Below are 207,577 nucleotides of genomic sequence, written 5' to 3' on the forward strand. Positions count from 1 at the left end.
GCCATATTCTTTAATTATCCCCTGCACTTACCTAGATTTCCTATTTCTAGTATCTTCAACCTTCCTGTCTAAATTTCTTGAAGTTTCAGTTAAAGTAAAAAGCTAATTTCATCCAGGAGTGGGTGCATGCCTCAAAAAATATTTTTCCTAGAAGATGTTGATTAGTAATAGCAATAATTTTTCTTTGCAGAACAAGCTCCAGACACAGATGACTCAGTCTGGAGGCCATTAATGAGGTAAAGAAGAAGCTGCTTAAAATAGTTGTTGAGCATCATGGAAAAATATAAAGAGCCCTTCTGGATTATACCAAAAGGCTTTTTAAATGATGCTCCTGTTTCTCAAACTATCTAACCAGGTGTCCTCAAAAGGTTAATATTTATGATGTGTGAGCAATAAGCATTAGCAACCAGACTAGTTGCTTTGAGGTCCTTGAGACCCATAGTCCAGAGACACTTTCTCTGGCAAAAAGTTAGCTGATGCCTCACACTGTCTATATATCATTTGAAATTTTAAAGAAATGAACCTGTTGGATGTGACTGCAGGATCCTCTTGTTTCTAACAGAACCATTGGCAACTTCTTTGCTGCCAGTTGCATATAATGATGTTGTGCACCATGTCACTTACTGTTTCCTGGCCATAGACAGCATAACATTTGTGATTTTCACGTTAGGCAATCAGATCTTCAATTGGTTTGCATGGCATGGAGACCACTGTTTAAGAATGATGAGAAATGCTGTTTTGCTGAATATATGCTTTCTCCAGGAGAAGAAGGTATTGTCCAGCTGTTATTCAAGAACAAATTCATAATAGTGATAGAAGCCAGGTGGGAAGAGTTTTACTCTGGAATATATATTTATTTATTACTTAAATTGATACTTTAAGGGTGTGCAAACCTTAAATCCTGTAATCCCCTGAAAATGCAAAGTGAACCTGCTGGAAAAGTTGAGCCTAGCAAATCTAAAGGCCTCAGATACTATGAAAGATTGCATGGCTTGCCCATTCTAATTTATACTAAATATCCCCTCCCCACAATATATCTCTAGACCTTCTGAATAAATAAAGATAACTAACTAACTAATCACTACTTTGTTTGAGAATATGTCTGCTTTCCCTGAAAAACACCAAGTTAAAAATTGGATGTTAACTGTTTCCATGTGCCTTAATAGTTGTACTTTCCAAATCCCTGATTCTTTTTTTTTTTACTTTTGTATTAGAGGATTCTGGAAGTTGAAATCCACATGTCTTAAAGATGCCCAGGCTGAAAGCATTGCTCTATATATGATAATACATAGATGTGCTAGTATATATTAGTGCTAATAGAATAGGGTGGAATTTCTATATTTTACAAAATACATCCAATTAATGTTACATTGGCAAGCTTGCTTATAGAGGTTGTTTTTAAGTATACTTTTTCCTCTGAATAATAGACTGTACAGCTATGTGTAGTTGCCATGGTACAAATATGACACAAATAGAAAGGGGGGAAGTTAAATATTTCAAGGTTTTAAGGTTAAGTATAACGGGATCCAATTGTTCAAGACTAAATATCATGGGAGTCTACAGCTTCTGCTGCCTATCCTACTTCCCTTGACTCACAGCAAGGGTGGGGGGAGTGAACATGTCCTCCATATGTCTTGAAGAAGGAATAAGCTGCAGAGATGGGTGACATTAGCATGTGTGAAAGGAAGTGAGGGGGAGGAGGGTAGATGAAATAACAGAAGTACTCTGAAAATACAGTTCAGGCGACAGGTTTATGATGAACTGTAGAAATTCTATTCTAATAAATTCTAGACCAGATGAAAATGGCAAAATAGTGAACTTCATTTTGTGTTTGAGGAATTCAGAAGATCAGTAATTGCATGCAGGTTTTGAAAAGGTCCAAGCACATGAGATGGTAATACAGTATATGAAGAATTTTAATCTTCAAAAGCTTTAGTGACAAAGAGAATAACATGGGATTGTTAGTATCATAGTACAGTGGTTGCTATCCAGTGGGCCTGGGACCACTGGTGGTCCGTGGGAAAATTTTGGTGGTCCGCAAAGAAATGTTCCCCCAAGCACTCCCCCCCCAAAGCAATTAATCCAGGCTGCACAGGAACAGAAGGCTGCACCACCCACATGGCCCACCCACCTGCTGGCCCCTACCCTTCAGCCGAGCACAAATCTTACCTTGAGTAGAGCCATGCAAGCTCGAACTGGAAAGTAAACCAATGGTGGAGAGGGATATCTGCCCTGGGATGGCTTGCTGACATTGGTGGGAAAGTCCAGTACCATATTCCAGAGCTGCAATAGTCACAGGACTGGCCCTTTGGTCATCCCAGAGCAGCTACTCCAGTCCATGGCAGGCCGGTGCACCCGGATGGAGCAGCAGCTGCTGCGGGATGACCAAAGGGCCAGCCCTGTGACTACTGCAGCTCTGGAATATGGGACCGACTTTCCCACCAATGTTAGCAAGCCACTGTCAGTCAAAATTCATATTAGTGGTCCACGAGATTTTAAATTATGAATTTGGTAGTCCCTGAGGTCCAAAAGGTTGGCGACCCCTGTCATAGTAGATGAAATTTTATGGGACTAATATGAAACCTAGCCTCAAAATTAAGTACTTAACAGAATAATAGAGTTGGAAGGGACCTTGGAGGGCTTCTAGTCCAACCCACTGTTCAAGCAGGAAACCTATACCATTTCAGATAAATGGTTTTCCCATCTCTTCTTAAAAACCTTCTGTGTTGGACCACCCAGTTTCTGGAGGCAAGTCATTCCACTGATTAATTGTTATAACTATCAGGAAATTTCTTTTTAGTTAGTTCCCTTAGAATCCCTTAGTTAGTTCCCTTAGTTCCCATTCTGCATTCAGGTGCAGAGGTGACAATACCTAAGGAGTGGCAGCCCCTTAGCTATGAAACACTGTTAACGTGTCACCTCTAATCCTTCTCTTCATTAAATTAGACATGCTCAATTCCTACAATCATTATCATAATGATTGTAATGTTATTATTATAACATTATTATGTTATCATGTCACCTGTAATCCTTCTCTTCATTAAACTAGACATGCTCAATTCCTACAATCATTTTTCCTATGTTTTAATCTCCAATTCCTTAATCGTCATTGTTGCTCTTCTCTGCACTCTTTCTAGAGTGTCAGCAAAACTGGATACCATATCCCAAGTTTTGTCTTTCCAAGGCATTATGCTATGGCATTAACACTTCATGTAATCTTAATTCTATCCCTTTGTTAATGCAACTTAGAAATGGATTGACTTTTTGGCAACTGCACCAAAAAATGCCGGCTCATATTTAAGTGTCCACTAGGACTCCAAGATCCCTCTCGCAGTTTCCACTATTGAGACCTATTCTATACCTGTGCATTGGTTTTTCCTTGCCTAAATGTAGAATCTTACTTTTCTCACCATTGAATATCCGTTTTTTAGAAAGGGTCCAGTATTCAATTCTGTCAGGATCCTTCTGTATCTTGATCCTGGAGTGTTGGCTATTCCTTCATGTCATCTGATGAGTTTCCTTTTTATCCCCTTGTCTTGGAAATCAAATTACTTGTAATCAGCTCAGATGCTGAGAAGATGGGGTAATTTATAATAAAAATTTCAAAGACTGCTTTTACCCATAAAAATTCATGGATACAGTCATCATGCGCAACTGGACCTGACCTCATATTTATGTCATTGATAGTGATACTTGGGCTTGGAACTAAATAAGGATTGACAAAAAAAACTGTAATGGAATATTAAAGATGATGGAGAGGTTGAGAAATTGAAAAATCATCCCAGAAAAAGGCAGTGGTAAATCTATATTGCTGCCAGAAAAACTGCATGTATACATCATCATCAGGAATCATTCCATTTTAAATGGTTTTTTTTTCTAATAGCAGATATGAAAGAACTTTAATCAAAACTATGATAAAGTACCATAATGGCCACAAATAAAGTTGCCTCACTTTCTTTGAATTGTTTTATAAAATAATGGGGTTTTTAGTGGTGCATTACACACCATTCCACATTTGGTTGTTGTTTCATAGTGATCATTTTCATTTTCATTTTGAGATGTGTGTTCAGCAGATCGATGAGGAATGAATGACTTGATGGCAGAATCATGAAAGCTACTGAAGCTATGGGCTGTGATTGTTTTTTGCAGACTTTATTTGTGTCACTATATTATTTGTTTTAATCAGTATCTTTCATTTAAATAAATACTTGCTAATTTTCCCAAATTACTTGATTGAATGGAATAATTACATTTAGTAAAGGAAGATGTTGGAAGTCTGAAAAAGGGGATCAGACAATGGGGAGAATATATTGAATCTTTATTCCCACATCTTGGGAGAAGTTTCTTTCCAAAACTTCTAATTAGAAATGTCATTACTTTAACATTACTCCACATATGAAAAATTAAAAGAAAGAGAACAAGAAGGCAAGGATTCTTTGGGAGCTGTCTTCCACTTTTTAGAAATGGCGGTTTCTACATACCAGCAAATACATGAGGAGGAGGAGGAGGAGGAGGAGGAGGAGGAGGAGGAGGAAGAAGAAGAAGAAGAAGAAGAAGAAGAAGAAGAAGAAGAAGAAGAAGAAGAAGAAGAAGAAGAAGAAGAAGAAGAAGAAGAAGAAGAAGAAGAAGAAGCAGCAGCCATTTTTAATGGACAAAAAAGTTCAATTAAGAAAGAAAATAGGAAGAGAGGAAGGAAAAATGAGAATTTAAGATTTAATAAAACAACCAAGAAAAAGAAAAATAAGGTGAAAAAAAGGTACAATGTTAGAAAGCAACAGAAAAGAGAAATATAACAGAGAGGGGAAGTTAAAAAGGTGGAGGTCAGGAGATGGGGGGGGGCAAAAAGACCAGACTGGAGAAGAAAGGGAGGGAAAAAGGGAAAAAAGCCACAAAGGTCTGAAACAAGATGCAAAAAAGCAGATTTTTTTCAGAGATAAAGGATAGAGTATAATTAAAGAAAGATTCTGCAAGAGTACATAAGATAGTATTGTAGTATTTGCATTTGAAATAGTCCATTGGAATATAACAAAATATTAAAATGTTTAATAATGATAGATCTCAATATTCAATAAAATATTAAAGAGAATGTGTAAAAATGAATAATGTTTAGTTATAGTTTAATTCGTTATTGTCTTAATGTTATTATAAATTTACTATTTCATTTTCTTATTTTAAAATAATGTATTAAGTAGAATTAGAATTAGAATGGAAATTATATATTTAACTATGTTATAAATTTATTATTCTTTTATTTTAAAATGCAACATGTAGAATGTACTAAGCAGAATCAGAATGGAAATTATGTATTATTTTAAGTGTTAATTTAGGGGAAAGATAGAAAGGCATCACACTTTAAAAGTGATTACAGGGGAAATTTTCTGTTAAAGAGAAGAGATAAATAGATAGTGGGAAAAGAACGGACAAAAGATACAAACATAATGATTTTAAAATAAGATGAAATAAACAAAATATAATTAAGAGAGTGAAAAGAAGGGAGAAGTTATATAGAAAATATAGAATGGTAAATAAGATAAGAATGGTATATAAGGTGAGCATGAATTTGATTTAGGTCTGTAAAAAAAGATGTAACCCAGGGCTAAGCTACTTTTCAAAAGAAGTTTTATGTTCTATGTTTTGTGTTTTGGTTAGCTATGTTTGAGAATTAATAAAACCTTGGAGGAATAAAACTAAAGGGAGAAATAATGAGAAATTTGGAAAAGTTATGTACAAATGATAACTAAGGAGGTTTTATGTTTTTATGTCTTGTTTTATGTTTTTATTTTGTGTGTTTATGTTTGATTGAGAATTAATAAAACCTTGATAGAAAGAAATATAATTGAATAAAAGTGAAGGGAGAAATAATGAGAAATTTGGAAAAGATATATAAGTGCTTAAATGGAAATGTGATAATGCGGAACTATGCCTTAAAAAATAATGTTTTATTTGCCTTGTTAAAACTTATAAGTAATTTTTAGAAAGGAGGTTTTATGCCTTTTATGTCCTGTTTTGTCTGTCTTTAAAAAATCAATAAAATTTGTTTTTTTAAAAAAAACACATTACTCCACATGCCACTTTTTTGGGGTGGGGTGGGGTGGGATATTTTTTTTGAATGTCTGGATAGAAATCTGTAATTCATTCTATTTTGTGTTAATTATTGGAAAAAGTATGTATAAAAGTAAAATTCTTTCTGGGAAGAAGATGGTTCACAGACTGCTTCATGAGGAATCTAGCATATAACTTGACTTTCAGAAAGAAATTTCTTATAATGTAAGAAAAATAGATTGATAAATATATGTTGAATATGAACATGTTCTGGCAGCAAAATTGGCATTGAAGATCAGTAAATTCACTCTATAGAACAACCACAATGTTGATAAAGGATTGGTCAGTCAATGTAACAGAGTAGGTAATGCATCATTGCTATTCTGCTATACACGAACATATAGTATTTGGCCAATGATCCCTATTTGATGGCCTCTAATGTATGAGATTATAATTCCTGCAATTTCCAAACAAGATAATCAAAACATCCTTTCTTAAAGCCTTCTTGAGTTAATCAGTGTTACAGCTACAATTGTTAAATGCATATTTTACTTAAAAACTAACTGGGATTTCTTTTGCGTGTGCAATTTGTATGTGGAATGAAGTAAAGGATAGCTTATCTGCTTACTTATTTGGAGATCTAAGGTTTGTAAAAAGCAAGACAAAGCAACCACCTTATAACCTAAGTGAAAGATGGCCCTGGGCATGTAGTTATGTATACTGATTTTCCCCATAGAGCATTCGATCTCTGATTGTGGACAAGAGATGCCTGTGTCACCGCCACCGCCACCGCCACCTCCTCCTCCTCCTCCTCCTCTCCCACCCTCTTTCTCTGGAGGACCACCACCTCCCCCTCCTCCACCACCACCTCTTCCATCCCCTTCTGGAGGTCCTCCATCGTTAACTTCCCCTACTTCTTTTTCATCGTCATCTGGAGATTATCCTCCACCACCACCACCACTACCTTCATTTCCTCTGGTAAGTTTTTTTTCCTCCTGGTTTGATTAGACTTTAAAGAATGCTACTCCTATTTTCCCTCTATAGGTGGCAGCACCTAACTAGGTTTAGCTGATCTTGGGGGGGAGGGGGGGGAGGCCAGTTAGTATCAGATCTGATTTAGTATTTAGATGGAGGACACTGTGAAATCAGAGGTTCTAAGATCCAAAGTTGAAAAAAACTTCTTTGGACATTAATAGGAGTTGAGCTTGCTTTCTGGAAAATTTTAATGGTAATACTACTGTACATTTAAACATACTTTAAAACTGCATAAAGGAAACTAATACTAGTTACAAAATCTAAAATGCTGGAGCTTTCTCAATAGCTGCATTTTAAATGCATTTTTTTAAAAAGAAAAATAGAAATAGTTTATTCTTGAAAATGGATACATGTATTCATTAAGTAAATATTTATATTTTCTTTTTTTAGTTAAAGTATCATGCAATTCTTTTTATTTGCTTAGTTGATTTTAGTTGCTTGGATTTTACTTTTATAATATTTTGTTTATACAGTTTTGTTTATTATGATTGCTGCATTCTGTAATATAGTTTATAGTTCACCTTCTGATCTTAAATGTGTTATATTCATCAGGTATACTATTAATCCAGTATACTTTCATCTCATTCCTTTTCTAAATACAAAAATTATTGTGATACTCCAAAACCAGACAAACTCTGTCACTTAAGAAAACCTCCATATATTTACACTTGATGCATACAATCTGGTCTTTCTAATACAGGTATAAGAATAAAAATGTTTTTTTGTTTTGTTTTTCACTTTTCACAAATTACAGAAATACTTTTTGTTAATCTATTTAGGTTCACTAGCTTTAGAAATAGTTTATCTTTAAAAAAAAACTTTTTCGCTTGGATGGATTTCAGGTCAATAAATGGATAGATATCAATTAAGCTCTGAGATTAAGCAATCAGGTGATGCTTACCAAGCCAGAGGCAGGAATCTGGTCTACAGTGGACAGAATTTAAATATTAAGGCAGAAATCAAAGGAAAGAAAGCCAAAAAGAGCAAAGCAAGGATTCAAGTTAGCATTGCAAAGTCATGTGCAGATAATTTTAAATCATCCTCTATTTGGACTGGAGCTGGACTTTAAATATACCTAAACATTTTAAAAAGTCATTAGAAAGGAGGTCAAGGTATGGAAAAATTGCCCTTGGACCAAAGACTGAATGGATATTTGGGTTATCTTATCTGATCAAAATCTTCCTCGGTTCCTTAGATTAATTGATTGACTTCTGTGGCTACCTACTTTTCTTTACCTTATGCTTGGAGATCATCAAACATAATCTCTGGGGACCCACTTGGAAATATCCCAGACTTTTTACAATACATATTAATGCAAGAATTTTTTAGATAGGATTTTCTACACATCCGAAACGTAACAGGACTGAATTAAAAGGACTAACTCAGTATGTTAATTAACTAAAAAGCTATTCAGATCAAACAGTCAGCGTGAGCTTAAATGGACTTCAGGGGATGGTAGAGGACAGGAAGGCCTGGAGAAATGTCCATGGGATCGTGATGGGTCAGACATGACTTCGCAGCTAACAACAACACTCAGATCAATGTTTGCACTCCATTAATTTGTGACAATGACAGACATGTTTCCATGTCTTATTCATTTACAGAATCTATGGACTTCATCAAATGTATTCACAAAGAATATCTTTCTCTTTCATATTTTATTACCTTTCAAAAATAAGAATGTAAAAAGCCATATGCAGCCAAATCTACAGTTCATTTTCTGAATAATTGTACAGATCATAAAGATTCAGATGAAAAATCCAGGGAGAAAAATTGTGTGTGTGTGTTTGTGTGTGTGCACATGTGTGCACATATGATTTAAAAAATACCCCTCTGGAAATGAATTGTTTGGCATAGTCATATATTGCTCTGTGATTTTCAGAGGTGTCTAGAGTTAACTTTGCATTTTGTCAGGTCAAATTAGACAGTAGGCAAAAATGCGAAAGTAGGAACTGCGTAGGTGAAGAACAGACACAAGTTCAACTATTGACATAGTTGGTCTGCCTACACTATTCAGTACAATACATGACCTTTAAAAAAACTAAATTGAATTAGTTCACAGGGCTGCATCTACAAAGCCTCAAGTAGATCAACTGTTATTATCCTTCTCTGACATTCCATCAAAATGGATGATAAGCATAATTTCCTCATGATACTTTGTTTTTTATACACATTTTCATGATAATCTTATTTCCATATATTTACACAATGTAATCTTTTAAAAATTTAAAGAAATTTACTTCACTAATATAAATTATAAAAAAGGACCAAAAAATTCATTTCTGCTCCATCCAAAGGTGACATCATATCACTAGGTGGCCTTCTCTAGCCATGCAGAAGTTTGCAAGGCCGAACTATTATTCAGTTCCATAAGTACTGCCTAATTTTCCCTAGTATCTATACAGAATTTTTGGTGAGGGATAAATGTAGTGGCAATTATTTGATCTCGGTAAATCTAGATATTAAGAACAGGACTGTGGAGAAGTGTATGGATTGAATCTGGCTGCATCTCATACCTCTAGAACATACATGAATTGACAACAAAAATATGCAAACTAAATCAAGCCAAGCTAACATCTGTTAACTCTGGTTTGGACACTTTATTTGCCATTTCAATGAGATTTTATATTTCTCCACTTAGGCATATTGGGAAGATTTTTTTGAGTTTGATAAAGAAAAAAGATTTACTGAGTCCTTTCTCCTGACAATCTAGCCTGTTAAATGCATGAGTAATTCCATCCTTTTTAAAAAGAAAAACTGTACTTGTTATTTAACGCGAATTCCTTATATAAGAAATAATAGAATATCCCCTAATGGCTGCCAAAGAAAATGACTACCAACTGTTTATGTTCTGATTTCATAAAGGAAGGTCATGGGGATTAATTTTATTCTTATTTGCAGAGGCATATGTGGGTTTTAATAAAAGAAGTAACCTTTTCTTTCTTGTTCCTTTTGATCTCTAGGGGGGAAATCAAGAAAGTGGGGTTTTTTTGATAGGTGTTTATTTTTAACTTTTTATATTCCACTTCTCTCCAAGAAGGACCTAAAAATGAAGAATGTACTCTATCAACATATTTTAAAACATTAGCCTCTAATACTTTGTTCATAAAAGTCTGTTAAAGTGGGATTAATAAGTAACAATAATATACAGTAATCACAAGGGCTTAAAAAAGACCTCCAAGGATTCCAACAATGTATGTTAGGGAGTTAAAATTTTTACCCATTACCAAGCAAACAAACATCAGGACTTGGTAAGTCACTGTTATGCTTGGAGTATGTTGGAATAAGTAAAAGGTGATCTGTTAATGTGTCCATCTCCCAATCTTTTTTTAGATCGTAATGGTTAACATCACAATCGTGTGTATCATCTACAGCAGTTTTGCTTTATTCCAGTCTGTTGATGTTATAATGGTTTTATTCTGTCTTATATTGTTGTAAGAGTCTATGAATCAATTATGATTTAGCAGGATATAGATATATAATCAAAGTTGGGGGAAAGCACAAGGTTCAAGGACACAAATGACTGACCAGATTTGGCCAAACATTGAACAAGCTAATCTACCTGGAGATGTGGCATTCACTCTTGTTACCTGAAACTAGCAATGGGTGAAAGCATGTTAGGATAATATCTAAGCAGGAAATTCTTGGCAGTGAGAATTATTAAGCAATGGAATATTTTTGCCTCCCAGTATTGTGAGTGTTCCATTGCTGAAATTTTCAGGAAAAAAATGGGCAGCCATTTGTCCAAGATGGTATGAGGACTCTTGCTTTGGACAAGGGGGTTAGACTAGAACAGGGGTCTCCAACCTTGGCAACTTTAAGCCTGGAGGACTTCAACTCCCAGAATTCCCCAGCTAGCCAATTCTGGGAGTTGAAGTCCTCCAGGCTTAAAGTTGCCAAGGTTGGAAACCCCTGGACTGCCAAGGTCCCTTCTAGTCCTATGAACCTATGTTTGGTCATCAGAACTGTCTGGTATAAGAAAATCAGGAGGGGAAATAATATAAATAGAAATACAGTAAATATATTTCAATGATGTGTGTTTGTGTGTGTGTGTACTAATTCTGATTTAAAAATAAAATGATACATTAAGATTTTTTTCTACTCCTATTTTCCCCCTTGTCGCATTCCAACAAATGGTATTCTTATGAGGAGAAAAAATAACTACTGTGTAGTACATCCATATGACACAACTTGTGGGCATATGAATGAAAAACAAACCCCACAGCTGTTGGTTCTAAATTTAAACCAAGAGTTTGCCCAGGAGTGGCCCTAGTCTAATAGCAGAGTTACAGCAAAACTACCAGGAAAGCTGCTGGAATCAGAATTTAAAGGGATGATTTGAAAATAAGGACCTTTTAAAGTTATGTTTCTTCAGTTCTTCACAGTAAGTATTGCTTGATGTTCTCCAAAAGAAAAGGCTATACATTTCACTGTAATGTGTGCTGTAACAGCATTTGAACATAGAACATTCAGCTTTTGAAAACAGTATATATCTATGTGTGTGAAACAGAAATGTATCAAGGAATTTGAAGGTGAGTTATGTAGGTTAATTTATCAGACAGCATTTCAAAATGACCCTCTTTTTGGCAACAAATGTAGTCATAAGAATAGAAGCTATTAATAAGATTTTACATCATCCCCCAGGAAATCTTCTGGTGCCAATATTACCCCACCTGAATGTGCCATCTAGAAGAGCTAACACTATATTTCTGGTAGAGAGAAGGAAAATTTGTGGCTAACCATTTAAAATACTTACAGTGTTTATATACTAAATAGGGTCTGTGTGTTTTATGCATGAACAGGCAAAAATAATATGTGACCTTTTCATTATGTTTCAGATTTTTAGTCAACTATAATTTAAAGTTAGGTATATATAAAAATAGGATGGCATTCAGAGATTATGTTAAAGAGGGAATAGCACAGATACAGTATGATAGTAGCATGACAATCTGAATTTTGATTTAATTTTGCATATATTGTATTATGTTTGTGAGTTGCAGAAAAAAGGAATCTGATGATTAGCTACAGCCTGTGGACTCTAAATTGTTCTCCCTATTATACTCTAACATAAAAGGCACTACTAACCTTATTACCCTTTAAATATGCTTTTGCCCTCTCTCTTGTGATTATCATAGCATGCAAAAGTTGAAAACCAAATTATTTCTTGAATGTTCTCAAACATTTCTGCTTTTATTAGGTATGTTTTTAGGCAGAATAACTGCAAATTGGAAATGTCACAGAACAACCAAAATGAAAGTCCTAGCAAAAGCTAATTGACTGTTGATGAACAATTAAAAATAATTACACTGAAAGGCAAATATGATGTATGACTGTTCAAAAATAAATTCAGTATTTAATGTGAAACTCTTCCAAAATCTTACTTGCCCATTTAGGACAGCATTCACCAGTAATTCTCTATTCTAGTAATGTATGGTGCTGCTTAATTTCTAAAACAAGGATTAAAACAGATAACAGGTAATCAAAGTTGGAAGGGACCTTATAGGTCATGTAGTCCAACCCCCTGCTCAAGCAGGAGACCCCTACCCTACAATTTCTGACAAATGGCAGTCCAATCTCTCTTGAAGGTCTCAAGTGATGATGCTTCCACAACTTCCGAGGGCAAGCTGTTCCATTGGTTGATTGTTCTCTAGCAGATTTAATCTCTAGCAGATTTCCTTCCTTTCCATTGTGCAAGAAGTAAGTTATTGAACCGTGAGAGATAAGAGCTTTACATATGTTTACAGGAGCATGTCTTGCTTATTTCAGAACTGAAACAACTTGAAAACCTTTCCTCACTTGCATCTAATTATCATGTGAACATGGCCTGACAACCTCTTTATTCTTCCATATCCCCAGGATTTGCCTGTATCATGTTCTCAGCTTGCATCTTTGGCCATTTTAGTTTTAGAGAGTAGCATTTTCTTCTTAACTTTCAAACCAGGTATCTGACATGCTTTGCTGACTCAGTACAGTTAGACTATCTTAAGGGGTGGAGGTAGCCCAATGCTGATTGAATATTTCAGGTTTCTACAGACACATTCCATCCTGAGTTCCATTCCCCTCTGCTGCCATTTTATTTTCCTTTCATCTGGGTAAAAGGAATTGGGCACAGTTACTGACTGAGTACAAGTTTGGTGCTTTTTGAACCGTCAAAATAAATCCATTGAACTTGTGTCTATTGGACCAGCAAAGTTACTTGTTAATGCAGGAGATTCACTTCCATATACTTAATCATTTATTTCAGTCTATTGATTGGTGGGTTGTGGCGGGTGGGTGAATGGGTGGGCTTCCCATGTCTTTCAAGACCTTGTTCACCTGCTTCATCTGTCTGATGGGAGTACTTTCCTGATTTGGCAAAGAAAGTGTACAATGTGAGAGGGGGAGAGTTACTTGTTACTACTTATCACTTCCTAAAGCCCATCCCTTCCATTCTCCTCCCCTTATTACTATCTTGACTGATAGATGGTATCCTATTACACAGTGATGTCCAAAAAGTAGGGGGGGGGGAGCCAAACATTTTCACCAGGAATTTTTCTTAACACACATTGTTCACATGAAATCAGAAAATCCACCATTACATGCAGTCCTTTCTAACTGATTGCTTGTTGTAGAGAAAGGAAACCGTTTTGAGACACAGATCAAAAGTGGGAAGTAGCACTTGAGCTTTTTTTTCTTTATTGGAAAGGTTGTAAGTTTAACTTTTCATTTTAAATGGGGAAAACCATATTTTATTTGTCTCTTACACATGTTTTAACTGTCACTAGATTTCTGTCTGGGTATAATAATTCTGCTAAGATAAAACTAAAATAAAATTCCTTGTGTAAATGTTCCTTATATGAGTAGATGTGCCCATCACTTTAATATCAAAGCAAACACCCAATACATTTTTTCATGTAATACAAAATGGTCATAGCAGAATTAAGGGAAAAACTTCATCTAGGTTAACTTTCAAATGGATTCTGGTGATGTATAAAGTTTCTATATAGGCAGATCTGCCAGTCTCACTCCAAGTCAAAGGTGCTTCCAGGTCAGATTATTATATTTTGTTATTTTTATATTTTATTATGAGACAACCTTATTTTGAATGGCATTACATTTCATTAAAAATTTAAAGTATAATCCAATTTTTCTCAACTTGGTGCTCTGCAGATTTAATTAGGATTGTAATTACATTACTCTAGAAGCTGCAATTCCAACACATTTGCCCTACCATTGAATACTTGATTCCCCCTTCCTTGTTTCTAATTTACAATCCAAAGATGTCTTTTGGAGATTGTCCATAAAATGCAAATTGACTTTAAGTTATATGATATCAAGTCCACCAATTATCTTGATTGCTTTGGAAACAACAGACTTCATTATTTGGGGATGACGTCCAAGCCCAAAAGTTTAACTGTTGTACGATTTTTGTGTAGTAATCAGAGCTTACAGCTAGAAACCAAAAGACCGTGAGTTGTATCAGCATGAAATCAGTTGGGTGACTTTCAGCCATTTCTTCTCTCAGTTCTTAGAAAGAAGGCAATGGCAAATCCCTTTTTAAAAAAACTGCCATACCCAATCACAAGAAATAAAAAATGATTAGATGGTATAACAATTATTTTATTTGAATGCTGCCGAAGGGAGATCTTTAAAATGTAAGTTTGATTATATCTGAATAGAATTCCCTAGTAAAGTGCTTCAGTGTGGGATAAAGGAAACAAATGCAAGTTATCCCTTTGCCTGATCCTAATCATGTTTTGTGGATGTATTTCAGTTGCTTTGACTCCAAACTGATATGATGATGTATTTTCAACTATCTTCTCCATTGAATAAAAAAAATAAAAAAACAATTGAGATTCTCAAGAAAAAATAAATTGTTAATTTTGGCTTTACTAGTATGTTCATCAGTACAATTGTCTGTGATTATAAGCTGAAATGGAAAAAGTGCTTTTAAATGAAAATAATTCATACTGCATTTGCAATTTGTAATATCTTCAGTTAAAAGAACTTGTGATCAGCATGTTCCAGTTGTCAATCACTTACCAGAAAGCAATGTTTTTAATGAAAGAACCTGTAAAAATTCAAGTAGACCAAGGACCATGATAGTGATGGAAGCACTATATTATCTTGAAGAAATGCCTAGTAAATTTGGCTAACAGAATTGTAATTCAAAATAGTAGATACCAACATCTCTTAAGTGTTAAAAGATTGGCACTGGTGACCAATTAGGGAAATCCAATATGGTGTAGGGTTTAAGGAGGAGAACTATAACCAGGAAACTTCAGCTTGCAATCTATCCTTAGTCAGAGGAGCTCCGACTCTCTCAGCTTTGTTATGAGAAAAAGCTGGAGGAGAGAATAGTATACTCTGAATTCCTGGAGGCAAACATAAAGTACATCTAACAAATACAATTTCTGGCCCATGTTTTAAGATGCTGGTGTTGACTATCAAACTTCAAATGGAGAGTATGCAGTGTGGTGATCATCAAGCAACCAAATGTTGCTAGATACTTCTCCCTGTCATTGTCCCCCCTGATGTCTGGAATTTTAACCTGTTGTTCTGACAGACAAACACAGAACCACCCAAAGTGAAAAGGGAGGAATCCAAAAGTCGAAGTGCTTTATTACATGAGATCCAAAGAGGGACTCGACTGAGAAGAGTAACCCAAACCAATGATCGCAGTGCTCCACAGTTGGACAGTAAGTTTTCTGTTGATGGACGTGCTCCAATGGCCACTCAGTAATTTTTGCATTAAAAGCCCTTTTTTGGCAGAAACCTTTTTATTTGATTGCGAAATTGTTTTAATGACTCACTTTCATTTTTCTGATGAAAGTTTCTTATATTGGCCTGATTATTTGAAAATGAATCTTATCAAACTAATATTTTTCTTCAATATGCTGAACTTTTTACCATATTAATTAGAGGAATAATTTTCAAGTCTTCCAATTATCCCATATACAGTATTTTATATTTTAGATTCATGCTGTATTTTGGATTCATTCTTAAATCCATTCTTAATTCCTCCTCCTCCTTTCTTTTTTCAGCCATTCTGAAGACTTGTCAGTTATTCATTCATACCTTTCACAAGGGAAATAAACTGACAGTTTTCTATGTTAAAAAAAATCAAATGTTTCCCAGTTAATTTAATACCTTCCAGACAAAATAAGTAAGGAAAATTGCAGTAAGATAAAAACTTTAAAATTAACAAGGTAAAGAGGAAGCAGTGGAATAAAGAAGCAAAAAAGTAAAATATTTTAATCCCAGCATGTAATGTATTGATTGACCTAAGTGGTAACATCTAAGTTCCTCTTTTAAATAATAATATATATGCACAGTTATATTATCAAGATTGCAGTGAATATTTCTGTCTTAATATATGCAGCAGAAAATACTGCTTTTTGTTATATTAATAATTGTAAGACATAGAGATTTCACATCAGAACTAAGCCATAATACAGTTTGCTCAGTTATATATTTAGCATTTAGTTATATATTAAAAACATTTTTTTCTGGCTTAGTGTATTATGTGAATCCAGCCACAACATATGCTAATCATGCTTACTAGCTGAATCATGCCAGTTATAATTTGTTTAACCATCACTGTGTTGTATGTACACAGCAATTAGCCTCTGCTCATTTTATGCCAAAAGAAAAAGAGCAGAAAAACCAAAAGCTGAAATAATACCCCTCCTCCTTCTCCTCCTCCTTCACAGCTGATAGAAGAAAGCCCAGCAAAGATGGAGGAAGCCCTGGAAATTGCAGCAGTGAAATACCTCAGGCATTAGGGAACCTTTTTGCAGAAGGATTCCCTGTTCTGAGACCAGTAGGCCAAAGAGACTTAGCAGGTAAAGAATCCAGTTTGCAATGGAGTCTCAACGGAAAAAAAAATCAGAATATTTCTTTGTGATGTAAGTTAGGACATGCTAATTTGTACTTTTGTATATAAAATTAATATTCAAAAAAGACTGGAAGATTTGGAGTGCAAATAAGAGCTGATCTTGTAGTATGTTAGCTATACTTATAGAAAGTTTTCTTGGAATCTGTCAATTGCATAAAATGCAAAATCACTTTGCTATTTATTGTCTGAGTACAAATTGGTTATTGCATAGTATTTATGTTTGCATTAACAAAAAACATGCATATTCTTCCCATTATTTGCAATATTTGTTCTCATATTTTGTTATATTAGGATTCTTTTGGCCATCATTTTTGCCTTGCACAATAAATTAACTCAAAAACCTCAAGGCCTTTAAACAATGTGCTGTTTCATAATCTAGTCAGTATAATCAAGCCAATTAATAATCATGCTAGCTATCATGCCAGTATAATCAAGCCAGCTGCTATGATTCATGCTAGCTATTATTTCTGAATGTTTTTCTAGTATAGCCAAGGATAATGCAACTTAAAGTAATAAAAGTGACCAAGACCTTCTCTTGGTCTTATAAACATTGTTTGTCAGCAAGACAGGGAAATCAGAGTTAAACTATCAAATCAAGCAAGTGAGAGAAAAAACAGATTTCAGGCACAGTAGATTGTTAAGCTACAATGCTGTGTGGAAAGACAGCGGTTCCTGAATCCATCAGAGTGTAGCTGTTGCCTGGAGACATTCCTCTCACCTCTGTAATTGAGATGTGCAGGAACAATTCCTTCTTTCTACAGAACTATTTTAGTTTGGTTTTTTGGCTGGCAACAGAATGTAGCAAAATTTAGATCCTTCTGATTCCTGGAATAATGGAACTGCAGGATCTGTAATCTCTGAAAATGAATTGGCAGGATTGCAATAGCTAATTGATAGTAGGACAACCAATTAAGAAGTTGAGTTATTTTTTTTAAATCCTCTTGTTTTCTTCATTTGAATCTAATAATCTGGATGAATTATATAGATTTAGTTACAATGAGAATAATTTAGACTATTCAAAGGATGAATTGTTGAATGCAGTTTTCAAAATGAAGAGTGATTTATTTATTCTTGCTTCCTTTTCTCAGTGAATAGGACTGGAAAGCCACCTATTGCCAAAACAGCCCCAGTCCCACTGAACAATAATGGGAAGTCCGGTGGCAACTTTCAGATCTTCCCAAGTGGCCCTACTCAAGCAGATGAGTCAGAAGCATCTCAGATCCATGCTATCCCAGCTCACCCCAGCATCCCTGCTCCTCCTCCTCCTAGTTCAGTACCATCTCCTCCACCTCCTCCACCACCATTACCACCTCCCTCTGGCAAGCCATCACTTTACTTTCCTCCTCCGCCCCCTGTACCACCTCCTCATTCTGAATATCCTAATAAGTTCTCTTCCCCAGACATGGCTGCTGCTGATGCTGCATCCTCTCAGATTAGAACTTCTAAAAGCCACACCTCCCCATTGTACATACCACCTGCACCACCATTACCCTTGTCTCCATCATCTCCCTATGGGATTCCAGGCAAAAGTAATGAATGTTCCAGCCCAAGTTCCTCCCAGCTGGACCTAAAACATAATTCTCCCCCCATACCGCCACCACCACCACCACCACCACCACCTCTCCCAGGACCTATGTCTACTTTTTCTTCACCCCGAACCTCAATGTTTTCACCACAATCACCAACCTATAACAGTGCCTCAAACAGCAGCAGCAATTCTGCTCCCCTAATGCCTCCCAAGAGCCAGTTGCAAAAGCTCCCCATTCAATCAGTGTCTCTTCCCCCTACTCCTCCAAGCACACAGCAAGCTCCTGCAATGCAGAAAAGGAGAAGAGGTGGAGGTAACTACTTTCAGTGGCATGCCTATTGGATTACGTCCTGTGGAATATAACTTGCATTGGGTATGGATGTCCTTTCTATAAACACTTAAAGCTGAAGCTGATTGGAATCCTTAGTGTTGTACATTGTGCAACACAGAAATTGCTTTAGAATGTAACTACAATCTCTCTCTTGTCCTTGGAGGACTACATGCCTGCTTGGGTTGCAAGGCTGACTAAACATACAGCCTCTAACAGGGCTGTCAAACTCGTGGCCCGCAGCCCAGATGCATTATGCACTGGACATTCCCACACCTGGTTTAGCGAAGGGGGAAAAAAGTCACGATATGTCACGTGATGTCGCGGTGATGATGCAAGTTTGACACCCTTGCTCCGACAAATTGCTCAAGGTTTTCTCTGCCCATAGGCCAAAATAAGTTTCACTTAAGTAATTGTGTTTAAAAGTGCTGATACCTCACTGAATCTGATGATTTGAACAGAATAAATATGGGGAACTACAAAAAAAAGCATGCTGGACAAGATGGGAGTGCTGGCAGCAATCCCACATTGGTTAATTGTGACTAATTACACTGCTAATTCTGAGGATGAATAGAAAATATGTATGCACATTTTGCTTCAACTTTTTGGAACAAGAATGAGGGGTAAGAATGCAAATATCACTCTATTCTTTTTTGCATGTTTATTCTTCTTAGCAAAGTTGATGCCGCCACCTGTTCCTCCTGCAAGGTCTCCCACAACTGAGCTCACAAGCAAATGCCAAGTCACCCAAGTATCTCCGTGGCCACCGGCTACTCAAGACCCAGGTATTATACAGATAGCACTGTGTCATTTACTGTTGACAAGTATTGTATATACAAAAACATAGAACTTTTCTTATCACAAGGTTACAGACTTATCAATCTATGAAAGCTTTTTAAAATTAGGACCTGTTTGGGAATGGTAATGCAAACTGCTCAAGAAAGTCAGAGTATGCACTCATCCTTTGTTTAGTGACTAAAATCTGTTCCAACTACCAAGTTATTAAGCAAAATGGTCGCTAAGTGAACCCATAGTGAGACAAGGAGGGAGGGAGACAGGCAGGCAGACGTTACAAATCATTGGTTGCTGCTCCCTGATTCAGTCAAGGTTCTTCTGTACAGTTACACCAGCATTATTCTTATTCTGATATGCGTTATCAAGCACACAACCTTTAGTTATAATGCAAACATTGGTTAGAAAATGACGTTTTTAATTACCATCATATTTGTGAATGGTCATGAGCTGCTGGGGGGCATTTTGAACTTTTGAATATCAATTTGAACTTTTTTAGAGACAAATGGACATTTATATAGGAATTTTAAAGGCAGAGGCATTAGTAGTTAGCGACATACATAGGGGAAAACTCCAGGATCAACTATTATCATTATTTATAAGAAAATACTGCCAAATCATTTCAGTATTTTTCCAAAGAAAACTACTTGAATATTTTACTAAACTGATCTATCATAGGATTTAATCTTTTAAAGTGAAACAGTAAGATACAAAAGAGAAGTTGGTGAGCGAGTACTGCAGTTCTAATATCTTCAGAATTGGTGGAAGTGAATGAGGCTAAACAAGGAACTTTAAGCAAAGTGTATGGAATTTTAAAAAATATGATAAAACAGTGCAACTGAATTGAGAATATACTGGATGGATTATTTTATTGTGCTTCTGTTTTATATTCCATAATGGGTATATATGTACCGGTAGTACATACTTGTTACTTTGCTTATTATAATTCAGCATGATTTTTTAAAAAATTAAACTCTTTCCAGATGATTTTGAATCGAAATTCACTTTCCATTCCATGGAAGACTTTCCCCCGCCAGAGGAGTTCAAGCCTTTTAAGAAAATTTATCCTAGCCAAGAAGCGAGAAGTAAGTCAACATTTCTACCTCAATATGATCTGAAATGCTTTCCAAACAGGGGCTATCATTCATCTTTGCCCTCTAGTTATGAGAGTTCTAGGCTTTCTCAGTGTTATGCATGCAACAGTGCTGCCACTGAAGAGAAATATCTGTTGATTTTCAAAAACATCACAGGAGTCCCCATTGGTACCCATAATTTGTGTTATGTACATAGTGCCCATGTGCCCCTGTGGCATGTCTTTTGTCAGCGTCATCTAAAACATTAAGATTATACCATGGACCCCTTTGTCCTCTCTCATCTTGAGAACAATCTCAAAGTCATTAAAACTTGTTTTTGCTGTTTTTGACAAATTAATTGCCTTTGAATGTAGCACATCTCTAAAAAGAATGATAGTTCTCCATACCTATTATCTATAAGCCTTGCCCAGTGCTATTTATGCTTCATTGTCTCATCTACATGAGACATCAGTTGGCTGGGGAATTGAAGTCCATATAGCTTAAAGTTGCTCAGGCTGAGAAACATCATCATAAAGTGATTTGTTTACTTTGATTCAAAACTGGTTTCAGTATATGGCATGGAGTAACTAAAGGATAGAAATTTGATGCACTGAGATTATGACTTTCACAGTAAACACAGCCGATCACAAATAATCATTTACCAGAAGGAAATTATTATTAGAACAATTATATACATACATGTGGTTTTATTTTACATATGTATATGTACATAATTACTCAGCCAGTTTGATGCAATGGTTAAGTATAATTACGTAAAAGCTAGCTGGGTGACCTTGGGGCAGTCATTTTCTCTTAAGCCTAGGAACAAAGCAATAGCAAACTACTTCTGAAAAACCTTGCCAAAAAGACTTGGAGTTATCCAAGCAATCACCAGCAGACAACCTGACTAAAAAGAAAATATACATATATGTAATTGTTCTAATTAAAACTATAATTGTTTCACATATTCATTTAAAAGGAGAAAAGTTAAACAAATGTAAATGAAGCTTTTGTGTACTGAACTAATCTCAATAGGATTCTGCCATGATCCAAAGGCAAGTAAATATCATGCTAGAAGCTGGTAGCTTTTGAAGCATGCTAGCTTTCACTTCTTAAAAATAGACATAAACATTTTTAAAATAGTTCTTTAAAAAAATAAATCTTTTAAGAAATGACAGAGGAGGTAAAAAAAAAAATTGGGGATTTTGAGGGAATCATTAGTGTAAGCACAGTAGAGTCCATGGTACACTGTTGACTACCAACTACTAAGTTAGACGTTCTGAATAAGCCATGTCCTTTGTGTAGATTGCTAATTTTAGTTGGATAAGAAACACATTACAGGTGATCCTTGACATACAACCATTGATTTAGCAACTTTGTTTAAAAGTTGCAATGGCTCTGAAAAAAGTTTCTTATGACTTTTTTTAACATGACCATTGCAGCATCCACATTGTCATGTGATCAAAATTCAGGCTGTTAGCAACTGGCATATATTTATGACAGCTGCACTGTCCCAGGATCACGTGATCACTATTTGTAACTTCCCAGCCCTCTTTCAACAGGCAAAGTCAATGGGGAAAATTGGATGACCACTCTCACTAAATAATTGGAGTGATTTGCTTAAAAAGGCAGAGGCAAAACCACTTGTAAAATGGGACAAAATTCACTTAACTGCCTTGCTTAGCAATGGAAAATTGCGCTGAGTTGTTATTGTAGGTCAAAGACTACCTGTACATATTGGGAAATTGCTATCTTAAGTCCTATGTATTTCTTAATCCTCTATATAGATTAAATTGCTGATTTGAGAATTGTGTGTGCAAACTACACATATATGCCTACACATGCATCTTAGTTGAATTCAGAGGTATTATGAAGGTTTTCAACTGACCTAAGTAGTTTATACATTTGTTTTGATAGTTCTTTCAGATTTATGGCTCAAACTCTAGATTATTGGAGAAAGATATTGATAAGTGTCATAGATAGTGTCATGGAACATACCCTTTCCTTTTCCAGATAAAGCAAGCAACCCCCCTTTACGAACGCAAGCAAGATGAGGTCAACAATTGAAGGGTATTCAAAAAAATATTCAACAGTATAAAATGTAGGGCATATTTTTGTTAGTCATGTGATATGTACAGGCAAATATGGCACTTAAAAGACTGCTGGATGCAGATGGGCCAGAATGAGAGTGCATGTTCATTTATTTTAAAAAGTTGCAACATAATGTATTTTGATTTAAATTGCTTTAAAGCTGGCCTGAATTTTATTTTTAAATGCTATCGAGTATTGTAATTTACATAGCTGTTCATTCTTATATGGTATATTTTGGTAAAGTAAAATTGATTGCCTGTACTGTATGCAGTCCAGTTTCCCATGGAGTTTCTGTTGTAATTAATTCATGATTTCCAAATTTGATTTACTGATTTACATTATATCATATATAAATTCCTGGCAAGTCTTCTCTTTTGTTTTCTTGGATATATCGTAGCTTTTCAGTGGTGCAGATGTATAACATTTTCAAAAGAATGTCACATATAGACACAAATATACTCCAAGCAAGAAGAATGCAAACAAAACATTTTCCATTAACTTCTTCTAAAGCTCATCAGCCTAAGAACATAAAATGTTGTTACATGTAATCTTGAACTTGCAGGCACAATAGGGATTGGAAAAGGTGTCATTTAGCAGTATGGTTGTTAAGTGAGCCATCACGTGACTGTACCCGATTTTATAACCTTTTCTGTCACATCATTAAGCAAATTACTTGCAATTCTTAAGGAGGATATCATGTGACTATGACTTGCAACCTTCTGCTGGCTTCCCCATTGACTTTGGTGTCAGAAGCCTCTTGGGATTGTAGCAAACAATCATGACATGACCACAACTACTTGCAACCGTTGTAAATGTGACACTACGGCCAACTGCCTGAATCAGAATCACATGGCCATAATCAGTGATCATAAGTGCAAGGACTGGTGGGTTTTTTTCAGTGCCATCATAACATTCAAAGGTCGCTAAATGTTAAGTGAGGACTTGTATTAGCAATCCCTCTGTGATCCTGTGAAAGCTGGCCCATTTGATGCCTCTGTCTGTCAGAAGGATTAAAAATGCACAAAAACAGAAAAAGATCTAAAATACAAGATCTACTTTGAATATAAAAAGCAAGTTCCTATATCTCAGGCTATCTTATTTTTGAGTAGAAGGCCAAAACATGCCTGCACCACCACTTGCCTCTACAGAGCAGAGTAGAAAGATATTTTCCCGTCTCTCACTCTCCAATAAGTGGCTTCAGTGACAAAATTCTTCTGAATTAGGCGTCGACACACAGCCTACCAGTAGAAAGAATACTTGAACTGGAGCATGGAGTAAAGGAATATATCTTATTTAGGAAGCATCTGAAGTCTTCAACTAGCTGCTATACAGTTGGGCTCTAAATAACATGCTGTATATACGAGGGCTATCCACAAAATAGATTACGTTTTCGTCTGTAGCAAGAAGGGGCGGAGCTAGCGTGGCCATCTTTGGTCTGTGCGCTGCCGCTCAGTATGCATCTAGTCGTGCTAGTGGGAGGTTCGTATCATTGCCCGTTATTTCACAGCAAACGTTTGAAATGTGTGCTGCAATTGAAAATCCCGCGAGTTGTGAGGTGCGATCAGTGATAAGGTTTTTGTTGGCAAAAAACCATAAACCGATTGAAATTTTGATTGAAAAATTGAAAAACTAAGAAAAGCAATTCAGACCAAGCGTAGAGGAAAGTTAAGCTCAAAATTTTTGTTTTTGCATGACAATGCCCGACCACACACAGCAAGTCGCACTCGAGAAATCCTGAATGCTTTCAAGTGGGAGATTTTTCCTCATCCGCCCTTCAGCCCCGATCTTGCACCAAGCGACTACCACTTGTTTCCAAGGATGAAGACCTGGCTTGGAACAAAATTTTTGAGCTTAACTTTCCTCTACACTTGTTCTGAATTGCTTTTCTTAGTTTTTCAATTTTTCAATTAAAATTTCAATTGGTTTATGGTTTTTTGCCAACAAAAACCTTATCACTGATCGCACCTCACAACTCGTGGGATTTTCAATTGCAGCACACATTTCAAACGTTTGCTGTGAAATAATGGGCAACGATACGCACCTCCCACTAGCACGACTAGATGCAGACTGAGCGGCGGATGCACAGACCAAAGATGGACGCACTAGCTTCGCCCCTTCTTGCTACAGACGAAAACGTAATCTATTTTGTGGATCGCCCTCGTACTTAAATGCAACTTGAAAAGGAATGGGAAGGAAAGTTTAAGAACCAAACTAATGGGAATAAGGAAAACATAGCTTCCTATCTCACACAATTTTGCTTTCCACAAAAAGCAACAGGAAGAACAACAGTGGGGGTAGGGGAGCATTTCTGAACAGAAGAGACAATGTTTTTTTTTTTTAACTGAATTATGGCTTAGCATTCTTGCAAAGCTAGCTATCATAGACTGTTTCATTCTTGCAATATCGGCAGCCTTTGGTCATGCATATGTTGCAGTGTAATACAGTGTACAGATTTGTTTGAGGATAATTTGCTTAGAGAAGTTGTTTGAGGAGGAAAGGGAAACCCAGACTGTATTTGCATTTCTACCTTACTCTTACTGGTGGAACCATAGGACTGCAGTAGCTGTTTCAGCTAGTTTTGTATGTCTACTTTCAGCAATAGCTCTTTGGCTGCTTAATGTGAAAGCGACTAGAAACTATATGCACAAAATGTTAGAGCTAAGCAAGTCTCTCCTGGATGAGAGCTGTTGCTTTTCCTTTTGCACAACTTATTTCTGGAATAAAGAAGGGGAAGAAATGAGACTTTCCTGTAGCAAAGAAAATGAAAAGACACTATTTACTCATTCAGTCCTTATATTTAAAAATAAGACATGGAATGGTGGTGTCTAATCAATATAACTATGATGTAATATAATATGATTTAGTAACTTCCAAAAATAACTAATTTTTACATTTATTTGTTTTCACAATTTTATTTCTTACTGGAAAAAAGAAAAAAAAACACCTCTAATGCATTTCAGTGAATAATATTAAAATATTTAATACTCAGACATACTTTCAGTGCAGAAATAATTTATTAATTTGGTCAATCATAAATGTCTAATACATATATACCAAATGACAACAAACTCCTGATAGCAACTTCCTACAAGAAATACCTAAAATGTACTAATTCTGCTTTAGTCAGGTATTATACATTCCAACATATCCTCAGGAAGAGAGCATGGTCAAATCTTGTAGGATAGCTGGAACATTTGGAATTTTACAGAAAATGTCCACAAATCAATGCATTTACATTATATTTTTCCCTTTTTCAGCTGCCTTTTGATACCATTATTTTTTGAAATTTTAAGCCATAAAAAAATAGCTGTTTGCTGTGTAAACTGTCCAAATAAGAAAAATTGCTTGACTAAGGAAAGTCTGTAGATCTCCATAGTGACAAGATATATTGAAAGAACTAGAAAAAAGTCTGGCCCTTTGGAATCAATTCCTTGTACAGTGGAAAAATACTTTCCTTATCTTCCTGCATGATTTTTAAAACTATTGTTTACCTTATGAATCTGTGTGATTAATGACATTCTTGACATTTGTTTTATGAGTGTTCCAAGTTAAGAACAATATAAACAACATTTGTGATCTGATTACAACAGTTTAGTTGGAAGTTGATAGTTGGAAATGTCTATAATATTAGAATCCTGGTGTTTTGAATTATAGGATTAGCACCATAGTTTTGAGACTAGAATCACCTGTCACTGCCTGATGGCTTCACCTGCACAGTCACTTTCTTCTATACCTTTCATTAAGAAAGCAACAGTAGGAGGAATAACTTGCTGATGGCCAAGATGAACTTGGTAAGTATTTAATAATGCCCAATGTTATTTGGATGCATGGACAATAAGCAAGTTACATAAAGAGAATGGATTCAGGGTGCAAAAACCTGGAGGACACTTTCACTTTCAATTGCTTTAAGAAAGTAGCTCTAATTTTATGTAATCGGTGAACATAGGCATTTGGGGATATGGAGGAAAATATGCATCTTAACACAAAAAGTCATGTATAAGCGCACAATCGTGCCTACCGTCCCTGTCCTATTGGCCCCAATTATTCATATTCATTTCCTGTATTTATACTTATGTTTATTATCTTGTAAGCTGTTGGCAAATAAAGATAAACTGTTACTTATCTGTGTCAGACAATGAGATACAAGCACATGAGTATGGAGTTTGTTATGTCATTACCACACATGCCATTTTAACTCAATCTTGGTTGCTACAAATACAAATATGTTGAGCTTATTAACTATCTGTCAATCAAAATGTGCAAATTCAATCTTAGTCTATCTTTGTATTCATAATTATATAACAATGATAATTGTTTACTGGATTAGATCCTGTTCTATTTAAGTAGCTATAAATGACTGCTGCTATTTGACAAAGTAGTAATAGGCATTAGCTGCCTAAAGAAAAGAAGATAGATGGTATCCTCAACATTCTACCTCACTTGAAACCTTCCCAACACATTTCCAATAATATTGGGAACATTCTAAACCAAACTTTTGGAAAAAAGTTTTGAATGCAGCACAAAGAAATATGAAATAATGTGTAATAGAGAACTAGGTGGGCTATTTCTCTAAGGTTTGTGTAAATTGATTTCATTCTCATTCAAACTAGCATTAGTGAGAAGGCATTCCATTGCTGAAAGTTATCTCCTTTATAATGGAATTTCCTTTTTTTAACATTTCCATGTTTTCTATTCAAAAATATCATTTAGAAGTTATAAAATGGACCATCTTTCCTTTGAAAGTGAATCAATATTTTCAAGGGAAGTTCTCAAAAGATCCTGTTTAATTTGAAAACAACATTGAGATCTCTATGGTCTTTTCTAAAATTATTCATTTCTAAAGTTTTGTCGCCCAAATAAAACAAAATTCCCAGCATTACACTGACCAGCATGCATCTACTAACTGAACCTATCAGTGAATCTTCTCTTTTAACAACATACACAGGACAACACATAATGAAAAAGGATGTTAACTGGATACAGCTACTGAGGAAAGTTTCTCTAGAAAGACAAATACTTCCTCCCAAATTCGGCAATATGGTGAGATTATCTTTCAAGGCTTGACGAGTTCTATGTTCTTGTGCAAAGGCTAACAGTGTCTATGGGCACTGAAATGAAAAAAAAAAGCCTTAGTTTACAAATTACAAATGCCAATCTAAAATGCAGCAGAAATATATACATATAGCAAAATAACCACAATGTACTGAAGGCTGGCTTTTTATTCTTATATGTGCCAAAAATTGCTTTGAAGTAAACACAAATTCAGGAGATAGAGAAGAATGTGAACATCTACTGGTAAGTTGACTTCTTTACTTTTAGAAGAACATTTGCTGAAATACAAATATAAATGTATGGAAAAAACATGAAGAAGACTCACTTCATTTGAAGAATTTAATTTCTGTATCTACACAGTCATAAAAAAGGTCTTCTATTTCTGAAGAATCAAGAATTTCAGACCTAGAGAGAATGCCTTCCATTGCTTCCAAGCCCTGTTTTTCAAGGTTTAACATTATTCTTCTTAATGCCTGACCTTTTTCCTAAGGAATGCAAAGGCCAATAGGAAATATTGATTAAAAGGATTTAAGCTGTCATCTTGTACAAATGCTTATGAATGCACCCATGTAAAAATTCTCAGAAAACAAAAAAGGACTGAATTGTGCCATACATATAATAAAACTTAATGACAAATTATAATCCAGACTTTCCTAACTTGGTTACTTCCAGATTCTGCAACGTTCAGAATTATTGAAAAGTGTGTAACAACTTCAATTCCTAGAATTCCATGGTCAAAATTCTGAAAGTTGCTGACTAAATACACGTGGAAGATGACAGGTTAGAGAAGACTGGAGTATACAGGAAGAAATATACTTCAGTCAAAATAAAGCTGGAAGAGAGATCTTTTAGTCCAACCCCCTGCTCAACAGGAGACTCTATACCATTTCAGACAACTGGCTGTCTAGTATTTTCTTAAAAACTTCCAGTGATAAAGCACCTACAATTTCTAAAGGCAAGCTGTTCCACTGGTTGATTGTTCTCACTGTCATGGAGTTTCTCCTTAATTCCAGGTTGCTTCTCTTCTTGATTAGTTTCCATCCATTCTTTCTTGCTCCCTTGACTTTGTGGCAGCCTCTCAAATATTGGAAAACTGTTATCATATCACCCCTAGTTGTCCTTTTCTCTAGACCAGCGATCAGCAACTGGTGGTCCATGGCCCACTGGTGGTCTGTGAGAAAATTTTGGTGGTCCGCAGAGAAATGTCACCCCCAGAGCACACCGCAAAGCAATTAATCCAGGCTGTGTAGGAACACAAGACTGTGCCACCCACATAGCCTCTAGGAACCCTCCCTGCCCACTCACTTCTTACCTGGCAAACTTGCCTGCTAAGTTGCTATTTTTCCTTTTTCTGACCATCAGCTGTTCTGCTGTGCCGGGAGATTTAGATTAGCTAGAAAGCAGGAAATCGATGGATTTCTTGCTTTCTAGCTAATCTTTAAATCTTTGGCTCTGCTTTTAACTTTCCTTAGGACTGAAGCAGTGCAGACTCAGCTAGCCGATGGCAGAAAGATAGATCTCTGAATGAATCTGTGATTCTGTGAGCAACTCAATCTGCTTGCCTGCTTTGCCTGATTTTGGGTAAAAGTTGCTCTTTTTTAAATAAAAAAATCAATATGTACATACATGGTGTGTTGTGAGTAAATTTGCAAGCAAATTTTATGTGACAGACTCAGCTAGCTGATGGCAAAGATCTCTGAATGAATCTGTGATTCTGTGAGCAACTCAATCTTCCTGCCTGCTTTGCCTGATTTGGGGTAAAGTTGCTCTTTTTTTATAAAAAAAGTCAATATATAAATATGTATAATATTTACATACAAGACATGCCCAGCCAGTCACATGACCACCTAGGCACACCCACAAATTAGGCCACACCCACAGAACTGGTTGTTAAGAAATTTGAATCCCACCCCTGCCTGTGTTATGAGTTTGGTTGTCCTTGAGGTACAAATGGTTGGTGACCCCTGCTGTAGACTATCCATACCCAATTCCTGCAACCGTTCTTCATATGTTTTAATGTTCAGGCCTTTAATCATCTTGGTTGCTGTTTTCCTCACTTTTTCCAAAATCTCAACATCTTTTTTTTGTTATGTGGTAACCAAACTGGATGCAGTATTCTAGGTGTGCTCTCACCAAGGATTTATAAAGCAGTATAATATATAACATGATTTTGATTTTATGCTTCTGTTTATACAACCAAGATTTGTATTAGCTTCTTCAGCTGCTGCTGCACACCGCTGACTCATATTTAAATGATTACAAAACACTTTCCCATGAAAGAGATTAGGACAAATGGGAGCTCCCCTAGAAAAGTTCTATTTTTTCCACTTATTTCTCTCTCTATTTTTTCAGCTACAATTAAGGAGCGGGGCGGGGGGGAGATGAGGAAGCAAGCATCTTGCTTTGAAAAACTTCCAAATTCCTCCTACCATTGGAATGAATTATCCTTTAATTGATAATATTTAAAATCATAAAAGAAAAAAATTCGTGGCATCTTAGGAAGAACAATTATAATATTAATTCTTTTTTGACAATACTGCTATTCATTCATTCATCCAGTTTCTATGGCTGCGCATGTCCTATAGTGCATATGTTCACTTGAAAAAAAGTAGCTGAAGATACTATTGTAAGCATTTCAGATATAAATACAGATATAAATATTTGCTTACTGTTGGTAATTGGGACTGGGATATCTGTAAGAATATAATACCATATCACCTATGACAACTTGCAATAGCAGTTCCAGCAGCCTCAGTTGCCATAATTAAGTAATGTGCAAACTCAGCATCCTATGATCACAGGAATGCCATGTGAGATGTCCTGCCCACTTCCTCATTGGCTTTGCTTGTCAGAAGTTGGCTGTGAAAGTTGCAAATATGATTTCACGTGATTGCAGGTCACTGCAACATTGTAATAGGTGAGGCAGTGCCCAGCATTTGAATTGTGATCATGTGATCGTGGAGACACTGCAACAGCCACAACTCCAAGGACCTATTGTAAGTATCCTTGTTCAGCACTATTGTACTATCACTGAACAAGTAAATATAAATGAGTGCAGTGCTATATCGGACATGCACATTGGAAAAATGCAATTGAAGGTAATATTGTTAAGTATAAGAAAACAGCAATTATAGCAAATAATATTCAGTTTCTAACTACGTGTGGAAAGTTACTTTTCTCCCATTACACGGTATGCCTCCTGATTACAAAAACATCAACATGTATAATATAGAATTAAGCTGTACCGTAAGTATGCAAAGAAGCAATCAGAAATAAAGGGGGAACAACCTTAATATATTTTATACAAGTATAAGAGAACTGTTTTAAAGATACAAGCCTGGAGTACTGAACAATACAATAAATCAGTTTAATAATAATAATTAATATTCTAAAATCCAATTGAAAGCCTTACCTCATCACTGTCTAAGACTAATCGAGCCTGCTGGTGCACCTTGTATAGTTCATGTCTGCGATCAGGTTTCTCTTGAAACCGAGGAATTTTTTTCGCGGGATCTTCACTACCAAAAATGGGTGATTGAACTTTAGGTACTGTTTTCACACCATCCACAAAGATAAAAGGTTTAAATATGGACCTGAAAAAGGTTACATGAATGACCAACTAAGTAATTATAGCTACAGATTACATTGTCACCTAGCAGTTTATTTTCCTACAAATATAAACAACCTACCCAAAATAAATCTGAACATACCAATTGCATTAAAGAATAGGGTAAATATATGCAACACATTCAACAAACTGTATTTACTTATGCTAATAATTATACTAAAATGTAAATAATCATGTTAGGACATTTTTTAATTGCCACTGATCACTCTTTTAATTGGTTTGTGTTATCACACCATTCTGCTCAAATTAACGGCCACTTTATGCTATATAAAATATCCCTTCAAGTTATATAGGCTTTCATATTGCAATTTTCTGTATGGTGGTGTTCATATCAACTGGAATAGACACTACTGTTTCTAGGAATTGTCTGCAGCATCCTTTTGTGGCATCTGAATCCTTCTTCCCTTGAAACATCCTGTGATTAGAACTAATATCTGGAATTCACAAAGCTTTTTGTTCGAATTTCTATTACATCTAAAAATAAATTTTAATATCATGTCCAGTTAAAATAATTTTTTAAATGTCTTAAATACAAAAGGTTTGCAGGTAATGGACAAACTACAATGCTGGATATTCCTTGATTATAAAGGTTAAAGGTTTTCCTTGTCCAATCATGACTGATTCAAGGAGGTGGTGAACCATCTCTGATTCTCAGCCAAAGGAACCTGCGTTATCTGAGAGATCTTTCCATTATCATGCGGCCAGCACGAAGTATGAAATGCAGTAACCTTCCCACTGAAGCAGTTCCCATTTATCTACTTGCATGGAGCCTTGGTGGCACAGTGGTTAGAGTGCAGTACTGCAAGCTACTCCCACTGCAATTTGGCAGATCAAATCCCACCAGGCTCAAGGTTGACTCAGCCTTCCATCCTTCAGAGATGAATAAAATGAGGATCCAAATTGTTAGGGGCAATAGCTGACTCTGTAAACCACTTTGAGAGGGCTGTAAAGTACTATAAAGTGGTATGTAAGTCTAAGTGCTATTGCTCTTTGCCTGCTTTCCAACTGCTAGCTGGGCAGGAATTGGGGCAAGTTTATGGGAGTGCTTGGAACTCAAACCCAGGCTGACAACTTTTCGACTGACAAACACAGCGTCTTTAAACACTGAGCCATCACTCAGTGAATCAAATTCATCACTCTGTCGCATTATACCTTTATATACATGTTCACCTGTCTTTAGCGTACAACTTTTTCCCAAAAAGCACAATTTAATTTGCCTATTCCCTCATTTCCTTTTCCTCTGGGTCTTTTCTAAATTATGATCAATATGCGTGTGTGTGTATTTCAGGGGTGGGATTCTACCAGTTCACACGTATTCACTAGAACTGGTTGTTAACATTCTAAGCAGTTTGGAGAACTGGTTGTTAGAAGAAATTACTGGCCTAATCCTGTAAGGAAGGCAGGAAGGAAACATTCTGGTGTTGCTTACAGAAACTGCCTCTCCGTTAACCCTTATTACATTCTTGGCAGGACTAGACTCCCTGTCACAGTAACATCTCTGGAGGTTTTTTCCCCCCCTTTGCTGGTACTTTGCTTGTGTGGAGTGACCATTCAAAGTTACAATGGCACTGAAAAAAGTGACTCATGACCATTTTTCACACTTACAACTTTTGCAGCATCTCCACAGTTATGAGATGCTAGGCGAGGAGATGCATGCTTCAATGTGAGTAATATTGATTGGCCACACCCAGCCAATAACATGACCACCAAGCCATGTCCACCCAGTTACATGACCACCAAGCCATGCCCACCACCTAAGCCACGCCCACAGAACCGGTTGTTAAAAATTTGAATCCCACCCCGTTGTATTTCTGTTTCTACTCAGAAATGTGTTTTTTTATAATCAAATTCAGCAGTTCTATCATGTCAAAATGCACATGATAAAAGGATTATATATATATATATCTGCTTTATGGAAGAGCAGTGATCCAGTAGGATTTGCAAAAAAATTTCAAATACTTTATGGAGATTGTTGATGTTATCATCAACTTCGGTCAGTACAGCAGCTATAAATTTTTGCCTTGAAAATAACAAGAAAAATCCAACAGTTGTATTCACAGAAAGAAAAGATAAAAATGCAGGAAATGCTGACATGGCTAAATTAAACATAAACAATATTGATATAGCTCCAATGAAAACTTACCAATATACTGAAAAGATTATTTCAGCTAAAGCTTATTCTCTCCATTCTCTTTCATTAGTTTTATACATTCAAAAAACAATGGTAGCTTTATATATTTCTCTATAAATATGAGAATATCCAGCATTTTGTATCCAAAGCACAGGAGTAACTATTTACACCATTTATTTTACATCTAATAAGGTTAGAACTTTTTAAAGAATGAGGTCTTTTCTTCAGCTTAACATAGTAGTTGCTTCTGAATCCCAGAAGGATGCATACTTCAGTTAAGGAGGCTCCGATAGTGCCCTGCTCTGAACCATCTTTAGGCTTCGGAGCAAAAGTACAGCATAATTTAATAGATGTGTGTATATTTTCTGAAACAATCCCACAGTATCAGAAAAGTGAATTTAAAAATGAAGTTCCAATGCAGTGCAGAACGAAGAATTATGGTTAAAAAAATAATTAATTAATATGCATACATCTTAGATATATGAGCCCAACATAAATAATATCTTTTAAAAAGAAAGCAACATACATCTTAAAGTTGCCAGGATTGATTAACACTTAACTAATCTATCTTTTTTTTCATCTTTACAAAGCTGCCTTTACTCAATTAGATTTAAGGTAGCAGCTGCAAAAATAAGGCTAGTGATTTGGAAAAAAAAAATTTTACTCATCCAAGATGTAAAATTAGTAATTAATTCTTGAGACTATTAAAACAATGCTGGTACGTCTAACATACTTGGATGGATCTGGTGTGCCAGTGAAAAAATGAATGCATGGGGAAGTTGGATTCTGAGGTAAAATAGACACCATGCTTGCTGTTGTAAGAAAAGAGTCTGAATCCACAGAGATGCCCTCAGTCTTGTTACGTAATAGGCTAATCATAGTTTCCACAGTGATGTTGCCTGAAATAAAAAAAAATGGAAATTTGGAAGTTAACAGGGCATGATCATTTCAGGAAGAAAAAACTACTTCCTTCTTTGCCAGTGCATCTGGGAGGTAACAGCCTGTATGAGGCTTTTTGAGTAAAATAGGAGAAAAATGAATGTATGATGATTAAATAAGACAGATCAATGAAAGAAAAATTGCAAACATAGAATAACAGGTAATATGACCACAGAATACTTGAATACAGAATACTTTTAACTGCTATAAAAAAGATTGGAAACCATTTCTTTGTAATATTTTCTTTTTTTTCCTTTCTTGAACTTTTAAGCTGCACTTTGATTTTCTTTTCTTTTTTTATATTAGTATTAGTTTTTATCTTCCTTTTAAAAATAATTATATATATATATAATACTATATATATGTATGTATGCGTATGTGTATGTATATATTAATATGTATATGAAATTGTTTGCTTCAAAACTATCCATACACAATGCAATATGGTTATTTTCTATCTATTGCCAAAAGACAAAGGGAAAGATCCAGCAGGGTCCACAGAGGATATCAAAAATATCAAAAATAAAAATTGCAATAACTTGCAATAATATATGCAAGGAAAGAGGCAGGGTGTCAAAGAGATCTTCTTTCGTGCATATGCTTGTAAAGGAATTGCAATTTGTAAAGATTTTTCCAATCCCTTTTGTATGTGTGCCTAACCTAAGCAACCTCCCAGATTTTGTACAATCCCCCGTTGCAATCAACCTTCAATATGACATCATTTTTTTTCTGGCCCCTAATATAGTTTATAAGCCCCCAAGTAAGACCCTTAGCTTGCAAATGCTGGTGCACCAGATCTTATATAACTTACTCTTTCAAATATCACTTTGAACATTGTAGCCTAATATTAAGGGTAATGTTAAATGGAATTATTATTAAAATTCAAAAAGGGCAAGGGCAACAAAATAGATGCAAAATGGAATGTGATGTGGTTTTATCAATTCCTCTTTTTAGACAATTGGAATTCATCCTTCTCTGCAGGATGAATTTGCAACCTTCACCACCAGATGAGCACGATTCCCACCTCTGGTACTTGGAAACTCCTGCAGTGATTTTGGGAATTTTTCAGGATATATGTGTCATTGGCTGCCAAACAATATAATATATTCCTTAACATTGCAGGATATTGTGGATCTAACAAACATCAAATAGATGGTCTGTGCTTTCAAATGTGCATCTACAAATTCAAATTCAATGAATATAGATTTTTCTATCATTTTCTATTTAATCAACTGGTCAACACAATAATGATTATTTCTAAATTTTCTGAGGAATTGTTCAAGTCTCTCCTATGCAAAGGCAGTTGAAGGGTAAGCTCCTTGCATAAGATCACTACCTGGATAGGACCTTGAATTTTCTGTTCCAAGTTTCTCTTGTGCCCTTTTATGCATACATTATCTAATTTATTCTTTCTAAAAAAAATGCCACTAGTAGTAATAAATGGTCAAATTGCACTCCTGCTCTAAACTTGTACTGTTTGAATCAGACTTTGGGCAACAAAGTTACTTGCCTTCTTGCTTTTTTATGGTCTCCTTCCCCAAACAACAATTTGAACAATCATCAGCTTGGGAAAATACTTCAGCAAAATTGAACTCCTTATCTGTGCTCCACCATCCTTTACTTTCTGCATAACTTCTAAGCTCAGGGTGTTCTGCATCAATTTTTGTAGTTAAGGTTAGACAGTTGCAAATACACTTCACTCCGTCTATAGAAACAAGAATAAATCATCTAAATAAAATATGACATTAAAAAAAACTAAAGTGAGATCCATTTTGCATTCAATAAAATCCTATTAGCTAAGTGCTAATGTTATAACAGATTTAGAAGGGCTGCTCCACTGAATTTTGCAAAGCAGTGACGAACTGATTCTTTCTCACCTTTGCTGCTTTTATAATAAATGGCAAAGTTCACTCAAGTGTCTGTCACATTTAAGGAAGGTAGCAAAAATATCGGATGCACAGAGTGGCTAGACTGATTTACAAGTATGTAGATATACCAAATATATACATCCCATTCAGAAAAATAATCAACATACTTGCTTCTATAATAAAACATGCTTGACAGCTTGTAAAGATAGGAGACTGGCCTCAAACCTCCCTTGTTTGGTTAGAAAGAATGAAAGTTTAATCCTAGCTTCAAGATGGAAGAAAAGAAGCTTGTCTAGTTAAGGCTAAATGAAGTTTATTTTGCCTCACCCTTTCTGGTTAAAAAGATTTAATCTTAAGATAGAGAACAGGGAAACTAATTTATGGATGAGGGAAAGAGATGCTGCCTAGCAAGATAAGAGAAGAAAGGGAAAAGAAGATAGCCACTTAAGGGTCAGAGAAAGAACTTAGGAAGGGCCCACCCTAACTGATCAACTGGTTAAAATGGTGATGGGAAGTTTATACTGTCAGATTCTGTTAATGCAGTGTAGTGTTATAATAAAGTAGCTTTAGCTCATCTAGTTGTATTTTTTTGTCTGGTTTACCTAAGAAGGAAGCAAAAAGGGTGAATGAGAATAAGAGAGAGAGAGAAAATGAACAGAATAAGCCAGAAGAAGAACTGGTAAGAACTTCAAGAACAGTTCCTACTGCAAATGGCAAAACTGAAAAATGGAAAGCAGTAACATTGGGGGATGAGAGAAGTAAACTGCCTATGGCTGTGGTCAAAAAAATACATTAGGGTGAGGTAGGGGAAAACATTTAGGCTGGCAGGGAAACACCAGACAGTTAGGATGATAGGTGTGTGGTATATGGTGTGTGAAGAAAACAGTCATTTGCCTCATTATACACTGCTCAAAAAAATAAAGGGAACACTTAAACAACACAATGTAATTCTAAGTCAATCACACTTCTGTGAAATCAAACTGTCCACTTAGGTAGCAACATTGATTGACAATCAATTTCACATGCTGTTGTGCAAATGGAATAGACAACAGGTGGAAAGCATAGACAGTTAGCAAGACATCCCCAATAAAGGAGTGGTTCTACAGGTGGTGACCACAGACCACTTCTTAGTTCCTATGCTTTCTGGCTGATGGTTTGGTCACTTTTGAATGCTGGTGGTGCTTTCACTCTAGCGGTAGCATGAGATGGAGTTTACAACCCACACAAGTGGCTTGGGTAGTGCAGTTCATCCAGGATGGCACATCAGTGCGAGCTGTGGCAAAAAGGTTTGCTGTGTCAGTGTAGTGTCCAGAGCATGAAGGTGCTACCAGGAGACAGTCCAGTACATCAGGAGATGTGGAGGAGGCCATAAGAGGGCAACAAGCCAGCATCAGGACCGCTACCTCCGCCTTTGTGCAAGGAGGGACAGGAAGAGCACTGCTCTTGACCTCCAGCGGGCCACAAATGTGCATGTGGCCGCTCAAACGGTCAGAAACAGATTCCACAAGAGTGGTATGAGGGCCCGACATCCACAGGTGGGGGTTGTGCTTACAGCCCAACACTATGCAGGACATTTGGCATTTGCCAGAGAACACCAAGATTGGCAAATTCGCCACTGGCGCCCTGTGCTCTTCACAGATGAAAGCAGGTTCACACTGAGAACATGTGACATGCATGACAGGGTCTGGAGACGCCATGGAGAACGTTCTGCTGCCTGCAACATCCTTCAGCATGACCGGTTTGGCAGTGGGTCAGTAATGGTGTGGGGTGGCATTTCTTTAGGGGTCCACACAGCCCTCCATATGCTTGCCAGAGGTAGCCTGACTGCCATTAGATACCGAGATGTGATCCTCAGACCCCTTGTGAGACCATATGCTGGTGTGCTTGGCCCTGGGTTCCTCCTAATGCAAGACAATGCTAGACCTCATGTGGCTGGAGTGTGTCAGCAGTTCCTGCAAGACAAAGGCATTGATGCTATGGACTGGCCCACCCATTCCCCAGACCTGAATCCAATTGAACACATCTGGGACATCATGCCTCACTCCATCCACCAATGCCACGTTGCACCACAAACTGTCCAGGAGTTGGGGGATGCTTTAGTTCAGGTATGGGAGGAGATCCCTCAAGAGACCATCTGCCACCTCATCAGGAGCATGCCCAGGCATTGTAGGGAAGTCATACAGGCACGTGGGGGCCACACACATTACTGAGCCTCATTCTGACTTGTTTTAAGGACATTACATCAGAGTTGGATCAGCCTGTAGTGTTTTTTTCCACTTTAATTTTGAATGTAACTCCAAATCCAGACCTCCATGGGTTGCTAAATTTGATTTCCATGGATAATTTTTGTGTGATTTTGTTGTCAGCACATTCAACTATGTAATGAACAAAGTATTTAATAAGAATATTTCATTCATTCAGATCTATGATGTCTTATTTTTGTGTTCCCTTTATTTTTTCGAGCAGTGTATATTGGTTATCCATTATTTAAATCCAGGAGTGTCTTATGGGAAGAGGTGGTTTAAAATGACTACATGATTGAAGTGCTCTCATTTTTAAACATGCACAATGACCTGATAAAAAGGAAAATCTTTGATCATAGGATTTTCGCTTCTTAGCTTTTTCTGCATTTTGGCCATCCCTCCCCTTATTCCAGAATCCTCTGATTAAATCTCTTAATACCTATTCTGCTTAAACTACACTTTGGGGTACAATTGCCCTTGAAGTTCAGAATTCTCTATTCCAACTGGAAACAGTTCTCTATGGTCTTGAGCAGACATGACTTGCCCATTCAACAAGTTCAATTAGTACCAGAAAAAGTTGGGAAGAGTCTGTTAATTAAAAGATATCCCAGGCTGGGATATTCTAGAATACTTGTGTGATAGAGAGATTCCACTGATCACTAGAAGTAATCAGACTCGAGCCCGTTTGCATTCCTGGAGAAGTGAGCTAGTCATACTGATTACTTTTTTCCTTGAGCATCAATTTGCCAGGAGCATTGGCCAGAAGATGGCAGGCAGAATGTGAGTGAGTCTCTTCCAAGCATGTTTATATCTGGATCTATGAAATTCTGAACAGCTCATTAAAATCAATATAAATTAAATTAGTTACCATAACAAAGCTCCTAGTGGTATCAATGTTCAAAGTGTGGCAGAATCTGGATAGTCATTAACATTTTATTAAAGAAGCTCCTTTAGTATAAGGAGCTTTGGTTACTGAATATAAAGGAGGTGGAAGTCAGAGGTTTAACAGCTGGCCTGGGCTTTGGCCATTTCTGCCTGTTGTCTGGACGCTATTTCTGCCTGTTGAGCCGCTATTTCTGCCTGTTGAACTGCTACTACCACCTTCCGCTGTGTTACCTCCTGTGGCGCGTAGATCTGTGTCTGCTACAGCAGCTTCTACTTCAGCTTCTGCAGCCCGGTCAGCATAACTTGCTGCTTTGGAGGCCTTAGATGTGCCACTGCGATGGGAGAATGCTCTGGAGGGATGGTGAGACCCAGCAGCAGAGAATTGGCGTGAGACACTGGAACCTGCTTGCAATCTAGCCAGTTTGGGATGGAGGGAGGAGGCTTTCTTAGAATGGTGGGAGGAGGCTGCTTGTGATTGAAGACCTATTTTGGATGTGGCCCTCTCCTTGCTCCTTGTTCCTTTTGAAGCACATCGAGAAGCGCTGCCTGCAGGGCTTTTTTGCTTTCCTCAATGCAGTCTTTGCGTCCTTTGTGAAATTCCTCGAAGTGTTGGATGTGTGCTTGGAGTTTTGGGTCACCCAGTCTTGACTGGATGAACTTGAGTTTAGCTTCGCTGTTTCCACTGTGTGAGAAGGGCATCTAGGTCATCTAGCAATGTGCAGATTCTCTCGAGGGGGCAGCTTGTGTTTTGGGGCATCACAAATCTCCTCTAGCTCCAACCATGAGTCTGTGTAGTGGCGATATTGCCTCTCCCAATCGTCCCTCAAGTGTTCTTCCATGGGTTCAGTAAGCTTCTTATTCTTTCTGAGGTTGTAGGCTTCGTGAGGTCCAGCTGCCTCTGGGTTTAGGGAACCGGGCTCTACGTTTACATCTAGGGTGGGTGGAGTGTTCAAGTCCTCTGATACTTCGGGGACATCTATCATGGCTGAAGAAGTTGCCATGCTTCAAATTGGCAAGGGTGAATTTTGGAAAATTTAGTAGTTTTCCTTTATTTTGCTAAGGGCGCTATGCGCAGGTAGCAGAAAGCAGGAGTGTCTGCTAGATTTAGTACTTGAGCACGTAGGTGGCGCTACACAATATGGCTGCTTTTAGAGTGCGGTGCATGCTTGCAACACAAGTGGGCGCTATAGGAGGAGTTGTTGCTGAGTCTGAAGATGTGAGAGCAAAATGCAGAGTTGCCTGTTAGTGTTGCTTGCTACACAAATGGGCACAATAGGAGGCATTGTTGCTGAGTCTGAAGACGTGAGAGCAAAATGCAGGTTTCCCTGTTAGTGTTGCTTGCTGGGTCTGGAAGACACTATTGCTAAGCACAGAGTAGGCTGCAGGTAGTACTGGAACCTTGCATTAAGTTGCTTAATGTTGCCACAATAATTTAAAAAAAGGAATTTGCATTGGTTAAACACTGGTTAAATTTGGGAAACTCCCTTTAGATTTTATAAAAAATTTGTAAACAAGTTCTTATAAAAATGGGCAGACAAGTCTTTGAATTCTCTGGGAAATTTCTCCTAGACCACCAGATGGTGCTGTGGACTGCGTTGCTTAAGTCGGGGTGGGGTGGGGGGGGTGAGCCCCAAAGGAATTTATTGCTTACTCGCTGAAAGAGAAATTCATAAAACAAAAAAAAAGGGTTCATGCAGTGTTATACAGTTGAATTTTTTTTAGTAAAGATGGAGAAACTCTTAGGTTTTTTAAACAAAAAAGAAATTGCTCCTTTGTTCATATAGCTGCTTGAATTAGCTTTGTGTCTTGGGAGTGGGGGAATGAGCTTCTTTGCTTTGAAGACGGTCCTTCAACTAATGAATTATGACCCCAGTAAAATGGCCAGAATGGTTGTAAAAATAGCTGGAGAGGCTTTTCTTATTGCCTCTGAGCTGGAGCATAAAACTTAAGAAATGCTAAGCTTTTCAATTAGAATGAGCAGAGCAGATTTAGCTTTCTTTGTAAAACACAAGAAGAGATTACTTTTTGACTCTTTATCTGCATTTGAAAGGAGTTTGTAGGTAGTAACTGAGGGAAGATATGGGTACATGGGTCATACCTGGCTCCTCCCTTTGTTTTGCAAATTGGTTCTTTCTGAGTTAGGAGCTGTAACTTGAGACACAGCACTTCTCTCGCTGAAGAGAAATGGGGGGAGAATTTGTCCCTTCCTGGCCACAATGAGAGGTTTGAGGGAGAGAGAACCAAAGTACAAAAGGATAGCATGCACATTTACTCCTGGCTTCAATATTGCAGATCTCAGGGCTTCAGGATTCCCGATTTTTTAAATCCATCTTTTAACTTTTTCCAGGAATCAAGAATAATTATCTTTCTACTGTTCTGCTTATTAATGTCTGGATGGCATAAAGCAGAGAGGGTAACTCCACAAACCATCCATACAAAGTATTTTTTATTGGTTCATCAGGCATCCTATCAACTCACATTTATGACGAGGTTCTTCTTAATGTCCAATCCTTTGCATATCTGAATTGTGGTGTAGAAAGATAATAAAAGTCTCAACCCCATGATGATTGAAGCGACTGCATGGTATGGTGGATTCAGGCAAAAGTGAGAGAGCCTCCCCCAACCCAACAAGGGTCAATTTAGTGACCAATCCGGATTACAGATGTGACCACATGACATGGACTACATTTCCCAGGATGCCTTAACTACATTTACCATGATTCATTCCCTTAAGGGGACAGCTCACAATTCCTAATTAACTATTCCAAATCCCATTAACTCTAAACTGTCTGGACAGCACAGGGATAATTCAATTACTCTAGAATGTTATCAAAGAATTTTGGTCAATAAGTACAAAGCAAACAGTCCATCCACCTCCTCTGTATCCATGCTTCAAGTCTTCCAACACTGTGCATTGATATAGGATTGCCTACTGAAGGCAGCTAAAGTAATCTTTCTGAAGGCTTAGCCACTCTCTTATTTCAGTAAGTGCCACAGAATTGCCCACAGAGTGAGTATCAAAGTCACTACCCTGGAGTATGTTTTCATGAGATGAAGATCTTGAACTTCTGATAAGGGTCTGTGCAGCCCATAACTGGGCAGCCTGGTAGTACTTTGGCCTAGTAACACTATGGAAAAACTAAGCAAATTCATTTCCCATAAAATAGCCAGTAATGGTCATGTGCCACTCAAATTGCTTTACACAGACAATCAAGTAAATGTTTCTTCAGCAAAGAAAATAAGATCACTTCTGTGGCTCAACTCACACTGTCATAGCTAATTTTACTTAGTCTAATGTATATACTGTAGTGTAGTCTTGTCAAAGTCAGAGAAAGATTCTTTTCATTCTTTAAGAGTTCTAAATGATTAATTTTCAGAAATGATTTGAAGATGCTTGTACCAGTCATTTTACTCTAAAGTTCTTCCGGAACTCAGGTCCATCTTGTTTTATTTTTTGACTTTCAAATTTGAAGGTTTCTAACTTCTTTTTTGTAAACTGTCTGGAGAACTTCAGTTGGCTGGTGATACAAAAATATAAGTACATACAAGAAATAAAATCTGAATTTATACAGTGTCACATTGGAAAGGCACATTTTATAATATTTTCTTATAAATAATGGATAGGGATAAAAATTAAAAGCAGACCTGTAATTCTCTCTGCTGCCCAATATTTTCCAATAGTATCCAATACCCAAGCTTCTCTTCTGTCTACTATCAGATAAGCAGATAGGAAAGTATGGCACATATTTCCATCTTCATAGTAATTTCCACCTTGACCATATTCTTCCAGCAGCGAGACAATGACATCCAAGGCTTCTTTAGCAGTTGAACTTCTTTCAAGCCCAAGTCTGGGAAGGGAATAAAACAAGCTATCTAGTTACAGAAGCACTTAGAATTTCTCTTTAATTTACATACAGCAAAGAAGAAAATGATGTAGCTATCTGGGGCATGCATAAGCGCACCAATGTGCCTACCGTCCCTGTCCTATTGTTTCTTTTATATATATTTTTATTTTTCGTATATGTATCCATGTATTCGTAACTATGTTTTTACTTATACCTATTATCTTATAAGCAATTGACAAATAAAATAAATAAATAAATAAATAAAGTCTAAGCTGTGTTTTTCAAATTTGGCAACTTGAAGATGTCTGGACTTTAATTTCCAGAATTCCTCAGCTACCATGCTAGTTGCCAGCTTTGAAAAAGCATTGGTTTAAATAAACAATGATTCCACATGTTTTCTGGGGAATTATTGGTACTGTATAACAGCGCAAAGTCAACTGTATGACAACAATGCAACAGTTAACCTCACATCTTGAAAAGAGACGTCCTTAGCAAATGGTGGAATAAAAAAAAACGTTTTCTGTCTTTTTGCAAATATTCTTCAAGTACCATACTCTCCATGCTGATGCTGTTCAGCTATATTGGTATTGTTTCTAAGCTCTCAGAAAGCACAACCAGTGTCTGGCTCAACAGACATGGAGGGTGCTAGGTTGGGGAAATTGGCTATTTCCTGGAGCCCTAAACTGTATCAGCCGTAGATCATCTGTATGAAAAAGAGAAAAGGGAAGAAGAGGAGGATAATAATTTGCAATGGAAAATTGGCAGTCAGAGGAAAAGAGTAAATTCCTAAAATTGTTTACTTTTAAAAAAATGCATCTGGATAATTTCAAATCTATTTCAGATAGCTTTACAAATTGTTGTCTACTAGATGGACTTGGTGTTGGATAAACATTAAGAACCTGTGTTTCGTTAAAGTGCTTGAACAAATAAAATAATTTACTGAACAATTAACAGGAGAAGGAGGAAGAAATACAAGCCACTGACTTTTTAAAAATGTCGAGAACAGTCTGATTAGTAATATGGGATTATAATGAATTTGGACGAGACAATATGTTAAATATAATTACTTTTAATTTAGGACAAAATAATGGAAGGAACGAATTTCTGTGTGTGGCGGGGGGAGAGGAAGGAAAGAAGGATGGATGGATGGAAGGAAGGAAGGAAGGAAGGAAAGAAAGAAAGAAAGAAAGAATGAAAGAATATTCAGGGTCCATAAGCAGACTGGAGAATATGTAGCTTCAGCTGCTAGATTTTCCCCATGAATTAAAATATATATGTACAATTAATATACTATAATGCACTGATAGAACAGAACATTGCTAGTTCAAGGTTGAATTGTGGGTTCCACTTTGCAAAATCTGAAGAATTACATTTTGCATATAACCTGATAAGTACACTTTATGTGAATGTATTTTGTTTTTGAAACAGAGCGACCGATGCAATATTACCAAAAGCCCTCCTTCCCTGCCTGCCTGCCTGCCTGCCTCTCTCTCTCTCTCTCTCTCTCCTGTCTGTCTGTCTGTCTGTCTGTCTATTTCTGGTGTCTTAGGTGATTTTCAAAATCACCCTACCAAATGATAAATTCCTTGTTCATAAGATGACCTTCTCACCTCACAAGATCCATTCCTAGGAGAGCTTCAGTTTCAGAGGCTGCTTCTCTGGCTAGCACAGCTTCATTAGCAATGAAGACTCCATGTTCATTGGCTCCCATTTCAGCCCCCCAGAGCCAGGAAGGTCTGCTCAGTGCAACAGCATTTGTCTTAGGTACTTGGTCTATTTCAATGTATGTGCACTGTACAGAAAAAAGGAGATAATTTTTTATCTGACCTGTATTACTTTATAAGTGATTCAAGGCAGCAAATTTTCATTTTGCTTCGTCTTCCTCCTCTTTTTCCCTGCAACAGCAAGCCTATGAAGTGTGTTTCCTTGAAAGGCCCAAAGTCAGCCAGATGGTTTTTATGCCTAAACAGGACTAAATTTCCAAATTTCTCCAAATTTCCAGGCCAGTAGTTTACTAGATCAAATTGGCATTCAATTGAATCAGATTAGATTTAACTGCACAAAAACTATTATTATCCTATAGCGATATACAGAGTTTTAGATTCTGAATTAAAAAAGGAGACTTTTGAACATATATTGTGAGTTTTTAATTGTGGACTTCTAATGTAGGGTGTCACTGTGTATGACTTGGGTGGTTGTATAAATGTAAAGTGCCTATTTTCAAATTCTTACATAAAACAGGCCTTGGCTTAAGACATCACAGTTTAAAGGGTATCTGTGTATACTCCAAAGGACCTTTTGGTCTTACAGTCTGAAGCACAGTACAGATCTATTGAGTCACTGCACAACCTAAATATTTGAGATACTTTCTCAGGCAGGCTATTCAAAGTACTACCCACAGAGGTAAGAAGCAGTCATTTTATATATGGTTTATAAATATATAAATGGTTTAACATAATACTCAAACCCAAATTAAAAAGAATGTACAATGTTTTCATACAGTCAGAAAAAGACAGTTTTTTAATATTTTAAAAACAAATGTATTACAAAACGTAACACAAAATATTAGTATTAGCACCACTGATGGAAGAGTAATAAGTTGTTGAAAATGATTTGATGGAACATAATCAATCTAGATGAAGGAAATTGGTTTGTCATGGCACCCTTTTTATTATTTCTCAGTCTTCATTTTAAAATGCTTATGTTCATTTAAGATTTTGGACTAGACTATATATAATTTTTATCTTAGTAACCACTAAAGCATTCAGGTTTGCACAACATTCCTAATAAATTATAAATTATAAAATAATTTATAACCCTCAACCTACAATGTCCAAAATTGCCAGCTACAATGACTAAATTCTAGAAGTTGTTGTCTGAACATCATGTGTGAAACCAGATTAGAGAAGGCATTGTACTGTAATTTATTATCTTATTACAATTCAGCATGAACTATATAAGCAGCCTTAAAGAGTTATATATGAGAAGCTAGGTGACTTATGCCTGCAATCTTTTTTAAAGATTTCAGATGCATTCATGGCCTCAACACATCCAGAATTATAAATGTAATAATTTCTGATGTGTGGATGTATTATAATAATGAATGCATTATTATAATATTTATAATAAAATCTGGATAGCTGAGTCTATAAACTCAATGCTAAAGAACCAAACATCTTTATGAATACCCTTTTTAAAAAGGTACTAAAATTGACCATCTGGGACAAATGAATTTATCTAATCACATTCCTTAGGATCCAACAGCCATATAAATTCATGCTACTAAAATACTTATGGTGTTTTTCTGCAGATTTAAACAGAAGATTTAAATATATTACAATCTGTCTTTGGAAAATAGGAATATCGCTGTTGTGGTGAAAATATTGATCTTTGATAAAGAAGATCTGTTAACCTCTGTTAACTATATAAACATAACCAATTGTGGACAGACAATTCGAAGGAAGGAAGCAAAAGAAAAAAATATTTTAAGATGTTCTATAAGTGTTCCAACGATTTTCAAAAATATTTTGCCAGAACCTCAAATATGTTTATTTACCTCAACTTTACATCCTGGATCATAAGTAGCAGCAGCAAAATAAACTACCTCCTGAACTTCATCACGAGGACGTGCAGAATTTTTTCCAACTATTGCATGGCCATCTTTAGTAGTTGGTGGAAATGCAACAAAACAGTAACTAGGAGGTACCACATCCATCCTAAAACATAAAAGTTAGAAGTATATATTGAAAATATGAACTTGCCTTATTTCAGGATTAGAACTTATAGCTAGAACTGGTTGCAGAAATTCAGGTGCAGGATTTTTTTGTTATTTAAAATAATTTATTTTTAACAACATCATATGACCTTACACTAACCATAATTGCTTGGATGGATATGAGACTAATTACTATTTTCTAGCTTTAAAAGGAGTTAGCATTTGAAAACTGAGGGCACAATTCAGTTTTATTATTATTTTGAGTCATTATGCATGCCTTGATAATTTATTCCAAGATAAAATACTGTATCACTTTTGATGCATGTCATATGAAACAAGACAATGGCCAGAAAACAAACTCTCATTCCTTTAAAACTAATGAAGTGACAACACAAGAAATTTTTTCATTGTCCACAGCAAGATGCTCTTGTATGTATGATGTATATTAATTTCAAGGGCAATTGACTGTATACAGTAATGCTATTTTTTCCACTATGGAAAAAAATTGTTCAGCAAATGCCTTTGTCAATACTATGACAAAATGCTTAATATATCCAGTATGCTGAAATATAATTTTGATTAATATGAAAGTGTATTACTCTTGATCAACTCACTCTGAAAAGATAAACCCCCAATGGAGTTTGTATTTAAAGTTGTTTTCAAGAATGGAATGGATGGGGATTGGTGCTAAACTCAATCTGAATTAAGGACCTACTACTGCAAGAAATGAACAAAATTTGTTTTCATTTTTCCTTCTCTAAATTCTACCTGTAAATCCAAAGCTGATTTTCACAGTCTTTCAAGAAATCCAGGGATATGTAAAAGGTATGTTACATGAAACTGGGATAGCTGGCAAATCTCCAACTCCTGCTTAATTCTTGGAGTACAGCTGTTACCATAGGTTTTAAATATCTTATTAAGACTGATTTTCAAGCAGAATTTCTTTGTAGTTGAGTTTTATTTTAAGATAAGGAAGTGCCAGACTTATAAACTTTTTGCATACATTTATAGCACTAGAATTAGGCCACCACACTGTGTAATGGTTCACACTGAAACAAACAAGTAAAAGAAGATGGAGGAGTTGTCTGCCAATTAGCCTTTGTTTCAAATGGGTCAGCCATCAACTTTGGGTGCAAATACTGTCACTAGGAAACAGCCTCTAGAAAGCCTCAAGGAGTGTGGGAAAATCAGGCTGGCTTTGCAATTTCACTGAACTGAAAAAAATAGAGGTTGCTAGTTTTTTCTGACTTATTACCTTTGATTCCATGAAAAATGCTCAGGATGCTTCCATTTGTCTGTCACAGGTTGGGGAATTCAGCTTAATTGAATTGGTGGCCTGCTTTCCTTCAGTGCTGATCATGAACCTTTTTTAGCATTTCTTCAAAAGTTCAAATCTAACAGCCTATGTTTTTCAGGCAACCATTTCTAGGGGATCCCACTCCTCCCACTCCCCATTTTTTTCTTGCTTTTAAATCAACAAAAGCAGACAGGTAGGAGCATGTATTGAACAGTATAAATAAGCTCAATGAAAAAAATAAATAGCATCCTCCTCCATTATGTATTATCTTTCAGGAAAAATACCAATATAAAACTATGATAGGGATAGTGTTTCTTTGTTAAATATATTTTTAAAAGATGGCTATAGGTTTCCTGGCTTCTTTACATAGTACTCCAAAACAGGTTTCCCAATTAATTTATGAGGTACATGCAGTATGATTGTCAAATTGTCCAATCCTACTTCATCATAAGAATACCAGTCTTCTAGAATTTCTATACCCATAACTGCAGTACTCTTAGTAGTTGCACAGAAGCAATTCTGACTGGCTGAAAAAAAAACCTACATTATCTAATACCCTCCCTCTCTCACCTTTATATGCATCAATGCCACACCTTAGCTGTGAAACTCCTGATTAAAGGCCAACATCCTGCCCTCTGGTAGCTTTTTATCACCTACATATTTTCCTAAGTTATAAAGCATTAATTTACAAAGTGTAGATTTTATTAGAATATATTATCTGTCTGCTTTTATTTGATTGATTGATTGAAAGGTATTAAATGCATCTTCATGCCGACTGTGAGTACATTGGGAAAAACTGAATAGGTTTAGCAGCATGAACAGCAACATGTAAAGACAATCTTTCATTTCTATAACTCTAGACTGTGAAAGCCATTAAGGATCTCAGGATGATATCTTCATCACTAAATGTACAGCATATTCTTAACGATCATACAAGAAAGTTACCAGCTACTAGCTATCTTAAGTTATCTTAAATGATACACTAGTTATCTCTAACTGTCATAAATATGGGTCAGTTGCCAAATGTCTGAATTTAGATCACATATCTGTCAGGATGCTGCAACAGTTGTAAGTATGAACAAGAGTGATAAGTCACTTTTTTCAGTGGAATTGTAATTTTGAATGGTCACTAAATGAATTGTGGTAAGTCAAGGACTACCTGTATTGAAGCTTTATGCATTTCAGTTGACAAATTGTTCCTTTTAGCAGATGTTCAAAACTTGTTTTCCTCCATTGGACTGGAGAAGGATAGATCCTGCTGGCAATATCATTGTCTCTCCCCAGTACAGCTCCTCCCTTGCTTCCACCCATTCTTTGGTACCCTTGGGTGGATAGAGATCCCAACCAGCCATATGCAAAAGCATTTTGAAGGAATATTCCCTACATCTTTCCTGCAACACTTATTGATTTGGGATATTCCAGAGAAGTGGGGGATAGACAGGGAATTTTTACAGCTTCCCCTTGTATCCAGGTGATTGGAAGGATTCAGAGGTGGTATTCGGCAGGTTCTGACCAGTTCTGGAGAACCGGTAGCAGAAATTTTGAGTAGTTTGGAGAACTGGCAAGTACCACCTCTGACTGGCCCCACCCCCATCTATGTGCTGCCTCTCGAGTCCCAGCTGATTGGCTGGTCTTGTTTTGTTGCCCTGTACAGGAGAATGGAGCTGGAAAGCAGATTAGTGGGGTAGGGAGGGAATGGAGATTTTGCAATAACCTTCCCCTGGAGTGGAGAGGGAATGGGGATTCTGAAGTATCCTTCCCCTGCCACACCCACCAAGCCACACCATGCCCACCAAGTCCACAGAACCAATAGTAAACAATTTTGAATCCCACCACTGGAAGGATTGTCTTATTAATGAAATGAAGAAATGATGAGTGGCTTATTTTAATCAATCCTCTGATGAAACTTTTCCTTTTTTGCCTACTTTACATAAATGAAATGAGGTAGTTCCATGTTCCATACTCCAGTGCCCTTCTTTGCATTCATAGGTTATTTCCAGTGATGTCCCACTTGCTATCATCATTCCCTTAAAGCACCTATTGATTTGGAATATTTGGGACCAGGAGGGAAATTGTTAAGAGTTATGACAATTTCTCCTTCTAGCCAGGTCACAAGAGGAAAAGAGAAATAATAAAGTGCTTTTTCCCTGAATTTGACTATAGTATGCCAATTTTCTCTTCTAGTTTAAGTGACAGTAGAACATGAAATGGGTTTTCTCAACTGGCCCACTATTAAAATGTTCCTCTGAGCAAGCAGCTCCAGCACTGAACAGGGGATTTGTATCAAGGACCCCTAAAGTCCTTTTAGGATTTTATATGTTGGAGTTGTTTGATCATGCAAATTAAAACCATATTCCCTCAAAGACCTGCTCACAGAAAAGGAAGTGATTTGTTTCCAGGCATGGATGGGAAAACTAAAGAAGCAGGAAATTTCACCATTCAAAAGATGAAGTAACTGCCATCCAGACAGACCACCTTGCCAACACTGTTGGTATAGTTTTAAATTTAGAACAACAAATTCTTAACCTGGATTCATTCCAAGTATCAGCATAAGAAGTAACAGCTTGAGGCTGTCAGGCCTTTATACACATCAAATACAGTATTTCCTAAGACATAGTGTTATGTCACTCAGAAGCTGAACACAAAAGGAAATGCCCCAGTGTCATGCTCCTGTCAGAATCTGATTCAGAGGGGGCCGAGCAGCTGACAGGGAGTGGGAGTGTGGCTCCGTTGGCTGTGGAAGAAACTGGGGAAGGGCAAAGGCTGGCTGGGCAGAGCAGGGGAGAGGTAGACCAAGGGAGATGGAATTCAGAGGAAGATCCAGGCCCACCCTGTCTTCATCCTAGGGCACCCAGGGAGGAATGGAGAAGGGAGCAACATGAGTTGTGTGGCTTACAAGGGAGGAAAGGGCCCTGATTCCCTTCATTAGCTGCAGCTGGGAAGAAAGTGTTTAAAAAGGGTAGCTGGGCAAAACAAGGTTGTTGGGAGCAAATTGTGAATTATCTGGTATCGTCAAGGCTTATCTGGGCTCCTGGCATCTTCCCAATTGTGTGTGTTTTGTTGGGCTTTCAAGTATACAATTCCTTCTCCTGCCCTGTCAAGTTAATTACTGCAGCGTGGTTTGTGTGGAGTTTTATTTACAGTTTGTATGTACTTTGTTTTTGGACTGAATTTCCTCCACTGAAAGACTGTTCTTGGGAGAGTTTTTTCTCCAGCCGAAGGTAATCTGGATACTGGGGGCAAAGTTGGAGGTATTAAAGGGGCATTCCTTGCTTATTTGACTGTATTGCCTTTGTGCCAGGCCCCGGGTCATCACACCCACACTGTCCAGAAATTTTGGAACTGTATATTTGATACATTTTCAAGAGAACACTTTGTATCCTTAAAAAGCTGCAGCTGGTTGTAAAAGAATTGTTGCTGAATATAACTGAATAGTTATATATTTTTCAATGGTTTGAAAAGCACTGAACATTTGCTTTAAAGGTCTTTATCTTATGGGTATCTATTACATTTCAGTGTTCCAAAAAAACAGAAAATAGTCAAGTGATATATGTAATCATTAGGGCAACAATTCCAAAGTTATTCAGAATTAATAATCTAATAATAGTAATAATAATAATCATCCTGTAAGAAAGGCAGGAAGGAAACATTCTGGTGTTGCTTACAGAAACTGCCTCTCCGTTAATCCTTATTACATTCTGGGCAGGACTAGATTTCCTGTCTCAGGAATCACTCTGGAGTTTTTCCCTCCTCCTTTGCTGGCACTTTGCTTGTGTGGAGTGACCATTCAAAGTTACAAAGGCACTGAAAAAAGTTTTTCACACTTACAACTTATGACCACCAAGCCATGTCCACCCAGTCACATGACTACCTAAGCCATGCCCACCACCTAAGCCACACCCACAGAACCGGTTGTAAAAAAAAATTGAATCCCATCCCTGCCTAGGATGTATCAACCATCAGCATCACTAAATGATATTTTGATACATTTTTTAATGTTCCATTGACTGAGTTGCATGTTTAATGAATAAAAGAGATAATAATAATATCAAAATATTCTGTAAAAAATAAAGAGATCCTTGTCTATAATGACATAGTTTGGGATTTGTACTTCTATATTTCAAAATTTCTATGTATTATTTATGCAGTAACCTCTTCCATCCTTTACCCCATCATTTTGTATGACATTTCAAAAAAAGGCATACCCATCTTCATTCACTATTATACACAAGAATCCAGTTTAATAAGGGATAGAGAATGGAATGGGGAGGATGGGATGGGGTGGAGTAGGATGGAATGGAATAGAATAGCATAGAATAGCATAGAATAGAAATCTGAAAGTTTTGTAGACGCTTGGCCAATCTTAGCTTTCTTAGCATCACTATCAAAATATCACATCCAAGTGACTTTTTACTGATTTTTTTTTCAAAATGGGACATTGAGATGAGCAAAAATAATGCAACATATGACACTCTTTTTCCTCTCAAAATATTTATTATTTTAATAAATATTTGATTATTTATTATAATTTATTATCATCTGCAATCCAGCAGATTTAGAAGAGAATCAGGAATCAAGATTATTAATCTGTCACAATATGATTACACATTATTATTGGACATCTGTGAATGCTATTATTTGACTATTTAGAAAAGCAATATTTCTCTTTCCATACTCCCAATGCTTCATTAAGGATTTTCCATATTGGATTAGATCAACGACCCAAGCAAGGGCCAGAATCTGTACCTGCAGATCAGGAATTGATACAGGGATTATACTTGGGCTTATGTGTGCTTTGTTACTAACCTAGGACCCCACCCAAGAATGGCCAGAGATCTTGCATAGATAGAAGAAATAGGAAAACACAGTTAAAATCTTAGATCTCATGGTGATCTATGACTGTAACAATCATTTACTTGATCAAATGTTATCTATAATACAAATAAAAAGCACGGCTACAAATATATTACAAAAGAAAAAAGCTTTGCAAATATTTGCCTACAAATATCATTGGGACATCCTTCAGTCAGGGATATACAAGACTTGCACAACAGAATAAATTATTTTAAATAAACATTGATATAGATAAGCAATATTCTGGACACATAACCCAATTCAAGTACAAAAACCTTGAGGAAAAAATGCTTTTAGCGGGGCTAATCAGTTATTAAATAACATATTCAAGATTGAAATCTTTAATCTACATTTGCATTCATTATATATACCAGCAGCTAAAGCAAAGATTGCATCTTAAAATACAAAAGCTTGGCTTTGAAGAATTACTGAATTAATGTCATAATGGTAATTTAACAATTGTGTTTTCTGAGACTGTTTAGCACATTGTTTTTCAGGTCATGAGCCAGCACTTTATTGCTCATAATTTTATACTGCATCTAGCAGTTTGCAAATTGCAGCAAAGATTCTTGTTTCAATCTGTCTCTCACTATTATTACTATTATTTAAAGGCAGCCAACTGAGACAGTCCTGTAAAAATTGTCCAGATGATGTACATATCCATATCCTTCAGATTAGACACACATACACACTAAGCAGTAGTCATATTACACAAATTTAGTCTCCTTAAAGCTACATCATACTTGTAAATGAAAAAGAGAGATAGAACTCATTTAACACTATGTGTGATGAATGAACTGATTCTGGTTCCATCAGCTGTCAAAATCAGCTAGATATCTAACGTCATAATTAAATGGGCTACAGTATCTCTTATTTCAATATATCCACTGTTCCTGTGAATTATACACAATATATAATTTATTCTAGTTACAAGTAATCCCTAAAGAGCATGATGGATTGGTTTGTGGGGGGTTGGGGGGGCTATTATTCTTTTTATCAAATTAGTGCATTCTAGATGTGTAAAAACTACAATAATTAGAAGCTCAGCCAAATGGAACCAAAACTGGAGGATAATAATGGGAGTTGTCATTCCAACATATCTAGGCTGGACCAGGCTGGAAAAGGCCTGTAAAGCTTCAGTGAATCAAATGTTATATTCCTCACAGTATACTGTGGGACATAATGTGATCTGATATTTGGGTGACAGGAAAAGATTTCCATGCATAGTCATACAGATCACATTAAACCATGATTTGTTTGACCCTGGTTTAGTACCTTAAGAAAAACTGTGGGGGTTGGTCCATTAAACCATACAGCACGGTATTCAGACCCAAATCGGTGAGTTCTGACAACATGCCAAGCCAAATTAAAACTATTTAGCCCAATGCCTGAACCCAACCTAATACTTGCTCTGATCGGTGATGAGCTACAACATCACCTCAAATGGGTCAATGCACTGAAATACCCACTGTGGACCACAGACCATTGGCCAAAAGCTTTTAAAATCACTTTTTGCTGGTGACCATCCTCTTGCAAAAATAATCACCTCCTGTGGAGGCATCACTCTCCTAAAAGCTCTGAAGCTCTTTCTGATCCTCCTGATTTCTTTCTAGTAAAAACATCCATAAGGAAGAGAAGAGTGGAAAGGCAATTGTGATATCGCAGCCTTCTTGTTCTCCCCACGGATCCGGCTGCAAAAGAGAGGAGAGAAGACTTGCGAGACTCCCTGAGGCGATTTAGACTGGTGCTGACTGCACATCATCCTAAGGCGCTCCGCCGCTCGGAGCCTGAAGGGCTGAAAGACAAGCCGAGCTAAAAGCGTTCACAGGTGATGCGCAGCAGCGGACGTGCCCTTGATGCCCAGCTGGCATCGCAGAGCATCCTTCCCCCACCCCCTTTCGGCAAGGAAGGAGGCGAGACTCACCTCTCGAGCCACCTTCGAGACGCTTCCCAGTGGATCTTCCTCCGCCGGCGGCTGCTTCTCTTTTTGCGGACGCCAGGGGGAAAGAGGCTGGCTCCAGCTAACAGCCGCACAGGAGAGAGAAGGAGGGACGACGGACGTCAGCGACTGCTCCGCCACCTCATCGCTTGGCGGCGCCGCCTTTGTCGCAGCAGCTGACGCTCGTCTTCCCTGCGCTGGGTTCAGACGGCGGGGCTGCGGCGGCGAGACTAGGGCGGGCGACAGAGGGAGGAGGGGATTAAAGCTCACTCTGCCACGCAGCGGCGGAGGGGGTACCTAGGAAACATCGGGCTCGCCCAGGGTGCAGAAGCACCGCCCTTCTAAGTGACATTTCAAATCAAGTTGCTAAGTAGGAGGGAAAGGTAGAGATGGCAGCATTATTTCTCTCTCTTTCCTGGACCCTCGGAGGGAAGGTTCGGGAAAGCTGGGGTTGATGTTAGTGATTTGTCTAAAGCCCGATTTGTTTTGTTGATTTTGTTGTGTATCAGATTATTGTAGTCTGGACTGCCTGTCATATTTTTTAGTTTTTTTTTTAGTTTTGTATCCTACCAGAGCAAAATAAATAAATAATTAATATTAACAAAATAATCTGAAGAATTATAGTGATTGTGATGGGAGGGGTGAAACAAATATATTGGAAGAAGCAAATATGTTAAGTTGGAGGTTCTGGAGTGGGCTATTTCATAGTTCCATATTAGGCTTACACCGCGCTGAGGTTGAGACAGATCTGTATCCCCATCACAAAATTTAAACCCTTATTGCTATGCTGCAAGATTACCTAGCAAAAAAAAAAAAAAGGGCAGACATTAGAATGATCAGCAGGATATGGTGGAAAATACTTGATTGGTTGGTCAAATGCTGTATTATTTAGAAATATGAAATCTTTCTGTTACAGTGAATTTCATGTGCTGCTCTCTTTTCAGCTAGTTACACTCTTTTCTAAGATGTTCGTTCCATTTTTAATTACATTTTCAGACTACTCAGGCTGTTCTGTGTTTATTGAGTGAGTTTGAAGGATTTTCATATAGTGTTTTTGAGATTCCCTAAACTTAACAGATAAAAGATAATCAGAGTTGGAAGGGATCTTGTAGGTCATCTAGTCCAACCCCCCGCCCAAGCGGGAGACCCTACACCATTTCTGACAATTGGCAGTCCAATCTCTTCTTGAAAGTCTCAAGTGATGGTGCTCCCACAACTTCCCAGGGCAAGCTGTTCCATTGGTTGATTGTTTTCACTGTCAGAAAGTTTCTCCTTGTTTCCAGGTTAAATCTCTCCTTGTTCAGTTTCCATCCATTATTCCTTGTCTGGCCTACAGGCGCTTTAGAAAATAGCTTGACCCCTTCCTCCCTATGGCAGCCCCTCAGATATTGGAAGACCACTATCATGTCTCCCCTGGTCCTTCTCTTTACTAGACTAGCCAAGCCCAGTTTCTGCAACTGTTCGTTGTATGTTTTAGCCTCCAGTCCCCTAATCATCCGGGTTGCTCTTCTCTGAATTTTTTCTAGAGTCTCAACATCTTTTTTATAATGTGGTGTTATAAAACCACATCTTCAGGGCCTTCTTGAAAAATAAGCAAGGGCAGTAATACAGGTAGTCCTTGACTTACAACAGTTAGTTCAAAGTTACAACAGCACTGGAAAATAAAGTGACTTATAACCATTTTTCACATTTATGAGAGTTGCAGCATCCCCATGGTTATGTTACTTACATTCATATGCTTGACAACTGGTTCATATTTATGATGGTTGCAATGTCTCAGGATCATGCAACCCTTTTGTGACTTTCTGATAAGCAAAATCAATGGGAAAGCTAGATTCACTTAACAACTGTGTTACTAACATAACTGCAGCAGTTCACTTAACAAGTGTGGCAAGAAAAGTTGTAAAATGGAGCAAAACTCACTCAACAAATTTCTCACTTTGCACCATAAAGTTGGGCTAAATTGTGGTCATAAGTTGAGGACTACCTGTATTCCATAGAAAGAAGCTGTCAGCAAGGAGGCCCTTTTTCTTGTTCTTACCAATTGTATTTTCTTGATGGATGGAGACTGCAAAATATGGGCTTTCTAAGTAGGTTTTTAAGGTGATAACCAGCACCTTGAATTGCACCTGAAGCAAATCGGCAACCAATTCAGCTCCTACAAAAGTGCAAAATGAGAAGTGCAAATCTAGGCTTGTACAAAACTGTATTTTGAACCAACTGAAGCTTCCAGACAACTCTTCAAAGACAGTCTACGTAGACATTATAATAAATTAAATTATCTGACATAGTCAAAAGACAAAGGAAAGCCATCAGCAAGTGACTTTATTTTGTTTCAAAATGACCGGCTTATTTCAGTGTAATACTTGTTTTACAGCTGTTTTTCGCAGTACTCTTTTCAAACTTGGATACTGTCCTTTTTGTAAAAAAATTACCAGTCTACATGGACAGATTACCTATCTAGAATCTCAAATCTGTGCTCTCCAAGCAGAAATTAGGTGCCTGATCCAGCCATCTATTGAGCTGCCATGCTACCAGCCCCCACTACCACAAAGATCCTACAGGAAAAGGGCAGTATGGACAACCATGGGGTCTGGCAGGGTGAGAGCTGTGGGCCATAAATGCAAAGCTTTTGCTGTGTCCCAGCATAACAGATACACTGCCCTTGCTGACCTTAATAGGGACACTAAAGTGACAGGTCAAGGTAGTTGTGATAATGATAACTCAAGTAAGCTGGGGATCATGGTCCTAGAAGAAGAACTTACTTTGGAAAGGAGAAAGTGTGAATCAGGTATTACGCACCAGTCACACAAGAAGAGCAAGGCATCCACAAAGAGAAGCCACCTTCTGGTTGGGGACTCAGTTCTAAGGGATGTAAATTTAGGAAAGGATACTGAGGTTTTGAAAGAGGTCAGGTGTCTACCAGGTGCTACTGCCAGCAGAAGCGTATTCTTAAGATAGTCAAGAATGCCAGCAAGGACTGTGATGTTGATGCTATTATGCATCTTAGTACAAATGATCTGTCCCAGAAGGATGTACTTTTTGTTCAGAAAGACTTCTAGAGCTTGGGGTATGAACTTAGCAATATGGGCTGCAGGCTTATCTTTTCAGAGGTTCTATCAGTATACAAGGAACAAAAAGGGAAAGGGCAGCGTGTTGCAGAGTTTAATGTGTGGCTAAAGGAGTGGTGTAAAAGGGAAGGCTTTGGTTTTATTAGTCATGATGTCTGCAGCTGGTCTAATGAAAAACTGTACAAAAGAGATGGTTTGCATCCATCAAAGAAAGGGACTGAGTTACTTGGCATTAAATTCACAGATTTCCTGGAAAAACATTTAAACTGAACAGTGGGGACAGAGAATTAATGGATTCAGAACATTTCTGTCCCCAGCAACCTAAAACTAATAAGGATATCAGTGCATGCAAAATCGATGTTGTGTAGTTAAGATTATCAACCTTGATGCCAACCAAGCATTTTAATAGTGAGTGCCATACCATGTGCACTAATCAAACAGGAGGCAAGAAAGTAGGGGCAGGCAGGCACAACACAGGTTATGTAGACAGTAAACACAGTGTCAGACATAAAGATCTCAAGTGCCTATATACAAAACGCACAAAATCTGGGAAACAAACAGGGTGAACTTGAACTACGAATGCATGAAAGTAAATATGATATAGTTGGAATAACAGAAACTTGGTGGGAACATACAGGTAGGATACAAACTGTTCAAAAAACCAGACCCCATAAAAGACAAGGTGGAGTTGCACTGTATGTAAAGGACCACTATATTGCTACAGAAATGAATGAAACCAAAGATGAAAACCTCCTAGAATGCATATGGGTCAATATAAAAGAAAAAAAGAATGACATGGTCATAGGTGTATATTATAGGCCACCCAATCAAGCAGAAAATATAGGTGTCCTTTTTGCCAGCCAACTAACAAACATAAGCAGGAAGCACACAACAATATGGGAGACTTTAATTATCCTGATATCAATTGGAAAACTAATTCTGCACCAAGTGAGAAATCAAATAAGTTCCTAACCAACCTAGCTGACAACTTTGTTGTCCAAAAGGTAGAGGGTTTCATAGAGGGACAGCCATACTGGATTTAATTCTTACAAACAGAGAAGAAGTGATAGAGTTGAAACTGCAGGAATCTTGGGTGAGAGTGACCATGTCATACTAGAATTCAACATAACACAAACACAAGCAACAGAACATAATGACACCAGAGTCTTGGATTTTAAAAGAGCTGATTTCAATAAACTCAGAGAGAACTTGGGAAAGATTCCATGGATGAAAATCCTAAAGGGGAAAACAACTCAAGAATCTTGGGAAACTCTAAAAAGTACGATCATAGAAGCCCCGACCAGCACAATACCACTGAGAAAGAAAAACAAGAAATCCAAGAAGAAACCAGCATGGCTGCACAAAGATCTCTCTGGCAAATTGAAAGAAAAAAAAAAGGAAAAGTACAAATAATGGAAAAAAGGACATACAACTAAGGCAGAATATCAGCAGATAGCCAGAATCTGCAAAGACGAAGTCAGGATAGCAAAGGCTCAGAACGAACAAAGACTTGCAACAAAAGTCAAAGATAATAAAAAAGTTTCTTCCAACATATAAATAACAAGAAAAAAATCAAGGAAACAGTCGGTCTACTAAAGAAAGAAGATGGTAATGAAGTAACAGGCAACTGAGAAAAAGCAGAACCGCTTAACTCATTCTTCGCATCTGTCTACACGCAAAAAGAAACTATAGCTCAACCCAGCAAAAACATAACTGTAAAAGACAAACCAGAAATAAAAGTTAAAATAAGCAAAAAAATAGTAAGAGAACACCTATCTGATCTTGATGAAAACAAATCACCGGGGCCTGATAAATTACATCCCAGAGTTTTAAAGGAGGTGGCAGAAGTTCATCTCAGAACCACTGCACCATATCTTTCAAAAATTGTGGAGCACCAGGGAACTACCAGAGGACTGGAACAGAGCTGATGTGGTTCCTATCTTCAAAAAAGGAAAAAGAAAACAGACCCAGGAAACTATAGACTAATCAGCCTAACATCAATACCCGGGAAGATACTGGAAAAGGTAATAAAAAAAGATCTGCCAACATCTAGAAACAAGTAAAGTAATAACTAGCAGGCAGCACGGCTTTGTTAAGAACAGATCATGCCAAACCAATCTTACTTCATTCTTCAACAGTGACTAAATTAGTAGACCAGCAAAATACTGTGGACATAATATATTTAGATTTCAGCAGGGCATTTGACAAAATAGACAAAATAGACAAATGTGAAATAGATAGTACCACCACTAAATGGACTCGCAACTGGCTGGCAAACTGTACTCAATGAGTAGTCCTTAATGGGTCTAAGTCTACATGGACAGAAGTAAACAGTGGAGTGCCACAAGGTTCCGTCTTAGGCCCAGTACTCTTCAATATCTTAATTAACGACTTAGATGAGGGAATAGAAGGGGAACTTACCAAATTTGCAGATGATATTAAGCTGGCAGGAATAGCTAACAACCAAGAAGATAGGCTCAAGATCCAGATGGATCTTGACAGACTAAAACACTGGGCCATATCTAACAAAATGAAATTCAATGTAGAGAAAAGTAAAGTCCTACACTTAGGCAAGAAAAACCAAAAGCACACATATAGACTGGGTGAAACCAGACTCAATAGCAGTAACTATGAGAGGGATCTTGGAGTCTTAGTGGGCAACCAGTTAAATATGAGCCAGCAGTGTGTAGCAGCCGCCAAAAAAGCTAATGCAATCCTAAATTGTATTAACAGAGGGATACAATCTAGATCAAGGGAAGTATTAATACCACTCTATAAAGCTTTAGTAAGACCACACCTGGAGTACTGCATCCAGTTTTGTTCAGGGGACTCCAAACTGTCACGGAACAGATCAAGTTGCTAGTGTGATTATATCTGTTGCTGACATGGGGAAGAGGCTTTACTGGTGGGGTTTTACAGTATGTTATGGATTTTTAATGCTGTAAGTCACCCAGATTCAATTCCGAGAGTTAGATAGCTATGTAAATATGTTAAATAAATATATAAGTAAATAAAGTTCTTGCCCTAAGACCAAAGGCTGGTGATGAATGATAACATAATAGATATGTATTTCGGCACTTCTGCTTCTCTTTTTTTACACACTAATATTGGGTGTGTGTGTGGAATACTGGTAATTGCATAAAATTTTCAACAGCTTAAATCACAGAAACATCACATTCCTGTGTCTACTTTCAAGAAACTTACACCCAAATTAATAAGAATAATTATAGTCTACATCTTTGACTAGACAGGGAATTCAGCCTCACAAAGTCTGCCTTAAAGCACTATGATAACTATAGGATTCTGACTGGGTTCCCAGATAATGCTATGCCTTTTTTTAAATTTTTAAGCCATGACTTATTGAAGCTATGCTGGTTGAAAACACACCACAACTCTTCTGGTAGGCATACCATATTGACCACAGGAAGGTTTATAATATTAAAGAATCAACTTACTCAAGAATAAAAATAGCTTTGTATTTCCAAAACTAAGCCACAGAGGTATATTGTCTAGGTCAGGGATATCAAACTGGCAACCTACAGTGGATACGTCACATGCAGGCCACATCCACTCCAACTCCGCAAAAGGGTAAAAGGTCATGATATATCATCTGGCAACATGAGGTGGCAAGTTTGACATCCATGGTCTAAGTCATTCTCATTTAGCAACAGTTGTGTTATGACAATGATGAAAGAGTAATTTTACAGCTAAGTCTTGTATTCACAACCTTTACAGTTTTGTGAAGCAAAAGAAAGCCAAAGTAAGATCATAAGCAGTTAGGATTTCACTTAGCAACTACTTACCGTATTTATCGGCGTATAACACGCACAGGCGTATAACACGCATCTTCATTTTAAGAGGGAAATTTCAGGAAAAAAATAAGGGTAGCTCAGAACTTTTTTTTTATTAATATTATTACCACATATAAGGTAAATAATGTAAAAGGACAGTAAAAGCAACTGTTTTAACAAAAGAAACTTGGATATTTTGTTTTTACAAAAGTTTACTCAGAAATCACTATCTGGGAAACCAAGAAACTCTTCATCTTCACTGCTATCTTCAAAATCGCAATGAACACTGCTGCTTTCACTGCTACTATCTTCATAAATCAGCTCATCTTCTTCACCATCCAAAGCATTACTTATGCCACATTTCTTAAAAGATTTGATAACAATATCTTCTTTAACTGCGTCCCACGAAGTCTTTATCCACTGACAAACTTTTGAAATGCCAGGTCTTTTCATTCGCCCAGAATTCGTAATTTCATGTTGGTTTTCATCACACATGTATTTATTCCATTCTTCACGCATTAAGGCTTTGAAGGGCTTGTTAATGCAAACATCCAATGGCTGCAATTGTGATTTAAGTCCTCCTGGAATGACAGCTATTTCTGTTTTGCATATTTGAAATTCTCTCTTTGTTGGTTCTGTAAGATGAGATCTGAATGAGTCCAGTACTAACAAGGATGGCTTCTTTAACAAAGCACCTGGGCGCTTCTCCCACACATTTCTAATCCAAAGCTTCATGCCTTCTTCATCCATCCAACCTTTGGGATGAACATGCACCTGTATGCCACTTGGAATTTTCTCCTTAGGCAAAGTTTTCCTTTTAAAAATGACCAATGGTGGCAGCTTGTTTCCATCTGCAGTGACAGCAAGGACCACGGTATAATGATTTTTTTCATGCCCTGAAGTTTTAATTGTTACTGTCTTGGCACCTCTTCCTTCCACAGTTTTGTTTGAAGGAACATCGAAGGTGAGTGGTACTTCATCCATGTTGCCTATTTGACCAATTTCAAAAATTTTTCTTTTCCTTTGTTTGATAATAAACTTATGAAAATGTATTATCTTCTCTTCATAATCATCCGGCATACGCTGGGCAATCCTGGTTCTTGTTCGCATCCGAAGCTCATGCCTCTTCATGAATCTTTGGCACCATGATGCTGTTCCTTTGAAATCATGTATTTGCAACTCTTTGCTGATTTTCACTGCTTGAATAATGATCATTTTTGTTGATAAAGCAATACCAGCTTTTCTATGATTTACTACAAATTCCTTCACCTGTTCTTCTAATTTTGGCCATTTAACAATACCGCTGCGAAAATTGCATTTTGTTTTTGATAATGTCTTGAGTTTTTCTTCCATTTTTCGCCACTCTCGTATTGTGCATTCTGTTGGTGGCTCTCCAAAATGCCTTGCTGCAACCCTATTTCCGTGTTGTTTGGCATATTCCACAACCTTCAACTTGAAAGCAGCTGTATATGCTCCACGCTTTTGTTTTAAATCCATTAGGGATACCAGTAGTAGGGAAATACCGTAAATACGGTTATGAATGCAGTTTTTTTCAGCGTCAAAATGTCAGGATGAGTCACACTGCAGTGGTATACTTTTTACCTAAGTTTAAATTAAAAAAAAGAGTAAGGTACCGTAGTATCAGGGGGGTGTAAATTTGCATTCTGTACAACGCCAATCATAAGTAGTGAGGCATTTGCCAAATGTCAGTATTTCTTTGCCCCCACCCCACCTCACCTCCATCTCTTCCCTCACCTCACCTCCATCTCTTCCCCACCTCACCTCACCTCCATCTCTTCCCCCACCCCACCTCACCTCCTCAATCCCTCCCCTCCCCTCCCCAAAGAAAGGGTCTCCACTTACCATATTCATCAGCTGCCAGCGGCTGTGATAATATGCGGCGGGCGCAGCGCTGACATCACGTCACGACGCTGCGCCGCCGCTAGGCACTATTGGGAACGGGATCCCTTAAAGAGGATTCCGCTCCCTGGACATCGGCGTATAACACGCATACATCATTTGCCCCCTATTTTCAGGGGGAAAAAGTGCGTGTTATACGCCGATAAATACGGTAACTATGTTGCTAGTAAACAAGACCATCTGTAAAACTCAATCATCTTGCCAGAGCTGTTTAATTCCAATCTACAACAGAGTTACACTTACAGCAAAAGATTACAGAAGTAAAAGTCCCATTTGGGAAATCTAAACTCCTTATATAATGTAAGGAAAGAACTCAGTAATCAAAATCCATGTCAACATGATGGGCCTAGTTCCCATAAGGGAGGCCTGCTCTTTTGTTATACAAGCCTGATTGTTTGGATCTTAACTCACAGACAACAGACACTAAGCAGATTGCCTACTGTTAAAGTAATACCCTAACCCTGTGATGTCGAACCTATGGCACGCATGCCACAGGTGGCACGCAGAGCCATTTGTGCAGGCATGCGAGCCCCAGCCAAACTTACCTGCACTGCACTGCACACGAGTGCATCTCCCAGCTGATTTTCGGCTTGCTTGAGGCCTTTTTCAGCCTCCCAGAGGCTCGAGGGCAGTTTCTGCAGGCTTTGGAGGCCAAAAACCAGTCCTGTTTCATCACTTCCTGTATTTCCAGAAATATCGGAAGTGATGAAACAAGCCCATTTTTTGGCCTCCAAAGGTGCAGAGGCTTCCCTTGAGCCTCTGGGAGGCCGAAAAATGCCTCAAAAGGGCCGAAAATCAGTTGGGAGGCACGTGCATGCACAGTGCAGGTAAAGGGGTGCATGTGCAGGGGGCTTGGGAGTCCATGCGCATTGCCTTCTAGGTGCTGGTAGCGCAATTTTTGGCATAGGACTCCAAAAAGGTTAGCCTCCACTGCCCTAACCCTAACCCTATAATTCAAAAGAACTATATGTACTGTACTTAATTTATATAGAAGAGAAAAAAATCTTGCTAAGCTACAATTTTGAGATCTACTGGGTTTTAAGTAAATTTTGGGCAGAGCACTAGGACCCAAGAACCAACCTTAATCGCTTTCATTCTGTTGAATTGGGGAAAAGAAGGTGGTGGTTTCTTTAATAAAAACTACCATACAGTTTTAAGTTACTTATATGAGACACTTTCAGCAAAAAGCAATGTTTTATTTTTTTACAAAAAAAATGGCTGATAAAGCATCTTTGGTCCTGTATAAATTATACAATGAGATCTACTAGCAACATTGCAACAACTATCATTTAAAATATTAAGAGTTCTAAGAGCACAGAAATGAAATACTTGAACAACAGGTGTATTCTCAATAAATACATCAAATCAAATAACTATTTTCTGTAATATTCGTTTTTGGAAATGGTTTAATTCCATGTTCTTAAGCACATAATAAATGCTTCAATCTAAATAAAAGCCTTAAAATGTTTCAGTCCTACATTTAAACAACTGTATCATTTGGTATCAGAAGTATGTCTTGTAGAAAAATAGTTTAAAATTTATGCACACACTGATGAGTAACAGCTCCAAAACTTAAAAAAAACCCATTCATTTTGCAAACTATTGTTTTGTTCAAGTCATCTTTTTCAGTATGTTTCATAGCTCATCATGCTTATAAACAAATTCTCTTGCAGATATAAAGCCATCGTTGTCCTCATCTTCTTTATTAAATATGTCTTTAACCAAAGTATCATGGTGGCTTGCATTAACTGGAGCACCGTGTCTTTCAAATTCCATCTTCAAATACATTTTTACCTTTGAGACAAAGAAAAAAGATCAAAATTCAAAATCACAGATATGCATTTAAGAGCAGATAAGCACAGACTTCTAGAGAGAAGCAACTGTTATTGAGAGACTTTTTAGAGTACATTTTGTAGCTTCACATAAATATTATCCCTTTGTTAGCTGGCCAAAAGAGTAGGATGAGCATGATATAAAAGTAGATCCATATATATAAAATATAATCCAGGCCTATATATTTATTTATTTAAATTCTATGCTGCCCATCTTACCAGAAGGAACTCTGGGCAACTTACAGTTAAAATGTACTATAAATATTAAAACAATAAATAAGAATCAAAAATTTTAAATTCAATTAAACAAAATAAACTGGGATGGAAAGTGAGAGGGCAACATGCATACAGAAACTTTGGGGGTGGGATATTATCTATTCCACTAACCACTTCCAAACTGCCACATCCCAATTGGGACCACAAACTAGTTGGCATAACATGTCTTCAAGGACTTTTGGAAAGCAGAAACGGTGACTGCATAGCCAGTTCTTGATTCATTTAAACTGTCCCTCAAATAATATGTTGAATAACTGTGCAGCAGAATTCTGAAGGCAGGAGTAATTGTTCAATTCTAATCTAGCTCATCTTGGAATGAAAAATTTATTTATAGACACCATATTTTCATAAAACTTCAAGAGAAATGATAGCTTAGTTATCTTTTTCTATACACTGCAGAATACATTAACAAATTCACCTCTTCCTCAGATAGCTTCCAATCATCATTAAGATCCATTTCTTGAAAGGACTCATGAGATCTTGGTCCATTTCTAATTTCTAAAAGGTCAATGTGGAAGATCAGTGTGCTTTCAGGTGGGATTTTTCCTATTAAAGAAATATAAACAACAGATATATAAAATGGATATTACATTAAGCCTAATACTGAGAACGTAACACCTATTTTGTTACCTAAAGTTAACCAAAGTATTGAAAATTTACATAATGTCTAATTTAGAATGCAAATCCATGCATACTCAATTAGAAGTTAGTCTCACTGAACCTTTCAACGTATCACAATTACAGCTCTTACTGTTTAGCACACCTGAAGGCACCAGAATGGTGGACAAATCATATTATCTTATGGTAAGTACAGAAAGATATCTAGTCTTCTATAGTTTACAGTTCATCAAATGTACACATTTTCTGTTTGTAGCTCCACCCCATTTGGATTATATAAAGATAATTATTTTATGTGTTGTTTCTGCAATGTCAATTTTTCTAACATTGAGAATGGCCATACTCAGAAAAATGTATAGACATACACCAAGGTTAATATGAGGAGAAAGACTTGTAGTATTTCTGTTTGTCCTATAAAAGGTAAGTGTAAGAAAAGTAAAAGTGGGGACACAGAACTGACTTCAGTTCAAATTTATATTCTCTTCCCTACATTACTTCACACTTCTTATTTATAGCCTATGGGAATGAAGCCTAAGTTAAGGAGAAAGCCACTTTGTTGCTTGTAACATTCTATAATAGCCTGATAGTAACATACTATATAGTCTGATTCTTCTTTAGAAGTTTTAAACTGATGGTGACAAATTAAGGGGCAGAATGATTAGTAGTAGCAAGGCATGCTAAGAGATCTTGTAGCAGTTAGATATATGGGTGCACATGTTGTTGTAGTTGTTTCTGTAGTGGAGAAGCTGGAAAAATACCAGGACTGAAGGAGGAAGAGAGGAGATGGAAAGTAAAGGCCAAAGTACAGGCCACTAATGGTAGAAGCACTTGAGGCTGTGACTCTTAAGTTGGGAGAGTGGCTTCAACAGATTCCAACATCAGAACAATCTGTCTTGAAGGGTAGTGTTTTGAAAAGCTAAGATACTGAGTAAAACCCACAAACTCCCAGGGGTTCTGTGGAGAACCAAAAATTGAGGAAGACACCTACTACCCAAAGGATGAAACGAGAGTGTCTGTGTATCTGTGTAATGTTGTTTTGTTATAATGCATTGCATATGAACTAACAGTGTAGTCATACATAAGAAAATAACTCTCTTTATTTCAATGGAAATAATCAAGTTAAAAACATATCAAACTAATTTAAATTAGCCAAGAAATATCTTTGAATATATAATAGCATATATGTATGCAAAAATTAGTCCATAACCTCGATTAACCCTGATCAAATGTTTCACTGAATTCATAAGTGAATAGAAATTGATACAACTTTTTTATAATCCAAAGTTAAATGCAGTATCTCTCTATAACTCTTAATGCATAGTTTTTTTATATGGAATTATTTACAGGTTCAAAAAAAAAAAACATTAACTAGCAGAAGTAAAGGTTTGGAAGGTCTATTGGTCAGTACTTTATAGCATCTCCTTTGACAGAAATAACTGCTTCCAAAAGTCTCCCGTAGCCAATTAAGAATTTTTTTGGTCTTGCATTTGGATTCCCCACCACTGCCACCACCACTTTCTTACAGAACGCTTCTATCTCAAATGTCTGAGATTTCCCCAAGATATTCAGTATTACTCAAACTTTGGGCTATGGAGGCTATGTCAAAGTTTGTTTCTTTTTTAAAAGCATCTCATGATTGATTTGGAGATACGTTTCAAATGGTTGTTTTCCCAAAATATTTTGAATCTATAAACATAGACTAAGTAAGTATGTATTAAAAGATACAGAAAGATGCTGTGCTTTCCATGCAATTGTATTATGTAACCTGGGTAAAGAAATAAATATTGGTAGCATATATATATTATTATTATTATTATAATAAAATTATATTATAAATTATATTATTTTAATGAACCTGAAAGTATTACCTTTGCCTTCTTTTCCATAAGCTAGGGATGGAGGAATTGTTAATTTGCGTTTTTCACCTACACACATCTGTTTCAAACCTTTATCCCAGCCTTGGATAACTTCCTTTATACCAAGAGTAAACCATGTCGGTTGGCCATTATTATGCTTGTGACTGAAACAAATAAAACATTCACTTAGGACTCCCAGTGGAAAAACAAATTGTCTTGCTGGATCAGACCAAATATTTAGTATTTCAGTATCCCATTCATAAAGGCTAATGACAGGCTAATCAAATAGTCATCCTATTCTAATTCTTTCTATAATTCACATGGCAAATAGAATTATAGAATCTCATGAGTTATTTCCTAGGACAAGTTTTGAAAACTGAAGCTGAGGAATGTGAAGCCTTCCAGCTTTTACTATCTACACTCACAGCAATTCTCATTCTTGGTTGTGCTAGGTGTGGCTGCAGGAGTTGTAATCAGCAATTTCTAGGCCCATTTTAAAGCATACACATAAGAGACACTGGAGGGGAAAGGGGACAGATTTTTAGATCTTTTCTCCTCGTTTAGCAACTGAAGCTATTAATAACACAATACAAACAAAAATAAGTAGATTATGTTTGCACTAATTAAAATCTAAGGTCTTCATGATCATCATTAGCTTAAAAGTATCATCAGGAATTTTAGAACTTTGCAATATTGCAATGTCCTTGTATGATAACTTGGGAGGAGAGAATGTCACAAAAATGCTTTTAATTTAATAATTAGCATTTGTTCCATATATCAAATGAAACAATGATAGAAAAATCTTTATAAAGAATTTCATTGAAGATTTAACAAAAATGCCATCCAAATCCCCAATAAGGAATGAATTTGGATATCCTCACTGAAAACTATAACTTCTGAAATCTGGCTTTTATTCTTGAAACTACCACTCTCATTTTTCATTTATTTTCATTTTTTTTTTAAATAAATTTTATTGAATTTACAATTAAAAAAAACACAACAACATTACATATGCAACAGAGGGAGAAAAAGAAGAAAGAAAGAAGGGAAAGAGGAGGAAAAAAAAATAATGCTCGGTCTTGCGACCGAAAAAGGAGAAAAAGAAGTACAAAAGAAAGAAAAAAAACCAAGAGACGGAAGAAAAAAGAAAATACGTTAAAAACAGACAGATATCCTTTATGACAGTCTGCAAAATCCAATTCTCCTACCTTACTTTAAATATACACATCTTATCACTATTTATGCTTAAATTACCCATTATTCATTGAACAGTTTATCTCTGATATAACCAATTATACCACGCATTCCAATTATTATCAAATGCTGAAGACTCTTTATTTTTAAGAGCTATGGTTAAATTGTCCATTTCTGCACAGTCACATATTTTCTGAATGACCATTTGATCTGTAGGTAAATAGGATGATTTCCAGCACTGGGCAAATGCTAATCTGGCCGCAGTTAGGATATGAATTATTATATATTTGTCTTTTTAGGAAAATGTTTATCAGAGATCCCTAGTAGGAAGAACTCTGGTTTGTATTCGATTTGTTCTTTGGTTATTTCCTCCAGCCATTTTCTAATTTTTGCCAGTATTTCTGGGCTTCTTTACAGGTCCACCACATATGAAAGTAGGTTCCCTCTATGTTTTTACATGTCCAACATTTTGGACTAGAGTTTGGGTTCATTTTCGCTAACCTCGAAGGGGGTAAGTGCCATCTATATAACATTTTATACATATTTTCTTTGTACGCCATGATTTTGTAATCTTAATGATTCTATTCCAGATCTTTTCCCATTCTGTTAATGTAATGCTTCTTCCAATATTCCTACTCCACATTATCATGTTCCCTTTCACTATCTCTTGCTCTAATTCTACCTCCAATAAATATTTATAAAATGTGGAGATATTCTTTTTATTTGATCCTATTAAGATTTTATCTAAGTGTTGTAATTTGCTATAGATTCCAAACTCTTTGATATCTTGTTTGTATCTGCTATGGATTTGTATATATAACCACTGATCAATTTTAAATCCCTGTTCCTGTAAGTCCTGTCGAGTTCTCAATTTTCCTAAAGGGTCTAATAAATCTTTATATTTAGTCGTTTTTGTTATATCCAAATTGTTGGGATGAACCATTGCCTCCATTGTTGAAAGCCAAATCGAATTTTTAAATAATGTTTTTTACATATTTTTTTCCAATTAGTTAATAGTGAATCTCTAATAAGATGTCTATGAAAGTACGCCTGTTTAGTTTTCCCCACATCCCATAGAAATGCGTGCCATCCTCTCTGAAGGTCGTGCCCTTCCAAGACTAGAGTTCTTTTGTTCCGTAAATTGACCCAGTCTTTTAACCATAATAAGTTGGCTGCCCAATAATATAATTCCCAGTTTGGAAGCGCTAGCCCACCTCTACTTTTTGCATCTTGTAAGGCCTTAATACTGATTCTAGCTTTTTTCCTTGCCAAATAAATTTAAGAGTTACCTTATTTATATCATCAAAAAAATTTTTGGTAATTTTATTGGGATTGTCTGGAATAAGTAAAGGAGTTTTGGTAAGATATTCATTTTGATCGTGGCAATCCTGCCCAGTAGAGAAAGCTGCAACTTATTCCAAGATTCTAGATCTTTCTTAATTTGCTGTAACAGTTTATCATAATTATTCTCTTTGAGCGATTTACTATGTGGTGTTAACCATATGCCTAAATATTTGACCTTTTTGTTGCCTGTATCCCCATGGTTTTTTCTAATTCTTTCCTCTGGTTCTCTGTTAGATTTTTAGTCAGTAATTTCGTCTTATTTCTGTTAATCTTTAATCCTGCTACTGAGCCATATTGTTCTAGTTCTTTTATTAGATTATGTCCTTTTTCCATGGGATCCTCTAGGAAGAAAACCATATCGTCTGCAAACGCCTGTAATTTATATTCCTCTGCTTTGACCCTAACTCCTTGGATTTCAGAGTTTTGTCTTATCCGCGTTAACAATGATTCTAAAGCAAATATAAATAAGAGGGGTGAGAGAGGGCAACCCTGTCTAACGCCCTTTTCAATGCTTAGTGGGCCTGTTTGTTCACCATTAATTAGTATATTGGCTTGTTGGGTATTGTAAATTGTTGTGATAATATTCTCGAATTTAGTGCCCAGATTCATGTTATAGATTTTTGTATTAAAAAGTGCCAATGTAAGTTATCGAATGCTTTCTCCGCATCTAAAAACATGAGTGTAAATTGTTTCTCTGGATGAGCTTCATAATATTCTAAGACGTCAATAACGGTTCTTAAATTGTTTTTAATTTGGCGGAATGGAAGGAAACCATTTTGGTCTTCATGAATGTATAAATTTAAAACTTGTTTTACTCTATTCGCTATAATTGAGGTAAATAATTTATAATCGGCGTTTAAAAGTGAGATTGGTCTATAATTGTTGATATATCTGGCATCTACATCCTCCTTTGGAATTAACGCAATCAACGCCCCCCCTCCATGAGTCTGGCATTTTGGCAGCCAAAAGTACTTCGTTAAACACTTCCAGCATCAGAGGCCCTACTAAATCTATTGTGGCTTTATACAATTCTACTGGAATCCCATCTGGACCAGGGGATTTATTATTACATTGATTTTCCATTGCGGATTTTAACTCAGACCATGTAATATCCTTATTTAGTAATTCTTTGTCTCCTTCCCCTATTGTTTTATCATTCGTATTCTCCAGATAAGTTCTTATTTTATCCTCATTGATTTCTTTTTTATATAATCTTTGAAAATAGTTTAATATAATATCCTTTTTCTTCTCAATCTCATGTTGTGGGATGCCTTTCGTCTATTAATTGGTGTATCAATCTCTTTTCTTTTTCTTTTTAAGTTTATAAGATAGCCATCTTCCTGGTTTATTGGCGTGTTCAAAATAATTTTGTTTGGACCTTCTCAAGCTAACTTCTATTTTATCTTGTTCAATTAAATTCAACTTATGTTTGGCTAGTATTAACTGATTTTGTAGTCCTTGGATCTTAGGGGTTTTTGTAATTGTATTTCTAAGTCTTGGATTTGTTGTTGTAACACGTTTTGTCGGGCATAAATTCTCTTGTTTCTCATAGCATTATAGGAAATTGTTGTGCCTCTTATAATTGCTTTCATAGTATCCCAAATGTTCTGTTTTGAAGTTGTTTCATTATTATTATCTTTTAGAAAATAGTTTAGCTCCTCTTTCAGTTTATTAATATACTCTTCTTCGTTTACAATTTGGTTGTTTAGTGTCCATCTTTTTTTATTCGTCTCCTATCTCTCCAAATTAGCTGTATTGGGTTATGGTCAGCCCATTCATTCGGTAGGATTTTGATTTCTTTTATTTCATTAGCCAAGTCCAAATCCATCCAAGCCATATCTATTCTGGTCCAAGTCTTATGTGGGTTAGAATAGTATGTAAATTGTTTTCCTTCAAGATTCCGTTCCCTCCATAGATCTTTTAAATTTAGGTCTTTCAACATTTCCTTACATGCCGCAGAAAGTTCCCTTTTCCCCTTCTTGTTTTTCCCCATATTACTATGGTCTTTCTGGTAGTCTGCAATGGAGTTAAAATCGCCAATCAAGCAAATGTTTCTTTTTTCAAAGCCTACTATTTTTTGGTGAAGGTGTTTAAAAAATTTCCCCTGGTCATCATTTGGGGCATAGATTGCTACAAGTAAAAATGTGATGTGGTTTATCCAAACTTGTATAACCAGACTTTTTTCATTTATTTTCTAATCCATAATTTTTCTTTATAGCAGCATTTAAAAAAAAAAAGACCTAACTCAATAGCATCCTTACAGCCTTCTTATTCATTCTGTGAATTCTTTTTGTCCAGTAATATCCAAGGAAATATACTGCTGGGAATTCAGAGTGTCAGAACAAATTTCATACATTATTTCACTTAGTAACACGTAATACTTACCAGTTAGTGTTTCTGTTACCTATCTCTTACATTAATGCATTAAAAAACTGAATGTCACTAAAATATATAGACATTCGAAAAACTATAAGCATGCTACTAGCAGAGATGGCAGAGACAAGCAATATATTTGACAGAAGTTGAACCCAATTACTGGAGTCAATGTCAATAAATTGCAAATAGATGCAACAGCTTGCCACATAATTAACACATGTCAAAATGCAAATATGCTTTTTGTCAATTTCATTTGTAGTAAACACCAAATCTTCAAAATATATCATGTTCTAATAATAGAAAATTAAAAATGTAATTGATTTACAATTGATAGATTGTAAAGATGTTTAACATTTAATGTTTAAACATCTAATTCACATGCAAAAAGTCATTTCAGAATAAAGTTTTATAATGTAATTAGACAACCCATGAACCATTGGGTCATTGTTTCACAAAATATTTACATTAACAGCAAAACAGAATGACCAAGGGCAAAAAAAGCGGTGGGAATGGGAGCCACATCCAACTTCCTGCAGCTAACTGTCTTTCAGCAACTGATGATATAACCAATCTACCTAGCCTCCAGAGGACTAGGATGGGGTTAGTCTACTTGATTTCCAGAAATCAAAGGAGGGCCTGGTCTACCCATAGAGGGCTAGCATAGGACTGGTTTACAGAAACTCTGGATGACAGCACAGAAGTGTGGAAGTAATCACAAATCTCCCAAATTTTTATTCCACAGGAGTCACTGATCTCAGTTTTTGGATAACTTTTATAATGCATCCAAGGTACTTTGAGATACTTGATTAAAAATTGTTGCCCTATGATGCACCCAATTGCTGCTTCACCCAGTTAAAAGTTACAGACAGAAGAATTTAGTAGTAGATAATTTAAACTTCTAAAGAATACAATATACCTGGTAGTCCATGGAATTCTAGTGCCTCTTCCAAGGAAAAGCAGCAGATAGAAACCTGATTTGTAAGTCAAATATTATTCAAGATGAGATCATTCCTGAAGTAAATTTTAAAACAAATGACTCTGTTTCTTATACACTTCCAGAGGTCATGATCCATAAACTAAGAATGTTTGTATTATACTCATTTATATTTATAAAAATATGATGGTACAAAAAGAAAGAGGGTTCTTACTGAAGTTAACCAGAATTTTGCTGTAAGAATGGTTTGCTGTGCTTTGCTGTACTTCTGTATTTACAAATAAAAGTTAAAAGTGCTCTTATCCAAAGGAAAATCTCACCATTCAGAAGAAAAAGTGTACGTAATAATAATAGTTATGACCCAACTGAGAATAAATCCACAATATCCTAAAAGCCCAATACCCTTATAATAAGGCCACCAAATATTTCCAATCAAGATTACATCATATATTTTGATTTTTGCATCATAAGATGTGCCACTTTTTCTGGTCCAGCACTACAGTTGACTTGGTGGTAAGTTAAGGGCCATATTTCAAAATATAATGAGAAAAGCCGAAGTATTTTCTACTGTGGTAAATACTGTTCCCATTCATACATCGCAATGTGATTTGTTCAGTTAGTGTGTCTGAATTTGGAGAACAAATACTTACGTGGAATGAAAAAGTGACCCATCTTTCTCTAGATATGCATCATAGTGCACCAACATAAGGTCTCCAAACTTGGTCTTCCTTTTGCAGATGAAAGGTTTATGGAGAACTTCGATTTTGACTTCTGGTTCTGGAATGAGAGCACCAGTCACCAAAGCCACTGTCCCAAAAAGAATCCAAAAGGTACCTTCCATTCTGGTTACTTGAAGATGCGTTTTTCAGTGGCTGAAAAAGCAACTGACATGACCTTACATGCACCTGGCCATTAAAAAAAATCCAACACTGCTCAAATAGAACCTCACACTACTAAGGAATGATCTAAAGTCGCTTTATTTAAAAAAAAAACCTCTAAAATATACTTTCTTTACTTGCTAGTGTACTTAAATTGTATCTTCAGGAAATTCCACTTCATGGGACTTTAAAACATCGGCCGTTGCAATAATGGTAGAGATAGAAAAGGCTAACCCCGGAGCCCGAGCTTCCTCCTTTTGTATCTCACCGCTTTTCACTCTCATTCACCAGATCCGCAGACGTGGCAAACATGGTCTTAAAACCCGCAGAAAAAGCAGGCAAATCTCCTCCAAGCATTTGTATCTATTTAATAGCCACTTCTCCTCTTTCTTTTTCTGGTTGGCTGAACGCGAGGGCTGGATTTTTCTCCAGCCACTTCATTGGGAAGCTGACCCGTTCATCTACAAGGGTGGGGGGGGGAACCGTGAAGAAACCTCTCACATCGCTGAGTGGCGATTGGTCTCCCAAAAATTCTAGCGAGAGAACGCCGCGCATACATTTTGGAATCTCTCAACACAATACCGCCGGCTTCGGAATGCCATCATAAGCTGACGCCACGCATGGATCCGGGTTCTCATTGGTTCCCAAGAACTCATCTGGTCTCTTGGTGTTCTAGCCACGCCCTTTTTCTAATCACATGTAAACTTTGCATTCAGGAACGTATTTACGTAAATCTGCGGAGTGGATAAAGCCCGTAGCTGTAATTAAACCTGCATTTCTACTCTAGTAGCGTAAGGCTAACAAGTTGGCTGGTAGGGTGGGGAGGGGGGAAATAGGGCGGGGAAGGAGGCAGGAGGGCGGGCCGGACTTCTGCCAGCCTCAGGATGGCCTTGGCTGTCCGTGCTTCAGCTGTGGGGCTGAGAGCATAAAAGTTTCCCGGGGGAAGGCCAGGGGCAAGGTTTCCCCTGTCCCAAGCAGATCTGGATGGGGGGACCTTGTCATTATGGAGGGGGTACTATACAAATGGACCAACTATCTAAGCGGTGAGTATTACCGGTCCTACCTTGTCTTTCTTTGTTAACCCGCTTAAGTTGCGCCATCTCGCCAAATCCTGAACGTGAAGCTGGAAGCTGGTGAAGAGCGAGGTGATGACTTTGAAAACTAGGAAGAAAAGGAAACTGTTCTGGGTGCCTAATTTAGGTGCTGCTGGTTGTTGGGAGGTCCTAAGCTTTACAAAGGCCTGGGGGAGTATGAGTCTGGGCTCTGCTGCTTTTCCTTGAAGGGATCCTGGGTTGGGAGGACAGTACTGTCCTGGAAAATAACTCGCTTGCTAAAGTTTTAAATTCAGGCACAGGATGATTTGTAGGAAACTATGCAGATGCTGCCCCTAAGGGAGAAAGAATTGGACAAAAAAGGGGCACAGCACCTCATTTGATTTAAGCAAAAGGGATTATGCACCATCTGAAAAAAGTTTTTCTGCCTAGTCCATCAACTGTCTAAATGGTTGGAAGCCAATGATACATAGTGCTCGCAGTATAATGAACTACAAATGACTAACATTTACAGTTTTTTTTCTATCCTGCTTTTTAAAAAAAGACAAATTGGACATACTGGTAGTTATAAAGTATGCACATGTCTTCTCTAGGTTATTTTTTTCAAGCTGTTTTCATAAGACAAATTATGTGAGGCTAGCTTTTAATCTCCTGATCATCCTCATTGCTCATTTCTGAATAGATTTCTTTGTGATTTTCTTATAAAGTAGTCCAGGACCTACATCAATTGAGTTCAAAATTTATGTTGCTAAACAAGGCTGTTAAGTGGGTTGTGCCTCATTTTTGCTAGTTATTAATCAAAGCACTGTAGTTAAGCACATCTGACTTCCTGCTTTGACTTGCTTCATGGAAACTGACTGAAAAGATTACCAGTAGTGATCACATGACCCAGGACAGCATAATTGTCATAATTACATACCAGTTTCTAGGTGCCTGCATTTTGATCATGTGACCATAGAGATGCTGCAACAATCATAAGTGTGAAAACTGGTCATAAGTCACTTTTTCAGTGCTGCTGTAACTTTAGTCTCTAAACAAATGGTTGTAAATCAGGGACTACCTGTATTACAATCAGCCAGAATCTTGGTCTGAGGACTAAACGTCATGGCTCTCTGCTTAATCTCTCTAGTTTCATTAGAAACTTAATGCATAATGTGAATACTATTTTGAGTAGGCTATATATCCACTTGTTCTATTTGGCCCACATTTAATTTGCTTGCTAATCAGAATGCCTGTAGCAATTGCTTTCTGAAATCCAGTTAAATCCATTTATTTTGATCAAAGATTAGATTAAGAAAAATTGAATTATAAGAATAGTAAATTTAAATAATCAAATACAGAAGAACACACCGTGCATTCAGAAAGTATTTAATTTTAGAAATATCTGTAAACTTATTAAAAAGAAAAAACTGAAATATTACATCGGCATAAATATTCAGACCCTTTGCAACAATACTTGAAATGTAGCTCAGGTGCTTTTCATTTCTCTTGATAGTTGCTGACATGTTTCTGCACTTTAATTGGAGTCCACCTGTGGTAAATTAAATTTATTGCACATGATTTGGAAAGACATACAACCCCTTTATAGAAGGCCTCACAGCTGACAATTCATACTGGAGTAGAACAAAAGCCATGAAGTCAAAGAAACTGTCTGCAGAGCTCAGACACAGGAATAGGGCAAGGCACAGGTCTAGGGAAGGCTACAATAAAATTTCTGCCGTGTTGTGAAGGTTCCTAAGAGTATGGTGGCCTCCATAATTCTCAAATGGAAAAAGTTTGGCACAACCAGAACTCTGCTAAGAGCTGGTCTTCTGGTCAAACTGGGTAATCGAGGGATAGGCCATAGTAAGAGAAGTGACCAAGTGACCAAGACCAATGGTCACTCTGACAGAATTCCAGAGATACTGTGTGGAGATGGGACAGAGTTCCAGAAGGACAACCATCACTGCTACCCTCCACAGATCTGAGGGTAGCAGATCAGATAATGGCTGAGTGGCTGGACAGAAACCTCTCTTCAGTGCAAAACACATGAAAGCCCACTTGGAGTTTGCAAAAAAGCACCTGAAAGACTCTCAGATTATAAGGAACAAAAGACTCTTGTCTGATGAAATGTTTTGGGCTCAATTCTAAATGTTATGTCTGGAGGAAACCAGGTACCGTTCATCACCTGCCCAATATCATCCCAACAGTGAAGCATGGAGGCAGCAGCATCATGCTGTGGAGGTGTTTTTCGGCCATGTGGGCTGGGAGACTGGTCAGTTGAAGGAAAACTGAAGGAGCAAAGTACAGGGAGAGCCTCAATGAAAAGCTGTTCCACAGTGCTTGGGACCTCAGACTGGGCCAAAGGTTCACTTTCCAACATGACAGTAATTTCAAGGTTGTTGCAAAGAGTCTGAATACTCATGCCAATGTGCTATTTCAGTTTTTTTCTTTTTAATAAATTTACAGACATTTCTAAAATTCTGTTTTCAGTTTGTCGTTATGGGGTACAGAATATGGATTAATGAGAAAAAATAAATTTCAACAACTATAGAATCTTTTTTGCGGTATAACAAAATTGATAAAAGTGAAGGGGTCTGAATACTTCCTGAATGCACTGTAAGTAAACAGTGACACATATAAGGCTTGATCTGTTTACACAATCACAGCCGATCTGGTGTTGTCAGGAAAGCTAACTATGTTGTATTTACAGTATCCATGCAATCTACTAAGGAAGTTGCCTAATCAAAAATGAGATAATTTGCCTGATATGATTGATTTTTCCATATTATCTATGATAGAGCTTTCAGAGTGTTCATAAATTGGCCATTTTCTTTAGAATCTTCTTGCTGAGACTATTTTTAGTACCCAAGGTTTTTTTTTTAGTTTTTTTGAAGATAGAAACACTTGCCTTCTTCCAAATATTTGTCTTTTCACCAGTTCTTTAGTTTCTTAGGATTAATACATGTAATTTCCTCCCCATCCTTCAGTGGTTTATGAGCAATGGGCCTTAGAGTTTTAAATTCATTTAAAGACCTTGAGCTCAAGTCCCAACTTAAGAACTTTGGGCCAGCCAGGTAACTTTGGGCCAGTCGCTCTAAATAGGAAAAAGTTTGCCACTTTGAGATAGAAATAAAGTTTAAAAAACAAAGATGATAGATATTCCTTGAACATCACCTTAAAGTTTTAGCCCTACCCCTTAATCCAGATTTGTACAATTGGTTCAGGGAAAAAATAGTGTCTTATTGGGAGATGTTTGAGCCAACCTATAAATTAAGAAATTTTGACTTTTCTTTGCTACTAGTTAGCATTTTGACTTTCTTTATGAGCAGGTAGTATATTGTTCCTTTGTTCTTAGCATCTTTTACTAATTTCGGTTCTTTCCCAATTTTAACTTTCCCAGTACCATCCCTGGAGGGTAGGTCTACTGTTGAGCAGTCCTCTTTTACAGGTAATCCCTGGATTACGAGCGTTCCCTTAGCGAATGTTTGAAGTTGCAGGATAAGCGCCCCGTAGCGTTTACGAACGAGTCCCAAAATTATGAATTTTGCAGTAGCACAGCAGTAGTTCACTCTTATGAATGACTGTAGAGGCTCTGCAACATTTGCCCCACCTATTCCCACTCTCCTTTCAGATCTTCACAGGCACTTTGCCTGTGGATACTCCCTTACTTTGTGAAGATCTCTCTGTCACACTTTCTTTCCTTCCTTCGTTGCTTTGGGATTTTGACACATTACCATCAAGAACAGAAATTCTAACATGCTGTTGGAGAACAGAGGTCTAACATACTGTGAGATCAGTAGCACAAGATCTTGTGCTACTGATCTCATGTGATCTCAGACTCTATTCTCTGTGAATGGAGGGAAGGTTTTGGTCCTCCAAGTGTTCCCTCCATTTGCCATTTCCTTGCCAAAGTCGGCAGGAAGATTGCCCTTCTCAAAAAGCTTTTGCTGGCACCATCAGAGCTTGGGAGGAGCAGGCACATCCCTCAGAAGCTCTGTTCCTACCATCAAAGGCTTTTTGAAAAGGGCTGTCGAAGCCTAAAGGGATGCAATTTGCCATTGAGAAAGGAGCAATGACAGGAAGCCTTTTTTCATTGCCGAAGGCCTCATCAAGCAGATTGCCGGTGAGAAAGGAGGCCTGGAAAACTGCACTCAGCACTCCTTTTTTGTCTCCAGAGGCCTCATTAAACAGATTGCCAGTGAGAAAGTTAGGCCCAGAAGGCCATGCACAGCCCTCCAGGCTTCCTTTTTTGTCACCAGAGGTCTGACCAAGTGGATCTCAATCGAGAAAGGAGGCCCCAGCCTCCAGCCCCCTTTTTCATCACCTGAGACCTCATCAGGCCCTTCGCTGATGAGAAAGGAAGAAGCAGGCAAAGAAATAGGTTGGATAGGAGACAGATCTTCATAAGGTAAGTCACCTGGCACGGTAGGGTGGGATAGAAGCAATTGTGGGGAGAAGAATGAGATATCTGTGGGTTGGGGGAGTCCTTGGGTGTTCTGAAGTAGGTGGCCTGTTCCATCACTAGCCCCTTCCCATGGCCTTCCCCATCCCAAGATACCTCATGTGCATTTAACAAGCTGCACATTCAATTAGCGAATGTGTGGGTAAAAGCAGAGAGTGATCGCAGTCAAGTTACGTGATTCACTCCTATGAACCTTCATGTTACAAATGGAATAGACGAGATCCATTACATTCGTAACTCAAGGACTACCTGTATTATTTTCAGAACTTTGTGAAATTTTTATATCTTCTGCTACCCTTCAGGTTTTCACTGAAAGGAATTTCCAACTAGCTTTTTGCACAATGGAAGCCTCTTTGTTTTATTTGGCTAGATTTTTTTTTAGTCCAAGATACATACTTTGACTGCACTCAGCTTTTCACAGTGTGATCATTCTAGCTTGGTTTGTGGGCGAGGCAGGGTACACTGCCTATTTTTGTAACAGAATGATCTTACAATCTTGAACAAATACATTTTGCTTTAAAAAGATTTATTTATATTATAAGTACAGTCTAAAGTACAACGAGGATGAATAAGGAAAGTGTGATATCTTCATACAGTATAAAAAAGGAGTGTCCATTTTTTTTCCTCCTGAGTTATAAAAGAAGAATCAGGAGTGGTTTAAAAATAAACCCAAGGTAACATGAGAAGTTCATTAAATGAATAAAGTTAGGGTGAGAAATATGTTTTTTTTAAAGTTGTTATATATTTTAAGTTTATATAAACTTAAAATATATAGCAACGTTTCGGCAGAATCTCATCTGCCATCATCAGGCTTCTGTATTGTGTTCGTCAGACGTTGCTACAACTTTAAAAGCACAACTATAATGACGTGGGAAAATACCCGAACAAAGCTGATACAAAAAAACCAATGGCTCCCTAGGACACACCATCCACTGGAAGAAAACACATACCAACTGCTACTTAAACACACAATCCCATCACTACCCTGCACAGATCAACTCCATAGCCAAGACCCTCATCTCCAGAACCAAACGCCTAGCTGACAAAGACCACCTGAGAACAGAATTACACATCCTCACTAACTTATTAATTTCCAACGGAAATCCTAAGGGAGACCAAAACCAAAAACCAAGACACAGAACAGGACAACGATATCACCCTCCTCCCCTACATCAAAGGCACACAGATAAAAATCAGCAAAATTCTCCACAGACACAATATCAGGACAGTCTTCAGCACTGACCAAAAAATAGCCAATATCCTAAGAAACCCCAAGGGCAAGATCCAGCTAGAAAACCAAGGAGTTTATGAAATATCATGCAGCAATTGCCCAGTCACATACATTGGACAAACTAACAGGAGAATAAATGCACGCATCGCAGAACACAAGAATGCAGTCAGAAAAGAAGAAAATACTTCTTCCCTTTTCCAGCACCTTAAAGCCACAGGACATGAAATTTTGAGGGAACCAAATTAATCTCCAATACTGAACACTTCAACAAGAGAATAATCAGGGAAGCCATCGAAATAGAGAAACACCCCCATAACATGAATAAACGGGACGATACCTCCCACCTACCAGACATCTGGAAACTAGTCCTTATCAACAAACGTGTCCCAGCCACGAAAACCAACATGGACTCAAAACAACACACGATGCCACCAGCAATCTCCCTCACCAGACTCAAACCCAAACCCATCCCATAGACGAAAAGCAAACAACGTCCAAAAACCAGACCATGGCTGCTTCACCAGCTGCCACACACCCTGATCCCCAAACTAAGCAAACTGACACATGCCATGAACACACATAGCCAGACCTCAAACTCAGAGCCTAACCAAAACCCAGAATGTCACATCATAGCCATCCGCTCAGGATATCACATCACGGAACTCAGGAGGTTATACCACAAAACCTCAGGATGTTGCAACACAGCCAATGACCCAGATTACAGCACAAGACCCAGGATGTCAAAACAATAGAACTCAGAAGGTCATCGCACAGCCCATGATCCAGGTCGTAACAACACAGGAGGCGGATAGACACACAGCCATTACCTCAGCCACACATGTTCTTACGAAAAAGCCAGCCAATCTGCAAACATCAACTCCATCAACCAATCAAGAAATGACAACACAGCCAACCTCCCCACCAGTATATATAGGGAGATGGCAGCTCTGATCACACTTTGCTCGCATAAGCAAGAAGCCGAAAGCACCAGCCTGAAGATGGTGAGTGGGACCTTGTCAAAACGTTGCCAAGATACTCTCAATCTTACACAGGAAAAGACCCAAACACACCAAGACCTGTGTGTGTGTATGTGTATATGTACTGTATATGTATAAACTTAACTTTTCAGTAAGTCAACATAAATACTTAAGAACATAGTTATCAAGCTATCTAACAAAGATCCAAACCAATTCAATAGTTGAAGTTTGAAATAGAGATAAGATTTACATCTGAATCATGGTTTCATATTTGATCGTTTTTCTTTTCTGTGCTTGATTTTTCATTAAGTTCATTACAGTTCACTAGCTATCCTTTAAAATGGTTCTAAATTAGAAACAGAACTTAAACATTTAAGTTATTATTTCTGCAAGAGATTTCTAAAAATGTATATGCATTATTTATTCTAAAACCTATAATCCCCAATTATTGATGAACTATAGTGACCATAAGCCTTGGCCATCCTAGCTTATGGGAATGACAGTTAAGGGTTATAATTTAGTAATATTTTGAGGAACAACAGTTTAAATAAATTTAAATAGCTTTAGTAGCAATTATATGATTGTAAGGTTCTTTTCTCCAAGAGAGATAAGAACAGAACCATTTCCAAGGCAGGTTAAAGGAGCCAAATGCCAAAATCAACTTACATAACATAAATTCCTTTTCTACATGTGTCTTCACATTGTATGCATGGAGGAAAGAGTGACACTGACACTGGTCATGACTGCTTTCAATATTTTTTATTGAAGTACTGAATCTTGTGGATGCCTCTACTATGTGTGCTTCCAGTGATGGGATTCAAAATTTTTAACAACCGAGTCTGTGTTGCTTAGTTGCTATGCATGGCTTGGTGGTCATGTTATTGGCTGGGCGTGGCCAACTAAATATCACTCACATTGAGGCACGCATCTCCTCACCTGGCCTCTCATGACTGTAGGGATGCTGCAACAGTCGTAAGTGTGAAAAATGGTCATAAGTCACTTTTTCAGTGCCATTGTAACTTTGAATGGTCACTCCACACAAGCAAAGTATCAGCAAAGGAGAGGAAAAAAACTCCAGGGAAGTTCCTGAGACAGGAAGTCTAGTCCTGCCAAGAATGTAATAAGGGTTAAGGGAGAGGCAGTTTCTGTAAGCAACACCAGAATGTTTCCTTCCTGCCTTTCTTACAAGATGAGGCCAGCAATTTCTTCTAACAACCGGTTCTCCAAACTGCTTAGAATGTTAACAACTGGTTCTAGAGAATAGGTGCGAACTGGTAGAATCCCACCCCTGTGTGTGCTTGTATGTTTGTGTATGTATATGTGTATGTATATTAGACATGCATTCATTAGAAATAGTATAGTTGAGATTATTTTCTTTTGTATTCAGAATATAAACTGCATTCTTATTATGCTAGTTCTCTTCTTTTATGATTGCTTGTTATAAAGCTGTTCGATCCTGCAACATTAGCACTTGATGGAACATTTTTTCTCATGTTTTGATTTATTGTCTTAAGATTGTTCATAAAATGGTCTGAATGGTCTTTTTCATGTCAAGTGTGTGTGTATGTGTGTTTGTATTTCTAATTGATAGGATATTGAAGTAGTGTCTAGCTTCTGCTTATTAGGATATCCATCAATAGTAAAGGAACCAGCAGTCCAGATATGCACTGTGGACTAGCATGTGATAGAACAACCATGAAGGCCTTGGAAAAGATATTCAAATGCCATGATACCTACAAAGATCAGAAAGACTCAGGAGCCATAGTGTTCCCAGCGACACTCTATGGAAGTGAAATTTGGACTTTGAAGAAGAGGAATAAGGCTTTTGAAATTTAATGCTGGAGAGGGCTCTTGAGAACACTATGTTTAAGCCAAGTAAACAAACAAATGGATCATCAAACAAATCAATCCAGAATCCCAGCACAAATGACCAAGCTCAAATTATTCAATTTGAATATGTTATGTGAAGTCCTAGCTCTCTGAAGAAGGCTCTAATGATGAGGGATGGAAGGAAAGAGAAGAATAGAACAACAAGCAAAAAGTGGATAGATTCAATTACAATGGAAATGAGCACACCATTGGAAGACAAAGACTGTTGTGTCCCTGACTAACTACAGTCCCCAGTCTGTCCGCATTTCTGGCGGGAGCGCCAATCACTCCCATTGGTTGATGCCGCTTGACAGCTGCTATAAAAGGAGCTGTCAAACGGCATCAGCTGTTGTCGCCAGCTGGGCTGCCAACCCAGCCTGGGCAGCTGCGGCAACCCGTTATGCTACGAATAAAGCAATGTTAGCCTTCAGTCCCGTGTCTGCCTCGTGTGTCCACCGGCTACACAACACTGGCGACGAAGGTGGGATGCACAAATGAGAGGCAACCGGACTGAAACAGCCGAGCAAGTCACTATTAAAAAGAGCCGAAGCCGCTGAGAGCTGAAAGTCACGAGCCACAGACGACCTCTGTGTGCACGAAGTTTTTGAAAAAACCTCCCTCGCTGAGGAGGAAAAAAACGCCGCCCGCCAGGCACTGCCGCTGGCGCTACCGAGAGCACGAAGCTCAAAGCCTCCATTGCTGAGGAGAAAACGCCCCCGCCAGGCACTGCCACTGGCGCTACCGAGAGCGCGAAGTTCAAAGCCTCCTCGCTGAGGAGACGAACGCCGCCCACAGGCAGTACTGCCGCTATTCCAAAAGCCGCCGAGACGAGCCGGTCTACCCCCGAGAACCAATCTATCTGCCGAAGGCCGAGACGAGCCGGTCTACCCCCGAGAGCTGATCTATCTGCCGAAGGCCGAGACGAGCCGGTCTACCCCCAAGAGCCGATCTATCCGCCGAAGGCCGAGGACGAGCCGGTCTACCCCCGAGAGCCGATCTATCCGCCGAAGGCCGAGACGAGCCGGTCTACCCCCGAGAGCCGATCTATCCGCCGAAGGCCGAGACAAGCTGGTCTACCCTGAGAGCTGATCCATATGCTGAACACCAAGACGAGCCAGCCTACCCAGCCAAGCGGCCCGGTCTACCTGTCAAACCCCAAGAGGCTGGTCTACCCAGCAGCCGTCGACAACGATCCCCAGCAAAAGGGCCCGGTCTACCTGTCAAACCTCGAGGAGCCGATCTACCCAGCAAACAAAGCAGATTCAGCCTATCCGACAAACGCAAAAGGGCCCTGTCTACTCAGCCAACGCCTAGAGCCGGTCTACCGACAAAACGCATGGGCTCCCGACCAAACGGCCCGGTCTACTACTCCAGCCGTACAAAATACCCGAAGTGAACCAAACGGGAAAACCTACCTGGACCACCGCAAGTTCCTGCTGATCGGACTTTTGCACCCTGCAGCTGCCCGGATGATCCCGGGAAAGGACTCTACCCCAGCTGGGGATCCCCTGGGACTGGGGCCTATTTGCAGGTCTGCCCATGTCCCTAGCCAGGGGGAAGGGGTGTTGTGTCCCTTACTAACTACAGTCCCCAGTCTGGTCCGCATTTCTGGCGGGAGCGCCAATCACTCCCATTGGTTGATGCCGTTTGACAGCTGCTATAAAAGGAGCTGTCAAACGGCATCAGCTGTTGTCGCCAGCTGGGCTGCCAACCCAGCCTGGGCAGCCGCGGCAACCCGTTATGCTACGAATAAAGCAATGTTAGCCTTCAGTCCCGTGTCTGCCTCGTGTGTCCGCCGGCTACACAACAAAGACCAAGCTAGGGATGGATCATAATGGAGAAAATCTCTTTCATATGGAATAAGTCTTAATTAAGTTTTTATTAAATTTCAGTTACCTTGGAAAAATCTAGAAAAGTTTTCTCTAAAAATATACTTCGTAGAATTTTCTAGCAAAAATAACATAATTCAGGGGTTTTTTAAAAATGAATAAACTTCATTCTTTGCCATTAAAATGTTATATTTTATATACAAAATTAATATTAAATATTTTATATTTTATATTAAAATTAAATGATTTAAAAAGTCGCTGGTAAGTTTTAATTACTCTCTTTGTATGCTTGCATTTATAAATTATGCTTTCTGTTACATTAACATTTGTAACACTTAAACTTGTGATTTTGTTTTATTCAAGACCCCATAGCTGAAATACGAAGAATGCTTCATTTCTTCTTCCTTCTGTCTTTATGCCATGGTGCAAGATATGATAATAGCATCACAGAATGATCACCCAGATGGTCTCACACATAAACATGCCACCTAAACTATAAATGCAGTTCATGTAGAAAGAACAGTTCTTGTGTTGGAATTAGAGCACGATTTGTGATCACATTAGCATAATTAGCATATAATCATAACAGCATTATTTATGATAATCAGCAACCCAATGATTACATTATATTATATCTACTGAATTCCATGCATTATTTACATGATAATTTCTGCTCTCTTGAGATCTAAAGTTGCTTTTTTGCATATAGGTTAAATATCAGCTGCCTTAATACAAAGAAGAGAAATTACAATATTGGTTAATTATTTCTGTCTAGGCTCTAGTATTATCTCATTTTGTTTTCTAATTATTTCTTATGATTCCTCTTCTATGATTCCTCTTTTTCTTTTTTGCTCTCACATTCATAACATTCCCAGTAAACAACTTTTCTTGAGTAAGTAAATTCTTTCTCTTCCCACTCAACCCTCCATCAGAAGTTCACGATATCTATCTACTTCCATTGAGTAATAGAACACAGTTTATGTTTTTAATATTAGATGGAACATCAAGTCATTAATCTGGGAGTGTGTGGGGGGTGTAGGAATACTGCATGTATCTATGGTTTTAATGGATGTATATTGGTACATTGCTCCAAGCAAGAGTAAGTTAGATTGCTAGACTCTGGGTTTATTTAATTCCGAGCTATCTAGTTGAGCAGGATTTCAATTCTTAGAATTCCCTTTACTGACTAATACTGATTAATTTGAAAGACAGCTTCAATGAAACCAGTGCAAACTGAATTTTTGAGCAGATACGTACAAGGTATCTGTTTCTCACAGATGATTCTTGTATAATAGCTTTGCAGATCTGATGGTATGCAAATCCATGTGTAGAATGGACTTGGCAGGAGTTGTTATAAAGGAGATGCATTTACCTGTGGGTGTCATAGAGTATATCATAATTAACATAAAAGTAGGATAAAAGCTAATTTGGTATGGAATTTTAAGAAGAGTAAAGTTCCCTTCAGTAGTTAAGTACACAGATTCCCCTTTCATGTTAATCTTTTCTAACCTACAAACCATTTCATTTAATTTTATATTTTAAATAAAAATTAATGACAGCTAAGAAAGGGACTGGTTGATTCACAAAAATCTTGAAAAATTGCAATCTTTCTTAGCCTATAGATTGGATACCTAAGCTGCAAGAACATAAAAACAATATTGTTCTATTAATTGCTTTGTAGTCTTTTGAGCAAAATGGCCTTTGAACCAACTGCTTCTAAATCACTGTTTTTCAATTTTGGCAACTTCAAGATGCGAGGACTTCAACTCCTAGAATTCCTTAGTCAGCTTGCTTAAATGAAGTTAACTGCTGATTTGATGTATACATTATGTAGAACGTACAGTATTTGCTAGGGCAAACTCATTAACTATGGAGCAAGTTTGGGATTATTCTTTGACCTGCAATAAAATATACATTTTTCCAGTTATGATTTTAAAACACTGCTTTATTTCTTTCCAGGCTGGCAACCTCGATGGTTCCTTCTTGCAGGAGGTGTGTTATCCTATTATGACTCACGGGAAGATGCTTGGAAAGGCTGTAAGGGGAGCATTCAGATGGCAGTTTGTGAAATTCAAGGTAAAGAGACAAGATCCACAAAGTATATCTTCTTGCTTATTATATTCAATGACTTTGTTTAGAAACTCATCTGTAGCTTCACAAGCCAAGTATAGGAATCTGTGATTAAGTGCCATAGACTCATGCTTTTCCAAATATGTTCTGGGTCTTTTTCTCTTCCTCTTTGGCATTAAAAATCATAATATTTGTTTTATTTCCTGTTATATCTGAAAAAGAAGACCTTTACATTAATATCAGTTAACCAACAGGGACAGTAATTGATTAACTTAGTTTTTAAACTGAGATGAAACCCAAAATTAACTTCACTGAAGAAATTAAATTAAAAGAAAACTGTAATATCAGGTAAACAAGAATTTTTGTGACAAGGTGGAAATCATTAATATGATATGCATATTTTGATTTATTAATGCAAAATATGTTTCACAAGTCTTAAGATAGTGTGCAACACCTCACTTATTCATTCCTGGTGCATTGTGATTCGGATCTATGATTCGGATTTTTTTTCTGTTTTTCCCATCCATAAATTTGGTTGTAAAAAAGAACTGCGATTAGTAATTCCAGGAGTTTTCTTTTTTCTTTTTTTTTAAAAAAAGAAGAAAGGAAGAAAAAGGCTGCATATAATCAGACCGATTGTGTCTGGATCAAGTTAGTCAATCTACATGTTAGACTGTAGAAAATGTTGATTGAGAGTCTCATCTCCCACCTAACTCTGTTGATATTAGTTCATTCTACAGATAATACACGCATGGATTTGATGATTCCTGGAGAACAGTGTTTTTATCTCAAAGCTAAAGATACAGCTGAAAGACAAAAATGGTTGGTTGCCCTGGGAACTGCCAAGGCTTGTTTGACAGATATTCGGACATTAAAAGAAAAAGGCAAGCGATTCTCATATAGGGATCAACTTAATGTAGTATTTCTCAGCTTCCCTCAAGGGAACATTTTCTATTTATGTACATTTCCAGTCTTTGAATTACTTGCTGCACAAAAGCTTTCTTGAACAGGCTTTGTTTTATTTCTTTCAAAATTGTCTCTCTGATTTTCTATTCCTGGGAATCTTTATGATGAATAGGGATTTAAGTATGGATGTCTCCTGAACACTTGACAATCTAACAACTGTACAACAATGAATTCCTTCTTTTATAAGTCCTATCAGCTAATTAAAAGTATTATTGTAATGTATAATGTAAGAAAAAGGTGTTTTAATAAAAAATTGCATTTACTCAAGTATTACTTCTAATTTCCACCAAGTGAAAAGTTATAACCTATTAAAATCTATCATTAAAACAAGATCTAAAAAGCTATCCTTGTTTTGTTATACAAGAATATATTATACAGTATATTCTTAAAGACAACGTTTTCTAATTTGAAACTTTGCATATTATTTTAGTGTCAAAAATTAATATACTGCATTAGTTTATATCAAATTTTCATTTCATGGTTTTCTTTTATGCTGCCTTCCAGAATTTAAGGAATAATTATATGGTCACTTTTCTAAATACAATATTCTTTGGAATAATGTTTATTTGTTGAGAAGCCATTGGAGATGCCTTTGATTAAATAAAATGTTAACAAGACTGATTTTTCTAATTTAATTTAGAATTTACAGAAAATACTGAAATGTTGAAAACAAAAATGGCAGAACTTAGATTATATTGTGACCTCCTGGTTCAGCAAGTGGAAAAAATTAAAGCAATTACTACAACTTCACACGTTCAGGTAATATGTCTCAAAAAAGAACTCCCTTTTGTCAGAAGTATTAGAATTGAGATGTTTGTAAAGGACTTCAGTGACAAGTATCTTATAGAGGCAGTTTGCAAGAAGAATTGTTTTATTCTGATTATGTCATTGTAATCTTTGCTCTAGAATCAGGCCTTTCTTCTGCTCTTACTAAGTTATTTGATAGAAATTTCATTGTGGCTTCCATACAGCAATCAATATTTGGCTTTGAAATAGAATTCAGGCCTTCCGAAAGCAGATTTGATCTGGCTCTTCTGAGTCACAGTGTTCAGATCACCATGAACTCTGTCTACAGGTGAATTAGTTGATTTTCACATGCACGTAATATGGAAGTAATAAGAAATTTAAACCTGGGTATATTTTAAACAATTTGGTATTTGGTAAGTGCTTGATACATATCTCTAAAACAGGGCTGTCAAACTCGTGGGCCAGATGCATCACGCGTTGGCCACTCCAAAGCCCAGTTTAGCGAAGGGGGAAAAAGTCATGATACATCATGTGATGCCGTAGGTTTGACACCTCTGCTCTAAAGTGTATCGAAAATTGCTCCTTTTGTTACATTGCAAAGAAGTAACAAGGACACTAAGAAATCTCATCTCGTGTTTGATTAGAAATAATGCTACAGAGAAAATACTCTTGGAAGGGAGAAGCTATGTGTATTCCTCTTATTCACATAATTCATGCAAGATATCATTACACATAATTTTGATATGAGTTGTCTTGCCTTATCACTCCCTTTTAAATGGAAAGGCAAATAGGCAAAAGACATGCTGACAACTCAGACTGGCTGTATTTTTAAAGATACAGAATCTTCTGAGTTTTCCAGGAAGCCTCACTTCTACCTGGATAATAAGGTCTTGGTAAAAAAAAAAAAGTGTTTTAGCAGTCAGCAATGCAATATGAATCATTCTTGCTTTTAATGAACCTTTAGTGCTAAGTTTAGGGTACTTTTGTGTCAGGAAAGCTGGCAAATATGAGAGTTAGAATCCTTTTGGTGGAACATGAAAATGTTTAAGATCTTCCTCTTTATAAACCCTCATGAGAGATATATGTTGAAAAAAATAACTTCTTGGCTATGACAAGTTCCAATATGGAATATATTCCCTAAGAATATCTGCTTGGCATTAATTGTTGTCTGGAAGAGAAAACTTTTTTCCTCAGGCACCTTTAAAATTAAAATCAATAATGGATTTTATTATTGCTCTATTTTGAAATTTCATATCTTTCAGATCAGTTAAACTTATTTCAGTTGAACAGTTATTTCTAGATAGCATATACGTTCCCAGTTGTTAGAAACTAACACTAAAAAAAATCTACTCTAGCTTTTAAAAAAATGCAGCTTCCATTGCTGTACCTCTATTTAAGTGCAAACTATTCTGGAATTTACCAATGAAGAACAGTTAATTAATGTGCTATATAAATAAATATTTAATGCAGATATGTCATCTGAGCTGGAAAAAATGAAACCTGATATTGAACATTTGCTATTGGGATAATGATGTAATCCTTGAAAATTTTGAATTTTGCAGCATGGAATTAATATGGGAACACTATTGAACTCCAGTTGTGCCACATTCCTGAAGACTCTTGAAGAATGTATGCAGATTGCAAATGCTGCCTTTTCTTCTGAATTGCTTCAACATACTCCAGGAGAAACTTCATATTCAGTTATTCGCAAATTAAACAAGGTAAGTTTATGCAATCTCAGATACTACAAAATACTTTATGAACTGGCAACTTATGTTTGCATATGGCACAAATTAGTGACATTGCTCAGCATAACTGAACAATAAGGCAATACTTTTTGCCAATTTGCAGTCAGAATCAAAGCAAAATGCTGAGCAGGTCATTGGAGATTTCTTCCAAAACACAGATAACTTCCTCCAAATTTTTAATTTTGCACCATTATCTACTAATATGTTCTAAGACAGTAGCTTTCTGTCAAACAAAATAATCATAGAAAACAAGCACGGTAGGTCTTACCTGCCAAAAGGGTGACTTTTTATTATAATAACCATTCATTAGATATTCGTAGAATGAGCAATTCCAAGTGCATATATAATTGAACAGGCAGTTTTTTGGCTTGAGATGTGAAAGTTACTCTGGAAAAGAACAAAACAGCTTATGAACTGATTATCTTTTTGTCAAGAAAGCCTGTAAAATGTCTACTTTTTTGTAGAAAAAAATCAAATATGAGTGAGAAATTTATTAACAGACAATGAATTTTTAACATGTTACAAATATGGTTTGTTCATTAGTTTATTTAAAGGTCTGCATTTCATATCACAGTTAAAAAAACCAATTACCAAGCAGGTTTGTCAAGTACTGCTTTGGGTGTGGTCTGCAATATTTCAGAAGTTTTAAATGTGTTTCTTGCTCATTGTTGTTCATGGATTGTATATAGGTAGTCCACAACTTATAACAATTCATTTAATGACCGTTTGAAGTTACCATGGCACTGAAAAAAGTGACATGACAATTTTTTACGATTATAATCATTGCAGCATCCCCATGGTCATGTGATTTGCATTCAGATGTTTGACAACTGGTTCATATTTGTTACAGTTGCAGTGTCCCAGGGACATGTGATCACCTTTTGTGAACTTCTGACAAGCAAAGTCAATGGGAAAGCCAGGTTCACTAAACAGTAGTGTTACTAATTTAACCACCGTACTGATTCACTTAACAAACGTGGCAAAAAAGGTCATAAAATGGGGCAAAACTCACTTAACAAATTTCTCAGCAACAAATTTTGGGCTTAATTGTGGTCGTAAGTCAAGGACAACCTGTAACTGGGATGAAATGTGCAGTACAGGATTTGTTTCCTTCTGCAATATATCATGTGATTTTTGCTTTTATTTTACCAATATGCTAGTCTGCTATACTAAGATATGATGACTTCCACCTGCCCAACCGGCATGGCGAAAGGTGGCTGGGAAAAGGTGGTGACAGACCTCAGAGTCAGCTGCCAAATTTGGATCTCAAATAGTTTGAACATTTTTTCATAGATCTTTCAGCCTTTAACGCTGAAATTAAATTGATTATACTTCTAAAATGAATGTCATATCATTTTCAGATGCTAAAAATATAAGCCAAACATAGGAAACAGTATTAATATTTCAAACTGAAAAACAAAATAATTGAGATAAAAATGATACAAATAAACTTGTCTGTACTCTCAACAAAAGTGTTTTGTTGTAAGATCAACCTGGATTGTTAAATGTTGATATTCCCGGACTAATATTTTATATGAGATCCCTTTTTTCTTTTCTTCTTTATTTGTCATAGCTGAAGATTGCTATTTATGTGTAGTGTGGTATTAGCATGAATTTTAGGTTTGCTTAGCTGAGTTATTTCCCGTTTACTCATTAGACTAAATGAATTGGTGTACTCATTCATACATTATATATGTATTCATATATAATGTTTTAATTTTTCAATTTTATATTAATATTTTGATGAACTTAAGGTAGAGTATTGAACCCAGAAGAATGTTGCCAGTGCTTGAACTCATAGCAATCATTTTTTTTCCTTGCAGCTGAAACTTCCTGCCATACTTAGCCGCAGTGTAACAGAAAGGTACTATTTTTTCTTCATTCAGTTGAAGATTTTCTCAATGTCTAATATTTATGTAGTGATCCCAGCCCTCTATTAGTGTTAGCAATAACAGGGAGAAGCTATTGCAAATAATGGTGCTTTAATGAGGTGATTTTACTAAAAGTTCTCAAGGTGCCAGACAACATCTAGAAAGCCACAAGTATCTTGCAACTTCCTTTCTTTTTTTTTAATGATCAGAGATCTCTATTCCTTTTGAACTCTGTCCATACAAAATTTCTGTATTTAAAGTCCATCCAAATAATTTGTCTTACATTTCTGTATATTCTTAAGTCACTGCCATTAGATAATTTTAAATGGATACCTTTTTTATAAATAAATAAGTGCATATCAACAAACTGCAAAATCCATATAACACCATAGAACCATCTGCTTCTTTTTAAATATATATATATATATATATATATATATTGGTTTTTAAGACAAACATAGACAAACAAAACATAAAAACATCAAGCCATTTTCCATATATATATACATACAGTGTGTCGGTTGGTTTACAAATTGTTTTGTGCTTCCATTTCGTAGTCTTCAATTACATTGTATACTCATATTTTCAATCAAATATTAAATACATTAATATCATTGTTAATCATTTGACTATACTTTTATTCATTCATGTTTTACGAAATAATCCATATTTTACTTAATTTGTTTTACGACAATTCATATTATCATCTCAAATCTATCCTACAATCATTTTATAGATATAATAAGAAAAAATACATCTTTATATATTTATTATTTTCTAAGAATCTACATATTTCATTACCATGTTTTATTGTCTAACCATTGATAGAATAGATCCCAAATTTTATAAAATTGTTTATCATCTTGTTCTCTGATTTCAAATGTCAATCTACTCATTTCAGCACATTCCAATATTTTCTTTTTTTTTAAACAAGTTTTTATTGGTTTTTAAAGACAAACAAAAACAAACAAAACATAAAAACATCCAACTTTCTTTCATAAATGTACAAACAGTGTTTCGGTTGGTTTACAAATTTTTTGTGCATCCATTTCATAGTCTCAATTGCAATTACATTGCATAACTCATATTATCAATCAGAAATTGAATACCCTAGTATCACTATTAATCAGTCATTTGACTATAATTTTGTTCATTAATACTTCGCGAGATAACTATAGTTTACTTAGTTTATTTTATAACAATTCATATAATCATCCCCAAATCTATCCTAGAAACATTTTATAGCTATAATAACTAAAGAAGAAATACATCTTTATATATTCATTATTTTCTAAAATTCTAAGTATTCTATTATTATATTTTATTATCTAACCATTGATAGAAAAGGTCCCAAATTTTATAAAATTGTTTATCTTCTTGTTCTCTAATTTCAAATGTCAATCTACTCATTTCAGCACATTCCAATATTTTCTTAATGATTTCCTCCTGTAATGGTATTTTCTCATTTTTCCAGTTTTTGGCAAATACAGTCCTAGCCGCTGTTAATACATTTATAATCAGGTATTTCAATTCTTTGCTATATATTTCAGGTAAAATTCCCAATAAAAATATCTCTGGTTTCAAGTCTATATGCTTTTTTTGTCATTTTTTCCAACCACGTGTGGATTTTAGTCCAATATTTTTTAGCATCCACACAAGCCCACCACATATGGTAATATGAGCCAGGTATCTGATGACATTTCCAACATTTTTCAGATTTGTTCTTGAACATTCTTGCTATTCTTGTCGGGGGGAAATGCCACCTGTAAAACATCTTATACAAATTTTCTTTATATGCTGTTGACATTGTCATTTTATAATTTTGGGACCACAATTTTTGCCATTTCTCTAGATCAATCCCATATCCAAAATTCTTCCCCCAAGCAATCATTGTTTCTTTAACTTGTTCTTCTAATTTAATTTCTAATAAATATCCATACAATTTTTAAATCACCTTTTCATAAGTACCTGTCAAAATCTTATCTAAATCAGTCAGTTTATCATAAAAACCTTCTGTTTTAGAATCTTTATCATACCTTGAATGTATTTGCGTATATGAAAACCAATTCATCTTTATACCTTGTTCCTCTAATTTTTGCATAGATTTAAGTTCACCCTTTTCATTCAATATTTCACCATATCTAACTGTTTGTTCCTTTTTGTATATTATAGGATAAGAAAATGCTTCAATAGTCGATAGCCAGACTGGAATTTTCAAATAACATTGTCTTTTAGTCTTCTCCCAGTTTAACCACAGAGACTCCCATATATAATGTCTTCTAAAATACACCTGTGTTTTAGTTCCTTTATACCATAGAAAAGCATGCCACCCCAACAACATATCATGTCCTTCTAATGTCAACAATCTAGTATTTCTTAATGTTATCCATTCCTTAACCCACATCAGATTTGTAGCTTGGTAATACAACTCTCAATTAGGCAAACCAAATCCTCCTCTTATTCTGTCATCTTGCAAAAGTTTTAACTTTATTCTTGCTTTCTTACCTTGCCATATATATTTCAACACAATTTTATTTAAATCCTCAAAATAATCTTTTCAAGCCTAACTGGAATTGTTTGGAACAAATATAAAATTCTGGGTAATATATTCATCTTGATTGTTGATATTCTCCCTATTAATGACAGTTGTAAATTTTCTCATTTCGCCAAATGTAGCGCTATCTGCTGCTTAAGTTTGATATAATTATTCTCTTTTGGTGTACTACATCTTGCTGTCAAATGTATCTCCAAGTATTTGATCTTATTCGTGACCTGAATTTTCAATAGATCCACCAATTCTTCCTTCTGTCTTGATAGCATATTCTTTGTCAAGATCTTTGTCTTATCTTTATTTATTTTCAAACCAGACACCTTTCCATATGCCTCTATCTTTTCGATCAATTTTGATGCTGTTTCTATTGGGTCTTCTAAAATGAAAACCAGATCATCTGTGAATGCTTGCAACTTAAATTCTTTTTAATTTTCATCCCTTTTATATCCTTTTCTTCTCTAATATTTCTGTTTAGCACTTCCAAGGTTAACACAAACAACAGAGGTGATAGTGGGCACCCTTGTCTTGTTCCTTTTCTTATATCAGTAGATGCTGTCAGTTCTCCTCTATCATTACCTTTGCTGTTTGCTTATGATATATAGCTTCTATTGCTTGAACAATTTTTTTAGCAAAGCCCATCTGTTCCAGCCGTAATAACATGAATCGCCAATTCACATTATCAAATGCCTTCTGTGCATCTAGAAATATCAAAGCCATTTGTTTTTCAGGATGTGCCTCGTAGTATTCCAAAGTGTCCAAGATTACTCTCATATTATCTTTAATTTGTCTCTTTGGCAGAAATCCACTTTCATCAGGATGGATAAAATTGTTTAAGTATTTTTTAAGTCTTTCTGCCAATATTGAAGCAAAAATTTTATAATCTGCATTTAGTAAGGAAATAGGTCTATAGTTCTTGATTTGTAATGGATCGGCCTCCTCTTTTGGGACAAGTGTAATATAAGCTTCTGACCATGATTTAGGTATCTTCTTCTTTAACATAACTTCATTCATAACTTCTAGCAACGGAAGGTTCAATGATTCTTGTAGTGTTTTATAAAATTCTGCTGGAAGTCCATCTGGGCCTGGTGCCTTTCCATTGTTTTGCTTCTTGAGTGCTTCAGTTTACTCCATCATCGTTATATTGCTTTCTAACATTATTTCAATCTCTTTAGGTATCTGGGGTAGATTAGTGTGGTGGTCTCTCATGAAAAGAAGACACTTTGCAAAGTTGTCTTGGGATAAGAGCGCAGAGAGAACTCCGAAACCCTCTTTTATTAGAAGCAGTCTTTGTTAACGTAGCAATTTTGTTAACGTCCTATCACAAATGCATTACATCACACAACATGCACTGATCATTCGCATAAAGCATACAAGGCTTCAGAGTTTAAGTTTGCTACAGTTCTGGTTAAGAAATGGCAACAATTTGTCCTTGCTCCTTGCTCCGTGTTCCAGCCAACTACCAGAAGGCTCCGTTGTCCTAGCACATACACAAAGAACAAAGAATCATAGTTCCCACATCTCCCCTGTTTTTCCTTTTTAAGAGACAGGGAGTGTTTTAGTCCCAACAACAGTCTTTGTCAGGCCTGTAGGCAAGAGTGCTGTGCATGCTGATGTTATCCACGGCGTTCGTGACTTCTTCAACCATCACAAACATCTTGTCCTTGTCTGGGTTGTCACAGGTTGGCTCTTCTATCTCATTTTCGGATGGCAGTGGTTCATATGTGTTAGTTTTTTGTTGATTCCAGAGAGCCATTACCTGCGCAGTGGTTTTTTTCTCAGCCAAGAGGGATAAACTGTTAGAAATAGTGCGTACAAAGATGAGTAATACACAAGGCAATACAACACATCCCGCAGCAATCATACCAATGAGCGCTACAATAGCTTGCAAACCAGGCAATTTTGGGAACCAGGATCCAAACATGTCTCTAAAATCAAGACCTAAAAAACGATATTGTACCCCCTTAGATTCAGGTGAGTGAGTGTAGAAGCAAATGGGATTACATTTGTCAGTGGTACATGAAGTAGAGCTTGATTTAACAGTGATATTAATATTTTGAGGGCCTCTTACTTGAGCAGAGTCAATAGGTGGGGTGTACCAGTAGTTGTAAACAGTGGTGGCCCCCACATTAGTCCCGGACACTTTTTGAAAGAGATATTTCTTTTCCTGTAGATAAGATCTCTGCCAGCTGTGTGAGCCTGCAGGTAACTCCTGCAGCGTCGTTAGGACCTTGACCTTTGCTGATGGCAAGGCAAGCATCAAAGCATACTGAGGTGTTGGTACCCCCCGAGTGACATTATGGGTTATGTACCCATTTTTTGTTTGACTGGTAGAGAACATTCCTGCAAGATCAGAACTGGAGCTACCTTTGTATGCATAGACATATAGGGATGCTGTAATGGGTCCCACTGCCTTGGGCTCATAGCACTGAATGCCTTCGGCAGTGTAACATCGCGCATATTGAGTGTTGTTATGCAGACAAGGGGAGACCATCGTGGAGTTGCACTCAGGCTTCAAGGTATGATAGATCAGGGTGGATTGGGTTTTCGTTCCGCTGCGAGTAGTTTTGATGCAGGCATCGCAGGAGGATGGGGTGGCTGTCGTATCGGCAGGAACGATGTGGAAACCCAGGAGGCAAATGATGAATGTAGCGGGCAGCTTCATGATGCTGATGTAGGCAAGGCTGGTTTGGGTAGAAAAGGCCTCACTTGTCGTCCGGGGACCCAGGTGGTGGCGTTGTTGCAGGAAACAGCCGCGTACCCTCGTTCCCAGGTTATAAGTTCAGCTGGCCCATGCCACGTGGGATCTGGCAACTGTCGGAAGTAGACTGGAGGTCTAGGATAATCCTTGGATGGAGAGCAAAAGTGTCGAGAGGCGGCAGAAGAAACAGGTGTGCCAGACTCATTCAGGAAATTCAGTGTAAATAAGCACAAGTTAAGCTTGTTTTGCAGCGTGGGTAGCCCTGGGGTGAGTTTCCCTATCGAGTTTTGAACTTTGTCAAGAGCATTCTTTAGGGTCAGATTGGCTCTTTCTACTATGGCTGCCCTTGAGAATTGTATGGAATGCCAAATTTGTGCAAAATGCCCCATTGTTTACAAAAGGTAGCAAAGTTGGTACTAGTATAGGCGGGGCCATTATCAGTTTTTAATTCCGAGGGCTTTCCCAGGCACGCAAATGACCGGATGCAGTGGTTAATGACATGTTTTATGGTCTCTCCTCTTTGCGGGGAGGCCATGATGAACCCTGAGTATGTGTCCACTGAAACATGGATATATTTCCATGGTGCAAAAGGCACATACTGGGTTACATCCATTTGCCAAATTTGGCAGGCTTTTAAGCCTCTGGGATTTACTCCCATTGGCAGGGCAGGGGCTTGCTTGCTGCAAGTAGGGCATTGTTGAATAATTGCAGCAGCCTCTTGGGCGGTGATTTGGAATTCCTTCATAAGAGCCCTTTTATTTTGATGAAAATAGTTATGACTGTCCCAAGGGGTTAGGGGAGAAAGAGAGAAAGCAGATAGAATAGTATCAGCGGATGCGGCTTGTGCAGAAAGGTTAAGAGCATTAATAGGGCTATTATACTGAGCTGTGGAAGCAGCAAAGGCACCCTCTCCTGCCAGTTCATTTGCGGTAAGATTCAGATTTTGAGCTGCCAATAGGCGACAATGATGGAGAAACTCCGATTGCCATACAACAAATTGAGTCCCTGTTAGAGTCATATGAAAAAGGCTATGCCAATCAGCTGGGATCATTATATGGGCGTTAGCCATCATTCTAAATAATCCCATCATAAATGGAGCCTGAATACCATACATTTGTACAGCTTGTTTGATATCCTTGATTGATTTAACAGGGATGGGTTCCCAGTGCGGGACGTTTTGTCCCTGCACGTTCTGCGCATAAACTAACAGGAACACCGATGGGCAGTTGGAGTGATCTAACTCACCAGTTCTAACTCCTGCAGCGATGGCGGCATGAACCGCACCCATAGGAGGGGTAAGGCAGGAGAGGAAGGCACAGAAGGGAGAACAAGAGAAGAAGAAGAGGGATTGGGTGAGGGGGGTCAGGAGAAGGGGAGGTTTACCGACCTCATTTGCCTCCGGGGGCAGTCGGTTTAAGAGACACAGGCGCCACAGCAGGGGGCAAGAGTTGTACAGCAGGATTCACATAGGGAGGGGGTCCAGAAAGGGGGCCCAGTAGGGGTTGCTCTAGAGAGGAGAGAGCCTCAAAAACCACCCTCCAAGCAATTAATATAGACGAAGGGGCCTAGGACTTGCATGAAGGTATTTTCCAATCTCCTTCCATACTGTAGTTTTGATACTGCCTTTAGCCGGATAAAAGGGCAGTGTTGCCAAATGTATTCTAGGAGTTCCTCAATAGAGGTTTTTGGGAGGGGGCATGAAGAGAGCCCCCTTTTAAAGGTAAAATTTCGTTTGGTCAATTCTCTGATTTCCTGAATGTGAGCTGCCTGCTCTTAGAGAATCTACCACCCATACTCACGAGGGATCCGTTGTCGCCAGCGATTCAAGCGGATGAGGTGCACCAAGTCTATTCCAGACGATGAGAATGGGTGTGCCAAAGACGTATCTCTTTGAGTGGATCACGCTGGGGTCACCAGTTGTGGTGGTCTCTCATGAAAAGAAGACACTTCGCAAAGTTGTCTTGGGATGAGAGCGCAGAGAGAACTCCGAAACCCTCTTTTATTAGAAGCAATCTTTGTTAACGTAGCAATTTTGTTAACGTCCTATCACAAATGCATTACATCACACAACATGCACTGATCATTCGCATAAAGCATACAAGGCTGCAGAGTTTAAGTTTGCTACAGTTCTGGTTAAGAAATGGCAACAATTTGTCCTTGCTCCTTGCTCCTTGCTCCGTGTTCCAGCCAACTACCAGAAGGCTCCGTTGTCCTAGCACGTACACAAAGAACAAAGAATCATAGTTCCCACAGATTAGCATTCTTTAAATACTGTTTAACTCTTTCCTCATCAATATTCTCTTGTGTGTATAGTTTCCCATAATAGTCTTGTATAATTTCCTTCTTCTCTTTACTACCATAGCAAACTTGGCCTTGGTCATCTGTTAATTGCAATATTTTCCTTGATTCTTTCTCCTTTCTCAATTTGTATGCTAACCATCTACCTGGTTTGTTTGCATCTTCAAATTAGTTCTGTTTCGCACCTCTGATTTTCTGTGCTAGTTCTTCTTTTTCTATTTGACCCATTTTATGTTTAATTATATCAATTTTTAACTTAATGTCCTTTTTCTGTGGCATTTTCTGTAACTCTTTTTCAAGTCCTTTATACTCATCCTCTAATGTCTTAGAGGCCAGTCTTTTCATGGTATTTCCTTTTCCTTGTATAGTCTATTATCAAGCCTCTGGCATATGCCTTCATTGTATCCTATACGTTCTGCATTGATGTATCTTCTGTTTTGTTTTCTCTAAAGAAGAAAGCCAGTTCTTTCTCCATCCACTGTGTGAAGTCTTTTTCCTTTAATATAGTATTATTTAACGTCCATCTAGATCTTCTTCTTTGTCCTTTCCATTTAATTGTCATTGGGTTGTGATCTGCCCAAATACTTGTTTCAATATTTATTTCTTGAATATTAGTTAACGATTCTGTTGACATCCATATCATATCTATTCTAGACCATGATAAATGTCTATTTGAATAGAAGGTGTATTTTTTAGTCTTAGCATTTCTTATTCTCCATGTATCTTTTAAATTTATTTCATCTATCATTTAAAAAAAAGATTTAGGGAGAGTCTTTCCGTTTTGCTTTGTTGTTTTCTGTGCTGTGTAGTCCAGTTTATTATCTACAATTCCATGAAAATCTCCCATCATAACTATATTAGCATAATCCAGTTCAATTATTTTCACATGTAATTTTTTATAAAATTCTTCTTGATTGTCATTCAGGGCATAGATTGCAATCAGGAGTGTTTTCATATTATTGTCCATTATTTCCACCATTAGTATTCTTCCATCGTCATCGGTATAGATCAATTTCGCTGGGATAATATCTTTAATGTATAAAACCACTCCTCTTTTCTTTCATTATGTCAAAGAAGTAAATATTTTCCCTAGTTTTGGCTGTATCAACAATTGTTCATGTTGCTTTTTGATATGTACTTCTTGTAAGCAGATTATATCAAATTTTAATTTCTCTAATTTATGGAAAGTATTCTTTCTTGTAACAGCTGAGTTAAATCCATTTATGTTAATTGTAATCAGTTTTTTCTCTTCCATGGTTATATTTTGTAGTTAGGTTTAGCAGCTCTCGTAGATCTTGGTTCACATTGTTCTTTGACTTCCACCTTTCCACCTACTGCACCTTCTTCTTTTTCGGTCGCCATTTGGCAGTCCTCTTGGTATTCAATTAGTGAAATTTCTTTTTCTGCCTCCTCCTCTTTCCCTCCAAAATATTCTGTGTAAAATAATTCAGCTTTCTCAATTGAGTCGATTCTATGTCTCTGTTCTTGCAATGTGAACATTAAACCTTCTGGAATCAGCCATCTATAATTCACCTCTTTTTTAAGTAGCATTTTGGTCAAAAATCGGTATTCTCATCTCGCTCACTCTTCTGGGTACTTGTTTCAGGACCTCAATCTCCTTGTCTTTATATGTCAATGTTTTCTTTCTTGCCACTTGCAGTATTTGCGTTTTAATGGCTTTCTTTGTAAATCTGATGTGAACTTCTCTTGGTAAGCTATTTCTCATTGCATATCTTGTGAAGACTTGATAAACTTCATCTATTCCATCCATCATCTTCTCTTGAGTTATTTCCAAAGCTTCAAGCCAAAATTTCTATCATTGTCTCAGCTATGTTTTGTCCCTTTTCTTCCTCTGTGTTTTGGAATGTGTGATAAAATTCTAATCTGTCCATCTCCCACCTCAACATCCCATTTTTATCTTGTTCAACCACAGTTAATCTGCTATCAATATCTCCAATCTTATCTTTTTGTTTATCTTCTTCAATTTTTTGAAATCTCTCATTATACTTCATCATCATTTGTTGACTGTTCTCCACCTTTTCATCAGTTTTCCCTGTTCTTTGTTCAGTGTTCTCTGTTCTCTTTTCAATATTCTCTGTTCTTATTTGAATATTTTGAATTCCTTGCTTAATCATCTGCAGGGTCACTTTTTCTTGTTCTTTTTCTTGTTGTAACATCGTCTGTATTGAACGTTGTCCTCCAGATGGTGAAGAGGAAGAAGTAGAAGTTGAGGAACCAGGGACTGTTAGTTTCCTACTCATTTCGGACAATTCAAAATCTTCAGGTTCTTCTAGACCTTAATCCACTTGTGAAATAACCAATTATAATTCCAAGTAAAAATAGTAGGAAAAAAGAAACCAAATAGTAACAACAACAACAATAATAAATTTATTCAGGTTCTTGTATATCTTAATCCAATCGATTGGTTAGATAGCAGTAAAACTCAAAAATGGAAGAAAAGACCATAAACACACACAAAAAGGAAAAATTGTTAAATCCTGAAAAAGGCGGAAAAGTAAAAAAATAAAAAAATAAAAAAGAGAAAAGAAAAGTTCTTCAGGTTCTTCAACACCTTAATCCAATTAAAAAGTCTCAGGTATAAAAGGATGCATAAGAAAAAAAAAGAAAGCCACAAAAATAAAAAAACCAATATGGAAGGTAAATAGAAAAAAAATACAAGGAAGGGAGAGAGAAAAAAGAAGAGACTACTCCCTTATGTTAGTGTTTGGGGACAAACCCCCGAGCAGAGTGCACAGCAGCAGTCAAGCCAGGCAGCCAAGTGAGAGTGAGGCTGGGCCCAAGAGTATACACACACTTGAGACAAAAACACTGTTTGTGGTTTTAAATAGGTATTTAATTCATACAGAGATTAAGAAGAGTCATTCAGTCCATATGTCAGTATCCAGTATATCTATCCAGTTACCTAGTCTTTTAAACAGTAAATACAATGTCTTTATCTGCTTGTAAATCTTCTTCTTCTGATACCTTTCTCTCAAATACAATGCTGAATCCACAGCTCACCAAGCAAACAGTCCTTGTGTTCAGTAGAGAGAAGTATCTTGCACAGTAGACATCTCATACAGGAGTAAACAGTAGTAGGCAGACAGCAGATAGACCAGAGACCAGTAACACCAGGAACTCGAGAACAGGATCAGAAACCAGGAAGTGTTACGTCTCTCTCACTGCCTAATATTGCAGCCTGCAACCGCACCCATAATTATGCAATGACATTGCAGTTTTTAGCTTAAAGTTGCAAACACTTATGCCTAGGTTTTATATATTCATTCACCCAAACCAGTTGGTGTATCCATATACCCAACATACTCCCCTTTTGGGTGACATAAATATATAATGCCTTCACAATCTGAACCCATATTTTTCACAACTCTCTAGGTGCTTGATGGCACCTTGGGCTTTAGTAAAATTATCAGCTATATTGTCCTCCGACATACAGTACTCTAGCTGTATTATTTTACTATTTACAGATTGTCTTACATTCAGATATCTCAAATCTGTATGCTTGCTCCTAGTTTTTACTGCAATACTTGTGGCCATTTGAATTGCTGCCTGATTATCTTCATGTACAACTATAGGGTAATTTACAGTTATACCTATATCTTTTAACATTTGTTTGTACATAATCAACTCAGTACACAATAAAGATAAACAGGAGAATTCTGCCTCCATAGTAGACAAACTTATATGCTGTTGTCTAAATTCCTTATTCATTGCTGCATACCAATTTTCTTTCTCTTTAGAAGGATACCTTTTTATCTCATCCACAGTAGATGGCACTCTATTTACCTGGCACACTGTGTTAGCCTGGTATCTATCAGGCGGTCTAGATATACGTGTAGTCCTTCTGGGAATTACAGGGCTTGTATGAGGACTTTCTTGAGTTACTACCTGGTCCTTTTCCTCATCTTGCTGAGCTGTGTCTTCCCTTTCTTCTTCTATGGGCACTATCTCTTCCTGTACTTCTGTCTTCACTTTATTTTTAAAGTTACAGGGATAATTAATGGGATTTCTGTAGGATTCAATAACCACTTCTTTATTGTTATCCTGCTCTAACTTATCCCATCCTACGTGCTCTAGAAATTGGGCATTGGCACTACATAACACTCTAGATGTGCCTTTCTCCCAAAATCTATATGCCCTATGGTTAGCTTGGTAACCAACGAAGAATAATTGTTTAGCTCTATGTTGCCCTTTACGCCTGAGTTGTGTAGGGATATGCACCCATGCTGGTGCACCAAATGTGTGCAGGTAACTCAGATCAGGCTTCCTGCCATGCCACATGGTGAATGGTATTTCACCAGTAGTTGAGTTAACCACGTTGTTCAATAATTGATTAGCACACATTGCAGCCTCCCCCCACAAAGTATCAGGTAATCCAGAATCAGTTAACATTGTTCTAACCATTGCCTGTAGTGTTTGGCCTCTTCTTTCTATAAATGCATTGTGTTGTGGTCTGTATGGTGCAGATTTCTTATGCTCTATACCAGCTGCCTTTAATCTATTCTGGAATTTGCTGTTAACAAATTCCGTACCATTATCTGTCACCAAGGTTATCAGTTGCCGTTTAGCCTTTCTTTCAGCAAACTTTAACCAGTTGAAGAAATGTTGATATGTTTCAGTTTTGCTTTTCATTAAGTAGCAAAACCCATATCTAGAGTAATGGTCCATAATGCTCAGTATATATCGAGCACCTCCCATACTGGGTTTCTTTGGACCTATAATGTCTGCAAATACAACTTCTAAAGGTTCTTTAGTTTTAAAACCATTTAGCCTATTTGCAGGCAATATTTTACTCTTATCTTCACAACAGACATTACAACGCAAATACTTATCACAAGGTTTTAACCTTATTCCTTCAGATAACTCTACTGTACGTTTTAGCATTTTAAAATTTACATGCCCCAAACGCCTATGCAATAAATGGATACATTCATCATGAGGCTTGGTATTATTAAATACAGTCTGTGCCTCCCCTTTCTTACTATCATGTAAGACATACAATGTTCCATTTAAAGCTGCAGTTACCTTTTTGTTATCCCTTTCCAGTATGCACTTATTATTCTTAAATGTAACCACATATCCTAGTTTATCTAATTCTCTTACAGAAAGTAAGTTCATTTTTAACTGTGGTACATACAACATGTTTATATTCTGTTTTAAACATGGACAATATGCAATACCTTCACCCTTGGCCTTGAGGTGCCAACCGTTAGCGAGTGATATACGTTGAGAACTTGTAGACATTTTTATAAACTTAGTCTTATCTCTCGTGATGCAGTGGGATGCACCACTGTCCACCACCCATAAATCATTCTTCATATCACAATTGCCAAACATGGCCAGTTCAAAGGATTTCTTTGGCTTCCTTACATTCTGGCTTTTTTCTTTTCTGCAGAATCTTGCCAAATGTCCTCTGCCTCCACAATTAAAACACCTTTTAATTGTGTATGCCGTCGAAGATAACTTCTCTTCCTCCGGGTGCTTCAGCTTACATAGCTGGTTTTTTTCAGGCTTTGAAGATAATTTCTCTTCATTAGGCTTATCTGCTCTCAGCTGGTCACGTTCACTCCTTCTCCTGGCTTCCTCTAATAGCCTGCCGGTTATCTCAGTTACTGATAAACTGTCTTTAGCAACACCTCTAATGCAGTCACAAAATCATCATAGCTTCGATCCAAAGAAGACAGTATAATGTATACTTGTTGCAACTCATTAAATATAAGCTCTTTTTCTTGTAACTCTTGAAAAATGCTTTTTATACAGTTTAAATGAGTTAACATGTCTCCATTTCTCTCAAGATGTGTTCTAAACAGCTTCCGTGTAAGATTTATATGAGCTCCTACACTGTCTCGAACATAAATCCTCTTGAGAATCTCCCAGCAGTTGGCAGCACTATTCTCTCCACGAATATGTATCAGTTGCTGGTCTGAGAGAGTGAGTCCTATGATGCACAAAGCCTGTTCATTCTTTTGTTTATAGTCCTGTATCTTTCTGGCATCCTCTTCAACATGTGGATCCAAATTGGATACATCTGGTGGGTTTGTAATTATGTCCCACAAACCTTCTCTTCGTAGCAGTAAACTACACTTCATTGACCATGAAACATAGTTTGTTCCATCTAACCTGGATATCATGGACAGACTTGGCAAATTTACTTGTGCCATTGCTCTGCAGAAAAATAACTATTCAACAAACAGTTTGTCTTTACAGCAATGTGTAACTCACCCCAAAAACTAACTCTCACTGGTATATCCTGGTTAGCTAGACTGTGCACACTGCTGAGCCCATAACCATTGTTAGTGTTTGGGGACAAACCCCCGAGCAGAGTGCACAGCAGCAGTCAAGCCAGGCAGCCAAATGAGAGTGAGGCTGGGCCCAAGAGTATACACACACTTGAGACAAAAACACTGTTTGTGGTTTTAAATAGGTATTTAATTCATACAGAGATTAAGAAGAGTCATTCAGTCCATATGTCAGTATCCAGTATATCTATCCAGTTACCTAGTCTTTTAAACAGTAAATACAATGTCTTTATCTGCTTGTAAATCTTCTTCTTCTGATACCTTTCTCTCAAATACAATGCTGAATCCACAGCTCACCAAGCAAACAGTCCTTGTGTTCAGTAGAGAGAAGTATCTTGCACAGTAGACATCTCATACAGGAGTAAACAGTAGTAGGCAGACAGCAGATAGACCAGAGACCAGTAACACCAGGAACTCGAGAACAGGATCAGAAACCAGGAAGTGTTACGTCTCTCTCACTGCCTAATATTGCAGCCTGCAACCGCACCCATAATTATGCAATGACATTGCAGTTTTTAGCTTAAAGTTGCAAACACTTATGCCTAGGTTTTATATATTCATTCACCCAAACCAGTTGGTGTATCCATATACCCAACACCTTAAAAAGAGGGGGGGGGGGAGGAAAGAAATCATTAATACTAAAGCTTTTCCTTTAAAATAAAATGCAGATGTAAAAATTAGACTTAAAAAGACAAAAAGAAAGACAAAAACAAGTCCCAAAAGGCCAAAAATCCAAATAGCTATTACAAAAAGTAAACTAGTAAGGAGGAGGTTTGTTAAAGTAAGAAATAGCCCAGCTTAAAAAAAATAAAAAGTGCACACTGCACCTTGTTTGGTTATCCAAGGCTTTTGTTAAAATTTATATCTCTCTTCTCCAGAGTCTTATCACCTTTTTTTTCTATAAACTTCAACACCAGACTCCAGTTATTGATAGAAACCCAGAAGAGCACCTGCAATAATACTCTCCCATGCTCTTCCCTCTATCTTATCAAACAGCAATGTCCTTGAAAAGAAGGCTCAGTACTTTCTCAGCTTTGTCTGGTCAGGAAAAAAAAAGAGATAGAATATTTCCAAGCCTCTAGTTGGCAGTGTTACAAAGTTTCTTCTGCTTTCACTTTCCCCCTCCTTTTCCAAACAAGATATAATAAAAATTAATTAAAAAGGGAAAAAGATATTTAAGAAGATGATTAAAAGGGAGTCTCTAGCCTACAATATTTTAAAGTCAAAAAGGAGAGAAAGAATAGGTGGAGGAAGAAAAATAACCAGTCCAGTTTCAAAATATAAAATCGTGTAGAAAATCCAGCAATGAGAAATAAAAATAAAAATATTACTTTGACTTCCTGTTTAAAATTGCCGCTTAGTCACTTCTGTCAAAACGTTTACAGATTCTTTCTTTTCCTTAGGGTGTCCTTTCAAATCTTAAAGTAAAGAAAAAATTCTCACCAAACCGGCACACTTTCTCTTTCCGTTCTCTTTCGTTTCGGAGCTGTCCCAACTTCAGCAGCTTTAATGGCTGCCTCTTTGCCGCTGGCAAAAAGAGCTTCCCCTGGATCTACCAGGGACTTTGCGGTATCCCTGGGATCGACAGGATGCACTCTTTACATTCACCATCTCTTCGGGACGGTTTAGATCCGATAGGACCGTCCAGGAGCAACGATATCGGCAGCGATCTCAGACCGTCAAGATTGCATGCCGTATCATCTAGACACCAACTCCGCCTCCCAGAACCATCTGCTTCTGATGCCAATGCTGCATTTATGTTTTAAAAATAAATACCGTTCTTCATTTATTAGCATGAAAAAGTCCAACTGGACAGTCAGTAGTGAGAGTTTTACTTTCTAAAGATGTAACTGCAGCTACTGGATCAGAAAAGTAAATTCTTAAAAAATGTAGTATAACACATAAAAATGGAAGGAAAGATGAGAACATTATGTAAGACAAGCATTAATATTTAGCATTAATTTGGCTTTCCCTTTTTTAATTTCTTTCTTCCCAGGAAGATGGAACTAAAGCAATATGAAAATGGGTCTATTTATAAAAATACTACCCTTCATGAAAAAACTTTTATTGAAAAATCACCCCCTGTACCCCTAAAGAGAAGCGAAAGGAAAGGTAAGAAAAGAGCCTTATTTGTTCTCCGGAGAATCTGGAGAAATTATTTCATATCTACTCATAACAAAATCCTGAGTTGGTACAGAATACACAACTGTGAGCTTGAAGAGGACCAATTAGAACACAATATCATTTGCAATGTGCTTTTCATTTTGTGGCTGTCCTGCTAGCTTCAGATCATGAAAGACCCATATCTGAAAGGGAAAAGGAGGGATGAAAGACAGAAGAATGAAGACATAGAAAGAAAGATGAGTGATCGGATATGTGTTTGTGAAGAGATGTGTCCTCCTTCTCTATAATACCCAAACATTTGAATAAAGGGTTGTGAGGAGTTTGACATTCTCCTGTTGTAATATTAAGGGTTTGTCTTCAAGACAGAGAGGTACTAGAGAATTGAATTAGAGCAGAGGTGTCAAACTCAATTTCATTGAGGGCCTCATCAGGATTGTGTTTGATCTTGGGGGGGCGGGGCATGGCCAGCTGGATTCATTCACCAAGGCTTTGTTTTGGGCTGTGACGTGTGCAGCCTCGAGTTCCATTTTCGCCGGCAGAGGGTTGCAGGGGGCCACCGCAGCCCAAAACAGAGCCCGGGAGGGAAGCACACAACCCTCCCAAGCTCCTTTTTCACTGCCAGAGACGCCACGGGCTGGTCCTTCACTGTTTCCAGGGTGGGCACACGGGCCAAATCTAAGCCCCCTATGGGCTGGATATGGCTCCAGGGTTTGACACCCCTTAATTAGAGTAATAAGGATTTAGAGTCTGCTGAAATTTGATTTGTTGTTTATTTTCCTATTGTTTGGAAAAATATTTATGGATTTGCTAACTAAATTATAATGCATCTACAGCTTTGCTACCTGGATACTGCAAATACACATCCATTCTGGTCTTTCTAATATTAATTATTAATTATATTAATTTTCCACAATTAGCCTCCACACCATTTAAAGATTTTTGTTTCTTTAAATCTAAGGTAGCCCCAGTAAAGATGGAGAAAACAAGCTGCTACCACAAGGGAACATTCAAGACGACAAACCTTTAGAGCCTTTAGAAGAACATGTAAACAGATCAGCAGACACAGATCTTCCTACTTTCTTCAGTGCTATGAAATATAGGTAGTATGCCACCTGGATGGAGCATCCTCCCAAAACTTAATGGAATTTAATCCAAAGCAGTATAACTCTCCACAGAATTTATCATCTGCATGCTTACCTAATATGGTTTATAACAGAAGAAAAACTAGTAAACATTTATAAATATTATAAACTACAGCTAGTCCTTGACTTTTAGCCAGTTATTTTATTATCATTCAGAGTTATGACAGAAACAAAGCAGCCCCCCCCCCCCCCAATCATTACAAATGGTCACACCACCTCCCTTCTGTGGTCATGTGAACTGCATATTGGGCAGGGCAGCTTTATGACCAATTGTGGCACACCACCTTTATAAGACCGTAATTTGTAGTATTTTTGTGTGGGATTTTTTGGGGGGTGTGGTGGGGTGGATGAGAAAATGCTGGTTCATTTAATGATTGCAGCATTTGTTTAATACTGGCTTGAAAAAGACTATAAAATTGCATAAATGCCTCAGCCTACAGCCATTGCACAACTGTAACCAATCCTAGTTTACATTTGTAAATCAAAGACTACCTGTAGAAGGTTTTGAAATAGGATTCAGGGTGGAGTTATTTTTTATTGTTATCGCAGGATTGGGTTTTTAATGTTTCGTTTGCATTCTTTTCCAAAGATTTAGTGATATCAAGCTTTTTGATGATGGGGGAATACCAACAGAAGAATTTCTGAATTCCTGTTATGAAATAGTTCCAGTCTTGGGTAGGTATGATTGCTGGTTTTCTCCATAACATTTATTGTATATGGATGCTGTTGGCTGCATTGGGTATTCTACGCTGGATCATAGAATAGATTCTGTAGATTGTAAATAGGTGATCCTTAGTTATCCTCAGTATTTGCCTTAGACTTTTCCAAAATAATTCAGTAACATAAGTAAGTCTTTCTTTTTTATGATAGTTAGGAAGATAGAGAATGATCTAAGAAGTTGTTATGGATTATTAGTGGCAATAACCCATAATAACCATAGTTGTTAACCGTTATTGGTGGCAGGAAGATAAAATAAACTTGATTACAGGTTTTAGGCAGATTTTTTTTAGGCAGTTGCAACATATCTTTTCCTTTTTAAAAATAATAACTTTATATAACTTTATAAAAAGTTTTAATTACAATAATATTTTTCCTGCAGAATTTTTTCTTGAAGGATCTCTTGGCATGTATTTTAATTTAATTTTAATTTATTTTTATTCTGTGTTTTTTTTTAATAATTTAAGCCAGCGAACAGATCTAATATTCCTTCCTTCTCCTGACTTTCCCACAACAACCTTTTGAAGTGAGCTGCACTAAGAGAGAGTGACTGGTCCAAAGTCACCCATCTGGCTTTCATGCCAAAATGGGTTTAGAACTCACAACCTGTTATTTTCTAGCCCAGTGTCTAAATCAAATCGGCTTGCAATGTGTAAGTTGAGACATTCAATATGTCTGAAATAAGTCTCAAATAAAACTTCACTGTAGAGTGCGGATCTACTTGGATAAACTTCAGTAGGGAAAGCTTTTTATTTGTTTCCTTGGTACCAACCAATAATCAATGAAACTTACTTCTAAATAGACTTACAGACCTCTTTATAAATGTTTCATTGTTTATTTTTTGTCTGGCTCTTGCTATATTTTCATGGAACTCCATTGATTTCCATAGTGTTGCCTTTGGATGTTGTCTTCTTTCTAAGCATGAAACAGATCAAGATCTATATAGCAGCATGATCTTGATTAGTCTGAAAGACTGATTTCAACAATTCATTCATGCATTCATTCATTTAGTTTTTATTCATTAAATTTATATACCACACATCTCCCTAATCAAAATAACATTATTTCAGAGTGTAATTTAGAAGCTCCTAATATTTAGCTCATTTTGTCCAGGTTCAATCTCTTATGCATCTCCAATGCATATCTAACCAATTTAGCTTGGGTTTTTCAGATAGTCCCCAACTTACGGCCTTAATAGAGACTGGGGTTTCTGTTGTAAGACATGGATTATAAATTGAAGCACCCAGGTGACTGGGCCTGGTTTTATTACCTTTTTTGTGGCAGTTGTTAAATGAACAAGTAATGTAGTGATAATAAGTAAATCAACATTCCTATAGGCATTTTCAGCTGGAAATGACCTAGAAAGGCCAGAAATGGGCAAAACCCATCATAAATTACAGTCACATGACCTCAAAACATTGTCCAGTCAAAAAGGTGAGCGGATTGTCCAGCACGTGAAATGAAGTCATGTGACTCGGGTGGTCAGAGAATGCAACCATTGGAACTACAGTACTAAGTCATGTAGCTTTGGGGGTCCATCCTAACTTTGAACTAAGTAATCGGTCATCAAATGAGGACTACCTGTATATGTACCAATTTTACAAAGAGTTGTTCATCAGGCTTGAGCTGTCCTCCAAAATAGTTCTAAATGTGTGTTGTGGCCATGAAATTTCTAAAGCCATTGCTCTAGGAAGTCTGCAAAGCCTGAACATGTTAAATGCTCTTATGAAGATGTATCCCTTTAGGTGGGGAAGGAAGGCTAGTGAGATGTTCCAGATGTTTATTACGAAAGATTTAAAAATATCTTGTAAAGATTATAAGCTAATTCAAGCTATCATTGCAGATGGTCCCCACTTAATGGCATCCTGTTCAGTAACTAGTTAAATTTATGATGGTACTGAGTGAATGGAATTTACAACCATTTTTCACAGTTACAGTGGTTGCAGCATCTCCACAGATTTACTGTATGATCTGTGGAGTGGACCCTTGGCACCCAGTTTGCAACTAAGACATCTTTCCATCCTGAGACTACCATTTGCAATCTTCTTTACCAGTTTCTGACAAACAAACTCAGTGGGGAAGCCAGGAGGAAGTCACAAATTGTGATCACATGACATCATGCTTAACAGCAACCAGAAGTACTAGAATACATCACTAAAGACATGATCGTGTGATGTTGCGTTTTATTATTTAAATTTCTGTTCCAATTATTGTCATTAAGTGAAGGCTAGCTATACTTTTCTCAAAAATTATGTCTCAACCTGGGACCAACACTTTGTATCCAACACAGATTGTTTGAAAATAGTTTGCAGCTTTAGCAACATTGGGGGTGAAAGGAGTTATTTTTTAAATAATTATAATTTTGGACTGTTCTCTAAAAGAATGAGAGAAATGAATTAAGAACAATGATGTCATGTAGGCATTTGGAAGAAGAAGCATGCCAAATTTATGTTAACAGAAAACTGAGATATATTCCACAATCTATTTCTGTTTGGGGAGATTTTTTTTTTTTTTTACAATCCTCTAATCTCTTTTATCGGGCTGGAGTTGGGGTGACTGAATGAAGTTGAGTGTTTACTGGCTGGATGCCTCCCTGACGCCTACACAGAGTTTGCAGCGGACATTTTCTCTTTGTACCCTGATAGGAAAACATCTGTTTCTGCTTAGGACTGAACTCTCAGCCTTCCACGTGGGAGACAAGTATCTTCACCTCTAGGCCACCAGGCTGCTCATGAGGAGACAATAATCTGATAGCAAAAATAATTCTTCCTCCACTGTTTCCATAGAGTAAGAGAGAGAAGAGAAATTCTGATACACAGGCAGAATTCTCCCCGTATAATATCAGATATAGCCCAAGGGTGATATCCTTCCTGCTCTTTTGTGCTAAATCAGAATTTTGTAGATGCCAGTTAAAGAGGGCCTTGAGGGAACCAAACTTGAAAAAGACAATGTTTTCTTTTTTTCTAGACAAACTTGGACCCACAGTCTTTGCCCCTGTTAAAATGGATTTTGAAGGAAATATAAAGGTAATAGATTCAGTTTAACATTCAGTGGCCATTAATATATAACTTTCATAGCATTGTAGAACTGAAAGGAACCATTTAGACCAGTGGTAGTTAACCTGGTCCCTACCACCCACCAGTGGGCATTCCAGCTTTCATGGTGGGCAGTAGGGGTTTTGTCCCCTGCTTTATAAAATCACCATTACTGTGGAACCGGTGGATGGTTAGAGAAAATTTTACTACTAACAGAGATACAAAAGTGGGCGGTCGGTATAAAAAGGTTGACTACTCCTGATTTAGACTATCATGTATTCAAGTTCAAAACAAAGAAAGCCTGGCCAAGATACAGTATGTCAATATATATCTCTATATAAGAACCTACCACCTCCCAGGTATTGTTCAGAGGTCAAACTATTCTTAGAATTAGGCAGGATTTTGTAATTTTCACCGGCATTTGCCTTTCTGTAACTTCAGCTTATTCTCCCATGTTTCATTTTTATTTTTTTTCTCTTCTATTCAATTGTGTCTTCATGTACTTAAAGAGAGCTATATTAAAGAGAGCTGTTGTATCCCCTCACAGGGCCCATCTATGTTTACTTTCTGGGCTGCTGTCTTTGCCACTCTGTTGCAAAATAGCTTTCTCACACTGTCATAGGAGGTCTGTAAAACTGTTTGTTTCAGCTGGCTAGTGGGGGGAGAACCCAAATCAGAAGACAGCAGATGGTCTAGTCCAGGGGTGTCAAACTCAAGACCTATGGCCCAGATCCAGCCCGTGGGTTGCATAGATATGACCCATGGGGCCACTCTGGAAACAGTGAAGGACTGGCCTGTGGTGCCTCTGCCACCGCCCTTCCGAGCTCCATTTTTGGCTGTGATGACCTCCTGCAACCCTCTGCCAGTGAATATAGAGCTCAGGAGGGCCATGTGCGGCCTTCCCGAGCTCCGTTTTCACTGGCAGAGTACTTGGGCCACCAGGCGTCCCCAACATGAGTGACATTGAGAAGCCCACCCTGGTCACGATTATCCAGCCTCCAAGGTCAAACACAAACCTGATGCAGCCTGCAATGAAATAAAGTTTAACCCCCCCGCTAGTCTAGTCCTACCCCAGTTCTTTTCCATGCACATTAACTTTTTGTGGCAACAAAAGTTAGAAAACAAAAGAAATTCAGATGCTATAGGATAGGGAACAAGTGATGATACTAGCACCTTAGTTTCTAAAAAGCGATGGAAACCTTGATAAAAATGGAGTTCGTGTCAATGAAAATCCATTTGCCATTGTTCCAGAGAAAATGCTGCCTAAATGTTATATCTGAATGGAAAGCTGGATAGTTAATTCTAAAAGTTTTCAAAGTCCAAAAATGGAGAGTTCCAAAGAAAATTGTTACCTCTGGAAAGGTGTTCTGTTACCTTTCCTTTAGGTTGAAATACAGTATATTCTGTTATCTCTTTCTCTCTTTTTAGGACTTAATTTCTAATCATCTCCTTGTTACTCAGCTTTTTTCAAAGAAAACTAGATGCAGAAATAGCTTAAGGCTTTTCAGAGAAGGAGAAAAACCACTCTTGGAAAAAACCACCAGCAGAATTATATATTTAGAGTTTTAAAGACTAGTTTTGTCATCATTGCTGTAGAGACATGCAGTATTTGGATTGGAACTTGGCAAAATTTCTTCCTATTTTACATGGCACAACACCAGTGTCTGTTTTCACACTTAATTCAATGTACCTTTGCCTACTTTAGATCCAAATACTATGACTCTCAATCCTACCATTATATTAAGTAAGGGTATTGGATACCAGCAGGTTTATATCTTTAAGCGTTTTTCTTTGATTGCTAAAAAGTCTGAAATGTATGTTTGACATCCTTTTAGAAAATAAATCAGAAATATATAACCAACAAAGAGGATTTCTGTACCCTTCAAAAAATTGTCCTTCATGATTTGAGCACTGAAGTGGCGCAAATTCGACACTCTGCTACACAGGCCCTCCTCTGGCTTAAAAGGTCAGTGTTCTGTTCTGAGGGTAATTTGAGATGACTCAGTAGAAGGGACTTGCCTTTGCTCTAAAATCTGTAAATAATGTTTACTTTTTAAGAAAGCAATTGCATTTCTGTCACAATACATGCAAAACATGTAAACCCAAGTTATCATTTGTATTTAAAAACACTAAAATATATGGACTTGTGCATCATGATCAGTCTTTGGGTGCAGATTACAGACTAGCCAGTTACTGGGAATGTTACAAGTTTAGAAAAACATTCTCCATATTACAGTGGAGAAATGGCGAGCAGCTATGAAATCCCAGCTTTCTGAGATAGTCATTTTCTAATTAAAAGCAGATTACAAATTTTCAGGTCAAGTTATAAACGTAAGCCTTGATGTCCTCTCATATTTTATATCTTTATTTCTCACTGCTATATCAAAATATTCAAGAGGATGATTTGATTTGTAAAGTTTCAATGAAACTGCACTTGTGAGCAGAATTGTGAAGAAATTCTATAGGACAATGTGTTTAGCCTTACCTTATTAAATATACGAGTTGTCAAATGAGTTTTTATTGCTATTTGATAACACCATGCATGAAACAATATATAGACAATGAATATGCATATTGGACTTGTTAGCAACTTTTCACCATAATAGTGGCCTTTATGCTTAACATTTTCAAAATCAATGCCTGCAATCTAGAAAGTGCTTTGTTCTGTTGTTGATATTCAAGATATTTTCAGAAACATAATAAAAATAAGAAAACATCTTCAGCCAACTTAATGTGATGAATTAAAACAAAAACAAAAATTGTCACTGCTTCCTAATAACTTGTCGTGGTTTTCTTACATCCTGGAAATAGCTGGGAAAATGTCCTTGCTTTTACAAGAACTGATTCATGCAATTGGAATAAAAAAAAAAATTCTTTAGGATTTGTTTCCAGAAAGGTGTGTTTTCATTTGTTTGAGATTATATTTGATTTTAAATATTTGTAATTTAAAAATCAGTTCTTATTTTCAGAAATAGCAGTAATAGATATATACAGAATTCGTAGATATGGATTCACAAAGCTGAGAGTTATGTTAGGCAGCTTCCCATTGTTATACAAAAAGCTTTCAAACAAAAAGCTTTCAAAACTAAATCACAGAGATGCAAAGGGCCTCATTATTCCTCTCTTTGTCTTCCTTGGTAAAATGAATGGAATGTTTTCAGAGATCTAATATATCTTGTTTGTCATAAACAGAGGTTTAAAATTTTTGAAGGAGTTCTTGACAGAACTAAAGAATGGAGAGAAAAACATCCAAACAGCACTGAGTAAGTACAGAATATTTTGTGAAATTTTATAAATGCAAGAAATAAATAAATCTGTCCAATCATTGCCTTTATTTGGATTACATATACTAAATAAAAAGTAAAGCTTAAAGTGAAAAAGAAACCTATTTTTTGTGTAAGAAAAAATATGGTTAGAAAGATTTTGCATGAATAAGGAACCTGTTCCTTTTTGGCTACTTCTGATCTGAATTCAGCATCTTGCAATGATTTCCTTTCTCTTTGCAGACAAATCTTATGGCAAAACATTACGACAGTATCATGGCTGGGTTGTTCGAGGAGTTTTTGCGGTAAGTCCTCACTGCTTTCCCAAACAAAGAGTAAAGATGGAGATGATCACTGTTTTGAGATATTTGATTTTGCCCTACTGGACAAGCAGGAAATATTTCTGTTAACACATCAGTAGTCCTTTTTTCTCCTATATTGGTTCTAGTCAGGAAACTATTAACTACACCAAATATAGGTCAACCTAATTTGAGAGGTCTGATGTTGAACGCAAGATTTCATGGGAAGAACATCTAAGCCTGTGTCTTGTCCCATTCTCGGTTCTGGAGGATCCCATGGTGTTTTTTTCTTTGAGCCAGAGATGTTGCTTCTCAACCTTACCAACTTTAAGATGTGTGGACTTCAATTCCCACATACCTTAAAATTGACAAAATTGATGAATGCTGCTTTGGAGCTTGAAGCTTTGATACAAATAATGATATGTCAGAATAAACTGAATGGATCCATTAAAAAGAAAGAAAGCAATGTTGGAGGAAAGAGATAGCCTCAATCTTTTCTCCTTACAAAAGAATTGTTTAGCTTTGATGGGTAATAGATTGCTTTATACACACTCTTTCCTGTGTATTTAATAATTGCATCCACCTGTTATTTTAAATAGCATTTGGGTCTACTGTACATATGGCCCGGGGGCTTCAGATGGTTGATTTCTGTGTAGAGCTGATACCACTCTTAAATAATTTACCTTAGTTATGTAGACCTAAAATAATTTATCCCTCCATTTATCATTATCATCCAATGCAAATGATGAAGTAGAAATTAGAAGATACCATGCTTGACTTTCTTTTTACCCCCTTTCCTTTCAGCTAGCTCTAAGAGCATCTCCCACCTATGCAGGCTTTGTGGCTGCGTTGTCGCTTGCAGAATGTGAAAATCAAGAAGAAGCTTTTTATCATGGAATGCAGCGGGACCTTAATATTTACCTACCAGCCATGGAAAAGCAGCTCAACATCTTGGATGCATTATATGAAGAACATGGACTAGAGTCAGATGAAGTGGTCTGACCTCAGCTCAACTTTGTTTTCAATATTCAGGGATTCTGTCCATCAGTGTACTATGTTGCTCTTTTCCTCAGAAAGCTGTATCTGTTTTTGTTTTTTTTCCATACATGGGAAAGAATTCCATGCTGCTTCTTTTTTTTAATATACAGTTTTAAAAAAATACTTGTTTTGTGTTTAAATGCAAAGTTGCTGTTTAATCTAGCTGGGTTCCACCTATCTTTACGGCAAGATCCTTAGAATAGAGATATATTGTTTATTTAATGAATAACAGGCCAAATATGGAAGTGGTTCCAGTCTGAGGAGTTTAGTACCATTTGGTTGGACATTTAAAACTTGCTGAAGCATTTATTCCAACCCAGTGATATATACCTGTAACTGTAAAACTCAGCCAATTCACATTAGAGTCTGTCTTGTAAAGGATTTATATCACAACTACATCTTTGCTCTCCCTTCTTTTGCCAAGTTCACATTGAATTTTGAAACTATTGGCTGTATCTATTAAGGGAGCTATAGCAATGAACCAGCTCTATTCTACTTAACAGGTATGATACACCTCTTAATAGAATTTATTTCTTCTAACCTGGAGCTGTGGTTTCATAATAGCCCAGAAATACCAGGAAAAAAGAGGGTTAATTCTGCCCTGTGCCATAATTGGATTTAGTCCTTTCCAGTGCTAATAACCAAATGCCCTTGGATTCTAGGACTGGAAGTATATACCTAACATCATATAGTGCAAAAGTGTCTCAAACTGATATGCTCTGGATTGGGCAGAACTTTTGCTATTCCTACACTTTTCATATTAGAAGCCTACATTTTATGGTTGGTCTAGCACTATCAGATCTGGCTAAATTTAGAACAAAATGAGATAAATAGTCCATAATAGTGGGAAACCTTTAACATTCTGTATAGGCTGGCCCATCTATATGAATGTGCTTAAAGCAAACTTAGAGTATTTTTTAGGTTTTAAATTATTAGGAACTATTAATTAGAAATTTCAAAGAAAACTTGAAGTTTTAGGATTAGAAAACTAAGTTGGTATCTGGATATAGCTACCTGATGATCTACCTGGGTAATAAATTGCTAGTCTATAAAATTTGAAACATTCTATAATTAACTAAGCACAAATGCTGTCATTTATACATACCTGCATTTATGTCAATAGAATGATTGTAGAAAATTGTATTTTGCCATCTTAATCAAATGCAATGATTGGATAACTCAGGAAATCCAGAAACTTTATCTATTGTTTCTCTTTTTAAGCATTTATATTTTGCTTTTATATTCAATATACAAACAATGAGTTTGGAATTCATTGAAAAGAAGTCCGAATACCTGACCACTGACAATGAAATGACAGGCTCCATCCACGTGAACGGGCAGGAGCTACCGCGCGCCTCCACCTTCAAGTACCTGGGAACTACTCTTGGGGAAGAAGGCCTACTACAAACTGAGGTGGCAGCCAGGATCAATGCAGCGTGGGGCAAATGGAAGTCCGTCACGGGCGTCCCTCTGTGACAAGAAGATGCTGATGCGCCTGAAGGCGAAAATCTATAACTCTGTGGTGCGCCCGTGGCATATACGGCGCAGAGTGCTGGCCGACGACCAAAGAAGTCGAAAGCAGACTCCAGATAATGGAGATGCGAATGCTCCGATGGTCGGTAGGCCTCACCCTACTCGATCGCGTCAGGAACGAAGAAGTGCGTAGACGGTTCAACGTCGTGCCCATCCCCACGGTCATGAGGCAGTCCCGGCTACGATGGTTCGGCCACGTGAGCCGCGCCAAGGAAGAATCCATCATCAAATCTGTAATGAAGGTGACTGTCGGAGGAGCGAGACCGCGTGGTAGACCTAAACAACGCTGGATGGACACGATCAAGGCCGATCTAGAGATCGCGAGGCAGACCCGACACACGTGGCAGACAGACAGGTGTGGAAGCAGTACTCAAGGACATTAGCGGACCTCGCCCGAGCGCGAGACAAACGCTGAAGAAAAAGAAGAAGAAGAAGAAGAGTTTGGAATTCATTATAGAAACACTTAACCAATGGTCTTATCATGTTATTTTGTGAGCAATTGGTACATGAAATATGTTTTTTCCATCACACATTTATATGCCCATGCTTTTTTTAGAAATAGTTTCTTTTTGAAGTCATAAGGCCGTATTAAAAAAGGGAAGTAGATTTTTCTGTATTGAATATACATTACTGAATTTTGAGGCACTTTATAAATACTTTTGTTAATATTCTAACTTGGATAAATTTCCTGCTCATAAATATTCCTTCAAAAATAATACTTTTGTTTCAGGAGAAAAACAAAACAAAAAATGAAATTATTTTCCAACTTTTGTATTATAGACGATTAGCAGTATTTCAAGCTGAGGCTTGGGAATCTTTTAATTTTCTTTTCTTTTTCTCACCAAGTGAAATCCAAAGAGAAGAACTGACTGGTTACTTTGTTTACGTCACTACTTGCAACCAAACTAAGTAAGGAAATTAATAATATAACTGGGTGGAGCTTCAAGATGGAGAAAAAGGACTAATGTCAAGTCCTTAACTTTCAGTGGCCAGAATAGGTATCTGAAAATAGGTTTCTTTATTCCCCTTCCAGCTTGTTTACCCCAGCCCTCAGACTTTGGGGCATGAAAATAAATTACACTAGTTTAGGGATTGTCTTACATAAGAACTTTGGGGTGGGGGGATTCATCGGATTAACAACACACATCCAGAGTTGTCCCATATTTGCTTCTTCTGTAAGACCTCCACAAATGGGAGATCTACAAATTTGGAGCAAAACTGGTTTGTAGAAATCCATCAGCATAAGTGCCATCATACCAGAGGGGGTTTTCTCTCTTCTATTAGAATGGCTTCTGGACACTTTTGAGGCTTTCTCATTTAGGACAACACCAGAGCATATTTGTGCAGAATTAATAATAATAATAATAATAATAATAATAATAATTTTAAAAAAAACCTGATCAGGCAATGTGTTGTCCTCTACATGCTTAATTCTTTTGTTAGCTTACCCATCATGGCAGCCTTGTTTGACAGGTTGGTAGTGATGACAGTGAATGTAATTTGAGTTGCAAGCTATGCACATGTTTACTTGTTGACTAAGGTCAGCCTGCAGTTGTAGTTTTGTATCATGTTTTGCCATTGTTTTGCATAATACATTTTTCCTTTTTTTTTTTACCGTAGTCATTCTTTTACTGTCACATTCTCTTAATTAGATGATTTTCTTACTTGATGAAAGGTTGTGTAATTTATGATAGAAACCGTGTTTTTCCAGGGAATATGAAATGTTGGCATTTACCCCACAATGATATGTATGATATGAAGTTGTATTTTTTTATATTACGGTATGTTGCCATTCTAAGACATCATGCTTTTGTCAAACCAAATTAAGCGACAGTAATGTCCAGTTGATATGTTACATAGTATATTATTTGGATTACAATGAAAAATGCCTTTGTTCTTACTGGAAAAAAAACTATTCAGAATTGGAAAAACAAGACACAGTTTTCCACCAAATAGCAGAGGAGTTTTGTATAGAAAAATAAGTGAATTTGTAATACCTCTAAACATGGGTGTGATTTGCTTTACTTGGATGAAATGAATGTTATCCCTGGTTGGTTTAAATCAGTTAATTCTTTGTTAATTGTGTATTCTCAGGGAAATGAGCAGCAAGGCAAAAATAGTCTGTATTTTACAGTGAAGCTTTTTTCATGTAAATACACTATACATAAGTTTCATATCTCTTATTATTATAAATTGTTTGGGACTTGGGTAACATATGAGAAAGCAATTGGGAAAGTACTTCATGAACTGCAATTGACCTGTATGATTTGCATACTCTAAGCCTCTATCAAGCAACATATAGGAAGATTGTTAGAATTTCTTCACCTCACACTCAGTAGTTGAATGTATCATACTTCGATAATTTGTAATATTCCTTTAAAAATATACTCTGAAAGCAAAATTGCCACATTCTGATCCTATTTCAGATTCAAGATAACAGTGTATCATAGATAATTTTCCTGTTAAAAAAAAGCAAATAGAGGATCATCATAAAAAATATTACAAGTAATGCTTAGTATTCTACCATGCTACATATTTGTTTTATTTTTTTCCTGTCTTTTGTTTTATCATAATCCATGCCTTGAAAATGGACAATATTTCTTTTAGTTACTGGACTTTGAAGTGCAATCCAAAGATGATCTCTCCTCTTCATTAGAAATGATGGTACATAGAATGCAATCTCATTTACCTGAATAATAAACTTTGGATCTTATTGTCTCTAGTTTCCTGTTAATCCAGTGGTAATTTTTAGCTGCTATAAAGCAGGTGGAGAACTTCTAGCTTCATTAAAGTGAAACCTGTTTTTAGGAGTATTCTGTGTGTTTAAAATTCTGGGTTATTTGTTGGAATCAATTTACATTATTTGCACATTGTTCCTGCAGTCTAACTTTTATTGCAATATAAAAGCTGAAAGTGGCCAACCTCAGTCTTTACTTGGGACGTAATTGCTTTTTAGAATTGAAGGCCTGTAAGTGCCACTCTACTGAACATAGATTTAATTCTGACTGAACACAAATAGGATTGTCTTGTAATATAGATTGAATTCATGTCTAAAACAAGAATTTCCACAATTCATTCTTACTTTGATAGTACCCATTGTAGATTCGGCTCTCAAAGCATGGTATAATGGTACACGAGAAAGACCTAGGGAAATTGGACAAAGAGATACCATTAAGGGAACAATAAGGTAAGAGACACTATTGGATAGTGGACAAAGCAAGAGCTGGGGGGGAAAACTTGGTTTCTTAGGCTGTAAAGAGACACCGGGGAATATTGTACTTTAAGATCTGCAAGATAGATGTTGGCCTTGTGGGACAAACCAGATCAGGAGTTAATTCTACTTTTTGCAATGCTACATTGAAAGAACCTTGAAAGCAATTCCTCCCTTCTCCACCCTTTTCTTTGCAAGAAGCTTAGGAGGATCTTGAGCTTCTTGCCTCACCAAATGTGACCTTTGCCATCTTCTAATCTGACCATTCTCTTGGCCATGTTTCTCTCCTCCATGTCCCAAAGTCTAACCATTAAACATAGATGGAAAGAATTTGGGATTATTTTAGATTCTATTATACCAAGTTGGTGCTAACGAGCAGTTAATGGCGTAAATTGCTAGCAGCCTGGGCTCCTTTACAGTAGTTTTGCCAGTTGAGAGAAAAAGATGTTTTGAGTGGGAAAAAAAAGAGATAAAGGTAGGCTGGATGAGTGAACAATATGGTCAACAATGAGCTTGTGAGATCTTGGGAAAATAGCTGTATATTGGACAGGTGCTGCTTCCAAACAACCAAACTAATCAGCAGGATAATAAAATGGACAGCCAGACTGCAAGTGTCGAGTGGCAGGAAAATCTGGCTTGACTCCAGTTTTATGGATTCTGGCTGAATTTCAACATCATAGAGTCTGGCTCCAACTTCTCACAATCTCACAGGGATTCTTCACTCCAAATTCAGTTGCAACCACCCAGGGGCTCATGACCCCAGTCAGTATAAGAACACCCGGGATAAGGATATAAGCTCAGAGATACTTGCAGTGTTAAAATGTGGGACTGAAAGAACTTTGGTTCACTAATACTGAATGTGTTAATAGGAATGAATATAGAAAGAATGAAGTGTTATTCCAAATAAAAAGAGTTGCACAATTATTATAACAATTCTCCAAATTTCTGGTGGATGTACAATGAAGATGATGAGCAAAAGAAAAAGAACGCTTAAGCACGAAGTGGTCTCAATAATTGGTTCTAAGTGTTGTTCAATTAGATGAGAATGAGTTGACTTTTACCCACATTCTTAATATTTTTTATTCCATGTATTGTAATTAACTTAGATTTATATGAAAGAACTGCATTGGCCATAGCATAGGAGGAATGGACGCTTGGGCATCAGCATATTAATCTATGATGCCTCTCTGCACTGTATTCTACTAAATTGCTAGGGAAGAGATGTGCAAAATTAATTGATTAATTGATAAAATATGCCAAAGTACTGGAGAGCATTCCTTTTGTCTATAGACCAAGCTGTATTTCCTTCTGGACCATTTCATTTATGGAACCGAATGGGGGATTTCCATGCTGGAAGTAGCTGCTGGACTGAAAGCAAACTCTACCTCCCCCCACCATTTGTTCTCCACCCACCTACCCATATTCTCATCACTTCCTTTTGCATTGTTTTATTTTTCTAATATTTTACTTCTGTTTTGTTAACACTCTCTTTGTTTCTTTTTATTGTTTTAAGCCACCTAAGAGTAGGCCCTCAGCATGATAGGTGCCAAATAAAATGATCAATAAATAAAAATAAAATTTAGGGGACAGTTTTTTCAAAAGTAAATCCTCCAGATGTGAACAAATTCAAGATTTTTTATGCATATTGTTCCAGATAATGTGGTCTGGAAGGATGTTTGCCATTGTTCAGAATAAAATATCGATTCCTTCTCCTCCTTTCTCCCCACTTTCAGATTACAGTCCATCTATTCAACTGAGAAAAAGGGAGTCTATTGTGTCGTGCAGTTTAGGCTAATCGCATAATGTTAAGCCTCCTAGGTAATCCAGGCCAGTAAATTAAAATCAAAGATACTAATACTGCTACCTTTATTGTAAGGTTACAGGTTTGAAAGTATGTTCCACCTCCAGTTCCATCAGCTCAGATAGGGAAACTGCTTGGCAGGGATGCATAATTCAATAGCAGAATATTTTATTTATCCCAAGTGCCCAAAAAAGATTATAATTCACGGACTTTCTTCTGGCCACTACCAATGCGAGCATGTGCTTTTTGTGGCAACAAAATCAGACTAAAATTGTGGTGCAACCTTCCTCCTACTGGTGATGCCTGAAGGGACTTTTGTTTTATTTTAATCAACATACTCATTTATTTATTTACTAAAGTTCTCGGCTGTTTAGAATTGCAATATGTCCTAATGCTTTAGTTACACTAAATTGGTAAGTAGGTGTACATTTCTATGTAATTGAAATAGTCTGTAGATATTTTCCCACAAGAATATTCATAAAAGTGCCACTGGGTGGCATGAATGAGCATTGCTTAGAAAATAGTTCAGTAGCAAAGAGATTTTGAGACAACAAATTATTTGTATATATATTTTCTATCCAAACTGTTTGAAAATAACATAAATTGTTTCTGTAAGGGCAGTCTTTCTTGACTGAATATGCAGTCTGTCCAAAAACAAAGCCAATCCATTTCCACCCCCTAAATACAGCTGATAGCAGGACAGTTATTCCCTATAATTTTCACTATGGGGCAGCCTTCACTGACCTCTAGAAACAGAAAGTGATTGATAAAAACAATCTCTGTCCTCAAATAATATTTTATCTGTATGTATCTTACTCATACATTGTTGAAGGCAGCTGGATGTCTGCAAACATATTAAGGGTTTCAGTTCTGCATTTAACTATTAGTGCCTGAGATTATCTATTTTTATATTTCTCAATCTAACCAACTTGACTTCCCACTTCCAAAATTCTCCATCAAGATTCCATAATATATCTGTAAACGTAATAAAAATATCAGGTCTGCAGATGCGTCTCTTTTAATATTTCTGCTCTATAACTGAAGATAAGTATGCTACTTACTGTTTAGCATTCTCAGCTGTACTCTTGTTATAGAGTAGGGAATCTTTTTTATTTTCTACCAAGGCAGAATTGAAAAACAGGGCACCCAATTCACCCACTGAACACCTTCAGTTTTTAACACTCTGCCATATGTGTTTCCTAAAAGTCATAGGTGTTGTTCCCAAAGACTGCTGCCTCCAAATTGCAATTTTAATGGCACAGTATAAGAAATAGATCGAATATATTGCTGATGGGTTATTTTAACTTTAGCAACTTTAGTGCTATTAGTTGCTTCTTTCTGTCCTTCACGCACTATTTTTTAAAGTATACTTCCCCTTCCTCATGTACTACTCAAAAGACTACACTGCTCAAAAAAATAAAGGGAACACAAAAATAAGACATCATAGATCTGAATGAATGAAATATTCTTATGAAATACTTTGTTAATTACATAGTTGAATGTGCTGACAACAAAATCACACAAAAATTATCAATGGAAAACAAATTTAGCAACCCATGGAGGTCTGGATTTGGAGTTACACTCAAAATTAAAGTGGAAAAAAAAACTACAGGCTGATTCAACTTTGATGTAATATCCTTAAAACAAATCAAAATGAGGCTCAGAAGTGTGTGTAGCCTCCACGTGCCTATATGACCTCCCTACAATGCCTGGGCATGCTCCTGATGAGGTGGCGGATGGTCTCCTGAGGGATCTCCTCCCACACCTGGACTAAAGCATCCCCCAACTCCTGGATAGTCTGTGGTGCAAGGTGGCATTGGTGAATGGAGCGAGACATGATGTCCCAGATGTGCTCAATTGGATTCCGGTCTGGAGAACGGGCGGGCCAGTCCATAGAATCAATGCCTTCGTTTTGCAGGAACTGCTGACAGACTCCAGCCACATGAGATCTAGAATTGTCTTGCATTAGGAGGAACCCAGGGCCAACCGCACCAGCATTTGGTCTCACCAGGGGTCTGAGGAGCTCATCTCGGTACCTAATGGCAGTCAGGCTACCTCTGGCAAGCACATGGAGGGCTGTGTGGACCCCTAAAGAAATGCCAACCCACACCATTACTGACCCACTGCCAAACTGGTCATGCTGAAGGATGTTGCAGGCAGCAGAACGTTCTCCACGGCATCTCCAGACCCTGTCACGTCTGTCATGTGCTCAGTGTGAACCTGCTTTCATCTGTGAAGAGCACAGGGCGCCAGTGACGAATTTGCCAATCTTGGTGTTCTCTGGCAAATGGCAAATGTCCTGCATAGTGTTGGGCTGTAAGCACAACCCCCACCTGTGGACGTCGGGCCCTCATACCACTCTCATGGAGTCTGTTTCTGACTGTTTGAGCAGCCACATGCACATTTGTGGCCCACTGGAGGTCATTTTGCAGGGCTCTGGCAGTGCTCCTCCTGTCCCTCCTTGCACAAAGGTGGAGGTAGCGGTCCTGATGCTGGCTTGTTGCCCTCTTATGGCCTCTCCACGTCTCCTGATGTACTGGACTGTCTCCTGGTAGCACCTCCATGCTCTGGACACTACGCTGACACAGCAAACCTTCTTGCCACAGCTCGCACTGATGTGCCATCCTGGATGAACTGCACTACCCGAGCCACTTGTGTGGGTTGTAGACTCCGTCTCATGCTACCACTAGAGTGAAAGCACCGCCAACATTCAAAAGTGACCAAACCATCAGCCAGAAAGCATAGGAACTGAGAAGTGGTCTCTGGTCACCACCTGCAGAACTACTCCTTTATTGGGAATGTCTTGCTAACTGCCTCTGCTTTCCACCTGTGTCTATTCCATTTGCACAACACTATGTGAAATTGATTGTCAATCAATGTTGCTACCTAAGTGGACAGTTAGATTTCACAGAAGTGTGATTGACATTGTGTTGTTTATGTGTTCCCTTTATTTTTTTGTGCAGTGTATAATGACTCTGGTTCCAGTTTTGAGCCTCCCCAAAGACAGACTGTAGACCACAATCATGCATGGCTTTGGTCCGTGCTTCAGCATCGGAGAGCCACGATCTTTTAGATTTGGGGCAGAAGCTGCCTCATAGGGGTGGCAGAGGAAGGGGAGACCATCAGCCAGGTAGAGGAGAGACACAAATCCCCCCCAGTTTGGCAAAGCTCCCTCCTGAAGACACTTGAAGCGGTGGTCTAAAATGGCCACTGGAATAAGTATTGGGCAGGAGAGAGTGGAAGAAGCAACAGCAGGAGGAACAGGACAATATAACTAAATGGAAATTGCTCTCTGGATCAACATTACAAAGTATCTTTAAGAAAGGACTCAAAGTGGCGAATTGAAAGAAGCTTTTAAAAAGGTGTGAATTGCCTTTGACAGTGATGGAGGAGCTTCGAGCTGAGAGAGGTAGAAGCTGCAGAAGGAATTACACAACTAACTTGGATGAGTATATCTTGATTTTATATAAGCACTAATTCAAACTGAACTATAGATCACTAAAGAGGAAATTCATATTAATTGGATTTGATCTTTTTGGAAGATTGTGATTTGAAAAACTCTGAATAATTGGGAAGGAAAAGAAAAGAGGAGGTGTGGATTTGTTAGAACAAAGAGTGCCGTCTGAGTTAAATTCAATTTGACTATTTTTTAAAGACTCTGTTTCTTAAAAATATAAAGAAAATTGATACAATAAAATAAGAGTTTTGGAAAATTGAAATATTGAAGTAAAGAAAGAAACAGGAAGATTCTGCCCTTGGATTAATTGTTGATTCTGTTATGGACTTGGTATTGGACTAGCTGTGGACTAAAAGTTGAGAGGAAGGAAACAAAAGTGGACTGTTGGAAATTAACTTTAAAGACATTAACTAGAAATAGAATAGAAAATTTTAAAATGGCAATATCTCTTCAGGCACTAAAATGGAACTTGGAAACATTAAGGAAACTCTACTAGAAAGAGGTGAAACTTTGGGCTTCATTTTTAAATTTTTTGAAAAGGCGATTGCAGAGTATGAACAACAAAGACAAAGTACAGAAGAAGAGGTGGAGCAAATTTCAGAAGGGGCCATCTTTAATCACCATAAAGGAATGAAATGAAATTGGCATTAGGGTTTAGGATTAAATGAGTAGATAAATATGTCCTTTTTCTTCTCTGAAATTGTAGATAAATTTTATGGAATTAAGAAGGGGAAACCATGCAGAATCTGATTTATACATGTTATGTAGTTTTAAAGGGGATTAATAATTTTAAAGTTGTAGGAAATAAAATGCTAAATATTTGATGTGATTTAAAAGGGGAAATAATTAATGAATATGTAACTTTGAGGTGGCGCACTTAAATTTATATTAAGGGGGGGAACAATTTATAGAAGAAGTGTTACTAATTAGAACTTAAGAGGATTATACAAATGTGACAATTAAAAGTATTACAATACAATAACTATGAAGTTAATATTTGTGAATTAAATTATGAGATAAGCACTTGGAATAATATAACAAAATAGAAAATGCATAAAAATATTGTTAAGACTAGAAATTGAATATAAAAATTGAATATGTAACTATGGTCATATTTATATGTATATGTGGAACCTGTAATCATACTGTTTACTAAAAAGAGATGCTAAAATGTAGAAAACTGAAAAAAAACTTGTTTTAAAAAAAAGACTATAATGACTCTCAGCTCAGGGGAAAAAAAATGTGTGTCCTGGTTTTCAATGCTCATGTAATTTTCTAGCCCATTCTTTTATCATATGTACATGTATGTATGTATACATCAGTGCTGTTTACATAGTGCTGTTGGTGACATGTTGCAGATTTAGTCATGTCTAGATCCATGAAGTCTGTTGTGAGCACAGGCCAGGATTTTATGGACAAAAAAGAGGCAATTGGACTGTGAGAATTCAGAGGCTGCAAACATGGGTCCTTGAACCCAACTAAATCAGGAACGTTCTATACATACAAAGGCTAATTAGAAATGCAAATTGGGTAATTTATGGCACAGATTTTTACTGCTAGTCATTATCTGCAAAATCAACTAGATCTAATATGCATATAGTTCTAGATAGCTTTTCTCCTTCTCTCCCTAAGATTATGCTTTCTCTGTCACTCTGATTATGGCTTTTTTCCAAATCTATTCTAATTAATTTTGCATCTGTTTGCAGGGTTGATGTAGTCTGGCCATATCTCTTCTTCAGAGACAAGGCATGTCTCACATATTTTCCAATAGATCATATAGCTTCCCACTTGGTTTTTTTCTTAACAGCTGGCATACAATCTTCATGCAACTGAGAAGTAATTCATTACCGATGGATCCTGTGGGTTCCTCCCCAAGTCACAAGTCACAATTCAATATTCAATTCTTTCCTGTAATTTGAAACCAAGATAGTAAACTCAGGTATATAATATGGAACCTGATACTCTTTTTTTTTGCCCATGATATTAAGTAAATATCATCAAGGCACAAAGCTTAATGTAAAACTAGTAGGGATAAAATTAGAATCCATATTTTTTCTTTTACACAAGTGTAATTATTATTATTATTGTTGTTGTTGTTTTCCAAGTCTGCAAAGCAGATTTCCATTTTACTAAGTATCTGAATTGCCTACATTATCAAGCATGAAAACTTTGGGACACTGCCACAATTTATGTCTCTCTAAATAAAGTGTGGAAACTTCTGATCATCTGCCTAAGTCAGGATTGTTAAATATGTGTCCTTCAAGCCCACATTTAGCATGTGATGGAGTGAGTGCTGGGAAGATATACACTTTCAGAGAAGAAATCCTTCCATTCTAGAGTGCTGACAATATGGAAAATTGTAGGCTATTCCACACTAGTTCTCTCAAGTTATCTGAAAGTAAAATGTGGCAAGAGACTTGAAATATGAGCCTTCTTTCAGTTTGAAGGAGGTGTTCTGGAGGATGTTTACAACCTCTTCCCATTTCCTTAGCAGAAATCTTATTGCTCATTAAACAAAAGCATCTGTGTCTCTTATATTTTTGATCATGTACTATTTCTTACATATTCTCGTATCCTCTGATACCCAAATGGGTTATAAATAAAATAAAAAGAATCTGAAGACCACAAACAGCAATAAAATTTGGGCTTTGTATACAACAGATACACAAATAAATAAGTTTAACTTTTAAAGTTCCGGAACAAATGGTTTTTGATCAAATAATACAATGTAGCTCCAGATTCTGTTCCATAGCAATTTGGTTGGCATCTTTGAAAGGATAATATTTGTGTACACTTCCTTTTCTTTTAGAAATTGCTTATTAACTGTTTTTCAGTTATTCAGTTAAAATCTGGTAGAAAGGAAATTTTCTATGATTTTACATCATTGTGCGTTAACCTTCAATCCCTAGCAAAAGAAATTTTAGTTACAAGTTTAAGACTTTTTTTTTTAAGAAAAAAGCTTTTTTGAAATAAATAGCAAATGATATCAGGTCTGACATTGCAAAGCTTCATAGAAGGATACAATATGGGAAGAAAAGATCATTTGTTGTTATTTCAAGAAATGATAAATACTAAAATAGTTTATATTTGATATAATAAAGGCCGTAAGCACTTGTTATCTATTTCTTTTATTTTTCTTTATTATTGTGGCTTGTCACATAGCCAGATGTTCAGACTAGATTTAGGATTTTTATTCAGCTCTCAAGTCCTTTCCTAGGACATAGGTTAAACAGGTGTAGATTGTTGATGGTGTCAAAGATATTGTTGCAGGAAGTAAGCTGTTCTAAATAAAATTGACAGATAGTGATTTTGTCAATGCCATAGTGTTCAAGCAGTGCTCCAGCTGTTTTGGGATTGCATGCAAGTTACCTATTGCTATCTTTGGTACTATCTTTTCTTTTTTTGCAACAGCTGTTTTATTTCTATTTGCAGGTATTTGTATTTTGTTATCTTCTCCAGTTTTTTTTTTATTCTATTCTGTACTGCAATATCTACTATCCAAACTTTTTAATCTTTCTTATCAACAATTGATAAGCCTACAGTGTTAAATGGCAAGTGCCTGTTGGCTTGAATTCTAAATTCCCAGAGGACTTTAGCTTCTTTATTTTCTATTACTTTCTCTATTTTACGGTGCCATCTTGCTTGGTATTTTTTTGCAGATCTTCCAAGGCACCATTGCTGCTACTTTATTGTGTGGTTGTTTGTAGTCAGTCTGTGCAATATTTTTGCAGCTGCTGACCAAGTGGTCCACTGTTTCTTTAGCTTCTTTGCAGAGGCAGGTGTCAACCCTGAAGCAAACCTTCCTGAGGCCATCTTTGAGGCTTCATGGTTTCCACAAAACAGAGCGGAGAAAGTGGGGGGGGGGAAATTAGATAGCTTGGCTTTGCCATCAAAATAAAAAGTTTTCTTGTGGGATTATTCCAAAACATGGCTGAGAAGAGGAGGAGTGGAGTAACCAGGCAACCTGCTGGCACCACTACCTGGGGGGAAAGGGAGAACGTTTACTTTTTAATTAGACGAAAACATCGGTTTTCACCAGTTGTGCCAATATGGTGTATCCAATACCTTGTTCTTTGAGGAATCTACCTGCCTTGGAGTTCTGCTTCAATGGGTACATTGCTTGGAGCGCTGACAGCACACTTGCTGATTATTGCTGCCTTCTAAATTCTGGCTGTTTAAATTTTAAAAAATATTTCTTTATTTTTCTCTTATTGTTTTTCTTTTTCTTTTTAGTTCGTATTAGTTTTTACTGTTATAATTGTAATCATTAATAAAATTGCTATTAAAAGGGAAAGGGAATTATGCTTTCCAGATTGGAAACTCTTCCAAAAAAGACTCACTTCCATCCATCCTTCCTTCCACCTTCCCTCCCCCCCTTCTATTTTTTTGTGGAGTGATAATACTTTCAAGTCCCTGCAGTTCCTTTGGCAATATTTGTTTGGAAGTGGTTTGCCATTGGCTACTTCTTAGGACTGAGAGAGAGAGAGTCCACAGTCAAACATCTGGCTGCATTGGCATGATGAATTTTGCTCTAGTTAACTGAACTGTATTTTATTCAACCCCATATTCTTATACAGAGTACTGAGCTATAAACTAAAGGTATTATTTGCTGGTTCTCCGAACTACTCAAAATTTCCGCTACCGGTTCTCCAGAATTGGATCACAGCCATTTTTCAGTTAATGGGGAAAATAAAGTAGTTATCCCATAAATGTCCCCCAAGAGTGATCTGAAGAATTTCAGATCTTTTTTCTGACTGATAGACACAGATATAGATTAACAGAGTTGGAAGGGACTTGTAGGTCATCTAGTACAACCCCCGCCCTACACCAAGCAGGAGACCCTACACCATTCTGACAAATGGCAGTCCAATCTCTTCTTGAAAGTCTCAAGTGATGAAGCTCCCATAATTGCCAAAGGCAAGCTGTTCCATTGATTCATTGTTCTGTCACAAAATGTCTTCTTACTTCCAGGTTAAATCTCTCCTTGTTCAGTTTTTCCTCTTTGGTTTCAAGCATTTCTGTAGCAATATTTACATACAGTGCAACTCCACTTCCTCTTTTATGGGATCTGGTTTTTGTTTTTTTTGAACAGTTTGCATCCTTCTATCAGTTCCAGTCATGGATTTTACCCCACCAGGGTTCTGTTATTCCAACTAATATCATATCTGCCTTCATGTATTAGTAGTTTGAGTTCATACTATTTGTTTCCCAGACTTTATTTGTATATAGGCACTTGAGATCTTTATGTCTGATACTGGGTATGCTTCCTATGTCTCTTATTTGGTGTTTGAATTTGTCTTCCTTTCCATCCCTCTTTACTTCATTATTTGACTTGCTTTCTAGAGGTTTTTGCTTGGAATTAGGTCCTGGAGATCCTAAAGATTGCTCATCCTCCCACCTCAATTTTAGTTTAAAGCCCTCCTGATAAGTTGAGCCAGTCGTTTTCCAAAAACACTGAGGTGCAACCCATCCCTTGTCAGAAGCCCATCACAGAAATAGTACAGACCATGGTCTGCTATGAACGTTTTCCTTCATTGTAGTTCTAGCTTTTCTGGAATGTAGGATAAGCAAAACTGTTTCCCAGGGAGCTTTGGGATGTTCAAGATAGGTTTTGAATTGTCCAGCTGTCCCCTCTTTCAACTCTATATGGTTTTATTTCATTTGTTTTCTCATAGTAAATTGGTGCTATAAAAACTGCAATTGCTGTTAACCGTTTTAGTAGACACAAAAAGCCATATTTCTTTAATAGAGCAAATAGCATGGGACAGATGCACAGATCAAATGTAGCTGATAGCTGCTTGAAGTAGCCATCTAAAAACATTCACTGCAAGTAGAATCTGAAGAGAAGGAAAGCATCTTGCCATTTCTTCAAAAATGCGGCATTATACTAAAACATAGCATGAGAACAGTGTGGGTTGATAGGTGTTTGGATGTTAGTGCTTTTTTGTATGTTTTGTAATTTAGAAAAAGCATACACATACTGTCAAATATTTTATAGGACTTAGAAAATTCACCATGGTTTATTGTTTGCATTTATTGTTCTTGATCTGCTTCTTTTCAAGGGCATTAGAGTTATAAATACATATTTCTTAAGTTTTTTTTTTAATTAATAGAGAGCAAAATTAAATTGCATACTTTTGCTTCTGAAAAGTCTCAAACCAGCAAAGATGTCAAAAATTGCAGTCACATGACAGCAAAATTCTGCAATTGATTGTAAACAGATTTGGTTGTCAATGCCCAAAATACAGTTATGTGTCTGGGAATAGAGTAGTAAGCATTAATGGTAATATACACTTCATTAGTTCCTAATCTACTTACACCTCTTACAAATCAAGCCAAAATAAATACTTAAAATATTAAAATATAAGAAGAAGAGTAAGATGCTTGTGCATAAAATAATCCTTTAAAAAAAATCTTGGTTCTTTAAAAAAACAACCTAATTTTAAAAATCTATAATGTAATTTCCAGTAGGAGTGCATTCTCTTAATACAATCCCGGTTAGCTGACCCTATCAGAGATAGCATCTTGTTTGTTGAATAAATTGACATCAGTCTTAACTGGCTCAGAGATCATAAATGCAATCAAAACATACCACAAGACTTTTTGCTGCAGCCTCTTAGAACTTGAAGTTTTGCCAAACAGCAACAGAGAAATGAGAAATGGGGGAACAGAAGACTGCTGGAGTTCACTAATGATAATATGTAGATAAATGCAATAATAAATGAAACTTTGAAATGAAAAAAGGCTGGATGGAGAGGGGAAGAAACCCAATTTAAAAGTTTAAATCTGTAATCTTTTTTCCAGAGTGGCTTTCTCTGCCAAATAAATAATGGGATTTCTTAGTAGATTTTAGGTACATATCCACAATTCACAACTAATGACTAAAGAGAGATTTTACACTGAACATTACTATTTCGTCTTCTGGCCAGTAGCAGCATAAAATGAGAGTTTCATAGACTTTTGTTCTAAATGAAATGTCTTCCTGGAATATTCTTACATTGCAGCAAGAGGTTTCAAGACAGCGTGAAATTCTTAACATATGATTAATTATGATTTCCTCCAAATTTACATCATCTTAACAAGAACACATGGTCTAGAATTGGAGCTGATCCTTGAGTGAAGATGAATCAATCCTACTCAAATGGAGATTGTTTGCAGTGATAATTTCCAAATCAGGAGAAGAAAGAGTTTCTTTGTATTCTGCACTAATCAGACCTCTTCTTGAATAGCCCGATTCTGGACACCACAATCTTAAAAAGGATTCAAATAAATTGGAACAGGTTCAGAGAATGCAGTCATAGATTTGAAATACAGTATGGACATGTGATTAAACCCTGAAGAAAGAGAAGTTATAGTACAAATATAGTCTTCTGAGCACCCCACCCTGAGCATATGATAGTCACTAGGAACAATCCACAACCACGGAGTATTGTAGCTGTTGGGCAAATTCATAGTAAATTTGGCACCATAAATCCTGCTTGTATGCAACTTGAGCACACAATTAAAAAGCATCTGAAAAGTTATACCACCGAACTTAAGTGACCTTGGCACAACTTTCATTCATGCGATTATGCCCAGAAATTTTATTATAATGTAAGCAAGACTTCTTCCATGTAAAATCCTCCAGAGGTGTTGAAGTACAGCCTGTATAGACAGAAGGTGATTCTACGTGACTAAAGCTGTAATTGAGCACATCTGGTAAAATTTCAAATTGGGGGAAATCAATACAAGAAATTCAGATAAAGGAGCACCAATTTGAATAATGGAATGGTTTTTATTTAAAAAAATATTTTCACAATACTTTACACATGCAGACTTAACATCTACATATCTATGGTAAAAAGGATGAATAATTGTTAGCTTAATTTTATTATAATTGTGTGCTCTCCTCTGTATTTAATATCTACAGAAAAAGCAGGATATAACAGTAACCAATGTTTTACAAGTTTCATGCATTTCAAACATATATTTTGGATCAATAATAGCAGGAAAAGAGTGGCCTATCTTAACTCTTTTAATTTGAACGGGTATTTCACTAAATGAAAAATTAATCTACCTGCATTTAAAGTTTTGATTTGTATCTTAGCATATTTCCAATGTAAAATTTCCTTTTTAATGTCTGTTATAAAGTAAATAATATTCTGATTGATAATTTTTTTTTTAGAAAATAGGAAAAGAAAAGCCATTTATATACATACAAAATCTATACAGCATTTAAACTAAGCTGTACAAATACAATATATACACAATCATATATAATGTTATACAAAGCTGAGACTTGAAAACAATTATCAGACCAGAAATCAATAAAAGTGAGCAACTAATTAATACTTCCTGGCAAATAAGCCAGAATTAAAGTTTGATTGAAAGTTTTTCAACAATTATCATTAATGCAACTCAGTGTTTCAAATGCAACCTTCCATGCAGTGGTAAATGTAACAGTGTATATTTTAGATGAATTCGCTTAGGATTATTTCCAAATATTTTCATGAATATAATGTATGGAAGAGTATATTCACTAGCTTGCTCCATATGAACTACTGTCCTGGAATTACAGGAAATCTGACTACAATCCTAACCACAGTTTCCTGAATGTTTAGACCCACTGGACATGAAACTGGCACCTGTATAAACTTGCATAGGAGTCCTTAGTTTTAAATACAATGTGCTGCAGTCTTCCAGAAGTCGCTGAACTGTACTTTCCATCATTACTCATCTATTGGCCATGTTGGCTTTAGCTGCCTGGAATATGAATATGCTCAAGGCATTATTTCTTTCAGCATTAGAAGCTGATCCTATTCCTAGGATTCTGAACTGTGTCTATTTCATTGGTGTTATTAGCCAGCAAATGTGGTTCCTTCCTAATTGTCCCATTTAAACTGTCAGCAAGTATGATTTAATCTCATTGCATCTTTCTTTTTTAATGTAGGTTTGTTGGTTTGTTGGTTTTTTAAAAAAACTAAAACTAAATAGTCTTTATTTCCCTTTAGTTCTTGGGCAGATCTGCACAGAAGTTAAGTTAGAATGAATTCAGTGATATTTAATACAACATTAGAGGGCATTTGACTGCAACTTAAATTGCCCAAATCAACAAACATAAAGTGTTTCCATGTAATTCATGCAGTTAAAGCATGTACAAATTTCACATTGTAATAATAATTTAAAAACAAAAACAAAAGACTCCTTATAAATACTTCCAACAGATTATGATTTGTTTTTATTCTTGAAAAGTCTTGTTAAGAAAACCTGAAGAGCTTAGGTGAAGAACTAACAGTGCTAAATTGAGGTATTATTGTATTTTAATAACCTAACAGTATGAAGTCAAATATTGTGTTCCTTTGGTTTGTTTTTGTTCTTGATACAGAGGAAAATTCATTCAGCCAGTCATGAAAAAGGCAAATCTTGAATGTTACGATCACTGGATGTTTTCTACTGAGACAGGAAAGAATGGTCTGTTTTTCTTCCACTGTGATCAGGCAATTAACATTTATCTCCAATCATCATGGCAACATGACAATGGTTGTTTCAGCATTGATTGTTTCTCCATCGTCCAGTCTTGGTTTGATGATACTAATGTAGCACCTGATGCATGCATGTCATATATAGATTACTCTTTTCTTACCACTCACTTTTCATGTAAAATAGCGACAATCTGTAGAGTCAATGTAACAGTAAGAAGTGCAGCGTAATTTTCCATAAGACCTAAGAGAAAAGATAAGGCAGACATGACATATAAATTATTTATTATAATTTAAATGCTATTATTTATTATAGTTCACTGCACTAACAGCCACATGTTTATGGTGTGCCCCTTTTATCCACTTATTGAGTCCTTCCCAAAGACCTGGAATAGGCAGAAGCTCTTGTCTGAAGGTGTTAACAATATTGCCACGAGATGTAAACTGCTCCAAGTAAAGCTGCCTTTTGTAATTGACATATTGCGTGTATTGGTTGTTTCCATTTGTACCTATTTTTTTTACTCATAGCACATTTAAGAAGGCTTAATTTTACTTAAAATGAACCCTTAAAAAGAAAAGAAACTGAAGGTTTTATATATAGCAAATTTTCAAACAAACTGGAAGAAAATGGTACTCAATTAAACAGATAGTCTTAATCCTTTAGACAAAATTGAATTTAAAGATATTAAGAATAGGTTTTGAATTCTGTTTTCTGTAGAAAGAAACATAAAATTGTCACATGAAGATAATGCAAAATAAGTCCCCTTTCTAGAATAAAATAAGCTGCCATTGGCAATAGTTATAACCATCATTCCATTATTTTGGAGAAGTTCCTAATCAAGCTTGGTCAATACATACTACTAAACAGTCAATCTGGTACAGTGGAGACTGAGAGTTCTAGTCCTATATTAGCTATGAAAGTCAGTGGAGCTAAGTTGGGTCAATGATTCCTTCTTAGCCCAACCCATCTCAAAGGGTTGTTGCTATGAGGAAAATGAGGGGATGAATGTAGGTAAATCATGCTATCATGACTTACTTACAAAGTTATAAAAGTGCAATTAAAAAAAGGAAATAAAAGTACAAAGGAGTGAAGTTCTGTGTAGGATATTATGCCTTTTATACTTTCACTTCTCTTCCAGGTTTTTCTGACAAAGTGGATTCCATAGAAGGAAACAAGAAACAGTCAAAGGCTGCGAAAATGTAAGTTGCTAAGGATTACAAAATATAGTTAAAGGGTTACAAAATCATCTTGTAATAAACCAGAGCAGCCTGCCAATGAAAATCTCACCTGGAAACTGCCCAAGAGGGTCTCCTGGAATTGAAGCCCTGTTTTTAATTTTCACTATCGGTAGGTAATCTTTTTCAGGGTTTGCATCAATTATGTCCATACAATCATTTGCCTTTCAAAACAGATCTACAGCAGGACATGGTTCTATGGCAAGTTACAATTAGATACAGGCCATCAACTCAGCCGAGTTTTGGCAGAGCTATCTTTCTTGTTCCTGCCAATTAAAATGTCCCAAGAGGGCTCTGCAGATAATTTCATTTACAAATTAAATGCTTCCCGTAAAATAGCAAGAGCATCTGACAGCATGCAGAACAACAGCCACTGCAGGTAAAAAGATATGCTAACCAAAGAAAACTGGTTGTTTCAATACATACAAATCAGATTGCAAGCAAGCAAAGATCCAAGTTAAGTAACCTGCTGGGAACAACCACAGCAATATTTTTGGAGACAGTTCCAGTATGTGAATGAAATTTAAAGAAATGAAAATAACCTTGTGAAAGAGGAGGAGGAGAATTTTATTCAGATTTTTATCTTCCCTAATTTTTTGGAAGATAAAGGGCAAGAAGGAGGATACATTCAAACTTTCAGATTCTGGTACTGGAATCTATAATAGTAGTTTTAATCAAATTTTAGTAATTTGGTACTCAATAGTTAACATGTTCTGTGAAGAGAAAAAGGGGGCCAAATTATGTTCTCCACTCAAATAGTTCTCCTAATGTCAATAATTAGGACAAGAATTTCTCTTCCTAAGTGGTGCAGTCATAAAGCAGGACGTCATGTGATCCCGGCATTCCTTTCTGCCATCATTAAGAGAGGATCATAGGTGTTAAGCGAGGATGTCATGTGACCATGACCATGACTTAAGATTTCCCGTTGGCTTCCAAAAAGCAAAGTTAATGGAGAAACCAACAGGGAGTTGCAAGTAACAATCATCTTAGGCAACTTGCAAGTAGGATGGTGGTGATAGTGCTGTGAAGTGAAAATATGCAGGGGGTGGATGTTGTGGCCTGGGCAAACACAGCTGGAGGTTGGATGTGGCTGTGCAATGCAGGCAGGGATCTCGTACTCCTTAGTGGGTTCCTCAAGAGAAAAAGCAAGGGGAGCAGAAGCAACTCACTACCTTCCCTGCTGTTTCCCCGTTTATTTTGCTTGTGGCAAGCTGGCAGGGAAGGCCCTAAATGGCAATCATGTGACCATAGGATGCTACAACCATTGTAAATGCTAGTCAGTTGCCAGGTAGTCAAAACACAATCATGTGATAGTGGAGGCACATCAGGCATAACAACAGGCATAACACTGAGGAACTGTTGTAAGTAAAACTTGTTCAGCACTATTGTAATATTAGCCAAGAACTACTTTTATATGGTTTTTGTTTCTTAGAAGCGTTCCAAGCAGCATGGAACATTCAAAAGTAGTTGGGGAATGAGAAGATGGTTTATAAAAATCCTCATTGCCTTGATAGCTATTCATATTTAGGAAGCCACACAAAAGTAAATATGTAACCACATGGCCTTTTCTACTCCGAAACTGTAGTCTATTTTCTGGAGCTCACTCAAATGCTACCAAACAATAAAGGAACTGAAATGCATTTACTGAAATCATTAATTGAATTTAATTAACTATACATTTAATGTTAGTTTAAACTAGATTTAATTAACTAAACAAATATAATCAAATGTCATTTTTAATTTTTAATTTGGACTCATCCATATTTTGAATATCACTCACTGTTTGGCCTTCAGTCTTTTACAATATTTATCTATTTGTTATTATAAAAAATTATGTAGCTACCCATCTTTCAATCAACTTTGGGCAGCAACCCAAAAAATTTAAAGAAGCACAAAATCACTTAAAAGTATAAAATTCAACTAATTTAAAATCTGGCACAATTTAGTTCTAATGTGCATCTAATCTTCTCCCAATGCTTGATGTAAAAGCATTTAAAACCTTATGGGAAGCTAAAAGGTTGGAGACCTGCTGAACGAGCCAATAAAATTTCAGTTCAAATTTAAACCTAATATCGCTTTTTTCAGACTAGTTTCCTCCAATTCCAGAGTGTAGTAAATCTGAGGAAACTGTCACCTTTCTCCACAATTTTTTGTCCTTCAGGATCACCCCTTGATTTTACTTGCCTTCCACAGTTGTCTGAGAACTAAGGAAAGCAGAAATGATCTGTGCCTATGCACATATATCTTTGTGTGTGTCTACATAACGAAAATCAAATATTCCTGATAATGTGCAACTATCTCTAGAACACAATTACTCATCCAATCTTTTCACTTCAGAATTTAATTCCTCTTTATTTTCCAAGTAATTAGAGGTGAATGAATAGTTTTGCAGATCACTTCACTATCGCTCTGCAACTATTGATTTGGAATAAAATTAATCTTTCTTATCACTCTAAGCCAATACAGAAGATTTGTATCTTCAAATTTGTAGGCTTCAGGAAGCTTTTCTTTAAATCAACTATATCTCCCTTATTAATTATCCCTCCCTTCTCTGGAAATAATTATACTGCCTCCCTCTTCCTGCTTCCCTTGAGTTCACATTTGTTTAATCAAAACACGTCTTCTGTAATTCAGTTTTAAAATGATCATACCCAGGGAGATATGTTTTGCACGTTAAGTATCCAAAGTCATTCCCATCACATTCTTCTGCACCTTCAAGCCGATAGCCATCCCCACAATAAGCACGGTGGCATCCTATTGTTTAAAAATAGAAAACAAAAATATGTTATTTTGTAGAGACATAGTTATATTTATATTAATATAGCTTAGATTATATCTATTATCTTTATATCAATTAATGATTAAGTTATCAATTCAAATTATCTTTACATCAATACAGTTTATTGATACAGGCTTAGAAGTATTTATAAGTGTTTTATATTATATACCACCTCTACCCACAAAAGAAAGGACCCAAACATATGTAAAACTTTGAAGTCTTTCTTTCAACTGGCTGAATGTTGAGAGGCACATTGCTTCTCTCGCCCAGGAGCAATATTCCTGCACACCAAAATTTGCTGTGTAGCAGCAAAGGTCAGCAGAGACTTAAGACAGTTTCCTGTTAGCATAGCTCAGCCATCTTGAGACAAAAAAAGCCTGACCTTGATACTGTTACAGTGATACAAAAGTGATTGGCTCTCCTAGAAGAAGCTATTTGGTCAGTAGTCAGAAAATGGTCTTATGAGGGTTGAATTGCCCTGCTTAGCTATTGGCAAGCTGAATTGCTTAGCTATTGGCATAGATTTTTTTTCTCTTTGTTCTTTACTCACTATATTTAAACAAGATAGTTAGTTGAAGATCTTGGCCTTGCAAAAGAACTGCTTGGCTAATTTTAAATGTGGTGGGGTTTTTTTGTTTTTTTTGTAGCTTTCCATATTGTATGGACACAGCCCATACCTGGGATGAATAGTATATGGATTAGGATGTTGTATGAAATGAGAAAATAAGTTAACGAGTAACCAGATTAAACATTTTGCATGAAGGCATGCAGCAATCAACAGATGATCACAAACTAATGAACCACGTTATCTTCTATAGCATATTTATGAATTCAACAAGGCCATTAGTCTGTGGTTCTCTGTGTTGTCTAGTTCCAGAAAATTGGCTTGAATTAGCTGTGGTGCAGAAGATAATTATTATAAACTCAAACAACAGATTGCAACAGACTTGAAAAAATGGGAAATTCTACAATTATCTCTAATAGGGAGAATATCGACAATTAAGATGAATATATTACCAAGGATTTTATATTTGTTTCAGACAATTCCAATTAAACTAGGGAAATAATATTTTGAGGATTTAAGTAAAATAATACTGAAGTATATATGGCAGGGAAAGAAGGCAAGAATTAAATTACAATTGTTACAAGATGCCAGAATAAGAGGAGGTTTTGATTTACCCAATTGTGAATTATATTACCAAGCGGCAACACTGATGTGGGTGAAAGCATGGATAGTCTTAAGGAATACTAGATTGTTAACACTAGAAGGTCATGACCTATTACTGGGATGGCACACTTTTTTTATGGTATAAGGAAAGTGAAACACATGGGTATTTTAGGAGACACTATATTCGTGATGCTTTATATGGGAGAAAATAAGGAAACAACATTACATGAAAATACCAGTCTGGTTGTCAACTATAGAGACATTTTCATATCCAATTGTCTATAAAACGGAGCATACAGTAAGATACGGTGAAATATTAAATAAAGAGGTTGAACTCAAATCTAAGCAAGAACAAGAGGAACAAGAAATAGAGATGAATTGGTATTCATATATGCAAATACATTTTAGATATGATGAAGATCATAAGATAGAAAGATTTTATATGAACTTACTGAATTAGATTGAATTTTGACAGGTACTGATGAGATATTTACATTATATTATATGAATACTTAGAGTAAAATTAGAAGAACAAGAAGTAAAAGAAACAATGCAGTGGTGATAGTCAGCCGGTTCACACTGAATCGGGCGAACCGGTAGCAAGAATTTGGCATGGGTCACCGAACCATTACTAAGTTCTAGCTGGCCATGCCCCCCACGCGGTCGCCCTCCCGCCTGATGCTCACTCACCCCACCTGCCGGACATTCGCCTAAGGTATTTCTTTCTTTTTTTTCCCTCCCGACAATCAGCTGTAGATAAGATCAGCTGTGTTGGGATTCCCCTTGCTGAGGCCCAGGAAGACAAAAAAATGGAGGGAGGATCTCAGCCCCCCCTCCATTTTTTGCTTTCCAGAGCCCAGAGGAGCCTTAGGGGAGCAAAAACGCCCCTCCACAGGCTCTTCTGAGGCTAGGAAGCTCCCAAAATGGAGTTTGGAGGGGTGCTGCATGCCCCTCCCATGCTCTGTTCCTTTTCTTCCAGAGCCCCAGAGGAGCCTTAGGGGAGCAACCCCCCCCCGAGGTTCCTCTGGGGCTAGGAAGCTTCCAAAAATAGGTGGGGGCTGCAAAAAAAGCCATGCCCACCCAGTCACATGGCCACACCCACTAAGCCACACCCACAGAACCAGTAGTAAAAGTTTTTGAATCCCATCACTGAAACAATGATTGCTTGGGGCAGAGAATTTTGGATATGGGATAGATTTAGAAAGATGGCAGAAATTATGGTCTTGAAACTATAAAATAACAATGTCAACAGCATATAAAGAGAATTTATATAAGATGTTTTATAGGTGGCATCTATCCCCGGCAAGAATAGCAAGGATGTTTAAGAACAAATCAGAGAAATGTTGGAAGTGTTATCAGATACCTGGATCATACTATCACATGTGGTGGACAGGTGTGGAAGCCAAAAGATACTGGACTAAAATTCATACATGGCTGGAAAAAATGACAAAACAGCATATAGACTTGAAATCAGAGATATTTTTATTGGGTATCTTACCTGAAGATTACAGTAGAGAATTGATATATCTGATTATAAATGTTTTAACAGCAGCTAGAATTGTATTTGCCAAAAATTGAAAAAGTGAAAAAATTCCGATAGAAGAGGAGGTGACTAAGAAAATAATGGAATGTGCAGAAATGAGTAAATTGACATTTGCCATTAGAGAGCAAAATTGGGATTTATTTTATCAATGGCTAGATAAGAAAATAGGGAAATAAAATATACTATAATATAAATATAATATAATAGTAAAGATATGACAAAAACTTTTATTAAAAAAAATTATCTGTGGTTCAATTAAAAATAAGAAGCATTTCTTTGTATCCCCGCCATAAATAATCCATCTGGCATTGGCTGGCTTTCATACAACTACATTTATTCTAAGTTCAATATCAATTTCTTAAGATTTGGTGAAAGGGACATAAAGATTAGTTCTATTTGTTGTTTTGGACCACACCAATACCAGCTAATTATTTCAAATGATCTGCTTTCAATCTTCTTCAAAACAATTAAAGCTGTGAAAAAAGAAGCATTTGATTGTTTGTTTTAAGATAACCTGCAAATCTATAAAATCTACTTCCAAATTTTTTATACTAAAATATAAATATTTATATAAAAACTATTTTTATTAGAATTACATATGATATATATATCCATATGTAATCCTAGGTGTATATTTTTGTTTCAAAAAAGCTTTCCAGTTTGTTATTTCTTCAGAGATATTTTAAAATAAATTCAAAATAAAAATTTAGAAATCATACAAAAACACGTATGTCATATTCATTTTTTTAAAAAAGCACATACAAAAGCAGTGTAAAATTATATATTAAAATAATTTTAGGAGAAAACAGCTAATATTTTATAATATAAAATAAATAAAAAAACAAACTAATGTACAATTAAATAAATAAAACAAACAAATGTACAATTAGCTGAAAAGTTATTTTGCATAATCTTAGCAGAGACTTCTGAACCAAAAAAATATCTTAGATTATAATTCTCAACCCATGACCATCCTTTTGGGGTTTATTTTTAACAAAAGTTCAGTCCAATTGTAAAAATCATAGTCTAATAAATCTAGAAGATATCAGATTGTTCTTTCATACACTATTTACTAAAAAAGAAAAAAGAATGAAAGGCAGGAATAAAAACTGCCCTAACATAATCCAAGGAATGTCATAGATACATAAAGGATTGTTGATAATATGTTCTGTTTTCAGTATTCAAATTACTATACAAATACGGATGCTGATAACCAAAAATTAGAATTAGTCTGAAACGTATTCAAAAAAACAGTTTCCCCAGATTTAATAGGAAGGTTTTAAATTAATAATTCCAATAATTGACCTTGCCTATTCCACATAAACCTCTGTATTTCTACCAGCAATGCTGTAAGATAAATCCTGTCTTTAGTTAGCAAGTATCATATTTTAAAAAGAACTGCATGCACTAGTGTCCAAATGCAGCTGTATGTATGAATTATGATGTGTTTTACCAGTTTGTATATAAACTAGACTAAGAAACTGAGAAATGAATGGACTAAACATACTTATACAATCATCAGTCACAATGGTATTGCCATCATCACATTCTTCTCCATCCTGAATGATGCCATCTCCACAGATGTTACTATCTCCTAGCAGATGATCCAGTGGATAGGAAGGTCTTAGCTGCTGACACAGAAGAAGATTATATAAATGGAGCTCAATATAGGAAGAGGACTTCTTTAGTCTATGGTAGCCAAAAATAAAGAAGAGTTTGGTAATTGTTTTCACAAGATTGTATCTCATAAAAACTGACACCTTTTAATAAATGTGTTGGTTTGAAAAGGTAGATACTAAATTCTTTTTGATAAAATGCAACCAATACCGTCCTTACTGATTTGAAAAAATAGATATTGGTGACTTATTGTGGCTACAAAACAGATAGTCGTATTACCTTTTATTGAATTCTTTTTTAATCAGTATTCTGCAAGTATTTGACTAAATTTATTCTTGGAAATCCTGTATCAGTTATTTTGGGGGGAACTATGATAAAAATGTATATCCAAAGTAGAATGTAAGCCATACTCTACATATGAAGGGGTATATTGTCAAAACTTTTTTTTCATGAATCCAATTACCTAAAGCATAACATCTAAGAACAAATAGACATGACATTATTAATTATACGGTTCAAATTTATAAAACTATCCATTTCACAAACAACTGACTCTAGACAACATACAGCAAGACTAAACAAACATTAATATATACAAAATACAGATGCTTGTCATGCAATATTACGTTGCTGGATCCAGGCTTAATCAATCAATTAATCAATAAGACCAACTGAATTCCATTCAATGTTTTAGTTATGAATAAGTAAAGTCCATCAATTCCTTTTTAGGAACAAAAGGCAATGTATGAAATTAGGCAACAAAATGATGAAAGAAAAGATGATTTTCAAGGATACACAACTATAGGGAGATATAGTGAATACAGTAGCAATAAATTAGATGCAGTTCTTATTTCTTTTCTTCCTCCCTCCTTTTTCATTGTTCCTCCAATGTCTTTTGCTTACTATTTCTTACTCTGTTCTGCATTTTGCATTTCACTGTTTTTACCTCAAGAAAACACATATGTACTTTTTTTGTAGACAGGAATAAAATCAGAATACAATGGCATTTATTCATACGTAAGACTAAAGTCTAAATTCCAGTATGCCCTAGACACTGATATTATCTGTGTATATTTTATCACTGCGCTAATCTTCTCTTGGGATAGCCCCAAATAATTTATGAAAGAATAAAACAAAATAAATAGATAAGCAAATTAATAGGCAGTAATCCAAAGTAACAAATACAAATACAAGGATAATTTTAAAAAGTAATATTATAAATACTCTAAAAGATAATTTGATGCCCTCTTTCAAATGCCTGAATTGCGACCTTATAGAAGACAGTATAGGGATCAGCCATATTTCCCCATGGAGAGAGCTCCATCCCAAAATTTACTGAAATGTATTTAACAAAAAATAATTTGTATCTATCACTTCTTAAAAAACAACCAAGAAGACATCAGATACAAAAACCACATAAAAATATGCCTTTTACCGATCAAGAAATCAAATTCTTTCAAAATTACACTGTTTTTTCCCCTTTTTACCTGGATTGGAAACCATCCGGAAGTATCTTTAAAATATAAAGATCGCTGATCTCTTCGGAATGCTAGGGCATTTTCTGTGTTTAATCTTTCCAGGTCTTCCTGATTATTCACTACAAAAATCTGAATATTACAAATAGAAAAAGGAGGGAGATTAAATCACTATAATATTTATGTAAGACAATAAGTCACAGTACAAATATATGAGATGATTCCAAATCTGAATAGCTTGGGGTCAATATTTTGGATCTTGCCAACTGACTCTCCAATTCAGAAAAATATTATGAATTTGAAAGTCTTCTGTGGTGGAATCATTAAACAATATCTCAAATGCTTGCTTTTATGTAATTAAGGGCAGAAAAAGTAAACTTATTATGGATATACTGTAATATTTTATAAGAAAAATAGATTGGAAAAAAATACGAAGAATATATACACGCATACATTTATATTTGCTTATTCCTTATAAGGAAAATAGGATTATACTCCTTCAGTGCTATTCAGTCATAGACAAAGATATAAGGAATTTATTGGTACTTGAAATGTATCATTTAATTATATCATTAAATGTATTTTCATTCAGAAGCAAAGCATGACATTGTTAACCCAATAATTGCTAGCACTAAGTAGAGGTAGTCCTAGCTTAGCAATCACAATTGGTACCAGCAGCTCCATCACTAAGCACCATAGTTGCCTAGCAGAAAACCATAATGAAGTTACAACATCACTTTCCATTCAGTCAATAAGGAAGTCACCATAATTGTTCAATGAGGCATCATGGGACTGCAACTTATTATTTTTCTTCCGTGTTCTTCATTACTCTGCTTATTGCAAGACAGCTGGGAAGCGCACAGGTGTGAATACATGACTGCATAAAATTGTAGTAGTTGTACATTCAAAGATTGGTTGCAAAGCTTTTTTTTTACACTGTCACAACTTGCTAAATGAGGCAGTCAGAAAGTGAAGATTATCTGCATGTCTCAAGAGTGACACTTCAAAAGCATTTAGCTTAGTTATTATAATTATCTCAGTTCTTCAACAAAGCAATCAAGTCATGCTTCAATTACATAATATGCCATCTTAATTCCTGTCAAACTCACTTACTGCAGGTACTTTGGAATAGGCTTCTCCAAACAGTGGTTCCTCATATGGTGGGCCATTCACGTTTGGCTGAGAGTTGCAGAGACATTTCCCTGGAGGTCCTGGAAATCCTCTTTCCCCTTTTGGCCCCATTAATTGTCCTAGAAAATATCAGATTGCCAAATTAGGAAGTTCTGAAATAGACACAGACATATGAGAAAAAAACAAACCGGATCTTAGCTGCCATCTAAACCATTAATATTTATAATGTACAAGTATTATAAATAGTTTTTTTCCCTGTTAATATTAATAAACTGGAGAATACATATATTCCTTTCATATTTGGTTCTCGATGAGGATGGCACTGCTGGTGCCCAGTCAGGGGATCTTACTGAACTTGCAGCTCCTACCTGAAGAGGAGGTGTCACTCATAGCTAGGAGGGCCCTCATGCAACTTTGGTTATATATCGTATGTACCCATTCCTGAACCAAAGAGCCTCGCTCATAGTCACTCATGCTCTTGTGATCTTCAGACTGGAATATTGCAATATGTTTTACCCTGGGCTATGATTTAAAAGGATTTGAAAGCTCCAAATGGCGCACAATGCAAGAGCATGGGAAGTTATTAGTGCAGTTACTCAACAGAGATGATACACCTACTCTATTAAATGCATTGCTTCAGTGTGCTTTCAGGTGCAAGTTAAGGTCCTGATTGTCATCCCTAAAGTTCTTCAAGATTGGGATACATATGGGATATCTCTTCCTTATCTGATTTAGCAGGAAGGTTCTGTCATCGAGGAAATAATGTTTGATGGGGCCCTTGGAGTTAGATTGGTACCATCCCTGCCAGCATTTTGCAACTGAACCTGAGGTCCTGGATATGAGACAGAGCCTGTCTCCTGACTGTGTGGATTTAATGTCTAACTGTTATATGTTTTATTTTTTATGTTGTTATATTGTGAGTTTTATGTATTTTATTGTAAGCCACCTAGAATCATTAAAACATGAGATACTATATAAATTGAATAAATAAACAAACAATGCTCTTTTATATATACTGCCCATCTTCCAGTTCTAAGCTGCAGTTGAATTGTTTTTAGCCATGGTTTCATACATCCTACATTTTTCATGGGCTGCAGCTGCACCCAATATCTTTGCAAAGTGACTTTTTCACTTCCTGATACAAACACAAGTATTTCAGGCAAAGCAAAAAAAATGTTTATTAAGATGGGTCAAGTTTTTACATAGGGTACAGTACATACTTTTATTATACAATAAGTATATCAGAAAGCAACATATGAAACAATAAAGGTAGTTTACGTGTTATAAAGCCCTGCTTTCTTTCTTTAGACATGACAAAAGATACATATCTTTAGATAAGAATATGTTGCATCTCCTTGCCTACCCTGTATGTTTCTCTCTTAACACTTGTAGCTTGTTCTCATTAGTGTCCCTAAAAAGCCTAGTTTTGGCACATCAAAAGAAATGGTTTTAGCTCAAAGAAAAACATGGTTTCCCAAACTTCAAAAGGAGGCATGACACCATATTAAAATGCTGGTATCATCTATATTTATATGTTAATAATAAGCCTTAGAATTCTACACAATGCTGCATTAATATTAATGTCAGCTACAAAAGAAATTGATGAATGAGGCTTCCGGTGATGTCATCCTCGTGGATAGACCGAAGACTGCGATAGTCCATGGCTCTGGTCTGTGCTCTCCTGTTGAAGGGCCCAATCATCCTGATTTGGGGCCAGATCCACGCTGTAGGAACGTGAAGAAAGGGGAGGCCACCAGCTAGGTCAAGGGGATCTGCATCTCCTCTCCTTGGCTTGGCAAACACTCCCTTCTGAAGATGGCTGAGTGATAGTCTAAAATGGCCATCCTGAACAGGAAGACCTAGCCGGGATAAGATTGTGCAGGAGTGGTGAAGAAGAGCACTGCTTGAACATCTGGGCTAATCTGTTGCAATAACTGAATACAAGGTACCCCAAAATTAAACTCTAAATAATTTTTAAGAGAATTATTTAAAGTGCCAGATATAGACAGTGAGAGAAAAGGGGGAAAAAACTTTTGACAACTGAAAGTGGCTATGGATTTTACAAGAGAAGCCTGAAGAAGATACTTGTTTAAATTGAAGAAAATAATATTTTGACACTAAATAGGCAAATTTAAAGCTGAACTTGAATGTGTCAAAGGAAAAATAAAAACATAATAATTGATATTTGGATTTATTGGAATCTTGGATTTGGAAGCCCTAAATAAAGAAAAACAGAGAAAAAAGGTGGAATTTGGACATAACAGAGAGTGCCATCTAGTGGTAAAAGGAATTATTTAACCTGGATTTCTTAAAGATTGGATTAGATATAAATAAGTGAAATTTTGCTACAATAAAACAGAGCCCCTGGATAGTAAAAGTGGAATATTGAACTCTAGTGGGAAAAAGAAAGAAGTAGGAAGAAATTGATTTGGGATTGTTTGGCAATCTTGGTATAAATATAAACTTTTGGCTATTGGATTATTTGATGGAACTGAAAATCTAAAGAAGAATCAATAAAGCTAATTGTTAGAAATAAATCCTTTAGACATTGGCTGAATTAAATTACTGGCTAGAAGTCATCAAAGATGGCAGAACTTTTTTTGGAATTAAAAATGGAACTGAGAAATATGAAAGAAAAGTTACAAGAAAGAGGCAAATTGGCTTTGCACTACAATTTTTAGAAATGGCGATTTTAAAGTATGAAGAACAACATGGATTGTCAAAAGAAGAGGAGGAGTTCATTAAAGAAGAGACCATTTTCAATCAGCATTTGGAGCAATGAGATTTAAAGCAGAAAGGGGAAAGAAAGGGGGAAAAAATTGAGATTTGAAGAGGCAACTAAAAAGGGGAATATTTTGAGAACCAAACAAAGTAAAAGGAAACAGCAGAAAAGGGATTTGCAGAAGAAAGTTTTAAAAAGGGAGGGGCATAAGAATTGGAATAAGAAAAAAAAGGGGAAATGAAGGGGAAAAGAAGTCTTAAAAACAGAACCAAGAAAGAAAGAAATATGGGAATTGTACAAAAATGAAAAGAAATTATTTATTTAAAAGACAGAAATTTATTTAAAAGACAGAAAAGAAATTATTTATTTATTTAAATAGAGATAATGGTTAACTAATAATTGAGAAAGAGGATACAGCAAGGTGTTAAGGTGTAGCACAAATATATTAGAAGTATTAAACTATTTATCAAGTAGAGAAATATAGATTATTAAATGCAAGATTGGAACTGATATATTCTTGTTATTGGAATATTGGTTTATTGGAAAACTAAACATAGAGATAAATGGAACTACTGTGATAAAAGAAAAATTATGATAACTTATTAAGTCTGATAAAGTTATGGAATATAATTGAAATGAATTATAAAGATTGTCGTAATGAGATTATAAGCGGGGAGAAAAAATGGAAGAATATGAATAAAGAGAAATTATAATAAGTTTGATAACTATAATTAATGATTTTACAGAATATAGTTAAAATGAAATATGAGAATTGTTGTAATGAAATTAATATCAGTTCTTTATGATGATTTGAATAGATTAATTCTTTTTTTTGTTATATTATAAATGTATTTTATGTATTTGAAAGGGAAAACACCATGCAGAATCTGCTATAAAAAGTTTATTTGTTAGGTAGTTGTTAGAAGATTATTGTTATAAATGTTTAAAGGGATAATTAAGTTAAATAATTATTGGGATTTAAAAGGGAACTCATTAGATGATATATAAGATATAGGGGTGGCACACTTTAATTGGTGTTTGTAGGAGAAACTTTTGTATTAAAGTGTTTGAATTAAGATGGAATTACCTGAAATGATGAAATTAGAATATGCGATGAAATTGTAATTATGACAGATAAAAGTATAAGTATAATAAATATGATATGAGAATTAGTTAAAGCTAAAAGGAATAGGTTAAGGAATGATTGGAAAATTTATAAATAAGCTTGAAGAAAATATTTGTGAAAAATAATCGAAAATATATAGAGGTTGATATGAACTAAATGTGAAAGATGAATATGTAAACCAAATTATGTCTGTACGGAGATGTGATAACCTGGAGTCATGCTGTTCACTAAAAAGAGATGTTTCTTTAAAAATGTCAAAAATTGAAATAAAACTTTTACCAAAAAAAAAAAAAAAGAAAATTGATGAATGTATCAATAATTTTGAATTTAAGAAAGATTGCAGCGATTGAAATCTCTGTACATCTCTCTTACCTAGTTCAGACAGAAAGGGAAATAATCTGTTCCTTGCTTGATTTATCTCTAATATGATATTTCACATCAACTATCAATTTCATGCTTATCATAACTTCAAAGAGACAGAGGATAATACCATTCTCTTTTTCCTTGCCACTGAATGCCTCCAGCATATAGTATGATTATCAAGGGGATGATATGCTATGTGATTTTAGCCATGGCTGTTTGCTTACCGAATTCCACATATACCTTCCTCAAAGCCTAGTGACCCCTAAAATGTTATCTTAAAAATATGAAATTCCTTCAGCTAGTGGTTGAACAAGCATGAAATGTATATTCTGTTTAGCATAATTGTATTATTAAAATTAAAGCAGAAAAACAGCTATTAAGAAAGCCCAGTCTTACTTGCTATTAACTGTCCTGGTGGGCCTATACTTCCAGGGGGTCCTATGTCTCCTTTTTGTCCCTAAAAAAAAAACCATATAACTATTTCACTACATATATACTATAAGCTGTAACATAAAGGAAATTACAAAGTCTTATATCAATATTTTTCAAACCTGGCAACTTGAAGATTAATTCGAACTCCTAGAATTCCCTAGACAGCATGCCCCAAACATCTACATTCATTAAATTTAAAAAACAATGTCTTAAGCCATAAATTTAACATTCCTGTTAATCCAAACAATAAAACTCTTCAGTTTGGTAATTCAAAGTAAAAATTTATTTGAAATAAAGTCAGTGAAATCAACCCACAGCTCCTCATGTCTCCTATATGTGCCCATGTACCTATGTGAACAAAATATGCATTTATTTAGTGTGAAAAAGATCTTATTTATTTTCCTATTCTGTGTTTTCCCTAAATGGGCAATTTCTCCAGGACAAAAATAATGTTTGCTTGGGTATAGGGCAATTGTTTTGCCAAACCTGTTCATTCCCAGGAAAAATTAATTTACAAAGACATATTTTATTGGTGGCAAGCTGATTTTGGCTGTTTTGAGAAGCTACACAGGCTAGGCTGGACTATTACTTGGACAGGTTGGTATCCGAAACTCCCAGGAATATAAGTAAGACAAACAGGTAGGTGACAATAAAAACTATGAAGTCATCAGAAGTCAGATTTGACTCGAAGTGTTTACCTTTTACTTGTAACAATGCATTACTGTCGATAGATACAATTATACAGTCACAAGCTCTGCTATAACAAAAGACCTAGGCAGATTTTTGAAAGACCACCTGGAGATAAATGATGTTTCTGGCATGCAAACGGAAAAGGGAATATACACTGCTTAATGCCATTAGTTCCAGCCAGTGGCTAAGAGTTATAGTACTTGGCATTTCTTGCTTTATTTCATAGACTTCCATAGCATAGTACATCATTAAGATAAGATCATTTTTGCTAATTGTGTTTTGATTTGTGTGTGTGTGCTTTTGACTCAGTTTTGACTCCTGTCAATAACCTAATCTATTTCTTGCAATTTTCTCAGCAATGTTTTTCAGAAGTGGTTTTCATTGTCTCCTTCCTAAGGCTGAGAGAGAGCGACTGTCCCAAGGTTACCCAGCTGATTGTGTTAAAGTGGAACTAGAAGTCACAATCTCCTGGTTCTAGCCTGGTGCCTTTAACCTGGTGCATTCTGGACAACCATAGTAAGTCCCATAAGCTATTAATATACAAAGCTGATTTGTAGGTTAACAGCATAGAATGTACCATGAATATATAGAAAATAAATTTGAAAGAGACCTTGGAGATCTTCTAATGATCTAATCCAATACTCTGTTTAAGCAGGATATTCTATACCACTTTAGACAAATAGCTGTCCAGTCTCTTCTTGAAAACCTCCAATGATGATGCATCCACAGCTTCCACAAGTATGCTGTCCCATTTATTGTTCTCACTGCCAGGAAATTTCTCCTTAATTTCAGGTTGGATCTCAATTTAATGATCTTCCACCTGTTATTTCTTGTCTTGCCCTCAAGTGCTTTGAGAATAGGTTGACTCTATCTCTGTGGCAGCTGCTCAAGTAATAGAAGACTTCTATCATATCACCCCCAGTTCTCTTCATTAGATTAGACATACCTAGTTTCTTCAATTGTTCATTGTATAGTTTAGCCTCCAGTCTCCTAATCATCTTTGCTGCTCTTCTCTGCACTCATTCTATAGGGCAGGAGTGTCAAACTAGCATTGTCATGTCGTAGACTTTTTTTCCCTTTTGCTAAAATGGGCATCATGCATTCAGCCCGAGGGCTGCAAGTTTAACACCCCTGTTCTAAGGTCTCAACATCTTTTTGTATTATGGTGACCAAAATTGGATGCAATATTCCAAGCATGGGCTGACCAGTGCAGTATAAAATAGTAATATCACTATGTGATCTTGAAACTATACCTCTGTTAATGCAACCTAGGACTGCATTAACTTTTTTGGCAGCTGGAGCCCACTGTTGGCTCATATTTAAGAGATAGTCTACCAGGACACCTCAATACCTTTCACACTTGCTACTGTTGAACCAGGTATCACATTTTCTATACCTGTGCATTTGGCTTTACTTGCCAATTTATTTGCTTTGATCTTTTTCAAGGAAAACAACCATGTAGGACAATGGTTCTTAACCTGGGTGATATCACCCCCAGGGGGCGATTTTGTTTTTCAGGGGGGCGATTGAACAAAAAGGGGCGATGCAGAGGTGAAGGAACAGAAGGGGGGTAATATGGGGGTAATGGAGCAAGAAGTTTTGGGGACACTTTTGAGACTTTTTTCATACAGTGAACTGTTGTATATCTGTCATACAAAAACATCAGATCACTCGCTATTAGTGGATTGAACTGTGTTTTAAAATGTTCCTCCAGCTAGCTTCAGTACAAACGTTGCACAGCAGCCTCTATCACTCTACCCATTAAATTTGTCGCTCTGATTTTTGTTGTTTTCCTTCTGTAAAAATTTTCTTTGTGTCTTTTTAACCCTTTTTACAGTGTGCATGAATATATATTTTCCTCAAATCTTAATTTAGTTTCAGAGTTTTCATCTTGAAATTCTTAGTTCCTGCATTGCGGTTTGTTTTTATGCCCTTTTTATATTTCCTTTTGCGTCTTAAAATTCACTTTTAATTAAATCATTAAATGTTACTGTTTTTTACAGGCATTTCATTTTCTTGCAATTTAATTTTGTTTTCAGTGGTCATTGCATTTAAGTGTCTTGAATAAATAATAATGAAATACATGTATCACAAAGTTTGGGAGTAAAGTGATGGGTGGCATCAGAATTTTTCACACAGTTGATATGGGAAAAAGACTGGAAATAAATTATTTGCATCAATATGTCCTAATGACAATTTTAAAGAAAACAAAAAACATATTTGTATAAATTGAAAAATTATTTCCCTGTGTTGTGATTGAGAGGTTATGTTGGGGGAGGGGGGCGATGATAACTTCCTCAATGGCTCAAGGGGGTGATTCTTTCAAAAAGGTTAAGAACCACTGATGTGGGAGTTTACAAGGGAACTAATTTGTTTTAAAACATTTATAGTGAATTGTCTTTTATCTTTCATTAAGGAGGCTTAAAGCCTCTACCAACAGAGACTAGCAAGATTCAAAAGCAATTAATAAACAGAGAATGAGGGGGAGAAGAAATTCGAAAAGCTGAGAGACAAAAGCAGAAAAAAGTTGATGACTACAGATCTGAAAACAGGGGCATTTTTCTGAAAATATTATACATTCTCAAGATATTTTCCACCAGAAATAAGAATTCCTAAAACTGTGGCAACTGGAACAGTATGTGTGTGTGTCATGCCTATGATAATGGATTTCTTCACTGATGGGGGAGGCTTTTATTTTGGATTTGGTAGTTTTTTCTAGGTAGGTGGTGGGGTCTGTCTTTAGGGGTTTGTATGCGGGGTCTTGGAGTAGGTTGGTTAACTTGGTTTGGTAGTCAGATGTGTTCATAACCACTGTCGCATTGCCCTTGTCTGCTGGTAGAATTATTATGCTGGTGTCTTCTTTCAGGTTAAGTAGTGCAGTTTGTTCTTCTTTGGATAAGTTGCTTTTGGGTGGTTTGCTAGTGCAGAGGATGTTGGTGATTTCAAGTCTGATTTTGTTAGCATCATCAGGGTTGGTTTTGGTCAGGCTGGTTTCAACTCCGCATATGATGGTTTCTGTGGGGATGTGTTTGGGAGCGACAGCAAAGTAAAGCCTCCCCCATCAGTGAAGAAATCCAGCAACGAATCATACCCAGAGAAAAATCATCCAGATGCCCCAAGTTTTATGGTCTCCCCAAAATACACAAAGAAGGAACCCCACTCAGACCAATAGTCAGCTCCATAGGCTCACCTCTACAAAACCTAGCCAAATTTCTCGCCAAACAACTACAACCTTATGCAGAATCCATCAACTCACACGTAAGAAACTCATTCCAATTCATCGAGATCATAAAGAAACAAAACTTACAACCTAGCAACCTACTAGTAAGCTTCGATGTCATATCCCTCTTCACCCAAGTGCCAATAAAAGAAGCCTTGACAGCCATCCAAAACAAATACAACCCCCCCAAGCACATCCTAGATCTAACCAACCACTGCCTATCCAATACATACTTCACCTACAATGGACAAAATACAAACAAATAGAAGGAGCACCCATGGGATCACCCCTCTCACCTGTCATCGCAAACCTCTACATGGAACACTTTGAAACACAAGCTCTAGAAAAATACGACCACAAACCCAAACTCTGGCTCAGATACGTAGATGACACCTTCATAATCTGGCCACATGGGAAAGAAAAACTGAACAACTTGCTCACACACCTCAACAGCCTACACCCCAAAATACAATTCACCATGGAAACAGAAGCCAACAACCAACTTCCTTCCTAGATGTCTTGGTATACAAAAGATCCAATGGCTCCCTAGGACACACCATCTACCAGAAGAAAACACATACTAACCGCTATCTACATGCACTCTCACACCACCACCCAGCACAGATCAATTCCGTAGCCAAGACACTCATCTCCAGAACAAAATGCTTAGCCGATGAACAACACCAAAAAACCGAACTACACACTCTCACCAACGTACTTGACAGCCAATGGATTCCAAAGAAAGAAGATTACCCACCTAATCCAAAAGAAACCCCAACCAAAATCCAAGACAGAGAACAAGAAAACGGCAAAGCCCTCCTCCCATATATAAAAGGCACTACAGACAAAATTAGCAAGATCCTCCAAAACACAACATCAAAACAGCATTCTGCACAAACAGAAAAATATCCACCATCCTAAGAAACCCCAAAGACAAAATCGAATTAGAAAACCAAGGAGTATATGAAATCCCCTGCACTGCCTGCCCTACCACATACATTGGACAAACTAACAGAAGAATAAGCGCACGCATTGAAGAACATAAGAACTCAATCAAAAAGAAGAAACGACCTCTTCCCTGGTCCAACACCTCAAAGCCACAGGACATGAAATTGATTTTAAAAATACCAGAACTATCGCCAAAACCGAACACTTCAACAGCAGAATAATCAGAGAAGCCATAGAGATAGAAAAACGCCCACACAGCATGAACAAACGAGATGACACCTCCCGCCTTCCAGCCATTTGGAAACCCGCCCTCATGAACAGACGAGTACCTAACATGAAGAAGGACACCAGACCCACACCCATGAGAGCCACACAAGATGCCACCACCACACTTCCATGTAGAAAACAGACTCACACCCACTCAGATGAGACACGACCATGGACCAGAAGCTGCACGGCAGCTGCATCACTACCCACTTCAAACCCCTCCGAGCCATACATGAAGCAAACCGACACCCATTATGAAGATGCAGAAGGACCACGAACTCGAAGCCAAACAGCAAGATCACAACTCACCAGCTCAAATCCCCAGCAACTAAGACTAACCTGAGCACAACCAAGCCCCACCTGAACAGAACACGCCTCCAACCAATCAGAACACGGCTAACCCCCAACCAATCAGAACACAGCCAAACCCCTACCAATGAGAACACACCCCCACCCAATCAGAACACAGCCAAGCCCCCACCCAATCAAGTCCCACCCCGCTGGCAGTTAAAAGGAGGAAGCAGCTGCAATCTCACATTACTCTGAGAAGCACAGAGCCGGAGACAGAAGCCTGAAGATGATGAATGAGACTTCATCGAAACGTTGCCTAGATACTTGAATCTTACTCGGAGAAAACCCGAACAACCAAAGATATATATATATATATATATATGTAGATCTTTGGTTGTTGGGTTTCTCCCGCGTAAGATTTGAAGTATCTAGGCAACGTTTCGATGAAGTCTCATTCATCATCTTCAGGCTTCTGTCTCCAGCTCTGTGCTTCTCAGAGTAATGGAGATTGCAGCTGCTTCCTCCTTTTAACTGCCAGTGGGGGTGGAACTTGATTGGGTGGGGGCTTGGCTGTGTTCTGATTGGGTGGGGGTGTTCTCATTGGTAGGGGGTTTGGCTGTGTTCTGATTGGTTGGGGGTTAGGCCGTGTTCTGATTGGTTGGAGGCGTGTTCTGTTCAGGTGGGGGCTTGGTTGTGCTCAGGTTAGTCTTAGTTGCTGGGGGATTTGAGCTGGAGAGTTGTGATCTTGCTGTTTGGCTTCTAGTTCGTGGTCCTGCTGCATCTTCATAGTGGGTGTTGGTTTGCTTCATGTATGGCTCAGAGGGGTTTGAAGTGGTAGTGATGCAGCTGCAGTGCAGCTTCTGGTCCATGGTCGCTTCTCATTTTCTGAATGGGTGGGAGTCTGTTTTCTACATGGAAGTGTGGTGGTGGCATCTTGTGTGGCTCTCATGGGTGTGGGTCCAGTGTCCTTCTTCATGTTAGGTACTGCCTGTTCATGAGGGCGGGTTTCCAAATGGCTGGAAGGCGGGAGGTGTCATCTCGTTTGTTCATGCTGTGTGGGCGTTTTATCTCTATGGCTTCTCTGATTATTCTGCTGTTGAAGTGTTCGGTTTTGGCGATAGTTCTGGTATTTTTAAAATCAATTTCATGTCCTGTGGCTTTGAGGTGTTGGACCAGGAAGAGGTCGCTTTCTTCTTTTTGATTGAGTTCTTATGTTCTTCAATGCGTGCGCTTATTCTTCTGTTAGTTTGTCCAATGTATGTGTTAGGGCAGGCTGTGCAGGGGATTTCGTGATACTCCTTGGTTTTCTAATTCGATTTTGTCTTTGGGGTTTCTTAGGATGGTGGATATTTTTTGTTTGTGCAGAATGCTGTTTTAATGTTGTGTTTTTGGAGGATCTTGCTAATTTTGTCTGTAGTGCCTTTTATATATGGGAGGAGGGCTTTTCCGTTTTCTTGTTCTCTGTCTTGGATTTTGGTTGGGGCTTCTTTTGGATTAGGTGGGTAATCTTCTTTCTTTGGAATCCATTGGCTGTAAGTACGTTGGTGAGAGTGTGTAGTTCGGTTTTTTGGTGTTGTTCATCGGCTAAGCATTTTGTTCTGGAGATGAGTGTCTTGGCTACGGAATTGATCTGTGCTGGGTGGTGGTGTGAGAGTGCATGTAGATAGCGGTTAGTATGTGTTTTCTTCTGGTAGATGGTGTGTCCTAGGGAGCCATCGGATCTTTTGTATACCAAGACATCTAGGAAGGGAAGTTGATTGTTGGCTTCTGTTTCCATGGTGAATTGTATTTTGGGGTGTAGACTGTTGAGGTATGTGAGGAAGTTGTTCAGTTTTTCTTTCCCGTGTGGCCAGATTATGAAGGTGTCATCTACGTATCTGAGCCAGAGTTTGGGTTTGTGGTCGTATTTTTCTAGAGCTTGTGTTTCAAAGTGTTCCATGTAGAGGTTTGCGATGACAGGTGAGAGGGGTGATCCCATAGGTGCTCCTTCTATTTGTTTGTATTTTTGTCCATTGTAGGTGAAGTAAGTATTGGATAGGCAGTGGTTGGTTAGATCTAGGATGTGCTTGGGGGGGTTGTATTTGTTTTGGATGGCTGTCAAGGCTTCTTTTATTGGCACTTGGGTGAAGAGGGATGTGACATCGAAGCTTACTAGTAGGTCGCTAGGTTGTAAGTTTTGTTTCTTTATGATCTCGATGAACTGGAATGAGTTTCTTACGTGTGAGTTGATGGATTCTGCATAGGGTTGTAGTTGTTTGGCAAGAAATTTGGCCAGGTTTTGTAGAGGTGAGCCTATGGAGCTGACAAAACTGAACAACTTGCTCACACACCTCAACAGCCTACACCCCAAAATACAATTCACCATGGAAACAGAAGCCAACAACCAACTTCCCTTCCTAGATGTCTTGGTATACAAAAGATCCAATGGCTCCCTAGGACACACCATCTACCAGAAGAAAACACATACTAACCGCTATCTACATGCACTCTCACACCACCACCCAGCACAGATCAATTCCGTAGCCAAGACACTCATCTCCAGAACAAAATGCTTAGCCGATGAACAACACCAAAAAACCGAACTACACACTCTCACCAACGTACTTACAGCCAATGGATTCCAAAGAAAGAAGATTACCCACCTAATCCAAAAAGAAGCCCCAACCAAAATCCAAGACAGAGAACAAGAAAACGGCAAAGCCCTCCTCCCATATATAAAAGGCACTACAGACAAAATTAGCAAGATCCTCCAAAAACACAACATCAAAACAGCATTCTGCACAAACAAAAAATATCCACCATCCTAAGAAACCCCAAAGACAAAATCGAATTAGAAAACCAAGGAGTATACGAAATCCCCTGCACAGCCTGCCCTAACACATACATTGGACAAACTAACAGAAGAATAAGCGCACGCATTGAAGAACATAAGAACTCAATCAAAAAAGAAGAAACGACCTCTTCCCTGGTCCAACACCTCAAAGCCACAGGACATGAAATTGATTTTAAAAATACCAGAACTATCGCCAAAACCGAACACTTCAACAGCAGAATAATCAGAGAAGCCATAGAGATAGAAAAACGCCCACACAGCATGAACAAACGAGATGACACCTCCCGCCTTCCAGCCATTTGGAAACCCGCCCTCATGAACAGACAGTACCTAACATGAAGAAGGACACTGGACCCACACCCATGAGAGCCACACAAGATGCCACCACCACACTTCCATGTAGAAAACAGACTCCCACCCATTCAGAAAATGAGAAACGACCATGGACCAGAAGCTGCACTGCAGCTGCATCACTACCCACTTCAAACCCCTCTGAGCCATACATGAAGCAAACCAACACCCACTATGAAGATGCAGCAGGACCACGAACTAGAAGCCAAACAGCAAGATCACAACTCTCCAGCTCAAATCCCCCAGCAACTAAAACTAACCTGAACACAACCAAGCCCCCTCCTGAACAGAACATGCCTCCAACCAATCAGAACACGGCTAACCCCCCAACCAATCAGAACACAGCCAAACCCCTACCAATGAGAACACCCCCACCCAATCAGAACACAGCCAAGCCCCCACCCAATCAAGTTCCACCCCACTGGCAGTTAAAAGGAGGAAGCAGCTGCAATCTCCATTACTCTGAGAAGCACAGAGCTGGAGACAGAAGCCTGAAGATGATGAATGAGACTTCATCGAAACGTTGCCTAGATACTTCAAATCTTACGCGGAGAAAACCGAACAACCAAAGATCTACATATAAATACCATGAGAACCTCAGAAAACATATATATATATATATATATATATATAGTATTCGGCTTTGTTTGGATATTTTGCCACATCATTATAGTTGTGTTTTTAAAGTTGTAGCAACATTTCGGCAGAATCTCATCTGCCATCATCAGACTTCTGTTTTGTATTGTGTGGTATAGCATCGACTTCAATGGCACCAAAACCCTAGCCTCTATAGAAAACCCCAGCCACAGAATTATCAGAGAAGCCATAGAGATTTAAAAAAGACCTGAAAGCATGAATAGAAGAGATGACTCCACCAGACTGTCAATTATCTGGAAGCCTGCACTCTCCAACAAAAAAATTTTCACACCACAAGCCAGGCAAACACCTGGGCACAAACAGACTCCCCCTGATACCTCCAGCTCAAACACACTCTAACCAGCACCCAGATGAAACCTAGCTTCCTAATAAATGATAGCCATCCGTTTACTTGGAGCCAAGCTGCACTAAAAGCCTCCAGTACAGGAAACACAATGTTGCCAGCCAATCAAGACAAAAAAAGCTACAAAACAGACAGAAGATATTAAATACACCAATCAAGCAGAACACAGCAAACTCCAAGACCAATAAACACAGACCAAGACTCCCAATCAATCAGGATGAAGAAAAAACCATTCTGGCACAGCAGTAGGCTAGCACCAAATTTAAAACAGAAACGGCTGTGAAAGTCTGACTCACAGACGAACACTATACAGAAGCCTGATGATGGCAGATGAGATTCTGCCAAAATATTGCTACAACTTTAAAAACACAACTATAATGACATGGGAACATACCTGAACAAAGCTGAATACTACACACACACACACACACACACACACACACATATATATATGGCATTCAGCTTTGTTCGGGTGTTTCCCGTCATAGTAGTTGTGCTTTTAAAGATTAGCACTAGCATTCGAAGCAGATCTCATCTGCCATCATCAGGCTTCTGTATAGTGTACAGAAGCCTGATGATGGCAGATGAGATTCTGCCAAAACGTTGCTACAACTTTAAAAGCACAACTACTATGACATGGGAAAATACCCAAACAAAGCTGAATGCCATACATGTAAGTACCTGCAAAAACTTAAGAATATATATATATATATATATATATATATATATATATATATATATATATATATATATATATATATGTGTGTGTGTGTGTGTGTGTGTGTGTGTGTGTGTGTGTGTGTGTGTGTGTGTGTGTGTATTCTGTCATAGTACATTTAACCTGAGAAGACTCCAGGCATGAACTTAAAGGAGTCAATGAGATGAGCAAGATGCATCTCAGAATGGAAGTGGAAGTAACACCTTCTTAATTTAGCTGCCACCACAGGCATTTAATACGGGGATGTTAGCTGGCTTTGGAGACAGGAAATGGCTCAGTATGTGAGAAGTGTCTTTCTTATTTAACAAATAGTTGTTAAAGTACACATCTCAGCTTCTTCCTAGTGATGTTTCAAAACAATATTTAACCTAAAGAAGGGTTAAATCTATGATGACTATGAACATGAGATAACATAAATAAGATCAGTAGCCAATGTAATAGAGATCAGTAGCCATTGTAATAGACTTGAATTATCTAAATTTTATTAGGCTTTGTCACCCATTATCTTGAAGAGATTGACAAGAAGTGTAGATCAGTTTTGGAAACAACAAGTTTAATGCCAGCATAGCTTTTTGGGGACAACAGGGTATGGAGAACACATCAATATAACAAAATCTTTAAGAAAAATCTTTAAGTAATATGCTAGAAGCCACCACCACCCCCCGCCTCCAAAAAGCTAGCATTGGGATCAGGGCTAGAAGTATGAAGGGACAAAATCAATCAATCAAATGAGATTTAGGTTACCATAAACAAGGCCTTTATCGGGGTGGGATTCTATAGGTTCGCACCTATTCTCTAGAACTGGTTGTTACCATTCTAAGTAGTTTGGAGAACCAGTTGCTAGAAGAAATTACTGGTCTAATCCTGTAAGGAAGGCAGGAAGGAAACATTCTGGTGTTGCTTACAGAAACTGCCTCTCCGTTAACCCTTATTACATTCTTGGCAGGACTAGACTTCCTGTCTCAGGAACTTCTCTGGAGTTTTTTTTCCTCCTTTGCTGGTACTTTGCTTGTATGGAGTGACCATTCAAAGTTACAGTGACACTGAAAAAGTGACTTATGACCATTTTTCATGCTTACGACTGTTGCAGCATCCCCATAGTCATGAGAGGCCAGGTGAGGAGATGCGTGCCTCGATGTAAGTGATATTGAGTTGGCCACACCCAGCCAATAACATGACCACCAAGCCATGTCCACCCAGTCACATGACCACCAACCCATGCCCACCACCTAAGCCACACCCACAGAACCGGTTGTTAAAAATTTGAATCCCAGCCCTGGCCTTTATAGAAACAAAAGTATTGTATCTAGATTTACATAAGAAAATTATACATATAGTAAGGAAGTTAGGATTAAACAAAATAAACAAAACAAATATAGTACAGGATTCCTACTTGTTTGCCTCGTTTCCCTGGCCGTCCAGTCGGTCCTCTGTGTCCTGATGCACCAGGTTCTCCTTTTGGGCCCATTTCTCCCTTGTTGGGGATGGAAAGAATAAAACCCAAATCTTCAGTGCAAAGATACACACTTGGTGATAAAACCATCTTACCCAAAACTCAGCAGATACTCACACACATGCCAAAAAGATATCCTTCTAAATTGTTTGTGTAAATAATATCAACTAAAGTACATTTTCCTCAAAGAACATTTCTCTGAAAGACAAATTAGTAAGCTGCCACTTAAAATGATAGGGAGAGAATTAGAGAACCCAGAAGCAATGCATAATGACCATCACATACGTTGAGACTGATTATTAAGTCTACGTGCTTTGCAGGCTCCTCTTATGAATCAGTTCTGCTAATGAACTCTGTGAGTTTTATTTAATAAGTTTACGAATATACAGTAGCTCCGTTCACTTGGGGAAAAAAGATTAATAATGGTACCATAAGTACACTAAATAATAAAAAGCTTCATTCACTTTCATTTCTCCTCGGTCAATGAAGCCACAATCCAGCATCTTATTTGGAAACCATATATATTTTTCTTGCTGCACTCATTTTTAGAAATAGAAAAGTAACACTTGGGTGTTAACCAACAGCCCAAATAAATGTAAACTAAGGCTGTTCCCAAGAAAATTTCTACTCTATTTAGAAAGGGTTCTAAGCAGTGGTGGGTTTCATAAAATTTTCCTACTGGTTTGGTGTGAGTGCATGCTTTGCATGTGCATTTGTGCTTTGTGCGCGCGCAATGTTTGCAACTCACCTTCTATTGCAAGCCCTGTGTGTAAAACAGCTGATGCGCAGCAATCGGCTGTGCCGCGTGAAGCAGCTGAGGTTGAAAAGCAGGAAATAAAGGTCAGTATAGAGTCAGGGCAGGTGGGAGGGCCCAGCAGCTGATCATTAGAGTGAACGGTTTGCTCACAGATGATCCTTGAAGCTACCGGTTTGGCTGAACCGGGCTGAACTGGTAGAATACCACCACTGGTTCTAAGTTAACTCAGGAAAAAGGGGGAAGCTAAAACCTTTAAGTCACAGAAAACTTTAAGGACTTTTTAAGTCCTTTCCTTCTTTCAGATGGCTTTAAACCCAAGATCAAATGTTTGAACATGGGAAAGGAGAGTGAGAAGACACATGAAATGCATGAAAGGTCCTAATGTCCCATTCCCCAATTGCTTCAGGCTTGCCTACTAGTAGCATATGGATTCTACAATTTTTCTCTTAGGACAGAGAATGCAATTTTCCCTGAGCATTACTTGAATACCAAAATTAAAAATGAAACAGTGAGCAACGACATTCAGCAGCATCAAATACTTTTATTTTTCTACAACCATTCAAATGAAAATACTTTTTCTCCCTCAAATGGTTAACTAGTGTGAAACCACCTTGAAGAATATAAAATGGATTTTCTTGATAAATGAAAATTTGGTCCTTACAATTATCATCAGATGGTTATTTTAACCAGACATGTAAACAATCTAAAAACTCAGATATGATAGTCATGGCAAAAATCCTCTTAGTCCAAATGAAATTAACAAAAGCATTACAGTTCATGTTATTTAATTACACAAATTGTGAAATTTCCAATAGTTTATATTCTTTTAAAATAATCATTCAAACTTCACTTTTTTACCTGGAACTGAAGCTGAGACCTGTACTAATTCCATTCTTTTGAATCATTAATACAGTGTTTCTCACTCTCAGTAATTTTAAGATGTATAGATACAACCTCCAAAATGGCTGCGGAATTTATGAAGCCCAGACATCTTAAAATTACTGAGATTCAGTAAAAATGCATTGACCTACTCAGAAGCCGCCTAATGTATTCTGTAGATTTTGCTTCTAAAACTTCCTTAAACTTTCAACATACCTAAAATATGTACAAAGTAGCGGTCAACAGGTATCCTACACTAATTACAGTTTACTTATCTTGTTTGGGGAGGGGGGGAAGTAAAGGAAATCTATACTCTTATCTGAGTTTCAATAGTGACAAGACAGATTTGAGTTGAGAATGAACAGTGCAATATAATCCATATTTATCTAATATTGTCCCACTAAAGACAATTAATCTTAGGAGAAAATTGTCTCCCAAAATCCCTTTGTAATATTAACTCTAACACATGTCCATCCTGTGCACAGATTGAGCATCCTGGATGTATCTTACCTTTTGCCCCAACATTCCAGGGAAACCCATGTATCCCTGCAAAGAAAAAGTTGAATAAAAAAAATGAACTATCCTTTCATTAAAAATTTGGGGGAGTTGATCTTGGATTTGTCTCAAAGGTGCTTTTTCAAAAGGTGCTTCTCATTCAAGAAGCTTCTTCAAGTAGTGACTGCAGCTTCTTGGACGAAAAATGAAATGCCTTCAAGGAAATACAAAGAAAGTCCAGTTGGCTTTTGAAAAAACACTTTGGGAAATCATGACTTGAGTGACTGAGAATCTCCATAGATAATTGTTTATTTCTTTATAAATCATTGTGCCCAACTCAGACCATGTGACTTTGGGCACAACACAAAAAGAAAAGAAAATATACCAATAATCAACTAAAACAAGATGGCATACTGTATTATACTAAAACTTTCTAAAACAATAAAATAGCAATGAGATACAAGCAAATATGTCAACTTTTGATTTAGTGTAAAGCAGGTTGAAAAATCTGTTTTTCTAATATTTGTAGAACAGTTTTCTACTGTTAATATACAATATACCACATAATCTGTTTGACTGATATAAGGATAGAGATAATTATAGTTATACAGTATTCAACCAGTCCTGGGTGAAGCAATTATAATTTGCATGAATTTAAATAAATCAATTGTTCTAATTTAACAATAAATAAGGATGAATGTGACTTTTAAACATAAGTATATCTTAATTCATTGCATTTTGGTTTTATAATTTTGCCATTTTTCACCTATTTTGCTAATCCTCTCCCTGATTTTGTTTTTATAACCATCCATCTTGAAAACATTCCTGAGATCATATAATTTTACATTGAATATGCATTTCTTCAATTATCTATCACCCATTTATCTTCCCTATTCTTACCTCAGCCCCTGGCTTTATCCTAGAATGACATCTTAGAATGACATCTTTAATACACTGGAGCAAAGATTGAAAAGGCTAGTGCAGTTTTAAATGCTAACATTATAAAATCTATAATAACTATAATAATGTATTTCTTCAGCTAGAAACCAATATTACAAATCTAGGACTATATAAAGTTCCTTGTACAGAAGTTTCCAGTATCCTAAGAAACACAGTTCTTCCATTAAAAGGCCATTCATCTGGCCCACTATTTATGTTTTTTATATTATCCTTATTATTTTTTATAAATAAAGGCAGCAAAAATTTCTAATTCTCTCTCCTGTTTTCTCGACAATAGTCCTGTTAGATGAATTGGGCTGAAAGAAAGTGACCAGACCAAAGTAATCCAGCTGGCTTTCATGATTAAAGAGGGGCTAGAACTCACACTCTCCTAGTTTTTAGCCTGATGCTAGATGCAAACCTGGCATGAACAACTCAACAAGAAAAAAATATTCCTGGTCTGTATAAGATTGTTTGATACTATAGTAAGAAAATATTACCTTATCACCTTTGCTGCCTTTGATTCCTTTCTGTCCTTGAGCTCCCTGTGGAAAACCATATCAGAGGTATATAACACAGCAGTTAAAAGTATGATTCTGCTTCCTCCAATATCCAATGTTAAATTAAATACAGTCATGAAGATAGGTAAATTTTTGACCTTCCATACAATGGCAGTGGCTATTTATTAGGGTTGGGGTATTCTGGGAGTAGAAGTTCACACATCTTCAACTGGTGAGAAATGCTGTTTTAAGTTTCTGTTCTTCCTGTTTTGGAAATGATTTGGACTAAGAGCTCTAGGTTTGAGCAAACCTAAGACCATAATCTGTCTGCTACTTGTTAACACACATCCATTTCTCGGGTTTTCACATCCGCTTGATGAAAAGTGCAGCTTTTTAAAGAGTCTCATTAGCTTTAACAAGCTGAGTCCTTAAAGCAATTCTACTTTTCTGAAGGGTCACACAGAAATCTGAAAAATGAAATGTTTCTGCTTTAATGAATAGTAGAGATGTGGTAGGGTTGGGTCCACACAGGGGTCAGGATTCTATAAGCATGAACAGTCTGATGTAATCACTCCTTCCTTACTGATTTCCTCCGGACATCTGGTTGATCACTGGGCTGTGAAATTTCTCAGGAGAAGCAGGACTCAGCAATATGAAGAATCATTTTAAAATGAAATACTGAATCCAAGCTGCGCTTCCCTTTCAAGTGCCAGACTGAAGCAAACATCTCTACTTTTCAAACTCCCTGCACAAAAGTCCCCTTCTACTAGATCATAGCAGTGATGCACTGTCATTGAAATGATTCAAATTGAGAAAATGTTTTCTCCCTGAATTTAATTCTTTCATGGTGGATGTCATTCAATATTACTTCAATTAATGGCCTTGCTTGAACAGCACTTCTGCCACGTATTTTCACTTTATAAGAAAAGAAAAGTTATTATTAATAATAATAGTAATAATTGCTTTTATTTCAGCACTAAATATATAAAGATGTGGAATAGAAGTAGTTTCTATCAGTCCAGGACAATGGGCCCATTTATTCTCTGCTGTGGTATATTGTTACAATTTTTCCTATTTAAATAAAGATAAAAGTATCAAATCTTTTATCTGGAGAAGTAGATCTTGGAACTACTTGCCAAGATCTATCTAAGAAACTATAGTCCAACTGTTATTTTTCCTTAGTTGCTTATGTAGTAAGAACAACCACCCAGAATATAAACTGTTCTGCTTAGACTGTTCCTTAATAATTTGATGGAGCAAAGAAAATTCTGTTTAGGATGTTCAACCTCAGAGAATGCCAGTAATACTCTGTGCAGCATTTAAAGTCTTTTTTAAATTTCCTTTGCCATTTCTTCATTATTTTATTCTGTTCAAGGCCATTCAGTGGGTGAATAAAAAGAAATAAACACTGTCGCCATATGATCAAAGTCATGCTCCCTTTGCATAAGGAAGGCATGTGAGAAGGGGCAGGTTAGTCATGCAGTTGCTGTCACCATCATGGGATATTTTTTTTTGACTCATCTCTTTAATCTCTTCAACCTACTTTACTCCTGAATCAAGTAAAAGTGGCCATTTTAATATCAACTGGATGCAAATACTTATTTATACAGACTAGTACAGAGTGCTTATTAGTAATTTTATCACTCACCTTTTCTCCGGAACCACCTGTATTACCCTAGAACAAAATTTTGAAATACAAAAGGAAAATATAAGAAGCAATAGCATCATACCTCAACCTAAAAGCCAACACAAGAAATCATGTATAGTAGACACACTTGATATTGCTTTGAACATTTAATAAGAAGCAACAATCATTATCTTTACCTCTTTCCCCTACCTACATAGATACATCTCTGACATTGTCTTTTACTGGGCTTTCAGTTTAATTCTAATCCTTTTAGCAACATCTACAAGCATTTTAATGACACCTTTAATCTTAAATTTTAAAATTAATCTTTAATCTGTCACTGAATTCACATACTGTAAAACTGTGAGTGTTAAATATTAAAAAAATATATAATCAATATGTACTTCTCTCATATAAATGCAGATGAATATTAAATATAATTTTTGAAAGATGGTATTTTGCCAGCTGGATCAAACAATCCTCATATAATAAATATGCTTGTTTTTCTGAATTATTGTTTTTAAAATATACATGTAATTTTTTTATCTATAGGCCATTAAGATTATTTCTAAAAATTAAGGAACTATACAAGAGTTATCTCTCACATATGAATGTGGCACACTACTTTCTATTCTTGTTTCTCTATATATCATTAGAAAAGCAGATCATGATGTCTACACATTATGTATTTCCAGCATCTCTATATAAATGGACTTAAGGGCAGTCAAGTCAATTATGTATCGAGACATGTTAGCCTAACAGATGTTAAATAAATATATAAGTAAACGAATAGCCCACTGGGTCAGGAAAAGGCAAACGGTAACCAAACTATGCAAAAAAAAAAATCAGTTTAGGGAAAACTTCCTAAAAACTGTAAAGGATATAATTCTGAAGATTTAAGTCCTAAGTAACATTTAGTCTAGCTATTTCAAAGTAAATAGGTAGCATGCAAGCCTCCTTTACATGCCCTATTTTTCTGGAGACAAAGTCCTTACATCACAGATGTAAGAGATCCAACTCCTTGCTTTGTAAAATTCTTTTCCATTCAACATGTAGGGTTCTTTTAAAAAAAATTTAACTGTGGCCATAGAGGGACTTTTAAAATGTAATAAAAAAGTGCATCTTTGTTTTGAGTAAGGAAAAACTTTGTAAAGGAAATAATGAGAACAGGAAATTTTTAAGACTTCTACCCACAGTGCCTAGTGAGCAAGTTCAAAGTCAAACTCAGACATTTATTTTAATGTAAACTCAAAAACAAAACAACAATTGTATGTTGAATACATTGAATGAATGAATGTGCAAATGAATGAATAAATATGGTCATACCCAGACTACTTCATTCATTTGCCCATTTTTGTACTTAAAACACATTTAATATATTGTGTAACTCAGCCTTAGGAATATTTATTTTATTTGACTTATTTATTTTTGTCAATTGCTTACAAGATAATAGGTATAAGTAAAAACATAGTTATGAATACATGGATACATATAAGAAAAGTAAAAAAGAAATATAAAAGAAACAATAGGACAGGGACGGTAGGCACGTTAGTGCGCTTATGCATGCCCCCTATAGACCTCTTAGGAAAGGGGTGAGGTCAATAGTAGACAGTCTAAGGTTAAAGTTTTGGGGGTTTGGGGAAGAAACCACAGAGTCAGGTAGAGTATTCTAGACATTGACCACTCTGTTGCTGAAGTTGTATTTCCTGCAATCAAGTTTGGTGCGATTAACCTTGAGTTTGCTCTTGTGTTGTTATGGTTGAAGCTGAAGTATTCATTGACAGGTAGGACATTGCAATGTATGATTTTATATACTATACTTAGATCGGACCAAAGGCGGTGTAGTTCTAGGTTTTCTAGGTCTAGAATTTCAAGTCTGGTGGCATAAGGTATTCTGCAACGAGTAGAGAAGAGGAGAACTCTTCTTGTGAAATATTTCTGGACTTTCTCAACTGTGTTAATATCAGATATGTAATGTGGGTTCCAGACTGATGAGCTGTATTTGAGTATTGGTCTAGCAAATGTTTTGTATGCTCTAGTTATTAGTGTAATATTAGCAGAGAAAAAGCTACATAAGATTAGCTTAACAACTCTTAATGCCTTTTTGGCTATGTAGTTACAGTGGGCTCTAGCACTTAGATCATTAGAGATGAATACTCCAAGATCTTTGACAGAGTTTGGATCATCAACAAGGTCTTGACTATTCAGCCTGTATTTTATTTTCTGATTTTTTTTTTTGCCATTATGTAGGACAGAGCATTTATTTGTTGAGATTTGAAATTCTTATACATAGTCAAGGTCTTTTTGAAGGGTAGCATATCTGCCCGAGTGGATGCAAAAAAGTTAAGATGACAGCCATCACATTTACTAAAACCTCACACCTTTTCCACGTGCTTTAAACATGTGATTGCAACCATCATCTTTAATTTTTGAAGACCACCCCTTTTTCCCTTGCAAATGCTTCTGTTCAACCCACATACACTATTACATTGCCATAAGAATCTGGTAAAGAAGAGAAGAAAAACCAGTATTTCCACACTTTATTACAATACTTTCATTCTATCTATGGAAAAACATTATTCATCCTTCACTCCCAAACATCATAAAGGCTATCTGTTTACAATGTACAAGTATTCGCTTTTAATCCAATAATTATTAGACCCCAAGAAAGAGAACATAGAGCTTAGAGTAACAAACCTTGAAGCCCATTGGTCCTCTTGTACCTGGCAATCCCATCAAACCTAAATCTCCCTTTTCACCCTAAAAGAAACAATAGAGAAAATCACTCATAATGGGCAGGTTTTATTGTAATGATTGCATTGGTTGACAGCTGAAGAAAAATTTGCACCATTTCTATATTTCTTAATGCATCTATATCATGGGAAATTACAATACATAAAATGAGTTCAACACAAGTTATTTGTATAGAACAATAAACAAATGAGCATAGACTTCTCAGATTGCTCCCTTGCTTTTTTTTAACCATTGGATATAATTAACCTGGATTACACTGAGCCAATCTGATGATTTGTATCACAGCATAAGGCAGGTCTGGGCAGGTTCTGATGGCCATTTATTTTTGAAAGGGGAGGCAACAGGATTCAGTGGCCCTGAAACGTTTAGGTAGATTTTCTATCCCATTTTTTAAAGAGTGTTGAGCTAATTTTTGTTTATGCTCCAAAATTTCTTTATTTCTGACATTAGGAAACTATCCCATCAGTTGTCAGCAATTGCTGATAGATGGAAAAGATTGCAGCAAAGAGGATCTCTTTTTATACTATAAAGGAACAGTTTGCCAGTGATTGCTTCTAAGATGTTTTATAGTAAATTAGTTAAGTTTATAGTCCTAGTGTTCCTTGGTAATCTCCCATTCAAGTATTAACCAGATACATCAATTATGTGATTAGCTTCCTACTGACCATCTGTAGCCAACACTCCCACTGTCTTCTCACAGATGCTCTGAAGAAAAAAACATGTTCTGATTGATATAATAATGTCAACCCATAATTTCACTACTTTTATAAAGACAACTATAGATAGAAATTTATACCTGTAAAAGATAATGTTTGTAGCTCAGTGTTGAAATGAGGGATCCTTGGTGTTCTCTGAGCTTGTTTGTTTTCTTGCAGATGTTTCGTGGTCCAAATTAAGTAAGGAATTGTGTTTTCTCTCAATTTGTATTCTAGTAGCTTGCCCAGTTGGTGTTGGTGGGAGTGGTTTTGGTGATTTGTTGATTTTGTTTTTGTTGGGATGTTTACTGTGGTTTTTTGGCAGTTCTTTGACCGGGGTACTGTTCACATCTTAGTTGTTGGTCTAACGTTAATCTTTGTTGAAAGGCTGGAAAATGCCTTTCTTCTGAGGATTCGGTTTTCCTGCTGGGAGGGCTCCGGTGCAAGGACACAGACAACTGCTTGGAAGCAGGTTCCTTTTATTTTTCAGGAAGGCAAGAGATAGCAAGAAGTCTGCGTTCCTGGGGCTAGCCATCATTGTATAATAAACCCCTGATTTTTATACCTTTTCTCCTTTTGTGTGTGAGTGCTTATGTTTTAAATCCTGTCAGGGGGTTGTCTTCATTTCCGCCAGAGGGTAAACTCCACAGGGTGGTTTGATTGAATTATCAGTTTCATCCTAATGTTTTCTTATATTTGTTTGGTGGCAATCTCCTGTCTGCTATGGAATTTATTTCGTGTCTTTGTCTATTTGTTTTGCTGATTTGGCATGACCTGTTGTTTGTAAGGGATTTCTTTTTCTTGTTTCCCTAGCTTTCTTAAGTACTTGGCTTTTGTCTAGGGGGCTTCTTTCAATACTTTTTATTAAATCTCTTTTCCTATGCAAGTTTGTTTTATGACTGGCCTGATGTTCCCTTTGGGCTTTTCCTGCTTGGGTGTCACCACTGTCCTCATGAAGTTCCCTTTCCACATCTTGATGTTAAATTCTGTTCATATGGGTGTTGAATGCTGGTAGGAAGATGTTTTGATCTTCCTTTTTGGCTTATTGATTGTCTCTTTGGAATAGTTTATCTGTTTATCTCTATGTGCCTGTTGATCACCGATATGTCTGAGTGCCAATCTTCCAGAAATTCTCTAGCATTTTGGATTTTGCTTGGTCAAAGATGGTCAGAGTTTTTCAGTTGAAACTATAGTTAAATTTGCCCTTACATTGAGAAATTAAAGAGTTTTCATCATGTCTTCTGACTACTAGTTTGTGTTCATGGATTAATTCAGCTAGCCTTCTGTCTGTTTCTCCTACATAGTGGCCGTTAGATTCTTCAGACTGTACGCTGCAGATGACTCCTGTTTTTCTTCTGGGACTGCTGAGTATTTTGGTTTACTTAGGATATTTTGGAAAGGTTTGGTTGTTGTGTGCTATGCTGACGTCATGTAGTTGCAATAGTCTGTTGCTGGTTTCTTACATGTTTTTGATGTATGACAGAATTATCCTTATTACAGCTTGGGTGGGTTGTGCTATATTGGGTTGAGCGGTCAGGCACTTTTTTGAAGAAGTTGCATAGACATCCATTTTGTTAAAAGATGTTATATAGATGACCTGTTTCTTTTTTTCTGCTGTTCAGGATTGCTGCAGGGTGTTTGTTTTCATCTAAATAGAGTTCTTGCATAGCTTCTCTTGCTGGATGTTGTATTGTTACTGTGGTAGTGGAGCACTTGGTTGGTATGGATGGTTTTTCAGTACACCTGTGTTTCTGTCATGCCCCTGGTGAAGTCTGACTCTGAGGGAGAGGAGAAACAGCCAAAAGGGAGTGGAAGTGTGGCTCTGGATGTTGTGGAGGAGGCTGGGGAGGGGCAGAGGCCAGCTGGGCAGTCAGAGGAGGACCCAGGCCCATCCCCTCTCCATCCTAGGGCATGCAGGGAGGAGAGGATAAGGGAGAGATGTGTTCTACAGGGGAGGATTCTCTTCATGGGCTGCAGCTGTGACAACTGGATAAGAGGACGGATATGTGTATGGGCCAGTGCTGGAAACAAAGTGTGGAAATATCTCTAGTTTATTGTTCCTCTCTGAGTTTGGCGTCCTTCCCAGTATGTGTTCTGATATCTGTGGATGTCTTCAAGTCCTTATCTTGCTTGGTTTGTGTTGTTTTTTACTTGTTATAATTTATAGGCATTTTGTTCTTCTTGTAACTGCTCGTGTAGGAGTTTTTTGTCTCCAGTCAAGGATATTTGGAACTTGGAAGGAAAGTGAAGGAATAAAAGGGGCTTTACCTGTTTTTTGTGGCTGTGTTTATTTTGTATCCCACGCTGGGTCATCACAGTTTTTAATTTGCCATTGTACTCTCTACTGATAAGAATATCCATGAAAAATAGCATGTTGTTATTTTTCTTCTTCCCTTCTGAATTAGTTTCCTTTGAAGATGTTGCTGATGGTTTGCTAATTGGTCCTTTTTATTATGGTAAAGGTGTTGTTTAAATATCTGATCTATATTTTGGGTTGTATGTGTGGGAGTGCTATCAATTCCAGAGAATTCCAGAAATATATACCTATTAACTCTATGTGAATAATTAATTTGGTTGGATATCATCTGCCCAAAGCACACAACAGATTTTTCAAACTCATCATTTATTAGCAAACTTCCCTTACAGGAAATATCGTGAGTTTTAATAAAATTATAATTTACATTATAAATAACCTGCTTGAGAAATCACTCATCAATCGTTTAATCTTACCTTTAGTCCCATTGGACCAGGCCATCCAATAGATCCTGGCATTCCAGGGACACCTGGAGGACCCCGGCTGCCCTTCAAAAAACAGAAGATGGAGTAAATGAAATTAAAAAAGAAAAGACAAAGGAAAATCAGGTATAATAGCATGGATGTTCACATAATTTCAAAATTCAAAATGACTGTAATAGAGTAACTTCAACTAGCAAAACCTACTTTACATAAACCATTGGAAATTCTTCATGACCATGGGGCACCCAGAAATTCAATACGTTCATCCTCATCTGTCACTTCACTGAAGCCATTCCACCAGATTTCAGGAAAGGAAGAATTAGATCTGACAAGTAAATGGCTATTTGGAATAGGAAGGTCTTGGCCAGGAAGTGAAAGAGAAGGGGAGTCTAACAGATTTTTTGGGACAGGAAGAACTTCTATTTTAACTATAGAGAATAGATATGTTATATCTATATATCTCAGATTAATGCATGTATTTCAGAGTTTAATGTCATATAGAACTTTTATAACATTCCTATATGCCTTAGCACAAAAGCATATGCACAAAAGCAGCTTCCCCAACCTGAAGCCATTTCAGATGTATGGACTTCAATTTTCAGTATTCTCAGCAATTGCCGATATTGGTTGGAGGACTCTGGTTACTGAAGTCCACACCTGGAATTAAATTAAGTTGGGAAAAACTTATAGAAATCAGCCTTCCCAAATGTGTTGTACTGCAACTTCCATCACCCACATCTAGCATGAGCCTGACGAGTGGAAGCCAGGAGTTGCAGTCCAATACACCAGGTTGAAGATAGTTGCCGCAAGCCTTATAATGTAAGAGATCTTATGCATTTTGTATTATACCTTTCTTCCTGGTCTTCCAAACTCACCCTGTCAGAGAAAATAATACATCAGTAGGAGGCACAAACAATTTTAATGTGGCTGGACATTTTTAATTTGGTTAATTATCAAGAACAGAGGAAAGCAACATGTGACAGATCCCTATATTCTTTTTTTATAATCAGGACTTCTGTTAATCAGACAGATCACACTTCTTGGAACCAAGATAGAAACTGGTAAAATGAATACTGGGGGGGAAAAGTGATGACCTCAAACACTGGGGCTTTTCCAGGTTTTGGGGGAGACAAGTTTTTGGGGAGACCAAATGACTTTCCTAACTTGGCTGAGAAAAATATTTAAATGTGTTTAAAAGACATAGTTAAATTGTTCTTTGTCTAAGCAGGAATCTTGCACAATCAAGATTCTGACCTTTCTGAAGACAGAAAGGATCTGTAGTAAGTCAAAACTGAAGTTTTTCTTCAGCCTTTCCAATTCAACCTATAATGGTCAAGAGAAAAAGTCAGAACCAGAAGGTGCATTCTAAACTTCCACTGTTGAGATATAAAGATAATAAAATCAGGACTACAAAAATTTAGATGGTAGCAAATATTTAATTTCTGAACCTCTTTGCTGCCATGTATATGGATTTTTGAAGCCAGATCTGCTAGCCTTAAGTTATGATTTAGTACTCTTATATGTTTTGTTTAAAGTAACAATTTCTGCTGCAAAAATCCAGATTGCTTAAAGTAGTCATTTCTTCTGCAAAAGAAGGTACTTAGAAGGTACTTAGAAGGTAGCAAAGAATTTATTTTTTTTAAAAACCCTCTTTGCTGCCATTTGAGTTTTAAAGGTCAGATATTGTAATCTTCCTTACAGGTGATCTGCATTTCTACAACAATCAGCGCAATCAGTTTGCATCCCATATTTACATACTTGTATGAACAAATTTCCCCAAGGTTTTTTTTTTTTTTTTTACATTAACAAAACATCTTTGGAGCTTACTTTTACTCCCTTTGGTCCTTTCACACCAGGAATACCTTGTGGGCCCTAAAAATAGAAGTATGGTGTTTAAATATCTTCATCATGCAATTTGTTTACTGACTTGCCAGTGATAACGTGTGACTCAACAGAGCTTTTCTTGTTTCTTCTTGAAATAATCTGTACCAAGTTTAGTCACTTCAATTTATCTTTAATTTGGACAGGAAACTTCACATGCAAATGGTTCATGTCTGTTTAGAGCAGCCTCTACTATTTTGGTCTCATTTAATGTTCAGTTTTTAGGGCTTTTTATGCCTAATGACAGATGAAAGATGCTTCCAAAAAGGCTCCTGGTAAATTCTGGGATTTTGTTAGCGACTCAGAATGACATTTTCTTACCCTCGTAACTCTGTCCTTTGCCTTCACATCTGCCTGCATATTTGTTTCTAGAAATACTCCTTAAGAAACAGTTAGACCATGCTTTAATTTGGTAGAATTCAGAGCCTTTCATATGGAAAATATAGTGGAGAGATTGGATGGAAGCATGACATCTGGAATTTGGGGGAAAAGTGATTCTGTTTTAGCAAAGCCAATGAAAAAAGGTAGAAAAACCATCTTGGTTACATTTAGATTAGGCTCCCAGAATTGGCCCAGATGGAAATGAAGCTGGCAAGCACATCTGCCTGAACCTTATGCTATATACAATGGGAAAAATAAAGCTTGTGGCAGCAATAGCCATGTTAGCTTTCCAGACCCCTGGATGTGCTGAGAATCACCAGTTGAGCCCTCAGTGTGCCAGTGCCTCCACTAGGCCCTTTTCAAAATTAGGTATTTCAGTAGAAAATCAAAGCTTGCCTAAGTCTCAAAATCAAAAAGAGGTGGTATGTTCAAAGAGTAGCAAATAATTATAAAGTAAATATCTCTGAAACTTTTAATGTTTCCCCTTAAGACAATCTGGACCCATCAAACAAGAGCTAAGATTTAAGAATCATAGAATTTTCATGGACCGATAGAAACATGGGATTCCTTACTTATTTATGTCATTTATTTAATGTTTAATTACTTGCACCAACAATTATTTCAGCAGTCTATTTAAAAAAATAGTTAAAGCAACTTTTGCCTTGACGGCCCAACAAGTATATTTAACCAAATAAATATAATTAAAATAAGGAGGCTGCTTTCTTTGCATCATTTCCTCTCATTGTGCCATTCTATCTTTCTATGCCATCTGACAAAGTAACTTATCAGAATACCTGCCCCCAGTGACCCCATTTTGTCCTTCCAAAATAAAGTACTAACCTGGGGGCCAGGAGGTCCTGGGGGGCACACAGATTCTGCACAGGGAGATTGTGTTATCTGAAGCTCTTGACACAAGTTTTTCAGATCCAGAGAAAACAACATCTAAGAAATTAAAAGAAGGAGAGGAGGCACAAAAGGACATAAAAGGTAAAATCTGCTTTGAGTTGAATTTGACCCTTGACAATTTTATGGATATATCCATGCAATTTTCTTGGTAAGAGCATGGAAGGGATTTGCCATTGTCTTTTTCTAGATGCTTAGCTAAAGCTTTGACAATTCTTTTTTGGCTTCCCATTCAAGTATCAACAATGCCTGACTTTACTTAGCTTCTGAGTGCCAGTAGGATGAGGTGCAGCTATCTGTTGAATAAATTCCCTTAGATTGGAGCTTGATGACTAGGAACTTCCTGATATATTCATGTATATTTTTTTTAGTAATATTACAAAAATGTTTTCATAGTCTGTTCCTGGAATGTCTTTTCAGCTTCCTGATTCTTCCCATAGTTTCCTGGAGATCTTACATCGAAGAACTAACTGGGTCCAGTCTAGTTTAACTTCCAGGCACAAATGCCCAATATACATGAGCAGTAGTCCAATGTCAGAGCAGGAGAATAAAGTTGTATATTCAATACCCACATGCCTCTTTCATCCATTCATGGGTCATCTAGATATTTTCTGATTTCCCCAAGTTCTATCCAACATTTTTGGAAAAAGAGTTCTAGCTCAACCACTGGGTTCCCATTGCACTAAGCAATGATTTGATACATAATCTAGAAATAGCTGGATTCACCTGTGACACTAAACTCTACATCATGGTTTACATGCCCCAAAGGTCCTCATGCTAAGTCATAGCAAGGCTTATCCTTTGTGGGAAATAAGGCTACTAGTGGTTATAAGCCATTTCTGTTACTAATGGAATAGATTTTTCTGGAACACATGAGCTGCTACTGAGCTCACCTATGTGTATGTCTGTTTGGTCTCTGTGGAAATAGAATATTGGACTATACTAGATTTCAATCTCGCTCTTCTCACTTTCATTCTACAACACAATTTCCTCAACCAAAATAGACCTTCCTGCTTGTAGCCCAAATTTCAAGTAGCAGATGGTCCCAGAAATAGCATCTCCCAATAAAGCACCCACCATATGACCCGAACACAGGTAGTTCTCTATTTATGACAGTAATTGAGTCTGGGATTAGAGTCATAAATTGTGCTGAATACTAAGCAAGTGCCTGCATGATTTTACAAGCACTTTTGTGGCACTTGTTAAGGGAATCACCATTGTTGTTAACTGAATCTAATCTATTGTCCACTAGAGGTGTTTCCTGGAAAAAAGTCATAAATCACAGTCACATTACTATGGTATGCTGCAAACTGCTGTAAATGTGGACCAGTTTCTGAGCAGCCAAAATGTGACCATGTGACCATGGAGGGCTGTCAGAACTTTGCATCGAAGTCATAAGCAAGACATAAGCAGCCCTGGGGAGGTATCATACAGGGCACAAAGAAACTGGTTTTAAGTTGAGAACTCTCTGTTTGGATTATGAAATTTCCACCGAGAACAAGAAAAGAAGTTCCACTTTTTACAAAGTATTCATAAAAAATGTGAAGTAACAGTGAGAGGACGTACTTCATTTTCTCTCACCTATTAAACAGAAATTATATAATACAGAAAGGACAGAACTGGCAAGAGACTACGCTGTCCCTTGCGATATTATGCAATATATCACATTTATACAATTTATGCAATATGGGAATCAGTCCAGTAAATATGCACACAAATAAAGTAGCAAACAATGAAAAGTCTTGCCTTCCTGGTAGTTTTTCATATTAAGAAAGCATAAAATTATAGTAGTTACTGTAGCTTAATTGTATACATTTTCTCTCACACATTCCAATAATGTTATTTAAGGTCATTACCCTCTGCTCTGAGTTTAGAAGGCTTTGCACCTTCTCTATGTCAAGTATTTTGATGATTTTTCGAGGCTGTGAAATGTTTTTTTAATTTTAGGTTCTGGCTGGAGATGAGCTCATCCTTTCCCTTCTGAAACAGTGAAAACTGCAGGGAAAGATTCAACACTTTAAAACAGATAATAGATGAACTTTTCAGAGAAGAATGGACGATAATAGGAAGCCTGACGGTAGAGTGCTCAGAGCACAATATTGCAGGCAAACTCTGCCCAAGCCCAGTTCAATCTTGATTCAGCCTTCCATCCTTCTGAGGTTGGTAAAAGAAGGATCCAGATTGTTGAGGAAAATATGTAAATAATGCTTCTACATTGCAAACCTCCGAGAGAATGCTTTAAAGCACTAAAGGGTGGTATATAAGTCTAAATGCTATTGCTATAGGGGGAACAACCAGTGGCCAATAGAGTCCACAGGCCAGAAGTTACCTATACAGTTTATATTTTCCTGTTGTGTTTATTTTTATTTATTAAATTTATATGCCACTCATCTTATTGCTGAGGGAAATATTGAAAGATCATGAGTCAATCCAGAACATGTACTGAAAAAAGGAAAAGGGTACATTATTACCATTCTTCAGTGCAAACTCAGTTGCATGAAAATGAATCTTAGGGCATGTCAAATTTTTCACCTTTCAAATTCCAAACATTGTAACTCAAAAGTTGTGACATGCCTTGGGGATTGTAAAGATATTTTGGTTATTTTAATATAATTTAGATGTGCTTGGTAACTAACTACATAAATCTGATAACTTTTTAACATTTTGTTTGTTTCAGCATATATTCTTAGCACAAGGTTCTTCTGGTGCAGCCTCACCAGAATTATTGACCTCTTGATGCTGCTTTTTATGGCAATCCATTATATTCTTGGTTTTGTTGCTAGAATTTTTCCTATACTATTGCATATTCTATACATCCACCCACAGTTCTAGGGCAGCTTGTGGGATGTTAGGAAGAATTCAAGGAAGACTTCCGGTTTGTTTTTCGTTGGTGTCAGTGCGGAATCCGCGATCATGTGCGGTTTTGCCCAAACTCTCTTGCTGGAGGGTCCCAATCAGGACTGGAAACATGCTGGTGGGGTGGTGAAGAAGGGGAAAATCACCTGGAGGGTTGAGGGGAGCCACAACTCCCCTCCCTGACAGGAAAATCCCTCCTGAAGGCAAGTTGCAGCAGTGGTCTTAAAATGGCCACTACAAAGGACATTCTGGGAAACTAAGTTTTGTGCTGGAGAGAGAAGTAGCAAGAAGAACCAAGCAAAGGACATCACTTTTGAGGTACCCTGGTATCAAATTAAAGGGCTATTTTGGAGGAAAGTGTGTGGAAGCAGCGACCAGAGAAAGTGAGAAAGAAGATGTTTTTTTTAATTTGGATTTGATTATTTTACTGGATTAATCTGGAGGAGAAATTTAAAGGAAAATACATTAACACAACAAAGGTTTAAAAATTAAACTGGACAGATATTGAATTATGGGAAATTAAAGGGCATAACAAAATGCTGGAATTTAGTCTGTTGAAAAGAATAGCTAATGATTGAACTTAATGAACTTAATAAAAACATCATATTCAACAAAGAAAGTTAAAAAGAAAAAGACTCAAGAGTGCCACCTGATGGTACAGGAAAACTTTAATATGTTTTAAAACAAGCATCTGGTCTTTTTGAGACTTTGGATCTTGGAACTTGAAAGAAAATGAAAGGAGCTTTATTATTCTCATAGAACCTCCCAGTAATTTGGGAAACAGTTGGGAGGCCAATTAGAAGATTTGGAATATTAAGATCACGAAATCAGCAGCCTATAAAGAAAACTCATATAAAATGTTTTATAGATGGCACCTGCCCCCTTCGAGATTGGCGAAGATGCACCCCAACATGAGCCCCAAATGTTGGAAATGTCAAAATATAGAAGGTACCTTCTTCCACATGTGGTGGTCATGCAAGGAAACCCAGAAGTACTGGCAAAAAATTAGGCACTGGCTAGAGGAAATAACCAAGGAACAAATTGAATACAAACCAGAGTCCTTCCTTCTAGGAATTTTTGATAAACAAATATCCAAAATATCGAAGTATATTACAATCCATATCTTAACCGCGGCCAGACTGGCATTTGCCCAGTGCTGGAAACTACCCTCTATCCCCACTGAACTTATGGTTATTCAGAAAATTTTACAATGCGCCGAAATGGACAAACTAACCCAAGCGTTAAAAAATAAAGAATCCTCAACCTATTATAGCAATTGGAATCCTTTGTATAATTGGCTAAACCAAAGATAGATCACCTCGAGGAAAATTAAGGCCGAGGGCCTCCGAAGCAGAGATAAAGAAAAGCATCGCCGACGATAGTTTTGAAGAAGAAAGGACCTTACAGACAGTCACCAAAAATATGGTTTTATTATAATTGTTTTCCCTACTCTTTCCCCCCCTTCCCTTACCTTTCCCTCTTTCCTCTCTCAAGCCTCCCTCTCTTTCCCTCTTGGCCTATGCCAAGACCTGTTTGTCTTTTTGTTGTATATAATTTGTAGCTGTGTTGTTTTTTAAAAAAGTAAAATTAATAAAGTTTTTTCTAAAAAAAAAAAGAAGATTTGGAATAAAGATTCAAGATTATGAATTGTTGAAAACAAACTCAAAAGATATTGGCTGAAATAAGATACTGTACTCTGGATTGAATATATCTATCAAAGAAGAGGATTTCAACTATTAAGGAAGAGGAAAGAAAAAGGAAAAGGGAGAAGATATAATGGAGGAGCTATTTGTTGATATAAGACTGGACTTACAAATAAGATTGGGTATGCAAGATACAAGGGACATGATAAAAATTAAACTTGAAATGTGTAATTATGTATTACAGAAATTAGAAATGGTGACTCAGCATACACAAGAACACAATAAACCAGAGGAGGAGGAGTTTTATAAAGAAGAAGCCAACTTAGAACAACAAAATGGACAACAATTATTTAAGCAGGGAGGAAAAGGAATTAGAATTAAAATATTGTGGTCTGATGGGATGATAAAAGAGATAATGGTTCAGAAAATGGTTAAAGAGAGAAGGGAAAAGCAGAAAAAGGAAGTGCAAAGGAAAACTCAAAAGAGGGAGAGAGAAAAGTTTAATAACTGGAATGAGAAAAGGAGGGGAATAAGAATGGGGAAAAAGGGAATTAAGCGAAAAGACCAGAAAATAAAGAGGTACAGGAAACAAAAAAGGATGAAAAGAAGGTAAATTGTTCAAAGAGTGAAAGATGGGTGAAAAAAAAGGGATAAGGAAGGGGATTCCGCAAGGTAATATGTTGGGAATATATTGAAAATAGCATTTTGTAATGTATAGATGATTCATAGAGAAAATATAACGAGTAATCTGAGAAAAATATATATATTTGTGTTTTATATTATATAGGGAGATTGATATTAAGGAAGAATGAAGGTGGTTGGCTCAAATTATTAATTAGAGGGGACAACTGTATTTACCTGATAAGGATTGATAAAATGACAAATGTGACAGGAATAATAATAATAATATGAGAAATGATAATAGAAAGTAGATGAGAATTTTAGATAATATCGTAAAATAAGATATGAGAATATACCAAGAAAAATGGAAGGAGGTATATTAGATTTGGAATTGAATAAATGAATATAGAATTGAGATAAGAATTTTAGATAATATCGTAAAATAAGATATGAGAACATAAGCTGGGATTGGATAAGATAAGCTTGATAACAAGAATGATGCAATATGAAATTAAACAAATAAAATGAATACGTAACTATGGTCATGTTTGTATTGAGAGGTGAAACCTGGAACCACACTGCTTGCCAAATGAGAATGTTTTATTTAAAAAAAAAAAAGAAAACTGAGAAAATTAAATAATGGAATTATTAGGTATGTTTAATTGATATGGTGGTAGGCATTTGGAGAGAGTAAGGTTGAAAATAAATATTGAAGAAGTATGAATTAATATGAATATAATACAATGAGAGATGTATGATATACTGATGCCATACTGTTAATGTATTGTTGTTATATGTAGATTAAAATAAAAAAAATTGGAAAAAAGGAAGAATTCAACGAAGAGAGTAGATTAAATCTGTTTAAGTCTCATTCATGTTTCTTCAGTGAAATAATGGTAGTCAATTAGAAAGGATGTTGCGGTGAAGAAACATTAAAATTAATATAAAAAGTTGGGAAATCATCCAATAAATGTGATATGACATAATGGATTTATGCAACTATTAAGAAGCTAGATAGGACTGTATGACATTTTGTCCAAAAAGGAACATCTTGATATTCCAATAAAGATACATACTCCAATTCAATTTCATGGGATCCTTATTTGCTTCTGATTTGTTATTTATTTATTTATTTTTACATGTAGATCCCTGATGCCTATGTAGTGTTGAGGTACAGATATTAAATTACATTTTTATGAATGGCAAATTGAATCTAATCAACTTATTCTATCTGAAATGAAGATGACCCTGTCTTTAAGATGACATTACCTCTGACAAAGTAAGATGGAAGATGAGATATATAGATGGATGGATGGATGGATGGATGGATGGATGGATGGATAAATAGAGATAGAGATAGGTAGATAGATAGATAGATAGATAGATAGATAGATAGATAGATAGATAGACAGACCAACAGAGGCAGACAGACTGTTGGGTATATTGATACACCAACTAGGTTTGGGTGAATAAATATATGAACCTAGGTTTAAGTGTTTGTAGCTTTAAGCACCAAACTGCAATGTAATTAGCTAATTAAGGGTGCGGTTGCAAGCAGCAATAAAAGGCAGTAAGAGAAACCTAACAGCCCTGCTGGTCTCTCTGCTCTCTGCCTGCCTGCTGCTTACTCCTGTTTGAGACATCTGCTTGTTACTGATTGTTGGCTACTGTGCTGGATACCGTTTCTGCTGAACAAAAGGACTATTCCCTTGGTGAACTGATATCCTGTGTATACTCAGCGTTGTCTTCGAGAGAAAGGTATCGGGAGGAGAAGATTTACAAGCAGATAAGGATGTACTAACTAGTTAATGGACTAAGTTACTGGATGGATATATTTGTGAATGACATATGGACTGGTTGACAATGCTTAAACTCTGAATGGATTAAACAACTATTTAAAACTACAAACAGTGTTTTTGTCTCCAGTGTGTGTATACTCTTGGGCCCAGCCTCTCTCATTTGGCTGCCTGGCTTGACTGCTGTTGCACACTCTGCTTGGGGGTTTGTCCCCAAACACTAACACTGGTTATGGGCCCAGTGAGCACAGTCTAACTAACCAGGATATAGCAGTGAGAGTTGGTGTGAGTTGCACATTACTGTAAAAGACAAACTGTTTTTCATTAGTTTTTAAATAGTTATATATCTGAAGAGCAATGGCACAAGTAAATTTGCCAAATCTGTCCATGATATCCAGACTAGATGGAACAAACTATGTTTCATGGTCAATGAAATGTAGTTTACTTCTACGAAGAGAAGGTTTGTGGGACATAATAACAAACCCACCAGATGTATCTAACTTAGATCCTAATGATGAAGAGGATGACAAAAAGATACAAGACTATAAACGTAGGAATGAGCAGGCTTTATGCATCATAGGACTGACTCTCTCTGACCAGCAACTTATCCATATCCGTGGAGAGGAAAATGCTGCAAACTGCTGGGAGAACCTCAGGAAGATATATGTTCGGGACAGTGTAGGAGCTCGAAGGTCTGAACGTGACCAGCTGAGAGAAGAAGAGAAATTATCTTCAAAGCTTGAAAGAAACCAACTTAGTAAAGTAAAGCACCCGGAAGAAGAGAATTTATCTTCGACGGCATACACAATTAAAAAGTGTTTTAATTGTGGAGGCAGAGGACATTTGGCAAGATTCTGCAGAAAAGAAAAAAGCCAGAATGTAAACAAGCCAAAGAAATCCTTTGAACTAGCCACGTTTAGCAACTGTGATGTGAAGAATGATTTATGGGTGGTGGACAGTGGTGCATCCCACTGCATCACGAGAGATAAGACAAAATTTATAAAAATGTATACAAGCTCTCAACATATATCACTTGCTAACGGTTGGAACCTCAAGGCCAAGGGAGAAGGTATTGCATACTGTCCATGCTTAAACCAGGATATAAAAATGTTGTATTTACCACAGTTAAAGATGAACTTGCTTTCTGTGAGGGTATTAGACAAACTAGGTTATGTAATTACATTTAAGGATAATAAGTGCATAATTGAAAAAGATAACAAAAGCGTAACTGCAGCTTTAAATGGAACATTGTATGTTTTACATGATAGTAAGAAAGGGGAGGCACAGACTGTATTTAACAATATAAAGCCTCATAATGAATGTATCCATTTGTTGCATAGGCGTTTGGGGCATGTAAATTTTAAAATGCTAAAACGTACAGTAGAGTTATCTGATGGAATAAGGTTAAAACCTTGTGATAAATATTTGTGTTGTAATGTCTGCTGTGAAGATAAGAGTAAAATATTGCCTGCAAATAGGCTAAATGGTTTCAAAACTAAAGAACCTTTAGAAGTAGTATTTGCAGACATTATAGGTCCAAAGAAACCCAGTATGGGGGTGCTCGATATATACTGAGCATTATGGACCATTACTCTAGATATGGGTTTTGCTACCTAATGAAAAGCAAAACTGAAACATATCAACATTTCTTCAACTAGTTAAAATTTGCAGAAAGAAAAACTAAACGGCAACTGATAACCTTGGTGACAGATAATGGTACGGAATTTGTTAACAGCAAATTCCAGAATAGATTAAAGGTAGCTGGAATAGAGCACAAGAAATCTGCACCATACAGACCACAACACAACGCATTTATAGAAAGAAGAGGCCAAACACTACAGGCAATGGTTAGAACAATGTTAACTGATTCTGGATTACCTGATTCTTTGTGGGGGAGGCCACAATGTGTGCTAATAACATATTGAGACAACGTTGTTAACACAACTACTGGTGAAATACCATTCACCATGTGGCATGGCAGGAAGCCTGATCTGAGTTACCTGCACACATTTGGTGCACCAGCATGGGTGCATATCCCTACACAACTCAGGCGTAAAGGGCAACACAGAGCTAAACAATTATTCTTCGTTGGTTACCAGGCAAACCATAGGGCATATAGATTTTGGGAGAAAGGCACATCTAAGGTGTTATGTAGTGCCAATGCCCAATTTCTAGAGCATGTAGGATGGGATAAGTTAGAACAGGATAACAATAAAGAAGTAATTATTGAATCCTATAGAAATCCCATTAATTATCCCTGTAACTTTAAAAATAAAGTAAAGAGAGAAGTACAGGAAGAGATAGAGCCCATAAAGGAAGAAATAGCTGAGCAAGATGAGGAACATGAACAGGTAGTAACTCAAAAAAGTCCTCATACAAGCCCTGTAATTCCCAGAAGAACTACACGAATATCTAGACCGCCTGATAGACACCAGGCTAATATAGTGTGCCAGGTTAATAAGGTTCCATATACTGTGGATGAAATAAAAAAGTATCCTACTAAAGATAAGGAAAGTTGGTATGCAGCAATGAATAAGGAATTGAGATCCTTAAAGGATATGAAAGTATATGAAAATGTGAGATTACCTGGTGATATAAAACCCATTGGCTGCAAATGGATTTTAAGATAAAAACTGATAAGGATGGAAATATAATCCATAAGGCAAGATTAGTAGCCCAAGGTTTTAGACAAAGTGCCAATGACTATGATGAGGTATTTGCACCTAGTCTTAAAGCAGCAACATTAAGGGCAGCTTTAGTGTGGGCAGCAAGCAAGAAATATATAGTTAACCATCTAGATGTGGAAACTGCTTACTTGCATGCTCCACTAAGACATACTGTATATATGAAAAAGCCTATTGGATTTAAAGGTGAAAATAATAATGATTGTTGGTTGTTAAAGAAGAGCCTCTATGGTCTTAAACAATCGGGCTATGAATGGAACCAGTATATTGTAAAGGAATTAAACAATATAGGGTTTAAAGCTGGTTTAGCCGATCCATGTCTATTTAAAAGGGAGACAAATGGGAAAATATCATTATTATTATTATTCACGGATGATATTGCATTGATTACTAAAACTAATGATGAAGCCAATAAAATAATAGCATCATTAGCCAAGAAAATGAAAATCAAGCAATTAGGGGAGATAAAGAGATATCTAGGTTTGAATATACTGAAAACACAGAAAGGTTTTAAGATATCTCAGGAGGATAAGATATCTAAATTGCTAATAGATTATAAGATGGAACTTTGTAAGCCTGCAAAGACTCCAATGAGTCAGGATATTTGCAAAATGGATGCTCAAAGTCCCAAGTTTGATAAGGTAATATATCAATCTTTGATTGGTAGCTTATCATACATTAGCAATTGGTCAAGGCCAGATATAGCTTATAGTATTAATCAACTGGCAAGACACAATAATGATCCACTTCAGTGTCATTGGAATGCTTTAAAGAGAATTTTAAGATATCTTAAAGGAACATTACACCATGCACTGTATCTAGAACCAAAAGGTGATCTCATACTGAGTGCTTATGCAGATGCTAGTTTTGCATCAGAAAGAGACACAAGAAAGTCGACTTCAGGAACAGCCATAATGCTGGGTAAAACATTAATAGGTTGGAAGTCAATAAGACAACAGCATATAAGTTTGTCTACTATGGAGGCAGAATTCTCCTGTTTATCGCTATTATGTACTGAATTAATTATGTATAAACAAATGATGAATGATATGGGTATAACTGTAAATTATCCTATAATTGTACATGAAGATAATCAGGCAGCAATTCAAATGGCCACGAATATTGCTGTAAAAACTAGGAGCAAGCATACGGATTTAAGGTATCTAAACGTTAGACAATCTGTAAAGAGTAAAATGATACAGCTGGAGTACTGGGTGGGTGTGAGTCTGTTTTCTACATGGAAGTGTGGTGGTGGCATCTTGTGTGGCTCTCATGAAAACAGACTCACACCCACTCAGAAGATGAGACATTTACGACCATGGACCAGAAGCTGCACTGCAGCTGCATCATCTACCACCCTTCAAACCCCTCCGAGCCATACATGAAGCAAACCGACACCCACTATGAAAGATGCAGCACGACCACGAACTCGAAGCCAAACAGCAAGATCACAGCTCACCAACTCAAATCCCCAGCAACTAAGACTAACCTGAGCACAACCAAGCCCCACCTGAACAGAACACGCCTCCAACCAATCAGAACACGTACAACCCCCAACCAATCAGAACACAGCCAAACCCCTACAATGCCGGGACACACCCCACCCAATCAGAACACAGCCAAGACCCCCACCCAATCAAGTCCCACCCCCACTAGCAGTTAAAGGAGGAAGCAGCTGCAATCTCACATCACTCTGAGAAGCACAGAGCGGAGACAGAAGCCTGAAGATGATGAATGAGACTTCATCGAAACGTTGCCTAGATACTTGAATCTTACGCGGGAGAAAGCCGAACAACAACAACCAAAGATCCACATACAAATACCCGCGAGAACCTCAGAATATATATATATATCTATATCTATATCTATATCTATATCTATATCTATATCTATATCTATATCTATATCTATATCTATATCTATATCTATATCTATCTATCTATCTATCTATCTATCTATCTATCTATCTTTGGTTATTCGGGTTTTCTCCTGCGTAAAATTGGAAGTATTTTGGCAACGCTTCGACAAAAATCTCATTCGTCATCTTCAGGCTTGTAATCTTCGGCTTTGTGCTTCTTGGAGTAATGTGAGCTTGCAGCTTTTTTTCTTTAACTGCCAGTGAGTGCAACTTGACTGGGTGGGGGTTTAACTGTGTTCCTGACTGGGTGAAACATGTGTTCTTATTGGTTGGGGGCACTGGCTGTGATCTGATTGGTTGCAGGGGTTGGCTGTGTTCTGAATTGGCTGGGGTGTGTTCTGTTAAGGTGGGGAAGCTTGGCTGTGTTCAGGTTAGTCTTATGTCATCGGGATTTGAGCTGGTGAGCTGTGATCCTGTTGTTTGGCTTCGGGTTCATGGTATCGTGCCACACTTGTCAGTTTGCTTCATGTGGTAGCCTGAGGGGTTTGAAGCGGTAGTGATGCAGCTGCTGTACGGGGTTTCTGGTCCGTGGTCATGTTCTCATCATCAGTGCGTGGGTGTGGGTTTCCAAATGGCTGGTAGGCGGGAGGTATTATCTCGTTTTATTCTTCAATGCATGAGCAAATTCTTCTGTTGGTTTGTCCGATGCGCACGCATTGAAGAACGCAAGAACTCAATCAAAAAAGAAGAACTGACCTCTTCCCTGGTCCAGCACCTCAAAGCCACAGGACATGAGATTGACTTTAAAAATACCAGAACTATCACCAAAACTCAACACTTCAACAACAGAATAATCAGAGAAGCCATAGAGATAGAAAAATGCCCACACAGCATGAATAAACGAGATGATACCTCCTGCCTACCAGCCATTTGGAAACCCACCCTCATTAACAAACGAGTACCCAACATGAAGAATGACACCAGACCACACTGAAGGCCGCTAATAAGATGCTACCACCACACTTCTATGTACAAAGCAGATTCACACCACGCTATACAGAAGCCCTGATGATGGCAGATGAGATTCCTGCCGAAATGCGACAACTTTAAAAGCAATAACTACAATGACGTGGGAAAATAATTCGAACAAAGCTGAATGCCATACATGTAAGTACCCGTTTAAACTTAAGAATATATATATATATATAAGTTACAGCAGAACTTTAACTTCTAACTTTAAAAGCACAACTACAAAGATATGGGAAAATACTCCAACAAAAGAGCATCATTAGCCAAGGAAACATGAAAAATCATCAAGCAATTAGGGAGATAAAGAGATATCTAGGTTTGAATATACTGAAAACACAGAAAGGTTTTAAGATATCTCAGGAGGATAAGATATCTAAATTGCTAATAGATTATAAGATGGAACTTTGTAAGCCTGCAAAGACTCCAATGAGTCAGGATATTTGCAAAATGGATGCTCAAAGTCCCAAGTTTGATAAGGTAATATATCAATCTTTGATTGGTAGCTTATCATACAGTAGCAATTGGTCCAAGGCCAGATATAACAGTATTAATCAGGCTGGCAAGACACAATAATGATCCACTTCAGTGTCATTGGAATGCTTCAAAGAAAATTTTAGATATCTTAAAGGAACATTACTACCATGCACTGTATCTAGAAGCAAGGTGATCTCATGCCAAGGTGCTTATGCAGATACTAGGTTTGCATCAGAAAGAGACACAAGAAAGTCGAGCTTCAGGAACAGCCATAATGCTGGGTAAAACATTAATAGGTTGGAAGTCAATAAGACAACAGCATATAAGTTTGTCTACTATGGAGGCAGAATTCTCCTGTTTATAAGCTGTTATGTACTGAATTAATTATGTATAAACAAATGATGAATGATATGGGTATAACTGTAAATTATCCTATAATTGTACATGAAGATAATCAGGCAGCAATTCAAATGGCCACGAATATTGCTGTAAAAACTAGGAGCAAGCATACGGATTTAAGGTATCTAAACGTTAGACAATCTGTAAAGAGTAAAATGATACAGCTGGAGTACTGGGTGGGTGTGAGTCTGTTTTCTACATGGAAGTGTGGTGGTGGCATCTTGTGTGGCTCTCATGAAAACAGACTCACACCCACTCAGAAGATGAGACACGACCATGGACCAGAAGCTGCACTGCAGCTGCATCACTACCCACTTCAAACCCCTCCGAGCCATACATGAAGCAAACCGACACCCACTATGAAGATGCAGCACGACCACGAACTTCGAAGCCAAACAGCAAGATCACAGCTCACCAACTCAAATCCCCAGCAACTAAGACTAACCTGAGCACAACCAAGCCCCACCTGAACAGAACACGCCTCCCAACCAATCAGAACACGGCCAACCCCAACCAATCAGAACACAGCCAAACCCCTACCAATGAGGACACACCCCCACCCAATCAGAATACAGCCAAGCCCCCACCCAATCAAGTCCCACCCCACTAGCAGTTAAAAGGAGGAAGCAGCTGCAATCTCACATCACTCTGAGAAGCACAGAGCCGGAGACAGAAGCCTGAAGATGATGAATGAGACTTCATCGAAACGTTGCCTAGATACTTGAATCTTACGCGGAGAAAACCCGAACAACAACCAAAGATCCACATACAAATACCCATGAGAACCTCAGAATATATATATATCTATATCTATATCTATATCTATATCTATATCTATATCTATATCTATATCTATATCTATATCTATATCTATATCTATATCTATCTATCTATCTATCTATCTATCTATCTATCTATCTTTGGTTATTCGGGTTTTCTCCTGCGTAAAATTGAAGTATTTTGCGACGTTGTTCGACAAAATCTCATTCGGCCATCTTCGAGGCTTGTAATCTTCGGCTTTGTGCTTCTTGAGTAATGTGAGCTTGCAGCTGTTTTTCTTTAACTGCCAGTGGAGTGCAACTTGACTGGGTGGGGGTTTGGCTGTGTTCTGATTGGGTGGGGGTGTGTTCTGGCTGGTTGGGGGCCTGGCTGTGATCTGATTGGTTGGGGGTTGGCTGTGTTCTAATTGGCTGGGGGTGTGTTCTGTTAAGGTGGGGGCTTGGCTGTGTTCAGGTTAGTCTTAGTTGTCAGGGGATTTGAGCTGGTGAGCTGTGATCCTGTTGTTTGGCTTCGGGTTCATGGTCGTGCCACATTTTGTCAGTTTGCTTCATGTATGGGTCGGAGGGGTTTGAAGCGGGTAGTGATGCAGCTGCTGTACGGCTTCTGGTCCGTGGTCATGTCTCATCATCAGTGTGGGTGTGGGTTTCCAAATGGCTGGTAGGCGGGAGGTATTATCTCGTTTATTCTTCAATGCATGAGCAAATTCTTCTGTTGGTTTGTCCGATGCGCACGCATTGAAGAACGCAAGAACTCAATCAAAAAAGAAGAACTGACCTCTTCCCTGGTCCAGCACCTCAAAGCCACAGGACATGAGATTGACTTTAAAAATACCAGAACTATCACCAAAACTCAACACTTCAACAACAGAATAATCAGAGAAGCCATAGAGATAGAAAAATGCCCACACAGCATGAATAAACGAGATGATACCTCCTGCCTACCAGCCATTTGGAAACCCACCCTCATTAACAAACGAGTACCTAACATGAAGAATGACACCAGACCCACACCCATGAAGGCCACACAAGATGCTACCACCACACTTCTATGTACAAAGCAGATTCACACCCGCTATACAGAAGCCTGATGATGGCAGATGAGATTCTGCCGAAACGTTGCGACAACTTTAAAAGCACAACTACAATGACGTGGGAAAATACCCGAACAAAGCTGAATGCCATACATGTAAGTACCCGCGAAAACTTAAGAATATATATATATATATATATAAGTTGTAGCAGAACTTTAACTTTAACTTTAAAAGCACAACTACAAAGATGTGGGAAAATACCCGAACAAAGCTGAATGCCAACACACACACACACACACATACATGAAATGCCTGTGAAATAAGTTTTGTGGGGTCCTTAGCTTCTCTCTGAGCATAGTTGTTTTCTTGCAGCACTGATGATGCTACCTAAGTTTGGTAAGGAAACGTCTGCAAGAAAACAACCAAGCTCAGACAGCAACAAGGATCCCAATCGAAGGAGGGCTGTCAGAGAGATTAATTATGGATTCAGTTCAATCCTGACCTACAAATATTGTTTTCCAAAATAAGGTATCCTATTTAGAAATTCATTTCTATTTCTATACTAACCACTATTTCTCATATGCAAGCTAGTTACAAAAATGTCCTCACACCCACCCACCCACTCATTTGTTTTCAACAGCTCTTCTCAAGGATTATAATGGAGCCCTCCTCCATTCCCAATTACAAGAGGAAAAAACCTGTCTCAGCAGCCTTTCAGATTCTCCTTAAAGTTCTCTGTTAAATTACAAAGAGCAGAGGTACAAGGAACTAGGGAGAAGGGAGAAACTTTGATAATTCAGGCATTATAGTAGCATAGTTAAACTATTTTCTTAAGTCTTCAACTTCAAGAAAAGTGTCCATAGGGAGAAAGTAAAAAATAAGATAGCAAAACATATTAAAAAGGTAGGGCTTTGATGATATGATTATGTCCGCCAGCTTGACTGTTTTTATCTCCTCCACTCCATATACACACCTGGTGCAACATTAAAAGAAAAAGCCCATTGTCAAATGAATAATAAAACACAGCAAAGCTTATTTTAAATAATGAATAAAACAGAGTGGAATGGAGCATGGTGGGAAAAGGGCAAAAAATATCTGAAATCCTATGGCCATTGACAAGTTAATCCTGCTAATCTCACTATTTTCACATGCAAAACAGGAGATGTGAGTTAAAACACTCTTCAAAATGATGTCCATTAGAAGAAATGGTACTTTCCATTTCCTCATCTCTTTCAATCCCATTGGTTTTAGTATACGTGCTGCTGAAATGAGTACTCAATCCAATCATTTTTGACATAGGATTGTGCGCCACTTAATTTGGCAGGCAATTATAGCACACCTGCAGTATTATGTGAGACCTGTTTGAAACATTTTAAGCATCAGATTGTATGACACAGAATCACATTCTTCAACTTGGGAGTTTATAGCAGCAATCCCCAATCTTTCCAGTTTTGCGGCCTGACACAGAGGTGGGAAGGAGAGAGGATGGTTCTGTGCGAATGGCAGCTCACTTGCACAGTTCTGCAGCCGTGGTCCACAGGTCAGGGACCCTTGGTTTATAGGACTTGAAGATAAGTGAACATTCGTTGTGTAAACAGTTTGGCTTACAATGAGTTGGAAATGGTTGATTGATAACCATTGTCCAGATACTTTGCAAATTAAGGGAAACAGCATGATGTCTCTCATTATGAATGTTGTCTTCTCATGTTCTTTAATTTGACATATATCGCTTTCCACTATTCCACAAGACATGCAGGTTATCCTAAATATGGTACAATGGATAAGTAGGCAGTTTGCAAAAATAAATAAATCCTTGGCTTGAAATCCCAAGATGCAGAAGCTGAAGCCATATTGATTGATCTCCAAATACAAATGAAAACAAGGGGAAACATGGGCCAGGATGGCATGAATTTCATTTAGAATCAGAGCCAGAGCACATGGTACAAAATTAATGACAGGATCCATTGCAACGCTTGCAAATGCTTACACTGGACATCTGACATAACTTTATCAATTACAACTTTATCAAATTACAAAGAAACTTTTGCCAAATCATCACTTCATTTAAAAAGCTGCATGTATTTATTCTACTAAATCTTCTAATATAAAAATTATTCATTTCAATTGTATTATATTATTGCTCTGAAATGTACTTAAAATATATAATGCTTTTTCAAAAAGAATCATAATGCAATCTTCTTGCATGCTTGCTCAGAAGTAAATCTGGTTAAATTCCATCAATCGTCTCTCAGATAAGTACAGTTGCTACTAGATTATGGTCTTAATCTACTTTAGTTATTAGAATTGCATAGTGCCCTATGCTATATGATCTGGTGATTTCTAACAAAAGGTAAGAATATATATATATATGCTTAAATCTATACTTACAGAATCCCACACATGTGTGAAGTGTGGTGGAGGAAATAATGGTGGTGGTGGCGGTGGAGGAGGGGGAGGAGGAAGCGCAAGAGCAACAAAAGAGCATCCTCGGTTAGTATTGATCCGTTTCTTCTGGTCCAGACAAGGGAGGGCTGTTGGAAAGATTAATTGTGGTCTTTGATGAGGTCCATTTATACTCTCAAAAAACTGTATCATGAAACACAAATGTAATATAATTCGTTGTATTTGGAGAAAGATACACTTGCACACATTATTAAAATAATTAAAGCTGTGTCAAAATTATATAAAGATAAAGATGACAGAGATAATAGAGATATAGTAATGAGGCAATAATGGTCCCAATGTCTTTGTGTCTTTAAATGGAGACCAGTTTGTCATTCTCCTCACCCAAGATCACCGCTTAAAATATTTTTGCTGCACCATTCAAATCTCTCTCTCTTTTTTGTCTATGTCTAGACACTTCCGCTCAGTTATCATTTTTGGTCTTCAATGCCTTGGGACCAATCGAAAACAGAACACAGCTGTTTTCCTCAGAGGTACCCACAAGCTGCAAAGTTGTTCTGGATGATGCAATCAACAGCTGATTAATATGGGAGGGCAAAAATCACCACAAGTAACCAGGTTCTTGCTATTTTGCTCCACCTCCCCCAATTCTCTGTCTGATTCCTTTCCATCACTGATTTCAAAACAGCACGGCCAATTATTGTGAAAACGACTGACAAAGTCTACCTTTACTCTGTTTAACAAGATTAGTGTGCAAATAGCAGCTAGTCAGCTATGAGGAGAAGAACAAATAGCCAGAAGCAGAGTGAAAGAAACAACCATTAACAATATTTTGTCATTTCAAAATGTTGGTGATCCAAATCTAACAGCACAGATTCTTTAGCACCTCATGACTTACTGATCCAAGATGCAGAAGTATGTAGAAAGACTGTTGAAGATTTACTCTTGAGTTTCTTTTGCTTGTCTAAGAGATTTAGACTAATCTGAAGTCACTTTCTTCTGCCTGTCTTTAGAGGCACACACACATGGAATACATGCTGCTGGATTTAAGATGTAATTAGCTTTGCTTGTCCCAGTCATATATTTTCCGTAAACATATAATTTTTTCCACTGTAATTATAAAACTCATTTCATTAATCATTGCTCTGGCTAGACTCACATCCTTATGAATGTTCACATTCCCAGAGACAGCACTTCAATTTCAAAATTGGTTTTTAATGATTGTTCCTAAGGCACATCTGACTTCAAAATAATTCAGGTCCACTGCTTCAGAAGGGTGTGGTGTGAAAGCACAGGGAACACAATCTGTCAACCTGGAAGTGAAGCCATTTGGAAGAACCTTCCAATGATATTGTCAGAAAGAGATCAGTGTAACAGAGCCCATCCTGTCAGAAATGTCCTAAATCTTCTAGATATTGTATATTATTATAATTAGGAAAAACACTAAAATAAGGCAATGTATCTATAGACATTTAGCAAAAGCCTATGATACTGGTTCTTCTGCTAATTTAAAACTAATGGTTTTTTTTGTTTTGAAAAGTAAAGTACGGGTTAAGCTACACATACTTCTCTGATTTGGCTAATTCCTTCTGTTCTCTGCTCCACTTCCATTAATTTATTCTTTTGATTTAAGCCCAGTGTAACCATTTGTAACCATTGCTTTTACTTTAAGGTAGAGATTTATTATAATTCTGAAGATAGTCTGCCCTTCTAGAGTTATAATTTGTGGCCTTTGGAATGAATGTATTTAGTGCACCTCGATCACACTTCACATTTATCAATAAATGCAGATATGACGTGCTCATATAAGCATAGAGCTGTTTTCTGCAATCTGGATGTTTTCCAGGTGTGTGGATCTCATAATTCTCATGCTAGACTGATTTAGGATTTGGGATTAATGACCACCTATTTGCAGGGCTTCCACATTGGGAAAAGTTGTACCGTTGCCATACAGTCTTGCCATCTGTCCAGCCTTTTTTCAGTTTTCAGAAATTAAGTCCTGATGTCTGCTTGCCTATAAGGATTAAACTTCCTCTGAGCACTCTGAACAATATAGCCATGAAAAATCATACACAGTCATTCCATCTGAAACACTCATGCAATAAGTGACTCAGCTTAGGAGATTCTGGATTCTCACAGGAGAATGTGAGTGAGCACATTGTACTTCAGTAGGTCACAAGACAAACAAGAGGGTTTCTATTAAAAGCCCATTGAATAATAGGTCCGTGATTCATTCTATGGGGCATACTCATTCTTTTGGCACTATCTCTGTGTTTCCTAGCTTCATTATGGCTCAGTGTCAAACCCGAAGTTCCCTGACTCTAAGAAGTCTCTCCCTTGGAATGTCCCCAGCATTGTTTTACCAGCTATTATACTGCAGTCATAATCTCTGCTGCAGCTTTTATGTTTTCAATATTTTATGTTCGTCAAATTGCCTTTGCATGAACAGTTTTGACTTCTGAAACTAAACAGACAAGCAAAGATTTCATTTGGCATCAGTTAGGAAGAAGGCTTATTCTGTTCTTCTGTTCATTTTCTATAGCTGCCTTCTTCTATTGTTATGTGTTATGTGAATTTCGTTGTATGTGTATACTGTGTATATATGTACAATGACAATAAAGTACTATTATTATTATTATTATTATTATTATTATTATTATTATTATTATTATTATTATTATTAATTGTCATCAGGAAAACCCTTCAGGAATTAAGTTTATGGGAAGAGTTTGATTTTACAACTGTACAAGTCCTTTTTTCTTTTTTTTTTACTGCTGTGGCTTACAATATGGATTGACATTTTGTACTTATTATATGATCTTCAAAGTATTTAAGTCCTGCTTGCTGATTTAAAAGTTTGATAAAAATAATTAACACCTATTGTGATGAAATGAAATCTGCAGTGGAACCCATGCAGAGCATAGCAGTATAATAGGATGCTTCCTAAATTTTGTTTTTTGTTTTAAAAAAAAGAGAGTGCAAGAGAATGTGAACAAGAAATGAATGAATCTCTCTCTAATAATTCTAACAGGCCAACCAAATTTTCTATGGATCAGCAGATGAAATAAAGGGACCATGTGCTCTATTTTACAGAAGGTTTTTCTTAGTTTTAAATAGTTTTGTAATTATGTCTGACTGAAAAATTAAATTGGCTGATTGAGTGGCAAGATGGCAAGTATGATGAAGTGAGAGATCTGCCTCTCCTTCACAAAAGACCTAAGCCTTAGACTGAGGCCAGGGCTGTCAAACTCACAGCCTGCGGGCTGGATGCATCCCGTGTTGGCCATGCCCAAGCCCGGTTTAGTGAAGGCGAAAAAAGTCTCGATACATACGTGACACCACCATGTCGATGTGAGTTTGGCACCCCTGACTTAAGCGAACAGCCAGGTCTTCACTGCTTTCTGAACAACAGCAGAGGGAGAGGGCATTCAGAACTCAATGGTGCAAATAGATGGCATTGTTTAATCGAAGGAACCTGGAGCTTCAATCCTGGAATATCCAATCAGCTGAAGACACTATGGGAAACTGGTAGATCCTATGCCATTCAGAGCATTATAGAAAACAACCAACATCTTGAATCACACCTGGAAGCAAACTGGCAACTGGCACAGCTCATGAAGTCACACAGTTTAATGGGCATACTGAGGCATATCCTTCATTGCTCACATTGCTACAATGCAGGATTAGGTAGTCTTCAAGTACAGCCCCATGTAGCCTGTTTGCAAATGTGCAAATTTTTTCTTTTCTTTGAGTTTTTTTCCTACTGGTTCAATAAGAGAAAAGCTCTTAATTTCAGTATGTTCTAAACAATCAGATTTGCTGTGACTATTTACTTACAAGTAGCAAGTAAAAAAGCTGGCCTTAACTACATAATTAACTAAACTGATTATTTTGCTAAACTGTAAATGTAATGCACATTGTATTGGAAACTTTGAAACATAAAATTGCTGCAGTCCTTATACGTGAAATGTTCCAGACTTTAAAGAGCAGAGGTGGGAGAAATATAATGACTATTGCAGTGTCTTGAACTCTGTTTAGTATTAATGCATCTACCTATATTGAAAGCCAAGCAAATTATTTTGAGATCAAAAATCTCACAAAAATTTTTCATGACATCTAATATCAAAACAACAAAATTAAATAAGTAACATTGTGTTGCCCTTCTATGGCATCCAGAATTTATTCCCAAATATGTCTGTCTCATTCTGTCTTACTATAGAAATGACTCAGCTGATTTCAAAAAACAAGCCAACAAATCATCCTGCTTACAAAGGATGCTAGGTCTTGATACACTGATGGAAAGAACATTGCATTATATGAATATTCCTCAGCAACAGAGAATTCATGGTGTTTTTGCAAGACCTGAACCCCTATAACTTACATAGCAGGCAGGTGTTGCAGCACAATATGGATATGTTATGAAAGACTAAAACAAAGTACAGGTTTCTTTCAATCACAATTGCCATCTATACCACCACCAATTTCAAAGGGCAGAGAAGATACTTCATACAATCAAAGCCCTCTCCAGCTGACTAGGAGGACAGAACTGCCACATCCAGCCTCTGTTTTGTTTGACAGTTCACATATCAAAACTTTTTCATTGGAAGAAGGGACTGCAGAGCTGACAAGCCTTTTTTTTAAAAAAAGCAATTTTATTTGGGTTTTCACAAAACAAAACAAAAATAAAACATCTTTTTTAAGTGAACAGCATGGTTCCAGGTTTTCACAACAGTAGTGGGATTCAAAAAAATTTACTACTGGTTTTGTGGGTATGGCTTGGTGGGCATGGCAGGAGAAGGATACTGTAAAATCTCCAGAGGTGGGATTTTCTCCGAACTATTCAAAATTTCCACCACCAGTTCTCCAGAACTGGTCAGAACCTGCTGAATACCACTCTGCTTCACAAAGCTCCTCCTTCCTTAAAACAACAGAAACACTATGGAGATATAACCTTTGCAGAATGGGAAGATGAGGAGCTAAGAGCAAATTTATATAACAATTCCCACCAATTGGAAAATAGTTAGCCTCCAAGCTCTATGACAGGGATATCAAACTTACATTGTCACGTCATCATGTGATGTATCATTTTTTCCCCTTCACTAAATGGGGCATGGGTGTGTGCAGCAAGTGATGCATCCGGCCCACAGGCCACGAGTTTGACAGCCCTGCTCTATGAGAAAGCAGATTTCCTTTAAAACTGCAGCAAAGCCTGTAAAAAATCAGCTCAATTGCCAAAACTAAGAAAATGCACTAAAGAAAATGCATTTTAAAAGATCCATCCATAAATATTTTCACCCCTGCAGATTTGTTGTTAGTAACTCAACTGCTATAGCAGTCAAACAGAAATGAAGAATCATGGCCACATTACCTTATGTAACCTAAAACCTTGAAGCAATTCCTTTAGAAGTGGTGTTTCAGCATCAAGAAATCAGAGCCAAGAGGATCCACTACTATTTCTGGAAACAAGATGGCACCTAGTTTTGGAGATGTTGGGTTAGGGGAACGAACCCATGGTAAAACCACGTCTCTTTATCACAACATGATATCATGGTGATAATCAATTATTTTGCTCCCAAGCTGCATTTGTTTGATACTCTGCTTAGTAACCCTGTTTAGCTGCTTCAGCTAGTTTGTCTGTGTTTGTTCATTTTAAATTAGCCTCTCCTGAGAGAACGCCTTTACTTGTACTAGATAGAAATAAGAGAGTGGGATTCCCCCTGCTGCTGCGCATCTTTATTAGATATTTGCTATGTGTATTCTACATAGATGCTTTGAAGCATCAAGTCCACAAAAAAGATGAAAGAACTTTTGCAAGAATTCAGCAGACGATGGTTATCCAAATTGTAGGTCATTTTTATGTTTTTTTTAATGTATTTTTAAAAAAAAGACTTTTAAAAGAGAGAAAAGAAAAAGCAGACATGCAAAAATAACAATAAGATTTTATTGCCCTTCCAGTCCTTCCTTTGACCTCTGCAAATTGCCATTTGATCCCTACACAAAATTAATTTGTGAACTTTAAAAGAGAGTCTCAGTAAGCACAGTTCTAGACACTATATTAATTTGTGTTAGTTCAGTGTATGGGTATATTTTTAATAACTATTTCATAACTCTAATATGCCTAATATATATAATGATTCTTGGCACAAATGTGTAGTTGAGCCATGAAGTTAAAGTTTCATCAATTACAAAAAACATAAATCTAAAGTCAATATTTTAAAGAAACGTTACACAATAATTATATCCAGACTAATTCTTAAACGAATTTCTTCAAATTGCTTCCCTCTGATGTCTTTAATAATTTTAAGAAGTTAACATTCCTTTTTAGAAAGCTGCGAAGTTCACCTTTAAAATTACACATTGTAGTAACTAATGTCATTCAGACAAATGGTCATTCCAGGTAGAATGAATTCAAAACTAGATTTAAATGTTTAAATTGTTGCTTTCTTTCCAAGTGGTTGGGATCTCCATTATGCGTACTGATAAAGAAACCTTTTCACTCTGAGAATGAAGCTGAAATTGATTGGGGAAAAAAAGCATTGCCTATTCCCTGTCTTCTTTCCACTGCATACAGCTGAAGGAAAACCAAGGATTAGAGTGGTAAATAAGATTCCCGCCTCAGACAATCCACACTGGGTGATGGTCAGGTTTTTCCATGCAGTGTTTTTTTTACAGCAATTGGCTATCAAAGTTATCTGAGTTTTTGATAGTTTGAGTATTATTTTTCATAAGATGTTTATCCTGATTATGTTCAATAATGCAGGATAAAGTCAGGAATATATTGACAAAATGGATAATACAATATAATTCATTTCTCTTCCCTGATGTCCAAGTTAAATAACATGTTCAAGGCAACATCAACTGTCAAAATAAAGCACCAGACCCATATGACAGAACAGAGCATATTTCCTAGGAATGTGATCGGTTTACTGTTAAATAAGAGATGTTCACGCTTAGATGAGCTGTAGCTCATATATATATGAGCTACAGCTTCATTTACATTTGCAATCAAGTTTCTCAAAGCTTTAATGATTAGAAGAGATTAGAGATAAAAAAACATGTTTCAGAAAAATCACCTAAGAGAAGATATGTAACTCACCAAGAGGCAAAGCTAGGTTGTCATTTACCTGCTGAAATGGAGAAGACACTGTCGACAAAAGAGGTTTGAGACAAAGCCCAGCAGAAAAAGACCTGAAGATAAAATCCCAGAGCAATCCAGCTGAGGATAACCATTCTGGCTGCAAGCTGTATGATTTCTTGACCACTGTCTTTTCTGCTTGCCTTTCCTCCTTCAGCCTCTCACTGGTTCGAGATGTTTATGTGTGCATGTCTCTCTCGTCTCTCTCTCCCTCTCCCTCTGTTCTTTAGGGAGAAAGAATGCTAACCATTTCCCATTAAATCTTCTCCTTACACTAGACAGGGCTATATTTAACTCAAGCATTGGATCAGATGCCCCCATCACAAATACCAGCTATTAAAACATAGCCAGAGCACTAATGAAGAGAGGGAGGGTGTGGTATGAAGCTGAGTGGGAAAGCCATGCCTCTGATTGATAACTAGATGATCACTGAGCTAAATCCATTCATGAATGAAGATAACTCCATTAACAATTTCAACATCCAGGACATGCAGTTACTAACCTCATGTTTTTTTCACAGTGTTTCCATAATTCATTTCAAAACTTCATGTGATTTAACACATTTAATTGAGGTAGTAGAGCACTATTCAATATCAAGTGCCAAGGCCTTCAGCCTGGTGCCCCCAAGCACCAATGTGGGAGCTTGGAAGGGCTAATTAACATTTTGGTAAATTGCTGCTTTGTACATGTAATGGGTTTTCTCTCCAGAACCTTTGTCAATGCATGCTTTAATTTATTTATTTTGTGTCCAGATCAAATCATAAATCAACAAAATGAAGCCACCTTTTTGGCTTTAACATTGGCCAGAAATTTATCTCTTAGCATATTTGATAGTAATTAGTAGACCAACAAATGAGCTGAACTCTGCATCTCTCCACATTCGCACATGGTGTTGTTATTCACCCACAATCCCCATTTGGTCTTACACTTCGGTACTCCTAAGAATGCTGAGACTATGTTTTTAACATTTCAAATCTAATAGCACAAAAAGGTTGGAGATCACTTTTCTAGTAAATATCATTAAGTTTGAATTATACTTATTGTAATGATGCAGCAATAACCCTCTTCAACTAAGGTATTTTGAATTTTCAGTAACTAAAATAAAAAGGTTTCTCAATCTGTTTCTCAAACTTTCCATCTTATAACAAGTTTTGTATGTTACAAATGCACTTCATGTTCTATATGAATTGTGAATCAGAATTTGCCCTGGCCCTCATCCAAATCTTTTTTCTGCAACCATTTAGTAAGAAAACAACTATATTATTACTGAAGGGCAAAATGTTTTTCAGGGAAACCAATCTGCAGTTATGGGGAAGACCTAGTAAGCTTCTAAGGAATGTCAGGGTCTCTAAATAGAACAGTTTGGAAAGTACTGCTCTAAGGGATTAATTCTTTGGCCAAGTTGCAATGATGCAGATATGCTGGGGTCTAGATTATTGCTGTTATACTGAAATATGGATAAGAAAAGACATTTTATTTCTACTTACCTAGTATGGCATTTTCTATATGGCTCTCAAGTTCAAACAGAAGCTATTAAACTTTAACTCCCATCTTCAAACTTATTTTTGTGCTATTTAGAAAGATCTCATAACTAATCATTATTTGGTCCAAATCCTTATCTTAGATGTTTAGATTTTCCTTTTCAAAGAGCAGAAACAGTGCAAGCAAAAGATATTGAAGTTTCATTCTCCCTCATTCTATTATAAAAGAACTACTGGTATAACCAAGCCACCTCTTGGTTACCAGTGAATTATGCTATGAAGGATCAGTAACTGCATGCCAATTATAGGTATAGTTGAAGGGCACCATTCTTTATGCCTAACTAACTTATAGACTGCAGCTTACAAGGATAAAAACGCAATATAAAAAAAAAAAAGCAATAAACCCCTAGTCCACCCCACCCCGGCAACAATGGTCAAAGGAGTCATTTGATGTGTTCCATCCTACTCTGAGGACCTCAA

The 207,577-nt window shown here is 36.9% G+C and overlaps 5 protein-coding genes across 11 annotated transcripts; 2 read left to right on the forward strand and 3 right to left on the reverse strand.

The window, feature by feature from the left end:
* Positions 1-11,304: 11,304 nt before the first annotated feature.
* On the forward strand, positions 11,305-23,129 carry WIPF3 (WAS/WASL interacting protein family member 3). Its single transcript, XM_026708201.2, has 7 exons — positions 11,305-11,461; positions 15,623-15,755; positions 16,770-16,901; positions 18,043-18,795; positions 19,485-19,595; positions 20,586-20,687; positions 22,689-23,129. The coding sequence occupies exons 1-7, from the start codon at positions 11,441-11,443 to the stop codon at positions 22,727-22,729; spliced, it is 1,293 nt and encodes a 430-aa protein (XP_026563986.1). The 5' UTR covers positions 11,305-11,440; the 3' UTR covers positions 22,730-23,129.
* A 2,601-nt stretch (positions 23,130-25,730) lies between these two features.
* On the reverse strand, positions 25,731-55,385 carry SCRN1 (secernin 1). Of its 3 annotated transcripts, XM_026708203.2 has the most exons (9): positions 55,148-55,364; positions 46,914-47,073; positions 44,968-45,149; positions 43,158-43,360; positions 36,027-36,221; positions 34,311-34,476; positions 31,231-31,411; positions 28,144-28,303; positions 25,731-27,874 (listed from the first exon to the last, which is right to left on the reverse strand). In XM_026708203.2, the coding sequence occupies exons 2-8, from the start codon at positions 47,070-47,072 to the stop codon at positions 28,145-28,147; spliced, it is 1,245 nt and encodes a 414-aa protein (XP_026563988.1). In that variant the 5' UTR covers position 47,073; positions 55,148-55,364; the 3' UTR covers positions 25,731-27,874; position 28,144. The 3 variants fall into 3 exon arrangements, with proteins under 3 accessions (XP_026563988.1, XP_026563990.1, XP_026563989.1); XM_026708205.2 differs by lacking the exon at positions 36,027-36,221 and having other exon boundaries at positions 55,148-55,385; XM_026708204.2 differs by lacking the exon at positions 28,144-28,303 and having other exon boundaries at positions 55,148-55,368.
* A 9,734-nt stretch (positions 55,386-65,119) lies between these two features.
* Positions 65,120-75,728, reverse strand: FKBP14 (FKBP prolyl isomerase 14). 2 transcript variants are annotated; one of them, XM_087917663.1, is made up of 5 exons: positions 75,521-75,728; positions 75,025-75,151; positions 68,539-68,690; positions 66,471-66,598; positions 65,120-65,738 (listed from the first exon to the last, which is right to left on the reverse strand). In XM_087917663.1, the coding sequence occupies exons 1-5, from the start codon at positions 75,534-75,536 to the stop codon at positions 65,580-65,582; spliced, it is 582 nt and encodes a 193-aa protein (XP_087773789.1). In that variant the 5' UTR covers positions 75,537-75,728; the 3' UTR covers positions 65,120-65,579. The 2 variants fall into 2 exon arrangements, with proteins under 2 accessions (XP_087773789.1, XP_026563942.1); XM_026708157.2 differs by lacking the exon at positions 75,521-75,728 and having other exon boundaries at positions 75,025-75,352.
* Positions 75,729-76,099: 371 nt separating this feature from the next.
* Positions 76,100-145,945, forward strand: PLEKHA8 (pleckstrin homology domain containing A8). Of its 2 annotated transcripts, XM_087917662.1 has the most exons (15): positions 76,100-76,295; positions 88,614-88,730; positions 89,453-89,608; positions 90,331-90,449; positions 92,000-92,158; positions 94,009-94,049; positions 109,917-110,032; positions 111,003-111,144; positions 111,776-111,861; positions 114,871-114,929; positions 116,774-116,904; positions 118,131-118,201; positions 118,445-118,506; positions 140,138-140,198; positions 145,468-145,945. In XM_087917662.1, the coding sequence occupies exons 1-14, from the start codon at positions 76,256-76,258 to the stop codon at positions 140,162-140,164; spliced, it is 1,326 nt and encodes a 441-aa protein (XP_087773788.1). In that variant the 5' UTR covers positions 76,100-76,255; the 3' UTR covers positions 140,165-140,198; positions 145,468-145,945. The 2 variants fall into 2 exon arrangements, with proteins under 2 accessions (XP_087773788.1, XP_026563941.1); XM_026708156.2 differs by lacking the exons at positions 140,138-140,198; positions 145,468-145,945 and adding an exon at positions 119,305-120,606 and having other exon boundaries at positions 76,101-76,295.
* On the reverse strand, positions 137,295-205,837 carry COLQ (collagen like tail subunit of asymmetric acetylcholinesterase). 3 transcript variants are annotated; one of them, XM_026708248.2, is made up of 17 exons: positions 205,606-205,837; positions 198,467-198,609; positions 180,846-180,947; positions 179,571-179,615; positions 178,593-178,619; positions 177,738-177,809; positions 174,256-174,318; positions 171,580-171,606; positions 169,932-169,976; positions 168,508-168,543; positions 166,302-166,382; positions 154,555-154,615; positions 149,930-150,066; positions 148,829-148,948; positions 147,232-147,352; positions 142,886-142,988; positions 137,295-139,242 (listed from the first exon to the last, which is right to left on the reverse strand). In XM_026708248.2, exons 1-17 carry the CDS (start codon positions 205,709-205,711, stop codon positions 139,173-139,175), a joined length of 1,359 nt encoding a protein of 452 aa, XP_026564033.1. In that variant the 5' UTR covers positions 205,712-205,837; the 3' UTR covers positions 137,295-139,172. The 3 variants fall into 3 exon arrangements, with proteins under 3 accessions (XP_026564033.1, XP_087773786.1, XP_087773787.1); XM_087917660.1 differs by lacking the exon at positions 169,932-169,976; XM_087917661.1 differs by lacking the exon at positions 154,555-154,615 and having other exon boundaries at positions 169,940-169,976.
* Positions 205,838-207,577: the final 1,740 nt, after the last annotated feature.

The sequence above is a fragment of the Pseudonaja textilis genome, chromosome Z, assembly GCF_049901715.1.
Source record: "Pseudonaja textilis isolate UNSWEBS1 chromosome Z, rPseTex1.2, whole genome shotgun sequence".
NCBI classification, from domain to species: domain Eukaryota; kingdom Metazoa; phylum Chordata; class Lepidosauria; order Squamata; family Elapidae; genus Pseudonaja; species Pseudonaja textilis.

Bases quoted from the DNA above. Each gene is read 5' to 3' on its own strand.
- FKBP14 (XM_026708157.2), bottom strand. From the start codon at position 75,215: ATGGAAGGTACCTTTTGGATTCTTTTTGGGACAGTGGCTTTGGTGACT. The intron at 66,599-68,538 runs GTAATACTTTCA...TTTCTTTAATAG, and splicing joins TTATGGAAAAGAAGGCAAAG to GAAAAATCCCACCTGAAAGC. The intron at 65,739-66,470 runs GTGAATTTGTTA...TTTGTCTCAAAG, and splicing joins GGAAGCTATCTGAGGAAGAG to GTAAAAATGTATTTGAAGAT.
- COLQ (XM_026708248.2), bottom strand. From the start codon at position 205,711: ATGGTTATCCTCAGCTGGATTGCTCTGGGATTTTATCTTCAGGTCTTT. The intron at 179,616-180,845 runs GTTAGTACTTTA...TTCTATTTTTAG, and splicing joins CAGGACCTCCTGGCCCCCAG to GGCCCACAAGGTATTCCTGG. The intron at 142,989-147,231 runs GTATGTTTAGTC...TTTAAACAATAG, and splicing joins TGTGACTGATGATTGTATAA to GATGCCACCGTGCTTATTGT.
- PLEKHA8 (XM_026708156.2), top strand. From the start codon at position 76,256: ATGGAGGGGGTACTATACAAATGGACCAACTATCTAAGCG. The intron at 110,033-111,002 runs GTAAGAAAAGAG...TTTAAATCTAAG, and splicing joins AAAGAGAAGCGAAAGGAAAG to GTAGCCCCAGTAAAGATGGA. The intron at 111,862-114,870 runs GTAGGTATGATT...CTTTTTTTCTAG, and splicing joins TGAAATAGTTCCAGTCTTGG to ACAAACTTGGACCCACAGTC.
- WIPF3 (XM_026708201.2), top strand. From the start codon at position 11,441: ATGTTTCTTCAGTTCTTCACA. The intron at 16,902-18,042 runs GTAAAGAATCCA...TCCTTTTCTCAG, and splicing joins AGGCCAAAGAGACTTAGCAG to TGAATAGGACTGGAAAGCCA. The intron at 20,688-22,688 runs GTAAGTCAACAT...TTCCTTTTCCAG, and splicing joins TCCTAGCCAAGAAGCGAGAA to ATAAAGCAAGCAACCCCCCT.
- SCRN1 (XM_026708203.2), bottom strand. From the start codon at position 47,072: ATGGATGTGGTACCTCCTAGTTACTGTTTTGTTGCATTTCCACCAACT. The intron at 45,150-46,913 runs GTAAATAAACAT...TTTTCTGTACAG, and splicing joins ATCCAGGATGTAAAGTTGAG to TGCACATACATTGAAATAGA. The intron at 34,477-36,026 runs GCAAGTAACTTT...TTTTTATTTCAG, and splicing joins GACCATAAAAAAGCAAGAAG to GCAACATCACTGTGGAAACT.